The 257,890-nt window shown below is 46.5% G+C and overlaps 1 protein-coding gene across 2 annotated transcripts; it reads left to right on the top strand.

Annotated features, from left to right (window-relative positions):
- Positions 1-14,250: 14,250 nt before the first annotated feature.
- Positions 14,251-237,348, top strand: LOC146858301 (uncharacterized). Of its 2 annotated transcripts, none has more exons than XM_085649132.1 (6): positions 14,251-14,535; positions 89,935-90,080; positions 105,437-105,530; positions 114,809-114,955; positions 213,774-213,869; positions 236,638-237,348. In XM_085649132.1, the coding sequence occupies exons 2-6, from the start codon at positions 89,958-89,960 to the stop codon at positions 236,754-236,756; spliced, it is 579 nt and encodes a 192-aa protein (XP_085505258.1). In that variant the 5' UTR covers positions 14,251-14,535; positions 89,935-89,957; the 3' UTR covers positions 236,757-237,348. The 2 variants fall into 2 exon arrangements, with proteins under 2 accessions (XP_085505258.1, XP_085505257.1); XM_085649131.1 differs by lacking the exon at positions 14,251-14,535 and adding an exon at positions 83,562-83,784.
- The last annotated feature ends 20,542 nt before the right edge of the window (positions 237,349-257,890 follow it).

Raw genomic sequence — 257,890 nt, forward strand, 5'->3', positions numbered from 1 at the left:
TCTGAAGGTGAGATTCTGGCTCCAAAGACTCTTCAAGGGCTTTGCTAATTTATGAACAGAAGGAAGGTTCCATTTGCCATCCTGTGATCTTTTAGTAGTATTCAACACCTTGAAATGCTCTTCTTTTGAGCCCCTGTATGCGAAATTTCTAACAATTAAGGTATTTTTTGTGATTGCTATTACAGTAGCCAAAAGAGTATGAGAATTAGGCGATTTTTTCATTTGGTCTCCCTTACTTGAGAGTTTTACTGGATTATGTTGTTTTGAGATTGGGACCTTCTTTTTCACCGAAGGTTTTAATATATGAGAGGAAAATAAATATAAACTGGGTTGATAGACTGTTAATATTGCAGGCTGATCCAGTTATAGGGGACGGAGTATATACTCAATGGTTGAGGGTGGAGCTTGTTTTTTTGTTCTTTTTTTAGGAAACATTTGACTTCTACTCGTGTCTATGGAGGCTTACATGCCTCATATTCTAATGCTTGGAACAAAGAAGTTTAGACTCGGAGTGATGGAATTACCGTTCAGTAATTTAAGCCTTAAATACTGATTCTCCGTTAACTCTTTGTAATTTCTTAATGGATAGGTTATTAAAGGCTTGGTGCTCACTTCCAGGTAAATGCAAAAAATGTTATCCTTTTATGTCACTCGCTATTCAAAATATTGGTGCAAATAGGAAATAACATAATACATTTTCTGCTGTATATTGGGATAGGGTCTGGGATAGCCAGAAGGTGAATCTAATTTATTATTTTTAGACCTGCTGTAAAAACAAATATCATGTGGTCTCCTTTGATTCCTTATCTTTCCAAGTCAATTTCTTGTAATTTCAAAATTCAGTGGACCCTCAAGAAGAAGTTTAAAACCTCCATTAGCGTTTTGACTTTTCTGACAGAGCTATTTATATAAAAATCTCCACTTTGACACTCAATGCTTATTTATAGTTTACATGCAAAGTTTTACCTAGATAATATGACCTGACAACGTTTTCAGTTAATGGCACCTCCCTTTCTCTTCTCCCTTTATTTTATATTTCTATTATCTTAAAATGTTTTGTCATTTTATAATTTTTGGTAGCGGTCATAATATGATTATTCAATAGAATTTATCTACTACGCTATTTTCGATATTTAGACATTTTTGTGTGTTCTGAATCAAATATTTGTGACATTCTTTATTGTTGGCAATAATTATTTAATAACATATGAAATAATAACAAACTTTAGGGGTAACAAGGAAGCCTTAAGGAGTTCCCTATTTGCTTTAAAGTCAGTGACTTCTTAAGGCACATCTTCTTTAGCCCTGTAGATGGAGCATACCCAGGAATGTTGGTTCCAGACTCCCCCTGCAGCTTTCTTGCCCAGGCCTGCAAATCCAAGCTTCCAGCAGACTGGGGCCTGACCCTGTCTTGCCCGGATGACTATTCCAGTGAGGTCAGGACTTAGGAGCAAAAAGAGAGGGTAGAATGCGCCCACAGTTCGCCTGTGAGATTTAGCTAGTCCTGGCCAACAAGTCGAAGTGGTAAATCGATATATTTCAATCTGTAAGTGCTGGTACTGTCCCATTTAAAGAACAGCAGCTCTGCTGATCACTGTTCGATTGAAAGTGCAGTGGTTCTAATGAAATGCTGCTACTGTATTGTTAAAATTATAGAAGACCTTCTGGGAAGTGATGGTTTTATTAGGTTGCAGCCTACCAGACAGTGCAGCTGTCTTTTTTGCTAAAGACATCTTGAGGACAGTCAGAAAGGACCTAGGAATGCATTCCGCCTGCTGCTTACCATAGGCTTTGTAGTTGGTTACTCATATTTCCTGACACTTTACTCAAAACTAATGCACCCTACGCCACTGCACCTACGCCAGTTACTTTAGACCACTGCATTTTATACCACTATACTCTGCAATAATCTACTGTCACTGCACTCCACGCCACTGCATGCTACATCACTAAACCACTGTACTCTACATCACTGCATGGCACTGCACTCTACAACAATGTATTGACGTTCTACTATGCATGGATGCACTCTATGCCACTGCAATCTACTCTGCACCACTCAACTCTGTGCAACTCTACTGCACTCTATGCCTCTGCACTCTATACCTTTGCACGTCACTCTGCGCCACACTACTCCACTCTACGCCATTACACTCTATGCCACTGCAATCGGCTCTGCACAACTCTACTCTATACCACTGCACTCTACGTTACTCTACGCCAATACACTTGACTCCACTTTACTCAAAACCAATGCACTCTACGCTAATCTACTCTGCACAATTGTACTCAACACCACTTCACTCTAGGCCACTCTGCTCCACTGACACTACTCCACTCTAGGCCACTCCAGTTTACAGTACTCTACTTCACTCTATGCCATTCTACAACACTACTCCACTCTGACGCTTTACGCAACTCCCTCTGTGCCACTCCATGCCACTTTACTCCACTCCATTCTGTGACCCACTACTCCACTCTATGACGCTCTATGCCATTCCACTCTGACAATCCACTCCGCTGTACACCACTGTACTCTACAACACTCTATGCACAACCCTTGACGCTATCACCCTCTGCTCTACACCATTCCACAACACTCTGTGCCACTCAACTCTGACACTCTACTCCACTTTGGCACTGAGCTCCACTCCACACCACTCACCTCTACGTCCTTCCACTCTGACACGCTACTCCCTCCATGACACTCCACTACACGCCACTCAACTCTACTGTATACCACTCCACGTCACTATGCTACTCCATAACACTCCACTCTACTCCACTTTACCACACTTCACGCTACTCTCCTTAAGCCATTCTGAACAGCAGCCAGTCTGGTGTACAACATTGCCAATGTGTTTTAGTAAAGCCAATAGCTCTTGCATAAGCGACACCTATTTGCTTTGCCAATCAATGCTTGTTTGAAGTGTAGCAACCTCACTGACGACTGTGCCTTTAAAAGTGGATCAGTCCTGCCAAGGGGTGCTGCTCCTATCTCATGATATAACCAGTATTATCACTAGATTAATATTTGGTGTTATTACCGCTGAGAAGTGTCTGTACTCGTCCTCTGAAACTACAGTGACCCTGCACAGGCAGTGCAAGGGTTCCGTTTGTTATTGGCAAATCGCCCAGACATTTTTGGCCGGTGTGCGATTACAGTACGAGCACGTGGCTCCCCTTTAACCTTTGGGTTTGATGAATAGGTTAAAGTTGATGTCAAGATTATGTCTTTCTCGAACTCTCTACGCGTGAAACCCGACTCCAGTCAAACCATTCACTCGGGACCTACGCACATACCCTGCCCACTCCTCTCGGGCGCGCGCAGATGCCTCGCGAGGCAGTGTACAGTTGAGAGGGGCTCTGGCTGCACAGTGCGAATTGTGCTGGGTGTGCGACGTAGACTGTAGCAGGCAGCTCAGATTCACGGCTCCAGTCTCAGGAATTCGAGCATAGCGAACCGGTAAGTTTCTTACAAGTGGCTAAAAAAAACTACCTGAAACTTAGTATTCCAGAGGCTGCAAGCAGTGCTTTGTCGTGTTGATGCGCGGTGATGCGTCTGTCGGTAAAAGCACTTGAGACCAAGTTATTGGCGGGCAGGCGCTATTACAACAATAACATAACGGTGTTGGCATCATTCCATCCGGAAACCGCCCTATCGCAGTCCGAGCGTTCCTCCGCCTCTCTCACGTGTTTGAGAATAAAAGTGCGTTCCCCATCCCCAGAGAGCGCCAGTGGACCGACTCAACCCCCCAAAGGGCAGTGCTTCAGATTATGTTATGCTTGGTTATGTCATACATGGACGGTATTTATGTCCCACCCAAGAGTAAACCCGTCTCCGGAGCGAGGCGCGCGCGGGGCCGCTGCCGGCGCTCTGCTCGGGTTAACTCAGATTCACGAGGCCTTCACTGGTGACAAGTTAACCCTTTTCATCCAGTAGATAATTGGTCACCTAGGGGTTATCAGACACAATAATCATGGACATGCCACTAAAGCCTTTCATGAGACCTCATTCGTGTCACTCTCACTGTCAGTGATTGAGTCTCATTCATACTCCTCCAATGTATTTGCGTGTGTGAAATACACAAAATGGCTTCTGAGCACAGGGAAAAGGCAACACAATGCTAAATTGCTCTTCTTAAATGAAGGAAGTTAGAGCTAGGCAATTTGTGTTTTTTTCTGTATAACAGAACAACTACAGCAGAGCATGGTCTCAGGGCACAACTGCACTATGCAAGTGACATCACGGGACCTGGCATAACAGGGTGAGAGGCATCAACTCTTAAGACCACACACGTATTTGTAGCGAGTTTATCATGAGTTCATTGGACCACGTCCCTGTCTCAAGAAATGGACACCCCAAATATGGATGAAGTTTGGTGTCTGATTAACTATAGTGGACAAGCCACTAAGTGCTACAACCAGGTGTACTAAATGTGCCACCAAGAACAGAGAACCGTGCAGGCAATGTATTACAAATGCTAGAAACTGCAAATGTTAATATGAAAACTATAAGTTTTATTATCCTACTAAACCTAAAACCATTATATACACTCCCAATTTCAGCACACTTTGATCGTTATAAAAAAACATTTCAAGTTGCGACTGCAATCGATATTCTGAGGAGCGCAAACAATATTCCCCATAAAATATAGTCATAATTGGATAGTATACACCAATATTAATTCAGACATTATTGGCCGTGTTATATTGCCACAGGATGTTTAACCACAAAAAATGAGTAATTAGTGAGACCTTTTACCTCCTTGAATCCCTAACATGCAGGTAACAAAATCACTTCAAAATCCCATCCATCAGGCATCTTTTGTTGTGATGGGCGATAGGATCTACTTTCCTAAACTGAGTATCATCCACATGGCTGTGTGCAGTGAGCCATCGGTTAACATATGCCAATGGATTCCAGATGCTGAGGAGAGTCCAGAAGATCTGTGAACACTAGTGAAGAAAGATGTGCTATACCAAGACAGTTTCATATGGATGCCATTATCAAGTTCATGGTACTGCAACCCATTCCACTGTCACTTCAAACCCCTGGTAGTGTGTTTAATGCTTTCAACACAGGCTGCAGTTGTTCTGTATTCTTACTGCCACCATTGTCAACCTAGCCTCTGAAAACTGGTATGAGTTTATAATTAAGAGAGAATGTGGATTTGGCTATACACGAACACAAACTACACACACTCAAAATTACTCTTGTGCTTTTGTTTTAGGGGCGTGCTAGGAGAGTGTTGCCAGGGTACTTTAGTAAATGGATAGTCAGCACTTGCCGAGCATACGTAAGTTGCCTGTGCATTCTCTATGGGCATGACTTCTTCCACTTTATGCCCACATCTTTCAATGTCCTAAGAAAAATTAGTAAGAGAATACAGGAAGGACATTTCCACCTCTAAGAATCTAGTAATCAACATCAATAAAGGAAAAACATAAAACATTGGAGGGATTTTTACATTTCTGAAAGATCTAAATATACAGAGTACAATATTGAACAGAGTGGTGAACAGATTATTTCGCTGTTTGATTTAAAAGTCTGGTAGTGCAAGAGATCTATGTGGAGCATGTCAATAAGTTCAAATCTTAGCCACACCGCTTCAAACGTTCACCATTTTAGAAAGTTGATGTAATTAGAAATGCAGAATTGAATTACCATGGCATAAACGGCACGTCTCTCTTTGCATTTTATTGTATTTTTTAACATGATGTGATCATTTTTAATTCATTATTTTATCTACCATTTTAAAGGTTTTACAGTCTATTTTTGTATTGTACATGAATTGTTTTGTAGTCGAATTGTCTAATATGTAGTATGTCTTTTATGATGCAAATCGAATAAAGACTTTCTGACTGACTGACTGACTGAATTGAATTAGGAACATCTAAAGGTATGAGTTGGGTACATTGACTTGAGTGAGACCCTAGTAACTGCAGAAAACTGTACTGAAACTTATCACACTGATGACTGGCCAAGGCTTGGGACATGATGTGAGCGCCGTCCTTGCCATGTTTGGAAACCATCCAGCATGAATGCATGGCTTATGAAGCCAAGGGACAATAAGTACATACACTAACACTCCTGTTTAGGCGGGAGACTCACACTTTTTTAAACTACACATAAATCATTGTTTCCTTTTGTCAGTGTAAAACTTCCTTTACAGAAGATAGAACAAGCTAACTGTGCCGCCAGCCACTCCACCAGGAGTACTATTCCACATGACGCTCTTTTCCAGGTAGATTGGATTGCTTTAGTTGGCTGTGCTCTTCATAGGTGAGACTGCCTTTCTGTGCAAAATCTGCTTGTCTAGCTGTACCCACCACATAATATGTCTGTGGTGGACACCTACACTCTTTTTAGGAGGTTGGGGTTAATTTTTCACCAAGAGACCATGACCCGGGAAAAGACGGAAAATGAAGAAGGAGAAAGAAAGTGGGAACAACAACGAAGAAGGCATAAAGTGGATAAAAAAGAACTTGCAAGAATAAGGTAAAGTCAAAGGAAAATGTACGGTAGTGAAACAAAAGGGTAATGGCAACCCTGGCATTCAGCAGTGGGACCCTAAGGAAATATTTAGGGCTCTGCATTTGTTTTGACAAGTTACACACTGACCCCAAAAGGTTGTCACCTTCATATTTAGCAGATTACATCTCTCAGGTTCTTATTGTTGGCACAACTATATAAACCACTCTCATGTTACCCGTGCACAACCAAAGAACAGCTCACCCATGATCAGTACCACTAGAACTCCTTCACAAGAATACAAAGAATGTACCATACATCTGATAGTAAGAGGCATCAGCTGCACATCAAAATAAGTGTAAGCTGCCCAGTGTCCAAGGAACAGAACAAAGTGATGATAAAGGTAACTCACAAGAAAAGGGCTATACCAACAAACACTTTCAAGTAACTATTAGCCTTCTCAAGGATATGTTGCTAGTTTGCATAGAAAAACTACCCAAATACGGAGATATATGAACAGTGAGAGACACCGCAAACTAAGCCCACTAATCAGAATCTACATTGGACTACACTCGCTAATAAGAACTTTGCACAACCTAGACATGTTACACTGCCGACAGGGTGCACTGGAGGCGGCTTACTTGTTTACAGTAACACTACCCTGTGGACTCGCCTATTCATTGTAACCTCATCCTGAAGGACATAGCCCTTTGTAAGCACACACACCTTTCATCTCATTCATAGCATACCTCTGAATTACATCAGCTTGCCAGATCCAAAAGCATTGTAACAGCAAAGCTACCCTGTGATACTGTGTTAATTATACATTACATTGCAAACTCTGCAGCATTGCTGCAGTAAGTAAGGGTGAGAAGGGCAATAAACAAGACCAGCCATACTCTGGCAGGGTAGCAACTTGGCAAACTTAAACACAGCCATATTCAGTGCTCTCAAATTTCCAGAGCTATAAAAAAACAACGCGTCTTCTTTTTAAGGAAATAACATTTAGTCTTTGGAACTGGTAAATAAAGCACCTAATTTCAATAAGTAATGTAATGTGTGAGTCGTTATGAAACATCCCTGCAACATCAGATACAGAACATCCTTGTATACATTATTACTGGTACATTACGGATCCCGGACATATCGCAAGTCCCACCTCATTACAGAACCAGCATCACTTGTAATTAACATATTGTGCAGACAGTGCTATTTCTTTATGAAAAGAAGATGACTTTATGTAAAAATGTATGTACATTATATATGTAAAACCTTAAGTGAGGTTTACATTTACTCTGTATCATCTGTCAGTCTCTGGGATCCAACAACTCTCCCACCCTCTCCTGATGGCATCTGCTATTGTACAGCCTCAAAGATTCATTTCTATGCAAAACATAGATCTTTACAATAACTGTGGTGCATCCAATATCATTATTTCATGGATGCTTCGGAAGATATTTCGAAGCAGAATTTTATTCTGCCTCTTTCGTTTTGTTCTAATGACTTTTCTTTGGGTTAAAATGTATTACCCCTCATGACTTCCAAACCATATTCTCTTTTGACTTCCCTTGGAAATGTTTCCCCCCCCCCGCCCCCAATCTTTATTAACCTTAAGACATTATACAGATTATGCATTCAGTGGCATAACAGAAGATGACATTGTAACAGCAGTTAGACAGCGCAAGGGGCAAGGCAGACAGCGGGCTTGCGGGTAGAGGGTTTTACTGACTTGAGGTATTTATGGAGTTTACTTGGCATCAGTGACCCCCCTTGACTTGGCCCAGCAGACAGGTGAGCGGATTAGGAGCTATGTGTTCAACAGTGAAGTCGCTGATGGTTGTGCATATCTCCTGCCAAAAGCCCACTACTTTAGGGCATGCCCAGGCCAGATGAGTGAAGGTCGCGTCAGATGGTGCGCCGCGCACACATCTAGTGTTTTCAGGCAGACCCATTTTGTGTAGTGTGAAAGGGGTGCTTGCGGTAGAGCCGGTGCAGAAATTTTAAATTAATGAGTGGCAGCCAGTAGTTGGGGGAGAGACATTTTGTTTGGCTGTAGCAGTACTGCCACTGGGTTGGTGAAGGGCAGTCAATTAAATTAAATCAGACGTTCAGTGTCAATAGGAGAAGCCGCCAGGGTAAGTGCGTATAACCTGGTAACAAGTTTCCGTGGGGATGTAGTGGAGTGTACGTATTCCAGAGCGGCGTTAGGCTGTGGCGCGTCTGGGATTTCGGGGTTGGGGCCTTTGCAGGTCGCTCTAATTTGATAGTAGAGAAGCTTGTCAAGCGGGGTCGTGTTAGCAGGGAAAGGAAGAAAGCTGCTGTTGGGGTAGAGATCGGCGTTCGTATGTATGCCCAGGTTCGCAGTGCGGCGATCCATGCCAGTCATTTGTAGTGGTGAAAACAAGGGTTGTTCGCCAGGTGCATCGCTGACACGTATAGGTCCCCACCCCGGGTGTATTTGCGGATCCCATCCCACGCCCAGCGCACGCACTCCACTGAGTTGATTTCATCCCGAGAGGCCTTGTATGGCAAGAACAAAGCTGTTTGGCCACGGAGAGGCCACATCTGCCTCAACCGCCACATGTGGCTGGAGGGCGTGGGGTGCAGCCAGAAGTGAAGGAAGCTGGCTTGAGCACAGAATGCCGTCGAAAGTCTGTGGCTCCCATGCCGCTGCAGGAGGGGGGGAAGCGTGGGGATGTCGTACGTGATACGTGGATGGTGACCTGCCTAAGTCAGGGAGATCATGTTCGAGCGTAGTCTCTTGGAAAATTGCGAGTTGAGTGGAATCGGGATGCTTAAGAATAAATATAGAAATTTGGGAAGCACCACCATTTTGGCGATCGAGTCTCAGCCGGCCAGTGAAAGCGGGAGCTTATTCTATGCATACAATTTAGTTTCAAGCCACTCTATTGCGCTCCCGAAACTAGCTTTCCATAGTTCTTCTAAATCTCAGCTCAGCCATATGCCAAGATACTTAGTGGGACCAATTGCCCAAATGAACGGATATTCAGTGGGGAACGATGTTGTTGTGTCGGTGAGGGGGAAAAGGACAGATTTACCCCAGTTGATTTGTACCCCAGAGTAGCCGCCCTATCATATCACCTCCCTAGTCATTGGAGCTATATTCTCCGGCATCTCGCGAATATATAGTGTTACATCATCTGCGTACATAGATGTCACCAGGTTGCGGGTTAAGAAGCCGATGCCCCTGTGGGTGTGGTGCTGGCATAAATGCACCGCAAGAGGCTCAATGGCGAAGAGCATCTGGGACAGTGGGCAGCCCTGTCTGGTGCCCCTGGTGGTGATGATAGGTTCAGTGACTTGCCTGTTGACCCTAATGCGTGCGAAAGGCAGTGTATAGAGGAAGTTGATCTTCTGGATGAAGCATTGGCTAAAATTCAGGCGGTTAAGAAGGTAGAAGAGAAAATGCCATTCCAGTGTGCCGAATGCCTTAGTGGCATCCAGGAGCGCTGCCACCGCAGGTAAAGCGGGATTAATCTGGTGCATTACCCAAAAGAGGGTGCGGAGATTGTGTGATGTGGCGCGGCCAGGTATGAACACTGACTGATCAGGCAGTGCAATCAAAGGCTTAAATGCAATCGCAAAATAGAGAATCGCAAATTTTGCAATTCTCTAATTTGCAATGCCCTTTTGGGATCATACATCCCAAAAGGCATTTTCCCGTTCGCAAAAGGACCGATTCTGAGAATCGGCCCATTTACTAACGGGAAAAGGGCTTGATACATATGCCCCTGTGTGCCCGTTCGATGATAAAATGTTCAGACAGGACTGAGCCGAAGAGTTTGCGCAGGAGAGATTCAAGGGAGTCCTCCATTTTCCCTGTTACTGTGGACTCCGGGATGCCGATGATGCTTATATTATTTCTACGGGAGCGCGACTTGAGATCTTCATTCTTAGCTTGAATAATTCCAAGGACCTTATCCATCTTGAGGAGTTGCTGTCGATATTCCGCTCCAGTGTCGTCTGCCTCCGAGACCCTTGCTTCGAGTTGAGTGATTCGGGCCTCATGGGTGTCGACCCGCTGATGGACTTGATCAAGGCAGGAAGTTAAATGGTCAATCTTGGAGTCTATAGATTTTAGGCTGGATTTGACTTCAAGCCGCAAGGTAGGAAGGCTATCGCCATGCGGCTTGGGTGGGTCCGTCTGCGTAGATTGTTTGCCAGCATCTGGAGGCAGCTCGCCGCCCTTACCTGTCCTCTGACCGGTAAAGGTGAGCTTGGGCTGCTTAATCAGCCTTGCCCACCGTAGGTGGGCTGTGGTGGCCGGATTTGCAAGTGGCGCTGGGCCAGGAGGAGGCCGCTGAGAATCAAGGCACAGGGGTGGGTCTGGCGCAGCGCACCCGATGGAACTGCACCGTAACTCTTCTGGGTCCCCCAGGAGTGCGGGGGCCAGTGTCAGCTCATGCCACCCGGTAGATGATAAGCATTTGGTCAGTACAAATGGGCCCAGCGAGGGCAGGGGCACCAGGTAGCGATCCGCGGCCTAGTGCCGACACAGAGATGACGTCAGGGGCACTCAGGTGTTCGCTGGCCCGGTCAAGTGCGCGGAGGCCTACTTAGGGTCGGGCCTGACGGCGCGGCTGAATGGCCAGAAGCTGGAGGTGCTGACGTGCTAGGCCTGGACAAGTCAGTCGCAATAATTGGAGAGGATGCAATGGGAAGCAAAAACCCCTGTTGGATTCAGGCAGTCTGTAGGTGAGCATGTGGGGCGGGGAAGCGTGGGGGGTCCCTGAGCGGTCGGCTATAGGCCTCAGTGTGGCTACGGGCCGGCTTGAAGGCAGATTAGCTGCATTTACCCACGGCGGAGCGACGCCAGTCTGTGTTGCAGAGCACAAGAGGGGAGCCTGTGCGGGCTGGGGGGTCGCGACCGCCGTGGCTCGCGTATGATGTAGGTAGGGACCCCCAGCCAGGGAAAGTTAATACAGTGGCTCTCGGCTTCCCCCGCCACCGCAGCCTTACTTGTAGGATCCTGCCACAGTAGGTGCCGAGTCATCCTCCCAGTCACTGCCGTGATGCATCCATGCCTGGTGGGCGCCTGTCTTCAGGTGCGATGGGCCTGCCCAGCCGGGCATGCGAAATAGGCCGCGCCACCCGAGAGTCGGGGCAGCTGCTTCGCTCAAAGGTTGCTGGGCCCACAGTGCAGGACTCCCCGGGGCCGCTGGTAGGTCACAAGCAAGGCGGTAGCCCGGTCTCCCAAGATCACCGCTGCAGTCCTCTCTAGCAGCAGGGAATTGTGGCTCATGTGTGGAACCGGCGTAGCGGCACAGACCCAGCCGCTGCAACAGTGATGGCGGCCCGCACCGCGTTTCAGGTGTCCCTGGCCCCACAAAGTCAGGCTCAGCAATCCATCTGCGAAGCACTTTCAGCAACAAGTGGTTGCCAGTTATACAGCCACAAGCCGGATGATGACGGATTAAGCAGGCTCGGCTGGCAGAGCTCGCTCAGTGGGCAGCCATCTTGCCACTGGCGAGACCAAGCCCCCCTACTTCCCTTGGAAATGTTAGAGAGAAATCTCAAATTGAATAGAAATCATACATTGACTGTGCATAGTCAGCCAATCTGTGGGTTTGTGTTTGAATGAAGAGTTTATCGCCATTGAGGTCGCATAGTACAACTTTGACTTTTTTCTTTTATATTAGAGTATTATTCACTCCAAGAGCTATACATAAAATGGTTAATTCGAAATCTGAATATTGTTAGACATGCTTAAGATTTATGTTTCTTACTGTCGAATGCTTTTTTTTTTTTACCGTAGAATTAGACAGTTTTGAGCTCAATTCTGGTTGTGATGTAGTAATATATTAAATACTGCGGTTCCTCCAGCTTGTCATAATATAATAGGCGGTTTATGGAAGACCTGGTATTCACTTCCTTGTAAATGCTAAATTATTTATCTTTTATGGCACTCACTATTCAACAGATTAATGTGATTGAAAGCAACAGGATACATTGCCTTTTGCTGCTTGGTGGAATGGGGCCTGTTTGAACCAGAAGTTGAATAGAATTTAGTTACGTACTTTTGACCTTGATGTAAAAAAGAAATAACACATGGTCTCCTTTGACTCCTTATATTTATAAGTCAATATCTGGTACATTTCAAAATTCAGGGAATGCTGAAGAAATATTGAAACCTCCATGAGCCTTTTTTATTGTTAGTTTTTTTTGCCTTTTCTGGCATTAGAATTATTTGTACAGAAATCTCCGCTTTTGCACTTCATGCTCATTTATAGTTCACATACACGGTTTTATCTATATAATATTATGAATTGGAAACTTTTTTAGTTAACGGCACCTCTTTTTCTCCCCTCTTTCTGTTCCCTTTTTTTCCCTTTATGTTGCAATTATCCTAAAATATTTATCATGTTATAATTTTTGGTAGCAGTCAGAATAGTAAGATGATCATTCAATAAAACAATGTATCTACTATGCAATTGATTTCGATATTTGTAACATTGTTTTCTTCACCAAATATTTATGATAACCTGTATTGTTCAGCATACACTTTTAATAGCAATTTCATTAGTAACAAAAATAACTGGAAGCAGGGGAGCGAGGTCTAAGGGCCCCCCTAATTTCCTTAAGAGTCTGTGACTTCTGGAAGCAGAGCTTATTTGGCCCAGTAGGTAGAGCACACCCAGGAACGTTGGTTCCAAACCCCTGCAAGTCTTCTTGACCCGGACTGCTAATCCAAGCTTTCAGCAGTCTGGGGCTCGCTCTGGCTTGCCTGTGCAGCTACTCCAGTGAGGTCAGGACTTAAGATCAAAAAGGGAAAAGGTAAGTTGGATGCCTTCTCTGATACATCCGAACTTTGCCTGTAAGATTGAGCTAGTCCTGGCCAACAGGCAGAAGCGATATATAGCGGGCTTTATGTATCGATACTGTCCCATTTAAGGAATAGCAGCTCTGCTAGTCACTGTCCTGTTGAAGATGCAGTGGTCCTGTTGAGATGCTGGTACTGTCTTGTTGAAATTATATAGGTTCTGCTGGGAACAGATGGTTTTATTGGCAAAGCCTCGCCTGTGCAAAAGCTATTGAATTTGCCAATGTGTGTTAGCTGTGTTGTACACCAGTGTGGCTGCTGATCAGCATGGCTAAATGTTTGTGGCATAGAGGAGAGTGTCATAGAGTGGAGTGTCATAAAGTGTCTTAGAGTAGAATATCATAGAGTGGAGTGGCATAGAGTGTCGTAGAGTGAAGTGGCATAGAGTGTCGTAGAGTGGAATGTCATAGAGTGGATGCTGGTGCGGTCTGCTAAAGTCCTACTGGGCAGCGATGGCCTTATTAAAGATGTAGCAACTTCGCTGGCGTCTCTTCGATTAAAAGTGAAGAGGTCCTACTAATGTGCGCTGCTCTTATTCCATTTAGAGTAACATCTATTATTACTAGATTGATATTGAGTATTATTATTGCGGAGAAGAGCCTGTACTCGTCCCATAAAGCGCCAAGGGGTAATTGCAGTGACTGGGCTGTACCCCCTATGTGAAACTCGGCCTGTGGGGCATGCCTTGAAAGTTTCATAGTGGCGCCGAATATAGTGCGTCGAAATGTATTTTAAAAGACAGCGCACTGCTGTTTGGCACCCTTGGAGCACGTTTGGTGCTGCACGTGGCCTCGTTATCCTGCTGAGGCGGTGCAGGGGTTCCTGCTGCTATTGGCAAGTGCCCAGACATTTCTGGCCTGTAGCGGCGTAGCCAGTTACAGCACGAGCACGTAGCTTCCTTTTAGTCCCATGCAATTTATCGGGTGAATGACTTATGCAGGTTATCACTTTGGTTTGATGACCAGGTTAGAGTTGATGTCAAGTTTATGTCATCTCGTACTCTCTCCGCGTGACTCGCGACGCCAGACAAACCATTCACTCGGGACCAGCCCACACACCCTGCCCACTCCTCGGGCGCGCGCAGCCGCGCGAGGCAGTGTTCTGTTGAGAGGGGCTCTGGCTGCAGAGTGCGCCGAGGCTGGGTGTGGGACGGACTGTAGCAGGCAGCTCAGATTCACGGCTCCAGTCTCAGGAATTCGAGCATAGGGAACCTTTCACGGTAAGTTTCTTAATAGTGGCTAAAAAACCCAGCTGAATCGTTGGATTCAGAGGCATCAAGCAGTGTTTGTCTTGTTGCTGCGCGGTGATGCATCTGCCGGTAAAAGCGCTATGAGACCAAGTTATTGGCGGGTGGGTGCTATTACACGTATAACATAACTGTGTTTGCTCGCCACTCTCACGTGTTTGAGAATAAAAGTGCGTTTCCCAATCTCTCCTGCTCTTTTTATTTCCAGACTTGCAGCTCCCCATCCCCAGAGAGCACCGTTGGACCGACTCTACCCCCCAAAGGGCAGTGCTTCAGATTATGTTATGCTTGGTTCTGTCATACATGGACGGTATTATGTCCCACACACGAGTAAACCCGTCTCCGGAGCGAGGCGCGCGCGGGCCCGCTGCCGGCGCTCTGCTCGGGTTAGCCCAGATTCACGAGGCCTTCACTGGTGACAAGTTAACCCTTTTCATCCAGTAGATCACTTGGCCACCTAGGGGTGTCGTAGACGTTCATCCTGGCATGCCACTGAAAGGTTCCACGAGACTCCGTGTCAGCGACTGATCCTCCTTCATACTCCATGCAGTCCGCATCCTAGCTCATCGAGCCTCAGCGCGTGCGTGGAAAGTTATGCACAAAATGGGTTTTAGGCGCAGGGAAAATGCAACAAAATGCCAATTCACTCTTCTTACATTGGGAAAGGTCGGACTGGGCGTGATATTTGCTTTGGTATTGGTGAAACAGAAAACCACGGCGGCTGAGCGGAGCATGTTCTCATCCAGCACATAAACAACATTCTTGGAAAGAGGCCACTGCAGCTTGGCAGGCGTCGAGTGTGAGCCTGATCTCTGGTTTTTAGCGCAGTTAGTCCTTACTGGACAGCATCTTCGGGTAGTATTGGGGTCACCACTCGAGGCCTGAGGCTTGGGTACTATTTCACTCCAGGTTGTGTTCTCAGCTTGCTTGACTTTTCAAGGGTATTGAGGACGTGTAGTCAGGACTTGTACTCCGGGGATGTACAGTATTTGGAACTCTGATGTGGTGTGACAGAAATAATTACACTCGATACTCTCTATGTACAACCAGGGCTGTATCTTTGAAAAAGGGTTAGGAATTTATTTACAGTTAGGAAAGTCCTGCAGTTAAAAAACTTCACAAAATCAACAGTTCATAAAACACCATAATATCACTTATCTGGTAAGGGCTGCAACATTGATCACCTGGGCACCATGTCTAATGTCATTTAATGAGTGTGTCAGGTGTTCCAGGAAACTCAATTTTTTGCTGCAGCCTGTTTTTCTACAACTGTTCAAAGGGGGCAAAGGTGGGTGCTTCAATGTATGGTTTTGACTATAAATTATCCCGTTTCCTAGTTTGCTGTCCAAGAACACTACATCGGCTTCATAGACCAGTATGAACTTGGGTCATCATTTCTGGGCGGCGAGTACCCTGTGGGTTCTGGATGCCTAATTTATTTGTGACAATCTCATGCAGGCTGCAGTCCACTAGGATTCCCTTCTGGATCTTGGCAGGTAGGGTGCTCAGTTTCTCCACACTGTTCCATAGAGCTTCCTCCTTCAAGGTTACTGTATAGGCGAATTTTGCCAGTTTTTATGTCTGGTCCTTGCAGATAAAGTCCCTTTGAAACATATCTCTGGGCTGGTGCACAGTTTCCTTCTAAGTCCAGATGAAGTACATTTAGTGGCTGGATGGGGCTTTGCGGCACTGGTTGGATCTTGGAGCCAGACAGAACCCATGCATTCTTTAAATGTGTACACTTTGCTTACCTGGGCCCAGTGCATGTTTCCTGGCTTGCTTCCAAGACTCTCTGGAAGGCAGGTTGTGAGGCGGGTATTCATTCCTAAAGTTACGTGAGTTAGATTTACCTAAACCGGATACTCTCAGCCATGGACTCTGGTTGCTAGATGATGGCCAGCACTAAACAAAGAGGGTGGGCGTGCACAGAGTTTGTTTGGTGCAGCCACAGAGATGCTACTGTGCAGGGTCTGGATTGTAAGTGCACTCAGCTCAACAAAGACTACAAGGTCCCCGAGCTCAAATGTCGTGGACTGGTTGGTAAGCAATTTATGTCAGCGACAGCGAGATTAATTAAGATATCCTGAAAGGGAACAGGATTTTTGTGCTGCTTCATCCTGTTATCCGTATTACACCGATCATCTTGTATACACAGTCTTCCTGCAGTATCACAACACTCGTATGAGATCACAGATTTTATTCTCACTGACATGAAACATTAGCGCCACCAGCCTGCTTCCATAACGGCTGAGCCCACTGGTGAATAAGCCACTGAATATAATAAAATGAAAAGGGGCAGAGTGGCACAGCTTTCCCAGCAAGGATTGTTCCTAAATCCTGGATCTCATGGGGGTGACCTTAAGGGCGCTTTCCATGAAGTGTGGATAATGTAGGAGAAAATTCTGATACAGAAGTTCTCTTCGTCTGAAGGAGGCAAAGATTATGATTGCTGCAACCGTTAACCCTATCAGTGAAACCATTACTTATGATGTGAACACCCGAATGAGAGCTGCACTGAAGAAGTGACATTGATGCTCCTATAACCGGGGGGACGTCTGCATAGAATGAGTGTGAACTAAGAATTTAGGGTGATGCTTAAAACACTACTATGTTCCTGTTTGGGGTCGCAGTGTCTGGTGGCCCCACCGTGTTCCCTTGACTTAAGCATCTCACAGACTGCAATAAGCCTTCCACTAAGAAAAGCATCTAAAAGGTATAAGAACATTGGAATGTTGGGAGCTACATTGAAAACAATGGAATGTTCTGGACTTCTAATGGCCGGTAGATGCCTGGAGCTCCAACATTCTAATGTCAAAAGGCCTCATGCAGCCCGAGGGGATAACAATCCCCTCTGGCTCCGTGAAGTCTTTTTTTCCAAATTAGAACATTCTGCCCTCTGGGGGCGGAGTGTTCTAATAGCCTTAGAGCTATCTATAGCAGGCTCTGCTGGCCATTACAAGCCCGCTCCATTGTTAAAGGCCCAAACCAGATGCTCGGGACTTTAACGCTGGAGCGGGCCTTTAAAGGCCGGTAGAGCCCGCTACAGTGGGCTCTAAGGCTATATTAGAACATTTGAATGTTGAGCGCTTCTTTGAAGACAAAGGAGATCTCTGGGCTTCTAATGGTTGGTAGGAGCCCGGAAAGCAGCAGTCCAATGTTTTTTCCTTTCACTGCTGTTGCTGTGAACAAAGGCCTCTCGGAGCTATAGGGGATGTTTTCACAAATAAGAAAATTCTTCCCTCTAGGGGAAGAATGTTCTAATAGCCTTAGAGCACTCTGTATCGGGTCTACTTGCAAATGGAGGCCCGCTCCCCTGCTAAAGGCCCTCACCTTTGGCTCGGGTCTTTAACACTGGAGCGGGCCTTTAGTGGCCGGTAGAGCCTCCTACATCTGGCTCTAAGGCTATAATGTGTTGTGTAACCCCCGTAGGTATTTAACAAGGATTCAGTCCACCAATTGGCACAAGGCCAAAACTCCTGACTACTTCTCTTGAGGTGGCACTTTTGGACAGCCAGAGTCCTTTCTTTGGGTACTCCGAAAGCTCAGTGCACAGTGTGATTTGGGGGCTCAGCAACAGGTCAGATGGAGACCTCGGGTCCTAGAACTAAAACTAGAGTGATCCTGTTATGGTAAGTCTCCTACAGAGAAAGGGCACAAAGAATGCTTATTGGTGACAGGTACAGTGTGAACAAGAATTGGCAAATCCAATAAGTCTGGTGTTGGGTGCCAGCCTATTGACCATTTTTATTTTGTTCTTCATGGTTTTTGCTAAATTATTGATAGGGAAGCTGCCGGGCTCTCGTCAATCTAAAAAAAAAAAACATTGGCGAAAGGCAAAATTATTATTTTTGGGGTCTCAAAAAAGTGCAAATTAGCAGACGTCCCTTGCACTGAAGTGTGCACTGTGTGGCTGTTCTCCTTGTGAATGGGCAGCATGCCATAAGCCAGAGTGAAGGAGTCAAAAGCAGAAGTGGGCTGACCCATTGCGCCATGAAGCCTGCAGGAGTGGGTGGAAGAAAAAAGTGAATGGTGCAAAAACAGACTAATAGAGGAAGCCTGGCTGAAAAACCCAATAACTGTTACATGTAGAATTTTAATAAAATCAAAACATCTTTGCTAATACCAGACGAAAAAAAGCAGATCGGTTTGACATTGGTTGCCAGCATCTTGGATTTGCAAATGCTTTTTTTGAATTTTTCAAAAATATTACAGACAGGCCGAGATGCTTCCAGAGACAAACAGAGAGGCTTGCAAGGTGAGCCATCTCTTTAATCTGGGTCCCTCGTGTCATTCGCCAAATTCAGGAAGGAGTAAGGAGTGTCAAGTTGACAGTTTTAGGTGCATGCAGCGCCTCAAAGAGCAATCATGGCTCCATGGGAGCAAACACCTAATGAACCTGAGGTTGACCACACTTTATACATTTTACTGACTAGAGGATGCGTATGATTCCTAATCTGTGCAAATCCCTAAGAATGAAGCAGTGTGTCTGAGCGCTCCAAAAAGCGCCTGGAAGGCAGATCTAGGTAAGGAACTGTCGGAATCGCAATGAATGCCCAACTGAAGCTTAATCAAAATCACTTTGTGCCCCACATGTGTCTTTATTCCATTTAGATTATAGGATATGTTCTAAGTAATCCCCAGTAACTGCTCAGCTGTGGGACAACTGAAGCGGCCTTCTATCATATGCTATAGGCATTTCCTCAGATGTATGTTTTTTAGACATGGGTGGGAGAATTGACCATTAAAAGGGCTGCAAAACAGCATTGAGATCAAGAATCTGCTAGGTCTCAGGCCAAGACCTGAACACTGTTTTATGTTAAAAATAAAAGTCAAATTAGGACTGAGAGGAACACTTTACTCGCCTACAATACCCATCATCCTCGTGCACTGCGAGACTCCCTACCTTTTTCACAATTCCTACGCATCAGAAGGGACTGCTCCTTCAAGCAGGATTATTTTCAGGAAGCAAAACACTTTGTCTAACAAACTCGTTAATAGAGGCTATCCTTGTTAAAAAATCACTCAAATGAGCCCGGTATGGCCCTCGTGACATACTTTTGACCCCTAAACCGAAGACAGACAGTGGCCGTATGGTTTGTGCGACAACTTTCTCCCCGATTTCCATTCAGGTGAAAAAATGTTTTATAAGACACTGGACAATACTAAATGCAGTCAGCATGACACCGGAATGCCCACTTTTCGCATTCAGAAAAAAAAAAACATCAAAGACCACCTAGTAAGAGCAGCATTACCAACCAAAAAGACCTCCCAGTCACTGACCAAGAAGTGGGGCATACCATCTATGCTAGGCCACTTTAGGTAGGTGTGGAGGTTGCAGTGTGTGCCATTTGACCATTGAGAGTAAATAAAATGGTCTATGGAAATATTGACAGAACCTTGAACCATTTTTCCAACTGTAATACCAACAATGTTGTATGTGCCATGTAATCAGATTTATATTGGTCAAACCACGCAAAAAGTCAGGTTGAGATGCCAAACCCCTAATGCATCACTGGTGGAACACTTTACACGTCAAGGACACACAGAGTATGATCTGAAGAGGCAAGTTATTAATGTGATCCAACCACCACCACGAAGTACAGACATTAACGGGATTCTCAATAAAGAGGAACTGAAGTGGATTTTACGCACTAACAGCCTCCATACTGGACTGAAACGAATGGAGGACTGGACCAACCTGATCTAGTCGGCGCACGCTCAGATATTGCAGTATTTTCACTCCTTAGGTTCTAATTTGCCTCTTGATTCCGAGCCTGGGCCCAAAGGGTACTACGGGCAGGACATTGCTTTCTGACCCGCCTACTGACCTCTATGTTCGCCAATATGTTGGCTGGCAGTAAGTTTTTATATACCGCACCTGATACTCTACCACCGCATCACCTGCTTTTTACTCCATTTTATTCTAGAATTATTCCTACATGGAAGACCTTATAAGGAAACTATCTCACTCAGATTAGCTCTTCACCAAATCTCACTATCAGGACTGGCCCTGCACCCTCGCATTGTACACAGCTGAGAACCGTACACTTCCAATTCACTCTGCATGGCCTCAGTAATTTAACTCTGTGTTCACCTTAGCCGCGACCAGTTTCCCATCACCTTGTGTACATGAGATTCGCTTCATAATTTACTGAAGCACTAGCCTATAAGCCTGCTTTCACTACGTATTGACCACTCCTGAATGTGTAATTCATCCCTTGACTATACCCCTCTTATCACAACTTGCATGTTATATTTGGTTATTACCCACCCGCCCTTTTTAACCTGTTTATCTTTTTCTCTTTTTTCCTTTTTCCAACCCTACCCCCCTTTTATCCCGTTTTCCCACTCTCTGCTTATCTCCCCCCGCCCCCCCCCCTGCTCAATCCCTGCCTCATTTAGGCTATCTCTCAGGCATATAGATCTCTTTGTCCTGATGATGATCCTGATACTTAAGTTGGAATCGAAACATGGTCGACACCCACATCCTTAACTCCAATTAATTGTTCCTGATCTGTGTGGAACACAAGATGTTTCTCGCACTGTGACTGTTGTAAATATGTATAGTTGAAAGTCACTTTGGTGGCAAATGCCAGAGATCTGGTGATTTCCATCTCCCGCCACTTTTACCCACTGCATTGTATTTATATTATGTGCTTTCTGTGTTTGTTGGATGTTTAAATAAATACAATTATTTCCATTCGGATGTATGCCAACACAGCTCTAATTGTAGTTCTGTGCTCATGTCTTTGTTTCCTTGGTAGGGACCACTGTCTCTTGTAATATATTGTTTACCCTCGGTCCCTCTTGACTTAGTGTCCCCTTGTTCCTTGTTTACGCATTATATAATTAGGATCATTAATAATAGCTAAAAAAAACACAGAAAAAAACAAAGTTTATAGTGAAGTTATAGTTAGGTGAAAATGTCAGTTCAGGCTTAACATTTTAAACCCTAAAAATCAATGACATTCACCAGGTCTAGTTTACTGAATTGACTGTAATTCCCCACCGCAATGCCCAGTGCTGTCATCAATAATGTCAATTCAACTACCAACACTGTGCATGGCAGTGGCACGATTTTATAGTTATTTCCTTTAAGTATAACTACTAGTGAACTTCAAAGGTTTTTAGAGTTAAGAATGTAAGTTTAACCTTAAATTTTCACCTTACTCTAACCTCACTTTAACCTTTGGGTTTTTTCTGTGAATTTCTAGAGTTTCTTTTATTATTATACTGTAACATTTATTTATTTATTCAGGTGTGTGTGTGTATATATATATATGTGTGTGTGTATATATATATATATATATATATATATATATATATAAAAATCCCCAACCTTCCTCTGATTAAGGAACCTGCACTCGTGTTGTGGGTATATAGAGAGAGGATTTGCGAGGCGCTATTTGGCATGTACAACAGTGAGTTTAACACTTTGCGATTCCCAATGGGGTCGCAAATTGCGAGGCTCGTGAGTATTATTTCTCCTAATTTGCGAGCCCATTGGGAATTACTGGCCCTCCCAGGAATGGTGGCCTGCTAGGCTCAGCAGACCACCATATCTGGGACTGCTTTTAAATAAAGCAGTTTGTTTTTAAAATGCAGCCCATTTTCCTTAAAGGAAAATGGGACGCATTTAAAATAAATGAAACGTTTCTTTTCATTTTTTTAAGGGCAGGTAGTGGTCCCTGGGACCACTGCCTGCCCTTAATAAATATTTTTGGAGACAGTCACAAAGTGGAAGGGGTTCCCTGGGGACCCCTTTCCAAATTGCGACTGCATGACCACCCTCTTGAAGAGGGTGGTAATTAGCGAGTGTTTTGCAACCGCAATTGCAGTCGCAAAACATTCATACATGGGGTTGCGGTCGCTATTAGGAAGGGAACGCCCCTTCCTAATAGCAATTTGCAATTCCTAAATGGCGAGTCGCAAATAAATTGCGACTCACTATTTAGGAACTGTAGATAGCCCTTTCACATTTTGCATGCGCAAACGGGTCACAAACTCATTTGCGCAAGCAAAGTAGGGTTATATATCTGGACCAAAGTCATTTTTTGCAAAAACATATTAAAATCAGTTTATACATTTGTTTTTTTTTTCAAATCTATAGGTGTACTGTGCAAAAATATAAACATATTGTCATAAATCTCTCCTTTGTACTAAATGAAGCGCCGTGACCTACCTTTCTCCTTCGCTGTTGGCTCTTTCGGCAGGCATTAGGCGGTCACACCTCAACTGCAATAAGAGACTAGATTTGTGCAGCTATGCCATTTCCTTATTGCAGGTGATTAGAAGCCTCACAGCTCTACTGTAATACGTGAATTAGAGAGGTGTGGGGTTTGTGGGCTCTTATGTATTATAATGAAATGAAGGCTATACATTTCAGAATTAAATGCAAAAAACTGAACTGGATGAACTTCTCCATTGACCTGGTAAAATTTAGAGCTCTGCCTTTAGGCGCAGAAAATCTACAACAGGTCTGACCTGTCTTTACCCATGTCAAATACCTGCATTTCAGAGAGTCTGGCTCGAGCATTATTAAGTGGGATGATTGAAGTTTATGCACCCTGGGTAAGTCTTAGGGCGATGAGTATGAGTTATGGATGGATGGATGACACAATCACACATCCTTTTACAACGCATGCCATTAAAACGTGGGCAATACAACGAACGTGTTACAGCGCTTTCCATTACCACGCAAGTTGTTACAACAACTTGTCTTAGGGAAGCGCTGGACTTTGGAAAAGTATATATTACTATTCCAACTCTGTCTGTGCAACAGTAGAGAAGGTGTTGGATTTAAAATCCAACAAAATGTTCCCTAATGCAAGTCGTTGTAACGACTTGTGTGGTAATGGAATGCTTGGTAACAACGCGGTCGTTGTATTGCCCACATTGTAATGGTACTACGTAGCTTTTGCTGGGTAGTAAAGGCTGTTTCCTGTTATGGATTTAAAGAGATCTATTACATTAATGTGTTATTCTAGGGAGTCCCTAGTAGCTCTGTCGTGTTTCAGTGGATCAGCTCCTTTTAACAGACATCCGTAAACCACTCATCCGTTTCTAGACCTGTACCTGAGGGATGCCAAGAGGATGAGGAACCATTGGAAAGTGGCCAGAGTAGCGTGAGTGGAGGTAGGGAATGGGCTGGGAGACAGTTGAGAATTTATCATTCATTGCCCGAGGCGTTTAGGCTTCAAGGGTGACAGGAGGAAGCAGGGTTCGAGGGAAACCCATCTACAGGGCTCTAGATGTCATGACTTTGTCTTAGCCTAAAGAGGTCTTGATTTGACTTGGGGAACGTTCGACTATCCTAGGGAGTGTAGGCGGTTTTTGTGATGAAACAAACCCCTGTCCTGATAAAGGCATGGACCAGAGCGGCATTTGAGACGCCAGAAGGACATTTTGAGAGGTGAGCTTTGGGAGCTCTACCAGCTTCACCTTTTGGAAGCATCTCAATTAAGACAGCAGAAACCCCACCATCGCTGAGAACACAAACTGCATGTGCTTGTCTGCTCGTGGAAGGGTAAGTGCCAAGTTATTTTTAGTCAAATGGAGGAAGCATCCATCATGTCACAAGAAATGTAAAGGTTCTTGTTATAATCACCTGCCTTCAAGGTTAGTTTATGGCGACGCTTGATGAACCCTGTTATAGTCTCTTCTTCTTTCCCTGTCCCCCCTCCCAACTTCCACCCTTTGGAAAATTCCTTCTGTTAAGCCAGAGGCTGCCTTGTAATGTTGACAAGAGCAGCCTGACAGGCAAGGTTCGCTGGTTGCTGTACCCTTGCTCTACGCGCTGTGTGGCAGAGTGGAGGCCGTAATAAAGAGATTCTTCCTTCACTTACCTGTCCCAGTCATCTTTGTAACACTGGCGATGACTGTTCTGTGAAAGGGAGCAGAACGGCTCTTCTTCCCTTCTGTGTGCAGCCACCACGTCAAGACAAATTATTACCTTGTGGTCCACAAGGTTAAGGTACTTTTTTCTTGATTTGATCACCTGCTACCAGCTCTCCATCAGTTCACGTTTATTCCGGAACTGCAGAGCCTTTTGATTTCCTCCAATTCATTACAAGAGCTTCACAGAGGCAGCTTCACTTCAAAAAACATAATAGCGAGTGCCTGCATTTTCAAAAGCACCATCGCCGACGAAGACTTCCTTGTCTTGACTTCCGACTGTGTCTTTCTTCCTGATTCCGCCCCCCTGTCGTATCTCCACGTCTTCAGGGCGTTTTCTCCACGCCTGTTTTCCCTCATCCTGAGGTGATTTGTATCTATTACACGGATGGTAGGTGTTCCCTCATGCTTACTTTCTCCCTCCAGGGGGCGGTTACAAAATCTATTCCTCACGCCTCCAAGTGTAGCTGATACGACTGTTTTGAGGTGGTGCCCTGTACTGTGGCGGTACCCTTGGGGAGGTGCTGCCCGCTTCAACGTCACACCACCCTTGACTTCTCAGCGATCCTGAGGCGTGCCTGTGGTATTTTCTCCGCCTTCCTCCCTCCTACGTTTCTCCTCACAGAGCCCCCCCTACCTTCAAGTTATCTCCAGATTACGCTCGGAACCCTAAAGGATTCATACGCCAGCAGTGACAAGCACACCATCTACCGTGTTCCCACGGCATCCAGTGACACGCATACTTTTCTTCAAATCATTCAGCCTCGTTCTTCCTAATACAATACTCGCTGGAGCTGAAGGACTTTCTTTGCCCCTCATCTTGCTTCATGTTTCTGCTACCCAGCACCAGTGACCCGCACACCATTTTGCGTGTCTCCAAGGTACTTCAGTGACACGCTCACTTTCCTTAGCTTACTGCAGCAAATTCTACCTTACCATCATTTTCGGTGACGAGCACACCATTGTGCATTCATTACAGCATACCAGTGACACGCTCACTTTATGCTTAGCAACCAGAAGTCAATACTTCTGCAGCTGATTAAGTTATAGTCTACTTTTTACCATTAGCGTGTTTTTGGGCTAATTTTTTACACGCTTACTCCCTTCTTTTTATTTCTTATCAATGGTGATACACACACCATTTCCCTGTGTGTCACCCTTTCCACAGTGATACACACACTTCTTGGCAGTGAAACGTACTTTTGTGTGCCATTTCTTTGCTCATCACCGTCTTCAACGGTGTTGCTTACACCCTTCCCTGTGTGCTACCCCATCTACAGTGATACGCACACTTCTCAGACATTTTTGCATTTCACCACCTGGGCATCCTCACCGTCTCTACTACACCTATTTGCATTGGCACGCATATCTCCACCTCTTTCTGTTACTCTAGCGGGACATATCCAGTAGTCCACAACTGGCAAGAGATTCATCTCCCTGGGTTTCTCTCTTAGTGTTTTTCGCATCCCAACATGGCTGCTGCAAGCATGACCCAGCCCCCGCCATTTCTAAATGAGTGTGGGGAACCCAACCTTCCTTGGAAAGAATGGGTCAAGATCTTTGAGTCGTACCTGATTGCCATTGGGGTGGGAGAAATTCAGTGCCTTAAGGAAACAACACATTCTTCTGCACAACCTGGGTACCCACGGGAGGAATGTTTTTGAAACTCTATCAGAACCAGACCTAGAGGAAGATGGAGATCCTTACGAAGCATCTTTAATAAAATTGGAAATACACTTTGGAGACAAAATCAACATAGTCCTGGAACGTCCCAAGTTCTTATGTAGAGTCCAAGGAAAACATGAAAGTATCTTAAGCTGTGTAGCAGTACTGAGAGGGTTAAGTGAGCTATGCCGGTTCAGAGATCTCAATGATTCCCTAATAAGGGACCAAATGGTGAGGTGCACCAATAATGGTAAGATACAAGAAAAATTACTGCAAAGGCAACCTAATCTACAAGAGGCGATCGAGTTGGCCAAATCGATTGAACACACCGCCCACTGTAGGAAAGAAATTAGGCCTAATCCCGTTCAACCTGACCATTCCCATTATGACCAAAGCCAGGTGTCGGAGATTGTCGACCCTCACGCGGAAAATACTGTATGCAAAGTATTAAAACCCTTAACACTGCACGCAACAACAATCCTAACAAACTTAAATGCTACCGTTGTGTTAGTAGTAACCACCTGGCCAACAATCCTAACTGCCAAGCCATATCAGCTGTAAGCAAAAAGTGAAATGAGAAAGGCCACTTAGCTAGGGTGTGTCACAGCAAACAAAACAGTACTGAGGAAACAACTGAGTCTAAAATCCAGTTTGTGCAGAAAATCCTTCTCCAAGTCAGGGACTCTGATACTGTCAACCAAATAAGCTACCCACAATGTGAAATTGGATTAGATAGCAAGAAAATAAACATGTATGCAGATTCATGTTCCCCCTTCACTTTTGTTTACATTTCAGACTTTAAAAACATGAACATTTGCAAAGAAAGTGAGTTTATAGAAGCTGACATTTCCCCTAGCAGCTACACTAGAGAATCTATCCCTCTGAAGGGCATGGTGAAAACCCACATTTCATTCAAAGACCATGTGACCCTGGGGAAAGTTTACATAGTAGAAGAGGGGTCCAATCTTCTTGGTTGGCAACACCAAAAAGAATTAGGCATAATGCTTGACCCTAATGACCCGGAACAGGTACTTACTATTGACTGGTCCATCTCGGCTAATTCAGTTTTCAAAGAGTTTCCTGAGGTTTTCACCTCCGAATTAGGGCTCCTCAAGAATTTTCAAAACAAGATAAAATTAAAACCTAATGCCAAACTGATTGCTCACAAAACTAGGCCCATACCTCGCCTTATGTGGGAACCCCTAAAATTTAACTGGCCAGGTTACAAACTCCTGGTGTAATACAACCTGTAGATTGTAGCGCATGGGTTACCCCAGTTGTCATCGCCAAGAAAGCTCAGAGTAATGACATTAGATTGTGCATCGACCTAGGGGACCATAACGATCACTTCATCATAGAAAGACACCCACTTCCACGCATTCATGAGGTATTAAGCACCATGGGGAAAGCCAAGTGCTTTAGCGTTCTAGATCTGTCTAGTGCCTACCATCAGGTAGAATTACACCCCTACTCCAGAGATAACTACCTTCACTACTCCGCTGGGGTCGTTCATGTTCCTCAGAATGCCATTTGGACTCGCTTCAGTGGCAGCGGTGTTTCAAAAAATTATGCAACACATTCTATAAGGGGTACCCAAAACCATGTGCTTGCAGGACGATGTCTTAATTTACGGAGCAACACCTGATGAACACGACTCATCTCTCAGAAAAGTTCTTGAGAGATTCAAAGAGGCGGGTCTTCCACTAAAAGAAGATAAATGCAAAATCGGGGTGGGAACTGTTGACTACATTGGGCACACCATATCAAGGGACAGATTTAAACCCAAATTAGGCCTTCTTGATGCCGTTGAAAAAGCCAATGCCCCCACCACCAAACAAGCACTTTTATCTTTCCTTGGCCTAGCTGAATACATGGTCAAATACTTCAAGAACTTTGCCGATATTTCTAATGATCTCCGGGAACTCACAAAATACCATACGCCTTACAAATGGCTAGATAAGCACCAGATAGCCTTTGACAACATAAAAAAAATATATTAAGTGCTCCCCACTTATGCAATTTTGACCCTACCAGGAATACCATACTAACCACCAACGCCAGTAACAAAGGTCTTGGCGCTACCCTTTCTCAGGTCATTGGTGGGAGGGAACGCACAGTTGCATTTGCATCCCGCACTCTCAACATCTCAGAAAGGAACTACTCTGAAGTAGAGAGGAAAGCTCTAGCCTGTTTTTGGGTGATAAAACATTTCAAGTTCTACTTATGGGGGATAAAATTCATAGTACGCTCCGATCACAAGCCTCTCATCTACATGTTCAGTTCTAAAGGTACAGCTAACAGTACACCCAGAGTAGCTAGATGGGTGTTAGGCCTGGAAAGCTTAGTTTTTAAACTTGAATATGTCGCAGGCAACCTCAACACAACAGCTGACTTCCTCTCAAGAGCGGGTGGAAATTTTTGAAACATCCGAATTTCCCATTTTACATGTTCACTCTTCTACAATAAATAAAGATGAATGGATCGAGAGCATGACGCTACTCTCACCTGTCTAAAAGAATACACTCTACAAGCATGGCCAGCTTCCCGCAAAAGTGTTAGACAAGAACTAGATCAATTTTGGGAAATCAGACACAAAATCATCTTAAACAATTATTACATCTGGAAAAATAACATAAAATTACCTCCGAAAGGGTTGAAGGACAAGATAATAGACTTGGTTCACGAAGGACACCTAGGGAGAAGCCTTACAAAAGCCAGACTCGGAGAACACTATTGGTTCCCCAACATGGATTCTATGGTCGAGACCAAAGTCAAGAACTGCACTATTTGCGCTAATAGTGACAAAACCAAACACACACAGAAGGCACCTCTTTCCGTTCCGGACAAGCCATGGAAAAAACTGGCACTGGAGATCATTGGCCCGATCAATAAGAGGTGTCACAAAAAGATTTGCATTTGTTCTGACTGATTTTCACTCACACTGGGTAGTCATCAAAATGGTGCACCAAATTACTACTGAATCCTAATCAATTTCCTGCGAGATACTTTTGTCACTGAAGGCATTCCATCCATCCTGGTCACGGACAATGGCGTCCAATTCACCTCATCTGCCATGTCCTACTTCCTAACTAACCTAGCCATAACCCACCTCAAAACTGCTCTGTACTGTCCTCGAGCTAATGGCTTAGTCGAAAGAGTAAACAGAATGGTAAAAGAGAACATACAACTTGCGTGCACTAACCACCTTCCTGTTGACCGCTCTAGTCAAGATATGCCCTGGGCATACCACACCACTCCCAACCTGATCACGGGCATATCCCCCTTCTCATCCCTCCGGAGAAGAAAACCCAGTACTAAGTTCTTTCCTAACTGGATTGAGGGAGGAGAAGTAACAGCACACTCTTATGGCAACGCCAAATCCAGAATAGCTTCCCATCAAGCCAAATACAAAGACTGGTATGATCAAAAGCACGGAACCAAATACCGGGAATGGTCTGGAGGCGACTGGGTAGCTGTGAAAAAAACCACCCTTGCATGGGATCACAAATCTAAGTTCTATGAACCCAAAAGAATAGTGGAAATCAAAAACACCACAGTGAATCTTGAGAACGGGCAGAACTGGAGCATGGACCGTTTAGCAAAAAGCCCGAGCCCAGAGAACACCACTCATGATAGCTCCCAGACCCCGGTTGGTCCTGGAGACGGGACAACTCACCAAAGGAGTCACATCAAAAGACCTATTGTTTCACCCAAATGGCATAAAGACTTTATTATGCAATAGTGTTAACCTGTTTGCTTCCCTTTTTAGGGCTTGCCCCTAGCGATGCAGTGCGCAGCACTGCTCGCACAGGCGAGAGCCCTTTTGTGGAGGGTTTCAAAACGAACCCTGGAATCGCACACGCTCGTGCATGTGCTTGTTTAGGTTTCGCTAGCGTAGGCTGCGCACAGGCGCAGTCTCGCTGGCGAGATTTAATGTTTTTAAGTCTTTTCGATAAAGGGCTTTAAGCCCTGCCCCTCTTTTCCATTGGCCGGCATCACTGTTGATGGTAAACGGTGGCCAGCCATTGGAACAGAGCTGTTCGTGACGTATTTGCTCGGCTTTTTGAGCCGTCCCATTTGGATGGGCTCGTCTGCCTTCCTTGCGTTGCAAATGGTTTCTTATCTTTATGGGGCCAAACACAAGAAACCTTTTGGCAGGCGAGGCCGTCCAAGTGGGACGGCAGAAAAAGCAGAGCAAATACATCATGGCGAGCGCTTGATTTTTTTGTTGTAGCGTTTGAAGTCGCAGCACCTGATATGCTGACCACGTGTATTTTGTTTTTGGTAGCGTTTGAGGTCGCAGCGTCTGGTATGCTGCTAGGAGCAGCTGCTGCTATCAACACGCTTTGGCTTCTTTGCTGCCCACTCCCTCAGCCAGTCTGCTCGCCTCCTCTATTGGCACCCTCCCTCCCTCGCACGAGGGGGCAGGGCTTAGGGCCAATCTTAGCGAGTGAAAAAAAAACGAGGACTTGCAGCATGAACATGGCAGAGCAACCGGTTCCTGCGGCGGCTGCTCAGGTGAATGGGAGTTTGCCCGTGCTCTTCTGCTTGTCGATCTTCGCCCGGCCCTCTGCCGTGCCGCACGGCTCCGGGTATGAAGTGCTGATCCAGAAGTTCCTCAGCTTGTACGGAGACCAGATTGACATGCATCGCAAATTCGTTGTGCAGCTCTTCACCGACGAGTGGGGCCAGTACATCGACATGCCAAAGGACTTCCTGGTAAACGAGAGGTGCAAAGTGCGACTTGTGCCCCTGCAGATCCAGGTGAGCACCCGCCTTGTCTTAACGATGTCTTTGTGGGGCCTGACAGCTCCCTTGAGACCCACCTCAGTGCCCCTGGTGTTCAGGTCTGCCCAGCCCCCAGGATCAGATGGTCTTGTAGTGTCCTGTGCTCACTGTCCCTGAGACCAACGTCATGTGCCCCCTTACTGAGTGACAACCTTGTAGTGTCACGCGCGTCACTACACTCCCGGCTCCCTCGTATCAGTGTTGGTGCCTCTACAAGTGAATGACTGTCCCTCTAACTGTTGTAAATACCCCCCCCCCTCCGGGTCAAGAGGTGTGCCCATGAAATCCACGATTGTGCCTTTTCAGCTCCAAATCGGTGGCCATCATACAGGTATTCATATGCCCGCATGTCCATCCGAGGTGCATCGTATGCTCGGGGTCAGTGCACTGTCTAGTCCAAATCTTGTCTGCCCATCTGCAGTAAGTGCTGTTTACCCTCCAGTCTGTATAATGTCCGTGTCCTGCAAGTTCATCGTTGGACCCTCCAGTCCAGCTGTGTGCATCTGGACCTCTGTACTCGTGTCTTTGAACAATGCAGGTCCCAGGCGGCACTGATGCCCACACGGTGCCAAGGTGATGGAGGCTGTGACAGCACAATGTGGTCTGTTTACTGTTTGTAGTTGAGCGCAACATGGTACATTTGGAAAAGCGCGTGTTCCAATGAATCTTCAGTCTCTGTCTGCCAATTCCGATTGGGATGCTGTTGGATCCTGTTGCTTTCTTCTCATAAACTTAGCAATAATTGTGTCTGTGAGAAGGAAGTGATGGAAACAGTCAGATTAAAGCCACGAAGGCAGTACAGTGTTTTGGGAAGCAGTCCTAATTTGCCTCTTCCTTAGTCAATGGGGGAGGCAGAGCCCTTTTCTATTCCAAACCTCCCACCCACCCAGATGGCCCCCTCCCTCCCCCCCTCACTTCTTTTCAACATCTGCTTGGAGGCAGCTTCTCACCAAATGTTGGTGGGACTGCCTGTGAAGAAGAGCTCCGAGACCCCGGAGCGACCCTTTTTCTCTCCACTCTTGATTTTCGATGTCAGTCCGTGCTGTTGACCAGTGGGTGTGTTTGCGTACTTGGGTGTGGTGATGACATTGCTGCTGGTGTGTTTGTCGCGCTGTGTGCGCATGTGTTTTGCTGCTCGTAATGTGTGTTGACTTGTAGGTGGGTGTGTGACAGTTTATCTAGTACTGGCAATGTGTAGTGGTGATCTTGTATGTGGTGCTTGGCTCATGGCGTGTGTGTTTGTAAAAGTTTGTGCAGCCCTGGTGGTCTGTGTTGGTGATGATGTGCGTAATGCTGGTTTAAGCTTAGTTCAAGTTAATTAGATAAATATATATATGTGTGTGTGTCTGTGTGGTAATCGTGTCTGGTGATTGTGTAGTGTGATTGAGTAATGCGTGTGCGTCTGGTGATTGTGCAGTGTTTTCCGTGGTGTGCTGTATGGGATGGTGCCGGGCTGTGTAGTGCTGCGCTGTTCTGAGTGCGGGTGTGTTGTGTAGCGCCCATATGCAATGTGCAAGAGGAGACCCGGCTACTGCCACGCTGCCTATAGCCTGAAGCAGATCTCCAAAGTAAAAAGGGTACGGGGAGTGCCTGGTGGGAGGAAGGGGGGTGCAAGTGTGGCAAGAGTGACCCACTTCTTCAAGGTGCTGTAAGTTGTCTTTCAAACCATCTGGAGCTCGGCATCCTCGAACGGAAGCGGAAGAGAGAGTGTCCCGTCTCCTAGCATTAAAAGAGGTGCTGCTTTAAAAAAAAGCATTGAAAGTGTAATAGGTCTCGCCTTTGATTAAGTTAAAGCCATTTGCTTTGCTATACAATACCATTAGCAAAGCAAATGGCTTTAACTTAATAAAAGGCAAGACCTATTGCATTTTCAATGCTTGTCTTTGGTGTTACGGGATTGGCTTGTGAAAGCTTGTTTTTTAGAAACACAGCACGCAATAGGCCAAAGGCAGTCGCGTTGCTCCACCCATGGCCTATTGGTGTCCGTTACCCACACGCCGACATCTGTTTTCAATTATCGTGCTCAGACACGGGCACGATAATTGAAAACAGATCTCTCGCTGTGGCACGCGCACGCGCAGCACTCTTTTCTTAATGTTACCGCAGTCTGCGCTTTGATTGTGACATTCTCACATGCACATTTCCACAATCAATTTTTTAAATGTGGAATCAACAGCTTGGTCAAACTACGTATTTTCCGAGCACTTAATATTTGACCAAAGGGAATTAGCCTATCGAGTCATTTAATGATATCACAACTGTTGTTCAAAATGTACAAATATAGCCAATACTTTTATATGCATCGTATCTTATTTAGCAACATAAAATCATTTGTCTCCCTTTTGTCCCCTGCTTCTCTGCTCTCTACTCCCATTTGCCGCACTTCCCTGTATATTATCGACTCTTGTTCCCCACCCTCCGCCTACTCTCGTCGGCCACCTCTTGTCCCACGCTCTTTGCACTTCTCTTTGTTATTTCTCATTGCTCCTCGTCTGGTTTGTCTCTCTTCATTTCTTTCTGGCCATGTTCCTCACCCCTACCCCGTCTCTTCCACACGTACGTGTCTGATCTTATAACGTGTTTTTACTTTCTCGTCACGCTACGTGCCCATTCTCTCTGCTCCACTACCACCATCTACTCTTCTAGGAGCAAGTATTGGGGCATATTATCAAGAAACAGCGTTAAAATTATCGCCGCTTTATCGGCAGAAAACGGCCGCTAAAGCGGCGATAATGGGCTTGATAATATGCCCTTGAGAATTCCCATAGAAGCCCATGTTCTGGTGTCAACATAGGCTTTTATTGGAATTCTCTACGGCATATTATCAAGCCCATTATCGCCGCTTTAGCGGCAGTTTTCTGCCGATAAAGCGGCAATAATTTTAACGCCGTGCTTGATAATATGCCCCTCAGTTCCTTGCCTTTCTCCTCACTCCTTTGCTACCTGTTCCCTCTATGTTTCTTCAACTTCCATGTGCCCAGTTTGCTACTCTCCTTGGTCTCTTGGCACACGGTACTATCTCTACACACTTCTCCCACCTTCCCCAACTCTCTATATCGTTTACAAGCGCTCTTGTTCCGTTTAATCCTCCACTTTACCCCGTGTGGACCGTCTGCCTTTCTCACACCATGTACTGTACTTCAGTTAACTCTCCTCGTCTCTGAGCTCTGTCTGTTTTTAATCCTCTCACACATTACAAAAAAATATATGACTAGTCCAGGAAGGCTCATGTACAACATAACGGGGGTTTACGCAAAGGTCAATTAACCGACCACCTACAATTAGGGCACCAGTAAGTACCGAAAGGGTTAAATACCTCACCCTTCATTTAATTTCGGCAGGCTAAAGGAATCTAACGGAAAAGTGTATGGTATTCACTATACTAGACCGGATTTGGTTGATTTATTCCCCACAAACTCAGAATAGTTCCTGTTTATTGCACCGGATAAATAACGTGCCCTGAGCTAGCGATATTTATCAGGGGCTATAAATGGCACCTATAATCCGAATCATGGCTGTGTTTTGTGTTTATCTAAATGTGTGTGTCTGCCGAGTGCGGTGGGTGGCTGATTATTGTTTATTTGTGTGTTGCATGCATGCTCTGTTCAAAGGTCAGACATATTAGCTTTCACAATTTTTATTTCCTTCTTTGCACACCCGAGGAACTGTTTCGCTACAGAAATACAATAAAACAAAATGCGTATTTAGCCTCAACTTTCCTCCCGCAGGAAACGTATCTCAGCAAGGCTATTTTGGGAGGGAGGGGTGGGGGGGAAGCAGGCCACTGACAAAAACTTTGTGTGTAAAAGGCCGCTTTATTGGAACAGGTGCACGTTACAATTTTAAAACCTTGGCCAACCGCCTTCCAAAACGAAACCTCACTAAATAAAACATACCTAACCCCGCACCCCGCCCCCTCCCCTAAATTCCTTCGAACCCGCCCCCGCCCGTACATTACAACATTACAACAATATCAAACATTACATTCCTGTATAACCCCACCAACAATCTCTAAATACAAACCTTCTGTTAACCAAACTCCCCTGCCTGCCCCTTTACAGCTATCGACCACCCAAACTGTGGAACCGAACTAAACTTACCAACCTATCCTTTCCCTGTCGATAACCCAACTCAACAAATAACTCAACCAACCTCCGGTAAAACTGTCCAAAATTCACATAACCCCCGCACAGCACCTTCTCCAAGTGGGAGGGAAAAGGGGGGGGGGGACAAAAAACACCACTAGCCTAGCTCCCAGCCACCAGGTCACCAAACCTAAAATGGTGGCCGGGAGCAGGTGCCCAAAGCCTTTATACTTGGGCTACATTTGGGCTACAAAAAAGGAGGCCAAGTTAAAAAATGGCCTGCGCGAGGCCAACCACGCCCCCCCACACGCCCCCTCCCAAACCGCCCGGGGGGGGGGACTCCCTGCGGTCGCCTGCCCCCCCCCCCCCAAGCCCCTCTTGGGAGGGAGGGGTGGGGGGGAAGCAGGCCACTGACAAAAACTTTGTGTGTAAAAGGCCGCTTTATTGGAACAGGTGCACATTACAATTTTAAAACCTTGGCCAACCGCCTTCCAAAACTAAACCGCACTAAATAAAACATAGCTAACCCCGCCCCCTCCCCTAAATTCCTTCGAACCCGCCCCCACGTTACAACATTACAACAATATCAAACATTACATTCCTGTATAACCCCACCAACAATCTCTAAATACAAACCTTCCGTTAACCAAACTCCCCTGCCTGCCCCTTTACAGCTATCGACCACCCAAACTGTGGAACCGAACTAAACTTACCAACCTATCCTTTCCCTGTCGATAACCCAACTCAACAAATAACTCAACCAACCTCCGGTAAAACTGTCCAAAATTCACATAACCCCCGCCACCCAGAAAGAAAGGGGTGGTGTAACCACTACCCACCCCTCTTTCTGCCCCCCAACAAAAGAAAAACCTTTATACCCCTTGATCATGATTCTGCACATTCACACATCGGGACAAAACTTCCCTAATTTCGAGCAAATACAGATCCATACCCATCCTTGACAAATGCACACCATCACCCCTGAAAAACTCCACCGCCTCAAAGCGTATTTCTTTGTGAGTCACTCTCCCGAAACCCAAACTGCGAATAAATCTAGAAATCTCTGCATTCACCTTCCTCCTAGCCCTGTCAACCGCCCTAGGGTTCAAAGCCCCTCTCCATACCCTCCGCGGGACCAATTCCGTCCAAAGCACATGGCAACCCGACCAACGCTCCTTCAACAAGGCCAGGTCCTTCTTCATTGCCCGCAATAGAACCACCCCTTTGACACTACATAGATCATTCTCGCCCAAATGTATTAGCAGAAAATCAGGGCATTGTCCCCGTACCATGGCAGAATTCAAACACGGAATAAGTTCCCTCCAAAGCATTCCCCCTTTTCCTTTCCAGATAATCCGAAAAAGACGTTCATTGAACCCCAACATTCCCCCAAAATAACTTTTGCACGCTTGTACATGTGCCCACTTGATGAAAGAATGCCCTACAATCCACACCGTCAATTCCTTCGCGTGGGGCCCAGCCACAGAACCTGAAAAAAGAAAAAAAAAAAGACTCACAAACAATTGGTTGACGCATGCGCCTCTTCTGCATTAACTTTTCACATATTTATGAAAACAGTCCGAAGATCAGCGCCCTAACCGCAGGATGTCACCCTGAGACCAACCCCGGTTATGCGCTTCAGTTGCTGCCCCGATCCTAAAAGAATGAGTCCCAAACTGAGACCCATCCAAACCAATCCGCTGCAACCCTTTGCGCAACACCATGCGTAGCTGATAATCTGTGACACGGGAGCCATTCAAATGTTTAAAAACCAAATCGCTCCCCTCCCCCCCCGACAAGATTTTCCAGTGCTTTGCCAAACGCAGCGGACAAGTACAACTGGGGGTATCTGCCTCAAGCCATACTCCTTTACCAACACCCCTCTGATCCGTTTTTAAACTGGACAGCCAAATGTTCACACCCATGTCCGTAAAGAACACCTCCTGCCAACAAATGCCCCGCTTTACTTTGGTCCCAAGGAGCTCAGAAACCCGAAAAGCCCCAAAAAACATGAAAACCATACGGGTAGCAAACAAAGATGTCTCAAAATCGTCCCTGCAAACTACAGGCAAAACTTCCAACAAGCGTGCTAAAGTCTGCCAAGAAATAGGTGAGCGAGACATAAGGGCCCCTCCCCGCTCCCTAGCCCAGCCCTCAAGCATCCTCCTTCCTATTTCCCCAGCAGAAGGGGAATAACCGCAAAAAAGCTTACCCATGAACGAAATACCTGCCAACTTCCCGGCAATAGTAACTCGAGACAAACCTTTATCAATGAGGTCCAAAATAAACTGCACAACATCCTCTGAACTGCGCCAAGGCTCATCCCTTCTACCAGCTCCCGATGCCAAAAATTCCCTCCATGCCAAAGCATAAGCCGCACGCGTGGAAACGGACAGAGAACCTACCACCAGGTGAAATACCCTACGTTGCCGACATACCAGAGGTGCTCCGGCATCGGGGTCGGTGTCTCGTCTGCCTCCTTGGCCAGCCCACGGAATCTCCCCCACTGCGAACGAGACAAAGCATCCGCAATGTCATTGTCCACACCGGGAACGTGCAAAGCCCTGAATGAGATGTCATAACGCAAACAGCCCAGCACAACCACTCTCAACAATTTCAAAATTTGCTCATCCCTTGCTGACTGCCTGTTGACTATCTGCACCACTGCCATGTTGTCTACACGGAAAAGCACCTTCTTATGCTCCAGCTCCTTTCCCCAAATGGTCAAAGCCACCAGGAGGGGCAAAAGCTCCAAGAAAGTAATACTCCTCCCTCCATTCCTCCAATTCTGCTGCCACTTCTCTGCACACCACCGTCCTTGCCAGTAAATACCAAAGCCATCACTGCCTGCCACATCCGAAAACATCTGCACATCCCACTGAACATCATCCTCCCTAGCCAGTGGTACACCATTGAAAGAGTGCAAGAAAACTGACCACATACGCAGGTCCTCCTTCACCCCCGCTGACAGCGCATGTGATGATGTGGCAAATGCTGACCCGCCAAAGCCCGGCCCAAGCGCCTGCAGAAAGTCCGATCTGCCCTGACGACCCTGCACGCAAAATTCAGATGACCTAACAACACTTGAATGTCTTTCACTGTCACTTTCTGTTTAGACAGCATCGTGTCCAGCAAAGCCAACATTTTGAGTTTTTTATCCTCAGGCAGACAGGCCCGCATTGCCACTGAGTCAAGCTCAATACCCAAAAAGGATATCACAGTATCAGGCCCCATTGTCTTTTCCGGTGCCAGGGGCACCCCCAGCTCCTCCATAAGCTCGTGGAAAGTGTCCAGAGCATGCTGGCACTCCGAGGAACCCGGGGCACCAACAAAAAAGAAATCATCCAAGTAGTGCGTTACCAGATTGTGACCTGTGTGTTGTGTCAAACACCACTGTAAAAAAGTGCTGAAAAGCTCGAACAAAGCACATGACACAGAGCAGCCCATTGGTAACGCCTTGTCCACATACCATTTGCCTTCAAATTGTATCCCCAGCAAAGGCCAATCATCCGGATGAACCGGGAGCAGCCTAAAAGCCGACTTGATATCACACTTTGCCATGCCTGAAGCTGCGCCCGCGGTCACAACAAGTGACATGGCGACGTCAACTGAGGAATATGACACCGATGCGGCGTCTTCATTGATAAAATCATTGACTGATGACCCTTCTGGCCATGACAAATGTTGAATCAGCCGAAACTGCCCTTCCTCTTTTTTGGGCACCACACCAATAGGGGAAATGATCAAATTGTGAACTGGCCACTCATCAAACGGGCCTGCCATCCTCCCCTCACGCACTTCTTTGTTCAATTTCTCGCGCACCACGATTTATGCTCTGATGCGGATTTTAGATTATCCGCCCACCTCCTGAGCCGAGGCCCGTGGTACCCCAAAGAAAACCCCCCCGAAAACCATCCAAAAGTGCCTGTCCTGCCTCCACATCCACATAGCCCTTCAATGCTTGTTCAAGCTGCGTCAATTTAATTGGCGTAGGAGCCCTTGGGCCCAGAACCCTGTGCTCCCCGTCCGCCCCGTCCAACCTGAGATTGCTGCACATTGCCAGACATCCCTGCACCTGCCTGCTGCCCACCGGACGGCTTGATGCCCCAACAGTTAACGAGTGGATGTCTTTTCCCGCACTTAGAGCACTTGTGTCGGTATTTGCAAAATTCCCGTGTGCATAAACCCTTGTTGAAATCCCAACATGCCCCAACTCCAGTTTGTGACGCGGCAGAGCCTCCTACCCCACCCCGGGGGGGCTTTCCCTGAAAGGGCCGATAAACTAAAGGCAAACCACTAGCTGTGAAGATGGTCTTACCCCCTGGCGCCGCCCCCATTGTATGTTGCCACAAATCATTATCCAACTCACCCCATTTTGCCTCTGAGTCCCAAGCCATTCGAGCCCTAATCTCTTCGTCATACTGTGCCCATGCGAAACCACTACCCGTAATTTGTGCCTTCCGTATGACATCCATATACTTAAATATAGCCACGCAGCGCTCAGGGAACTTCTCGCAGTACACACTGGCGTAAATTAAAAATGCTGTGTCCAATTCTCAATTGTCAACGGTACCTTAGGGCGCTTGGCTAATTCATACTCCTCCTCCTCCTTAGAGCCCTCCTTAGATCTCACCTCCCTGTGCAAAAGCTTCAAAATCTCAACATATTCCCCTTTCCATATGCGCTCCTTAGTTGCGAGCATTAGGTGTGCGCTTAAGGGCTTAGTCACCCCCATATAAGGAAGCTTTTTAATCTTCAATTCCTTACTTACCAACGGTTCTTTGCCACCCGCAGCCCCTGTGCTCGTCCCACTCTCAACTTTAGTATCCAAAACAACTCCCCCATCCTCTGTGCCTACTCCTGTGTCCTGTACATACTTACCCCTATATAATCTCCCCTCCGTTCCTCCCCCACTCCCCTCCCCCCTGACCCCACAGACACCATAATAGGTTTGGCCTGTGTTATAACGCTCTCACCTGGCTCTAAAGAGGACGCTCGGACCGACTCTGATCTCCGCGCCGGCCTCTCATATGAATCCCGTGCAGGATGAGCCCTCACCGATGGGCCGCGCTTTCCTTTGCCCTTCACCACCACCGGCTGCTTTAGGGGTACCGCTCCCCTGGAATCCTGCAAAAAACTACAAGAAACGAGTAGAGGGCCCCCCCTCCTCCTAATCCCGCAATTCCCCTTCCTCAGGGGTATCCTCATCATAATCAAGCAAGAGTGGCTCTTCCACCTGCAACACCTCCTCAAATTCCACCGTGCGGGCCTTACCAGACCCCACATGACCTGCATGACCACTTTGTGGGGGAGCCGACTGTACACGCCGGCCCCCCCCCCTCCGATGACTAGCATCACAAACCATTTTATCTGAAAAAGCTGTCCACCTTGACTGTTGTGACGTTGGGGCCAACGAGGTCGCGCCGGACCTTCGTGCGCTGGCCGCGACGGGATCCACCGCAGGTACGGAATGTGCCGCGCCAGGCCTCACCCTCCCTTCTCCTCGGCGCAAATGGGCCGCACCTCGCCCTACCGAGTCTGCTGCGCTGCTACGCTTCTTGACCTGAAAAGAAAAATGTTGGACTGGTGTGCTGGGTCCCTGCAAGCTAACCGAGCCACTTGCCCTATGACCACTCGAAAAAACCTCCCTAGTCTGCCTACTTCCGGAAAAACCTGCATGCACCACACCGCCCGAAAACGGCGAAGCCACACCTTCCTCGTCTCCACTCCAATCTAGCATCGCCTGCACCACCGCAGACGCAGATCCCATGTCCTGCGTAACCCCGCCAACCCGCGAGCTGCCTACCCCAACGCGATCCGGACCTCTAACACCCACCCCTGCCCGCACCCCTGGATCCAAACCCACGCCGCGCCCCTGCACTTGATACAAGCCCGACGCAACTTCCCCGCCAATACCCCGAACCCCTTCAGACCAAGAGGGAAATATATCCAAACCTTCCCAAGCTAAGTCCCCCCCCCAGCCGGCTCCAGATCCCCAAAAACCAAAACCTCATCCCCACTACTACCCCCACCTGCCCCTGCCCTACTCTGACCCTCCTCAAAACCCAGAGAATGCGAACCCCCCCCCACGCAAAGAAACCGAAGCCCTAGAAACCCCATAATCTCTGAAAGAAAGTAAGTCCTGCTGGGAGCCCCACCCCCCCACCTGAGCCCACTCTCCTTCTCCCAAAGAACTCGCTCTTACAGACCCCGGCCCTCCCCTTACAGATAAAGGGGAAGAAAACAATAAAGGACTCTCACATCCTGCAACCCGTACAACCCTCTGCTCACCAGCCTTGTCTGACATGCCTATCGCCCCAAAATCCTGCTCCTCTCTCAATTGCCCTGAAAAACGCTCCTTAAACGTGCCAGCACCGGACAGCTGGCCTCTCAAGCCCCCAGCGCTGCCTACCCTGTCACCTGCGTCACTGAGAACACACGCGCGAGGAGAAAATTCTGCACGCGCCATATAAATGCCCTCCTGACACGCCCGACCAGCTCCCTGTACATTGACGCCTCCCGCCTCCTTCTTCAAAAGCGCCGGAGCCTCCGGCATGGAGGAAGAACGCCTCTTGGAGACCCGCCCTCCCCCGCGCTTGCCTCTCGCCGCGGGGGAGGAATAGGAGCGCATCGCTGCAGCCGGCACACTCGACGCAAGCTCTCCAGCGCGCCAGACCTCCCGGCCCTCCCCACTCACACCTCCCGCCTCACCCACCGGTACCTGAACAATCGGCTGCATAACGTTAGCTGGTGCCGCCTTCTTAAAGCGCTGGCGGCCCCGCTCATTCACCGCCATATGCTTCAGTCGTTTCGGCGAAGTGCAGGCGGCCACCGCTGCCGCTACGCCTGCCGAGGCCTGTCGCATGGGACGCGACGGCCCCGCAACTTCTCCAATAACAAAGTCCATCCGGCCCGCCTCGCTCAGGGGCCCGGAGGGCCTCAAGAACGCGGTAATCGCCTTCCGCCATCGCAAGCCGCTAAATTTAACTAAATGCTCTAAAAGACTACACGACAAAAAACACCACTTGCCTAGCTCCCAGCCACCAAGTCACCAAACCTAAAATGGTGGCCGGGAGCAGGCGCCCAAAGCCTTTATACTTGGGCTACATTTGGGCTACAAAAAAGGAGCCCAAGTTCAAAAAGGGCCGGCGCGAGGCCAGCCACGCCCCCCCCCCACACGCCCCCTCCCAAACCGTCCGGGGGGGGACTCCCTGCGGTCGCCTGCCCCCCACCCCCCCCCCCAAACCCGCCTTTTCTTGACATCTAGAGCATGCACATTGTAAGCTAACCTGACAACGGGAGTGGCTCAATTTAATTTATAGTTGTTCGCCAGCCATTGGTGTGCTCACACGTATGTTATTCTCCTCTCGCGTGTTGCCCTATGGTGCTTTCTGTACTTGTACCCAAAACCCTGCTCTGCAAAAAAAGCAGTCGCTCGTATTTCAGGAGCTATACTGAAGACTTCCAGAAGACCGCATTGGTTCATCAAATCGGAGCTGCACAACAATCAAAACAGAAGAGCTCCAGTTACTGGGCACGAGCCTACGTACCACTTTACGTGTGGCCTGACGAATGACGTTGTGAGGGCGATGATTGGAGCGTCCGGGGAGGATAGAAAGACCGCGAGCTTCTGACTGACAGCCGACTGAGAAAGTCAAGTGTTGAGTGAGTGGGTCAGCTCCTAGCTACTAGGCATCCCGTGCCATCTGACATGGTGGCCAGTGGGGCAGCGCGTGGTGAGGGGATATGCTTGACGCCTCTCATGGGTCTGAGGCCCGGCCAAAGAAACAAGCATTTGCAATACAATAGGTCTGGCAGTTACGCATGTTTAAGCTATTGGCATTGTAAATGACAATGCCTTTTATTTGTTTTTAAAACAAAAACAACAATAAAAGGCATTGTTATTTGCAATGTCAATAGCTCAAAACTCGCGTAACTGCGAGACCTATTGCATTGCAAATGCTTGTTTTATGGGGGGAAGATGTGTTATAATCATCTGCCTTCAAGGTTTGTTTATGGGGACGCTTGATGAACCCTGTTATAGTCTCTTCCTCTTTCCCTGTCCCCCCCCCCCCTCCCAACTTCCACCCCTTGGAACATTCCTTCTGTTGAGCCAGAGGATGCCTTGGAATGTTGACAAGAGCAGCCTGACTGGCAAAGTTCGTTGGTTGCTGTACCCTTGCTCTACGCGCTGTGTGGGAGAGTGGAGGCCTTAATAAAGAGATTTTTCCTTCACTTACCTGTTCCAGTCATCTTTGTAACAGTTCTGTTATGCTGAATATCACTCCTTCGTTTGCACCATCAGGTCAAAGTGCCTAAAAACCCACAGCTCCCCAACACAAGGTGCGTTAGTCCCACCTTTTTAACTTTCATTCTTCCTAGCTCGCCTGGTGAAGGACCCACACTCTGCCCCCTTCTGTCAGATTAGCACAGATGCCAGCTGCACAGTTAGTATGGAGAGGTTACTGTGGGCCAGTTGGACCTAATGTAGCACATGCAAAGTCATGAACCTTTCATCATTACAGGCACTTTTTTTGTAAAACTTCGCAAACGTTGTGAACTGCTATTCTAGCATTGAAGAAAATGCTAGTTTAATATGCAATGGGCAAAAAGTGGCCCCTTCACAGCAACCGGGTCCATCTCACTGCCGCGTTAATGTCTTGTTAGCTTTTTAGGTCGAGCATTCAAGACCTCCTGTATATACTTTAGTTTATACTTATATACTTCAGTATATACTTATATGCTTGTGTACTTTGTGGGCTCTGGAGATCAGCCATAGGACTTGTCTGCTTCCGCTTAGGGACTTTTTTTTCTGTTCAACTGAAAACGACCAGCAGAGGTCAGTAAAATACCGGAATTGCTTTCTGATGAGGGACTTTCTGTTTTCTATTTTTCTGGCTACTGCCTCTGTTTAACTTTCTTGATAGAAAACGACCAGCAGAGGTCAGTGAAATACCAGAATCCCTTTGGCATTCTCTAGATTCCAGTCCATAGAAATTGTCTTCCACAAGCGCCCGTAGACAATATATTTTTCAAATCTTGTATTTTCAGTGATATGACCATGGAAGGCCCTGATGTTATATTAAAAGAGCTTTGAACTATACCATTCCCCGCTGAAAGGCAATATTTCTCTCCATATGTTCCCATACCTAGCGTGTCACGCAGTTTGGTGCTTACTTTCCCTCCATGTTAAAGAACGGTAGATGTTTCAGCACCCAGGCTAATGTGCTACATAGCTAAATACATATAGGGTCCCAAAGGCGAGACCTATTGCATTGCAAATGCTTGTTACCTTTGTTTCGACAGCACACACCTATCCTTACCCCACTCCCAGAAGTCTCAGCGTGGGGCTGCTGACAGCAGAGACAGGCAGGGACTGCTGTCGAGCAGCGGCTTTTCTGTGGTCCCCGTTGGGACTCAGACTTGTGGGAGCCCTGAGTAAGAGCAGGAATCCCAATTCCTTGCAGCCTCATGTCTCAGTCATGTTGGGTAGGACATCCAGCTATGAGAAATGGGAGTCGACAACCTTGGGAGACGTCAGGGAACTTCAAATTCATCCAAGGACAACATTCCCTGCTTTTGTCTGACTTGCTCGCATCGGTGTTAACCCCGCTCCCACCTCGCCTAGAGCCCCATGTTTAGACCTACAAGCAGTGCAGAGAGAACTTATGTAAGTGGTCAAGAGTCGTGGTATTATCATTGTCTGACAGTAGGTGCAAAGAAGAGCGGCTATGATAGTAGTAGGTTTGGAAAGAAGTGCCAAGGAGAGCTTTGTTACTCCTGCTTGCATTTATTTTTCAGTTTGGTTCATAAATGATTCTTTCATATATATAAAGATACCTAATGGTTTCTAGAATCTGATGTGTCGTTTGTCATGCTTGCGTAAGGTTTTACAGTTACTCTGTAACTTGTCTAAGCCTCAGGAATGCTACATGGGGGTGTCATGGATGCAGCTTTACATTATGTCCAGCCATGCGCAGCTCCTGCTCTTACAAGAATAAAGTTCATAGTTCAGTTTACTCAATTCGTAGAAAGTGGGACGGTAGCTCAGTGCTGGGGAGGCGGGTGCTTTTGGCTTAGGCGCTAGGTGTGCTGGGAGGCTGCTGTGATCACAGGTGGGTCTCGCTTTCAGGTGCCAGTAGGAGAGTGACTGGCTATCACAAGGGATTCCTGTGGTCGCCGCCGCAGCACTGGGTGCAGAGATGGGGATGGCTTCAGAATGTCACAAGAAGACACACATGCGACAGCCTAAGAAGGTGCGATGAGGGGTTGCTCACCTCAGCAGCGCACACAGGTTCTTACACCTGTCCAGTTGCCCTTTCTTGAGAGCAACATGGGGTGGCAGCAGGAGGGTGCAGACTCGAGCTGGCCCTCACTCTTTCCATAAGAGGGTGTGGAGGGACTTGGACCCTGGCGTTCAGTTACCACTACTCCGGAGAGACCAGGAGAGTTGCTGAATTTTTCCTCAGTCCTATACCCCTCCAGAGGGGACAGTCACAGGGTCTGCCTCTGGCTATGCCTCCTCAATACCGGTGGGAAGAGCTCTCCCCAAAGTTTAGTGGGGAGTGTCTGCCTCGATTGGTGTGTGACATGAAAAAAAGCAGAATCTTAGGTATTTAGTTAGGGCATAGTGGGCTGGGACACAACTGTACATTATGCAGGGGACATTCCCATTCCAACATCTCATAACTCGTTTATCAGGCTGTCCCAAGGAAGGGCTTTATAGTTTGGCATATTTGTAAACTCATTATCACCAAAAAGATGTTCGTGGGGTTCTGCTGCCCCTCATGGGGAAACAGACGTGGTCTGGATCTCGTGGAGTTAGAACTACAATGTAGTTATGGCCCATGGGTCAGTCTTGGCAGAATGAGAGTGATAAAGTGTAGCTGGACGCGAGCTCCAGATTATGATGGGTGCTTAGCAAGGGTACCAAGGACCCCAATGCAATGTAAGCAAAATGGGCCCTTGTCACCCTCTGGTCTGGGAGGAAGCTGCTGCATTTACAGTCAAAATAACTCCTTAAAGCCTGGGAACCTGGTTCCACTGCACCTGCTGAATTTTGATAGCTACTGTTATGTTGGGGGGGGGGGGGGGGGGGGAATGGAGCTGCCACTCACAAGCTAGCTGGATATTTTGGTCCGGTGCTGGGCGAGGGGATATGTAATGACGAGTGAACGGGTTTGTGCTGCCGGCAATCACCAGGGCCGGTTCTAGCGGGTGGGCCGGGTAGGCCAGGCCCACCCAAACAGGAGCCTTGGTCCTCGCAGTGAGGGCTTGAAGACAGGCGCGCAAAGCACAGGTCGTGTGTGTCAGCCCGGCTACGACAGCTTCTCAGGCGCACAGACACTTTTAGAGATTATCGCAGCCGCACCCGAGTACTTTACAGGTCTATATAAGACCATTTACATGTTAACGAGGCTTTGTTTATTTTTTCACCCCTTCATCTCCACATGACAAAGGCGACAAATCCTTTCTTTGGCAACGGTATCCTTTGCCTACTGTTCTGCTGTCTGGATATTTCTTTTTCTATGCAGCGCAGGAGAAAATAAGTTTGTTTATTTGTATTCACCTTTCCTGGCCCCTGCAGCTGCTTATCACATCAGTCTGTGACACAAAGTTTGACTAATGGAGTAGGTAAGAGAATGTATTACTATTTGTTTTTAAAATCTGCGCAGGCCCAACGGAGCACAACCTTCGTGTGTGCTTCATTTAAACAGTTTTTATCATTATCATGGCTGATGCAGGACATTAAGACAATAAAAGATGTCCCAATAACGCTGGTAATTAATGATCTCGCTGGAGAGCAATCATTTGTCTGTTAGTAGTTTTTAAATGCAGATGAACTGTATTTTATGAGGAAGCTCAGTGGGTTACTGCCTTTGTCACAGAGATCCTTGTGTTACTTGCAGTTCAGAAGTTACAGTCCTAACATAGGCCAGTGACCTATGAACTGTCATCAAAGAGCTGCATACAAACCTGAATGGTATAGTTAGAACTTAGCTTTTTTTGTTTTGTGGTATCTTTAGAACTTCCCCAGTCTTTCATTATTCTAATGTTGCTAAACTGAGTATGTTTGGGCAGATATACATTTTTATCAGTAAAGCTGACCCCCGTGGAATACTCTTTAAATCCTAAGGTTGTGTTTCCACAGACCAAACCCCCTTAAAATATACTACCCACCAGTATGGATGACATGTGATTCCTACACCTTGTAATCCTCATTGGCTTATGTGACAATTCCATTTAGACTGATTTACATACTTGTATGATTCATAGTCTCTGTATAATGTGTGGTTGGTGTAAAGTACTGACACACACTACACTGATATGAGTAGCGCTATACAACAAATGAAATGCATATGAGACAGGGGCTACGTAAAGATGAGGGGCACTGTTGGAGGGTGGCAGTGAGGGAATCTGAGGAGGAGGTAGTGGGAGGGGCTATGGAGCGATGAGGGGCACTGTTGGAGGGTGGCAGTGAGGGAATCTGAGGAAGAGGTCATGGGGGGAGCTAGGGAAAGATGAGGGGCACTGCTGAAGGGTGGTAGTGAGGGAGTCTGAGGAGGAGGTCATGAGGGGGATGGACTACAAAGAGATGAGGGGCACTGGTGGAGGGTGGCAGTGAAGGAATCTGAGGAGAAGGTAGTGGGAGGGGCTATGGAGCGATGAGGGGCACTGTTGGAGGGTGGCAGTGAAGGAATCTGAGGAAGAGGTCATGGGGTGGAGGGGGGAGCTAGGGAGAGATGAGGGGCACTGCTGGAGGGTGGCAGTGAGGGAGACTGAGGAGGAGGTCATGAGGGGAATCGGCTACAGAGAGATGAGGGGCACTATTGGAGGGTGGCAGTGAGGGAATCCGAGGAGGAGGTCATGAGGGGCAAGGGCTATGGGGAGATGAGGGGCACTTGTGTCATGTGGCAGTGAGAGAATCTGAGGAGGAGGTCAATAGGGGGGGCCATGGAGGGATGAGGGGCACTGTTGGAAGGTGGTAGTAAAGGTATTTACAGAGTAAGAGGTTATTGGTGCGGTGCCAAAAAACACTTTCGCATCAGCGCTGAAGCTGGCACTGTCATGGCCTTTCTGTTTTTGTTTATTTAATTAGCAGTCGGGTCATAAGGGCTACTGTGGAACATACTTTAAAGTACGTGCTAATTATTTTTACTGCTATATTCAATGTTTTAAGTTTGAAGGTTATTTTACTAATATTTTTACCTGGAAAAATGAAAGTGGAGCTCGATGGTGCCTGATATGGGGCTGGGGCCCAAGGACAGCTGTGAGATAAGGTGCACTGGAGAGGAGTAGTGGACAATCAAACCTCTAAGGGAGTGCCTTGCAGAATGCGGGGTCAAGTGGAGGTGGTAATGAAGAGGGATTCTCCCTAAAGGCTCACACAGAGGGAGCCCGAGAAGCATCACTTGCCTGACACCCCCACCCCAGAAACCTCCTCTTCCCATCAAAGGAACATTACATTGAAAAAACACTTTTTGAGAGTGATTATGTTTAGAAAGAGATTTGGAAAAGAGTGCGTTTTACTGGGCCTTGTAAGACTAAGAGATAAAGGAGGGCCCTGAAGCAGGCCTGCCTAGACATATATGCGACAAATCGAGCCCGCAGTCCCAAATGCACCCTTGGCCCACCCAAATAAAAATTCCTGGAGCCGGGCCTGAATGAAACTTGCATAATTAAATGTCCTGTGGTCTGACAGTGCAATATCCTGTTCAAACTCTGCCGATTAAGAATCAAACAACATGAAAAGGGGCAAAATTAAAGTGTTCTGGTTTTCATGGGCGTGGGAACCGTGAGGGTAGGGGCAGATTAGTCCCCACAGATTTTTTAAATGGGGGACAATTTTAACAATATTCCTCAAGAATTTGAAGTGTAAATTGATGAGTAAACTGTGGCAGACAGCACATGTCTGTCTGAAGCCATGCTGCACATCCCTTGAGTCACCTTGAACGCTGTAAACAGAGGGGCAAACTCTGTGGAGTGCGTATTCCTTCTGTTTTTAAGCTATTCAATTGCTGTCATTGAAGTGTTGAACCTCTCCGAAAAACCGTAGTGTTTTTTAAGACAGGAGAGCCACAGATGCTGGCTGCCTTTTTACACAGAAGGATTGTGAAAAACTACTTTCCCACCCACATGAGATTTCTCGAGATGCCCTGTTTCAATATTCAACACAACTTTCTCCATTATACTTAGCTAACTCCTGAGTAAGTGACCAAAATATATACCACCGCCACATCCGATTGCCCTCGCTGCCTTGCCCTTGGAGCAGGTATCAAACATATATTTTAGGTTTGCCTGGCTGTTTAAGTGTCTACTGGGGGTAGATTACCACTACACTTACATCCATTACCTGCCGGCAAGAATGATATACCCTAGAGTGCTGCGTATTAGGGCTTTATAAGCGCCCCAAGTAAGGCAAAGTAGGTTATAGATTTCTGGAACCTGGTCCTTGTCCTGGCTTGAAGTTTGATTGCAATGACATGGAAGTTTCCTCCTCGACTAGGGTACCCCACTAGCACCCTATCATACTTTGTTGGGCAGAAGTGGAGGTGGTCTCTCTGAGAACAGAAGAAACCAGAAGTTTAAGTAAATGCACCACTACCGCCTTGTGAGATGAGATATTATGTCCCTTTAAAAACTTAAGGATGACACTAGATTCCCCCCCTCCCACCCAGATAGACTCATGAGAAACCTCAAGTATAAACATTTTCATGTTGTTCTGATCCCTGCCACTTGCTGGATTACTTCATTTGTCCACACTGTTACTTAGAAAGCTACCCATGATAATTGATGTGGGGTCCTATCCATTCTGCACCTTTAGGCTCTCACTGCACTGCCTTTACAATTTGACCAGGCTTGTTGCTATTTGGTTTAGTTCAGTTTTGTTTTGTACTTTTTATATCACGTTAATGTATACTCAATGCTTTCACATCAGTAATGTGGCATAATCACTTAACACTATGATATTGGAATTGATTATAGACTTATTCATGTAATTTATTTAATGATATCTATGAGTGTAGGCTTATTGCCCTGTGACTATATTAGGCTTATGTGATGAATCTCCTTTTAAAAAAAAGAATAAAATTGTTTTAAAAAAAAGAAAGAAGACGGGCTAGCCAGCAAGGTAAGGGAAGGCCGGAAATAGTACAACCACAACCACAAAATTTGCTCATCCCTTGCTGACTGCCTGTTGACTATCTGCACCACTGCCATGTTGTCTGCACGGAAAAGCACCTTCTTATGCTCCAGCTCCTTTCCCCAAATGGTCAAAGCCACCAGGAGGGGCAAAAGCTCCAAGAAAGTAATACTCCTCCCTCCATTCCTCCAATTCTGCGGCCACTTCTCTGCACACCACCGTCCTTGCCAGTAAATACCAAAGCCATCACTGCCTGCCACATCCGAAAACATCTGCACATCCCACTGAACATCATCCTCCCTAGCCAGTGGTACACCATTGAAAGAGTGCAAGAAAACTGACCACATACGCAGGTCCTCCTTCACCCCCGCTGACAAGCGCATGTGATGATGTGGCAAATGCTGACCCGCCAAAGCTCGGCCCAAGCGCCTGCAGAAAGTCCGACCTGCCCTGACGACCCTGCACGCAAAATTCAGATGACCTAACAACACTTGAATGTCTTTCACTGTCATTTTCTGTTTAGACAGCATCGTGTCCAGCAAAGCCAACATTTTGAGTTTTTTATCCTCAGGCAGACAGGCCCGCATTGCCACTGAGTCAAGCTCAATACCCAAAAAGGATATCACAGTATCAGGCCCCATTGTCTTTTCCGGTGCCAGGGGCACCCCCAGCTCCTCCATAAGCTCGTGGAAAGTGTCCAGAGCATGCTGGCACTCCGAGGAACCCGGGGCACCAACAAAAAAGAAATCATCCAAGTAGTGCGTTACCAGATTGTGACCTGTGCGTTGTGTCAAACACCACTGTAAAAAAGTGCTGAAAAGCTCGAACAAAGCACATGACACAGAGCAGCCCATTGGTAACGCCTTGTCCACATACCATTTGCCTTCAAATTGTATCCCCAGCAAAGGCCAATCATCCGGATGAACCGGGAGCAGCCTAAAAGCCGACTTGATATCACACTTTGCCATGCCTGAAGCTGCGCCCGCGGTCACAACAAGTGACATGGCGACGTCAACTGAGGAATATGACACCGATGCGGCGTCTTCATTGATAAAATCATTGACTGATGACCCTTCTGGCCATGACAAATGTTAAATCAGCCGAAACTGCCCTTCCTCTTTTTTGGGCACCACACCAATAGGGGAAATGATCAAATTGTGAACTGGCCACTCATCAAACGGGCCTGCCATCCTCCCCTCACGCACTTCTTTGTTCAATTTCTCGCGCACCACGATTTATGCTCTGATGCGGATTTTAGATTATCCGCCCACCTCCTGAGCCGAGGCCCGTGGTACCCCAAATGAAAACCCCCCCGAAAACCATCCAAAAGTGCCTGTCCTGCCTCCACATCCACATAGCCCTTCAATGCTTGTTCAAGCTGCGCCAATTTAATTGGCGTAGGAGCCCTTGGACCCAGAACCCTGTGCTCCCCGTCCGCCCCGTCCAACCTGAGATTGCTGCACATTGCCAGACATCCCTGCACCTGCCTGCTGCCCCTGCTGCCCACCGGACGGCTTGATGCCCCAATAGTTAACGAGAGGATGTCTTTTCCCGCACTTAGAGCACTCGTGTCGGTATTTGCAAAATTCCCGTGTGCATAAACCCTTGTTGAAATCCCAACATGCCCCAACTCCAGTTTGTGACGCGGCAGAGCCTCCCACCCCACCCCGGGTGGGCTTTCCCTGAAAGGGCCGATAAACTAAAGGCAAACCACTAGCTGTGAAGATGGTCTTACCCCCTGGCGCCGCCCCCATTGTATGTTGCCACAAATCATTATCCAACTCACCCCATTTTGCCTCTGAGTCCCAAGCCATTTGAGCCCTAATCTCTTCGTCATACTGTGCCCATGCGAAACCACTACCCGTAATTTGTGCCTTCCGTATGACATCCATATACTTAAATATAGCCACGCAGCGCTCAGGGAACTTCTCGCAGTACACACGGGCGTAAATTAAAAATGCCGTGTCCAATTCTCAATTGTCAACGGTACCTCAGGGCGCTTGGCTAATTCATACTCCTCCTCCTCCTTAGAGCCCTCCTTAGATCTCACCTCCCTGTGCAAAAGCTTCAAAATCTCAACATATTCCCCTTTCCATATGCGCTCCTTAGTTGCGAGCATTAGGTGTGCGCCTAAGGGCTTAGTCACCCCCATATAAGGAAGCTTTTTAATCTTCAATTCCTTACTTACCAACGGTTCTTTGCCACCAGCAGCCCCTGTGCTCGTCCCACTCTCAACTTTAGTATCCAAAACAACTCCCCCATCCTCTGTGCCTACTCCTGTGTCCTGTACATACTTACCCCTATATAATCTCCCCTCCGTTCCTCCCCCACTCCCCTCCCCCCTGACCCCACAGACACCATAATAGGTTTGGCCTGTGTTATAACGCTCTCACCTGGCTCTAAAGAGGACGCTCGGACCGACTCTGATCTCCGCGCCGGCCTCTCATATGAATCCCGTGCAGAATGAGCCCTCACCGATGGGCCGCGCTTTCCTTTGCCCTTCACCACCACCGGCTGCTTTAGGGGTACCGCTCCCCTGGAATCCTGCAAAAAACTACAAGAAACATGAGAGGGCCCCCCCTCCTCATAATCCCGCAATTCCCCTTCCTCGGGGGTATCCTCATCATAATCAAGCAAGAGTGGCTCTTCCACCTGCAACACCTCCTCAAATTCCACCGTGCGGGCCTTACCAGACCCCACATGACCTGCATGACCACTTTGTGGGGGAGCCGACTGTACACGCCGGTCCTCCCCCCTCCGATGACTAGCATCACAAACCATTTTATCTGAAAAAGCTGTCTACCTTGACTGTTGTGACGTTGGGGCCAACGAGGTCGCGCCGTACCTTCGTGCGCTGGCCGCGACGGGATCCACCGCAGGTACGGAATGTGCCGCGCCAGGCCTCACCCTCCCTTCTCCTCGGCGCAAATGGGCCGCACCTCGCCCTACCGAGTCTGCTGCGCTGCTACGCTTCTTGACCTGAAAAGAAAAATGTTGGACTGGTGTGGTGGGTCCCTGCAAGCTAACCGAGCCACTTGCCCTATGACCACTCGAAAAAACCTCCCTAGTCTGCCTACTTCCGGAAAAACCTGCATGCACCACACCGCCCGAAAACGGCGAAGCCACACCTTCCTCGTCTCCACTCCAATCTAGCATCGCCTGCACCACCGCAGACGCAGATCCCATGTCCTGCGTAACCCCGCCAACCCGCGAGCTGCCTACCCCAACGCGTTCCGGACCTCTAACACCCACCCCTGCCCGCACCCCTGGATCCAAACCCACGCAGCGCCCCTGCACTTGATACAAGCCCGACGCAACTTCCCCGCCAATACCCCGAACCCCTTCAGACCAAGAGGGAAATATATCCAAACCTTCCCAAGCTAAGTCCCCCCCCAGCCGGCTCCAGATCCCCAAAAACCAAAACCTCATCCCCACTACTACCCCCACCTGCCCCTGCCCCTGCCCTACTCTGACCCTCCTCAAAACCCAGAGAACGCGAACCCCCCCCACGCAAAGAAACCGAAGCCCTAGAAACCCCATAATCTCTGAAAGAAAGTAAGTCCTGCTGGGAGCCCCACCCCCCCACCTGAGCCCACTCTCCTTCTCCCAAAGAACTCGCTCCTACAGACCCCGGCCCTCCCCTTACAGATAAAGGGGAAGAAAACAATAAAGGACTCTCACATCCTGCAACCCCTACAACCCTCTGCTCACCAGCCTTGTCTGACATGCCTATCGCCCCAAAATCCTGCTCCTCTCTCAATTGCCCTGAAAAACGCTCCTTAAACGTGCCAGCACCGGACAGCTGGCCTCTCAAGCCCCCAGCGCTGCCTACCCTGTCACCTGCGTCACTGAGAACACACGCGTGAGGAGAAAATTCTGCACGCGCCATATAAATGCCCTCCTGACACGCCCGACCAGCTCCCTGTACATTGACGCCTCCCGCCTCCTTCTTCAAAAGTGCCGGAGCCTCCGGCATGGAGGAAGAACGCCTCTTGGAGACCCGCCCTCCCCCGCGCTTGCCTCTCGCCGTGGGGGAGGAATAGGAGTGCATCGCTGCAGCCGGCACACTCGACGCAAGCTCTCCAGCGCGCCAGACCTCCCGGCCCTCCCCACTCACACCTCCCGCCTCACCCACCGGTACCTGAACAATCGGCTGCATAACGTTAGCTGGTGCCGCCTTCTTAAAGCGCTGGCGGCCCCGCTCATTCACCGCCATATGCTTCAGTCGTTTCGGCGAAGTGCAGGCGGCCACCGCCGCCGCTACGCCTGCCGAGGCCTGTCGCATGGGACGCGACGGCCCCGCAACTTCTCCAATAACAAAGTCCATCCGGCCCGCCTCGCTCAGGGGCCCGGAGGGCCTCAAGAACGCGGTAATCGCCTTCCGCCATCGCAAGCCGCTAAATTTAACTAAATGCTCTAAAAGACTACATGACAAAAAACACCACTAGCCTAGCTCCCAGCCACCAGGTCACCAAACCTAAAATGGTGGCCGGGAGCAGGCGCCCAAAGCCTTTATACTTGGGCTACATTTGGGCTACAAAAAAGGAGCCCAAGTTCAAAAAGGGCCGGCGCGAGGCCAGCCACGCCCCCCCACACGCCCCCTCCCAAAAACGCCCGGGGGGGGGGACTCCCTGCGGTCGCCTGCCCCCCCCCCCAAACCCACCTTTTCTTGACATCTAGAGCATGCACATTGTAAGCTAACCTGACAACGGGAGTGGCTCAATTTAATTTATAGTTGTTCGCCAGCCATTGGTGTGCTCACACGTATGTTATTCTCGTCTCGCGTGTTGCCCTATGGTGCTTTCTGTACTTGTACCCAAAACCCTGCTCTGCAAGAAAAGCAGTCGCTCGTATTTCAGGAGCTATACTGAAGACTTCCAGAAGACCGCATTGGTTCATCAAATCGGAGCTGCACAACAATCAAAACAGAAGAGCTCCAGTTACTGGGCACGAGCCTACGTACCACTTTACGTGTGGCCTGACGAATGACGTTGTGAGGGCGATGATTGGAGCGTCCGGGGAGGATAGAAAGACCGCGAGCTTCTGACTGACAGCCGACTGAGAAAGTCAAGTGTTGAGTGAGTGGGCCAGCTCCTAGCTACTAGGCATCCCGTGCCATCTGACATGGTGGCCAGTGGGGCAGCGCGTGGTGAGGGGATATGCTTGACGCCTCTCATGGGTCTGAGGCCCGGCCAAAGAAACAAGCATTTGCAATACAATAGGTCTGGCAGTTACGCATGTTTAAGCTATTGGCATTGTAAATGACAATGCCTTTTATTTGTTTTTAAAACAAAAACAACAATAAAAGGCATTGTTATTTGCAATGTCAATAGCTCAAAACTCGCGTAACTGCGAGACCTATTGCATTGCAAATGCTTGTTTTATGGGGGGAAGATGTGTTATAATCATCTGCCTTCAAGGTTTGTTTATGGGGACGCTTGATGAACCCTGTTATAGTCTCTTCCTCTTTCCCTGTCCCCCCCCCCTCCCAACTTCCACCCCTTGGAACATTCCTTCTGTTGAGCCAGAGGATGCCTTGGAATGTTGACAAGAGCAGCCTGACTGGCAAAGTTCGTTGGTTGCTGTACCCTTGCTCTACGCGCTGTGTGGGAGAGTGGAGGCCTTAATAAAGAGATTTTTCCTTCACTTACCTGTTCCAGTCATCTTTGTAACAGTTCTGTTATGCTGAATATCACTCCTTCGTTTGCACCATCAGGTCAAAGTGCCTAAAAACCCACAGCTCCCCAACACAAGGTGCGTTAGTCCCACCTTTTTAACTTTCATTCTTCCTAGCTCGCCTGGTGAAGGACCCACACTCTGCCCCCTTCTGTCAGATTAGCACAGATGCCAGCTGCACAGTTAGTATGGAGAGGTTACTGTGGGCCAGTTGGACCTAATGTAGCACATGCAAAGTCATGAACCTTTCATCATTACAGGCACTTTTTTTGTAAAACTTCGCAAACGTTGTGAACTACTATTCTAGCATTGAAGAAAATGCTAGTTTAATATGCAATGGGCAAAAAGTGGCCCCTTCACAGCAACCGGGTCCATCTCACTGCCGCGTTAATGTCTTGTTAGCTTTTTTCAGGTCGAGCATTCAAGACCTCCTGTATATACTTTAGTTTATACTTATATACTTCAGTATATACTTATATGCTTGTGTACTTTGTGGGCTCTGGAGATCAGCCATAGGACTTGTCTGCTTCCGCTTAGGGACTTTTTTTTCTGTTCAACTGAAAACGACCAGCAGAGGTCAGTAAAATACCGGAATTGCTTTCTGATGAGGGACTTTCTGTTTTCTATTTTTCTGGCTACTGCCTCTGTTTAACTTTCTTGATAGAAAACGACCAGCAGAGGTCAGTGAAATACCAGAATCCCTTTGGCATTCTCTAGATTCCAGTCCATAGAAATTGTCTTCCACAAGCGCCCGTAGACAATATTTTTTTCAAATCTTGTATTTTCAGTGATATGACCATGGAAGGCCCTGATGTTATATTAAAAGAGCTTTGAACTATACCATTCCCCGCTGAAAGGCAATATTTCTCTCCATGTGTTCCCATACCTAGCGTGTCACGCAGTTTGGTGCTTACTTTCCCTCCATGTTAAAGAACGGTAGATGTTTCAGCACCCAGGCTAATGTGCTACATAGCTAAATACATATAGGGTCCCAAAGGCGAGACCTATTGCATTGCAAATGCTTGTTACCTTTGTTTCGACAGCACACACCTATCCTTACCCCGCTCCCAGAAGTCTCAGCGTGGGGCTGCTGACAGCAGAGACAGGCAGGGACTGCTGTCGAGCAGCGGCTTTTCTGTGGTCCCCGTTGGGACTCAGACTTGTGGGAGCCCTGAGTAAGAGCAGGAATCCCAATTCCTTGCAGCCTCATGTCTCAGTCATGTTGGGTAGGACATCCAGCTATGAGAAATGGGAGTCGACAACCTTGGGAGACGTCAGGGAACTTCAAATTCATCCAAGGACAACATTCCCTGCTTTTGTCTGACTTGCTCGCATCGGTGTTAAACCCGCTCCCACCTCGCCTAGTGCCCCATGTTTAGACCTACAAGCAGTGCAGAGAGAACTTATGTAAGTGGTCAAGAGTCGTGGTATTATCATTGTCTGACAGTAGGTGCAAAGAAGAGCGGCTATGATAGTAGTAGGTTTGGAAAGAAGTGCCAAGGAGAGCTTTGTTACTCCTGCTTGCATTTATTTTTCAGTTTGGTTCATAAATGATTCTTTCATATATATAAAGATACCTAATGGTTTCTAGAATCTGATGTGTCATTTGTCATGCTTGCGTAAGGTTTTACAGTTACTCTGTAACTTGCCTAAGTCTCAGGAATGCGACATGGGGGTGTCATGGATGCAGCTTTACATTATGTCCAGCCATGCGCAGCTCCTGCTCTTACAAGAATAAAGTTCATAGTTCAGTTTACTCAATTCGTAGAAAGTGGGACGGTAGCTCAGTGCTGGGGAGGCGGGTGCTTTTGGCTTAGGCGCTAGGTGTGCTGGCAGGCTGCTGTGATCACAGGTGGGTCTCGCTTTCAGGTGCCAGTAGGAGAGTCACTGGCTATCACAAGGGGTTCATGTGGTCGCCGCCGCAGCACTGGGTGCAGAGATGGGGATGGCTTCAGAATGTCACAAGAAGACACACATGCGACAGCCTAAGAAGGTGCGATGAGGGGTTGCTCACCGCAGCAGCGCAAACACAGGTTCTTACACCTGTCCAATGGCCCTTTCTTGAGAGCAACATGGGGTGGCAGCAGGAGGGTGCAGACTCGAGCTGGCCCTCACTCTTTCCATAAGAGGGTGTGGAGGGACTTGGCCCCTGGCGTTCAGTTACCACTACTCCGGAGAGACCAGGAGAGCTGCTGAATTTTTCCTCAGTCCTATAACCGTCCAGAGGGGACAGTCACAGGGTCTGCCTCTGGCTATGCCTCAATACCGGTGGGAAGAGCTCTCCCCAAAGTTTAGTGGGGAGTGTCTGCCTCGATTGGTGTGTGACATGAAAAAAAGCAGAATCTTAGGTATTTAGTTAGGGCATAGTGGGCTGGGACACAACTGTACATTATGCAGGGGACATTCCCATTCCAACATCTCGTAACTCGTTTATCAGTCTGTCCCAAGGAAGGAAGGGCTTTATAGTTTGGCATATTTGTAAACTCATTATCACCAAAAAGATGTTCGTGGGGTTCTGCTGCCCCTCATGAGGAAACAGACGTAAGCGGTCTGGATCGCGTGGAGTTAGAACTCCAATGTAGTTATGGCCCATGGGTCAGTCTTGGCAGAATGCGAGTGATAAAGTGTAGCTGGACGCGAGCTCCAGATTATGATGGGTGCTTAGCAAGGGTGCCTAGGACCCCAATGCAATGTAAGCAAAATGGGCCCTTGTCATCCGCTGGTCTGGGAGGAAACTGCTGCATTTACAGTCAAAATAACTCCTTAAAGCCTGGGAACCTGGTTCCACTGCACCTGCTGAATTTTGATAGCTACTGTTATGTTGGGGGGAGGGAATGGAGCTGCCACTCACAACCTAGCTGGATATTTTGGTCCGGTGCTGGGCGAGGGGATATTTAATGACGAGTGAACGGGTTTGTGCTGCCGGCAATGACCAGGGCCGGTTCTAGCGGGTGGGCCGGGTGGGCCAGGCTCACCCAAACATGAGCCTGGCCCACCCAAACAGGAGCCTTGGCCCTCGCAGTGAGGGCTTGAAGGCAGGCGCGCAAAGCACAGGTCGTGTGTGTCAGCCCGGCTACAGGCGCACACACACAGACACTTTTTTTAGAGATTATCGCAGCCGCACCCGAGTACTTTACAGGTCTATATAAGACCATTTATATGTTAACGAGGCTTTGTTTATTTTTTCACCCCTTCATCTCCACATGACAAAGGCGACAAATCCTTTCTTTGGCAACGGTATCCTTTACCTACTGTTCTGCTGTCTGGATATTTCTTTTTCTATGCAGCGCAGGAGAAAATAAGTTTGTTTATTCGTATTCACCTTTCCTGGCCCCTGCAGCTGCTTATCACATCAGTCTGTGGCACAAAGTTTGACTAATGGAGTAGGTAAGAGAATGTGTTACTATTTGTTTTTCTTTTTAAAATCTGCGCAGGCCCAACGGAGCACAACCTTCGTGTGTGCTTCATTTAAACAGTTTTTATCATTATCATGGCTGATGCAGGACAATAAGACAATAAAAGATGCCCCAATAACGCTGGTGATTAATGATCCTGCTGGAGAGCAATCATTTGTCTGTTAGTAGTTTTTAAATGCAGATGAACTGTATTTTATGAGGAAACTCAGTGGGCTACTGCCTTTGTCACAGAGATCCTTGTGTTACTTGCAGTTCAGAAGTTACAGTCCTAACATAGGCCAGTGACCTATGAACTGTCATCAAAGAGCTGCATACAAACCTGAATGGAAAAGTTAGAACTTAGCTTTTTTTGTTTTGTGATATCGTTAGAACTTCCCCAGTCTTTCGTTATTCTAATGTTGCTAAACTGAGTATGTTTGGGCAGATATACATTTTTATCTGTAAAGCTGACCCTGTGGAATACTCTTTAAATCCTAAGGTTGTGTTTCCCCAGACCAAACCCCCTTAAAATATACTACCCACCAGTATGGATGACATGTGATTCCTACACCTTGTAATCCTCATTGGCTTATGTGACATTACCTGTAGACTGATTTACATACTTGTATGATTCATAGTCTCTGTATAATGTGTGGTTGGTGTAAAGTACTGACACACACTACACTGATATGAGTAGCGCTATACAACAAATGAAATGCATATGAGAGAGGGGCTACGTAAAGATGAGGGGCACTGTTGGAGGGTGGCAGTGAGGGAATCTGAGGAGGAGGTAGTGGGAGGGGCTATGGAGCGATGAGGGGCACTGTTGGAGGGTGGCAGTGAGGGAATCTGAGGAAGAGGTCATGGGGTGGAGGAGGGAGCTAGGGAAAGATGAGGGGCACTGTTGGAGGGTGGTAGTGAGGGAGTCTGAGGAGGAGGTCATGAGGGGGATGGGCTACAGAGAGATGAGGGGCACTGGTGGAGGGTGGCAGTGAGGGAAGCTGAGGAGAAGGTAGTGGGAGGGGCTATGGAGCGATGAGGGGCACTGTTGGAGGGTGGCAGTGAGGGAATCTGAGGAAGAGGTCATGGGGTGGAGATGGGAGCTAGGGAGAGATGAGGGGCACTGCTGGAGGGTGGCAGTGAGGGAGTCTGAGGAGGAGGTCATGAGGGGAATCGGCTACAGAGAGATGAGGGGCACTGATGGAGGGTAGCAGTGAGGGAATCCGAGGAGAGGTCATGAGGGGCAGGGGCTATGGGGAGATGAGGGGCACTTGTGTCATGTGGCAGTGAGAGAATCTGAGGAGGAGGTCAATAGGGGGGGCCATGGAGGGATGAGGGGCACAGTTGGAAGGTGGTAGTAAAGGTATTTACAGAGTAAGAGGTTATTGGTGTGGCACCAAAAAACACTTTCACATCAGCGCTGAAGCTGGCCCTGTCATGGCCTTTCTGTTTTTGTTTATTTAATTAGCAGTCGGGTCATAAGGGCTACTATGGAACATACTTTAAAGTGCGTGCTAATTATTTTTACTGCTATATTCAATGTTTTAAGTTTGAAGGTTATTTTTCTAATGTTTTTACCTGGAAAAATGAAAGTGGAGCCCGATGGTGCCTGATATGGGGCCCAAGGACAGCTGTGAGATAAGGTGCACTGGAGGCGAGTAGTGGATAATCAAACCTCTAAGGGAGTGCCTTGCAGAGTGCGGGCTCAAGTGGAGGTGTTAATGAAGAGGGATTCTCCCTGAAGGCTCACACAGAGGGAGCCCGAGAAGCATCCCTTGCCTGACACTCGGAGACCTCCTCTTCCCATCAAAGGAACATTACATTGAAAGAACACTTTTTGAGAGTGATAATGTTTAAAAAGAGATTTGGAAAAGAGTGCGTTTTACTGGGCCTTGTAAGACTAAGAAGAGATAAAGGAGGGCCCTGAAGCAGGCCTGCCTAGACATATATGCGACAAATCGAGCCTGCAGGGGCCCACCCAAATGCACCCTTGGCCCACCCAAATAAAAATTCCTGGAGCCGGGCCTGAATGAAACTTGCATAATGAAATGTCCTGTAGTCTGACAGTGCAATATCCTGTTCAAACTCTGCCGATTAAGAATCAAACAACATGAAAAGGTGCAAAATGAAAGTGTTCTGGTTTTCATGGGCGTGGGAACCGTGAGGGTAGGGGCAGATTAGTCCCCACATATTTTTTAAATGGGGGACAATTTTAACAATATTCCTCCAGAATTTGAAGTGTAAATTGATGAGTAAACTGTGGCAGACAGCACATGTCTGTCTGAAGCCATGCTGCACATCCCTTAAGTCACCTTGAACGCTGTAAACAGAGGGGCAAACTCTGTGGAGTGCGTATTCCTTCTGTTTTTAAGCTATTCAATTGCTGTCATTGAAGTGTTGAACCTCTCCGAAAAACCGTAGTGTTTTTTAAGACAGGAGAGCCACAGATGCTGGCTGCCTTTTTACACAGAAGGATTGTGAAAAACTACTTTCCCACCCACATGAGATTTCTCGAGATGCCCTGTTTCAATATTCAACACAACTTTCTCCATTATACTTAGCTAACTCCTGAGTAAGTGACCAAAATATATACCACCGCCACATCCGATTGCCCTCGCTGCCTTGCCCTTGGAGCAGGTATCAAACATATATTTTAGGTTTGCCTGGCTGTTTAAGTGTCTACTGGGGGTAGATTACCACTACACTTACATCCATTACCTGCCGTCAAGAATGATATACCCTAGAGTGCTGCGTATTAGGGCTTTATAAGCGCCCCAAGTAAGGCAAAGTAGGTTATAGATTTCTGGAACCTGGTCCTTGTCCTGGCTTGAAGTTTGATTGCAATGACATGGAAGTTTCCCCCTCGACTAGGGTACCCCACTAGCACCCTATCATACTTTGTTGGGCTGAAGTGGAGGTGGTCTCTCTGAGAACAGAAGAAACCAGAAGTTTAAGTAAATGCACCACTACCGCCTTGTGAGATGAGATATTATGTCCCTTTAAAAACTTAAGGATGACACTAGATTCCCCCCCCTCCCACCCAGATAGACTCATGAGAAACCTCAAGTATAAACATTTTCATGTTGTTCTGATCCCTGCCACTTGCTGGATTACTTCATTTGTCCACACTGTTACTTAGAAAGCTACTCATGATAATTGATGTGGGGTCCTATCCATTCTGCACCTTTAGGCTCTCACTGCACTGCCTTTACAATTTGACCAGGCTTGTTGCTATTTGGTTTAGTTCAGTTTTTTGTACTTTTTATATCACGTTAATGTATACTCAATGCTTTCACATCAGTAATGTGGCATAATCACTTAACACTATGATATTGGAATTGATTATAGACTTATTCATGTAATTTATTTAATGATGTCTATGAGTGTAGGCTTATTGCCCTGTGACTATATTAGGCTTATGTGATGAATCTCCTTTTAAAAAAAAGAATAAAATTGTTTTAAAAAAAAGAAAGAAGACGGGCGAGCCAGCAAGGTAAGTGAAGGCCGGAAATAGTATTTTATGTTAATGTTACTACTGGGTTGTGGCTGTCCTGAGCATAATTATCAACAACGACAAGGTCTCTGTGCCCCCACAGAATTTGCTTCTTAGGATACAGCTCTTTGAAGAAACAATTAAAGTGCAACATAATTCTAGACAAGCATGTTCTGTCACTGTATTTGGTCATCAGTGTCTGTGAAACATGCTGCGTCTTACTAGACAGGTCATTTCGTACGCACCCGCTGTGCCTTTGCTGGGGATGCCAACTGTGTGAAGATGCAAGTACAGACCTTACTAATTGGGTGGGGGCTGGAATAACTACTCTGGGGGACTTATACGGAGACGGTACACAGCGTCCATTTCTGGCTATCTTGACCGAGGATGGAGTTCCCCCCGGGCCAGTTTTTGAATCATGCCTCCTGGATGGCCCCGTTGTGGCGGTGGTGGGGAGATATTCCACAGGAACCTCCGACGAATCTCCTAGTGCAATATATACACGTTATGGGTACGGGTCAACACTTGGTGAAGTGGTTCGCGGAGTCAGTCAAGGAGCATACTCTAATAGATCTCGCGCAGTTGAGAACTAAGTGGGAGACAGACCAGGAGAGGCCCTACTCGGAAAATGAATGGTCTATGGTCTTGGAAATTCCGAAACAAGTCCCCAGGAACGCTCGTTTTAGGTTAATTCCATTTTATATCATTCACAGGGCTTATCTCACCTCAGATAAAATCAACTGATACTTTCATCGACACGATACATGCTGACCATGTTGCAAGTTAGCAAATGCCGATCTCTTCCACATGCTGTGGTCCTGCCACGCTTTACGTACCTATTGGGAGGGGGTGCTTGAGGCATTAGTCACTTGCACGGACAGGAAGGTGCCACGCTTATGGGAGACATGCGTCACTGGCGTCTTCTCACGGCATAAAAAACACAAAGCGTCCACCCGGTTTCTAGATCTCAGTTTTATTGTGGCAAAGCGATTGATTACCTGTAAGTGGAAAGCGGAGGAGCCTCCGCCTGTGAGAGCATGGCTCCTCTCTTTGCTGAATTGGGCTAAGGCTGAAGCAGTCTCCCTTACACGGGAAGACGCGCTAGGTTTGCGCAAATTTCCCCTCTCCGCTGCATGGAATACTACGCTATGTGCATTACAAGGGTTGATGATGAAGGATGACTTATCGGATATGCCTTTGCCGAACAACTAGAGTGCACTGGAACAGACCCATGGCCCGAGTATTTGTATTGATAAGTATAAAGAGTCCCCTATACCTCATATCAATTGGATACATCTCCTAGTCGTCAGGTTGTGCACGTATTTAATAGTCGCCTTTCTTGCCTCCATGCGGCTCTTGGTCCTCCTCACACCCCCCCTTCCCAAAATTTTTCTTTCCCTTGTTAGATGTTGTTTTTTTTTTTTAAACTGTGTGATTCCATAAACAAATTGGAATATTGGGGCTCCGGGCTTATACCAGCCATTATAAGCCTGGAGCACTCCATTGTTTTCAATGGAGCTTCCAACATTCCAGTGTTCTAATACACCATAACGTAGCTAAACTGCATCAATGTTGGAGGGAGGAGGTTATATGATTGATGGGATATGCCATTTGCCTCCAACAGTTTTGTTACTGCTCGCTGCTTTAGCCTTGCCCTTGAGCTGTTGACTCATGACCTGAAATTGCTGTTTCCCTATTGGCTCTGTATGGCATTTTCTTGTGACAGTATATTGTTTCTATATTCATGCATAAAACAACAAAATCTTCAATAAAAAGATCAAACAAAAAAAGTCGGTGTCTGTGAAACATTTTAAACAAAAAAGCACAACTTTTAAATCTCATGACCGGGCCAGTTAGGACCAAATAGATTTTTTGGGTTTGCTAATCACTTTGGTGCAGTTTGGCGAACCTTCAAAAATCTTTTTGAGGTGATCCATTAAGCAGAGGACAAGGGAAAAGAGGGGCGGGGTCCCACAACGTGTTTCCCCATGTAGTTTTCCATGGGAAACTTGAACAGCAATACCACAAAAATGGCTGAATGGAACTCACCAAATTCAGCAGACAACTTGCTCTTGATACAGAAAGTGTGCTTTTGTGTTTTGGTGTAAATCCATTTAGTAGTTTTTGAGAAAGTGAGGCTCGGTCCCTTTACAAATAAAAGAAGATATAAGTTGTCATGGGTGCCTTAACCCCCTACGCCATGTGAGGGTTTGGGGCCTCAGAAGAACCGCAATGGCAGAGGAGCGTCGCCCCACTGGCTCAGAGCCAGCATCTGAGAAATACAATTATATTTTATAAGTGTTTTATTTTTAGCTGCTGGCTGAGCCAAGTGTGAGAAGGGAGGGGTAGGACCTGGCCATGGGATGGAGTAGTGGAGTGAAGTGGAATGGAGTGCACTTATAAGTGCATGCCAGTTTGGTCGGCCGTCTTAGGCCGGCCAAACAGATATACAATACACAGTTGGGTGTCTCCAACCCAGCTGAGAAAGGACATAGACTCCCTGTGCCTGAGCGGGCTTTAAACCAGCCTACTTAGGTCAATCCCTACACTGCTTTCATGCAGCATGAGAGCAGCGCAGGAATTGGAAGGAGAGTCTCTGATGGTGTCCCAGGGACTGCTGCGAGCAGGAAGCAGAGGACCACAGAGGCTCAAGGATGCCGGCAGCAATGGGTACATTTAAAAACAAGCATTGGAATAGCCAATAGGTCTCGCCTTTGGGACCTTATTACTGGTTAGCCAGAGGTTTTGGCTTTGCCTTTGTTTTTAAGCTATGTTGTGGAGCAGTGTGGCTGCTGTGTAGCATGTTAAAAAATGATAATAAAGAAGACAGGCCACATTATTTTGTAGGCAGGTGCATGCATTACCATGCAAAATGACGCATGGGCATTTTTTTACTTTTGTGATCGAAAAAGGAATGCAGTAGTTCTCGCATTTGCTTGAGTTAGAGCTATTGGCATTTTAAATGATAATGTGTTTTACCCATGTGTTATGGAGTGTATGTATGTGGTGTGTCGTGGAATTATGTGAGCTGGATTGGTATTAGTTAAGGAATTGTGTGGCGTGTAATTGTATGGAGTGGATTTGTGTAGTGGAATTATGTGGCACGGTACATATTTGAAATATGTGGATAGAAATTATGTGGTATTGAGCGTATTGGAATTATGTGTAGTGGGACTGGGTGTGATGGCGTGTAATTATGCGGAATGGTATTTTGTCGTGTGGAGTGGTATGTAGTGAAGTTTAAATATGTGGTGTGCTGTTGAATTTTGTAGCATGATGGTCAATTATGTGGTTTGGATTTGATGTATGTGGTATGTAATTATGTTGTCGAGTTGAATTATGGGGTTTCTTGGTAAATTAAGTGGTGTGGAATGGAAATGTGTAGAGTTGAATTGTGTGGCCTGGAACTGTGTGACATTGAGTGAAAGAGCAATGTGATTGAGAGATACGGGAAGTGAGGGAAGAAAGGGGTTAGGAATTAAGAGAAGGAAGGGAGGAAAGATGAGAGGAAGGGAGGGAGGGACTGAGAGAGTGAGGGAGAGAAAGAGGAAAAAAGCATTGGCAAAGCCAATCGGTCTCGCCTTTGGGACCTTATAAGTGTTTATTCAGAGCTATTGGTTTTGCTAATGTGTTTAAACTATAGTCTGGAGCAGCATGGCTGCTGTGCAGCATGTTGAAAAGTTATAATTAAAGTGTTATAAGCATTTTTTTTGTTACCTTATCTAAAATTAAGATGAGATTATGTCTAATTGAATGACCTTATTAAAATAAAAATGTATATAAAAAAATGTTTAGTGATGGCAACTTTTTTCTCTCTGTTCTAATGTTTGTTATAGTTTTTTTTTTGTTGAGTGGGGGCAGATATAAATAACGGGAGGATAGAGATTGGGACACGGTAGGTGAATTATGATTTGAGTAACGGACGGATATTAGGGGAGAATAGTCAGATGCCAGATTTTGAGGGTACTATGGAGCTAAAGCAAGAGGCAGCCCTTACTAGCGCTACGAGGCCATGAAAGTCACAGAAGTGCGTTACACAAAAAGTGAGTAACATAGTCAGCAGTGCACTTTTACCCCCTTCTTTACTCTATTATAGACCCCGCCCTCCTCTTTGTATCCAACTTAGGGCACCGGCATCACCATTAAACACGAAAAGGGAAAATAAAGAGTGGGGGAAAGAAGGAAGGACAGAACGCTAATATAAATAAGAACCGAGCAAGAAAAGAACAGGCTGAGAAAATAAAAAAAAACGGACGAGTCAGTAATGGCAGGAACACGGGAAGGAGATTAAAAGAGTTCAAGAGGAAGAATATATAAATAAGAAAGGGGGCAGAAGAGAAGAGGAAGGGGGAAGGGAACTATGAGAAAGATAAAGGCGGAAATAAAAAGGTTAAGATGAAAGAAAACAGTGAATACAGAGCAAAGGGAACACAGAGAAACAGAGTGGAAAGAATGCAATGAAAAGAAGGTAGGATCAGCGAGCACCACGTGGTGGAAGGGGTAATGCTCCGGGTAAGTATCGGGGGTGTAATCTGCAGGTCACTAGTATACACTTTTGCACAGCGACGCAGATGGTTAATATAGTGACATGTGTAGCCTGCTGGTCACTGGTTCTAAACCCAGTCACACAACTCAGTGGGTCAGTTCACCTACTGCAGAAATCTGTGTGACTCCTGCAGAACACAGATTAAAATACCAGAAAGCTCAGTGGATTCATGCAGCTGGCGTTAGTGTTGAACATACTGGTCACCAGTTCCGTTGTTTGTGAGCAAACTAGCTCACAGCAGTACACTAGCTGTGTAGGCGCTATAGCAGTAGAGTTTGATGGATCCCATGCACCGCCCCTGCTTGGCAAACTCTATCTTCTGTTGATCCTGCCTACAGTAGCTTTCCTTAAATCTGGCACTGCTTGTCTCTGGTGGTCCACAGTCGGGGCACTTAGAAGCAGGCTTCATCGGATAAGAAGCGCTATAAAAAAAATACGGTTTACAGCCACGGGCTTGGAACCTGGTGCCATCTGGAGAGCACATGGACCACTGGATCGTTGCGGTCTGTGGAGAGAGGTGTCCTATGAGAGGGAGCTTTCTAAGGGGTGGGGGGTCTTGACAAGCACCAGGCAGGCGACCCGCCCCAGAGCTGCGAACACCCTGCTCCCCAGGTGCTGCAGCTGGTTGGCAAAGAGAGCAGCTGGTTGTCTAGGGTGCTCAGAGGGCGAAAGGTGGCTGGGTGCCGCAGCACCCCTTGAAGGTTGCCTGAGAGGTTAAGTAGCCGCAGTCGACCCAGGCCCGAGAACGCTTCCCTGCCCAGGCTGCGAAGGTGGTTGTTCTTCAAGTGCAGGTACAGTAGGTTCCCCAGTGGAGAGAAGAGCACCTCCTGCAGGCCCTGGAGCGCATTGCCGTCCAGCCTCAGTTTCACCAGGCTCCCCAAGCTCCCTAAGCAGCTCTTGCCCAGTGCGCTCAGCTCGTTGCCGGTCAGGTTCAGCATCCGCCGCTTATGCAGGAGCGCCAGAGCTCCAGGGACCAGGCCCGACAGCAGGTTGTTTCCCAGGTAGAGCTCCTCCAGGCGGCCTAGCTTTTGGAAAGCCTTGGGGTGGATGTGGCGGATCTGGTTGTACTGAAGGTCCAGCGTCTGCAGGCGGCTGAAGCGGTGCAGGTCAAAGGCGCTGATGTTGCTGATAAAGTTACCCCCAGGCTGTAGGTGAGGGTGTCCTCGGGGCTGGGCAGGCTGATGGCTTTTGACATGGTTCGAAGCCCCCGGTTGGTGCACAAGATGTGCTGGTGTTGCTGGCAGTCGCACGGCTCAAGACAGATCACATCCGTGGCAGGGAGAAGCAAGCCGAGCCCACAGAGCACACCGTCAGCCGCAGGATCCCGGGAGCCTCCATGCCCATAGCGGGCGCCTCTCTCGCATACCCCTCTGCCTGCGACCACTCCCTGGCTGCCCGCAAGCGGTCAGATGTGCTGGCCCCTGCTCACCATGCTTGCCTTCCAGCGAGGGCAGCAGACGAGCCCCCAAACACAAGTTCATAACATCTGAGGGCCCGGACGGTGATCTGTGCCGGCGACCGGGCACCCCCTTCTCTCGGACATCTTTCCTCCATGAAAGTTCTCAGCAGGCCTGGTTGTTATTTCCGACTGAGCTGGAACAGCTGGTTGCTTGGAACCCCCGTCCCAAGCTCCCTGCCTTCTCCTCATCACCCCCACACATGACTCCCGTGAACTCCAGGGCCGGGAAGCTGCCGCGAACGTGCAGAAGCAGAATCTGAAACCCCTTATTGTTTCTTGTCCAAAACCTCCCAGCTGGCAGGAGGGCTCTGTTGAACTAGCACACTGGAAAGCTCAGAAAATGCGAAGGAAAACAATTAGAAGGAAAGCCAGCGCGCCCGAATGGCAGCGAAAGTAAAAGCGACCTTTGTAATATGACCCAGAACAGATGGCAGCCTGCGCGCCGCTGCTCGCTCCCGACAGCTGTAGGCCGCGGGAGGAAACATTTACTGGGAAAGGTGGGACATGCACCCGCCTTTGGCCAATTGCGTGCTTTCATTACACGCAATGGCCAATACAACGTGTGCAACAAAAAAAAGCCCCGCACAAATTTGCTGGAAAGCTGGAGTGATTCCAAGAGGTCATGTCCTAGAGCAGCGCATGCGCGCTGCGCTAGGCTCGACCAATAAAGAATTAATCCCCCTAGCTGCCCCGTCACTTTCTATTGCCAGCAGCTGACACTGAGCATGAGTTGGTTACTTGAGATAATGGTATAAACTATCCAACGCAACACTATTCACCAGTTATAATTATGTTTTAACTGGCATGTTCACCTAACCAGAACTAGAACGTCCATTTAACATATATATATATATATATATATATATTCACTGAAAAAACCATAGGTTTCACACATGTTATAGTTAGCTGTACATTTTACTGATAAAAAACCAATGAAATTCCCCCGTTATAGTTACTGTAGGCAACTATAACTCACTCGACCACAATCCTCTGCTGATGCTAATACTGTATTTAGACACTTATTTGCCCATGTCTTCTTCCATTAAATTTTAGCTATACATATATTACAAATATTTTTTTTTCATAAAGACACATATGTCATCAGCAGAGGATTACGGTCGCGTGAGTTATAGTTGCCTACAGTAACTATAACGGGGGAATTTCATTGGTTTTTTATCAGTAAAATGTACAGCTAACTATAACATGTGTGAAACCTATGGTTTTTTCAGTGAATTTGCAAGGTTTTTTAAATGCTAATTCCTAACTATAACGTGTGTGAAACCTATGGTTTTTTTCAGTGAATTTGTACGGTTTTTTAAATGCTAACTTACTTTGCACCATTCGTGGCGTGCGCGCCCACTTAACGCAGTTCGTTCCGTGCGCGCACGGTGCGCTTCGCGCACCGTGCGCGCACAGTGAGCACGCGGTGCGCTTCGCGCACCGCGTGCCCACTTTACGCAGTTAGTGCCATGCACGCACGGTGGTCACGCGGTGCGCGCACCCACATTATGCGAGATGGGCCATGTACGCACGATGCGCTTCGCGCACCGTGCGCACATGGGGGACATATTATGCGCATCGTTGTGAAATGTTTTGTTTATTAATTTCAATTATTTCATAAGCCATGCACAAATGGCGCCCTTCGGGCACCATTTGCACATGGGGTGGAGAGAGTGTGGATACTTTTTTTTTTTTTTAAATTTTTTTACCGTACGCGTACGGTAAGCGTAATCGGCGATTTTTCGAAAAATTGTGGGTTGTTTGGGGGCCCGTATATCATTGCTGGGTGATTATTATTTCAATATACTGCCCCTTTACCCATTTTTGGGCTTCATTTATGCTGCCCTACTCAGAGTGCGAGAGAGAAAATGGCGGCCGCCGCTTCCTGGTTTCGGCCGATTCGAATGTTTACTAAGATCTAAGAGCCAATCAGAATCGCGCTCGCGCACGCCACCGTATCCGTACGGTAAGCGCACCGTAAGCGCACCGTAAGCTGGCTCAGATATATATATTGATTTAAAGGCTATTTTCTCAGAATCTACTGAACAGATTTACACCAAACCTACAAAAGGCACTTCCTTGACCTGAGGACTACCTCTCTGCCAAATTTCAAGTAATTCTGTTCAGCCGTTCGGGCTGTAGCTGTGTCTAAAGGTCCTATGGAAAAATGCATGGGAAAAACGCGTTTTGGGACCCCCCTTTTATCTCAGCCCCCGCTTGAAGAAACCCCCCCATACTTTCAGGGTAGGAGCGGAGCGTAGCGCCCCACCTATTTTGAAAAATTTGCGAGGATTCGTCGACCGGCGCAAAAGTTATTCAAAATAGAATGTTGCGGATTTCCTATGGAAACGTGGTCCTAACTAGAACTACCTACTGGCGACCGCCAGTAGGTAATATATATATATCTATATATCTATATATATATATATATATATATATATATATATATATATATATATATATATACACACATCAACACACCCGTTATTCATCAAAAACAGGTTTCAACACGCTTGGGCACACCTCAAACAGCTTTATTGTGACTTAGATATATATATTAATTACCTACTGGTAACAATAGGCAGTAGGTAGGACTAAAGTGTACATAGAAAAAGCATTTTTTGTTTTGCCTATAACCTTGGCGCCGCTTGACAAATTTTAATGACATTTTCAGATTGAAGCTCCACCCACTCTCTGCCCACATTTGTCATTGGCTTGTGTCATTGCCCACTGTAAACTGTGGCTGTTCTTTGCTCCAAAGGCTTAGTAGTGCCTCCTAAGTACCACCTTGTCTCATTTTGTAACCTCCCATGGCAACACCCCGTTACGTGTTTTGTTGCTCCGTAGAGTTTAATTACAGCCTCCAAGCACTATTTTCTCAAATAGCATTGTCCCGCCTGCTGTTACAGGCATAACGCGCTCTCTTACTAACTCTTTTTTTTATTTTTATAGAATGCATTTGTAATGCAATAGGTCTTGCATTAGCGGTGTGTAAGCTATTGGGATTGTAAATGACAATGCCTTTTTTTTTAATTGGTTTCAAAAACAACACTTAAATAAAAGGCATTTTCATTTACAATGCCAATAGCTCAAACTCTCATAAATGCGAGACCTATTGCATTGAAAATGCTTGTTGTGATTTGGTGTAAATCCGTTCAGTAGTTTCAGAGATATTTAAGTTTAAAAAATATAGATATCTGTGGATGCAAGTCTTTACGGAGGACTCGCTGACCCTACTGAAATTTGATTGACTGCCAACACTTCAACCGGGAAGTGTTAGCAGCCATCTTGGGACTCGCCTTGAAGCAGAGTCCCACACAAAAAAATAGAAAAGGGCAGGATAGGCATATCCTGACCCCCCAGATATGGTGGGGGTCCCCACAGAGACCCAGCCGGCATAAAAAAATAGATTTTTTTCTCCAAAATTGGGTAAAGAAAACAGTGCAGGCTCCCACTTTTTTTTGTTACCTTATCTAAAATTAAGATGAGATTATGTCTAATTGAATGACCTTATTAAAATAAAAATGTATATAAAAAAATGTTTAGTGATGGCAACTTTTTTCTCTCTGTTCTAATGTTTGTTATAGTTTTTTTTTGTTGAGTGGGGGCAGATATAAATAACGGGAGGGTAGAGATTGGGACACGGTAGGTGAATTATGATTTGAGTAACGGACGGATATTAGGGGAGAATAGTCAGATGCCAGATTTTGAGGGTACTATGGAGCTATAGCAAAGGAAGCCCCAGGGTGGACCAAATCCAGGGGGCATATGAAAAATAAAGGAGGGGTGCATGGGACCTCCCTCCTAGGGTTTAATCAAACCACAGGGACCACCACCACCCCGGGGCTTCTTTAATTAATAAATGAGGGGGCCTGTTGGACCCCCCCAGCCACAGGGACTGCCCCCTCCCCGGGTCTTTACAAGTAGCTGTGATTTACGCCCTTGCAATGCTCTGCTTATGACCTCACATATTACATCACTCATGAGACCATCCTGAGGGTAAGTAATTTGTAAGAGTTTGATTGTTTAACACATATGCTAAGGTACTACAAATCAAGTAGTGTATAATTAGTTGTGTAATTAGCTGTGTGGGTGAGTGAGATGCTGTGTGAGTGGCTGTATTGGTGAGTGAGTGGGTGTGTCAGTGGATGTATGGGTGGCTGACTGACAGTGTAAGTGGCTCTATCAGTGGGTAAGTGGGTGTGTAGTGACTGTATGGGTGAGTGGATGGGTATCTGAATGGCTGGGTAAGTGGCTGGGTGTGTAAGTGGCTGTATGGGTGAGTAAGTGGCTCTTTGAGTGTGTTTTGTTCAGTGACTTCGTGTTTGAGTGACTGTATTGGACAGTGACTGTCTGTCTGCACTTTCACCTCTAGTAAGTCCCACACAGTGGGATTGCTTAGAGGTCTATCGAGGCCACACCCCCTTTCTCCACGACTCTGCAAACACGCCCCCTGTCACACCACTAGCTGGGGGATAAAGTCCCCTTTCCTCCAGAGGGTCTTTGGGGGGACCTTCAGTTAGTCCTACACAGTGGGATTGCTGAGAGGCTGTTGGAGGCCACCCCCCCCCCCCAGCATGACTCTGCAAACATGGCCATGGTGCACTCGTTTGAGGGTTGAAGTCTACTTTACTCCTGAAGGACCCTTGGGGGGCCAAGAAGCCCTCCTGGTACCCTACTGTAAGTCCTACACAGCGGGATTCCTGAGAGCTGGTCAGATGCCCAGCTTCCTTTCTCCACCACTCTGCAAACGCGACTACTGTTTATAAAACCATAGAAATTCACTGAAAAAAACCAAAGGTTACAAGGATGTTATAGTTGGGAATTAGCATTTAAAAAAGGTGTGTTTGCAGAGTGGTGGAGAAAAGGGACGTGGCCTCCAAGTCCTATCCGCAATCCTACTGTCTGGGACTTACTGGAGGTTACAGGATGGCTTGTTTGGCCCCCAAAGACCCTCAGCATACAAGGGGACTTCATTCTCCTACCACCACTGCGCCAGGAGGCATGTTTGAAGAGTGGTGGTGAAGGGGGCGTGGCCTCTGGCAACTTCCCGGAGTGTATTTTTTTTAATAATTTTTTTTAGGCAGCCCCCCTCCCTGGGCCAATTTCAGCTCCAGGACCCCATCCCTCAGGCCAGACTGTTGCGGAATGGGGAGGGGAGCCGAGTTGCTTCCCCTCCCTGGGGCACCCCACCCTCCAGGGCCTGGCCTTTTCCTTTTTTTTTTTTAAGAAAGGAAGGGGTGGCCTTGTTGACCCCACTTTCCTCTGCCAATTTTAGCCCCGGGGACCCCATCCACCGGGGCCTGCCCTTTATTTTTATTTTTTTACATGGGAAGGGGTCCTTGTGGCCCCCTCCTGAGGCCAATTTCGGTCTGGGGACTCCATCTCCCGGGGACAGGCCTTTTATATATGTTTTCAAAAAAGGGGAGGGAGGCCTTGTGGCCCCCCTCCCTAGGCCCATTTTGGCCCCAAGGACCCCAGGACCAAGTCTTCATAGTTTTTTTTTTTTAATGGAAAGGGAGTCCCCCACAGCCCCCCTCCCGGGCCAATATTGCCCTGAGGCCTCCATCCCCCAGGGCATGCCCACCTCGTTGGGGACCGTTAGGGGAGGCTGAAGGCCCAGCGGTCCCTGCGTGCTCCCTGACTCCTATGGGAGCTGGCATTGCTTTGGGACTGAGGGAACTGCTAACATGCAAAAGCAATTCTGCTCCGCTTGGTGCAGGCAAGAGAATGTTTAATGCTCTCCCTGGGGGGTGGCAGTCCTCAGGGCCATGTAGGACTCTACGAGGGGGCAGCGAGGCCCTTCTCATTTGTTAAGTAAGTCCCGTAGGTGGTGGCCCCCGGGGTGGGAGGTCCGCAACAGACCCCCTTTTTTGTATTGGTGCCCGTGGGAGGTGGTGGTCCCCGGGGCTGCATGTGGGGTTGAAGCCCACCACATATTATTATTTATTTTCGTACCAGGGAGGTGGTTGTCCCCAGGGATGTGGGTGAGGCTGTAGGGCCTGCCCCGCATTGTTTTGCAATTTATTTATTAATTAATGTATGTGCCCCGGGAGGTAGCGGTCCCGGGGGCTGCAGGGGAGGCCATAGGACCTCCATGCATTATTTTATTATGACTTTGCGCTCCGGGGAGGTGGCGGTCCCCGGAACAAGGCTCACCTTCATATAATTATATAACTGCCCCGGAGATTTTGAATAGGCCAAGGAGGCCTTCTTTATTTTTACCTTGCCCCCGGGATTTGGCCCACCCGGGGGCTTTAGAAAAAAAACATGCGGGAGCCCGCGCATCTATTTTAAAATTATTTTGCCACGGATTCGCTGATCCACCAGCGAGTCTGTGGCAATTTTTTTTTTTTTATCGTTTTTAAACCCCAGCAGGGTCCATGTAGGACCTCCCCTACCCTCCCCCCCCCCCACCATATCTGTGCGGTCAGGGTATTCCTACCCTGCACTCTTTTCTTTATTTTTTAAGTTTTTTCTGATTGAAGTGTTGGCAGTCAGTCAAATTTTGGAAGGATCCGCAAGGACTCGTTTTCCCAGATAAATATATTTTTTAAGTTAGATATCTCAAAAACTAGTGAAAGGATTTACACCACATCACAAAAAGCTCGCTTTCTGGACCAACATCTAGCTTTCAACCAAATTTCGTCTAATTCCATTCAGTAGTTCGGTCTGTAGTCGTGTTAAAAACAAATGAAAAATCCCCATAGCCTTAACATGGAGAAAACGCCCTTTTAGACCCCCTCCCTTTTGTTTCTCGGCCCCTGCTAGACGGATCACCCTGAAACTTTCAACACAGCAGCTGAACCAACAAGCATTTGCAATGCGATAGGTCTCACATTTGCAAGAGTTTAAGCTGTTGGCATTGTAAATGACAATGCCTTTTATTTATGTTGTAAAAACCAACACATATATAAAAGGCATTGTCATTTACAATGTCAATAGCTCAAACTCTCGCAAATGCGAAACCTATAGCATTGCCACAGTGAAAGCGCGTATGGCGCGTTGCTACGATATAGAAGCGGTCGCTATTGTCGGGGTCCCGCAAGTTCTGTGGGGGGGCAGCCACAGTGAAAGAGCCCATCTTGCGCTGCTACTACATAGAAACGGCCACCATTACTTGTGTCCCGTGAGTGTTGTGGAGGCAGCCACAGTGAAAGTGTGCATGGCGCCGTGCTAATACATGGATGCGGCCACCATTGCTGGCTTACCACGAGTCTTCTCTATATTAATTAAGTAAATAGTTTCCCAAACTTCTAATGAAAGCTCCCGAGTTGGGAGATATGTAAAAGGGCCAGTCCTAATGGGTGGTAACAACAGAAGACGGGGACAGACCTATCAACAAATAAGAAGCTAACTTTTCCAAAGGACAATGACACAAGCCAATGAAAAATATGGGCAGAGAGTGGGCGGAGCTTCAAGTCCATGCCTCATATACAGACCTAAAAAGGGGACGTTTTGGGAAAATTTTGTGGAGACTATTAAAACTGCGCCAAAGTTATTGGCAAAACAAAAAACACTTTTCCTATGGAATCTTTGGTCCTAACTATAACTACCTACTGACGATTGCCAGTAGGATGGATATCTATCTCTCTCTCTCTATATATATACATATATATAGAGAGAGAGAGAATATGTGTATATTTATATATATCTATCCTACTGACAGTCGCCAGTGAGTAGTTAGTTGGGATCTAGCTTCCATAGAAAAAAGCGTTTATTGATTTGCTTATAACTTTGACGCCGTTTGACGAACCTTCGCAAAAGTTCCCCAAAAAGTGGCACAGTATGTCTAGTTCTGCATGGAAAGTTTCAGAGTGCTCCGTCAAGCAGGGGCCGAGAAAATGGGGACAGGGTCAAAAAAAGTGCATTTCTTATGCAATTCCCCATAGCGATTTTGAACACGACCGCAGCCGAACGACTGGATGAAATGACATCAAATTTGGCAGAGGAGTAGCTCTTGGTCCAGAAAGAGCCCTTTTTAGGTCTCGCCTGACCCAGCGCATGCGCTGGTCTGGCGAGACTTTTTGAGAGGGCTCCAAAAAGTGCTACCAGGCCAGCCTAAAGCTATAGTGCGCGGGCGCACGCGCCGCTTTGATGTTTGATCGCGATCACTTTCGCGGCTGCACGGCCGCTTGGCATAGCCAAAAGGTCTCGCTTTTGGGACCTTATAAGTATTTAGTTATACAACTGTTGCATGGCTATACACTTATAAGGTCCCAAAGGCGAGACCTATTGGCTATGCCAATGCTTGTTGTTATTTGATGTGAATCTGTTCAGTAGTTGCGGGGTTATTAACGGAAAAACTAAATTGTATATCTATAGACGCAGACCCTCTGCAGATCCCACGCGATGGATCCGCAATGTCACGTGTCACCAGCAACGTTGTGATTGGCTGACCACAACCTGACTGGGAGATTGCGGCCGCCATTTTAAATATCGAGGAACGGTCCTGGTGTCTTAAAATGTATCTGCAAAATGATTAATGTAATATATATATTCACAAGAAAACACACTCCTGCATCCAGTGTGAAAACAAGCCCACCATCCGGTTATAGATTCAAATGTTTTATTTAGCAGAGAGTCCATTTAGCATGATGGGCTTCAGCCCCAATCCGGGTCTTAATCCTACGTAAATCAGGAGCGGTCGGATCCTCCTCTTAAAATACACCTTTCCTAAACAGTAAGGAAGGACTCCAGGTGGACTCTTCATTACATGTATGTGTATGTGTGTGTGTGTGTGTATATATATATATATTGACTGAAAAACCATAGGTTTCACACATGTTATAGTTAGCTGGACATTTTACTGATAAAAAACCAATGAAATTCCCCCGTTATAGTTAGTGCAGGCAACTATAACTCACGCGACCGCAATCCTCTGCTGATGCTAATACTGTATTTAGACACTTATTTGCCCATGTCTTCTTCCATTAAATTTTAGCTATACATATATTACAAATATTTTTTTTTCATAAAGACACATATGTCATCAGCAGAGGATTGCGGTCGCGTGAGTTATAGTTGCCTGCACTAACTATAACGGGGGAATTTCATTGGTTTTTTATCAGTAAAATGTCCAGCTAACTATAACATGTGTGAAACCTATGGTTTTTTCAGTGAATTTGCAAGGTTTTTTAAATGCTAATTCCTAACTATAACGTGTGTGAAACCTATGGTTTTTTCAGTGAATTTGTACGGTTTTTTAAATGCTAAGTTACTTTACGCCATTCGTGGCGTGCGCGCCCACTTAACGCAGTTCGTTCCGTGCGCGCACGGTGGGCACGCGGTGCGCTACGCGCACCGCGTGCCCACGTTACGCTGGATGGCCCATGTACGCACGATGCGCTTCGCGCACCGTGTGCACATGGAGGACATATTATGCGCTTCGTTGTGAAAGTTAATCTTTTAAATTTTCCAACATGTTGAATATATGCCAAGCACAAATGGAGCCCTTCGGGCACCATTTGCACACGGGGTGGGGAGAGTGTGGATGATTTTTTTTTTTTTTTTTTTTTTTCCGTACGCGTACGGGGGTTCTTTGGGGACATCTTCATCAAGGCTAGGTGGTTAGGAGCTGTCTAAACAGCCCTTTTACATGTTTTTTGCCTTTGTTTTTCCTCCCCCCCTCAGAGTGCGAGAGAGAAAATGGCGGCCGCCGCTTCCTGGTTTCGACCGATTCGAATGTTTACTAAGATCTAACAGCCAATCAGAATGGCGCTCGCGCACGGCACCGTACGCGTACGGTAAGCTTACCGTAAGCGCACGGTAAGCGCACCGTAAGCTGCCACAGATATATAGATTGATTTAAATGCTATATTCTCAAGATCTACTGAACAGATTTACACCAAACCTACAAAAGGCACTTCCTTGACCTGTAGACTACCTCTTTGCCAAATTTCAAGTAACTCTGTTCAGCCGTTCGGGCTGTAGCTGTGTCTAAAGGTCCTATGGAAAAATGCATGGGAAAAACGCGTTTTGGGACCCCCCTTTTTTCTCAGCCCCCGCTTGACGAATCCCCCCCCGAGACTTTCAGGGTAGGAGCGGAGCGTAGCGCCCCATTAGTTTTGAAAATTTCGCGAGGATTCATCGACCGGCGCCAAAGTTATTCCAAATAGAATGTTGCGGATTTCCTATGGTAAGAGGGTCCTAACTATAACTACCTACTGGCGACCGCCAGTAGGTAATATATATATATATATATATATATATATATATATATATATATATATATATATATATATGTTTCTCAAAATTGTTAATTAATTGCTTTGCTCAGTGCGTTTTCCTTTTTCAGTGCATGCTGGAATAGGTAGTTTAATTCAATGCCAAGTCGCCTATGAAGAAAAGGCAGGAGCCTTGAAACGCGTCAGGCGCTTTGAACTTTGACTGGAATGCAAATGCTGGTTCCTTTGTGAAAATAAACCTCTCGGTTTTCACTTGCTGTCGAGTGCTTCCTTAAAAGCCTTGGGCCTTTGAGAAACATATGTATATGTATATATATATATATATATATATATATATATATATATATATATATATATATTAGAGAGAGAGTATATGGTGTCAGTTTCACTCAAGGTGTGATAAGTGTATTGATTGACCTCGATATACTACCACTAATTGAATACCAATACTGAACACCAAGCATCGACCTTTAGTGTTAAACTGAGAGAAGGATGCAGCCCTACAGTCTCTGAACTGCACAATATGCAGTACTGGACTGACGATTGGTCTATCTGTTGCAAAAATCAGTGGGTGTAATGTTGTAGTACAGCTTTGGCATGCCTGTTTAATCACCCTCACCTGGCTGGTGTCAATGTCTTTTTAATGATAACCATCCTTCCTTAGGCTTCCATAATGTGACCCTCTTTACAAACACGCATCACCCTCCAAAAATGTCTTCATACTACAGCTTTGAATTACATTTTGTAGTGCTGTTAATAACCAGTGTAACTATTGTCCAACTTTATAGTGCTCAGTTTATAGACCCTGCAAGGATGAATGGCACAGCCTGGGACTGTGCCACAAATTGCAAGAAATAAAACATCTATCGTCTTGGATCTGCCGGTTTGTTATCTGTTCTCCAGCTGTGCAGCCTCTGTTTCTGAATAACATGCTGTTCTGTTTGCTACCTCCCACCATTCTTTTGTGGTCTAATTGGTGATCACCTTTCAGGAGTGAAGAGACTTGGAAAGAGCCTCACTGCAAACTCTTCTTTTCAGGTCTCGGCTGACCCAGCGCATGCGCTGGTCTGGCGAAACTTATTGAGGGCTCCAAAAAGTGCTGCCAGGCCAGCCTATAGAGCTACAGTGCATGTGCGCAGGCGCGCGCGCCGCGCTTGACCGCGATTACTTTCACTTTCGCGGCCGCACGGCCGCTTTGATGTTTGATCGCGATCACTTTCGTGGCCGCATGGCCGCTTGGCATAGCCAATAGGTCTTGCTTTTGGGACCTTATAACTATTTAGTTATGCAACTGTTGCATGGCTAAACACTTATAAGGTCCCAAAGGCGAGACCTATTGGCTATGCCAATGCTTGTTTGTATCATGCTTAGTAGGGGAGATGTGGGCTAGTGGCTTGAAGCAAAGAACTTTCATCCTGACTGTGGCACTAGTTAAGTTTCTTTGGTCACTCAACAGTGCCTCTAGGGGCACTTTTGGGTAGGTTTATACTGGACTCACTGATCCGTATCCACGAGCTTATGCTTGAGTGCAACAATACTGTGGCACTGTGTTTAGAGCACGTCTCCAAAATTCACCGACTATCTCCCACATACACCTAGCTACAACCAACACCCGGATCAGCCATTCCCTCCGAAAGGAGTGCCTATGACCCCAATGCAAATGGGAGCACTTTGCACACAGCTTGTCATGTGTATGAAGCGCCACTAAATGTGTACACTGCAAGCCTGGAGGGATTTGAACCCGTGACCTTCAGGTTACAGACAGATATCCGGAGTCAGCTAATATGAGTGTGCTGGCTACATACATATAACATCTATTCACTAGGAATGTGTCCCTCTTCCTTGGCAGATGCCCCGCGCTGCACCTGCCACTCTCGGGCTGGCATGGCCCTTGCCAGCTGGGTATCTGTTGCCCTCCGACACTTGTGACAGGTCGCAGCAGGCAGTTCAGAACCGAGCTCCTAGTTCCAGAACCACAAGCATGGCGAAATCCTCTCAGTAATTGTCTGGCAGGGCAGGGGTTGAGGACTCCCGTTGTGTCTATGTGTGGCCCTGAGAGCGGGGTGTCTGGCAGGAGGCAGCTAGCAACATCACTCAGAGGGGGTGTCTGGCAGGAGGCAGCTAGCAACATCACTCAGAGGGGGTGTCTGGCAGGAGGGCGTTAGCAGACATCACTGAGAGGGGTGTCTGGCAGGAGGCCGTTAGTCGACAGATCACTCGAGGTGGGTGTCTGGAAGGAGGCCGCACGGTTAGCAGACATCACTCAGAGCGGGTGTCTGGCAGGAGGCCGCACGGTTAGCAGACATCACTCAGAGCGGGTGTCTGGCAGGAGGGCGTTAGCAGACATCACTCACAGGGGGTGTCTGGCAGGAGGGCGTTAGCAGACATCACTCACAGGGAGTGTCTGGCAGGAGGGCGTTAGCAGACCACTCACAGGGGGTATCTGGCAGGAGGGCGTTAGCAGACATCACTCACAGGGGGTGTCTGACAGGAGGCTGTTAGCAGACATCCCTGAGAGGGGTGTCTGACAGGAGGCCGTTAGCAGACATCACTGAGAGGGGTGTCTCGCAGGAGGCCGTTAGCCGACAGATCATTCAGGGTGGGTGTCTGGCAGGAGGCCGCACGGTTAGCAGACATCACTCAGAGCGGGTGTCTGGCAGGAGGGCGCTAGCAGACATCACTCACAGGGGGTGTCTGGCAGGAGGGCGTTAGCAGACATCACTCACAGGGAGTGTCTGGCAGGAGGGCGTTAGCAGACATCACTCACAGGGGTGTCTGGCAGGAGGGCGTTAGCAGACATCACTCACAGGGGGTGTCTGACAGGAGGCTGTTAGCAGACATCCCTGAGAGGGGTGTCTGACAGGAGGCCGTTAGCAGACATCACTGAGAGGGGTGTCTCGCAGGAGGCCGTTAGCCGACAGATCACTCAGGGTGGGTGTCTGGCAGTAGGCCGCACTTAGCAGACATCACTCAGAGCGGTTGTCTGGCAGGAGGGCGTTAGCAGACATCACTCACAGGGGGTGTCTGGCAGGAGGGCGTTAGCAGACATCACTCACAGGGAGTGTCTGGCAGGAGGGCATTAGCAGACATCACTCACAGGGGGTATCTGGCAGGAGGGCGTTAGCAGACATCACTCACAGGGGGTGTCTGACAGGAGGCTGTTAGCAGACATCCCTGAGAGGGGTGTCTGACAGGAGGCAGCTAGCAACATCACTCAGAGGGGTGTCTCGCAGGAGGCCGTTAGCCGACAGATCATTCAGGGTGGGTGTCTGGCAGGAGGCCGCACGGTTAGCAGACATCACTCAGAGCGGGTGTCTGGCAGGAGGGCGCTAGCAGACATCACTCACAGGGGGTGTCTGGCAGGAGGGCGTTAGCAGACATCACTCACAGGGAGTGTCTGGCAGGAGGGCGTTAGCAGACATCACTCACAGGGGGTGTCTGGCAGGAGGGCGTTAGCAGACATCACTCACAGGGAGTGTCTGGCAGAAGGCCGTTAGCAGACATCACTCACAGGGGGTGTCTGACAGGAGGCTGTTAGCAGACATCCCTGAGAGGGGTGTCTGACAGGAGGCCGTTAGCAGACATCACTGAGAGGGGTGTCTCGCAGGAGGCCGTTAGCCGACAGATCACTCAGGGTGGGTGTCTGGCAGTAGGCCGCACTTAGCAGACATCACTCAGAGCCGGTGTCTGGCAGGAGGGCGTTAGCAGACATCACTCACAGGGGGTGTCTGGCAGGAGGGCGTTAGCAGACATCACTCACAGGGGGTGTCTGGCAGGAGGCCGTTAGCAGACATCACTCACAGGGGGTGTCTGACAGGAGGCTGTTAGCAGACATCCCTGAGAGGGGTGTCTGACAGGAGGCCGTTAGCAAACATCAGTAAGAGGGGTGTCTCGCAGGAGGCCGTTAGCCGACAGATCACTCAGGGTGGGTGTCTGGCAGGAGGCCGCACGGTTAGCAGACATCACTCGGAGGTGGTGTCTGGCCGGAGGCCGTTAGCGGACACATCCTGTCTTGTGTTGGATTTATAGCACGCCAGCACGGAGATCACTGCACAGCTAAGGTCCGGCTTCCTGCTTCGGATTTAGAACTTGTTTACTCTGGATCCGTCTTTATTTCTGCCGCGCCTGCTCAGTTTACACTTTGGCCCTTAAGGGCTCCTGCCTTTGCGGAGTCCTGGGCAGCCAGACCTTGGACTCCTCCTGGCCCAGAGAGGCACGAGGGTAGATTATGCGATGGCAGATATTTTTATTCCTCGATAAGGGCAACTATCCCAAGAATCAACCAAGAAAGGAACTCCTGTCAGGACCCCTGGCCTGTCCAGATACCAACATGAGTAGTTCCGCTTACTTTTCATATTTTGAGTAGATTGTATGATTGACTGAAGGATGAATGACTAAATATAGTTATTAAACCATGGCATTTTTATAGGACCAGCACATTTTTATACAAGAGAGACAAAACTTTCACTGCTTTAAATGGGCCGGTACTCACCGGTACTGAGTACCGGCACTTCTTTTTGTTTTCCATCCAAAGGAGAGTTCCGGTACTCATTCAAGCAGGGTGGCATTTCAGAGCATGCGTCACATTTTTACACTGACACATGCTCACACGATGGCCATTTCACACCAGTTTCACACCGGTAGTGACGTGGCACAGCCAAGCAACGTCTGACGTCACCCGCCAGGTTGTTGTTCGGCTGGAAGGTTAGGAAGCCCTGTGAAAAGGCCAGTTTAGGCTGGTTTTCCCGTTTCGGTTTCCCAGCGCAGGATGGAAAGCAAAGCCACAGGATCACCGCTTTCCAGCACAGAAGAAGAGCACAATCCAGAAGGGGTTTGCCGTCGCCAGTCAGACCCAGCGAGAAACCCTCTTCATCAACTCCTCCGGTACTCAGGTTAGTACCCTGCACGGCTTTTGTATTGTTCCTGCCTCTGCTGTGAGGCAGGATTTGATGGGCCCCTTGGAGAGATGTGATGCAGGGTACCGGTGTGAAGCGCTGCAGCCGCCCCTGCATTCCACAAGCATACTTAGTGTGATTGTGGGCGGCTGCAGCGCTTCACACCGGTGGCCTGCATCACATCTCTCCAAGAGGCCCATCAAATCCTGTGTCACAGTAGAGGCACGAACAAAACGAAAAGAATCTAATAAATTACTTTCCTGCTGTTTCTGCCTCTCCTGCTGTGTTTCGCTCCAGTCCTCGATGCTGGCTCGGCTCCTCACTCCAAGGGCGGATCTTGAGGTGGGTTTATTTGGGGGTCACCCCCCTCCCCTCCCCCCCAACCCAATTATATTTTGTATTTGGTCCGGTTCTATGGCATTTATTTAGGCCAGTTAGTTAGTACAATTAAAATGTTTGGGCAGCAGCAACTAGTATCTGGGCTCGCAGGCCTTTAAAAATTCACACACATGGAGTTTTCCTTTTTGATGGCCCCTGGAGTGCTATACACTGTTTTGGTCTTCAGTATTTTGCCGTTTTTATGGCTTTGTCCTTTATACAACTCTCCAATTTACACCAGAAGTCGTGTTTAGATTTGTATCTAACAAGCGGATTAGTGAATATCATGGGTACTCACCAACATTTTAGTTTGCCTAGGATCACACAATTTGGTAAAGTGGGGAAGCCAGGCTTAATCCCAGGTTTTCTGGTTTCATATTGTGCAGTTGACCAGAAATCAGAAAATCTGGACTTAATCCTGGCTTTCCCACTTTAATAAATTGTGTGATCCTACGCAGTTGTTTATACTTTCCCTCCTTTTACTTCATTATCACATATGAGAGAACCTCGTAATATTAATTCAGGATATGCGCTTTACAAAATCCTGCCCTGTGTTTGATTGATAAATTATAGTGCTCATGTTTAATAGGAACCCAGGCTGCTCAAGAGGATGAACATAAGTTCAATATTGGCATTGTTGTCAGGGTGGATGGAAGAATTCATGTTATTAAATTCACGTTTGAAAACTATCACTTTAAACGAAAAAATGCTTATCAACGCACTGGTCTAATCTGATGTATACTAAAGACGGTGATACTGGCGGCCCTAAACATGGAATGTTCAGCCTACAGCAAACTCTTTTGTGGGTCAGTCATGTGCAGTAGGCCCTTGCCTCTCCTCACACTGTTAGAGCTGTGCAGGTAGCAGACTCTTTTCACAGTGGTGCTTCTCGTGCCGGGACTCAGGAAAGACACTGATGCAGGCAGAGATAGTCAGGGTCAAACAAGTTAGGTTAAATGTGCTTCATAGCTACACTGATTCTCCTCTACCCAAATGGGCACCTGTGGCTATTAGAGTAGCACTGTTAGAAGCAAGGCAGATCAATGAAAGCAGGCCTGCCCCAGGTTTAGCTGGTACTTGGTAGAAGTTCAAGAAGTAGGGTGGGGGTTAGTGTTGTGGTTACTCAGTGGCCTAATGCATCCACTTAAAAAATATGTGTTTGACCTCTTGGTCTCAGCTTTAAATCATAGGATGTTCACTCAGCCTTTCATCCTTCTGAGGTCGATAAAATGAGTAATATTGACTTGGGTAATATACATCTTTCAGAAAGCACCAAAATACCTCGAGGGATAAATGTACTCTTTACTAATTAGTTTGTGTGTGTGTGTGTGTGTCTACTGCCAATTGCCACTGTTGATATTGGAACCCCTTTCTTTAATTCAGACCTCCTCCACTTGCTTTGCTACTACGTAAGGGTTCATTTACTATAGTGCAAGGAATGGGGTTTCTTGGCTTGGGATTGGCATCTTCAACCATTTCGCCACGCCCCACCCTGATTTCATCTGCATGCCCTTTAAATTAATACCTTTGTCCACCACCTCTCCTTTTTAGTTGGATACTCAAAGGTGATTGTCGCTGAATCTGTGCATAATAAATGTGATTCATGTGCCATTTGTGCACCGCAAATGTCATATGCAACATTTGAAAGAGAAAGTTAAAAGTATCTTTAATACACGCAAGAGTATCAAAAATATATTACAGATTAAAGCAATTTGTCATTATTCGCACCCCAAAAAAATTCTTGTCACTAGCCCCGCCCATTGTCCCGCCTTCTTGCCCCGCCTTCTTGCCACACCCCCAGGTCACAGCTCAATTTGATGAGTACCTGCACTCCCCCCCCCCCGCCCCACCCCCCATTTAAAGCACTGATTTGAAGCTGTTTTCACACACATTCAGTCTTAAAGTTCAGGTGAATGAATGCCACCTTGGGTCAAAGCGGTGCATTTTATGGTAACAAAGGACTAACATTTACTAGCACCTTACTCGAGTGCCTGCATTTCACATATGGTAGCCTGTTTGTTTGTTGAGATGAATGTACTACCCTCAGTGCGTTTGGTGTTCTCACGTGCAGTGGTGGAATTCAGGGGAATGGATTCTTGCCAACTCTAATGTGGTGAGAAGTTGCTCTTTAAAGAAAATTCGACCTTTTGGTTGGAGGTTCTGTATCTGGGTCCTGAAAAAATCCAGTCCAACTTTAGGTGTCAGCCTGACTACTGTAATTCGTTCAAGCGGTTAGAGGATCAGTCTACAGTGTTACAGGCATTTATGCAAACAAGTGTTGTAGCCTGTTGTATCATTCTGCTTGAATGTTATCCTGTTCTGCTCACCGTGGTGGGATTACGCTATTACTGTGTATTTTTGGGCCCCGGTGCCCTTCACTTGACCTACACCTGCAGTTGCTGCATCTTTGTCTTCAGCACTCCAGCTCAGTCTGTGCTTGGGTTGCATGGATGTGCCTTAGTCCTAGACTTCTTTAGCTCAGTAATTGCTGGACGCAGAGGCATTGTAATACTGTTGCGGATGCTCACGCCTGAGATGAGGCAGACTGAACTACAGTGAGAGTGTGGTAAAGGGTACGCGTGCCGAAGCTGAAGCATGCCCTGAGAGCTGTGTGCTGCAGCGCTTCTGCATCCCTCTGCCAGGACTGCTGTGTGATACTCGGCCTGAAGAGCAGACACAGGCCAGCAGACTTCCAATGCCCACCCTACCTGCCTTCAGTAAAAGCAAGGATCTGAGGCTGAAGGGAAGCCAAGCCCACCATCACTTATTGCATCTCCCTGCCCCTTCCACACCCCCTGCTTGTTTGCACAGTGCCTACTCATGCATACTGGATTCGACCTGCTGTATTGTATTTGTAGACTATACCTCCTAGATGTCAGAAGGTGTCTTAATTGGACAAAATAACGGGCCCTCTCAGAAGAGGTTTTTCTGAGGTTCTTGCATGAAAAATGTTTCCATTAAGTGTTCGACAGCCTCGCGAGTTGAATCATTCACCATCTTTTTCTTAATCACGATACACAATGAACCACCTATTAAATGGAACTGCTGGTTAGGTGTCTGATGGCAAAAGAATGTATTTAATTAAGAAAGGAGTAAAAAACACTTGAATGAAGTGATGGTCACCATGAATCACTCATTTAAAAAAAGATAATGTAAAAAAAAATGAATTCACCACTCAATCCTTATCCTGATTTACCTTGATCAACATCTGTCACCATCCATATCCACATCGACCCTCGTCTAAATACATCCATGTGCACTCCATCACACATGCATCCACGCCCATACACTTCCATATAGATGCACGCCAGTCCACCCCCATCCAAACATATCGACATTCATGCAGAGAAACATCCAACCAAACCCATCCACATTCACACCTATCCACGTATATTTCTACACACTCATCTATCTACATTTATATCATTCACATATAAGCCATCAACTGATATCCATTTATACACACTTTCATACATCTGCCTGTATCCTTAAACACAGAATCTAGCCCCATACACTTCCGTCAACATGTCCATCCACATTTATCAAATGCACGTCCATCTACATCCAAACATATCGACATTCACGCAGAGAATTATCCAACCAAATCGTCCACATTCACACCTATCCATGTATACTTCTATCTATCTATCTATCTGTCTATCTATCTATCTGTCTATCTGTCTATCTGTCTATCTGTCTATCTGTCTATCTGTCTATCTGTCTATCTGTCTATCTGTCTATCTGTCTATCTGTCTATCTGTCTATCTGTCTATCTGTCTATCTGTCTATCTGTCTATCTGTCTATCTGTCTATCTGTCTATCTCATATAAGCCATACACTGCTATCCATTTATACACACTTCCACACATCGGCCTGTATCCTTCAACATGTACAGATTCTAGCCCTATAGACTTCCATCAACATGTACACCCTCCTTCATCTGCATCCATCAAATGCACATCCATCTCATCCAGGCGTTCATATCTTCCATCCCTCCACGTCCGTCTATCTTTCTGCACCTCCATCGGCATCCAGCCATCCATATCATCCATCTATCCACACCCATCTGTCCTCCAGCCATCCACATGTACATACCTGGACATCTTCCTCTGCATCTACATCCACCCTTCCACATGCACCTCCATTGATATGTACATCTATACACTTCCATCCACATACACACATCAGCGGCCTCTACATCTACCCATCCACATCCACTCGCTCATCCACATGCGCATCCATCCACATTCTTATTGTTAACATTTATATAGCACACAGTTTGCCATTAGTAGGGATGGACTGAAGCACATTTTGTTAGACTAAAGAATTTCTTTCCCAGCAACTCCATCACAGATGCGAGTTTAATTCTGTTAAGATGCAGTTACATCACCTCACATAAATATGTGTATCCACATCAGGCCTATAGGTACATCACCCCACAACCATATACCTCCACATTAATTTCCCCCCACATCCATATTCACATCCACCCATAGATGAGCACAACCACCAATAGCCATCTTCATCCCCACCGGTCCACACCTGCATCTTCCCACCTCCCTTACCGTGCACAGCAAAGTCATTTCTTTTGGGCATCCATACATGTCCATCCACATTCATGCACACCCACCCATATATACTGCCCCCATAATCCACCAACATCCCTGCATCCTCCACATCCATCAGCACCATCTGTATCTTGTACCCTTTCTCTGAAGCTGTAAGGATGCTGCATAGACCAGAAGAATATCTCGAGGTCGAGCAAGTGGCAATCCCTTGCTAGGCTGCGCCTTAGTCCTGATCTTTAGAGAAAGTGCGTCTCTAACTTCTACTGTTGAAAGAGTCTGAGATGACCCTCTCTCCTCTTCCTTTTGGCTTCGAGGTTACCAGTTATAAGTTCATGAAACGGTATATCTACGGTGAGTGTTGGTGATCTCTTCTGCAGAGAGCCCGGAATTAACAAGACTGACCTGACGAATGACATTGCAGGTGGAGGCTCCCTCCCGACCAACCCCAACAACTTAGTGTAAACTTGGTGTAAATTACATGGCACAGTGGCCAAGGCCATGACACAACTAGACACTGCACTTGGCACGCGAGGGAATCTGTAGTGCCCTCGCTGTGGGCACTGCACATAAAAACTCAGATTCCTAATGGAAATGCCATAAAAACTTTAATATTTGCAAAACAAGTCTGCAGAAGCTTCAGTGTGAAATGTAGGCGTATTAGGAGAGTAGAACGTACTAAAATGTCTGAGTTTTGCTATAAAAACCACGTCTCTACCAAGATAAGGGTTCCAAGTACCGATAACATGGCTCTTGGCTTTGTTAAATCCTTTTTTTAATCGAAGCACATAAATATTCGGTTTAGTTGTTTCTTTTCCTAAACTTAACATTTCTACCAATTAAATTGGGCCTGTTGGTCTTCTCTTAAATGGGTGGATTTGCCCTCAGCTTGCACCATGAGCAAGGGCACTTCCTCGGTCCGTTGCTCAGCCTGATTTCATAGAAGGTTTGTCCTATTGCTTTATGAGGTTTGGCCAACTCTCTCACTTACTTAGTTGAACAAGAACATAATTGGATGAGACGTCCATGTCGGAATTCATACCAGTGACCTGCCGAACTCATTTCTACAGCATGCATTCCACACACTGAGCTACCTTACTGGAACGAGAGTGAGAAAACGCTGTTGTTGGCAACAAGGGTCAGTAGAAGAGGGGGTTTGGCTGTTGATTCTGAGACCTGCTTGTCATCTTTCCTCTCTCTCAAGGCTCCGGATCCCCGGCTGCACCCATGGATCTTTGGAAGAACCCCAATACCAGGGACAGAGGGTGGTACCTGGCACTGATGGCGCCCAACGTAAAAGGCCTCGACTATGCCTGGCTTGACCCATCTCGGCTGTACTGCCACCCGCAGGTAAGTGATGGGCGATGAGGAGATGATGAAGGTAGGAAAATGGTAAAAAAAAAACACAACTTCCTTGTTGCTTGGGAAGCATTTTTTTCCCATGCTTCTCTTAGTAATTCTGTATATTTTAAGAGCACCAGCTTCATCACTATCCACTGCAACCTGCTGCTTTTCCCCAGGCTCGGATTGGGAACCAAAATCAGCCCTGGCGAGAATGTTCAAACCAGTCCCTCTCTATTCCTTCCCTCTCTTTCTCTTGCCTTCCATCCGTCCACCGTATCTCTCCACCCCGTCTATAATCTCTGATATGTCTCCATCCTCTGTTTCCTTCTGCTCTCTTTCCCTAACCTCTATCTCTCGCCTCCTTCTCTCTAATGCCCTGCTGTGCTGGAAAGAGTAACTCGGGGGGTGGGGTGGTTGCCTCCAATGTTTCCACCCACCCAGGAAATGTCTGAGATAAAGGCCAGTCCGGTCTTGGTCATCCAGGGTCTGATGCTTCCATCTCTTAGCACCCGCAGGGGTGTTTGGTATGACAGCTTATCTGGGCTGGAGGATAGAATGGTTCTTATCATTTCACTTGTGTGAAGGGATCACCTTGGTCAGCCCTTGAAAGTTGTTGCATCACAGATAATGTTTTAAAGTTAATGATGATTGGTGGGAAGTGAACGGCGAGGGCAGAATAGTGGATATGGCTGACGACTGGATCCGTTCTGGATGGTGACAACATCTGGCATCTAATTGGGTTGAGGGGGACAAAAGGATCATGCCCCAGCACTGCTAAACCGGTTGCGTGTGCTCTGGCCTTGAGCATGGTCTTAAGCAGGCCTGTCTTTTGGCATGGGCGGGCTGGGCCCAGGCTCTGGGCACCAATCTTCAGAGGAGCGTATGAGGCTGTCTGCCTTAAGGTCATGCATACAGCAGTGTCCCTCTCACTTTGCTCCAGTGGTTCAGATTAAACTGCTCTTAATCATTTTAACATGCCACATGTGTTGTTTTTAACACTCCATCAGATCCTGTCCTCCTCACCCCCTGATACCACACACAGCAACCTTCCTAACCCCCCAAAAACACAACTTGGCACCAGCGTGACAGAGCTGAGCTGTGAACTGGGGAAAGTGCAGAGAGGTTTTTGTGCAGAGGCTTTGCTCTGACATAATCAGCCAAGGAACGACATGGGAATACAAATCCTCTCCCACACACCCCGTCTCATTTTATTCACCAGCAGCTGTGAGGGTGCCAAAGTTCTTTCTGTCCAGGTTGCTATCCGAGCAAGAGCTGGCTCTGGTATGCAGTGTTGAGGTCCAAGAATGTCCCATTAAGTTGCTATTCATTATTTGTAAAGCAGAAAAGCTAGCTTACCCCTTTCTCTTCTAGTCCCCGCCCCCCTCACGCGTATTCCTAGCTGATCCCTCCTCCCTCATACATCCCTTTATTAGGTCTCGGGACCATCCGGTCGGCAGACCGGAAGACCGGAGATTTAATGTCTTTGAGAAGAGGGACTTGCACCCGCCCCTCTTCTCTCCTGTTCTCCATTGGCTGGCCTCTTAAATGCTGGCCAGCCACTGGAGAAGAGGTCCAGTCACTCCGATTATGCCCCGTCCTTTTCGGATCGGGGGGCGTGTTTTTTGCGAGAAGTCTCAGGGAGGAGACAACAGCAAAACATGCCCCCGAATCCGAAAAGGACGCTGCGTTTCTCCGAGGCAGTTCTTCTCAGCCTCGGAGAAAGGCGGTGGTGTCTTCTGGTGCCCTAGCTTGAAAACAGACTCCGTGTCACTGAAAGCCTGTAGTGTTCTGTCCTTTTTTTAAAAAAAAGATTCTACATTATACATATCCCTTTTTGAAACCCAGGAGTTTACTTTAGTGAGCCCTTACTGTCATTGTATTGGTTTTACGTTACATTTGATGGTTTTATCCATTTACTGAACACTGAAATATCACTTTTTTTGTTGAAGATTTATATCGCGCTAGCTCGACCCGAAGGTTTTGGAGCCCTTTACATGAGCACCAGTTATGTCACACAAAAACGAATACATTTTTGGTAGGCACAGGGAGGAGATTAAGTGACTTGCCCAGAATGCTGAGCCGACGCCGAGAATGGAAACCGACCCCCCAGCACCAAAGTCAACAGCGCTGATCGTCACGCCACATCCTCTCCCCATTTCACACCAGTGTTGGGCAGAGGCACTACAGGGAAACGAAACTCTGCTGATGCTTAACGCTGCTGCCTGCCATAGGCTAAGAAGCCTGGATTCCATGAACAGATGCAGCCATTGAGGTGCGAGGAGCGGTGCTTTCCCTAACCACAGTGACTGCACCGGTATGCTGGGATTTCCCCTGGTTGGCTGAGGCAGGCTTTTGGTTGTTTACAGCCTACAGTGTCCTCGAGCAAGTCGAATAAAAATCAAACCCCCTCCCGCCCTCCCCTTGGATGTGCTTGAAGGAAATGTTTTTTTTTTTTTTTCTACAGGGCGAGCGAGTCTGTGCTGGAAAACAACGTGCCACGGTATTTTTTCTGACCGGTTGTTTTGATTCAGTGATTAACCGCATGATTCATAAATAATTACGAGTTGTTGCAAGCACCCTCCCCGCCCTCCCCACTCCCTGTGAAACCCAGGAGTTTACTTTAGTGAGCCCTTAGTGTCATTATATTGGTTTTATTTTTTATCCATTTACTGAACACTGAAATATCACTTTTTTTGTTGAAGATTTATATCGCGCTAGCACGACCCGAAGGTTTGGGAGCCCTTTACATGAGCACCAGTTATGTCACACAAAAACGAATACATTTTTGGTAGGCACAGGGAGGAGATTAAGGGCCTCATGTAGGTAAATAAATTTTACCGTTTCTTAAATACCGAGCCGTACCGAATCGGTAAATTAGAATCGGTAAGTTATATGTAGGTAAAAATTCGGTAACAGTTACCGATTCGGTAACATTCGGTAATCACGAATCGGAATTCACCGATTCGGTAAATACCGAGGTGGCATTTACCGAATCGGTAAATACCGAGGTGGTATTTACCGAATCGGAAAATACCGAGGTGGTATTTACCGAATCGGAAAATACCGAGGATACTACCACCTTCCCTTTACTAAGAAGCTAATATTATTATCATGCTAATAGAAGGTCTCCTAGGCTTGAATAGGGGACCCCATACCTCAAAGATCAGCTTAGTGAAATCACATCACAGGAGCATCAGGAGTCTTCTCGCAGGAAGGCTCGTCTTCGGTCTGAATCATGAACATGATGTCTGTGATATTAAAAGCACCAACTTTCAGGTATTTGCAGCTGCGCGTGTGTTATGGCTAAATAGTGGGTCGATCAACCTAGAGTGGAAAACATGCATTGTGTAATATTCCAGACTGTTCGTCACACCATGTACAGACCAAGGTCGCTGCGCAGAGCTTGGGATGGTAACAACAGATTGCTCTCGTGTGAAGCAAGTCTCGAGTCAGCAGTTTATTTATGAAATAACATGTAAACGCAGTGTCGTGTGCAACGACCAAAAGATGGCTTTCTAACATTTAACGTGGTCATGCTAACTTAACAATGTATGTACGTATTCAGGGAGAACTCACTACACGCCCCCTTGATCGAAGCACCATTCAATAGGCAAGAAAAGAGAGAACGCAGAGTTCAGTTTCGTCAGAGCAGAACAAGGCGTAACCAATGCTGCGCCAAAGTCCGAAACTACAAAAAATAGCAACATAGAATTCTTAAAAAAAATGCAAGTATATAATAAACCTCAAACCGACCATCAGGAAGAGAAAAATGAGAAATAAAAGAAATAAATGTTGCGCCAGGGTGCTGTCCAGTAGCACAGGCGCAATGGACGACAGTCCAGTTAATCCATGAATGTATAGGCAGCATATGTGGCCACTGCTTCCAACAAAAAATCGTTTGCAGGGCCACTGAAAGTCTCAGCCATCCAATTAAGTAAAGAAAAGGAACATACGTGTTCTCCAACCATCGGAGCCTCTAGCACAATCAGAGGGCACCCGGAATGTTCCTCCAAATAGCTCATAGCCAAGAAGTCGTTGGCGGCCGCTGAGATGTCCCAATTACCCAGGATACCATGCGCCGCACCACAGGCCATAATCCGGACACCAGAACAGGCCAACTCGTGAGACACTAAGGGCCTCATCAGTCGATCGAAATCCGGCACCGGAGACACCATGTTGGTCAAGCACAAATCCAGAGGCCATTCAAAGGGACAATCCAGGCAGTGAAATACAGGTTGTACGCAGGTGAAGTAGGAATACCTGAAGGATAATCCATAAGCCAGGCTCAAAGTCGCCAATGGCAAAGTACCATAAAAGTCAAGCATCCTATCACGAAGAAGATGCAGACGGGACAGGTGCTCGTGTGGCACAGAAGGAGCAGCCATTCCGGAGTACAAAAAGGAAAAGCAGCACACCTGCCACTAGCGCCAGAAGCAGCGGGACACCTCCAAAGATGCTCGAGAAAAGTGAATGAAGAAATGCCGGAATCACACAAAAAATAGTTTGGAAAGAGGTCACGAGACCCGAGCCCACAAGTTTAAAAAAATGAGCCAGGCCGGTCGTGGACGAGGCATTGAAAATAGTATGGATCAAAGAGCCGAAATGCAGGGGGAGGTCAGTATTCAGAAGCGCCTGTACCTCAGTGCGCGAATTAGCAACGTGAAGGACAAATGTTTCACGAGAGGAAGTCAAAGGCACCTCTTTTTGGGACAATAGCGCTCTTATTCTGCACAACTTGTTGAACTCTGCTTTCAAGGTTGGAATCGACGGCCAGATGGAAACATCCAGCCGCCCATGCGGGGGTGGAAAAAGAACATTATTGCAGCAGACAACTTTCTGTCTGTAGATGCGTTCCTCCCGTCGCCAAACCCTCAGTCCTGCTGCCTGTAGACGTAGGCGCCTTGCAATGACATACATAGCGGCCATGTTGTCCACGCTGTTGCATTTTGGGATTGCTTATATGCACTGTTGATGGTTACCACCTGCTTTCAATCCGTGTTAATTACCGACTCTTATTTACCGATTTTCTTTGATTTCTTAATTACCGAGTGCTCCTACATGTCATTTTAATTTTTACCACTTCATATTTACCACTTCATATTTACCGATTCGTTAAGTATGTATTCGGTAAATCTGATTCGGTATTTTAGAATTCGGTAAATATGATTCGGTATTTACCGCCTCATATTTACCGAATAGTCGTTTTTGGACTCCTACATCTCACTTGTCTGAATACCGGTCGGTAACGGCATATTTACCGAAAATCGGCCGTTACCGACCGGTATTTGGCTACCTACATGAGGCCCTAAATGATTTGCCCAGAATGCTGAGCCGACGCCGAGAATGGAAACCGACCCCCCAGCACCAAAGTCAACAGCGCTGATCGTCACGCCACATCCTCTCCCCATTTCACACCAGTGTTGGGCAGAGGCACTGCAGGGAAACGAAACTCTGCCTACGATCACACGTTTTCAGGCATGTCCTCTGACCTGGCACGCGTGTTCTCTAAATACAGCTGACTGGCTCTCACGCCTTTATATAGCACCTAAGCCTTTCAGAATAAAAGCGATGTAAATGCAGGTTTATTATTCATGCAATATAATTAGTGCTAATTCTTCCCATTTCGGAGGATTACATACTTTGAAATCCAACGTGCAGATGTGCGGCCCCGCATTTTACAAATGTTGACACCTTAAGCCACCCAGGTTTGGAGGGGGGGGGGGGCGGGCATTCTGAAGCTCGTAGTATCTTTGAGTAAAGGCTAAAAGAATTCGATCTAAGAATTTCATTGGTTTTTGGCTAAAAAACCAAACCTTACGAAACGTTTCACTTATGACGTGGAGTCAACTGGCAGCTGTGGTTGAGGTGACTCATACCACAATTTAAAAGGGTTCTCCCACGGGCTGGGTGGAAGGGTTAGGCATAAACACATTTCCTTTCCGTTCAATGCAGAGCTCTTGTTTACTGACCTCCGCTTCTTTCGAAAGGGGGCTGGCGCTTGCACCCGTCGCATCTTGTAAACCAGGGTTACTCATAGTACGGCCCGCGGGCCGCCAGCGGCCCGGCAAACCTTTCTTGGCGGCCCCCGGACCTTGCAGACATCGTACCGGTGTATGTTTAACAGTCAGCAAACACGTGGAGCTGCTGGGGCGCTAAGAGGTGAAACAAAGCCTTGTTATCATGCAAATGGTCTCTTAAAGACCTGTGAAGTACTTGGGTGGGGCTGTGTGTGTGCCCTGGAAGGGAAGCTCAGCTGCCTCAGCTGCCAGGGGCATAACGCAGCCCCCGCGGTGCGAGGGGCCCCCACGCTCCAGGGGCCCCCTCACTCTAAGCGAGGGAGACGGCTGCGCCTGGAAGCAATCCTCTTCAGCCTCCCCAAGTCCCCATAAATTAAACTGTGCGCGCACACCACGGTGACGGCATCTAAGCCTCAGAGTCTTCCCTCTCATTCTGTCTCGCTCCTCAGTTAGTGAAAACCGAGACTTCAAGAAACGGGTATTACCCTCTCTTTCCTCCTTTCGTTTATTTGCTCCCCTGTGAAATGGATCCAAAAAAGAATAACATTTGTGCTGGAAACGTTGTCTTTCTCTGACACAAGTGCATCCTCCGGGTGGAGAGAAATAAAACATTCCAAATGTGAAAAATAAATAACTAATTAAAGCAAGACAGAGTGGTTGCAAGATGTCCAGATTGATTTATTTACACCTAAACACATTAGTGCCACTTTACAGTGTTTGCCAGTGAAGTGATACTTTTGTTTACTCCTCTCTCTTTGAATAACATAGTTTTCCCTGTGTGGGAATTTGCACCTTGCCTGGAGGTACTGAAATACCTGCTTGATGGGTGAATTGGAAAACAAAATGTGTACAGCGACTGTGTGTTTACGAATGTGGTCTTTTTATACCATACTGCCTATGTTTTGAAAGAATATAAGCAATGGGCACTGAAACGGGTCCCTTTCGGGCCCTGTAGTCATGGCCTTACCTTTTCATGCAAAAGCACTCACTAATTTCAGAATAATGAGTGTAAAAGGAAAAAGGTAACCATGACTGAGAGGGAGGGAGACGGGGAGAGGGAGGGAGACGGAGAAGGAGGGAGAGAGGGGAAGAGGGGGAGAGGGGGAGGGAGGGAGACGGAGAGGGAGGGAGACGGAGAGAGAGAGAGGGGGAGAGAGGGAGGGAGAGAGAGGGAGGGAGGGAGGGAGGGAGGGAGACAGAGAGGGGGAGACAGAGGGGGAGACAGAGGGAGACGGAGAGGGAGGGAAAGAGGGAGAGAGAGAGGGGGAGAGGGAGGGAGACAGGGAGGGAGGGAGACAGAGGGGGGAGGGAGACAGAGGGGGGAGGGAGAGAGAGGGGGAGGGAGACAGAGAGGGGGAGACGGAGAGAGATGGAGAGGGAGAGAGACGGATAGAAGGAGAGAGGGAGGGAGACGGAGGAGGGAGGGAGACAGAGGTGGGAGGGAGAGGGAGGGAGATGGAGGAGGGAGGGAGATGAAGGAGGGAGGGAGAGGGAGGGAGACAGAGGGAAAGGGAGGGAGACGGAGGGAGAGGGAGGGAGACGGAGGACGGAGGGAGACGGAGGAGGGAGGGAGACGGAGGAGGGAGGGAGGGAGATAGAGAGATATGTGTATGCCGGGTCCGGTGGCTCAGTGGATGAAGGCGTCCGCTGCAGGGACCTGTGTTACACCTCATGTTCACAGTTTTTTTTGTTGCTCTAGCCCCGCCCCCCTCCCCCAATGACCCCGCCCCCAAGGTGCAGCCCTCGGCCACAAATCACACTGTAAATTTGGCCCCCAAGAGAAAGTTTGTGAGTACCCCTGTTGTAAACAATGCAGGGAGGAGCCTAGAAGGGGCCGATTTTCTGCAGATGTGGTGGGACAGCGGCAGTGATATCCTCATGTTATCGTAACTCTTCGCTTTTGTAACAGATGTGGCACGATGTATTGAGGGGGCCTGAGACCAGCGAGTCACTTCCTAGCTGGTAAGATAGTACAAAGTGGTAAAATGCCCGGCGCTGGCTTCCTTTGCTATTTGACGACTTGCTAGTTAATGTTCCCCCATGACCCTCCAGCTGGTCCGACATAATTGCCAGGCCTACTTTGGGGTTCCAGTTCGGCCCTGTTGTTGAGTATCCTACCCAGGGCTTTAAGTGGGATAAAAAAACATGGGTGGGGGACGGTGTTGCGCCGGGTCGGTACGAATTGTATTTTGCTGTCTCTTTTGTCATTGCAACCAGGCATATTGATACAGCAAGTAACATGCTACCTACAACAAGTTAGGACTATTGGCTTTGTCAATCGTTGTTAGTTGCATAAGATAAATTAGCAGTAACTGTGGCTTGTATATAATATTGAGAAAGCATCCACTTGAAGCCCTAGTGACACCACGACAATGTTACTGCTCCTGAGTTTCAAAAAGAGACAACAATATAATCATGCAGTGGCTGAACTCGACAGATTAAGAAATATATCCCAAATTATATATAACAGTCGGTAAACGCATGCCTCTACAGTGTTCTATTGTATTTTGAAACCAGAATTGCTCAAGTTCGTATCCTTTCAAAGTTCCCTTTTCAAACAATCATTATCAACGCCAAGTCTGGCCCTGGCACGGTAGTGCGATTTTTGTTTAGTATTAATAAAATTTGACACTTCAGAGAGCAGTTTCAGCAGAGAGGACAAAGAAGGAATGGGCATGGGATCCAAATACTCTTCATGCATATTAGTCTGGGCCACGGGCATTTTGCGATGCTGCAGCGTTTTCCTCATTATTATGGGTTTGCCAAACTTCCCAAATAATGCTCGCATAATAAATCTCGCTTTTGAGAGTGATTAAGCTATTGACAATGTAAATAACAATGCCGTTTCTTTAAATGCAACGGTCTCGGCATTGTTAAAGTTAGAGATATTGGCTCATTGCTCATGACAATGCCGTTTCTTTAAATGTTTTAAAAACAAACACATAAACAAAAATAATGTCATGAGCAATGCCAATAGCTCTAACTTTACCAAGGCCGAGACCATTGCATTGTAAATGCTTGTCTTCCATGCCGCACTGTTCCCTGGAAAAGATATAGGAGGGGTCGAGATCTGAGCAAGCAGTGCCATGACATACCGTTACATAGCAATGTCCAGAGCCCTCCTCCCCTGAATTCTTTCCCCCATTTTTCACTTCCTAACTGCACCCTTACCCCCCCCCCCCCCCCCCCAGCTTTCGATTTGAAGCGATCTGGTCTAGGAGGAATTTTCCCGGCAGCTTTAGGCAAGGGAGTTGTTTTTGTAGTAGGGTGGGCCGGCATTTTTTATTTAAAGCATGCTCCTTCCTTGGCACAACCCTCGGCAGTGTGAGGCTGGTTTGAACAGTTTTGCCAAGTCTGATTTTGGTTTCTAGCCGGCCCTGAGGCTGGTTCAGGATCCAAAGGGTTTGCAGGGACCCACCGCACCCAGTTCCTTTGCTTCCTTTACTATCAATTCAGTAGGGGCGATATTACTTGTTTGGGAATGTGCTTGTTTGCACCATTGTTGTGACACTGCCAACAGCTTGTTATGCGAGTGCGTAGCTGATGACTAAAACTTGTTTACATCCCTCTCTGCTGCATGTGCCCTACATTTCTGTGCACCCAGCACAGTGTCAAATGCCAATCTAGTGCCAGCCAGCGTATCAACTTCAATACCACACTCACATTACTTCTCGCTGGCTCTTTCTTTACTGAGTCCCTAACACTCATGCATTCAGCAGCAAAGGTCAACCCACTGTCCACGTGTCACTCTCCCTACCACACGTCCAGATCACGCACTTTACACCTGCCTCGTGTCTCACACACATCTACCACTGTGCTCGATCTTGCTTGATGCCCTAAATGTATCATAGCTCTCATGACAAAGCCATACACTACGAGTACTGGCTGTGTCAACAGGTCTGGCTTATGAATGAAAGTGCCTTTTGTGTCATTGATGGGTTTAGGTGCTCAATAAAATCCAGTATTTGTAAAGCGCGAACAGCTACCCGAAGGCATCCCGGCGCTGGGGGCCGTCGGGAAGATTAAGCAAGCTATTGCCCAGAGTCACATGGTGCTGGGTTGACCTGCCACCGGTGCCAGGGATCGAACCGTGAGCCCCAGATTCCAGTGTCAGTCGCCCTAGCCACGGTGCCACGCCTCTTCCCTTATAAGTCCTAATACATGTGCTCTGTCACTCATCTTTGCACTCATGCATCCAACCAGTAACTCATTCTTGCATTCACCCTGTAACACAACAGAAATAAAAAACACACAAACTCAACAACATATCCAGGAAAAATTAAAGAATACAAGAAAACATGCTGCTGTCAGAACACCACAGGCATATGGTTGTAATAGAGACACTAAACATATCAGTGGGAGTCCATCTTGCACAAGTATTTAAATAGTCTATATTTGTTTTAAAGTTCCAAGATAAGCACTAATATGTTAGCCATCTTGAAATGGTAAAACAGTGATACACTATGGTCAATAGCATGCCAAACATAATGTTCTCCTGTTTTAGAGAAAGTGACCACGTGGGATGCTGCGCACAGCATGAAATGAGCAGCAAGCAAGCGACCTGTTAGCACTGCCTGCAGAGCTATAGTATCCTCTTAAGAAACCTTAAAATAAAAACAGGAGAAGCAGATAAATAAAAGGGCTACTATAAGAGGAGGAAACAGAAAACGAAAGGACTAGCCAACTAGCCCTGACATTGAAGCGCACTCCTTTTCAGGTGTATGAACACATATGATCAGAAAAAAACGTCATTCACAGGACAAGAGAGCCAATGACTGATGTGGACTAAAGTATTACCCTATGTAGTACGCTGCCGTGGATGAAAACAGAGTGTAAATGACACTTAGACCAATAGCAGAACAGAAGTGACCCAAATACCCTCTTTATATTTATATAGATATATATTTATATACATGGGTGTTTGTACTAGTCTATGATTTTTATTAGAACATACTGGCAGACAGCTAAGATAGGAAATCTAGCAAAAATGATAAGGGGAGAAGACCTGCACTCTAAAGGTTTGTCGGAGGTGATAAAAATACCAATATCCCTGTAAAAGTGATCTATGACCTTTCATGTAACAAAATATTTCATTGTAGGATTTAATAAAGAGTAGTAACAATCTACCCTTAAATGCCTATTGATTTTAACATATGCTTTTAACAATCAATATGTCAGGCCTACTTCCTTTTATTTTCACTTTTCATTATTAACAGTTCTATAACCTTTATCTTTGGCTTGTCACCATAACCAACTCAGACCTACTGTGTTGGTCATAAGCCTTCCACGAGGCAACCATCCGGTATACTGTAATAAAATTGCAAACATTTACAAAATAAAGATGTCAAAACAATATAATTGTGTATAATATAAATGTAATTCATATGCCTGGCCTTCTGCCTTTATTGTATCTTTTCATAATAAACAATCAGGCCAATAGCCTTTATCATTGGCTTATCACCATAACTAACTCAAGCCTACTGCACTGGGAGTAACATTTCCACAAGGCAATCATCCAGTATACAGTCATAAATGTACAAATGTATGCAGAATTACAGTCAGCTGACCAAAATACTATATATCTTGAAACCTACCAAGGATATGCATATCGTTTGTCCTCATGGTTTGTTCAAATGGATCATCGACACCGAAGCCCTTGTTTACTAAGGTAATTCTGAAATTCCATTTAGCAAAATGCCTACCCTCAAGCTTTAGTACATTGTAATAAAAATCCATCCTTAAAAGCCTATTGCCTTTAACACACGCTTATCACAGAAAGTAGTCAAGACTACTGGCTTTGTCATAATGTTTCATAACAAACAGATCAAACCTATGAAATGTGGCTTGAATTTTCCCAATGAACGGATGAAGCCTTTACAATTAACCATTGGCTTTACATGTTACCTAACACCGGCCTATACAAGTGCACATAAACTGGCAACCATCATTCACACAGTTATTAAGTTACAAATCTGTAGAAAAATATTGTTTGCAAAACAATATACAACCCCTCTCAACAGGGCCTATCGAACAATTACTGTGAAAACCCTAGTGTGTATCAGAGTGGGGGACCAGCGCCAAAACCCTTGCCTACTACAGTAATCTGTGGGATTACATGTCAGAAAATACCAGCCTATAGCTTGGAACACACTGTGATGATAACCAATTGTTTAAGGTTTACTAGCTTCACAAAAGTTTTTGCCTTTGCTTCCTAAAAAGGCTAAGGAAATGGTAACCCGGGCGTTTATCTTGTCTAGGTTAGATTACGCCAACGCTCTGTACATCGGACTTCCAGCTTACCAGCTAAAAAAGCTACAGATTGTACAGAATGTGATGGCTAGAATTTTACTGGACAGGCCAGGTAGATCCAGTGCTAGTCAGAACCTCAGAGTTTCATTGGCTCCCGGTTGAGCAGCGAGTACGGTTTAAGTCCTTGGTATTAGCTCATGGTGCTCTTTATAAGAGCAGGCCTCAATACCTTAGTAGGCGTTTCTCGTTTTATGAGCCGTCTCGACAGCTCCGTTCGACGGGTCAATACCTAGCGGTGGTTCCCAGGTTTCGTTTGATTAGGCTAGGTGGCAGCTCTCTTTTGGTTAAAGCAGCCAGGGCCTGGAATACCTTGCCCTTGGAATTACGAAACATGGAGAGCCTTAGGCTATTCAAAAAACCCTGCTTTTTAGGTCTCGCCTGACCCAGCGCATGCGCTGGTCTGACGAGACTTATTGAGAGGGCTCCAAAAAGTGCTACCAGGCCAGCCTAGAGCTACAGTGCATGTGCGCGGGCGCATGCGCCGCGCTTTCCTGCGATTACTTTCACTTTCGCAGCCGCACGGCCGCTTTGATGTTTGATTGTGATCGCGATCACGATCACTTTCACTTTCGCGCTCTGCATAGCCAATAGGTCTCGCTTTTGGGACCTTATAAGTGTTTAGTTATGCAACTGTTGCATGGCTAAACACTTATAAGGTCCCAAAGGCGAGACCTATTGGCTATGCCAATGCTTGTTAAGTAATTGCCTGCTAGGTCCTTGTTATTTCTGGTTTCCCTTCCTCTCTTTCTGCTGGCGTTCGCGCTGGGAGACTTTCTAGTAGCCGTGCGCGCTATAAAAGGATGTTAACATAACAAAACACTTTTCACAGTTAATAAGCTAGGCCAACTCCCTTGGTTGTAACGGTTCATTGTAAGCAGTGCAGATCTAAGGAAACAGACATAATGTTTCCCAGTGCACTAATTGGGCCTATAGCATGCCAGCATAACTAACTCAGGCCTACGGTTTTGATCGTATGCTTTTCCCCAAGGCAACCATCAGACAGTCATAAAATGGAAAGGAATACAACATGACAATTGCCTAAGCAAAGTACGATCTGTAGGCTGTAATATTGAGTTATAACAATGCACACTTTAATGCCTATTGACTTTAATATATGTTTCTCACAATAAATGTCTGGCCTAGTGCCTTTATCATTACATTTCATAATAAACAGATGAGGCCTACAGTCATGGTCATTGGCCTGCCGTCATTTAAAAAAAATTTTTTTTTTAGACAAACTTTATTGGGATTTCCATTTGCAGGTATATCATACTACACATCACAATGAACATTTAATTATTCCGGGAACACAGGATACAGTTCAGACTTGGTGCAGCATCCAGTCAAATTGTGCTGTTGTCCACAATATATCGCTATAATGTCCCAAGACCGCTAGGAAGGTCACCGTTCTATCCCAGTGTTTGGCCTGCCGTCATTACAAACCGAGTCCTGTATCAAATATAAGCCTTACCACTAGCCAAAAAGTTCAATGCAAGCAGTCTTTTTTTAGTGGAAGCACACAATTTTAGCCTAATCAAATCCTGCACTCTGGGATAAATGACTTATAGGTGGATCCTAAACCCCCTATCTCAGTAGTACTCTTAAAGGTCTTTTTTTACTGATCACATAAGGTAATGCGACAGTTGCACTGTCAAGCCAGACCTACATATCCATGTGGATTAGTGCATCCCATACTGCTCTCAAACATAAAACTGCACTCTGAAGTCCATGATTGAACAGGAGGGCTCTGTGACTGCCCTCCTCCTACCCCTGCTGCTGCCAGAGAATAACATACACTGTGAATAATGTTGTTATCTAAGACACTTTAATAATAATAATAATCCACATTTGTAAAGCGCGAACAATCACCCGTAAGGGTCTCTAGGTGCTGGGGGCCGTCGGGAAGATTAAGCAAGCTATTGCCCAGAGTCACATGGTGCTGGGCTAATCTGCCACCGGCGCCGGGGATCGAACTGTGATCCCCAGATTCGGGAGGCAGTCACCCTGGCCGCGGCGCCACACCTCTTCCCACCACATTAGCAGCATTGCTATGTCCTGTGTGTGCCCCTGAAAGTTCAAGCTCTGACAGCAATACTGCTGCTGGCTCAGGCAGCTGGATATATAAACAAAATATTCACAGCTGAGGAGGGGAAGCACTCTTTTCTGTGAAAGCATACAATTTTTGCCCAATCAAAACATGTACTACTGGCTACCAACATGTGGGCGAAGCCAAAGCCCCTCTCTAGACTCCTCCTGAAAGCTCTTTTTAAGGTGAACACATTGTGTCTGATGACAGCTGTATTGTCAAACCAGACATCAAAATCACCACAGAAAGCAACGGAAACAGTCATGAAACAGCATTCCGCACACGCAACCTCCGGTAGGAGTTGTAGGCGAGTGACTAGAACTGCTGCCTTGGGAACATGGGGAACCGAGCTTGAATCCGGCCCTGGCTCAGCATCTGGGAAAATCACTCAACCTCCCATTAATAACAAGGATAAAAAGAAAAACAATCTGTAACGTTTTGTGTTCTGTTGTAAATCTTTGGGCCAGGTTTGCGCTGTAAAAAATTGCAAAAAATAATATTAGTATATTCACATTCTACATCTTGCTTTGCTGTCCACCAAGTCCAATCTCGTTTACACAATTACCTCTGGATATGTAAATAACATGCATTCATGTAACCCACCTCTCCAGCATCCACCACAGTTTGAAACCTAAAACCTGAAAATGTATTCACTTTCAAATTGGAGGGTCAACCTACTGGATTCCAGAGAAGAATTTTGACTTGGTGTGCAGTCCCCATTCTCTCTTTGCTCGCCTGATGGCAATTATTCAAAGCTATAGTGAAAAGGTACAACATTTTCTGTGAATTTTGAAAGTAGGGGAAGAGCTATACTTAAAAACCCTGTGGCCTAATTCATCATGAGGTTTTATAGGGAGTGCTTTCTTCTTTTTGACGCTATCACTAGGTTTGTGCAAGCTTCTGCACACAGATCCAAGGATCCCATCTCACTTGTGTTCTCTCCTTCATAGGCGCTCCAGGATTGCGTGGAGGATCTGGTCCAGCCCTTTCGGAGTGACCGCATTGATCTGGTGGCCGGAATCGATGCTATGGGCTTCATTTTAGGTATTATGTAGTTTAATGATTACTAAATGAACTCCCTGCTGTCATTCAATCTACCTTTTATCTCAGTTTCCAAACCTGTTGCCATTTACAAAACCTGGGGGCCAATTCACAAATGAAGCATGTATGATATCCGTCTTGCGCAGGTTTACAGGCGTAGCTCTGGGAAGGTCATGTGACTTTTCTGCCAAGACTCAAGTGGGTCCTCCATGGCCTCATTATAGTCCAAGTTCCCTTCAGTGTGGTGCTGGTTTCAGTGTTTTTGTCAGGCTAAATGGCGTCTTTGGTGGCTTCGTGGACTAATGTGTCCACTGTAGGGGGCCTGTGTTTTACCTCCTGGTCTCAGGTTCACATCCCGGTGGGTCCACTCAGCTTTTCAACCCTTTGAGGTTGATAAAATGAGTAGCATTGAGCTGGGTAGTAATAAACATATTTTATTCAGTGCCACGATACCCTTCTGGGTGAAGGCGAGCTTTACAGATACATATGTTGTTATATTTTGTTGTGTGCTGTGCTACGGGTTCTGTTAGTGACACATTTACAGTTTATTGGTACTCATTTACTCCAAGCTGATGTCAGGGGCAATTCTAATGTGACTTCGAGGGCTAGCACTTTTATGAAACACACATATTTGAATCCACATCTGTTCTGCCATTCAATCCAAAATGGCACTACAACCAAGAAACCACATTTCTGACCCGTAGGTCCATGGACTCCAAAATGACACTTCTACCAGGAAACTAAAGTCCTGCTCTATAGGTCGGGGAAGGCACAACCTCGGCTACACAGGACTTCCTGGAGGCCATGACAGTGGAAAGTGGCATTTGCACTCCTTGGTGAGTCGGTGATGTTTATTCATAGCAGAATCTAGTAGGTGGGTTGATGCCAAATTTGAATCCGAGGTTAGTAAGCGGTGCATCCTAGTGTTTCTTCTAACTTTTACTGTCAGAAGTATGTATTGGTAGGGGGAAACAATTCCGGCTTTAGAATATTTTTCTAATTTTTCTAACTGCTGAGACCTCAAAATACTGGTCATGCCTGTATAAAACCAGCCAGGTGGTAACCCTAATAATACACCAAAGGTTGTAAAAGATTTTTTTAGCTTGAAGAAGTTAAAATTAAGAGGCAATGTTTACAAACAGTCTCTTCATTTGCGAACCTTTACTTGTAAATTGTGAAATGGCTTCCTGGATGACAAGCCTCTGTCTGATAAAATATTGTGGGGTTAAGATGAGCACTTTAAAATGCATGAGTGTACCAAAGATTGATACGAGTCAGAAAATGCTGTCTAGATAAGAAATTCTTGCTTAAGGCTAATGATTTGAGATCCGTTCTCTAAACCTCTTCTGCTGTACAAACCGGGCTTCTGTATGTGTGAACCTATAAGTAAATTTTGAACCTCTATTTTAGCTTTATTCATTTTTACATTTATGTACCCCCTCTGTACCGCTTCCATCTACCTAGACCCGCTATTTCCCCATAGCTTCTTGCCACGTGTGTCCTCTCCATTTCCCTTTACTTTTTCTCACCTTCAAGCCCTCTGGCTCCTACCTACCTCTTTTGTGTTTCTTTCTCTTCCTCCGGTTTATTTTTTATCCTATTTACCTACGCCTCAGCTCTTCTCTCTGACCTCTCCTACTTGTAGTATCTTCTCTCTCACAATTCCTCTCATTCTTAAGTGCATCTCTGACATCTATCTCTTCACCCACTCATTCCTGTCCGTCCTCCCATAGGCCCTTGGCTTGAATTTCCTCCACTCATTTTCTTTCCCTCCAACCAGTACATCAGCCTGTCCGCTTCTCTCCCTCTGTCATCTTTCTGACCTCTTCTGCCTCTCCAGTGCATCCTCTCTCCTGAATGCCCCTCTGGGAACACACATACACTCCCAAACTCAACACATACAGGCAGCACTCCTGGAAGTTTAGCCCTGCACTCACCTTAGGCTATCCAATCCGAACACAAAGCACTCCGGGCAGCTACACCAAATCCCATCCTAAACCCACAGCATTTCCTGCCATCTCGGACATACCCAATCCGCCTTCGCTTGACACCACACTCTACACACTGAACCATGCAGCATCTCACACTGCCTCTGACCCAAAGACAAGCCGTTCGCCTATGAAAACACGCATGCTGCGAAAACACACAACACCCTGCTTAGAATGGCTGAAACCAAGCATACCTCACCTATGCTGAGCTCCCAGACCACTGCAACATACCAGACCTACCCTCCCTACGAAAACTCGCACATAATGACCTTCATACAAACAGCCCACTCCCTACTCAAAACATCCCTCCGCAAACACACCTACCTCCCTTCTCAAGAGGTTCTCACACTCCCAGTCCAACACCAACTTACACTGAAACTCATTTCACTCTTCTACGAACATCCTTTCATCAGAACCCACTTCACATCCAGGCCAGACTGGAAATAAAATAGCAGCCCTTGCAAACCTGTTCAAATCAGCCCCATTCCCTATCCATTTCTGAATTCCTATCCAGCCGTTCTCTGTCTCCCCTTCTCTCCTGTCATCTACCCCTATGATTTCGCTTTCTATCGCTCTATCACTTTTTCACCAGTTGTCTCTTTCTCTCTTTTTCTGTCTCCCTCCCTCTCTCTCTCTCTCTTCTTTCATCGCTCCGCTACAGTTCCGGCTCTTCCTGCTGAACCTCCACCTCTTCCCACGCTTATTGGGTGCAAGTTTGTAATGTTTTCAGCCGTCAGGTCATTATAAAGAGCCGCCTCAGGGAAAAAACACACCCTAAAGAATGTACTACTAATTTTTATTAGGACAAGGTGGAAGGATGGAAAACCCACTCACCCCCCCTACAGAATCCTCTTTGGGAAATCTCACAAACCACACACCTCAGGTTCCAGTTCTGATCATCCTTGCAGTCCCAAAAGCTCATTGTTTTTGGTCTTTCGGTTTGCTTGCAGTGTTTCAAAGTCCTTTGAAGGAGCAGGTGCGCTAAAAATTAAACTTACATATTTTGGGTAATTTCATGATCATTATAAATTTATCTGGTAATCTCCCATTTGTATGGTTTGTATTCCCATAGAATTCTCTGTATACTTAAGTGGCTGTAGTGCATTGTTTGCAGTATTTATGTAGCGCTTATATACCCCTATGTGGGGTGCTGAAGCTGTTGCCTACATGGGTGGCGCTCTACACCATGTAGGGTATGTCATTGGAAGGATGGTGTCTTTGTTTTGGACCTATGTGGGAAGTGTTTTCATGTCATGTGTGATGACTACCGAAGTGCGGTTATTGTGTTATGGGATGCAGCGCATAGCAATGTGTTGGATGATGAAGTGTGAGAGACTCAGTTTATGGTATTCAGTATGCTAGTAGCTTTGAACATCTCTGCAGGTCCCTTTATGATATTTTAGATGATACAGCGTGCGTAGCTGGTTACTGCACTGGGTTGTCCAAACAGATTTTGTTTATAGTTGTGGTCCTAAGCTGGCATGGTTAGAGGGAGAGAGAAGTGGAGAGATCTGTTGGGATGGACATTTTTACTATCATCCCATATCCTATGTGTCTATTTGAGATGTAAAGAAGTAGTCAGATAGTATAGATATTTGGGACCTGCAGTGGTGACACTATATAAAAGTCCTCCAGATTGTCCAGCAGTGTATGACAGATTTCTTCATTTATTCCATTCCTGTTCATTCGGTGATATGTGTTTTTGGCTGTACAGTGCTGATGGACAACCCTCATAGCAGATATGCCTTATGTGAATTTGAGAGGTAGAAGTTAGAATTTGCTGCTGACCTCTATGTATTATGGTTTTAGAATGACTGTGGGGCATAACTGTTTGGAGGTACCTAACTATATACTGACAAGGCGAAACATAGGTCACCCCTTAACTGCATACCAAAAGCAGTTTGCTGGTTGAGTTGTTTACAAGTTGTGGGTTCGAAGCAGAGGATTGAGCGTAAGGGTCAAACTGTTTTAGGGGCTCTGTTGCTGACGTGGATGGTGCAGTCATCCAAGAAAGAGCCATGTTTTAACTGTCTTCGGAAGTGAATATGCCCCTTGGTGCGTCTAATACTGGCTGGTAGTGAATTCCACAGCTTTGCGGCTTTTACTGAGAAAGCAATACCTCCTGCGGATTTCTTATGGCAAGATGGTATGAGGTTAAGTGGTGTTATGTTTGGTTTCTACTGCTTGAATTTAACTTGTAGGTATAGCGGCCCTTTTCCTTGGGAGGCTCTGTGGCCAATGCAGGGAGCCTTGAACATTGCCTTCTAGTTATTGATAGCCATTGGAGTGATTGCAGGACTGGAGTTATGCGTTCTCCTGGGTGAAGGTGGAGAAGAAGCCTTGCGACAACATTTTGGATGAGTTATATTTTGCTATAATGAATGAGGGTAAGCCAGGGCATAGGCTGTTGGCATAGTCAAGATTCAATCATTAAACGAAGCAGCATTATCTGGGTTGCAAGACTGACTCTGGATCCCGTTGGCCTTGTGCCCAATATACTTTTTTATTTACACGATTGTCATATTGTAATAGTATAAGCTCTTTAAATACCTTACAAAATATATGTAGTCCAGCAATTGAACAAGATCTCCTCAGTCGTATACCTTTGGTTTCTCAGGACCAGGGTTACTACCAAATATTAAAGAACTGGAGGTGCAACCCTTATCTTAAATGAAGAGTTTAAAATGTTGTTGAATGATGGGGAGAGAATTTTTGCAAATTCTCACAGCAGCCATCCTGGTGCCAGTTCAGTTCCCTTTAGTTTATGGGATACCGCTTCCACCTAATCCTCATGGACAGTTCTGAACTTGACCAGAAATAAGATCCCTGGCATGCTTGCCGCATCAGCGTTTCATTGCAAAGTGGTCTAAGGCTGAATCAAAGTTTCCTTGATTTGAATTTTTCAATGCATTTTAGAAGCAGTAGTTTTATAACGGGGATCCCAGTTTTGCAGTTCTTTTCTCTTTGACATCTCCATTTGCGTTTACACGTTTCAGTCCGCATTATCTGTATTTATTCACATTTCTTTCAAGTTTTATAGAAAAAAGCTGAAAATACTTTTTTCTACATTTGTTTAGCTATGCTTGGATGACAGAGTGGCTATAATGCTGGAGTCAGCCTATGCTGTACAACATTATAGTAGACTGCAATATATCAGCCGAGAAGTAAAATAAATGTAACACAATTTAAACATCCCTGGGTAATCTTTTCTCAGTAAACCTAACTGGCAATGTGAACAGTGATTGGTCTGCAATTCATGACTGATAGAATGTGGAATGATCGAAATAAGCCTGTATTTCCAGTTTTTCTGTTGTAAAAAGTAAATACAAATATGGGGACAAAATATTTTCTGCCTATATTTGAATGTAAACAAATAATAAAAACAAAACTCCAGAAGCCTTATTTATAAGAAGCGTTTGAGCTGCACACCAGCGCCCCCTGCAGAGCATGCTGTGCCCTGTGTAGTACAGACCTGGTTGCAAGTTCTAGGTTATCTTTGTCACAAACCTTTGGGTGGTGTTTGAGTAATTCCCAAGGCCAGATCTTGTCTTTTGGGGTAGTCTCTACCGTTCCAGTGCTGCATGTCTCTTTCTCATTTGCGTTGATACTTCAACTGGGTCATTACTCTCGTCAGTGTTCTGTCATTTCTCCCCTCCTGTAGCCACTGGGTTGTTTAGTTAAGAATTCAATTGAATTGAAAAGCTGTTTTTCGGTTTGTCTATGAGTTCGGCAGCATTTACGGAAGCTAAACAAACCTTTCCAATCAAATGGCGTAATTAAAAAAAAATTAGCATGACAAGTGTCATGTATGTGAGGGATGGGTGGGGAATAAAAAGGCAGTCAAAAAGTTGCATTTTAACTCCATCAGGAAAATTTGCTCTGCGCTGCAGCAATAACCGTTGAGCAGAATTAGAGCAAGGATCGCATGAAACAAGACCTGTACTCAAAGGTGTGACTTTGCTTGGTTTGTAAAGCCATTCAGTCGTTTTTGAGAAATGTATGGTACAGTAAGGTGTCAAAGAGCTTTGAAAGCTTACTGGAAAAGAATAGAGTAAATCTCAGCAGTTAATGAGCAATGCATTAGGTTGGTGAATTATAGTTTTTATCATGGGATGCTAATTATGGTTTGAAATTAACCAATACTGGCCGATTTCAGTGGATTTGGGGGCTTTTATTTCTTAACCATAACGTTTCTTTCTTTTTTTTTTTTAACCATCTATTACGTTTTTTGTATCTTTCTGTCAATCAACCCATTGGACGTGGGAAACTTTTCTCCCATCGTCCCTTTCGGATCGGCGATTCCACAGTTGGAATTGTGGATCGAAGTAATCTGATTGGCAAGAATAATGTATCTCTTGCGGTAGCCATTTCAGGAATCGGAGCACGGTCCCCGCATCTTGCAGAAAAAGATAAAAGGCCATGTAAGGGTACAGTAGGGTAGGCACTCTCTGGCTCCCAACCTGCAGTAGGGAGACCTGGCAGGAGGACCCTCAAAGCACCTCCATTGGTGTAAGTTAAATACTTTCAAATAGTCACAGACTATGCAGATGCTTTTTTGGCATTTGTGGATCCCTGAAACTTAAAATGGTGGCCGGGGCCCGCAATACAAGGATTGGTACCACAGACCCCAGCTGCATGAGTCAGAAAAGCTTGTCCTCGGTTAGTGGTACCCAGAAATGAGATTTGCGCTGAATTTGTGGTACCAAATAGGAATCCGCAACCCCCCCCCCCCCCCCCCCCCCCCAAAAAAAACATTTGAAAAGACCCTAGGCAAAGAGCAAAATGTATCATTTAAGCCCTATGTGTAATGGGGTTTGGCAGCATGTAACAAGTCAGCCGTAGGTCAGACCCTCTGGCCAAAGGCTGTTGTGCTAGGCCACCAGAGGAATATTTGGTGCAGGGTCTTGCGAGAATCCAGGTCATACAGCCAACTCCCACAGCACATGATCATGGGCTGTGCGCAGCTGTTGGTGGCACCAGTAGATGGTTGGATGAAGAATCGGCCACAGGTTAGCCTCTGTGGCCAACCCCAGATTTATATAGATGAATGCCATGCGTAGAAGGGGTTATACGCCGGTAGATGGCTGGGTACAGGGCCTGGCCAAAAACTGTGTGCAGAGGGGGTTGGCTGTCCTTGTTGGGCTGGGCACAGAGCATGGCCAGAGGCCATGTGCAACAGGGGTTGTCCACCCTTCACCTGTGTGTAAGGCTTGGTGAGTCCAGCGTACCCTGGTTTCACAGTTCTAAGCCCAGGAATCCTGGAAGGCTTCAAACATAGAAAATAACAATACATGTGTGTGTTTTTAGTTGCATTATATAAACCCTTCCGTTTAAACAATTGAATTCAGATAGGATGTGCTGCACCTGCCGTTCTGCGAGAGTCTGAATCTAAAAAACATTTGTGGTCTTTAAATTCTGTATCTCTTGGCAGATTGTTTGAATCCTTAAACAGCAACCAAACGAAGGAAGGCATCTGATTGGTTACACACTCCACATTATCAAAAACAAGTCCATATCATTGAGAAAAAGGAGCCCATGCTTTTGACTTCTACTCTGTGCAGAGCAGATTATTAACATATCCTTCTCCTTTTCCTCAAGAAGGTAAATGTCCAAAAAAGATAGTACCCAGATTGAAAATGAAGCAACTGCTGAAGAAGCAGGAGAAGAGGTTGTTGAAATTCTTTCAACTCTTGGAAAACCCAGGCAGAGTGTCAATGGTCGTGCGCAGCAGAAGTTCTCTGCCAGAAGCCGGATGGGTCCCTACAACCAACCCCTACAGCGCTCAGCTGAATGCCTTGCATGACGGAGGTTGATCGCACAATGTGGGTTGGGTGCAGGGCCTGGCCTCATGTGGCTGTCCCTCGCTGTGTACGGCTGAAGTCTCTATGCATAGAGGGTAGCGTTCTGTCTGGCTGGCTGAAGGCCCATGTTCGCTATGCCGAGCCAAAGACTGCGCGCAGCAGGGGCTGGGTGCAGAGACTGGCCGCAGACAAGTCCCTGCTAGCAGTACCCACTGTGGATGGCCAAAGGCCTTGTGCAGCTGGAGTTGGCTGCTCACGGTTGGTTGGATGCAGGGATGCACACGGTAAATGATTTTAAAAAGAATGCTTAACTCATTGGGGAAAACCAAAGGTTAAAGTGAAGTTATGGTTAGCTTTGATTAATACCAATTACAAATGCCTAAAAAAAAGCTTAGACATTCACTGAAAAAACACTGATAATGTGAAGTTGTGGTTGTGAAACAAAATCGAGAATATGAGGGACATTTTGAAGTTATGGTTAGAGCTTCAATCCAAAACTCACACAATAGACATGCAAACCATAACTTGCACATGAAATGTAATCTTTTTGACCTTGTAATATATATTTCACTAAGCAACAACACTTAAAACGGCACTTTAATATAAAATACAATCTCACAACTACGTTTATAGTATTATTAATTAGTTTCTATTTCACAGTGGTATTGGTAATATATATAATTGTATCTGTAAGCTCATATACAACATTTGTAATTGCATCTTTACATCAAGATCATTTTATCCAGCATGCGAGTTATAGTTTACATGTCAGTTGTGCAAGTAAGTTATGGATTGCAGTCCTAACCATAATGTGCAGATTTAGGGATTTTTCCAGCGGTAAGTTGCAACCATAACTCCTCTTTAACTGTGGTATAATTAGCGTCATCGTGTTTATATTTGCCCATGTACATAATCTATATATTTCCATGTACATCATCTAATCATTTATAGATTTGTCATTTATAAATCCCCTTGTGTATTGTCAGTGTATTTCCAAAGTATAATCTTTAGCCCTTACTACACTTGTGCTGCTAATATGGGCGCAGATTGCGCGTCCGCCAATTGCCAATCGTGTGAGATGCTGTACTTAGTGGGTATCCAGTTCTGAATTGCAGACCCTGGAAACAGAAACAATATGAAAACTACACATGTTCTCCCATTCCAAGGTGTACGAACAGACATTTGTACTTACTTAGTCTCGGAATTTTCACCAGATTTTACCTCAGTCTGAACATGACTTCTAATCCCATTCTGGCCACAAATTGGAGTTTGCTAATGAAACAAGATTTACGGCCAACTTTAATCAAGATCTATATATCAACTTGTTTATTGCCAACGTGTTTGGGTGTTTTCTGTCTCCTTATTACCATGTCTATTGTACATACTTTTGTGTGCAACATCTATATATTTTATATCCACAACGTCGCCTGGGGATGGTTGGCTGGTAATCACTCTGTGTCATCAGTCATGGGCCCATTTTCCCCCTGTGCAGGTGCTGCCATTGCCAATCACCTTGGGAAAGGTTTCCTGGCTATTAGGAAAGCAGGACATCTGTGTGTCCTGACCCGCGCGCAGAGCTATGTCGACTATTCCTGTCGGGAGAAGGTGATGGAGGTTCGCGTGGATGCAATCAGACCCGGTGAGTAGTAATTAATTTGTTTTGGATGCATTTTTGCATGCAGGAGCATTTGGACCGCAGTTGAATCCAGCGATTACTGCATTCTATTGTGCACCGTTATATTATACTCACTTACAACCGTAGAAGAATTCCTGCCTTGAGAAAGACCTGGCTTCTTTGGCCCTTGGGAGAAACACCTGTCGGCTGGCTTTTCCTGCACATGATCTCAAATAAAAGAAAAGAAAACCTATGATGAGTTCTTATTTTCTCAGCACATGTGACGCAGAAAACTAAATGTGGGGATGCCACTACCCCGGAAATCTACATTCAAAAGAGCATAAAACCAATCACATGACGCACTGCATGCAAGAGTTGTAGGGCTCCTTGTTGGGCCATGAAGCGAAGTTTCTACCTTTCCTTGAATACAATATTAACTATAAATATTTACTCAAGATAAGGATAGCTGGGCCCATATTCTAAATTTGCTGACTGCTGCAAACCTGTACTGAATCTCCCTCATTAACATTGTTCTACCTCTAAGATTACTCCTGTCTCTGTTCAAAACCTGTTTGTATGTGACTACTCTTAAATTCATTGCATTGCACAACATTTAAAAAATAATAATGGTTTCTACCAAGAAATCCCATCAAATGTTCATTGCCACAGAAGCAAAAGTACGGGAAGTATGAGAATGGTGTGTCTTGGGCAAAATATTCAGATTGAATCAACTCCGAGTACTGCAGACATTTCAGCCAAACAAAAAAGGAAAATAAAATCCCATAATTAATGTTTTTTTTTTTCCAGATAGCCATTTCTAATTCTTGAAACTGTTATCAATTTCATTTTAAGTTCAGTAAATTTATTAAGCCCTTCACTAAAGTAGAAGAAGTCTAAGCTGAAAGATGATCTGTAATATTCAAAGAAATGGTAGCGTTCAGAATTATTAAAAATCATTTCAGTATCTGGAAACAGGGGAGATAGATGCTTACAAAAATGTTGGTGTTCCTCATAAGGCTTAAAATTACTTTACAATATTATAAAAATCAAGTGAGACTGATAGAATTAAGTTTTTAGCACAAATCCCAACAGAGCGGTGTAAAACCAGCCATCTTTTTTGCAGTGTACCTCACACTGCCATTGCTTTGCTGTGGATAGCTGGTATTTTGAATTTGTGAGTGGCTGAAGCCAGCTAACCAGTCCCTGTGAACTTCTCATAACTGACACTCTGGGAAGACATCATTGTATGTGACGGTCCACTGGCCTGTTGCGCAACATACAGCTATGAGATGCAGGGGTGAATATAGTTCTCCTACCTGCTTCTAACTTATAATCTCTGGGCGCTGCTGTGAAACTCAATAGAATATGTAGCGGCTTTCCCAATTCTGAAGTTAGTTCAAAGTGACCCACTGGAGTCAAGGTCTGTCATGTTGGTTTAAATAGCATTTTAATAATTAACCAATGCCAGAATGTTCCGAAAGCAGTGAAATATAAACAATGAAACAATGAGATTTTTATCTTCAGTGTAACAAATTTCAGGGGAAATAGTCAACTACATTAAAAAAGAGAGGCTTTTATTTAGCTTTTCTACTTTTGGCACACAGTATTTCCTACACTAGTTTAAAGTCCTTATTTGCATAATGCATCTTAACTTAAAAACTGAGTGGGGAAAATACAGTGAAGCAGTTTTTACAAAGAGAACTTTCCATGTTTTCAGTGCTTTAACAAATTTGTTTTGGGCTGTAACAGAACAGTGTTTCTGGGTTGCACAAAAGTACAACTCTTTCTAGCTAGCCAGCCAGCCAAAGAACAACCTGCTAGCGGGGGCGTCGAAAGCAGTCTGCCAGCAACTGTTACTATGCAATCTGCAGCCGTCAATTTGTTTTTTTATTATGTTTCATTTGTTTTTTTTCTCGTATTTAACAATCCACTTAACTTGGCACTCTAGGTCTAGTCCACCTTTACAGATAAGTTGCTGCTTCTTGTCAGACAAGATCTATTGTGACGAACAGATGAATGTTTGTCAGCTAACGACATCCTCACTATCTGTGGGATCCACAGGGCAGTCGGCCTACAGCACCCCACATCTGTTAGTTAAGGTCAGCTGCCACTGGTGCCCTGGGGCTTGCTCTACTGTGGCTCTGCAAAACTGAAGTAACCGCACTATGGAGGGTTAACCTATATTATAAATCCCATTTATTCTGCGAGAGAGTTGTGTGGCCCATAGTATATCTCTTCAGAGTATAAATTATACAGTATTAGGGTATCTTTCATAGATTCACATGACTGAATCATTCCCCGTCATCGGGATGGGAGTCCCCGGTACATAACAAAAGTAATGTCTTACAAGACATATAAAGAGATAGGCCAGAGGCCTCACATTAGTAACATATCCAGGTCCTTTTGTATTGAGGACCAAACTCTAGAGAACAACCAATCAGCTATCACCACCCCCTGGAACCTTCCTGGAAGGAGTTCTAGTCCCTCAGATTTTCTACCACACGTCGTGCTAAGGGAGTCTCCACTGAGCTCTGCTCAGTTTTTCCTTGCTTCTGGAATTCAAGTGGATTTTTCTTCACAATTGTTTCTTCTGATTGAAGTCTACTCTGTCTTCATGTCAGACACTCCTAAGAAAGGCATTTTTAGGCCCTGTGCTTCCTGCAGTAAGAAGAGACTGCATGTTGACGACCAGCATAAAGACTGCCTCTACTGTCTCTATCCGGATCATTCCTCCAAAGACTGTAAGGTATGTCGTACGTTTTCGTCTATTTTATGTTATGTTAAAATATTTTTATAACGCGCAGTAGTTACTCCGAAGAGTGTCCCAGCGCGAGCCCAAGAGGAGGAAGAGCCAAGGTAGGAGCAAAAACAGGTGAATTTATGGAAACAAATAAGTTTTAAGGAGACGCTTAAAACAGCCAGGGTCCTGGGTATTGCGCAAGAAAAATGGGAGAGAGTTCCAAGCAGCGGCAGCTTTGACAGCAAGAGAGCTGCCCCCAATCCTAGACCGGGAAAAGCGTGGAACCCTCGCAAGTAAAAGAGCTGATGACCGGAGGGTTCTGGCCGGCACATAAAAGGCGAACCGCCTCTGCAGATAGATAGGCCCCAAGTTATGAAGGGCGGAAGAGTCTAAGACTCTTAAAGACCGTGAGGGACGGCTCTTAATTTGGCTGCAGAGGCTTAAGGACAAAGAATACCCCTTGTCCTCTGAGGAAAGTGAGGGTTCAACAAAGTCTTCAAGAACCTCACAGAAAAGGTCCAGAGATGCTTCTCCAGGTCCTTCGTCGCTGCCCCCTCAAAAGAAGACGCAGAAAAAGTCTTCGGAGGCACCACTTAAGGCTTTGCCACACAAGAATCCTTCGCTGAAGATGGTACACACTTTTAACAAGCATTGGCATAGCCAATAGGTCTCGCTTTTGGGACCTTATAAGTATTTATGTATGCAGCACAATATCCTAGGTGCAACAACATCAACTGTTTCATGGCTAAACACTTATATGGTCCCAAAGGCGAGACCTATTGGCTATGCCAATGCTTGTTCTCTTTGCTTCCTTTGAGGGTTTACTCTCTTCTTTGAGTATGCTCTAGTATGAATAAACAGCATCTTTGGACACGTTTAGTTGCTTAAATCTAGGGAAATTCATTCTTTGTGGGGGAGGCATGCCTCAGAAAGCCCACGTGACAGAGTAAATCTATCAGTGCTGACTATAATAACACACTTAATGATGAATGTTGGGTTCCTTGCACTATAAGTGAATATGGCATACATTAGAAATGCGTGCGCAGGGACCGTAGTCCAATGGCCATTGTCTTCCTGCCAAAGCATGTATTTTGATGATACATTGCTTTGTTATTTTTAAGTGCAATTTCGGGCGTCATGTGTCTATCACTGCTGCAGACACAGAGTGTAGTTCACTGATTACGCTTATTCATAGCCCGCCCGAGGGTGGGCTTCTCACCCACAGCCTCTGCTGTGGGTCTCCTCAATAATTCCTGTGTGGAGGTGTAACTGAGATGTGTGAGGTCTGAGTGAGTCCACAAGTGCCATGGTTCCCTTTTGCAGCTTGCGTAGATGTCGGATTGAGAAACCCAAGAGCAGGATGATGTGTTATTCAAAGATAGGAGTCTTGAAGGAAATGAGATAATGAGAAGAACGAGACGCCAGCGTGCTTCAAAAACTCCCTCTTTCTGATAGATGAGCTGCATGTGTTTTCACTTTATTTACACCATGTTGGTGTTTTCCCATTTGAAGTGTATATTATCATCATGCGTTTAAGGTAGAGTTTTAGTTCAAGCATTATAGTTATGCCTAATTATGAAGTTCTCATGACATTAAAATATTCGCACATTACTGAATGGATGTTATATCTAAGTGAATGCACAGTGCTTTTAATAAAGTTAAAAGTAATTTGAAATGTTTATGGTAAACTTTTATATCCATGTGAGTGTATATTTATTTTGATGTACTTACCGCAAGGACTCTGGAATTATGCCGCAAGGTCGAATAAACTGTGTGGCAAGAAAATACAAATTATGTGGCAAACTGAAATTTCCGCTGCTGCACTAACCTTTCCAGAGCAGTAGAAGAGATGGATTGCTGTTTAAGTAAAGGACCTCTAAAGCTACCCCTTTACTTGAAAAGTTTTAAAATAATGTGTGCTAGAGTGTGAGTAGGCTGACGTTTCAACTTCCCGCATTCTTAACAAGCATTGGCCACAAAAGTCATCACGATCGCTGTGAAATCGATCGCGATGACACGCTAAAAGACGCAAGGGATGCGCACGCAAGGCTAAAAAGCTGGGGGGAAATAATGCTACCGTCGGCCACACCTTGCGCGCGCCCGCGCACATGCACTGCAAGCTGTAGCTGGCGGTAGCATTTTTTGGAGCCTTCACTTACTAAAGGCTCTCCAAGCAGTGCATGCGCGCTGACACAGCGAGACCTAAAAAGCCTGCTTCAGCCTCGACGACGATGAAATCTCCTTCTACAGCTGTGGGAGTAACCTCGTCGACGACGACAGTTTCTACAATCTTGGCGTCGTCCGCATCGCACTCGATGACGACGTCATCGTCGACGGCTGTTGTTCCACTGTCGTCGACTATCAAAATTAAAAAATCATCAAAATCATCGTCGACGCCACGCTCGTTGACGAGCGCATCAACGACTAGTACATGGACGAGGGGTGTTCCATCGTCGACGATGGTGACTTTGTTGACGCTACCTTTGTCGACACTACCTTCGTCGACGCCATCATCGGTTGTGCCCATTGGGGTTTCCTCGTCGTCGATGACTACACCGACGACGGCCTTGTCGACGACATCAAAATCAACGGAGGAAAGTGCTTATGTTCACCTTAAAGTTACTAAAAGAAAGCTGACGCCTTCCCTTACATCACCAAGTAGGGTCCAGCCGTTACCTTCGTCTCACCTTTTGGACGAGGAGGAGGATTCAGATGAGGGCAGCATGTTCAGGGCTGCAACAAGTCCCTCTGAACTTCATGTAAAGTACCAGGAGGACTCGGACTATGACGAACAAGACGCAGATGATCAGGCATATTATCCGGACGACAGCCATCTTCGCCAACAACCCATGGTTTGTCTCCCTGTGTCTTTGGTTTCTGACCTCCAATTTTTGATTTCTGACTACAGACAGAGGTTCCCTACTTCTGCTCAGTCTTCTACTCCAGTTCTCTCTCCGACTCCACGGTTACAGGTTCCACCTCCGCCTTCACCGGCTATACCTGTCACGTTACCACCTCCCCCTTCCACGGATGATGAGAGGGATGACCAACAAGAGGAGGGAGAGGTTCATGATTCCCAATCAACTTGTGATGAGTGGGACGACTACGTCATCCCTTTTCCGGTGTCTCCAGTGCCTCCTCAAGCAGATTCGCCTCTTGAAGATATTGGGGGTTTTCACAATGTTTTGGAAAGGGCTGCACAGCGTTTCCAAATCCCTATGCCTTCTTACCAGCAGGACTGTTTATTGTATGATTTCAAGGAACCTTTTAAAAAATCTGTGAGATCTGGGCCGATCATAGACTACATATGGGATCAAGGCATTAAAATCATGCACAATCCTTCTATGGTCCCCCCCAAGTGTTTCCTCGTTTGGATAAAAAGTACAGAGCCGCTCCAGCCTGTCTTACCGGACATCCCAAGCCTGATTCCGTCATCACTCAGGCAGCTCAGCGGACATCTAAAAACCCTTCTGCTCCGCTTTCAGCCCCTCCAGATAGGGAGGGCAGACGCCTGGACAACATTGAGAAGCTCTTTGCTTCCATGTCTGCATTAACAGTGCGTGCGTCTAATTCCTTAGCGTTGTTGGGGCGCTACAACAGGCAGATGTGGGCGGACATTGCCCCATACTTGGAGGCCCTGCCGGACGACTCCAAAGTGAAGGCAAAGAAAATTTTGTTGGAGGATGAATGTTTGGCTTCCGAAATCATCGCTTGTGCGATGGATATCGCCTCTACTGGTTTCCGCCAATTGGCTGGGGCTGCAGTCCTCCGCCGCCAAGGTTGGCTTAAGGCGACGACATTCCGACCGCAAATCCAGACAAAGATTTTGGATATGCCTTATGATGGCCAATTGCTCTTTGGCACTCATATTGATGAAGCCCTTCAGGGCATAAAAAAGGATACGGACACAGCCAGGGCTTTTGGAACCCTTCAATTGAGAACCCCCTTTTCGAGGCTCACGGGGTAGAGGTCAGCCTACCAGCAGTATCGATCTTCCTATTCTTCCTCCAACCAGCAATATCGACCACAGTTCCAACAGCGCCAACAGCAGCAATCTCAATACAATAAGTCCTTCTTTCGCGGGAAGGGCGGACGTCAGAAGGAGTCTGCCTGGCATCAATGACTTTTCTCTACCACCGGTCTCCATTTCCTCTCCACCCTCCAGAGTAGGAGGCAGCATTTCCCATTTTCTACACAATTGGAAACCGATCACGACGGACCGTTGGGTTCTTCAGCTGGTACAGTTTGGGCATTCACTGGAGTTCATTCAAATTCCTCCGCAGACCCCTCCTCGACATATGGTTCATAAGAATCTGCCCCTTTTACTTCTGGAAATCTCACTAATGCTCCAGAAAGATGCTATAGAGCGGGTTCCCCTTCGCCAGCGGGGGAAAGGTTTTTACTCCCATTTTTTCTTGGTGCGCAAAAAGGAGAAGAAAAGGAGGCCGATTCTAGATTTGAGAAGTCTCAACAAATTCTTAAAGAAACCATCATTTCGCATGGTTACTATTCAGGAAGTGCTCCAACTTCTCAATGCAAACTACTTCATGGTATCTTTGGATCTTCAAGATGCCTATTTCCATATTCCTATCCACAGGAATCACAAGAAATTTCTGAGGTTTGCTGTGGCAGGCAAACATTACCAATTCCGAGTCCTGCCCTTCGGACTCAAGTCAGCCCCTCACATCTTCACAAAGTGCCTTTCTCCAGTGGCTGCATATCTCAGACAGCAACGTCACCAAGTGTTTTCCTATCTCGATGACTGGCTCGTCAAGGCACCTTCTCTGGACGGCGCAAGCAGATCCTCCAACGCCTGTCTGCAGCTTTTCAGTCGCTTGGGACTCACTCTCAATCCAGACAAATCCATCCTGCAACCGTCTCAATGGATAACTTTTCTGGGTGCTATTCTCAATACAAACCAGAGGAAAGCTTTCCCGTCTCAAGAGCGACAGTGCAAACTTCTCTTAGCGAACCGCATAAAATCCAGGAAATTTCTCACAGTGCGCCTGTTCAAATCTCTTCTCCGGATGATGTCATCCTGTATTCTGCTGGTTCCCTACTGTCGCCTCCACATGCGCCCTCTCCAAGAGTCACTACCGATCAGTGGATTCAAGCCGAAGGATCCTTCGACGATGTCGTTCAGGTGACCCCCCAGATAGTCACTGCGATGCAGTGGTGGACTCGTCCACGGAATCTTGCTCAAGGCCTGCCTTTCTTGCTTCAAGCATCTCCGCATATAATCACGACGGATGCATCCCTGCAAGGTTGGGGAGCATTCCTCCAGGAACTTCGGATCAGCGGGAAGTGGTTTCCCTCAGAACGGAAACTTCATATAAACCTCCTCGAGCTATGGGCTGTCTATCTTGCCCTCCTGGCGTTTTTTCACAGGATCAAAGGTTCTCTAGTGCTTGTCCAGATGGACAATACTACAACAATGCACTACCTGAACAAGCAGGGGGGTACTCGTTCATTGCCACACTCTCGCGAATCTCAAAAAATCTGGAACTGGTTACTTCAACACAACATTTCCCTCAGAGCGGAGTATGTCCCAGGAACAGACAATGTGCTGGCCGATTCACTAAGCAGGCAGCAAACATGTCACAAATGGGAATTGAACCAGCTGGTTCTCAACGGCATATTCTCTCAATGGGGCACACCTCTCTTGGACCTCTTTGCCACCCAGCACAACGCCAAATGCCAAAACTGCGCAAGCTGGCATCCCCAACGTGGGTCTCTAGGGAATGCATTTTCGATAGCATGGTTCAACGTCTTTGCTTGCGCTTTTCCACTGATTCCCCTGATTCCCAGGGTCCTCAGGAAGTTGAAGGCAGAACCCTGCATGCTAATCCTCATCACACCAGCGTGGCCTCGCCAACATTGGTTCACGGAGCTCCATCTTCTCTCCCTGGAACCACCAATTCCGTTGAAACCTTTTCCCTCTCTCCTCACAATGGACCGGGAACAAGTCCGACATCCGGATCCAGCATCTCTCAAATTATCAGCTTGGCTCCTGAGTTCCGAGAGTTCCATGGCCTAGACATTCCTCCGGACTGCAGGGCGGTTCTGGCTCGGGTGACAGTTCACACAAAACATATTCCTTGAAATGGAAGAGATTCTGCATCTGGTGTAAGTCTGCGAATATACATCCTTTCACTTCTTCTCCAGAACTAATATTGCCTTATCTTCTACATCTGGCAACTTCAGGTCTGGCTCACGCCTCTATTAAGGTTCACCTGACAGCGATATCCTCTTTCAGGAGATCTTCTACGGGTCCTTCTCTTTGGTCGCATAGACTGATTAAACAATTTCTCAAGGGTCTGTTTAGGACTTTCCCTCCTGTGAAGTCTCCACCTCCCACTTGGCAACGCCATATCGTTCTTGCTCAACTTATGAAACACCCTTTTGAGCCAATGCATAGAGCCACTCTCAAGTTTCTCTCTTGGAAAACGGCACTGCTCCTAGCCCTTACGTCTGCAAGGCGAATAAGCAAACTTCATGCATTCTCAATTCAAAAACCCTTTTCTTCAATTCAAACATGATCGGGTTATACTTCGGTCTAATCCCAAGTTTGTTCCTAAGGTGCTGGCAAGGATGGAGGAGAACTCACATTGAGTGGGGTGTTATACCGGCCTGAGAGAGGAAATCACAGGTCCGGTGTGGCGTCAAGGCGCGTCTTCTATGTTAAATCGAATAGCCCGAAAGGCAGGAGGGGGAGGGGGGAAAGGGAAGGATGTCAGCGGAATAAAGTATCGGTGACCCGACCCTTCCACCGACTTCCTCCCGCTCCAAGGCGGAGGACACCACGTGAGTCCACGTCTCTCCGGCGCGCATTCAGCTATCATGCGCTACTTTATCCCACTGACATCCTTCCCTGTCCCCCTTTCCCTCCCTCCTCCCTTTCAGGCTATTCGATTCAACATAGCAAACGCCTGGAGGAATGTAAGGCAGCTTGTTTTACCTTATAATCTCTTGAATTACCAAATGAAAGGACACCACACAGGTGTATATGTATTTATTTCTAACACTCTCTACTAATCTCTTTATGAGATTAGAAGTCTAGAACAAGAACATGCAAAAATCAACAGTTCACAACAAGTTAAGCACTTACATGGCTGGGGCCCTAGGGGCGTACCAGACCATATACTAAATCAGCATTTGCAATGCAATAGGTCTCGCATTTACGCGATCTTGAGCTATTGACATTGCAAATTAAAATGCCTTTTATTTTTGTTTTCGTTTTTAAAACATAAATGGCTTAATCTCGCGTAAATTAGAGACCTATTGCATTGCAAATGCTTGTTTGTTATGTAAAACCACACATTGCACTAGTAGTCCCTGACACTGAAAGGAACTCCTTACTGTGCGGATGCGTGCATTGTGCAAGAACAGAATGTCATCACTCACAGTTAGGCGGCCAATGGCCAGAGCGGTCTAAGCCTGTGCGCCAGGCTGTAAGCTTTAATGGGCAGATGTAAAATATGAATGCCATTACATCACTACAGCAGATGAATGGATGGAGAGAGCTTATGGAACTCCATTGTAAGTATGTATAGCGTATATATTTTTGTTAAAAAAAATGTCTTGATTAGCGCCAAACTGACAAAACAGTACATAATAGCCACAACAATTATTACATGCTGAACCAGACGTCAGTCTGAGATGGTAACCCAGAAGCAAGTTGACTGCGCTAGAAGGCTGTAGTACAGGCAGAATATGCTTTCCCTCTACCCCTCATCACCTTTGCCCCTCCGCCGTGAAAGCAGCATTATAAATCTTCCCTGTGCCTGTACTTTTAAATAGTTGCACTATTTGTCTGGTGAAATCACTGATATTTTCTGGCCTTCTTTTGTTTAATTTTTGTATGCAAATGCAACTTACACCATTAATTTGAATCCAGCCACTTATTTAAAATGTTGCGCACAAGTTACACCAAAAAGAATAAAGGACTATATAATCAGCGACACTGAGCACAATAAAAGAAAACATAGGTGTGATGGAGGTTGGTGAGTAAGAGGTTAAAATAAAACAAAAACGCCTCCACCAAATTCCGAGAAAAAATATAGAATTGACTTTCATGTCTATGTCAAAACAGTTATTTACCTTCACATCGATTTTGCCATTTTACTTTCTGAAGGTGCATTATTGGTCTGGAGCCGTGATTCAATTTAGCTGCAACCAGTCATTTGTCTGAACCTGTGGCAGTCCAGCGGGAGAATACCACATAATGACAAGGCCACACGTAATTAAGAACTAGAAATGTAAAACAGAGCAGTCAAGGAAGCTACACCAGATTCTTCATCAGCTTTTCCAATAAGACTGAATCAGTACCCTGAAACACACTCCTTGAGTGGTAGCACACCTGCTGCACTGTACTATTTCAGAAATTAAATGCCACCTGCAATGTATGTAACTCAGTTTTTCCCAAGGTAACCTTACATATTTTGTCTTCCTCCTTACAGTATCGCCTAAGAATATCCCTCCCAGACTATAGTATTCGCCTGTGGCCTGCCATTACACTGCATTTTATACCACTGCAACCTAAGATCCTACATAACGCACAATACAGTCACCGAATAGCTTATATTTCCAAATCAGTGTTCCCCCATCAAAGATCTGAGCTCCAACGGTGTCCAGATTTTTGACCTAGAGCATTCTTAGAACACAATCACATGTATGTATGTGCTTGGAAGACCAAAGAATGTGAAATTTTTTGGTTTGTGAAAGTTCTTAGGGATTGTTAGTAAAGCCCTTGGCACGGTCATGGTACGGCACTCATCAGCACTATCAGAAGTACCATTACCCGCTTTATGAACCACAGCCTCTGGAAACCAAACACCTCCGTGCAGCCCAAGAATCCATAGCCGAATGCCTTGGGCACCATGCACTCGATTGCCCAGTTACTCCATAGGATCATGCCCTGCTGCCCCATAGCAGTTGTTTTCTATAACTCTGTGCTCTGCTATCCAAGTGTATATTTTGCCCTTCATGTTCAAAAGTATCACCTACTGCACCTCTTGGGCCCAGGAGTGCTAGGCTATCACACCTTTTCCTGGACGTTCCAGTGTAATGCATCCCTTGAATTGAGCTGCAAATAAAGCCACTGCACTGTATACACATATTAGCATAAACAATTTAAGGATATCTGGGCTCACGTTCTGACAGTTCATTTTTCAGCTCCTCGGGGGAGATATCCTAAAAAAAAAAAAAGAGTGGAAAAATATTAAGGTATTGGGAAAAAATGCAACAGAGTGATGAATGCCAGCGACAAAATAGAAAATCTAGGCAAATGGTAGAAAAATACACAAGAGTGAAAGAATGTTAAGGAAATGCACAAATATGAGGAGGGAGGAATAAAAGGAGTGCGATAGTAGGATAAAATGAGTGAGCTATAGAGGTGTAGTGATTTATTTTTGCTAAAAAAAATCCAAGGTTCACCCAGACAGGAATCATTCAACAGGACTCCTCCAAGATTTAAACAATGGCAGGTGAAACACAGCTTTGTTTCAGGAAAGGAAAAGAACACAGGTTGAAAACGAAATGATTAAGTTTGCTTTCTAACGCACCTTTGCGAATTTTAGAGAAAGTTATCCTGTCCAGCAGGGCGGGGCTGTGACGTGGGGCTCCTCAAGGAAAAGAGCAGAGGTGGCTAAGCTGGAAGCTGCGGCGAAAGGACAGGACAATGGCTTAGGAAAATGGCGCTTCCGGAGGAAGTCATAGCAGCTACGGTGGCTGAGAAGGAGGTGAGATAGGAAAGGGTGGTGGCCATGGTCGTAGGATGATCGCTACGGGAAGGTAGTGAAAGGGAGAAAGTGGCAGTAACTAGGCCGAAAACATAGGCGATCAGGGAAGGTGGCGGTAGCAGGGTTGAGAAGAGCACAACAAAAGGAGAAGAAAGGTAAATTTAGACAAGAAGGTGGCAGTGGCTCGGAGGAAGGTGGCAGCTAAGGTAGAAGAAAGCAGTAGGGAAATAATGATGCCACGTGTAGGATGTAGAGGCGTTTTCAGAAGAAAAACTGCAGTATTAATAACAGTGAAGACTGAACAGATTTGATGAAATGAAGAATGGAATAACATTAAAAGAGAGAAAGATAAAAAGCGATGTACCTTATGAAAGAAGAAAATAAGAAAGGAAGAGTTGGAAGAAGTTTGAGCGAAGGAAGGAAAGGCAGAAAGTAAGAACAAGCGGCCGCAAGAGTGAAAGTGATCGCGATCACGATCAAACATCAAAGCAGCAGTGAAAGTAATTGCGGTAAAGCGCGGCGCGCGCACGTGCACTGTAGCTCTAGGCTGGCCTGTTAGCACTTTTTGGAGCCCTCTCAATAAGTCTCGCCAGACCAGCGCATGCGCTGGGTCAGGCGAGACCTAAAAAGAGGTATAAGAAGATCGACTTGCGAGGGGACAAGGCCTAAGGCCTGTAGAAGTGCTGGGGCCTCACTAATCCACCCAAGGCAGGTAAGTAAAGGATCCACGGGAGGCTCATGCAGTGTGAGAACACAGCCGCGGATCCCAATAGACTTCAATATAGCAAGTCACGGTTGGAATTTTAAAGTTTTAGGATACTTAGGGAGAGTCTACAAGCAAGTCACTTACAGGGTAAGTAGTTCTAGAGCCAACACACACAGGAGCACCGTAGTGCTGGAGTTACCTCACCCAGGGTGCATAGGTGTCTTTTGGTGTCGGGTCGCGGCATCGTTTTCATCGGGAGCCAAAGAAGACTTGCTGCTTGTGAAGACAGGAGAAGTGTCCGGTGGAATCCAAGTATGGATTCAGAAGGAAGAAGACCTGAAAGTAGAAGGGACAGTGTTCAAAGTCACTTGGCAGTGACCAGGGGCAAGGAAGATGGATGCCCACAGTCATCGGGTGATTTCAGGTGATCACGGGTGTCTTGACTCTTCAGTCAAGAGGTCCAGGAGGCGTCGACGACAACCAGGAGCTGGATTCGGCGTGTCCTACGAAGTCTGCAGCTTACTGCGGTGTCAGCAACCAGATTGGAGCCAACAAGCCTTGGCAACAGCAAGTCTCGTGGAAAGTGTGAAAAGTCAGTGGTGCAGACCAGCAAGGTCTGAGGGACTCACCCAGCGAGGGTAAGTCAGGGCAGGCCTGCAGCAACCAGGGGAGCCCTTTGGTTCTGTAGAAAAGTCTTCCGGGGACCCACAAGCCAGTCGGCAAGGGATCGCGAAGACACCTCGGGAGGATTCACTCACCAGGAGCCCACGGTCACTCGGAACGAGGTAGGCCTCTGATCTTCGGAAGAAATCCTGCTGGAGGCTTGGACCACACTTGGTCCAATGCACAAGTTCGTAGAACGTCGTGAAGGGGTTGCACTCGACAATAGTGCACTGTACCCGGGTATTGCTGTTCCTCGTCACTCGTGGGGTCCACCTGCCTCAGCGTCGCTGGGGACTCGCGATGGCCATAGAGAAGTCAGGAAATCCACTTTCGGGGCTGCAGGGACTTCGGACTCCGCCGGAGCGGCAAAGTTTGCGACCGTTGATGCAAAGTTTTGGTGCCTGCCAAGCAGAGGGGTGTCACTCCTTGACTCCAAGGGAGATTCTTCAGTCTTCCAAAGGTAGTGGAACATCGAAGGTCCAGGATTCTTCTTCAGAGCGTCGTCCAGGGATATCTAGTTTGCAATGGCAAGGGTTCCCTAACTTATACTAGAAGAAAGGGAGGGACTAGCTCTAGGACCCCTCCTATGGGAGGGTCAGGGGAGTGGGTTGGCTACACCCACTTCCCTTTGTCCAGTTTCGCACCAGAGCAGGGGCAGGTAGCCCCTGAACCGGTTTGAGCTGGCATATGCACAGAGGAGCCTACTGCTCCCCGATTGCAGGACTTCAAAGCACTCTAGAAGTGCACCCACCCAGCTCCAATACACTAAATCCTGTCTGGAAGGTGGTTACACCTCCCTGTGACAGGATGCCTATTGTTGGGCCTCCTCCACTGCGAGTTTTGGTCAGCAGCAGGAGGACAGCCCAGTGTCTGTGCTGGTGGCATCCATTTTGTGATGCCAGAGCTCTTTCAGGAATCTACCATGTTTCCACAGTGGGTACATGTCTACCCCTCTAGAAGGGTGGGATCATACTCCCACACCAGTCATTGGTGTGGGGGTATGATTCCAAAGCGTTTGACACCAAACACAACATGTTTTGATGCAGTCATCCCAAAATTAGCATTTACAGCGAGGTTATAATGCATTTAAGAGTATATGGTTTAACCGCATCCACAAACAGCCACAGAGAATAGACTCTGAGAGCTGCAGAGGGGCCCTGCTCAGGCAGAGGCACCACCTCACATGGAAACCAAGCACCCTGCCTTCAGGATTGATAGGGCCTGCCTTAGGGGTGACTGATTTATGTGTGTGTGTATGGTGAGATATAGGGAACCTATATCTCTGTGAGGAGTGCTAACACTACCTCACCCAGGCTGCAGTAGCAGGCCTGTGGTGTCCGATTTAGTCTGCTTCCCAGGGGTGGCATAATGCATGCTTCAGCCCCTGGTAGGTCTGTAAAGTACCTATGCCCTTGGTACCTAGGGTACCATATACTAGGGGCTCATAAGGTACAACAGTATCCAATCACTAGTGCATCTAATATGCACTCCACGTTGTTTAGAGAGAACAGAGAGGCTGGGGCTCGATTAGCAGGGACCCAGCCAGACTATAGCCAGAAACCAGTGTTATCATGAGAAAAAAAGTGGGGGCAACATAAGTGCAGATCCTATTCTCCTACAAGCACCCAAAAATTTGGCAACCCGGTCCTGAAGATGATCCTGACTAAATAGGATCGAAACGCCGTCGACTGATCTTACAGCGCAACTCATGGCGCATACTCAACTTTGGTTCTTAAAAAGTTATATATCTTGTCTAATTACGGAAAAGAAATAAATCTACTGATCCATTGATCCTTGTACATATTTTTTCATCACCTTGTCACCTTGCGTCTTTCGCAGTTTTTTTCACTTGTCACTTGTGCCGTCACTCATTGCATCACGAGAACAACGTGCACAAAGACCTTTTGGGTTGCCTTCGCAATTTATGCTCACAGTGCTATAACTGTTATATATAAACTGAGATTTTAAATATATGATGCCATGAGCACTTTTGAAAGAAAACCGGGAGTCTCCCCTTTTTGCTTCTGCCTTGTAATGTCGTGTACATACATATGTATCTGCCTTCCTCATTGAATCCAGTTGAGACATTCTTGTAAATTATGCTATATATCTGTTAGGCATCATAAGGTTAGAGGGTAAGACGCTCTCTGTAGTCTAACATTCTTTGAGGGACTACATCTGCATGCAGGGTCATGGGGTACCAAGCAGGTTTGTTTGCGAACGTAGTCCTTTGAAGAATGTGTGACTACAGGGAGCGTCTTAACCCCTAACCTTATGATGCCTAACAGATATGTAAGTCACCACACACCATAACAAGGAAAAAGTCCTATTAACGGTCTGTATGGTTGCGTGCATGCTTTACAGAACTATGTACAAATGCAAGTAACATTGGTCGGAATTAGCAACCACACCACATAGGGAATACTACACTATACTGGTCCTGAAGAAAGCCAATTGACCCACTGGGCAGTAAATGACTAAACCATGTCGACCTTAGATGTCTAGGGCCATTAAACCCCTGTGACATCCCACTGGTTTTAACCTTGTCAATGGACCTCCCAAAATATAGGAACCAAAAATCCGGCAGGCAATTTTAATTCACTTTTAATCCCTAGGCTGTAGTTTAATTGCTCTGCTTACGAAGGTGTTGAGCCCGCCCGCTCACACTAGGTGAGTAGGGTGTGGGTCCGATGATGAAGCAGGACACAGGTGGTACCTGTGGGTTAGGACCCAGCAAGAATATCCCAGAGATGTGATCACACCAATTTACCAGGGTGTAATGCTTATTGTCTGAAGAGATATACTATGGACCACGCAACTGTCTTGTGGAATAAACAGGATTTCTAAGATAGTGCTGTTACTTCAAATAGCTTGGGAGGCTGAGGGTTCTACCTAAACATAGCTTCTCACTCCTTCATAGTGTTGCTCTGCAAACTGGGCCATGTTTACGTTTTCTGCACTTGACTCTTAGGATAGCGAAAGCAAACAGTCCGAGGCTTCCGATGTAGGGGACAAAAGCTAAGAACTCGACAGTCAACCAATGAACAGCCCAGTGCTTACCTTTGAGTTAAAAGAAAGTACTTTAATCATTACAGCAAAACGAGATACTACACAGATCAATTAGGGTGCTTCAGTGAGGCAATACGCCACTTTTGTACCCACCCCCACCCCCACTATTGATGTATCCTAGTGTCTGTTCGCCCTGGTGTGTAACACGGGACTAGACATGGATTAGGTGTGGTTCACTCAATGGTACCCTGATGTTTAGATTTGTTCAACAGTTTAGTTCACTTTCACCAATCCATGTTCATCTGGCAAATGTCGATAGTTCATACAGCAGAATTATTCTGCTTCCTGAGTTCCTCTCACAATTTAGGATCCACAGTTGCCTATGTTACTGTTGATGGAGCTGTGGTAGTGCAAGACCGGTATGGTCAGCAGTCATGCTTCTGTGGTGGTGGATCTTGTACTGCAGGGGCTGCAGCAATGACCTCACTTGGAACTTGATTGCTGGGCGGGATCAGCAGGGCAACTTGCATGGTAGCGCACATCTTGGACAGAAGCTGCGTTCCTTTTCGGAAGCAGACAGGACACCTATATGGGCAGTTGTGGCCTCTGGGCTGGATTTCAGCAGTGTGTGTCTTCAGCACCTGCGGCACACCCCTATGAGGGCACACTTATTGTTTTGGACCATGCATTACTAGGGATAATGTTTAAGCTTCTGCCCTTAAACTAATTTAGCTTGGTGCCAAGGCCAAAGAAAAAGTCAGGATACCAATTTCACAAGCAGATAGGGAAGTGGTACACACCAGTTTACCATGCAGGGTACATTCCCATCCCAACACTGCGCCTCATCAATGAAAAATGCTTGGGAGACTCTCCTTCCTCCATACGCAGCACTAGCTCATGGAACCCAGAGTGCGGGAAATTACCCTATCCCTGGCACCATTCTCAGTCGTCTTCATGTTCAGTTTACAGTGACCAAATGAGAGTCTAGATCATCTACCAGAAGCCAGTTATGTCTACCAGAAGCCTGTAACATCATGAACACATGCTATTGCTGGCCCACGGCTCTCAAGCAATTGTCTTAACCACTGCTGCAGCATACCATTTCCATCTTTGGTACATCTTCCTTCTTCACCTACAACTTGGATGTGCTGTCCATTCAGCTAGGTTGTGCATGTGCATCATCCTTTATCACAGGCGTGATCACCCATCATTTGTCAAGAGATTTGTGTGTGCAGCTTCACCTGAAGGCACATACTTAAATACTGCCACAGCATCCCCACTCCATGCTATCCAGCCTTTAGCTGCCAGAAAAGACCTATAGGTCATTTGCACCTGACAAATCTACAACAGCTGCCTCCGCATGTCCATTCTCTACCTAGCCTTCTCCTCACTCTGCTTGTGTATCTTATCCAGCTACAAACATGTGTCACTTAACTACAGTAAAACATGCAAACTAATTGAGGTGCACAACTTCCCGTTATCAAAAGGGTCCTCTGATCACCTTTTTCATTCTTTCTTACTCTCCTTGTTTCCCTCCAGATTTCCTTAGTCTTTTCCCTTTCCATATTTCTGCATTTCTTACACTTCCCATGATTGTCCACAGGGCACTGCTCCTTCTGCCCTTCCTCAATCCATTACCTGACTCGCTCCCTCCACCTATGTTCCTCTACTCACCTGGTCCTCTTGTTCATAATGTTCCCCATTACACTCCTACACCCCGCAGGTGCCTAGTCGTAGGCAAATAAAACGGGGCCTCTGGCTGCGGTTTGTGTAGTAAAATACAGTAATAATCAGGGTATAAATGGGCTCCTCAGGTGCCTGCACCTGCTGCACCATTGATAGCTACGCACCTGCACGTCACTCTTACCCAACGGTCTATTCCCCTTCCGCTTGCCCTTCCTCTACCACCCAGCTGGACTCTTATGTCTAACCTGTTTCCTCTCCCCCTCGTCAGCCGCGGCCCGTGCAGGTAAGAGCGGTGGGGCGGTTGGGACAGGTGAGGGGGGATTTCGACGGACGATGAAGAGGGAAAATTAATTTATTTAATTTTCCCTCGTCATCGTCTGTCGAAATCCCCCCCTCACCCGGCTCCATCGCACTTACCTGCACGGGGCACGGCTGCCCCTCATTACTCCTGCTTTTTGCCTCCGCGCTTGTCCCTGGCACCTGTCCTGCACTTTGCACATCTGCACCGTTTCCAGTCCCTTCTCTTGGCCCCTCCTGCAGTCTTTGCTCTCCCTGTCTCTGTTTGGCTTTTCTGACCCCTAATGTCCTTTGGTGCTATGACAAGGCAAACCCCTTCTCCCATTTGAAAGCCCCGGGTTGCTTGTTATTTACTTTCACCTTAAAGATTGTATGTAATAAAATCGACTTTTAAAGTAATTGTTGTGTCCTTCATTATTACTTGTGGCAATTCTACAAATGTTCAATTTTAAAGTCGTTTTTTAGGGCTCGCGCCCTTCGTTGCACAGCACAGCAGTGCTCGCGCAGGTGAGAGCCCTTTTGTGCAGGGTTCCAAAACGGACCCTGGAATCGCACACGCTCGTGCATGTGCGATTCCTTTTGAGCCACGGTATCGGCGTTTGCGGTCGTATTTTTTAGAAAGTCAGCACCAATAGGCCAAAGGCGGTCGCGCTGCTCCGCCCATGGCCTATTAGTGTCTGTTACCCACACGCCGACATCTGTTTTCAATTATCGTGCCCAGACACAGGCATGATAATTGAGACTAGATCGCTCGCTGTGGTGCGCCACGTTGTGCGCACCACTCGTTTCTTATTGTTTGCATTTACACGCACGGGGGGGAACAGGGCACTGTCAGATCCACACACCCATGTGCAGGCTGGGTTAAGAAACAACAGTAAAAAACGCGAAGCCATACCGAAGATACAGAAACCAACCAACAGTAAATAGTACCCCACTGAAGAGTTTGGGTTTTCGTGTTATTTTACGAGCGGTCTCGGGCATCCCTTGTACTCTTCCCTTCCAGCTACAGATATTTCTCAATGGGAGCGTGGGGATGGAAAAGTTTGCCTGAGTGTGTTATGGTATTAAGCACGGGAAGCAGGGCACCCACGGGGTGTTGGAGCCGGCGTAAGGAATGACGCCAAGGAACACATCAGCGCGAGAGCGGTGCACGGCGCCCTCAGGGAGCCCCAGGGGGAGCAGACAGGATGGGTAATTAGAGGATACATACGCTGTAAATATTTGGCCTCCAGTGGCACATATGCAGGAATTCTGACAATTACAATCTGGCTGCAGGGTCGATCGCAAGCACTGCAAAAGTGCGAATGCATTTGGGAGCAGCTCTTCGGCGAGCTTTGCAACGTCATTTGGCGAGGGAATGCTCTAAATTATGAACAAGAAGAATGGAATTCTGGGATTGACACTGCAGCTCCATCTGACTAAATATCCACTTGCATGAGAAAAACGTGCTGTGCAGACACTACCAAAGGCGCTGCCTGACATCAAACAGTATAAGGTTGCCTGTGGGGCGTAGTTGACCTCCCCCCCCCCCAAGCGGTCTCTTGTCACTACTGACAAATAGGGTGTTTACTGCTATGAAGGCCAGTGGCACCTATTTTATCAACCTCAGGAAGATGATAGGCTGAGTGGACCCACCGGGACTCGAACTTGGGACCATTGGGTTCTATACAGATGAATAAATCCACTTGACCAAGAGTCCTGCTTTTATTTCGGCACTTCATAGATTAGGCATAAAAACGATCAATGATGAAAAATAATCTGCATTATAGCCCCAGGCCTCTGTTACAAAAGACTACATTGGTACCCTGAACAAAATGGCGTTATCAAGAAATGGCATAAGGTTCTCCAGTTTAGTGAATTTATAAAGCAAAAAGCCACACAAATAAAAAATAGTCCTCCCCCATGGCACACATACTCAAGTTAGGAAGGCTTACAAAACTAGAGTGGTACTGAATTCTCACAGCACTCTGCTCTTATACCATTCTTGCTATACCTCGGTTTAAAAAGAGAATCTGCACTGAAAAGTCAAACGGCAAATAAAAGGTGAAAGAGTGACTGCCACATAAAAGCCTTTTTAGGTCTCGCGCCTAGTGTTGCACTGAACAGCAGTGTTCGCGCAGCGAGAGTCCTTTTGTCCGGGGTTCAGAAATGGACCCTGGAATCGTACACGCTCGTGTGTGTGTTTTTTGTTTTGTCTTCTATTATTGGGCTTTTAGTGGCTGTATTTTTTAGACAGAGCACGCAATAGGCCAAAGGCGGGCGCATCGCTCCGCCCACGGCCTATTGGTGTCTGTTACGCGCACTAAAGCCTATCTGGTTTAAATTATCGTGCCCAGACACTGGCACGATAATTGAAAGCATATGGCTGGCACCATTGGCGGCTGTCTCTGCTTCCAAAAGCGATTGCTTTCTGTTTCATAATCGCTTTACTTGTGGCTTTGCTTTCAGTTTTGCGATCACTTTACTTGTGGCTTTGCGGCTGCAATACAGTTTGTTGTTTAATTGGGAGGAATGCGTGGCTAATCTTTACGCGGTTACAAGGTAAAATAAATGTAGGCGTTACAAGGCAAAGTAAATAAAAATGCGCTGCAAATATTTACTTCGTTACAAGGTAAAATAAATGAAGGCGGTTACAAGGTAAAAAAAAATGAAAAATGCGCTGCAAATATTTACGCGGTTACAAGGTAAACAATGCATGCCTAATAATTGCACTATACTTCTTTTTTTCTAATGTCGCGTCAGGCTTACTGATACAATTGACTGTATCTGTTTAGCTACAAAACAAGGACTCGTTGGGGCTAAGTCACACTTTCTGACTGGACTGAAAACGTGTGATTTTGGATAGAGTTCTTTCTCTTTCCGTTACCCGATTCCCTTAATCTAAAATGGCGCTTGCTTACAAATAGAGTTTTGCAGCGTGAATCTTTCTGGATTCACTATGCTGTGAATTATTCCGCGATCTGGTGGTTCGGTCCGGATTCGTAGTCTTTCTTTTGTTTTTGTTTTATTTTTTTGGTAGCCCAGGTGGGCGTCGACGTCCCACCATTTGGTGTACCTCTCGTGACGTCGGCGTGCTTCCTGCGGAAGTCCCACCTTTGGGGCGCCATCTTCAGATTCTTTTTTCCGCTGTTGGGTCTGGATCGTCAACGAGAAGCTCCAGAGTTTGAACGAAGAAAGAAGAAGAGCACGAGTTTCATCGAAGGAAAATAAAGCAAAGACTACAGAGAGGAAGGCCATAGAGCCGGGACGACTAAGAAGGAAGAGAACCTCGAAATCTTCGACGTCCAACGGAGAATGCGCACTCAGGAACTCTGAGCGCAGGAATGGACAAAACACCTTTTAAATTCTGCCGTAACTGCCACCACAAATACGCGCAGAAGGACCAACATCCGGTCTGCAACCTTTGCCTGCCTATCGACCACGAGAGCAAGGACTGCAACGCCTGCTCCGCCTTCACGCCGAAGACCCTCCGGGTGAGAGAGAGGCAGAGGAGAGCCAACTTAACATGGAAGGCAAGGGTAAGGCCCAGTCTCTGTACGACCTGGGCCTCTCCACCGACGATGAAGACAACATCGCCGAGGGACCTGATGACTTCACGGTCTCAGAGACCGATAAGAAAACGTCTGACAAGGTAGAAGAGACGTCGAGCGCAAAACCCCCGAAAGGGCCCCGAAAACCAGACAGTGACTCGAAAAAACCAGAGTCAAAGTCCTCGAAAGGAACACCGGCGCCTAAAAGTTCGATGACCGCGAGTGGATCCAAGGACGATAGGCCCAGCGGATCTTTCGAGAAGGACTCCCAGGTGCCGAAGACCGCCGAAAAACAAGGTTTGTCGAAACAGGCCCACGAGGTGGGGCGTTCGACTTCGAAAGTCAAGGCCGCGTCGACGCAAGCTCCGTCAAATAGACCAGCGCTCGACGCCGAACATGCCTCCGAAATGGAGAAGAAAAAGAGAAGGCTCGAGGTGGAGATGGAGAGCATCCTTCAGAGGAAGAAGGAGTTCGATGAAAAGATGAAGAGATTCACAATCCCAGCGAAACCGGCGACGGTTCTCGTCGAAGTCGAGGAGCAGGAAGAGTTCAACACCGAAGGGCAGTCGAAAGCTCCCGAAGAAGGGGAAGAAGATCTCTATTATGAAGGAGAAGAAGAGGAGGAGGAGCAGTCGATCTACGGCTCTGCACCGTCGACGACGCAAGAGCTGGAATGGCAGGACCTCGACGCCGAAAACCCAGAAGAGCCCGTAGAGACATTTCCTTCGAGGCCTTCGCTGCCAGATGATATTGGGGCGTACAACATGGTCGTCAAAAGCGCGGCAGCAGCTTTTGGCGTGAAACTAGAGGAGGAGAAGCCGAAAGCAGATTTTCTACTCTAAACACTGCTACCCATCCAAACTAGGAGCCAGCTCCTCCCCATGCTCCAAAGTGTGATGAACCAAGGGAAAGAGGCGTTCAAGGACCCAGCAACATGCCGATCCATCACGCCCAGAACAGAAATGAAATACAAACACTCCTCACAGGACCCTCCATATATCAAGGGATCCGTCACTGCTGACTCCATTATTGCATCCATGGCCAGAAAAAGGGCCAATGTCCCGGCGACCTCGGGGCTACCTCCTGACAAGGAGAGCAGAAGGATGGACTTCACTGGAAGGAAAATAGAGAGGAACGCTGCAATGCTCTGGCGCATGGCGAACTCAAATGCGCTACTGAACAGGCACCAGTACCAACATTGGGACGAGATGGGGGACCTAATCAAACATCTTCCCGAACAATACCAACAAACGGCTTCCCATCTAGTGGAAGAGGGGAAGAATATAGCTAACTCATGCCTTAAGACGGCATTGGACGGGGCAGAGACATCAAGCAGACTGATGGCGATAGGAATCACTGAAAGGAGGCAGGCCTGGCTCACAATTTCAGGATTCAAACAAGAGGTCCAAAATAATATACTGAATACCCCTTTCAACTGAGAGACACTGTTTGGGGCACCGATGGATGAGAAGCTCACCCAACTCAAAAAAGAGAATGAGACGGCAAGGTCCATGGGGGCCCTGCAATTCAGGGGGATACGAAGAGGTACCCCGACTCGGAGACCTTACGGAAGGGGAGGTAACCAGCCGGGAACGTCACACCAAAGTTTCCAGCAAGGCGAGAGCCACGGCCAACAGGGGCAGCAGAAACAAAACTGGCAGTACCAGCCTAGAGGCCAGTCCTTTCGCGGTAGGGGGAACGGACGAGGACAAAGAAGAAGAGGGGGAGACCAACCCACCTCAAACTGCCTTCGCACGGAGAAGATGGCTCACCCACAATATACCTCCGAGGGTGGAGCACAAAAAGAACAAAATGGGGGGGGGGTACACAAATCAAACGCCTACGAGCATGCAACACCAGTAGGCGGAAGAATGAGGCTTTTCTTTCGGGAATGGCAAAAAATAACTACAGACAAATGGATACTCAACATCATTCAGTACGGATACTGCATAGAGTTGGAAAGGAGCCCTCCAAACAGAAAACCAAAAAGAAGGGAACACTCAAGACAGGAGCTAGCACAACTCGCAGAGGAGGCACTACAGCTGCTCCAAAAGGAGGCCGTAGAACCAGTACCTTTCAAGGAGAGGAACAAAGGAGTGTACTCAAACTACTTCCTGGTACCAAAGGTGGACGAGACACTAAGACCTATCCTGGATCTACGGTTCCTAAACAAGTACGTAAGGACGCAAAAATTCAAAATGACATCCCTACAAGAACTACTCCCACAGATGGGAGACTGGGACTTCATGTCCACAGTGGATCTCAAAGACGCCTAACTGCACATCCCAATGAACAGGCAGCAAAAAAACTGTTAAGGTTCACAATCAACAAAGATCACTACCAATTCACAACCCTGGCATTCAGGCTGAAGTCCGCACCAAGGGTTTTCACAAAATGCCTTGCAGCAGTAGCAGCGTACCTGCGGAGGGAAGGGATTCATGTGTATCCTTACCTCGACGACTAGCTAATAAAAGCAAGTTCACGCGAAAAATGCGAGGAACACGCACAGCGGGTCACAAGGACACTAACGAACCTGGGGTTCTCAATACACTGGGGGAAATCATCAATGAAACCAGAGCAGGTGAAGATATTCCTGGGGGCACAGATCAACACCATAGACAGAACGGTGATGCCCAGCGACAAGAGAACAATAGCCCTGCTGAAGAAGACGCGCCTCTACCAGAAGGGGCAAGCTCTGACAGTGAGAACAGCGAGCAAGATCATGGGGATGATGGCGTCATGCATCCACCTAGTCCCCAATGTACGGCTTCACATGAGACCATTCCAGGAATGGCTGCAACAGCAATGGTCACAGGCAAGCAGATGTTGGGAGGATCTAGTGGTTGTTACGCACGCAGTGCAAGAGGAGATAGCATGGTGGAACAGGGAGAACATAACTATAGGAAAGCCCTTGACACCACCAAGCCCAACTGTGACCATCACCACAGACGGATCCCAGATAGAATGGGGAGCACACATGAACAAGCTCAGAGTGAGGGGTCTGTGGACTCCAGCAGATGCGGTCAGACACATCAACTACCTGGAATTGAAGACCGTACTGCTAGCCCTGAAGGCCTTCCAGAGGCAGCTATATAACCAAAAAGTGTTGATACAGACGGACAATACTACAACAATGTTCTACATCAGCAAGCAGGGAGGAACACAATCGTTCCCCCTTTCCACTCTGGCATAAGAGATTTGGAGATGGGCCATCCCACTCAAAATAGACCTGCTGGCCATACACCTACCAGGGAAGGACAATGTGGAAGCCGATTGGCTCAGCAGGCAGACCTCGGCATCCCACGAGTGGGAGCTCAATGGACAGGAAACGCAAAGGCTATTCAAAAGGTGGGGTACACCGACAATAGGCCTGTTTGCACACCAGATTGCAAAATGCCGAACTTCGCATCCAGACAACCAGAAAAACAATCCCAGGGAATGCCCTATGGATAAGTTGGTCAAGGACATTTGCATACGCTTTTCCACCAATACCACTGATACACAGGGTACTCAACAAGTGCAAGACCAGCAACATGACAATGATTCTGGTGGCACCACAGTGGGCAAGACAGACATGGTACTCACAAATAGTGGAAATGGCACAGGGCCCTCCACACAAATTCGCAAAAAGAAAGGACTTGCTCTCCATGCAGAACGGAGAGGTTCTACACCCAGAGCCAGAGAGCCTCGGACTGGCAGCTTGGCTCCTGAAGACATAGAGTTCGCACACCTTAAACTCCCTCAAAGTACTATGCAAGTGCTGCGGGAGGCAAGGAGACCAACAACACGAAAATGTTATGGGGAAAAGTGGAAAAGGTTCACAATGTGGTGCAGCAAAAATAAACTGCAAAATAAATTGACAAGGGAATCAACGGTGCTTACATACCTCACACACCTTCTAAAGGCTAAACTATGCTCATCCTCGCTGAGGGTCCACCTAGCGGCAATGGTAGCTTACACACGCGGTGAGACAGGAGGGAGTTTCTTTACGTCACAAGTAGTAAAGAGATTCCTGGAAGGGGCAAAAAGAATAGCGCCACCAAAGAGGATGCCGCCTCCGTCATGGAACCTCAACATAGTCATTATGGAACTTATGAAGGCGCCCTTTGAGCCCATTCACAAGGCCTCCCTTCAAATGCTAACAATGAAGACAGCCTTTCTGGTGGCAATAACCTCACTGCGCAGAGTAAGCGAGCTGCAAGCGCTAACGCTGCAAGAGCCCTACATCCAGATACACAAGGACAGAGTCGTAATGAGAACGGACCCACACTTGATGCCAAAGGTGGTGTCAGCATTCCATATAAATCAGACAAATTAAATACCAAGTTTCTTTCAGAACCCAGCAACAAGCGCAGAAAGGGCACTGCACACTCTAGATGCTAGAAGGGCGGTGATGCACTACATCGAGAGAACCAAAGAACACAGGAAAACCAAGCAGTTTTTTGTGTCCTTCGCAACGAGCTTCCTGGGTAGACCAGTGACAAAAGGCTCCATCGCACGATGGATTGCACTAACAATACAATTCTGCCACAAACAGGCGGGGCAAGAACTATCGGAGGGGCCACGGGCCCACTCCACAAGGAAGAAGGGAGCAACAATTGCCTTTCTGGCAAATACACCCATTCAAGACATATGCCTGGCGGCAACATGGGCTTCGGTGCACACGTTCACCAAGCACTACTGTGTGGATATACAGATGAACAAGGAAGCACAAGTAGGACAGAAGGTGCTCCAACATATATTCAACGACCAACGCTCATCTTCCACCCAGCCGCCACAGAGATAAGAAACCGCTACAAAATCTATGCACAGCATAGTGAATCCAGAAAGGTTCACGCTGCAAAATGAATAGTTTCTTACCTGTCGGTGTAGTTTTGCAGCTTGAAGATCTTTCTGGATTCACTAGCGAACCCACCCACCTCTGCCAGGAAGATGAGGCAGGAGAAAAAGGTGGAAGGACAAAGACTAAAATAACAAGATAATACTGAAAGGATATATAAAAGGGAAATTACTAAAACGCCTATGGTAAAAAAAAAAAGAGAGGAAGGGAAAAAAGAACCCGAAGATGGCGCCCCAAAGGTGGGACTTCCGCAGGAAGCACGCCGACGTCACGAGAGGTACACCAAATGGTGGGACGTCGACGCCCACCTGGGCTACGAAATAAAAACAAAAGAAAGACTACGAATCCGGACCCAACCACCAGATCGCGGAATAATGCACAGCATAGTGAATCCAGAAAGATCTTCAAGCTGCAAAACTACACCGACAGGTAAGAAACTATTCGTTATAGACATATAGAGAGAAATACACAGAGCTAGACCTAGGTACAGGAAAACAGACGTACACACATATAGAAAAGGAGATTAACAAGCAAAAAGATATACAGAAACAGAGGCACATACACAAAGCTAGAAACTGAGACAGATAGACAAAGAGGAACAGAGGCAGAGATAAAGACAGAAACTTATAAACACTAAAAGGTACATATAGAGTTTGATACATACACGCAAATACAGTGTACACATAGGTAGATACATATAGCGGAGCATGACGGGCACAGTGGAGCATATACAAAGATAGACACACAGACTGAGAGAGCGATAGAAACGCACAAACTAAGAGAAAGATGAATACACTATGAGAGAAGAAACAAACAGTAAAACAAATACATCTTGTGGCTTTGCTTTCAGTTTTGCGATAACTTTACTTGTGGCTTTGCGGCTGCAATACAGTTTGTTGCTTAATTGGGAGGAATGCGTGGCTAATATTTACGCAGTTCCAAGGTAAAATAGCGGTTACAAGGCAAAGTAAATGAAAATGCGCGGCAAATATTTACTTCGTTACAAGGTAAAATAAATGAAGGCGGTTACAAGGTAAAAAAAATGAAAATGCGCGGCAAATGTTTACGCAGTTACAAGGTAAACAATGCGTGCCTAATAATTGCACTATACTTATTTTTTTCTAATGTCGAGTCAGGCTTACTGATATAATTGACTGCATCTGTTAAGCTACAAAACAAGGACTCGTTGGGGCTAAGTCATACTTTCTGACTGGACTGAAAACGTGTGATTTTGGATAGAGTTCTTTCTCTTTCCGTTTCCCGATTCCCTTAAATTGTGTGTGTGTGTGTGGTTGTGTGTGTGTGTGGTTGTTGGTGTGTGCATGGTTGTGTGTGTTTGTGTGTGGTTGTGTGATTACACATCACATAATTACATTGTATTCAATACAACATAAATACACTCCACATACCACTCAGTACTACATAATTGCACGTCACATAATTACTCTCTACTTAATGCAAGATAAATACACTCCACACAATACCACTCTGTGCCACATAATAACACAACACATAATTACACTGTACTCAATGCAACATAAATACACATCTTTCACTCAAGTTCGTGCTATATAAAAAAAAAATTAAACAATTGCATTAGGTCTCACATTACTGAATCTTTGAGCTGCTATTGGTGTTGCATTATTATTAGGTCTCACATGCTTTCATTCTTCCTAACTATACCCTAATAACCCCTTAATCCTCCTTAACGCTTCCCATCCTTAAATCTTTAAAGAACCAAACTACTCTTTAATGCTACCCTTCAATGAATTCTAAAAATAAAAACACTTTACTGCCCCTTAACAATGCCCTTTTGTGCACCCTGAAGCCCACTCCACCCCTGAACACTACCAATCCCTGAACCCTACTAGCCCTTAACGATGCTCTTCCCTGAATTCTAAACTCTTTACTAGCCCTTACTGCTAACCTTACCTGAACCCTAAAAACTCTTACTGTCCCTGAATGCTACTCTTCCATGTACTCTAAAAACCCTTAAAACCCCTTAACGGTTTCCATCCCTGAACCCTAAAAGCCATTAGCTACCCCTTAACACTACCAACCCTTGCAACCTACCACCACATTACTACTCATTGAAGCTACACTTGCCTGAATACTCCAACCCCCAGCTAGTTACCCCACCCCCTCCCCGCTTTACTGTAAATGCTCCTCTCTACCTTAGCTGGACGATGACCCACTTGCCCCTGCTCCTAGTACACTTACCTTGCCCTATAAGATACAATATTTTTTTTTTTAGCCACAACCATTTTCATGCTATTTTTTCAGTAGACAACATTTTTGACCCTACTTTTCTCAGCCCACCCCTCCCACCGCCATTTAATTTTTTTATTGCAAACCCCTTAAAGTTGGTTATGGCATACATTGTTTTTTGCTATGTTCTGTGCCCACCTTTCCAGCTTGAAGGTATTTCCTATTTGGCCTGGGAGTGCCAGATTGAAACATATGTTTTTCCACTGCGCAGAACCCGAGGAGCAGTTAAATCCGCAGTCGCCATCCTTTGGCGTAGATATCCGATGGGACATAAACTAACTGAAATACAGCCATTGCAGCTTAAGTGAGAGCACCCATGTTCTGCCATACACCATCACATTACATTTGCGTTCACCATAATGACAACTGGCGAGCCCATGGGTTCTAAAACCACACAGAAGCGCGTGTGCTTTACAAATACCAGCAATATAAAATGTACAATTTTCACACTCTCCATAAATAACGTGCGACAGCCATTAGACCTGGGAGACACACTTTGCATCACTTTGCAGCTGCCACTAAACCTAGCTTTTTAATATTATGTACCCTACTTTAATGCTGCAATACACTTACATTTATCAGCCCAGCATATCTACCCTGCTGAAACTGCAACCAGAATCACTAGCCAGCAAGTGAGGGCGGATCCATGGCCATGGGAGCGTCCAATCTCTTCCAGCATGCTTCAGCCTGTGGTGTTGACAGAGAGGTAGACACTGGGTAAGACCATGGGCTTGAATTCCACGATAGACCCTCATACAGCTCATGTGGCAACAGACCACATGAGTACCATACAAGCGTAGGGTCAGTAAATATTGATACCGTTTCAAGGGCGAGTTGCCACTTTCTGCACAAGCTCACAATTGTTGAGTTGTTGTTGTAGGGCTCTTAAATAGCTTGCCAGGGTGTCTAAGCTGAGCTAAACAAAGGGTCATGGAACTAAGAGTCTAAGTTTATAGGAGGAGGTGAACATGCTTTTCAAAGCAGGCAGCAGAAGACTTTGATGAGCCCTGTGTGTATGTGTGTTTGGGTTCACAAGAGGTCGTATCGCAGTGGGCACCAATGATTGGGAAATTACACACATGGATAGACTACGGACTAAAGACCATGCAAGGTCTTAGCCCTTTTATTATATAGCTTCTGGCCTGTCTGGCCAGAGGATGTACAAGGTGCGGTTTCCGGGGTAGCTCATTACATCCCTCCCCAACTTGGCGTTGTGCTTAGTGGTCCAGCAGTGGGGCAGGTTGGATCTGCTCTGGGATCAGATTGCGGGCACGGCTCTTCCCAGGCGCCGTCCTCGTCCTCTGTTTGGTGGACCTGTTGGCTGGGGACGTCTACCTTCCAGAACCATGATACGTTCCTTGTGACGGTCTCATGACCCCTTATGGTGCCAGTCACGTGGGTGATTGTCCATGTACCTGGTTCAAAAGGAGTCAGAAACTTCCATCCGGGCTTTCTGTCCTTTATTATTAGCACAAGGTCTCCTGGCAGGAATTGACAGAATTTGGCATGTCTCTTCAGGCTTACGTACTCATTGGTGCACCTGGCCTGAGTACCGGCTGGTTCATAGGGGATTGGCACCCATTGGTGGGAGACGGATATGGTGTCCTATGTATGTCTATTCAACATCAAGGACCAGGGGGACTGCTGTGTGGTGCAGTGAGGTGTCCCCTGGTATTCTCGCAGGAATTGGTGCAGACTGAGTTCAGGGTTGGAGCCTTCTGCAACAGCTGTCTTAAGGACTTTGTTCAGCATGCGCATAAAGTGCTCCACCTAGCCGTTGGCGTATGGCCACTGTCGAGTGATGCAGCAGTGCTTTATGCTTAAGGTTGTGAGCAGGTCCTTCAATTCTGCTCCCTGGAGCGGCGACCCGTTTTTCATTTTTATTTCCTGTGGGAAGCCAAACAGGGTGAAGGTCTTTCCCACCACCGGAGCAACATTTGTGGAAGCCATTGTGTCCACCACTTCGACGATGGGGTATTTAGAGTAACTGTCGATTATCACTGCTGTGATGTATCCATCTGGGAAGCTCCCAAAATCAAGGCTTATCTGGGACCATGGAGTTGTGCACGGCTCCTCCGTGACTGTTGGCGCCAGGTCTTCTTAGAGGCTTGTGAGCTGGCATGATGGGCACTGCATCACAATACTATCTACCGCTGCCTTCAGGTATGGGAACTACACTTTCTCTCTCATCCTGGACTTCATCCGCACGGTCCCTAGGTGGCCTCAGTGAACTAGAGTTGTCACTCTGGATTGGAGACTATCGGGGATTATGATACATGCTCTCCGTAATATTAAGCCTTCAGCTATTGCGCTCAATTCGTCGCGCACTTTCCATATCTTCCTGAGGCGTTCTTTATTAGGGCCATGCCACTTGTTGGGATCTCGCAGGAAGTTTTGCCACAAGCCTTGTGAAAGAGAGTCCATGACCTTCATCATGACAGTCAGCTTTGGTTGCTTTGCTGATTTCACAGATTTTAAGAGCTTGGGGCACACTCCTTGTGACACCATGCTCACATACTTCTCTGTGGTGTCTGTGCTTCCATTGCTGTCATCCACCGTGAATGTTGGGTGACGGGAGAGGAAGTCGGTAGGGTTCTTGGATTCTTGTCGGTAGACTACCTCGTCTGATAATGTTGCAGCTGGATTGTCCAGCATTTAATCCGCAGTGGAGGATGTGGCGCTGTGCCGTGGAATAAGGGGACAACTCCATCTACTGACCCATCTTTGGGGCTGTAAGAGAAAAGGTCAGGGAGAGGCTCACTCTGTCTCCTGATCCTTATCAGTCACCATCAGCATGGTGATGTCAGCCCTGTCACAGAAAAGCTTAAGCGGTTCATTCACATGGATCATCCTTTTGAGGGCCTGCTAGGGCCCAGGTCAACCAAATAGGTGACCTCACTTATCTTTGTTAGGATGGGGTACGGGCCTCTCCATATGTCCTGGAGAGCCCTTGGAGCCACAGGCTCCAAAACCCACACCTTTTGCTCTGGTCGGAGATCCACCAGTGTAGCTTTGTAGTCATACCAGTGCTTCTGGAGCTCCTGGCTGGCCTCAAAATTTGTGGAAGCTTTTTCCATGTACTATGCCATTCTGGACCTTGGGCATAGTACATAGTCCACAATATCATGGTTGGGTTCTTGGAGAGGCTTCTCCCAACCCTCTTTTACAAGATAGAGTGGTCCCCTAACAGGATGGCCAAACAAAACTTCAAAGGGGGGAAAACCTACTCTACCCTTTTGAGGCACCTCTCTGCAGGCAAAAAAACAAGCATGGTAAGAGAACATCCCATCTCCATTTGAGCTTTTTTTTAGGGAGCCCCATACTCAATGATAATTCAATGTCCTGTTAAACCTTTCAACAAGACCATTGGTTTGTGGGTGATATGGTGTAGTAAACTTGTACTGCACTCTACACTATTTCCAAATATGTTTTAGGTGAGCAGACATGAAGTTTGACCCTCTGTCTGAAACCACCTCCTTAGGAAACCCTACCCTGGTGAAGACACCAATCAGGGCCTTGGCTACCGCAGGAGCTGTAGATGTCCTAAGGGGAATTGTCTCAGGATACCTGGTGGCATGATCCAATGCCACCAGTGTGAATGTTTTTCCTGATGCTGTGGGGGGTTCAAGTGGACCCACTATGTCCACAGCTACCGTTTCAAAGGGAACCCCAAACACTGATAGTGGAATTAGGGGGGCCTTTGGGTGTCCACCTGTTTTACCTCTGGCTTGACAGGTGAGATAGGAGCTGGCAAACTCCTTTACCTTCTGAGACATCTGGGGCCAGTAAAAGTGGCTAACTAGCCTTTCCCAAGTTTTGGTTTGGCCCAGATGTCCGGCTAGGGCGATGTCAAGACCTAAAGTGAGGAAGAACTCCCTGTACTTCTGAGGCACTACCACTCTCCTAGTGGCTCCAGGGTTGGGGTCTCTGGCCTCAGTGTACATTAGCCCCTCCTCCGAATAGGCTTTGTGGGGACCACTGATATCTCCCTTTTCCTGTGCATCAGCTTGCTGCCTCAGGCTTTCAAGAGTTGGACAGGTTTGCTGCCCAGGGCACAGCTCTTCCCTAGTGGCCCCCCCTGGGCCTTAAAGCTCACCCTGGTAAGGGTCAAGTTCCATGGGCTCAGTTCCCTCTGGGGCTTCCAAGTCCTCTCACTGAGAAGAGGGGTCCTGAGTTTTTGGCTGTTCAGAATCTGGTTTCCCAGGCTTCTTACCTTTCCTCAATGTAAAGTCCGAGCACTCAACAGTATAATTACAGCAATGTCCAAAAAACAAATAGATAGTAGCTAGTCCACTTTAATCCATGTATGTTTACAGTTACAACAATTCTTCACATCTACGTTAAATTTTGATATAATCCTTGATAGTTTCCAACATCATTGGTGTTAAATGTTCATCACAAAGAGATCCGCCAACACAAGTTTCATCATTAGGTAGATAAAACCACGACTTCATCAGTGCTGAAAACCAACAAAGAAATCAATCAAATCTCAGTACAAAAAATGAACTTAACTACGAAAGATAAAGACCTTCACCCACTGAGGAGACCATCTCCCAAATTTCAGTATAGAATGTAGGAATAAGAATACAAGTGAGTGTACACCAAGTGCACTAAATGATAGTGCCAAACACGAAATCACCAGAATACGATTGGTAAGGAAAGTAGAAAACGAGAGCCGCAAATCAAAACAAACACATCCCAAATGCGTAACCTCGCACCCCAGTAATGTTATCAAAAATACCTTAGCTGCATGAAATATCTCAAGTACTGGACAAGAACGAAACCGCTAAACAGTGTCACGAAAAAAACAGTAAGAATACGTAACGCAAATCCCGAGTGGCAAAAAGAATAAATAAACGTTAAGCTAAGATCATTGAAACTAAAAGGCATCCAAAAGAAAAAAGCAAACGAGCAAAAAAAAAAAAAGTTATAAAGAATAAAGTGTATTTAGTTGACCAGCAAGTCTGTCACTATACTCCGTATAAAGAACTTAATATCCATAATCAAAATCCCATGTATATCCACTCGTAAACCCATAACATGCTAGGGCCGAAATATAAAGTCCAGTAATTTTCTCGAATCTATTCAAAGTCCTGCCAATCATCGAAACATAATAGACAGTAAGTTGAAGTACCAATATTATGTCAGAATAGACCCAAGAACCAACATTAGAAAGATGACTATTTACTACGCCTATGCCACTTCCCCAAAACAAAATAATTAACATGCTAATCTTGATTAAATTATTACACCACATTCTCGTAATCCATTCAGGGACGGTTAAATCCCACATACCTGAATCCAAAAATTCCTGTATATCGTACGGTATTCTTACCTTTCCTCTTGGATGGTTGAGCCATTCTTTCAGGGTACATCACCACTTTTTCACCCTGCTTTTGGCTCTATGCTCTAGACTCGACTTACACAATCTCGGGATGTCCAGCATTGCTGCATGGGTTTTCAATTCTACATCAGCCCATGCTGAGGTCTCCCGGTCATTTCCAAGCAGGTAGGCAGCTGTAAGCTTTGGAGATACCACTACCTGTTTCAGGCCAGTAAACGCGCTCCCCCCCCCATCTATTGTCGCCATGGCATGGTTAGTAGTAACACTGTCAGCAATCGGGTATTGCTCTGGGGAAACCGGAAACCAGTGTGTCTCTCACCATAGTGACACTGGCACCTGTATCCCTCGGGGTTTCTATTCTAGTGCCATTGATCCAGCGGTATTATAAATACTTCTTTAAATTGGGTGGCCACACAGCTAAAGTGGCATACTCAACTTCACCCTCAGTGACAAGAACTGCTTCAGTGTGAACCCTGATTTGCTCTGGGCATATTGCTAATCCCTGTAGTAGCTGTAGGAGGACTAGGGGGCTTCTTGCTAGGACAAGTAGCATCTCCAGTTAAGTGTCACAACTTCTTACAGTTGAAACACCAGGCCTTCTGGGGATCAAAATTCTTCCCTTTGTACCTACCATTGGACTGGGAAGAGTTTTGGGACCCACTCCCCTAAGCAGGTTTTTGTGGCACTTTAGAAGACTGTCTCTTTGTCTTTTGGGTTTTCACCCCCTCTCCCCATCGGAGGTTTTGTTGCCCCTTTCTTTTAGTCGTCCCCCAGTGGCTATTTTTTTACCCTAGTCTTGACCCACTGGTCTGCCTTTTTCCCAATTATGGGGGAGAAATTATACCTAGGTCTACCAAATGTTGATGTATCTTTTCATTAGTGCAATTACTCAAAATACGTTACTTCATAAACAAATTGTAAAGTCCATTGAAATCATGCACATTATTGCCAGTTAACCATCCAGCTAGTGTCTTAACTGAGTAGTCAACGAAGTCAATCCAGGACTGATTTTGGGTTGTGTGAGCCCCCCTGAATCTAATTCTATATTCCTCAGTTGAGAGTCCCAAGCCCTCAATCAGAGAATTCTTCATGAGTTCATAAGACCCAGCATCTGCCTCAGTAGGGGTCAGGAGTCTGTCCCTGTAGTTACAAGTGAACAGTTCCCAAAGGAATCCCTCCCCACCCCCCCCAGTGTGACTTCTTCACTTTTCTCATCTCACAAGCTTTCTCAAGAGCGGTGAACCGTTTGTTGATGTCATCTCCCGCCTCATATTTGGAGACAATCCCTTTGGGGATTTTGGGATCATAATATTGTTCTCTGTCCCTATTTGTTATATTGCTGCCACCATTGATGGGAGCTAAGCCCATCTGTGCTCTTTCTTTTTCCAGAGCCAGGAGTCTGGTCTCTTTGTCAACCTTACTAGAAGGTTGGTATCCCCATTGAGGCTGTCCTCCATGATCTCTGAAGCATCTGACCCACCTGTGTGGGATCTAGGTACTGCGCGTTTATTCTTGGATTGATGGGCACTGGGGCCCTTCCCTCCCTTTGAAGTGTAGTGGGGATTTGTAGTTATCCTTGTCCCATCCATCTTCTTCTTCCTCTGTGAGATCTTCAGCATTCTCAGCGGGATGGTCCTTAGAATACCCTGCCAACAGCTCCTGGAGCTTTTGTTTGGAGGGTTGGGACACAATGGTAATATTTTTAAGTTTACATGGAGACCTTAACTTCCTAAATTCTAAGTGGAGATAAGGGGTGTGGTTGAGCTCCTCAAACAGGTTCTCTGTCATTGTTATCTTCACTAACATCTGGGTTCCTGTAAAGAGACATTGTAAAAGAAAACTTCTAACCCCTCTTACCCCTAACTAAAGGGAGCTTTTATTTTTCTAAAAGGGACTTAACCAAGGCCCTAACAAGACTTTTAGTAAATTGTCAAAATTTGTCAATTCAAAAATCAGAATTCTAAACACAATTCAAGAGTTGTGTCATGTGATCAGCTGTTAACAAAGTCAGTCCAACAAATGCAAAGTTGTACATCCCACCTCTGATCCACCAATGTAGGAAGCTGGCTCTGTATATCCTATACCAAAGTCCAGGGGAACTCCAAACGTAGGCAGAGGTAAACGTAGATAGCACCTTACTCTCTATTTGTGAGCAGTAAGGCTTTATCAGAAGGTAGTGTTAAGCATTTGTTGTACTCAGGCAAGAAATGATGTCACCCATTCAAAGACTGAACTCAGACCAATTTGTTTGTATAAAAAATATTATGTTCGAGGCATATGAGCTGCAGATTGTACACTTAGCATAGATCGCCATCTGGTGTTGGGCCCGGATGTTTGCAGTTTGTTTTTCTTCTTGGACAGTCTTTGGAAGTCACGAGTTTGGTGACTCCTCCTTCGGTCCGTACTGCGCATGGGCTTCGGCTCCATCCTCAGATTGTTTTTTTCCGCCATCGGGCTCGGATGTGATACTTCGTGCTCCGGCTTCGAACTTCTACGGTTCCAGCCTCGACGGAAAATCCTCGTTTCTTCGAGTTTCTTCATCATCATCTTCATCTCTCGAAGCGGCACTTTTCTCCATCCCGTACATCGGCACCGGCCTTCGGGCCCTCCTCGACTCCGGTCCCGGCCGATGGAAAGGACTCCGTTCAAAAAGTGCCCAAAATGTGGGTCTAAATTTCCCCACACCGACCTCCATCAGGTGTGTAATCTTTGCCTCTCTCCAGAACACGAGGCCAGAGCCTGCCCCGCCTGTAAGTCTTTTTGATCGAAGAAAACCATCCGGGATCGAAAAGCTCGACGCACCATGGCGCACTCATCGTCTGCAGCTCCACCGGACATCTTCGGAGACGGCGCCGAAGCTTTGGGGCAAACACACACCGAGCAGGAAGAAGACGTCGTCAGCGCTTCCGAGGCCGACGACTCCGACGTGGAGGACATCACACCGGCGCAGCGGGCCGTGAGTACTGTGCCCCCTCCCACCCCCGCGCCCAAAACCAAAGAGACTCAGGTTACTCCCTCGCCTGCCGGCCTGGGCAAAACCAAGACCAAAGCTTCGATCACCCCACCTTCGGGCCCGGTGTCGAAGCCTCCAAAGTCTCACGGCAGCTCGGGATCGAGCCAGCCGACGCCCGGTGCCGAAAAACAGCATCCGGCACCGAAGAAAGCAATATCCAGCTCGACTCCGAAGCCACCGGTGCCGAAGCCTGGACTCTCGGTGCCGACCAAACACAAATCTGTCGGCACCGACGCTCCGGCGCCGAAAACTCCTTCGACGCCGAAAAAACCGGAGGCCCCAAAAAAGCATGGCGCACACAAACCATCGAAGTCCTCGGTTCCGAAATCACCGGTGCCGACGGACGATTCGGCGCCATTGGCTCTGTTTACACCAGACCCTTTACAAAAGACTCTGTCCAAAGATCCAAAGACTGGGCTATTGACTTTAATTATCAAGAAAAGACGCCTTGATACTCCGGCTCCTCCTCCACCACCCAAATGGAAGGACTCTGCTACTTCTCCCCTCAGAGTGCCCTCCCCACTACCACCTCCCCTACCTCCTCCACCTCCTCCACCCCCTCCCCCTCCCAGGTCTCCGCCACCTTTACCTCACTACTCTCCGGCCCCGTCCCCAGATCCGGATGACGGGGACCCGAACAATTATCCGGCGGACGCCCCAATGGATCCCACTCCACCAGGGACCCCAGACCCGTGGGAGGATTACAATAACCCTGATGTACCCGATATTCCTCAGGACGACCTATACCCATCCAGGCCGTCTCCTCCAGAGGACTCCTTAGGGTTCCATCATTTAGTGCAGAGAGCAGCACACTACCATGGGGTGGACATGCACACTGAACCAGTGGAAGACGACTTCTTACTGGATACATTCGACATACAGGACAAATCCACCTCTATCTTACCCATGCTTAAGGGTGTCACCAAGCATGCCGCAGAGGTGTTCAAAGACCCTGTCAGGGCCAGGGTACTAAACCCTAGAATAGAGAAAAAGTATAAGGCGGCACCCACAGACCCTGCATACATTAAGGGCCCTGCTCCCTTAGATTCCCTAGTTGTCTCTACAGCTAGAAAGCGGGCTAACTCCCAGTCCTCAGGAGAAGCCCCACCGCCAGACAAGGAATCCAAACTCCTAGACGCGTCTGGCAAGCGCACCGCCTCTCAAGCTGCAAACATATGGCGCATTGCAAACACACAAGCGCTACTTGCGCGCTATAACAGAGCACACTACGACGAACTTGAGGCTCTTATGCAGCACCTCCCCGAGAAACACAAGCGTAGGGCTCATGAGCTAATACAGGAGGGTAAACTCATTACAAACACCTCCATTAAATGTGCCCTCGATGCAGCCGACACTGCTTCTAGAGCCATAAATACCAGTGTCCTGCTTCGTCGCCATGCCTGGCTCAGGATCTCAGGGTTTAAACCTGAAGTCCAGGCGTCCATACTCAATCACCCCTTTGACCAACAAACTCTCTTTGGGCCCAAGGTAGACGAAGCGTTGGAAAAGATGAAAAAGGACACAGACACAGCAAAGTCTATGGGGGCACTCCAAAGACAAGCCTCTAAACGTTCCTTTCGACGCTCCTCCTTTCGTGGCACAGGCAGAGGCTTCTCCACCGATAGCACCTCTACCTCCTACAAATCCCCTCCTCAAAATACCTTTTCAAAGGGCAACCAAAGAGGTGGTTACAGAGGCAACAACAATAAGGGCAGGGGCAAAACTAACAACACCCGTTCTGCCACCCCGCCCACACAATGACTTCCCTCCGCTCCCCCCAGACCATTCCACTCCGGTCGGGGGCAGACTACAAAACGTTATCCACGCATGGGAGTCCATAACATCGGACAAATGGGTGACCCAAATCATTCGGTCAGGGTACTGTCTCGAGCTAACATCTACCCCGCCCAATATCCCACCAAGGCACCGTCCAATGTCTCAAGAACATTCCACACTGCTCAAACAGGAGGTACTCTCCCTCCTCCAAAAACACGCTATAGAGCAGGTCCCCATCAATCAGCAAAATCTAGGGGTTTACTCCCTATATTTCCTAATACCAAAGAAAGACGGTACCCTCAGGCCCATTCTGGACCTCCGGCCTCTAAATGCCTACATACATTCAGACCATTTCCATATGGTCACCCTACAACAAGTCCTCCCGCTCCTCTGTCAGGGAGACTTTCTCACAACCTTGGATCTGAAAGACGCATACTTTCACATTCCAATACACCCCTCTCACAGGAAATACCTCAGGTTCGTGGTGGACGGGCAACATTACCAATTCACAGTTCTCCCCTTCGGGGTCACCACCGCACCACGGGTGTTTACCAAATGCCTAGCGGTAGTAGCAGCACACCTCAGACGTCAACACATTCACGTCTTCCCTTACTTAGACGACTGGCTGATAAAAGCCGCGTCTTACCACCAATGCGTGCAGCATACAAACAGCACCATCCAACTGCTCCACAAGCTAGGCTTCACGGTGAACTACCAAAAGTCCCACCTCATACCATCTCACACAAAGCAATATCTCGGGGCCACTATAGACACCTCCAAAGGTATTGCCTATCCAAACACAGCCAGAATCACAAGCATTCAAGCCTTACGCAAAACATTCCTTCCCCAACACTCTCTTCCAGCAAGAGTGTTCATGAAGCTCATAGGAATGATGGCGTCTTGCATCTTTATAGTGCCCCATGCAAGACTACACATGCGTCCACTTCAAGAGTGCCTAGCACAACAGTGGAACCAGGCCCAGGGTCAGCTGACGGATCTGGTGTTGGTGGACGGCCGCACACATCACTCTCTGCAGTGGTGGAACACCACAAACCTTTCCAAAGGGCGGCCGTTCCTGAACCCGGTTCCTCAGGTGATTCTAACAGCGGACGCATTGCTCTCCGGCTGGGGAGCGCACCTCCTACACCTCACAATGCAAGGTCTATGGACGCCACAGCAAAAATTGCTCCACATCAACCATCTGGAGCTCTTGGCGATCTTTCTAGCCCTAAAATCTTTCCAAAACCAGATTTCGGGCAAAGCAGTCCTCATTCGCACAGACAACATGACTGCAATGTATTATATCCAAAAACAGGGGGGGGGACACTCTCCCCAGCTCTCCCGCTTAGCCCAGAGCATATGGAGATGGGCAATTCCCCAAAACATCTTTCTCCTGGCACAACACGTTCCAGGCGTACAAAACACCATGGCAGATCTGCTCAGCAGACAAACGCAACAACTACACGAATGGGAACTGCATCCGCAAGTTCTTCAGCCATTCTTCCAACAGTGGGGGCATCCTCAGATAGACCTCTTCGCCACCCACGAAAACAAAAAATGCCCATGCTTCGCCGCCAGATACCCACACCCATTGTCCAAGGGCAATGCGATATGGATGAACTGGTCAGGCAGATTTGCATACGCCTTTCCACCTCTCCCACTAATTCCATTAGTGGTCAGGAAGCTACAACAGCACTCCCTCACACTCATTCTGGTAGCTCCGACGTGGGCCAGGCAGCCGTGGTACACCACGCTACTACAACTATCAGTGGTACCACATCAAAAACTGCACCTATCCCCATGCCTCCTAACCCAGAACCATGGAGAAATCAGGCACCCGGACCCAGCTCAGCTCAACCTGGCGATCTGGCTCCTGAAATCCTAGAATTCGGATACCTTAACCTTCCCCCTGATTGCATGAACATCATCATGGAAGCCAGACGTCCTACCACTAGAGCATGTTATGCCGCAAAGTGGAAAAGATTTGTTATTTACTGCCGTAACAATACAATCAACCCTTTAGATGCATCCATACAGCACATCATATGCTATCTGCTCCATCTTCACAGGTGTAACCTGGCATATTCATCCATACGCCTACACCTAGCAGCGATCGCTGCTTATCTACAAAACAGACAGCATTTATCTCTCTTCAGAGTGCCCGCTATTAAAGCCTTCATGGAAGGCCTTAAACGAGTAATTCCTCCCAGGGCACCACCTTCCCCTGTATGGAATCTAAATTTAGTTCTTACACGACTAATGGGTCCGCCCTTCGAACCAATGCATAAATGCGAGCTACAGTTTCTCACCTGGAAAACAGCTTTTCTCGTAGCTATCACTTCCCTTAGAAGGGTTGGTGAAATACAAGCGTTCACTATACAGGAACCCTTCATACAAATACATCACAGCAAGGTCATACTTCGCACAAATCCGAAGTTCCTGCCCAAGGTCATTTCCCCCTTCCATCTCAATCAATCGGTGGAATTACCTGTCTTCTTCTCGCAACCTCAATCTGTTGCAGAAAGAGCCTTACACACACTCGATGTAAAAAGGGCCTTGCTATACTACATACAAAGAACGCAACCCTTCAGGAAGACTAAACAATTGTTCGTCTCCTTCTCTCCACCACATAAAGGCAACCCCATTTCTAAATCAGGGATAGCTAGGTGGATTGTAAAATGCATACAGATTTGCTACCAAAAGGCTAAAAGAACATTATCTGTTCCGCCTAAAGCCCATTCTACAAGAAAGTTAGGGGCTTCTATGGCCTTTCTAGGGAATATACCCTTAGATGACATCTGCAAAGCAGCCACATGGTCTACACCGCACACCTTCACAAAACATTACTGTGTAGATGTGCATTCCAAGCAGCAAGCTAGAGTGGGCCAGGCTGTACTAAAGACACTATTTCAAACCACTGCAACGGATACCGGTGGTCGCCGCTAGGGTTGGGTACTGCTATATAATCTATGCTAAGTGTACAATCTGCAGCTCATATGCCTCGAACGGAATATGCTACTTACCAGTATGCATCTGTTCTTGGCATGTAGAGCTGCAGAGTTGTACACGCCCACCCGCCTCCCCGGCTACCTGTATCCGTTCCAGTACATCTTATTTAGATACTACACACATGGGTTTCTCACTGTGATTACCAAGCTCCATCATTTCCCTGTTGGCGAAAAACAATCTGAGGATGGAGCCGAAGCCCATGCGCAGTACGGACCGAAGGAGGAGTCACCAAACTCGTGACTTCCAAAGACTGTCCAAGAAGAAAAACAAACTGCAAACATCCGGGCCCAACACCAGATGGCGATCTATGCTAAGTGTACAACTCTGCAGCTCTACATGCCAAGAACAGATGCATACTGGTAAGTAGCATATTCCTTTTTATTTTATTTTTAATTTTTTTAGAGTTTTATATAGCGCGAACTTGACCCGAATCCAATCGGGTATCAGAGCGCTTTACATAGCACCAGTTACGTTACATGAGGACACACATTCATTTTTTGCTAGGCACGGGGAGATTAAGTGATCTGCCCAGAATCACAGGATGTTCAGCGTCGTTATCGAGACTCGAACCCAGTTCCCCAGGGCCCAGGTTGAGCGCCCTAGCCGTTAGGCCAACTCCTCTCCCCTTTTTGTTATATTTATTTTCTAGAACCAAGAAAGCCTGGCACAGGTAAGTGTAAATGGCACTTTTCAACGCAGGTTGAACGCTACAAGCAAGCTGATAAAAAGGACTTCGTTACAGGTTTGTAGATACTTTGAATACAGTTCGAATTACAGTTAGATTACTTTTGATTACTTTACAGATTACTTTTCTACTCAGTATGATATGCCTAGATATCACACTGGGACATTTCCTAGAGAAAAGGTAAGTACAGCAGTTTTTGTATATTTGCAGTTTTTCAAGTTTTCATACAAAACCAACTCCACACTTAGCAGTCAATGCAGTCCTATGGGAGGAAATGAGGTTATTGGTTTCAAGGTAAGTACTTAGGTTTGGGAGTTGGTTTTCTGGGGTTAGAACCAGGGTTTCCCCAGTGTCAAGGATGCACTCTCAAAACTCTCTCAGCGGCACTGGGGCGGCCAGGTGCAGTGTGCTGAAGCCCAATGTTATCCAATGGCGGATAGGGAGCCTCCGGTTGGTTGCTGCTCACGAGTAGGCCACAAGGTTGTGGGAGCAAAGCTCCTGGTGTTAGGCTCAGGGCAAAGGGGGATCCGAGTTAGCCCCAAAAGTGCACCCGCTGTGTGTAAGAAAGTGGCTCTGTATATACTGAACCAAAGTAAGGTTCCGTGTGCACAGAGTCCACAGTCCCCAGAGGTTTGGCAGAGGCTAAAGTTAGATATAACGTTACTCTCTAAAGTGGTAGCTTGGTCGAGCAGTAAGGCAGTGTCAGAGGACAGTGTAAAGCATTTGTTATACACACTCTGCAAATGGCCTAGAGTTCAGTTCTTGAGTGTGTGAGACCAATTGTTTTGTATATAAAAAATATATAATTTTATTTTAGAACCACAAGTAGGTATTAAAATACTTTCTCATAATAAAATGCTCTAGTTGAGTACTTTCAATAAGCAAAAGACTTTTAGATGCAATAGTTACAGTTGTTGCAATAGGCAACACAATTCAAACACAATTATAACATTGAGCTCAGTGGGAATTTTTAAGTAAAGGCAATTTCAAATACTTTGCATAGGTTTTTCTTACTCAGGGCTGGATCCTGGCTTCAGCCCTGGTGCATCTCCTGTAAACAGTTGAAAGAAATCGTTTTTGTTACACATGTGATTTTTAAGGAAGATTTGTATGTTTCAGAAATCGACACTTAAAAGAATTTCTGGCAAAAACCAGGCAATGTTATCCTATGGAGGAAAGTTTGGTTATCGGTTAATCACAGTTATAATTACTTTTCAGGGTCAGTGCTGGGCACCAAGATCCAGCACTGGGATCTGTCCTGGTAACAGGTGAGTATTTTCGTTTTCGTTGTTCGGCTGATTTTTAGTGAATATTTTAAAGTTTCAAAACTCAACAGAAGAATTTCCAAGTGAAAACCAGTCAATGTTACCCTATGGAGAAAATGTAGGTTATCGGCTTTCAGGTAAGTACTCGACTGGCAGAGTTAAGGTTCTGGGCATAGACTCAGGGTCTCCCAGGGTCAGGTAGGTACAGTTGTTACACCCTCAGTGGCACAGGGGCAGCCGGGTGCAGAGAGAGTTAGGCCCAATGTTAGCCTATGGCGGGCAGGGGGCCACGTGGCTGTGGGAGCTGGGCTCCTGGTCACTCACACAGGGCAAGTGGGGAAGTAAGATAGGAAAGAGATTGCACTTCCAGGGGCATTCGGACGGCTGGGTGCAGGGTGCTTGTGAGCCGTCGGGCGCTCAATGTATTTCAATAGAGAAGCTGCAAGATGAACAACGGCTGCAAGCTCGAGGAAGGTGATTCTTTAGGTGCGACCACCACTTCGAGAGGTAAGTTGGGAAGCTGTAGGTTAGGTAGGCACCCAGGAGTTGGGCACAGGGAGCCGCAGGGCACCGGGTGCAGGGGTGTCTTTTGGCGTCAGGAAATCTTACCCTCTGCTGGTCGCGGTTGGAGGGGTCCCTGGTTCTGAGACTGCAGGCGTCGTCGGGAGCGTCGAGGAGGGTCCTTGGGTGCTGGATTCTTGGTCACAGTCATCGGGGAGGATGTTCTTGTGGTCTTTGTTCACTCAGGCACGGGCCGGGCTTGGCGGGTGCAGAGTGTGCTGGATTTGCAGTTCCTGGCTGGCACCAGGGGTTGTTGCTTGTTTTGAGCAGAACCACTGCTCGTGGGAGTCCCAGTCTTTTAGATGAGCAAGGCAGTCCGGTCCTCTGGGGTTTTCGAGGTTGCTGACCACTGGAGATGCCGGGTTTTAGCAGGAGCAGGGTCGACAGGCCTGTAGGGTTGTGGCCAAGTCACTTGGTGGCGTCCTTGTTAGCAGCTGCACCTCTTCTTCTTGTTCTTCTTGCTTGTTTCGAAATCGGGATCTGAGGAAGCAAGGTTCAGGGTGCCCCTAAATACTAAATTTAGGGGCGTTACAGCTAGGTAGAGGTCAGGGACCAATGGGTACCTTCCCTGGGGTAGGTACACCCCCTATCCTGCCACTCTCCAGTGGGAGGGGGGCAGGAGCCTAATCCTGATTGGGCAGGGCTCCCCATCCTCAAGATGGTGAGAGCCCAGAGTTGTGCTTCACCTCGCCTCCCCCACCTGAGGGGTGGGGTTGGCAGAGGCTGGCACACCCCCTTTCCTCACTTGGGCTTTCCCACCAGTCTTCCCGCCAGAGTGGGGGTTAGATCTGGTGGGGACCAGTTGCTAAGTACAGCAATTGGCCTGGGGAAGCTCACAAAGGCGGCATGCCTTTGAAGCTTCCCCTGCCGATCCTGGGGGAGGAGACCTAGCACTTTGCCCAGGATGTGCATTGTTGCAGGCCCAGGAGAGTGGATGGCTCTCTACCCAGGGGTCCAGCAACATGTCTGCTGGGTGGCAGCCTAGGCAGCCTGTCGGGCAGGACGTGGATTGTGGGTTAGGTTCAGGGGGCAACTCTAAGTTGCCCTCTGTCATGCATTTTACATTAAATCCCACACTGGCATCAGTGTGGGTTTAATGTGCTGATACCAAACTTCTCAGTCTTCAGTGTAGCCATCATGGTGCTGTGGAGTTTGTGATGATGACCTCCCAGCACCATATACTCTTAATGGCAGCACTACACTTAAAGTGCCCAGGAATGGACCTGGGTACTGTACGGGTGAGGGGTGACTGAGGTATGCCAGGGCAGTGTGTTTGTGGGCATGGCACACAGAGATGTGTGCCATGTCGACTATCTGTTTTGTTCTGCACCAAGACACTCTGCCTGCAAAGGCAGTGTGTGTCAGGGTACAGGGCCTCTAAGGGTGGCACAATAAGTGCTGCAGCCCTTAGGGCCTTCTCTGGTCACAGTGCCCTGGGTACCTAGGGTACCATTTACCAGGGGCTGACATGTGGCCAGAGATGCCAATTGGGTTTAGGCTTCAATGCAGTTTTAGGGAAGGAACACAGGCCCTGGGTACCTGATTGGCAGGAGCACAGGGCACACTCCGTCAAAGTACATCAGCAATTCAACAAAAAGTGGGGGCATACCATGCAAGAAAGATGGCACTTTCTCACACTGTGGCGCAGGGGTGGCTGGATGCAGGGTGCTGTTTTGGAATCGGGTGCCCTGTTTTCAATTGGGATTCTCCGGTTGCAACAAAGACTGCAGGCTCTGGGACGAAGATCTTCTGGAGGTGACCACCGGTTGGAGAGATAAGTTGGGATGCCTGGGGATGCTGGGACACTGTCGGTTGGGCCACCCAAGGCCGTGGGACGTTGAGTGTAGGGGTGCCATTAGGTGTCGGGAGTTCTTACCAGCTCTGGTCACGGTTGGGGGGGATCCTCCAAAAACGGGTTACAGGCGTCGATTGAAGATTCGAGGCAGGTTAGAGATCACCAGATTTCTGGTCAGCATCGCCGGGGAGACTTTCCTGGTGGTGTTGGGCCCCTCGAAGTCGGGCCGTGGGCGTCTGGTGCAGAGTGGTGCAGACTTGCAGGTTTGGCCGGAGCCAGAGTCTCTCGGTGAGCAAATCCGGTGCTCACAGGAGACAAAGTCTTGGGTTTGGAAGGCAGGGCAGGTCCTTTGGGTTCTTGAGGGCTGCTGGCTGCAGGACACACTGACATTTCGCTGGAGCAGGTACGAGGCGGGGACAGGCTGGCGGGGCTAGGGCCTAGTCAGTGGGCATCCTCTTCTTAGTTTCAGCACGGCTTCTTCGGTCCTTCTTCTGGTCGGTTCTTGTCTGAGGAGGCAAGGTTCAGGGTTGCCCCTAAATACTAGATTTAGGGGTGTTACAGGTAAGTAAAGGTCAGGACCAATGGGTCTCTTCCTTGGGGTGGGTATACCCCCTATTATGCCACCCTCCAGTGGGAAGGGAGCATATGCCGCTCTTTGGTTGGCTGGGTCCCCCCATCTGCAAGATGGCGGGGCTGAGAGATGTGCTCCACCTCACCTCCCCCAAGGGGTGGGGTTGGCAAAGGTGGGCACACCTCCCATCCTCATTTGGTTTTCCCGCCATTCCTCCTGCCCAAAGTGAGGGTCAGAACAGTTGGTGGCCAGTTGCTGGAAGCAGCAAATGGCTGGGGTAGCTCACAAACTGGGCAAGCCTTTGAAGCTTCCCTTTGTGGACCCTACCCGTCCTGTGGGAGGAGGCTTGGCACCTCATTCCAGGATGTGCATTGTTCCAGACCCCCGAGAGCAGGAGGCTCTCGACCCAGGGGTCCAATAACATGTGTGGTGGTGGCAGCTGGTGAGCAGCCACTCAGCCAGGACACTAGAGTTGGGTCGTTTTTCAGGGTGCATCTCTAAGATGCCCTCTGAGTGCATTTTTCATTAAATCGCACACTGGCATCAGTGTTGGTGTAATGTGCTGACAAGTTTGATACCAAACTTCCCAGTTATCAGTAGAGCCATTATGGCTCTGTGGAGTTTATAATGACAAACTCCCAGCACCATATACTCTTAATGGCATTACTGCAATTACAATGTCTACAAATTTGTTTATACACTATAGGGTTACAGGGCTCATGCTCCTGTACCCTCACCACTAGTATAGTGCACCCAGCTAGAGTGTTGACTGACCTATGCCAGGGCTGTAGGTTGTAGGCATGGCACACGGGGATGTGTGCCATGTTGACTCTTCACTTTGTTCTGCACCAAAACACGCAGCCTGCAATGGCAGTGTGTGTGTGTTTTTGTAAAGGTACAGCATCTGTAAGGGTTGCACAATAAGTGCTGCAGCCTTTAGAGGCCTTTCCTGGCCACAGTGCCCTTGGTACTTATGGTACCATTTACATGGGACTGACCTGTGACCAAAGAGTGCCAATTGGGTTTTGTCTCAATGCAGTTTAGGGAAAGAACATAGGCCCTGTGTACCTGCTTGGCAGGAACTCAGGGCACACTTAGTCAAAGTACATCAGCAGTTTGGCAAAAAGTGGGGTCAACCAAGCAAAAAGAGGGCAGTTTCTTACTACAGGTATCTCATTAAAGGGGTCCGTGGCCGAGGGAGCAGTAGCACTGTAGCAGCAGGGCTGACAGTAGACAATCAGATCCCCCTGAGGGCTGGAGCGAATGAGACACTCGGCTGAGCATGAGGAGGCCAGGAGAAGTGAGGAGCTGCCCTGGATCACTGGGTCGGCAGCAGGCTGGGCTGCATGCAGGGCCTATGATGGCTGCGGGGGTGGATCTAGCCATGCAGCTGGTGACTCATCCAGGTGGAGCTGGCACAGCATCTGTGAGATGCAGAGTGTCCCGCGTAGCGAGAACTGCGTTGATATCACTGACGGATGGCCCAGCGGCCGGAAAGCACACGCTGGAAGTCAGGAGCAGGTGAAGCTTACGGTGTGCGGGCCAATCATAGTAGTTGTAGCCGACTCAGCAGGGTGTAGCCGGTGGGGTGAAGAGGCCCACGCTCATCGCCAGTGGGATGGGTCCTGTGTGTGTGGCTGCACAAGAGGTTGTATCGCATTTGGCACCAATGATTGGAACAACACACACATGGATAGGCTACGGGCTAAAGACCATGTGCGTTCTTAGCCCCTTTATTGTTTAGCCTCTGGCCATGTCAGATGTACAAGGTGCAGTTTCTGGGGCAACCTAGCACCACGGGGCAGTGCTAAAGTCATTACACAGACAACGCCATGTTAAAATACCTCTTATGGTAGACTTACGGGTCAGAGAGCTCCACGTGAAAGACATTGGCATTTGATCACAGCTTGACCATTCAGTAATAGTTCTATTTTTTAAACTGCACAAACAGGTTGTCTGTAGAAAAATATATTGAATCGCTGTTTCCAACAATTCCCACTGATTTCGACCAGTGGGAACATCCATCACTGACCATGCCACAGGTCAGAGTGGCTTTAAAGCAACGTTAAATAGGATTCTGACCAGGACCCAAACCGCTCTGGGTACCGCACTCATCCTGCTTACGGTGACCAAAAGTTTGCTGGTGCCTTCATTCTTCCTGTTTTATTTGTAAATGCACCCTGTGGCTCCCTGGGCACAGCCTGTTGTCTGTGAGCGTGTTTGAGAAACAAATACATTGCTGCACAATAATATGAATGCAGACTTTCAGCAGACTATATCACTGTTGATTAAACAATATTAACATCTGCCTTAGGTGGTCGCCCTTACATGAAAGCAGTGGCCTATGTGACGCTGATGTTGAAAGCTGGTGATGTCAGATATCTGTAGCACCCTGTTGCCCCTAATGGTTTGTGTTAAAATAAAGATGCTCACTGCTATTAATGTTGAATCTTCAGGTTTATTTAGAGACAGCCTTCAGGCATGCTTCCTGGTGGCCAGCTGCTTTCAAGTGATTTCCAGGAGTCACGGAGATCGATACACCACATTCTCTAAGCTGATATTCTAAGTCAGCTTAAAGCTATAACACATCTCTCTTTCTTGTAACCAGAATAATTACATGAATCAAGATTGTCAAATGAATACTACTTGTTGTTTTTTTTATTGCAGCATCAAACGTAAATAGATTCAGCAGACACATCACTGATACAGATTGTAAGAGCATCACATCCCCCCCCCCCCACCCCTCTGCATCCCAAATATACGTCATATAGCAGCACATCCGCGGTCAGAATCTCATGAACTCGTTGAGCATATGTACAAATATTGCCCTTGTGTGCATTCCAACCCGCCCAGATTTTCTCCCATTTCCTGTGCAGCCTCTACTATGACATACGCAAAAATAACAATTGATGGACAGAATGCAGAACAATGTCATACATTCACCCCAGTACAGAGATCTGGGCCTAAATCCATCATTTTTTTGCTCACCATGCCATTCCAGTTTGAACCCTGCCATATGCAAATCAGTCTTGACCCTGTGCCCCATGGGAACAGTCCAGCCCGAACTGCCAAGCCAGGTCCTCCCTGGACTGGAAACAAGCATCCTAGGACCGGTTTCGGGCTTTCAGCCCTCATCAGCCAGGATAGTCTGATTTCAGTGGCATGGAGAGCAAGGGACTCACGTCTGAGCATACCCTTCCCACTCGGGGTGACAAATGCAAAAATAACAATTGATGGACAGAATGCAGAACAATGTCATACATTCACCCCAGTACAGAGATCTGGGCCTAAATCCATCATTTTTTTGCTCACCATGCCATTCCAGTTTGAACCCTGCCATATGCAAATCAGTCTTGACCCTGTGCCCCATGGGAACAGTCCAGCCCGAACTGCCAAGCCAGGTCCTCCCTGGACTGGAAACAAGCATCCTAGGACCGGTTTCGGGCTTTCAGCCCTCATCAGCCAGGATAGTCTGATTTCAGTGGCATGGAGAGCAAGGGACTCACGTCTGAGCATACCCTTCCCACTCGGGGTGACAAATGCAAAAATAACAATTGATGGACAGAATGCAGAACAATGTCATACATTCACCCCAGTACAGAGATCTGGGCCTAAATCCATCATTTTTTTGCTCACCATGCCATTCCAGTTTGAACCCTGCCATATGCAAATCAGTCTTGACCCTGTGCCCCATGGGAACAGTCCAGCCCGAACTGCCAAGCCAGGTCCTCCCTGGACTGGAAACAAGCATCCTAGGACCGGTTTCGGGCTTTCAGCCCTCATCAGCCAGGATAGTCTGATTTCAGTGGCATGGAGAGCAAGGGACTCACGTCTGAGCATACCCTTCCCACTCGGGGTGACAAATGCAAAAATAACAATTGATGGACAGAATGCAGAACAATGTCATACATTCACCCCAGTACAGAGATCTGGGCCTAAATCCATCATTTTTTTGCTCACCATGCCATTCCAGTTTGAACCCTGCCATATGCAAATCAGTCTTGACCCTGTGCCCCATGGGAACAGTCCAGCCCGAACTGCCAAGCCAGGTCCTCCCTGGACTGGAAACAAGCATCCTAGGACCGGTTTCGGGCTTTCAGCCCTCATCAGCCAGGATAGTCTGATTTCAGTGGCATGGAGAGCAAGGGACTCACGTCTGAGCATACCCTTCCCACTCGGGGTGACAAATGCAAAAATAACAATTGATGGACAGAATGCAGAACAATGTCATACATTCACCCCAGTACAGAGATCTGGGCCTAAATCCATCATTTTTTTGCTCACCATGCCATTCCAGTTTGAACCCTGCCATATGCAAATCAGTCTTGACCCTGTGCCCCATGGGAACAGTCCAGCCCGAACTGCCAAGCCAGGTCCTCCCTGGACTGGAAACAAGCATCCTAGGACCGGTTTCGGGCTTTCAGCCCTCATCAGCCAGGATAGTCTGATTTCAGTGGCATGGAGAGCAAGGGACTCACGTCTGAGCATACCCTTCCCACTCGGGGTGACAAATGCAAAAATAACAATTGATGGACAGAATGCAGAACAATGTCATACATTCACCCCAGTACAGAGATCTGGGCCTAAATCCATCATTTTTTTGCTCACCATGCCATTCCAGTTTGAACCCTGCCATATGCAAATCAGTCTTGACCCTGTGCCCCATGGGAACAGTCCAGCCCGAACTGCCAAGCCAGGTCCTCCCTGGACTGGAAACAAGCATCCTAGGACCGGTTTCGGGCTTTCAGCCCTCATCAGCCAGGATAGTCTGATTTCAGTGGCATGGAGAGCAAGGGACTCACGTCTGAGCATACCCTTCCCACTCGGGGTGACAAATGCAAAAATAACAATTGATGGACAGAATGCAGAACAATGTCATACATTCACCCCAGTACAGAGATCTGGGCCTAAATCCATCATTTTTTTGCTCACCATGCCATTCCAGTTTGAACCCTGCCATATGCAAATCAGTCTTGACCCTGTGCCCCATGGGAACAGTCCAGCCCGAACTGCCAAGCCAGGTCCTCCCTGGACTGGAAACAAGCATCCTAGGACCGGTTTCGGGCTTTCAGCCCTCATCAGCCAGGATAGTCTGATTTCAGTGGCATGGAGAGCAAGGGACTCACGTCTGAGCATACCCTTCCCACTCGGGGTGACAAATGCAAAAATAACAATTGATGGACAGAATGCAGAACAATGTCATACATTCACCCCAGTACAGAGATTTGTCTGAACTGGGGTGGCAGAGTGGGCTAAAGAATGGTGATGGATCAAACCCAGATCTGTTGACTGGGTGTGAGTGTTTGATTGGTTCTGATGCTCCGTCCATCACCACCCCCTTTTGTATCTACTATGACATACAACCCGTTCCACCAACATACACCAGTCTATATCACGTTTCCATGCATCAATGTCTGGCTGTTGGGCGGACCCCTAGGCTTTAGCAATGTTCCACTTTTCACCACTAGGCCCACTGTCATCCATGATCTAGTGGCCCTGGTGGCAGCAGTCTCTCCCCAAACAATCAGAATACATTGTTTAGCTGACCGGGCAATTCCCGCACCCCCAGCCGACCTCGGACAGTAAATCACCTCAAACCAGTAGTTGTGTATAAGTGGGTAGTCCCAAAGGATGGGAAAGAAGGTGCCCGTATGCCTACAGCCCCATAGACACTGGTCATCTCCCGTCCACCCCATGCAAATCACGGTAGTTCTAGCATAGTAGGAACCGTGTAGGATTCAGATTTGGATCAAGTGCAATCCAGACCGGCTAGTCATCTCCTTGGAGGATGCCATGGACTCCTCCCACTCGCCATCTTCAAAAATCCCAACATCACCCTCCCACTTCCTGTTAAGCTGTTGCATGACATCTGGTGCATTATTATTCAGTTTTTTGTAGGTAAATGAAATAGCCTTCTTGGGCATATATTCGTCTAGAAGTCTATTTTCTAGGGGTGAGGACCCTGGAAGATCTATTCCCTCCATCAGGTTCGCTTGTAAAGAGTGCCAGACTTGTAAATCTTGGTGGCCCTCTGCAGGTTGCAATTGATATTCCTGATGCAACTCAGGCCAAGGAAGGACCCCACCTCCCCCCACCCCATTGTTTCCCAAGGTATCCTACTCTGAAGATTCCTATTTTGTCCCATTTATCAAATCCCAGCTGATCTTGCAGGGCCTGTAGGATTGTAGCCGCCCACTGTGGTGTCATTTGAATGGTAGGGTTTTTCCACCCAAAATATGCTGTTGCATTCTTCCAGAGCTGTATTACCAGCCGCATAGGGTCCGGCCACTCTGTTTGCACCCTATCATAATACAAGGCCTTGGGCTAGCCTCGTCGCCCCATCACCACCCTATCCATGCAGAGCGACAGTTCCGACAGTTGGAGAAATACCCGTCCATTGACTACAGTGAGCTTGGACACCCAATAATATTTTGGGATGTCTGGCAGCGAAATCCCCCCATCGAATCACCCCCTAGTGAGTTTGGACAGGGCTATCTCTCTGCGGTCGCCCCATCCACAGCAATGTATGCATTTAATCCTTGATTGATTTAAAATATGAACTAGGCAGAGCATACGGAGTATATTATAAGACATAAAGGAATCGGAGCAGTGATATCATTTTTTAAATGGCCACTTTGGAACGGAGAGTGGAAGCAATTTACAATGTTGCACATCCTGCCGCTCTCTATCAAGCACCGGCAAGAGGTTTCATTGTTGAAAGAGAGTTGGGTTTGGAGTAATGTAGATCCCTAAGTATTGGTATCTTGTCAAATTTTGCTACACAGTCTGGCTACAACAGAGGCACAGGGCCCTTTAGGGGTTACAGTATGGATGTGTGCCTTTTTGATAGTATAGTAACAAGAAAGGGGGGAACCCAATATACCCTTGGAGGCTTGGGCAGTTAAATTGATAATCAGTAAAAGGTGCCTGCAAGGGATTTTTTTAAAAACTTCTTACTCAAATGTAGTATATAAGTAATTACTTTTGTGTTCAATCCCAATTGGTAGTGAACCCTTGAACAATCAGTACATAAATGAGGTTATTCAAAATATAAACATTAAATTAAAGAAAATTTATAAGCACTGGAATATATTTTTTTCAAAAGTACACAGGTTTTAATGTAAGTAACATTAAATTCAGATATAACAAAACACCATGATAGAGGATATACAAAACAACCAGCAAATCATGAATGTAAACATCTATTCCACACAAAAGTAATAAAGGAGGTAACGAATCTGGAAATACAGAAAACAGTTCCTAAAATACAACAAATGTTGGGGAAATAGATATGTGAGTCGACGTTTCGGTCTGTTGTGGCAAATTTGTCTGTCAGACCATCTTCAGGACGATAAAGTCGATTGTTTTAGAAGTCCCTTCACAGCGGTCCAATATTCAGTTGGGACCAAGCGAATCAAAATATAAGAAACACCCATAGGGCTTCTATGGATATATCAACTCTAACAGAAGACTGATTGTTTCTGTCCGATTTAAATGTTAAGAGGGCGTCAGTCAATACGCATTATTTGACGATGCGAGCGAAACTGTAGTCTCCAACCGAGTTGTCAGCGCTGGGATGCCTTCGGGTAGCCATGCGCTATACAAATGCTAATACAATACAATACAATACAGTTGTATCATTTTGAGACACCTCGCTGTAGAATTGAGTGAATATTAGATGTATCACAGTCTCAAGCGCGTATCAGTGCAGGAACCGAGCAACCTCGTGCGTGTTGGGACAATGCGGTTTTTATTTACTCTGAACAGCTGGGACCCGGAAGCGTAGATAGTATAGCCAGAATATTGACCAAAGATTCAGAAGATCTGTTTTAACTGGGCCAGGGTCAGCATGGGGTTTGTCACATAAGGAGGATTTCATCGACATAGAGGGATATTTTATTTTCCCACTGTTCCTCCGACTGCATGCTTTGCACTAACTGGCCCTGTCTAATCCAGGCCGCCAACGACTCAAGAGCCAGAGCAAAAATCAAAGGGGAAAGGGGGCATCCTTGCCAGGTGCCTCTTGATAATTGAAATACCTTACAGCAGCTACTATTTACTTTTACCTGTGCTAACTGTCCCACATAGAGGATCTAAACACACTAGAGAAACTTACGGCCAAAACCATGCCTTGCCAGTACCACAAACATATAGTGCCATTCTAACGTATCCAATGCCATCTTTGCATCAAGGGTTAGCACCAGTGATATGTTCAAGTTAGCGATCTACCCCATACAGACGGTAGAGGTTAAGGTTGGTGCCACGTTGGGACATAAATTGCGACTGATCCGGATGTACTGAAGTGGTAATGATAATTAGTTGTTGCACTAACAGTTTATCAAGTATTTTAACCTCCACATTGAGGAGAAATATCGCCCTATATGAGGCACAGTCCTCAGGTGGTTTCCCTGCCTTTTCTATAACCACAATGGTGGCCAATCATTGATCACCCTGCTTTCTGGGTACATGGCTAGCAAGTGCAGGGCTAGAGTGGTACCCATCATTTTATACAATTCAATTGGTATCCCACATATTGCAAGAATTAGGTTTAAACATTTTTTCAGAACTAAAATATACTTTAAAAGATGAAAGTATACAAAGAAAAAAGAACGCCAGCGTTCAAAGTGCCTTCAAGATGGAAACTCTAATGACACAAAATCACTCGGTTACGCAAGTGTGCGAATGTGTATAGGGCACATGATGAACCTTCTACCCTTACATTCTTCCTTACGGAATGTTGCCTGAGCAATTGGGCATCTCCTGAAGTCAAACCTCTTCTTGTCTGACCCTGCCTAGCATTTCTTCAACAGACATTAACATGAACCCATTACATCCACTCTGACCTGCTGCAGTCAAAGGCCTTTGCTTGAAAGTTCCTTACAACATGAAAACATGACTTGCTGTCAGATGCCTGAACTTGCAAGATCTGGGCAGCCTGAGGGATAGCTCTCCAGTCATATACCTGAGTAGGTAAGATCTGTGTAGCAGTATAGTTAGCTTTTCTTTTTAGAAGCGTGATCTGTAAGGACTTCATAAGCTATAAGACTGAAATGCTATGAGAGGTGTATACCTTGTGCAATCTTTTTTACCAGAATGATAACTTTGTTGTCAGATGTCTGACCCTGAGGGAGCTCTGTAGCATGAGGGATAACTCTGCTCTCAAATGCATGAATCTAGGTTATCCGTGTAACCGGAGGGATTGATCTGAGGTAATCTGCGTAAGCCAAATGCTAGTGTGTGGTCACATGTCTCAGGTTGTTCTACATCTATATACCATCTTGCGTACACTCAACTGACATCCTACAGCAATACAACCTCATAATACATCTGTATAACCAAAATCGGCCAACACAATCCACATCTTATGCTCAGACAGCCACCATCATATGCACACACAATCAACACACTCACCTTGACGCACCAACAAACATACCATCATGGCGTAAGGTGGTGGAAACAGTGGCATATGTTGGTGTGTTCATCTGAGGATGGTTGTGTTGATGTATGAAGTGGGTTGAATGGATGTTTGTAGGTGTGTTGGCCTATGATGGTTGTGTGGACAAAGGATGATGGTTGTGTTTGTGTGTGATGTTAGTTGTGTGGATGCATGATGGTACAAGAGCTGGCATATAATAGTGTATATGTGGACGTATTAGAAGAGGGGATGCTTTGGCATAAATGGGGTTATGTTGGCTTGTGTTAGTAAGAGTGTTGGGGGATGATGGGTTGTGTGGACACATAATGTTTGTTGTGTTGGTATGCGATGCTGTGTGTATTGACGTATGATGTTGCATGAGTGGATATATGAAGATGGTTAAAATTGTATATAGTTGTTGGGGCCTATGACACTGGTCGTATGGCTATATGATGGTTAATGTATTGATGCTGGTTGTGTTAACGTATGATGGTGGATATGTTGGGCTTTGAGTGTATGTCTATTGGGGTACAATGATTTTTGGGTGGATAGATGATGTGCAGTGCTTAATTTGAGCTGAGGGTTCCCGACGCTCAACACCGGCACTTAATTGTCAATACTGACACTTATGACAGTGCGCCACATAATGCTGCTGTTTATTTAGTTTAGAGATGAGCACAACAACAGTTGTTTATTCATTTAACACACATAAAAATGACTAATCCCTGCTGCCTAAGCCATTAATATAGCTGTCGGGCCTGGAATAGTCTGAATTGTCACACTTGTATGAGTTCGATGGTAAGTAGTTGTGTAGGCAGTCTGTTGTACTGCAGTTGGCAGTGCTGGCAGGGGCTATGGGTGGGGCAAGCTCCAGAGGTCTCCTAATAAAGGCCCCTGGAGCTTACTGTTTTACAGATTAAGCACTGATGTGGGTATGCTTGGTATATGAAGATTTGTGTGTACATAATATGTTGTTTGTATATATTGGCCTGTGATGTTGCCTGTGTGGATGTATGAAGGTGGGTGATTTGGCATATGATGGTGGATGTTTTGGTCTATCGTGTTGAATGTGTGGGCATATAATGTTGACTGTGTAGATGTCTGATGCTGGTTAGGTTGAAATTTGATGGTGGATGTATTGGTGTATGTATGATGACGGTTGTGCTGGTGTTATGTGTGGGTTATCTGTAAGGGTGGCAGTGTGCTAGCAAATGATTGTACAGAACTTATGGTGGTGAGTTGATGGATGTATGATGTTGCTTGCATCCATGTGTGATTGTGGGTGGTAAGTGTATGACAGCTGCATGAATATATAATGGCGAGTGTATTGGTGTATGACAGTGGTTGGGTTGGTGCATGGTGCTGTTTGTGTGGCCCTTTGATGATGGGTGTGCCCCTATCACTATGGTTCCTCTTTGTGCCTTCCTGCCCTACTGCTTAAAACTCTCTAAGTGCCCCTGTGTGAGGCCTCCACTCCCTTGTGTCCTTTTTGTCACCCTGTCCCTACAGCCCCTCTGTGCCACTCTGCCCCTTTGCAGTCCCACAGTGTCTCCCACACTGCCTGCATCCTCTCTCTGTCTCTGCCTCACCCCACCAGCCCCTATGTGAGCCTCCACCTCCTTACATCCCATCTAGATACCATCTACCCTTTCTGGATGTGCCTCTCACTAGTGCTGCAATCATTGCGTGCTGACCTGTTGTGTCCCCGCAACTCCTCTGTGTGCCCCCGCCTTCCCTCGTCTTGCTTTCTGATCAGTTTTTGGAGGTGGATGAGGGGTAGCCATCGATCTTCTAAGTGGATGGGCATTGGGTTTGGTTGCTTTCTCAGATCACTCGAATTTGTGTAGTGATTTACTGGTTTCTGCTATTTTTGATGCATGTTTTCCATTGTATACGACTTGTAGCTGGCTTGCCTTGCCCCTACAGCTCCTCTGTGTCTTCCACCCCACTGTGTGACCTCAGCCAAGCATGCATGCTCTTTTTGTGTTTCCCTGTCCTATTCGTACACTTCATCTATGTGCCCTCCTCCTCCCCTCCCACCCCCCATTCAGTCCCTCTGTTTGCCTCCACTCCTCTTGGAGACCCTCTTTATGATGGCCTGCCTTGCCCCTTCAACCTTTCTGTATGCCTCCCTATTCTATCCCTGCCGCCACACTATGTGTCCCTGCAGCCTCTCTCGGTGCCTGCTCCTCGACTCCCATGCATACCATGTATTTACCCCAGCCCCTACAGGCTCTTTGAGTGCCTCCTGCAGTCCCTGTCTGCTGCCCTGCCATCTCAGAGCATCTCTGCAGACCTTCTATCTCTCTGTGACCTCAACCACATGCAGCTCTATGTGATCCCCTATAACCTGTGTGCCGTCCTACATTGCCCTTACCCATCTTCTTTGTGCTTCTCCCCTTCTATCTGCAGCCCCTCTGTGACCTTCAACCCCAGCAGCCCCTCTCTATATGCCAGCCTGCCTCTGTAGCCCATCAGCTTACCTCAAACGCTGCTTGCCACATTGGCAAAGCCAATATGTCAGTCTTGCAACTGAAAATCCTAGCCAGACCTATGTTGGCTGTGTGGATATGATGGTGGATGGACCCCCTGCCTTTGTGTGCCCACCCTTTCCTGCCACTGTAGTATCTCTGTATACCTCTCCACTCTCACATCCAACTCCCTGCAGCACCCCTGTGTGCCCCCTCCTCAATAGAACTCATCCCCCTTCAGCCCTGCTCTGTGCCTCTTCCCCCATGCAGCTGCTCTATTTGCCCCTCTGCCTCCTGTAGCCCCTCTGCGTGACCCTCCTGCACTTTTTTGGTGTTCTGCCCTGCCTCTTACCGGTAGCTCCTCTGTGCTGCTCTCTTCTACTTATGCCAATTCCCTTCTCCTATATTCCATCTATGTTGCCCCCTCCATCCTCTCTTTGGGTTTTTGCTCCCACTACAGAGCCTGTGTGCCACCCTGCACGTCCCATACAAGCACTCAGTGTCCCCCTCCACCCCTTTCTATTGCCTGCCTTTCACCTATAGCATCTGTGTGCCCGCCTCCTCTGCATCCTCTTTATGTGGCCCCACCCATGGCAGCTCATCAGTGTCAGTGGAACCCTAGCGGAGCCAGAGTGTTGCTTTGCCCTCATGCAACCACTCTGTGACCTCTGCCGTCTATGCACCCCTTGTATGTGTCACCCTGCTGCTGCAGCCCATCTGCGTGCCCCCGCCTGCAAAACTGGAAGCCAGTGGGTATAGCTTGTAACTTAAAATGCAAACCACGCCTATTGGTTTTTGCCAGCGCTAATATTTTAATGTTTCCTGATATTAACGAACTTCAGTAGATAGGTCAACTCACAAGCCACTCTACATCAAATATAACTCGCCACTCTACCATGCACAATGTTTTCATAAATGAGTTTATTAGACATTTTATGAGTCTTGTTAGGAATGCTATCATTTAACATTGTTTGAGTGAGGTAATATGGAAGCCTTTAAGCTGTGCATAGGGAAGGCGCACGTTACAAATAATGTAGTGTGGCTAGCGAGTTTACAACACTGTACGGATGGGCATGAGTTAAAGTAATTTGGTGGTGTGTAAATTATAAATTTAAGGTATAACTATAACTTTAGAATTTCTAATGTTTGAATAGCTTAAGTTTGGTTTGTATTGAAAAAATGCATAAAGTATTCCTAACTATAACTAAGCTTTAACTTTTGGTCTTTTTTTCATTGAACTTGTGTTATTTTTTTTTTAAGTGTTTGGTAGCGTATCACAAAGAAAATATGATTGGTTTTCTTTTTGTAAAGGGGATTATAGCGGCGTAGAGTTGCATACAGTAAAGTGCCGTAGAATGCTGGGATGTAGAGTGGAGTGGCGTAGAATGGAGTGGCATGCAGTGGAGTGGAGAGTCTTAGAGTGGAAAAGCGAAGAGTGGTGTAGAGTGTCGTACTGTGAAAGAGTGAAGTGAGGTAGAGTGGAGTAGCATGAGGTACCGTAGAGTAGAATAGCTTTGAATCAAGTAGAGTTCAGTGGCATGGAGTGGAAAAGTGTAGAGCGGAGTAGGCTGGAATAGCATAGAGTAGAGTGACGTCCAGTAGTATAGAGTGAATTAGCATAGAGTGGAGTGATTTAGAGAGTAGCATTAAGTGGAACAGCGTACAGTGAAGTGGTATACAATGGCATGGTGTTGAGTGGTTGTGAGAAAGTGGCTCTGTATATACTGTTCCTGAATAGGTACAGGGTGTTCAGAGTCCACAGTCCCCCAGGGTTTGACAGAGGTTAAAGTTAGATATAACCTTACTCTCTAAAGTGGAAGCTTGGTCGAGCAGTAAGGCAGTATCAGAGGACAGTGTAAAGCATTTGTTGTACACACTCAGTCAGCAAATGGTCTCACACACTCAATAAATGAACTCTAGGCCAATGGTTTATATAAAAAAAAAATGCTTGTTTTATTTTAGAACCAACACTTGGATTTAAAATATACTTTCTCAGAATGAGATGTTTCATATAAATATTTGCAATATGCAATTGACTTTTGTAAACAGTTACAAGTGGTTGCAATAGGCAACTCTATTTTAAACACAACAATGCATTGAGCTCAATCGAAAATTCAAGTTATTTGCAACAGATTACTTTTTAGATTACTTTTGGAATTCCAGGACTGGATCCTAGATTCAGTCCTGGGTCAGTACTCAGAATCAAGTGATGAAAGTCGACTTATATACTGTAATGATTTTTAAACAATATTTAGCTATTTTAAAAGTTGATACTTAGAAAAAATTTCAAAGGAAACAGTCAATGATTCCCTGTGGAAGAAAATTCAAGTTGCAGGTACAGTATGTTCTCATTACTTTTGTAATCCAGTACTGGGTGCCTAGACTCAGTACTGGGACCTTTATCCAAAACAAGTAAGTAATTACGTTTTCAGATATTATGCGATTTTTGAAGAATATTTAAAGATTGCAGAAATCGACAGAAGAAATTTCTCAGAAAAACAGTCAATGGTTTCCTATGGAAGAAAATTGGGTTAAGGGTAAGTACAGTTGTAACTATTTTTCAAAGTCAGTGCTGGGCACCAAGATCCAGCACTGGGAGGTCACCTAAGAGCAGGTGAGTAATTTCGTTTTCGTTACTCGGCTGATTTTTGGTGAATATTTTAAGATTTGAAAAGTCCACACATAGAAGAAATTTCAGGAAAAAGCCAGTCAATGTTACCCTATGAGGAAAATAGAGTTAGCGGTTTAAGGGTAAGTACTCGACTGGCAGAGTTGAGGTTCTGGGCATAGACTCAGGGGTCCCCCAGGGTCAGGTAGGTACAGTTGGTTCACCCTCAGCGACTCTAGGGCGGCCGGGTGCAGAGAGAGTTAGGCCCAATGTTATCCTATGAGGGATAGGGGGGCCTTGGTTGGTGGCTGCTGACTGGCAAGCCACACGGCTGTGGGAGCTGGGCTCCTGGTCACTTACTCAGGGCAAGTGGGGAAGTAGGTAGGTGTAGAGTTTTCACTGCCAGGGCCACTCGGGCGGCTGGGTGCAGAGTGCTTTTGAGCCTTCGGGCGTTCAATTGATTTCAATGGGAAATCTCCGGTTTAGAAAAAGGCTGCAAGCTCGGGGACGAGGACTCTTCAGGTGCCACCACCACTTTGATAGGTAAGTTGGGTAGTTGGAGGTTAGGTAGGTAACCCAGGATTGGGCACAGGGGGCCGCAGGGCGCCGCGTGCAGGGGTGCCTTTTGGTGTCGGGAAATCTTACCCTTAGTTGATCGCGGTAGGGGGGGCACCTTGTTCTGAGGCTGCAGGCTTCTTCAGGAGTGTCGACGGAGGTCCTTGGGTGCCGGATTCAGGGTCACAGTCGCCGCGGGGTCGTCCTCGGGGTCTTTGTCCACTCCGGCACTGGCCAGGCTTGGCTGGTGCAGAGTGTGCTGGGTTCGCGGTTCCGTGCTGCTGCCACGGATTAGAGGTAGGTTTTGAGTAGAGCCTCTACTCATGGGAGTCCCAGGGGCTTAGAGCCAAAAGGTAGCCAGGTCCTCTGAGGTTTGTGAGGTTGCTGGCCACAAGAGCTGCCGGGTTGGAGCAGGAGCAGGTTCGAGGGTCGACAGGCCGGTAGGGCTGGGGCCAAAGCAGTTGGTGTCTTCCTCTTTTTAGCAGCTGCAGGGCAGGTCTTCTTTCTTCTTGCTCTTCTTTGTAGTTTTGAATCTGGAATCTGGGGAAGGAAGGTTCAGGGTGCCCCTAAATACTAGATTTAGGGGCGTTACAGGTAGGTGGAGGGCAGGGACCAATGGGTCCCTGTCCTGGGGTGGGTACACCCCCTATCCTGCCTCCCTCCTGTGGGAGGGGGGCAGTAGCCTAGTCCTGATAGGGTAGGGCTCCCCATCTTCAAGATGGTGAGAGCCCGGAGATGTGCTTCACCTCACCTGAGGGGTGGGGTTGGCAGGCTGGCACATCCCCTGTCCTTATTTGGGGTTTCCGGCCAAAGCTTCCCGCCAGAGTGGGGGGTTGCAGTGGCCTGGGGAAGCTCACAGAGGTGGCATGCCTTTGAAGCTTCCCCCTGCCCATCCTGTGGGAGGAGATTTAGCACCTCGCCAAGGATGTGCATTGTTGCAGGCCCAGGAGAGCAGGGGCTCTCCTACCCAGGGGTCCAGCAACATGTCTGCTGGGTGGCAGCCTAGGCAGCCTCAGAGCAGACGTGGATTGTAGGTTAGGTTTAAGGGGGCACCTCTAAGATGCCCTCTGGGATGCTGGGTACATTAAATCCCACACTGGCATCAGTGTGGGTTTAATGTGCTGAGAAGTTTGATACCAAACTTCTCAGTCTTTATTGTTGCCATAATGGTGCTGTGGAGCTCGTGTTTGACGAGCTCTTAGCACCATGTACTCTTAAATTGCAGCACTGCACTTACAGTGCTCAGGAATGGACCTGGGCACTGTAGGGGCACAGGGCTCCTGCTCCTGTGCCCACACCATTGGCATAAGGCACCCAGCTAGAGGGGTGACTGATGTATGCCATGGCAGTGTAGGTGATGGGCATGGCACACAGAGATGTGTGTCATGTCGACTTTGTTTTTGTCTTGCACCCAAACACTCAGCCTGCAAAGGCAGTGTGTGTGGGTAAGGGTACAGGGCCTCTAAGGGTGGCACAAGGAGTGCTGCAGCCCTTAGAGGCCTTCCCTGGTCACAAGGCCCTGGGTACCTAGGGTACCATTTACCAGGGGCTGACATGTGGCCAGGGTTTGCCAATTTGGGTTTGGTTTGTTTTTAGGGAAGGAATATAGGCCCTAGGCACCTGATTGGCAGGAGTCCAGGGCACACTCAGTCAAAGTACATTCAGCAATTCAGCAAAAAGTGGGGGCATACCATGCAAGAAAAATGGCACTTTCTCACAGTGGCGTAGAGTGGAAAAGTAGATTGGAGTGGCATAGAGTGGAAGAGTGTGGAGTGGAGTGGATTGGCATATAGTGGACTAGTGTAGAGTGGTGTACCGTAGAGTGGCTGGTGTAGAGTGCAGTGACATAGAGCTGCATAGAGTGGAATAGCGTTGAGTGAAGTAACGTTGATGGGGTGTTGTACAGTAGAGAGGAGTGTGGTGTCATAGAATACCGTTTCATACAGTATTTTACTGTGGAGGAGCAGAGAGTGGAATAGCGTTGAGCGGGGTAGCTTGGAGTGGCATAGAGTGGAGTGGTGTAGAGTGGAGTCGCCTAGAGTGAAATAGCATAGACTGGAATTGAGTGGAGTGGCATAGAGTTGAATAGTGAAGGGAGTGGCATCTAATAGAGTGGCTTGTGGTACAGTGTCGTACAGTGGAGTGGCGTAGAGTGAACTGTGATGTCGTACAGTGGAGTGGCTTTTCGAGTGGGGTACAGTGGAAATGCATGGAGTGGCGTAGAGTGTAGTGGCATACAGTGGTGTGGTGTGGAGTTGTGTTGAGTGCAGTGGCATAAAGGGCAATAGCATAGAGTGGAGTTGAGTAGAGTCAAATAGAGTGAAGTGGCGTACAGTGAAATAGCTTAACGTGGAATGCCGTAGAATGGAGTGGCATAAACTGGAGGCTCAGTTAACATAGTTTCATTGCAGTTCAGTCAGGGCTTTAAGTGGGCCGGGTCCTGCTGGTGCTCAGCACTGATAGTTCTAAAAAACAGGTGCTGAGATGGGCCTCTATCGGGCTCTCCATTTTGCCCTCACCCTCAGGGTGAAAAAAAATCTTAACTCTGCAGCAGTGACACCCTTCACTGCCTTTTAGGTAACTTCAAAGAGACTTGTTATAGTTCGTTCACAGTCTCATCATTTCAGCACTGAAGCATTTTCAATATCATATGCAGCAAAGCCGTAGTTGTTGCTTATTTATCTTATGCAACTTACAACCACTGGCAAAGGCAATAGCACTGACTTGTTGTAGGTGTAATGTTACTAGTTATATATTTGTATGCAATGACAGAAGCAGCAAAATACCAGACTGGCGGTGCACTATGCTAAGCACAGATTTTTAGCTTGTGTATTTTTAAGTCACGCCCTTAATTACATTGGCCACGCCCCACTGAGAGACCCCCAAGTTTTTTTATTCCACGTAAAGCCCCGAGTGAAGTGGTATTCCAGTGCTGTCTCGGTCATTGCTGTTTCTGCCTGTGACTGCTTTAGGTGTCCCCTTCCAGTGCAGCCCTTGTGAGAAAGTGCCATCTTTCTTCCATGGTATGCCCCCACGTTTTGCTGAATTGCTGAATGTACTTTGACTGAGTGTGGCCTGGGCCCCTGCCAATCAGGTGCCCAGGGCCTATGTTCCTTCCCTAAACACTATGCTGAAACCTAAAACCCAATTTGGCAAACCCTGCCCACATGTCAGCCCCTGGTAAATGGTACCCTAGGTACCCAGGGCCTTGTGACCAGGAAAGGCCCCTAAGGGCTGCAGCACTTATTGTGCCACCCTTAGAGGCCCTGTACCCTGACACAAACACACTGCCCTTGCAGGCTGAATGTCTGGGTAAAGAACAAAACAGAGAGTCGACATGACACACATCCCTATGTGCCATGCCCACAACATACACTACCCTGGCATACATCAGCCACCCCTCTAGCTGGGTGCCCTATGCCAGTTGTGTGGGTACAGGAGCATGAGCCCTGTGCCCCTACAGTACCCAGGTCCATTCCTGGGTACTGTAAGTGCAGTGCTGCCATTTAAGAGTATATGGTGCTGGGAGATGGTCAACACGAACTCCACAGCACCATGATGGCTCCTCTGAAGGCTGAGAAGTTTGGTATCAAGCTTTTCAGCACATTAAACCCACACTGATGCCAGTGCAGGATTTAATGTACAATGAACGACAGAGGGCATCTTAGAGATGCCCCCTGAATCTAACCTACAATCCACATCTTGTCTGAGGGCCTGTCTAGGCTGCCACACAGCAGACATGTCGCTGGACCCCTGGGTAGAGAGCAATCCGCCCTCCTGGGGCTGCAACAATGCACATCCTGGGTGAGGTGCTAGGTCTCCTCCCCTAGGATGGGCAGGGGAAGCTTCAAAGGCATGCCGCCTTAGTGAGCTTCTCCAGGCCACTTGCTGTACTCAGCAACTGGCCCCTACCGGTTCTGACCCCCACTCTGGTGGGAAGACTGTCTGGAAACCCCAAGGAAGGAAAGGGGGTGTGCCAGCCTCTGCCAACTGAGGAAATATGAATTTTATGATCAGTTATGTCCCCTATCTTAGACCCCAACGACTCCATGTACATGCTACAAGTACATGTATGTTCCCTCCAGTTCCAGCTATGAAGACGCAAATACATGTGCGTCCAACGCCAACATGTCCTCTTTCAGATCCGCCATGAATGGGTCAAATAGTCCATTCCTAAGTATGATTGGCCACCGACTTTATATGGTTCACTTTTCACGTTTTCCAGTTCAGGCGAGTAGGCCCTGAATTCTGTCATCAAGCCTTTTCCTGCTTCTGCCTCTGAAATGCTCCAGCCTGGACCTGTATCCGTGTCCATGAACTTTGTCTTACTCCCTGCGCGGCTAGCGGTGCCTGACGCGGCCTGTAGCCTGCCAAAAACTGTATTCAGCCTTCAAGTTATCTGCTCCGCTCCTCATCCAATGCATTCCTGTCTAGTAGTTTAGGTAAACATCCTTCCAGCTACCGAGCAAAAGGCTCGGCCTCGCTATCTCTATGCAAGTAATTCATAGCTCCTGTTACCATGGAAGATTCCTGCCCCCTCGCATCTCATGTAGACACATAGACGCTTGTACATGCACTAACAGTCAGTATAGAATAGATTCCGTCCGAAAGACCTTTCCTTTTGGATAAAACAGTTCCTTAAACAAAGATATTAGATACGATTTGGGATTAGGTTGACCTGACCCCCCAGACTTCTGTCTCCATATGTAGAGCTAAATGTCAATTCCCCTTCACCCTCTAGTTGCACGTCAATCACACGTCAATCACACGTCATGCGGCTGCGCGCGCATCTCTGCCAAATATTTCTGCTGACACTGCAGGATTCTCTTATGGATCCACCCACTTGTGACATCATTTTAAATGACGTTTCTAGTATACGCCTGTATTTACGCCTATTTTCATTACGTATGTGTATTCTTATCTGTATTATCAGCTGTTACGCCTCCTGCATCTGTCTTAATGCAATGCTTTTCATATATATATTGTTACTTGTCAATAATGTATTGCCTATCCCTTCCTGAACCTTCGTGGTGATGGAATAAGATTGCCTGGTTCGAACTATAATTCCTTTGTAAGGAATAAAGTCCTTTTCAGAACCTCTAATACCACGGATTCTGCCTCTTATTTTGACTGAGTTATTCTTACTAGACTTTACCGCATAAAAAATAGTACAGGTAATTTAAATATTTACCACATAAATTGGCGCCCGAATAGGGACACTTTCTCATCTCACGCGCCGGAGGTGCGTTGCAGGCCCGGTCTCCTGCCACAGCCGGACGGACAACAACGCGTACCCGCAGGATTTCCTGTATCTCCCTCCGGCCAAGCGGGGGTGACTGAGGCTGCGATCAACACCCAGACGAGGCGGTGAGAAGTGCGAAGTATCCCGACCAGAGCCTAGCTGAGAGAGCAAGATCCGAGGTATACAGAGGCCCACCAGGTTCCGAAGTCCCGAGTCCAGTCGAGTCCAGTCCGGTCCAGTTCAGTTCAGTTCCGAGGCCTTCCGTTCCGTGCTACCCGGTGAGTACCGTTGCTGGGGAGGCAGTTAGACGTGCACATTAATTTGTGCCGGTCCTGACGGGTTTGGGTACACAGATCCGGTCTGCACTGTTTTAGCAGTGTATCTGTACTGTTTAGCAGTATATCCAGTATGTTCATGTATATAATTCAATATTATCTAGTATTAGTATTATGTCAGTAACTAGTTTTCTTCTAATTATCATTGTTCGTTAAAAGTTAAATGTTAAATGTTAAATGTTTTACTGTGTTCAAAAATTGTGGTATGAATGAGTGTTCATTATTGTGTTTATTGTATTAATTGTGTTCAAGTTCGGTTCAAGTAAGAATCAAGTAGGAAGGTTTAAAGATGCCGTTCTTTTCAAAATTAAGACAGATCAAAACTAGAAAAGGAGTACTCGAAGAAGCTGTTCCCATTCCACCTAGGGACACTCCAGGGTATTTTATGTATCATAAACATGGCCTAGATGCCGTATTATATCTTGACTTATGGGTGGACTACACCAAGGATCTAGCAGAAAGTCAGAGGTGGCCCGCAGCTGGGACATGGGATGCAGATTGCATCATGAGAGTAGAAGAAGAATTATGGAAAAAGAAAGCCAGACAGTCACAGAAAGATGCCATTGAGTTATGGCGTAAAGAATCGTATAGGCGCACAGAGAAAGCGCTCAGACAGGAAGAGAAAAGTAGGGAGAACTCAAATAAAGCCCGAGAAGACGTATTAGTTAAGGAAGGTATCCGAGTAAAAACAGAACAAGTAGACAGACAACGAAACACTCTTATGAATGGTATGTATCCTCTTTTGGCCGAAGGTTTACCTAAGGCCACCCCGGAAATACCGAAAGATTTGCCACCCCCATTACTCCCGATTAAAGCACATCCCAAGACCGCAAAAGATATTTTCCTTTCCTCCTATTTAGACGATGTAGCTCCGGAATATGTTAATGTTCCACCACACACGCCACCTGTCGATGGTGCTCAACGCCGAGAACATCCGCCCCCAACTCCGCAATCACAAACTCCTCCGCACAATCCCACGGGTCCATCTGTTTCCACCGCTTTTCCTGCATCCACAGTCTCTACCTTACATCCCACGAATCCTTTCGTGCCTAGCACCTCAGAAGGTGCGACAGCAATTTTTTCCACACCACCATCACGAAGCAAATCGTCTCTCAGAGATTTAGCAAACCAACGTACACCCCAAATAGCAACGACCGACATGTTTAAGGAACATCTTGTAGATTGTAGATATGATCCAGTGCCCGGTAAAAATGACAGAATGCTGCTATCATCACTACGTATACGACGAGCTTCAATATATTTAACGACGCTACCAGGAATGATTAAACATTTAGACAATATATATCGCTTTGTCCAAACAGGGCAAGGCCCTGAAAGTATTGACGAAGCCATGGAATACCAGAAAGCGGATATACAGAGACAACTGTTACGTTTCTTCATAAACTACTTGATCAGAGACAGAGATAGGTCCGAGGTAGACCAGGATGAAATACAAGTACTTACCCGATGGGGTCAGAATATATCAGAGGGAAAACATGATAAACAGACGTGTATAGTAGCTATGTGCCGAAAGATCCGCAAAGAAGTAGAACGAATACATAAAGCCAGATTGGAGGCAGACAAAACTGAATCAGAGGGAGAGGAGGAGGAAGAATCAGAAATGCCCACAGGACAATTAGAAACAATAGCCTATGTAGGTAGGGGAAGACCTTGTAACAATACCAGATACTTTAATGACCCGATACGTCCGATACGTCCAGAATGTAACAGACATTTTCAAGCCCCTATGCTAAATACGAAGTCTCCTGAACACTTATTCCAGGCTGCTGATAAATTACTCCGAGACCGAAGGGGGTATCATATGCTCGATTCTATGGATGAACAAGAATTAGCCAGGTCAGCAGTACAATGGGCTGACAGTTCTGAAAAATACAGTGATGATGCGTTGGCACACACGTTTTTGAATCTTACCCCAGACGAACAGCGTTTAGCTGGTATATACATGATACAACACCTCGTTATATTATATAGAAGCCAACACTCCGATCCTGGTCCCCTGCCTGATATATTGATAGAATTACTCACGAACAAATGGAGAGGTTCAGGTACTGATTTAATTAAAGAAATTCTGGAATATCGACACCAGTACATTGTCTTCATATGCCCAGAACATGTTTCAGTTCCCCCTAAGTTGGAAAGAAAAACGTACCACATAGACAGACAGAATCCCTTACGCGAAGTACACCCAATCAGAGGTGAGGACAATATTTTTAAACGCGTGTTTGTGTACGCGCCCATAACTAAAATTGAATTATTAGAGATGAAGAAAGTAGTACCTAGCCATGACAAAGACCCAGCAGGTTTCCACCGTGAGATAAAAGACATGTTACTCATGGGAGAGTATACTTATCCTGACATTATGAAAATATTGAAAGTTTTATTGCCTGCCGGTATTTACGAGAAACTCAAAGAAAAGGAATGGGAGGTGGGAGACCAAAAGATAGATTGGACAGCATTAGAAAACGAAGAAAAGGCCCGAGCTGCAGGTTCAGGGCTTGGGGAAAGGACTACAGCATTACCAGGATTATTAGTGCAGGTACTACCACGTTTATTAACTACGAAAAAGGAAGACTGGGGTGCAATCTCAGCCTGTAAACAAAAACAAGATGAAGACACTAGTGATTTCTATTCCCGATTTGAAAAATGTTTTGGTATTAATAGTGGCATAAAAGCAAGTAGTGAGTCGTATCCACATCTGTTTGTGACAAAATTAGTTGAGAATTCCCTGCCCCAAGTTAAGAGTAGAGTATTAAAATTCGAGAGTACTTGGCAAGGTAACACACCGTCACAGATGTTACATATGTTACAATATCATCACAATAGAATTAGAGAAGAACAAGAACATGAACAAAGACGTATGAAAGACACGAAAATGAAAATGCTTGTTGCTCAGTCAGTTCCAGCTGACGGTCATAAAAAGGGTACAACACAGTCCAATGATTCAGTAGGTCCTGTTAGAGGGACATGCAACTATTGTAAACAGCCAGGTCATTATATACACGATTGCGCAGTTCTAAAACATAATATCTCTACGGGTATAACGAAAGAGAGACCACGTCCGCCTAGACAGGATCAGATCCAACAACAAGTCCCTCAGCAGGCGCAACCTATGCCAGTTCCACAACAGACCGCACCACAACCACAACAACAGCCACAGCCTATTGCTGCAACACAAAACACGACACAACAGATGTACCAGTATGCACAAAATGACTACCCAGAGTATCAGCGCTACACATGAAATAGCCTAGAGAGGGAAGTTGGGTTACCCCTTATTGAGGTTCCAGTAGATCAAGAGGGTCCTTATGTACAGAGTCAAGTATTGGGGAAAGACCGAAAGTTTCTACTCGATACAGGGGCAAGCAGAACCACTATCAGTCACGATGAAGTTCCAGGGGCACCCCTCTCAGGCTCACAAAATATTTCCCTTGGTTTCTCAGGAAAGCCTACTATTAACGAAGTATCACAACCACTTGCATTCACAGTCGGTCCGTTAACACGGACTACAGATCTATTACTTACGAAATCATGTCCAGAAAACTTGTTAGGTATAAAAACATTGAAGGCTCTAGGAGCTGTAATATGTTGTTCTCCGGAAGGAGTACGACTATTTTTGCGTGACTTTAAAGGTCACTACGTGTCTAGAGACATGGATCACCGGTTACAGAATCTACCTACACATTTATGGGCACAAGGCCCCACTGATGTAGGTTGTATGCACATTACACCATATCGAGTCACACTCAAAACAGGAGTAGTACTACCACGAATGCGACAATATAAATTACCACCAGATGCTGTAGTGGCTTTGCTGCAAATCATTGACGAGCTCATTGCACAAGGAGTGGTCGTGGAAACCGACTCCAATGTATGTAATTCCCCGATAATTCCGATTCTTAAACGAACAGATCCAAAAGCACCACCAGTATATCGATTAGTTATTGATCTGCGAGAATTAAATAAATGCATTGTACCACAATACCCCGTGGTCCCAGATATCTCTTCATTGCTAACAGCCATAGATTCAGAAGCAACGTTCTTTACTGTAATTGATCTCAAGAACGCTTTCTTTAGCGTCCCAATCGATCCGGAAAGCCAATATTTGTTCGGATTCAGTTTAAATGGACGAAGTTTTAAATTCGCACGCGCACCTCAAGGATTCACAGAAAGCCCCAGCATCTATAGCCAGGCATTGAAAAGAGAACTTGACAGTATCCACATGCCAGCTAACACTGCCCTGCTTCAATACGTCGATGATCTGCTGATCACCGCCCGAAGCGAACTTGAATGTGAAAAAGCATCACTGACGGTTTTACATTTCTTAGCCGACAAGGGGCACAAAGTGTCCCCTTCAAAGCTGCAATTCTGTGTCCAGCAAGTTGTGTACCTTGGGCACTTGCTGTCCAAGGGGGGAAGACAGCTTACACCCGACCGTATCCAGTTAATTGTTAACATACCGCCACCCAAGACACAAAAGGAGGTACGGGCATTCATAGGCCTCACTTAGTACTGTAGGCAGTGGATCCCTCAATATGCATTTCTAGCGAAACCACTCATTCAGTTGACAACACAGGAGGCAGCGACATCGACTGTCCTCCCTTGGACTCAGGAACATACACAAGCTTTTGAAAGCTTAAAGAAAGCTTTATGCCAAGCACCTGTTTTAGCAACGCCATGTTACAGCAAACGTTTTACACTTTTTGTTACAGAACGTGAAGGTACTGCTTTGTCAGTACTCACGCAGGAACAAGCAGGATCACACAAGCCATGTGCTTATTTTTCTAGTACATTAGATCCCGTAGCTCAGGCTCTTCCTGCGTGCCTGAAATCAGTCGCAGCAACAGCTTTAGCAATCAGACAAAGCGATGCCATAGTGTTAGGACATCAATTGACAGTACAAGTACCACACGCAGTAGAGGTTCTCTTGAACCGGACCCAAACACAACACTTGACTATAGCAAGACTGACGGGTTATGAATTGACATTGTTCCAGCCACACATAGAAATCAGACGTTGTAGTACATTAAATCCTGCCACACTTTTGCCATTAAGTGGAACAGACCCATTGGCACATGATTGTATTGAAGTTATTACTATTACGACGAAACCCAGACAAGACTTGACAGATATTCCATTATCAGATCCAGACCTGACATTGTATGTAGATGGTTCATGCATGAGAACAAATACAGGAGAGTTAGTGGCCGCTTATGCAGTCACAACAGATACTGAAATTATTGAAACAAATTGTATCAATACCTTGTCAGCTCAAGCAGCAGAGCTCATCGCTCTGACACAAGCCTGTATTCAAGCCAAAAATAAGAAAGTCAACATATACACAGATTCACGTTATGCATTCGGAGTCGTCCATGACTTCGGCGTACTTTGGCGAGAGAGAGGTTATTTAACTTCTCACGGTGCCCACATTCAGCACGGTCCCCTTATTCAAGCTCTGTTAGATGCAATACATCTGCCGACTGCAATATCGATTATGAAGTGTAAAGCCCATACAAAAGTGACTGACATTATTTCTCAGGGTAACGACCTAGCTGACAGAACAGCTAAACAGACTGCTCAGAATCAGACTCATCCAACTGACACGACAAAGACAATAGTTCCGACACCAACACACTGCATGACAGTTAAGGATCCCGCCCTTGATGTAATTGATATACAGACACATGCTACACCAGAAGAAATAAAGAGATGGACTGAATTAGGAGGGATCCAAACGGATCAAGGATGGATGACGAAGGGAAAATCTATATGGTTTCTCCCCGACTCAATGGTTCAGGTCATCATTAACACAATACATAGTCCAGCGCACCTAGGAGAGAAAGCTATGCTAGACAGCATTCAACACATTTGGTTCAATAAACACTTGCGAGCAGCAGCTAAACAGAAAGTACGTACCTGCATGATTTGTTGTCAGTTCAATCCAGGAAAAGGCGTACATGTAGAACAGGGTGGATTTCAACCCCCCGATCACCCTTTTGAAGTCCTCCAGATGGATTATATCCAGATGGAACGATGTCGAGGATTCAAATATGTCCTCGTAGTTGTATGCGCTCTTTCCCGGTGGACAGAGGCGTATCCCGTCTCGGATTACACTGCCCCGACTACTGCCAAACAGTTAGTTCGAGAATTCTTCCCACGGTATGGTCTGCCCCGTATCGTGTACTCAGATAATGGCCAGCCGTTCTCATCCGAGCTAATGAAACATGTTTCACTTCTGTTAGGCTACCAATGGAAATTCCACTGTGTCCGACATCCCGAGGCAGCAGGTCTCGTGGAGAGACATAATCAAACTCTGAAAATTAGACTGTCCAAAGTATGTAAAGAAAAAGGTGTCGACTGGATAGTAGCTTTACCGGTTGCGCTCTTGTGGAAATATGGATTTTTCTGATCAGTTATGTCCCCTATCTTGGACCCCAACGGTTTCATGTATAAATCACAAGTACATGTATGTTCCCTCCAGTTCCAGTTATGAAGACGCAAATACATGTGCGTCCACCGTTAACATGTCCTCTCTCAGATCCGCCATGAATGGGCCGGATATTCCATTCCTAAGTATGAAAGGCCACCGGCTTTATATGGTGCACTTATGCCATTGTACAAGTCCAGACAAGTAGGCCCTGATTCTGCCATCAAGCTTTTCTTTTCTTCTACCTCTGAAAGCTCCAGTCTGAGCCTGCATCTGTGACCATGAACTTTGTCTTATTCCCTGCGCGGCTCACGATGCCTGACATCAGCCTGTCGCCTGCCAAGAACTGTATTTCACCTTCGAAATTATCTGCTCCGCTCCCTGCCCAATGCATTCCTGTCTAGTAGTCTAAGTAAACATTCTTCCAGCTACCGAGCAAAGGCCCGGCTTCTCTGTCTTTATGCAAGTAATTCATAGCCCTATTATTATGGAAGACTTCTGCCCTCGCATCTAGTGTAGACACTTAGACGCTTGTACACGCACTAACAGTCAGTATAGTCAGTATAGAATAAGATTCTACTCTAAGAGACCTCTCTTTTGGATAACATAGTTCTTTAAACATAGGATGTTAGATATGATTTGGGATTAGGTTGACTTGACCCTCCAGACATCTGTCGCCACATGTAGAGTTAAATGTCAAATCCCCTTCACCCCCTAGTTGCACGTCAATCATACGTCATGCTGCTGCGCGCGCATTTCTGCCAAGTATTTCTGCTGACATTGCGAAATTCTTTCATGGAACCACCCTATTATGACATCATACCTGATGACGTTCTTTAGTTACACCCAGTTATGCCCACTTTTGCTACGCATGTATGTTTTATCTGTACTATCAATTGTTACGCCTCCTGCATTTGCTTCACTGTAATGCCTATTGTATAAAAGTAATTACTTATCAATAAAGTATGTACTTCACTTCCTGAACCTCCGTGGTGATGGAACCTGGAGTCAACGATTCGAATCGTCCATTGGAATAAAGCCCATTCCGAACCTCTAATATCACGGATTTTGCCTCTTATTTTACTGAGCTATATTTATTATTTTTCTGTATCAAATTAAGTCCCGGTAATTAAATTATTTACCACATGAATGGCGCCCGAATAGGGACACTTTCTCATCTCACGCGCCGGTGGTGCGTTGCAGGCCCGGTCTCCTGCCACAGCTGGACGGACAACAACGCGTACCAGCAGGATTTCCTGTATCTCCCTCCGGTCAAGCGGGGGCGACTGAGACTGCGAGCAACACCCAGACGAGGCGGTGAGAAGTGCGAAGTATCCCGACCAGAGCCTAGCTGAGAGAGCAAGATCCGAGGTATACAGAGGCCCACCAAGTTCCGAAGTTTTCGAGTCGAGTCCAGTCCAGTTCAGTTCAGTTCCGTTCCGAGGCCTTCCGTTCCGAGCTACCCGGTGAGTACCATTACTGGGGAGGCGTTCTGACGTGCACATAGGTTGTGCCGGTCAAGACGGATTTGGGTACACAAATCCGGTCTGCACTGTTTTAGCAGTGTATATGTACTGTTTAGCAGTATATCGAGTATGTCTAGTATATGAAGTATGAATTATCTAGTTAGTATCGAGTATTATGCTTAGTGAACGGCCATCATTGTTGTTCATTAAATGTTAAATGTTTTAAATACGTTCTGCATATTGTGGTATGAATGACTGTTCATTTATTGTGCTTTGTATTAAGTGTGTTTAAGAATAAGTATCAGATCAGTTGTCGGTATGCCGCTCTTTTCGAAATTAAGACAGATCACAACTAGAAAAGGGGTACTCGAAGAAGCTGTTCCTATTCCTCCTAGGGACACTCCAGAGCACTTTATGTATCACAAACATGGCTTAGACGCCATATTATTTCTTGATTTATGGGTGGACTACACCAAGGAATTACCAGAAAGTCACAGGTGGCCCGCAGCTGGGACCTGGGATACAGAGTGCATCGTGAAGGTAGAGGAAGAGTTATGGAAAAGGAAAGCTAGACAGTCACAGAAAGACGCCGTTGAATTATGGCGTAAAGAATCGTATAGACGTACAGAAAAAGCACGTAGACAGGAAGAGAAAAGTAAGGAAAATTCAAATAAAGTTCGAGAGAATCTATTAATTGAAGAAGGTACACGAGTAAAATCAGAACAAGTAGACAGACAAAGAAATGCCCTTATGAATGGTATGTATCCCCTTCTGGCCGAAGGATTACCTAAGGCTACTCCGGAGATACCAAAAGACTTGCCACCCCCATTGTTTCCGATAAAAACACATCCAAAGGGGCATCCCAGAACCGCAGAAGATGTTTTTCTTTCCTCATATTTAGATGACGCAGCTCCCGAGTATGCTAACCCCGCACCACATAGACCGTCTGCTGGGGGGGTTCAACGTCAAGACCATGTGTCTGTACCTTTGCAACAACAAATTCCGACACAAGTTCCGGCAAGCACATCTGTTTCTACATCTGTTCCCACGGCCGTTTCTACAGCTGTGTCCACACCCATAGTTGCTGTATCACGATCAACGAATCCTTTCGCGCCCAGTACCCCAGATGGGGCTACCGGAGGTGCTATCAACGATTTTTCTACGCCACCCAGAATAAATAAACTTACTTTTCAAGAATCAGCGCATCCACGTACGCCCAAACTCATAAATTCCCGCACGCTTAAGGAACTTCTTGTAGATTGTAGATATGACCCTGTGCCCGGCAAAGAGGACGAAATGGTCCTGGCATCATTACGTATCAGACGAGCTGCGATGTTTTTAGGGAAACTACCAGGAATGACTATGCATCTAGATAATATATATCATTTTGTCCAAACAGGGCGAGATTCTGAATGTATTAACAGAGCTATGGAATACCAGAAAGTGGAAATACAGGGGGAACTGTTACGTTTCCTCATAAATTGTGTGATCAGAAATCAAGACCGACCGGGGGTAAACCCGGGAGTAATGCAAATTCTTACGAGATGGAGCCAGAATATATCAGACGGGAAACATGATAAGCAAACATGTATAGTAGCTATGTGCCGAAAGATCAGAAAAGAAATAGAATGAATACATGAAGAGAGATTGGCAGTAGACGAGTTTGAACAAAACGAAGAGGGAGAATTAGAATTTCCCGCAAGACAGTCAGAAACTATAGCCTATGTAGGTAGAAGAAGATCTTGTAATAATACTAGATGTTTTACTGATCCGACACGTCCGATATGTCCAGATAATAACAGAACTTATCCAACACCTATAATAAATATGAGGTCTCCCGAACATTCGTTCCAAGCCGCTGACAAATTACTCCGAGAACGAAGGGGTTATCATTTACTCGATTCTGTGGATGAACAAGAATTAGCCAGGTCAGCCGTTCACTGGATTGACAGTCCCAGAAAATATGGTGATGAAACAGTAGCACACACGTTTTTGAACCTCAGCCCAGATGAACAGCGTTTAGCTGGGATTTATATGATTCAACAACTTCTTATCTTATATAAAAACAAACATTCCGATCCTGGTCCGTTACCTGATATATTAACTGAATTACTCACGAATAGATGGAGAGGTTCAGGTACTAAGTTAATTAGAGAAATACTAGAATCCAGAAAGCAGTACATTCTTTTTGTATGCCCAGAACATGTCTCACTGCCCATCAAGGAAAGAACGCCGTATTACATAGATAGACAGAATCCCTTGCGAGAAGTGCACCCAATAAAAGGCGAAGACAATGAGTTTAAACGCGTATTTGTATATACGCCCATATCTAAAATAGAATTGTTAGAAATGAAGAAAGTAGTACCCAGTCATGACAAAGACCCAGCGGGTTTTCACCGAGAAATTAAAGACATGTTACTCATGGGAGAATATACCTATCCTGACATTATGACAATATTAAAGGTATTAATGCCTGCTGGCATTTATGAAAAACTTAAGGAAAAAGAGTGGGAAGTGGGAGACCAAAAGATAGACTGGACAGCATTAGAAGCAGAAGAAAAGGCCCGAACTGCAGGAGCAGGGCTCGGGGATAAAGTTAAAGCACTACCAGGTTTACTAGTACAGGTACTGCCACGTTTATTAACCACGAAAAAGGAAGACTGGGGTGCAATATCAGCCTGTAAACAAAAGCAAGATGAAGACACTAGTGATTTTTATGCCCGATTCGAAAAATGTTTTGGTATAAATAGTGGTATAAAAGCAAGTAGCGAGTCATACCCACATCTGTTTGTGACAAAATTAGTTGAAAATTCCTTGCCTCAAGTGAAGAATAGAGTATTAAAATTCGAGAGTACCTGGCAAGGTAATACCCCATCACAAATGTTACAAATGTTACAGTACCATTACAATAGGATTAGAGAGGAACAAGAACATGAACAGAAACGCATGAAAGACACAAAAATGAAAATGCTAGTCTCCCAGACAGTTCCAGCTGAAGGTCATAAAAAGGGTACGACACAGTCCGGTGATTCAGCAGGACCTGTAAAAGGGACATGCAACTATTGTAAACAACCAGGTCATTACATACACGATTGCCCAGTCTTGAAGCGTAATATCGCCACAGGTAAAACACAAGAAAGACCACGGCCACCTAGACAGGATCAGAATGAACAAGGAGCTCCGCAGCATGCACAGGCCATGCCAGCTCCACAACAGTCTATACAGTTTGTGCCAGCTGCACCAGCGTTGCCTATTGCTGCCACACAAACCACGACACGACAGCTGTACCAGATCGCACAGTATGACTATCCTGATTATCAACGATACGCATGAACCAGCCTAGAGAGGGAAGTTGACTTACCCCTTATCGAGGTCCCTGTAGACCAAGAAGGACCTTATGTACATAGTGAACTATTAGGCCAAGATAGAAAAATTTTACTTGATACAGGGGCAAGTCGAACAACTATAAAACGTAGTGAAGTTCCAGGGGCACCCCTCTCAGGCTCACAGAATATTTCCCTTGGTTTTTCAGGAAAACCTATTGTTAATGAGGTATCACAGCCTCTTCCACTTACGATAGGACCCTTAACCCGAACTACAGATTTATTGCTTACTAAATCATGTCCAGAAAACCTGTTAGGTATAAAAACACTGAAAGCTCTAGGAGCTATAATATGTTGTTCTCCGGAAGGAGTAAGATTGTTTTTACGTGATTTCAAAGGTCATTATGTGTCTCGAGACATGGATCCCCGACTACAGACTTTACCTACACATTTATGGGCACAAGGCCCTACTGATGTGGGTTGCATGAATATTACACCATATCGAGTTACACTAAAGGCAGGAGTGGTACTACCACGAATGCGACAATACAAGTTACCACCAGAAGCTGTAGTGGCTTTACTACAAATTATTGACGAGCTCATTGTCCAAGGAGTGGTTGTGGAAACAGACTCCAATGTATGTAATTCCCCGATAATTCCGATTCTTAAACGAACAGATCCAAAGGCCCCGCCAGTATATCGATTGGTTATTGATCTGCGCGAATTGAACAAATGCATTGTGCCACAATACCCCGTAGTCCCAGACATTTCTTCATTGCTGACAGCCATTGATTCCGAAGCAACATTCTTTACTGTAATTGATCTCAAGAATGCCTTTCTCAGCGTCCCAATAGATCCGGAAAGCCAATACTTGTTCGGATTTAGTTTAAATGGACGTAGCTTTAAATTCACACGCGCACCTCAAGGATTCACAGAAAGCCCCAGCATCTATAGCCAAGCACTGAAACGAGAACTTGACAGTATCCACATGCCAGTCAACACTGCCCTGCTTCAATATGTCGATGATCTGCTGATCACCGCTAGAAACGAACCTGAATGTGAGAAAGCATCACTGACGGTATTACAATTTTTGGCCGAAAAGGGGCACAAGGTGTCCCCTTCCAAGCTGCAATTCTGTGTCCAGCGAGTTGTTTATCTTGGACACTCGCTGTCCAAGGAGGGAAGGCAGCTTACACCCGACCGCATTCAGCTAATAGCTAATATGCTAATACCCAAGACACAAAAGGAGGTGCGGGCGTTTATAGGCCTCACTTCATATTGTAGGCAGTGGATCCCTCAATATGCATTTTTAGCAAAACCACTCATTCAGTTGACAACACAGGAGGCGGCCACATCGACTGTCCTCCCGTGGACTCAGGAACACACACTAGCTTTTGAAAGCTTAAAGAAAGCTCTATGTCAAGCACCTGTTTTAGCAACACCATGTTACAGAAAACATTTTACACTCTTTGTTACAGAACGAGAAGGTACTGCCTTGTCAGTACTCACACAGGAACAAGCAGGATCACACAAACCATGTGCTTATTTTTCTAGTACATTAGATCCCGTAGCTCAGGCTTTGCCTGCATGCCTAAAATCAGTGGCAGCAACAGCTTTAGCAATCAGACAAAGCGATGCCATAGTATTAGGACATCCATTGACAGTACAAGTACCACATGCAGTAGAGGTTCTTTTGAACCGCACACAAACACAATACTTGACTATAGCACGACTCACCGGTTACGAATTAACATTGTTTCAGCCACATATAGAAATCAGACGTTGTAGTACATTGAATCCTGCCACACTGTTACCTGTAAATGGAACAGACCCACTTGCACATGATTGTATTGAAGTTACCACTATCACGACGAAACCCAGACAAGATTTGACAGACGTCCCATTGTCAGACCCAGACCTGACGTTGTATGTAGATGGTTCATGTATGAGAACAGGTACCGGAGAGTTAGTAGCCGCTTATGCAGTCACAACAGACACTGAAATCATTGAAACAAATTGTATAAATATCTTGTCCGCTCAAGCAGCAGAGCTCATGGCTCTGACACAAGCCTGTATTCAAGCCACAAATAAAAAAGTCAACATATACACTGATTCACGTTATGCATTCGGAGTTGTACATGACTTCGGCGTGCTGTGGCGAGAGAGAGGTTATTTAACTTCTCACGGTGCCCACATTCAGCACGGACCCCTCATTCATGCCTTATTAGATGCAATACATCTACCCACTGCAATATCAATTATGAAATGTAAAGCTCATACGAAAGTTACTGATATCATTTCTCAAGGCAATGATCTAGCTGACAGAACAGCTAAACAGACTGCTCAAACTCAAACATCCGACATGACAAAGACAATAGTCCAGACACCAACACATTGTATGACGATTAAGGATCCCGCTCTTGATGTAATTGACATACAGACACATGCTACACCAGACGAAATAAAGAAATGGACGGAATTAGGAGGGATCCAAACGGACCAGGGATGGATGACGAAGGAGAAATCTGTATGGTTTCTTCCTGACTCTATGGTCCAAGCTATCATAAATACAATACACAGTCCAGCACATCTAGGAGAGAAAGCTATGCTAGACAGCATTCAACATATTTGGTTCAACAAACATTTACGAGCAGCAGCTAAGCAAAAAGTCCGTACCTGTATGATATGTTGTCAGTTTAACCCAGGTAAAAGCATCCCCGTAGAGCAGGGTGGATTTCAGCCTCCTGATCACCCTTTTGAAGTCCTCCAGATGGATTATATCCAGATGGAACGATGTCGAGGATTCAAATATGTTCTCGTAGTTGTCTGCGCTCTTTCCCGCTGGACCGAAGCTTACCCAGTATCAGATTACACTGCCCCGACCACTGCCAAGCAGCTAGTTCGAGAATTCTTCCCACGGTACGGTTTACCACGTGTTGTCTATTCAGATAACGGCCAGCCGTTCTCATCCGAACTGATGAAACATGTTTCACTTCTGCTAGGATATCAGTGGAAGTTTCATTGTGTCCGACACCCCGAGGCAGCAGGTCTCGTGGAACGACATAATCAAACTTTGAAAATCAGATTGTCCAAAATATGTAGAGAGAAAGGTGTTGACTGGGTAGTAGCTTTACCAGTTGCACTCTTTTACATGAGAATGGTAGCACACTCTCGAACAGGGCTATTCCCTTATGAGGTGATCTTTGGAAGACCACCGAATATGTGGGGGACGCCTATACCCCGTAAAATAACTGATGTTGACTGTAATATGCTGACAGATTACTTGGCTTCCTTGATGTCTGCACTACAATCTTGTCGTTCACAGGTAGCTGCAGCCTTTCCTGACAACACTGAGGTGAAACCCCATGACGTAGTTCCGGGGGATCTCGTTTTAGTGAGGAACTTTGATCGGAAGACTCAGCTGGATCCTAGGTGGAAGTCGCCGCAATTGGTCCTGCTCACCACAAGGACAGCCGTGAAGATCGAGGGCAGAAAAGGCTGGGTACATTCAAGTCATATCAAGAAATTTCATGGACTACCATCGGATGTAAATGCCACACCTCGTGTGTCTTCACCCATTGACTCAAAGCTTCCTTTGGTTGAACTTAGTAGCCCGGAACAATATAAATTAAAACTCAGGTCTAATAAGTCAGACAATTTGATTGTTTAAGTCCTCTCCAAGGTGAAGCGGTTGAATTTGTCTCTGACATGTATCCCTTAGACCTGAATAGAGGAAAAACTCGAAAAATGTTGAAACGACATGCGTACTGTAAATCACTGCGTAGTCATTGTATAGTGACGTTATTAATTTTGTTTTTCTTGAGTCTTATAATAATCACTGCAAGTATATTGTTGCACATATATTATCCTATTTCTAAACATGTCTATAATGTTACTGCTGAACACTCCTTTAGTGACCTACCCCCGCATGAATTGTCCTATAGATTTGCGCTGCGCAATAACACTTTCATTAGTATGTTACATCATTCCCATCAGACTAGTAATGCTACCAATTGTTGGATATGTGGTCGACTCCCTCCCTATCAGAATTATAAGGGAGTTCTGCCCCTCTTTCCATATCCGTTTACACACAATGGCTCCTGTGGAGCATGGTTTAGTTTAATCAATTCCTTAGATTCAAACACCGCAGTTTATCAAGACAATTGGGTATGGGGAAATCTGAACTTAGTTTTACTCAAAGTCTGCTACCCCGACAAGGAGGGTCGTCCCAAGAGAACAGGAACTGATCTAGAAAATGAAGTATATGGATTAGGTAATTTTACACTTAATCTCATGATCCTGAAGGTCGAATCCGAAGTTGCACCAATTTTGCCTGCCATGTCAGTGTTCCCAGCTAAGGGTGAATTGTGTGTAAGAAAGAATGGTTCCATACATATGGGCCATAGTAGATGCACTACTGTAATAGAATTCAGTGATCAAGGCAAGTCTTCGTTTAGAGCTTCCCGCCATTCCTACTTCATATGTGGTCAGACTGCATATATGCGTCTGCCTCTAGATTGGGATGGTACCTGTTACATTGCATTTCTTTTGCCACCTGTTTTCCTAGCTCCTCCTGATTATCACAGAAATATTCATTTAGTACACAATAGAGAACGGAGAGATCTCCCAATTGTCGATTACACTGAGACGGCATGGGAGAAGTATGTAGATTTTAATAAAGGTCTCTTTCCCTATATAGGTACAGTTACCAATAGTAAGCTAATACGTAGATTAACTAGGACTCTTGAAGCCGTAGTGAATGAAACTATTTCCGCCCTAGGCAACTTGACAGAGGAGCAGTCTGCGATGAGGATTGTTGTTCTTCAAAATCGTCTTGTCCTTGACGTCATCCTGGCCGATAGGGGCGGAGCTTGTAGGGTCATCGGATCAAGTTGTTGCATTTTCATACCAGAAAATTCGCCATCTGTATATAAAGCCATAACTCGCCTTCATAAGATTGTAAGCCAGATACATCAGAATCCAGGCACCTGGACTTGGTCCGGTTGGTTTTGGAGTGTATTATCTACCTTTGGATGGAAGGTCCTATCCTTCCTAGGTATTGGCTTTCTCATACTATTCAGTTGTTGTCTATGTCTACAATGTGGACCAGCGATCTGTGGTCTGTGTGCCACATCGTGTATTCCACCACCAAGATTTCGCTCGTTTCAGAAGAAAAAAGAAGAACAAATGATGTTATATGAACAGATCAATGGATTGATGAAGATTGATATCTCTTGACGGGCAAGTAGGGGACAAGGAGGGAATGTGGAAATATGGATTTTTCTGATCAGTTATGTCCCCTATCTTGGACCCCAACGGTTTCATGTATATATCACAAGTACATGTATGTTCCCTCCAGTTCCAGTTATGAAGACGCAAATACATGTGCGTCCACCGTTAACATGTCCTCTCTCAGATCCGCCATGAATGGGCCGGATATTCCATTCCTAAGTATGAAAGGCCACCGGCTTTATATGGTGCACTTATGCCATTGTACAAGTCCAGACAAGTAGGCCCTGATTCTGCCATCAAGCTTTTCTTTTCTTCTACCTCTGAAAGCTCCAGTCTGAGCCTGCATCTGTGACCATGAACTTTGTCTTATTCCCTGCGCGGCTCACGATGCCTGACATCAGCCTGTCGCCTGCCAAGAACTGTATTTCACCTTCGAAATTATCTGCTCCGCTCCCTGCCCAATGCATTCCTGTCTAGTAGTCTAAGTAAACATTCTTCCAGCTACCGAGCAAAGGCCCGGCTTCTCTGTCTTTATGCAAGTAATTCATAGCCCTATTATTATGGAAGACTTCTGCCCTCGCATCTAGTGTAGACACTTAGACGCTTGTACACGCACTAACAGTCAGTATAGTCAGTATAGAATAAGATTCTACTCTAAGAGACCTCTCTTTTGGATAACGTAGTTCTTTAAACATAGGATGTTAGATATGATTTGGGATTAGGTTGACTTGACCCTCCAGACATCTGTCGCCACATGTAGAGTTAAATGTCAAATCCCCTTCACCCCCTAGTTGCACGTCAATCATACGTCATGCTGCTGCGCGCGCATTTCTGCCAAGTATTTCTGCTGACATTGCGAAATTCTTTCATGGAACCACCCTATTATGACATCATACCTGATGACGTTCTTTAGTTACACCCAGTTATGCCCACTTTTGCTACGCATGTATGTTTTATCTGTACTATCAATTGTTACGCCTCCTGCATTTGCTTCACTGTAATGCCTATTGTATAAAAGTAATTACTTATCAATAAAGTATGTACTTCACTTCCTGAACCTCCGTGGTGATGGAACCTGGAGTCAACGATTCGAATCGTCCATTGGAATAAAGCCCATTCCGAACCTCTAATATCACGGATTTTGCCTCTTATTTTACTGAGCTATATTTATTATTTTTCTGTATCAAATTAAGTCCCGGTAATTAAATTATTTACCACAACACTCTCGAACAGGGCTATCCCCGTATGAGGTGATCTTCGGTAGACCACCAAATATGTGGGGGACGCCTATACCTCGTAAAATAACTGATGTTGATTGTAATATGCTGACAGATTACCTGGCTTCCTTGATGTCTGCACTACAATCTTGTCGTTCACAAGTAGCTGCAGCTTTTCCCGATAACACTGAGGTGAAGCCCCATGACGTGGTTCCGGGAGATATTGTACTTGTAAGGAACTTCGACAGAAGGAACCCGCTGGAGCCTCGCTGGCAGTCGCCTAAACTCGTCTTATTGACCACAAGGACAGCTGTGAAGATTGAGGGACGTAAAGGGTGGTTGCACTCGAGCCATATCAAAAAATTTCATGGACTATCATCCGACTTGAATTATCAGCCCTGCATTCCCTCACAGACTGACTCAAAACTCCCCCTGGTTGACAAGACAGAAAAGGAAAACTATAAACTGAAACTAAGGTCTAGCAAGTCAGACAATTTGATTGTTTAAGTCCTCTCCAAGGTGAATCGGTTGAATTTGTCTCTGACATGTATCCTCTAGACCGAAATAGAGAGAGAAATAGACAGAAACAGCTCAAGAAACATGCGTACTGTAAATCACTTCGTAGTCACTGCATAGTGACATTGTTAATTATGTTTTTTCTAAGTCTTCTGATTATCATTGCCAGTATATTATTACACATGTATTACCCTATTTCCAAGCGTGCTTCCAATGCTACTGCCGAACATTCTTTTAGCGAATTACCCCCGCATGAGTTGTCCTATAGATTTGCGCTGCGCAACAACACATTCATTAGTATGTTACATCATTCTCATCAGACCAGCAATGCTACAAATTGTTGGATATGTGGCCGACTCCCTCCCTATCAGAAATATAGGGGAGTTCTGCCCCTCTTTCCGTATCCATTCACACACAATGGCTCCTGTGGAGCATGGTTTAGTTTGATTAATTCCCTAGATTCAAATTCAGTAGTTTATCAAGACAACTGGGTTTGGGGAAACCTGAACCTAGTTTTACTTAAAGTCTGCTACCCTAACAAGGAGGGACTTCCCAAAAGAACAGGAACTGATCTAGAAAATGAAGTATATGGACTAGGTAACTTTACACTTAGTCTCATGATCCTGAATGTTGAATCCGAAGCTACACCAATCTTGCCCGCTATGTCAGTATTTCCAGTTAGAGGCGAATTATGTGTAAGAAAGAACGGTTCAATACACATGGGCCATAGTAAATGTACCACTGTAATAGAATTCAATGATAAAGGCAAGTCTACATTTAGAGCTTCTCGTCACTCCTACTTCATCTGTGGTCACACCGCATACATACGCCTACCCCTAGATTGGGATGGTACCTGTTACATTGCATTCCTTCTGCCACCTGTTTTCCTAGCCCCGCCTGATTACCATAGGAATACCCATTTAGTACACAATAGACAGCAGAGAGATCTCCCGATTGTCGACTACACCGAAACAGCAAGGGAGCAATACACAGATTTCAATAAAGGCTTCTTTCCCTACATAGGTACAGTCACTAATAGTAAGTTGATACGTAGATTAACTAGAACCCTTGAAGCAGTAGTGAATGAAACTACTTCCGCCTTAGGCAACTTAACAGAGGAGCAGTCTGCGATGCGGATTGTTGTTCTTCAAAATCGTCTTGTCCTTGACGTCATCCTGGCCGATAGGGGCGGAGCTTGTAGGGTCATCGGATCAAGTTGCTGTGTTTTCATACCAGAAAACGCGCCGTCAGTATATAAAGCCATAACCCGACTTCATAAGATCGTAAGCCAGATACACCAGAATCCAGGCACCTGGACTTGGTCCGGTTGGTTCTGGAGCGTGTTGTCAGCCTGGGGATGGAGGATCCTATCCTTCCTAGGTATTGGCTTTCTCATACTATTCAGTTGCTGCTTGTGTCTACAATGTGGGCCAGCGATTTGTGGTCTGTGTGCCACATCGTGTATCCCGCCTTCAAATTTTCATTCGAGATCCCGGAAGAAGAAAGAAGAACAAATGATGCTATATGAACAGATTGATGGATTGATGAAAATGGATATTTCATAAGGGTCCGTAGGGGACAAGGAGGGAATGAGGAAATATGAATTTTATGATCAGTTATGTCCCCTATCTTAGACCCCAACGACTCCATGTACATGCTACAAGTACATGTATGTTCCCTCCAGTTCCAGCTATGAAGACGCAAATACATGTGCGTCCAACGCCAACATGTCCTCTTTCAGATCCGCCATGAATGGGTCAAATAGTCCATTCCTAAGTATGATTGGCCACCGACTTTATATGGTTCACTTTTCACGTTTTCCAGTTCAGGCGAGTAGGCCCTGAATTCTGTCATCAAGCCTTTTCCTGCTTCTGCCTCTGAAATGCTCCAGCCTGGACCTGTATTCGTGTCCATGAACTTTGTCTTACTCCCTGCGCGGCTAGCGGTGCCTGACGCGGCCTGTAGCCTGCCAAAAACTGTATTCAGCCTTCAAGTTATCTGCTCCGCTCCTCATCCAATGCATTCCTGTCTAGTAGTTTAGGTAAACATCCTTCCAGCTACCGAGCAAAAGGCTCGGCCTCGCTATCTCTATGCAAGTAATTCATAGCTCCTGTTACCATGGAAGATTCCTGCCCCCTCGCATCTCATGTAGACACATAGACGCTTGTACATGCACTAACAGTCAGTATAGAATAGATTCCGTCCGAAAGACCTTTCCTTTTGGATAAAACAGTTCCTTAAACAAAGATATTAGATACGATTTGGGATTAGGTTGACCTGACCCCCCAGACTTCTGTCTCCATATGTCAATTCCCCTTCACCCTCTAGTTGCACGTCAATCACACGTCAATCACACGTCATGCGGCTGCGCGCGCATCTCTGCCAAATATTTCTGCTGACACTGCAGGATTCTCTTATGGATCCACCCACTTGTGACATCATTTTAAATGACGTTTCTAGTATACGCCTGTATTTACGCCTATTTTCATTACGTATGTGTATTCTTATCTGTATTATCAGCTGTTACGCCTCCTGCATCTGTCTTAATGCAATGCTTTTCATATATATATTGTTACTTGTCAATAATGTATTGCCTATCCCTTCCTGAACCTTCGTGGTGTTGGAATAAGATTGCCTGGTTCGAACTATAATTCCTTTGTAAGGAATAAAGTCCTTTTCAGAACCTCTAATACCACGGATTCTGCCTCTTATTTTGACTGAGTTATTCTTACTAGACTTTACCGCATAAAAAATAGTACAGGTAATTTAAATATTTACCACACAACCCCACCCCTCAGGTGGGAGAGGCAAGATGAAGCACATCTCCGGGCACTCGCCATCTTGAAGATGGGAAGCCCTGCCCAATCAGGACTAGGACACTGCCCACCTCCCACAGGAGAGTGGCAGGATAGGGGGTGCCCTTTACCTACCTGTAACGCCCCTAAATGTAGTATTTAGGAGCACCCTGAACCTTCCTTCCTCAGATCCAGATTTGAAACAAGAAAGAAGAATAAGGAACAAGAAGACCTGCCGTGCAGCTGCTAACAAGAGGAAGACACCAACAGATTTTGCCCCAGCCCTACCGGCCTGTCGACCCTCGAACCTGCTCCTGCTAAATCCCGGCATCTCCCGTGGACAGCAACCTCACAAACCCCGGAGGACCTGGCTACCTTGTGACTCTGAGCATCTGGGACTCCCACGAGCAGTGACACTGCTCAAAGCAAGTAACTGACCCCTGGCATCAGCCAGGAACCGCGAACCCTGCACACTCTGCACCCGCCAAGCCTGGCCTGTGCTGGAGTGGACAAAGACCCCGAGGACGTCCCCCCGGCGACTGTGACCCCAAGGACCCACCTCGACGCTCCTGATGCCTGCAGCCTCAGAACCAGGGCCCCCCCCCCAACCGCGATCAACAGAGGGCAAGATTTCCCGACACCAAAAGGCACCCCTGCACCATGCAGCCGCCTTTGCCCAACTCCTGGGTACCTACCTATCCTCTAACTACCCAACTTACCTCTCGAAATGGTGGTCACACCTGAAGAATCTTCGTCCCTGAGTTTGCAACCTTTGTTCATTCTTGAGCTTCTCCTTTGCAATCCATTGAGCGCCCGAAGGCTCAAAAGCACCCTGCACCCAGCCGCCAGCGTGCCCTTGGCTGTGCAACCTCTACTCCTACCTACTTCCCCATTTGCCCTGAGCAAGTGACCAGGAGCCCAGCTCCCACAGCCACGTGGCCTGCTAGTCCGCAGCCACCAACCAAGTGCCCCCTGCCTTCCATAGGATAACATTGGGCCTAACTCACTCTGCACCTGTCTGCCCTTGTGCTGCTGAGGGTGTAACAACTGTACTTACCTGACCCTGGGAGACCCCTGAGTCTATGCCCAGAACCTTAACTCTGCCAGTCGAGTACTTACCCAAAAGCCGATAACTCACTTTTCTTCTATCGGGTAACATTGACTGGTTTCACTTGAAATTTCTTCTAAGTGTGAAGTTTCTAATCTTTAAAATATTCACCTAAATTCAACAGAGTAACGAAAACGGAAATACTCACCTGCTATTAGGAGAGATCCCAGTGCTGGATCTTGGTGCCCAGCACTGACCCTGAAAAGTACTTACAACCGTACTTACCATTAATTCAGTTTTCTTCTGTAGGAAACCATTGACTGGTTTTCTGTGAAATTTCTTCTGTCGATTTTTCAAACTTATAAATATTTGTTAAAAAACGCCTGTATAACTTAAACGCAGTTTCTCAACTGCTTACAGGTGGTACACTAGTGCTGGATCCGGGATCCAACACTGACCTAGAAAAAGTAACCATAACCCCACTTACCTGCTAAGTGAATTTCCTCCCATAGGATAACATTGGTAATTTGATTAGAAAAAGTTTCTAAGTGTCAACTTTTAAAATAGCAAAATATTGCTTAAAAATCACAACAGTAACTAAAACGTATTTACTCATTTGTTTCCAAGAACTGTCCCAGGACTGAATCTAGGATCCAGTCCTGGAGTTAGAAAAGTAATCAATTGCATATAACTTAAAATTCACATTGAGCTCAATGTATTATTGTGTTTGAAATTGTGTTGCCTATTGCAGCAAACTGTAACTATTGCATTCAAAAGTCAATTGCTTAGTACAAAGTATTCAACTAAAGCATCTCAGTCTGAGAAAGTATATTTTGATACCTTTTGTTGGTTCTAAAATAAAACAACCATATATTTGTATATACAAACCATTGGCCTAGAGTTCAGTTCTTGTGTGTGAGACCATTTGCTGACTGAGTGTGTACTACAAATGCTTTACACTGTCCTCTGATACTGCCTTACTGCTCGTCCAAGCTACCACTTTAGAGAGTCAGGTTATATCTAACTTTAGCCTCTGCCAAACCTCTGGGGGCTGTGGACTCAGTACACACTGTACCTATTTGGGAACAATATATACAGAGCCACTTTCCTACAGCCCCTTTTCCAGGGAAGCGTCATTGGCGTGCAGCGGTATCCAATGATGCCTTATTCTAGTGCAGCATTGATCCGATCTGACTCTCCCCAGCACTACCTTGTCGTCGTTGTGCTTCCCTTCCAGTCTTTATCCAGTGTGGCCTCAGTTCGGTGCAGCCTGCCTTGCTCAGTGCAGCTGTGCATTACAACAGTTGTGTCTTTCTACAGTCAGCGCTATAGTCTTCTAGCGCCGGCTCATTCTAGTTCATTTTTAATCAATGCTGCTTCATCTAGGTAGTCTCAATGCGCCCTCGTTTCAGTGCAGCCTCAATCCGAGGAACCCTTATTGCAAGGTGGCCTCATTACGGTGCATCCTCGCTCAGGTCTGCCTCTCTAGTGCTGCCTCATTTCACTACTACCTCGTTATATTAATTCCTCATTATGGGCCCTCACTTTGTGCATTCCTGTGCTTCCTTCCCATCCCTTCTTCCTCCTCGTTACAGTGCTGACTCATTCTACTACTATCCCCTTCCAGTGCAACATTTGCACTGCTTTTCGCTCAGTTCAGTTTAGTTCCGTGTATCCTCATTCCAGCTAAACTTAATCCTGCCGTAGCCTCGATCAGTGCAGTTTAATGCCAGTCGAAACTCATACCAATAATGCCTCATTCCAGTGCTGTCTCATTCCATTCTTTTCCTGTCTATGCCACTTCAATCCAGTGCAGTCTCGCCGTCAAGCAGTTGTACACCAGGTTTAGGGCTATCTTGTTCTAATGCAGGTTTGCTCCAGGGCGATCTGATTCTATTGTTACCTCGCTCCGCGCGTTTCATTCTTATTTTTATTTCCCTCTTGATCTAGGGGACCCTCATTCTGTTGTAGCCTCGCCCAGCGTTGTTTCATTCAGGTGCAGCCTCGTCCCAGCACTGCAGTGGAGGCTGCAGTGCAGCCTCATTCTTGCGTTTAAGCTTGCAGTGTAGCCATATTCCATTGCTAATCTGCTACAGGGTTTACTCGCTCAGGACAGTTGTTGCCGAGGAGTGGCTACTCGTGTTAGTCCTGAGTGTAAAGGCTTATGGTTCAGGGAGTAACTTAACACTATCTTCTGCTCCCTATTTCCTTTGTGTTTTGTGGCTCTGAAGTATAATAAATACTTGCTACTGAAAAATGCAACCATTTTTACTGTTATACTGTTGTGAATGCCCACCGAATGTCTTTTGCAAGCGTGAACCCTTGCCCTGAATCAGCCAACTGCAAGTTTACAGGCCATTTTTAGTACGAGCCTAGTGGCAGCGCGCATCCACTGCTCGCTCTGCGAGGCATGCTGTATTAGAGTATACATTGGAAGCCCCGCCCATTCTCCGCCCATATTTGTCATAGGCCTGTGTCATTGTCCTTTGAAAATGCTGGGTTCTGATTCGTACATAGGCTTGTTAGTCCAGCCTTGGTACCACCTTATCTGCATTTGTTACCACCCATAACAACTGGACCTTTTACTTGGCTCGTTACACGGACTTGTTATTTAGTATGTGAGCACTATTTTCTTCAATGGCCTTTCCTTATTCCAGCGTGGTCCGCTTTCACTTTAGCTGCCGCACTGCTTTATTTAATTAATTAATCTGCGCATCAGTTCAGTGTAGCTCCGACAAACAAGCATTTGCAATGCAACAGGTCTCGCATTTACGCGAGTTTCAGCTTTTGGTTTTTGAAACAAAAATAAAAAGCATTGTTATTTACAAATGCCATTAGCTTAAATTCGCGCAAATGCGAGACCTATTGCATTGCAAATGCTTGTCTTGTAAATTGGTAGAGGAAGTTTATGCTGCCAAAAGGCATCACTGTTTTATGTGTAGAGTACAAAAGTGTGAATCTTCTGCCTAAATCAGGAGGGTTTCCATATATACTCGAAATATGCACCAATGTACTCATGATAGACATGTTAAACACATATGTGAGGGCTTAAGATCTGATGTCACTTCCTGGGATGTCACGCGCCGTGATGCACTTGCATTCTGATTAACTAGGTTAGTCCCCCCACTTCTTTTTTTAGGTCTCGCCTGATCCAGCGCATGTGCTGGTCTGGCTGAGACAATTAGTATACGGGTTTTGAAAGTGCTGCCACACGGCCTAGGGCTTGCGTTCACGCGAGTGTGCACATGCGCAGCCAGCAGCTTTCTGCGCCCGAGGCGCCATCTGGAGCTTTCACTTTTTCCGCCCGCGTCGCGCGGCCAATGCTTGTTCTCCAAGCTTTGGCTGGGCGCGCACACAACTCCCGCTTCTCCCCCTCCCCCACCACATATGGCGTCTCGCGCACGTGGCCAATGCTTGTTTCCCTTTCACCAAATATTTATAACACTCTAAAGACAACCCACCCCACGACCTATCACTGTAGCTATGGAAACGGAAGTACCAATCAGACACTAGTTGGCAGTTGAGTATGATAGTGACCTTTCGTTTCAATCCAATGGCAAGCGGGCCCCAAGCCCCCAACTCCCACTCGACTTCCAGTGGCGGCGTTTGGCCTGCAAGAGCGTCTGAGCCAAAATTAGCAAACTCAGCAGCTGCAGCTTTCACAATAGTGAGAGAAAAGAGCAGCCCGAGGCAAAGAAGGAAAACGGGCACTTTGTAGAAGCAAGGCACACTGTCAAACAAGTCCACTCTCGGGTCTCGTGTGGATAAGGTAACGGGTGACAAGCCTTGGACTGAGAACACCGACGACGTTGTAACCCATTGCTATATCTGAGCTCTCAAGTTTCAAGCGCATGCACCTCTTTCTTTTCCCGGTTTTTACCTTTGAATTCTGGAACTCATAGTCCTACCTTTAGAATGAGTTTAATAGAACTAGAAATCCATGCATGCAACTTAAAACAAGCATTTACAATGCAATGGTCTCGGCATTGTTAAAGTTAGAGCTATTGGCATTGCTCATGACATTCTTTTTGTTTATGTTTTTGTTTTTAAAACATTTAAAGAAACGGCATTGTTATTTACAATGTCAATAGCTTAATCACTCTCAAATGCGAGACCTATTGCATTTGCACCCACACACAGAGCCACCCACACAGAGCCACTCATATAGAGCAACCCACACACAAATAGAGCCACCCACAGAGCCACCTACACACACACAGTTACCCACAAACAGACAGACCCACCACGCATAGAGCCACATACAAAAAAAGCCACACACACAGAGCCACCCACACACACAGACCCTCCCCCACACACACAGAGCCACCCACACACAGAGCCACCCACACACAGCCACCCATACACAGAGCCACCCATACACACACACATAGCCACCCCCACCCCCACACACACAGAGCCCCCCCCACACACACAGAGCCCCCCCACACACACACATAGAGCCACACAGTAACCTCAAAATTTAACACATATTTACTTTTTGATGGATCAACTGACAAACCCCTCAACAGGCTCTATGAAGATTAAGATTTCATGAGTAATAATTTTTTTTACAACAGGAAGTGAAGTATAATTTGAAGGGAGCCAGATCCTAAATCTGAGAGCAAAATATATCCTGTTTTTTATTAGAATAACTGGCCAGACGCTGCTCTTAACATGGTTTGGTAAATAGAGCTAACCATATTTGAATTTAAAATTAGAAATGCTAATTGCTCCGGTTTTATTACTGCAGTTGCAGAGTGAAGTTCAAAGCACCTACGCAATATGTTTTCGTATTGCTACAGGAGCCCTGGTAGACATTGTGACACCAGCAATGCGTATAAATCGAAAAAGATTGCTTTACATAAAGAAACGACACCAACATAGCTTCCTATGAAGGACACGGGTATAGATAGATGTACCTGGCCTATAAACACACGAGTGTCGGTGGGAGCACACGCGTGTGCACGCGATCACACACACGCACACACACAGATGAAGCTCGATGTGCAAATGGATGGCGGCAACAGGAGATGGAGACAGGAAAGTCATCACTCATTCAATCTTTGGCTCCTCACCGAATAAATGATTTTTGCTACACGATGAAATATTAATTCTCCGTGTCCATCCAATACTTGCCCTGTTGGAAGGGGCAGTTCAAGGTAACACCTGGGGGTGCTCTGTGTGCCAATTACATCCTTGGCATCTCTACTTACATTTATTTAGAACTAGCACATGGCATGTTCAGGGTTGCTAGATGGTGCTATGTATTTCAACATCTGCATATCCAGTCGTTAACTTTCATTTTCGAAAATTTGGTAGCACGTGTATTGATTAAATTAGTTTAACACTCAGAATAGATTGCTTAATAAAATAAAATAAAAACTGTGCCTAAAAAATGGAGATTTTAAGCTGGGAAGAAATCTGTCAATGCTAACTACACTGCACCCGAATGAATTGATGTTATCAGGGGTTTTTTCCCCACAAGAAAAGACGTTTTAAAATGATGACAGTTTCACTTATTTTCATTCCCTGTTTTGTAAGAAATTGAATTGGTTTCCTTTTGGCATTTTCAAAAATATAGTTGAAGGAGCGACACTGCGCAAGCGCAGCCTTCGAGCCGAGACCTAAACATCGGCAAACCGATTGCATCGAAAAACAGGGGGCGTGTTGACCAAAAGAAACATTACAGGGAGATTGTTAAGATATGCAGTTAGCTCTGTTTTATAATAGAGAAACGATACGATCGGAGATTCCGTTTGAAGTACGAGGTTTGCTTTGGATAAATAAAAGATGCGGGTGCCAGAGCTGTCTTTTTAGAGCAGGAGGCGACCACCCTCCGGGAGAGGCGCGGTCCAGCATGGCGGGGCGGAGGGGAGATTTGGGGCAAGTTTAATAGTAACCCAAAGACACTGTACTGGGTTAAAAGGGGGCGCAGCGCAGATCACTGACACTCGAGGAGGGGTCAAAAAGGGTGCTTTGTATAAACAGGTGCACATCACAAAACCTTCCCAGTAGACTGCCTTACACAACGAAAACATCATATTGTCACCCATTATTTCTAGCCGTCACCCCTAAAACCCGCTCCACACATAACGTACCCAGAAAGCATCTAAGTCAGCGCCTACTGCACTCTCGCGATTGCAACACTTTGAACTTCCCCTCCTTCCGTTTCACAGTGAATCTATTAACGTCTACTAACCTTAACTTCCAATGACGTAACTTTTAACTTCCTGCCTCGTTCCGATGTGAGCTTGTGCACACCGTCCCTTTCATCACTTTGAAGTGGTAAAGGATGGGGTGACGGGGTCGGAATCAAGATGTGGGTTTGTGGAAAAAACACTGGATGGCCACAGCAGAGTGTTTGCGCCCCGGAACCACAACGCTTTGTTTTCCAAAATTGGGAGTTTTTCGACACTTTAACTCCCCCCTTCCTCCGCATTAATTCCTCTTTTGAAGTTTCCTTCTTGGTGAATTATTTTTTTTTTCTTTCAATCGCTGGGTGTAAGCACGGGGAGGGCCCCGGGGGCGGGAAGGTGATGCCTGCTGAAACTGAAAGAGGAAGTTGTCTCTTGGCAGATACGAGCCCGCCCTCCGGGCGCCTGATGTCATGGGGAATTCTGCGCCGGGCAGCAACCAGCACCACCCCGGAGCGCATCTTTATAAAAGGGACGGCCGCGGCCTGGACACCAAGAAGCCACGACTGGAACAGACATCAAGAGAAACTTAACCGTGGCAAGACAAACGTGCAACTTAACGCGCAACAAGAACAAGAACAATTGGCAGCTAGAAGATAACTTAAAGGGTAATGAACCAATAAAGACTCCCCAGAGTGCTTTGAGGCGACACGTCTGAGTAAAAGCACTCGCCCCGCATGACACTGCCAACACTACCACAACAGTCTGCCTCTCTCTGCCCGAAAACCTGATCTAAGGGAAGCGGTAGGACAGGCTTCCTAGAGCTTTCAATGACACCTACCTCAAAATGTAGGGTGACGACAAAACAACTCTCGAAGCGAGGAGTGAACAGCCAAGCTCATCTGAAGAGACGAAAACACGGGGGGGCTGGTGTGGGGAATGCCCATTCCCTCTAAATGTCATCTTTAAATCGAGGGCTTCAACTCTGATTTAAGGCATTGACGGAAGAAGGGTAGATGTTCAAGTTCGGAGGGGGAGAAAACGCCATTTACACCACTGCCTTTCTCCGAGGCGAAGCAGAAATGCCTCGGAGAAAGGCAGCGGCGCTTTCGGATTCGGGGGCGTGTTCTCCTCCTGCCATTGGCTGGAGGAGATAATTAGAAAAGTTGCTAAAAACACGCCCCCGAATCCGAAAAGGACGGGGCCTGTTCGGAGTGACGGACCTCTTCTCCAATGGCTGGCCAGCATTCAAGAGGCCAGCCAATGGAGAAGAGGGGAGAAGAGGGGTGGGTTCAAGCCCCTCTTCTCCAAGTCATTGTGTCTCGCGAGCGAGACTGCGCAAGCGCAGCCTTCGCTAGCCGAGACCTAAAAAAACTGAACTGGGTGAGATAGTCATGAAAGGGAAATTTGATAGCTTTGCATTCCAATATTTGGATCCACATGCACCTCGATCGGGACTTGCAGCATCTTCTGAAATTTTAGTCCTGGCGTTTACAGAGTTCGGGTCAGATATTCACAGACCTCACCTGCCACTGACCTTTTTACAAGCACTTTAAATAGACAGCTCGCACAAAGCCCCTCATTCTTCACCTGCAGCCAGGGCTTTAAGTGGGATGGAAAAACTGGGGGGTCTCTCAAAGGCACGTGGGTGTGGCTTAAAAACATATAAGCTAAAAATCTGTGCTTAGCATAGTGTGCCGCCCGACTTATATTTTGCTGTTTCTGTCATTGCATCTAGATATATGATACAACAACTAACATCATACCTACAAGTCAGGACTATCGGCTTTGTCAATGGTTGTTAGTTGCATAAGATAAATAAGCAGCAACTATGGCTTGTATATAATATTGAAACAAGCATTGGCATAGCCTATAGGTCTCGCCTTTGGGACCTTTTAAGTGTTTAGCCATGCAACAGTTGTTGTTGCACCAAGAATATTGTGCTGGATAACTAAATACTTAGAAGTTACCAAAAGCGAGACCTATTGGCTATGCCAATGCTTGTTTAGGACTTGTGCCCTGGTGGTGTTTGTTGGTTTTTAACGTGTGATTAGTATAAAATTTGTTCGCTTACTTTATATGGTATTTGTGTAGATTAGTGTAAGATAAATTGTGCTAGATTTTGGGAAATGTTTGTAGAGTTTTATGTGTCCCTGGTGTCAGAGGACTCGCATGTTTTTTGCATTGGGTCGGTGGTTGCTCATTGTTCAGCTGTGGTATTGCTCTTCTCTATAGCTAGCTATGCATCATCACAGTCCAGGCAGCCATCTTTGATGCTCAATTGGTGCGCACGAGTTGTTGTGCAAGATTCAGCGGAGAGGTTCTTTGGTGCGTGACCGTCCTGTGCGTTTAACTCCGTTTTGCCAAGTGTTGCTAAATTGACTTGTGCATATTAGAGTGAAAGGGTTCTTCTTAACGTGCCATTTAATTGGGTTAATGTTGAGGGGGGAGTCTGGAAATAAGGGAGAAGAAACTGTCGTCCTGCAAAGAGCAAGTGTTCCGAACATGGTTCCGCATGACTTTTATGGCTGTCCTTTTCCAGGTCTCCGCGTGCTCCTGGTTGATCAGTGGATAGAGACGGGAGGAACCATGAAGGCGGCCATCAAACTAGTGGAGGAGCAGGGCGGAGTAGTGGCAGGTGAGTAGCAAGGCATTTAATAGTCTTGCCACAGATTTGTAATTGTATTGTTGGCGACAGCAGAACAATTGAATGAGAAACTGGGGTGAACATTTTGGTATATGGTCTATTTTGTCAGGAAAATAGTTTTGGCATAGAGGATTTCTTCTTATAAAGCAAATCACAAAGATTTGTAAGTTGTGCAGTGTACAGTCCTCGGCCACAGCCTCCTCAAGAAGAGCCGACTTTTGTCGTCTGATTGAGGACAAATGTAACTAACATGCGCCATCTACCGGATACATTCCATGTTGACATCCTTTGGAGCCAGCTTGGTTGCTCCACTTTCCCCGACGTAGCTGCAATTAACTGTTTCCACAGCGCGCGGGTCTAAGTTTTGAATTGTTGCTTACTTACTAGAGGAATTAATCTCTCTGATGCCACTCTTAATCGTCGCAGTCCTGTTACAGTGGTTGTAGTGAGCCCGCCTCCCCATAAATGGCACAGAATTGACAGCTTTAACTTCTTTCCAGGTGAAGCCGTTCAGTGGCGTAACGAAACTTGAGGGGGCCCCCCTGCAGAGCACAATGAGGGGGCCCCCCCAGCGGCCCGGCCCACCACTTTGCCCCACCGACAAAAATAAGCAGTCACCTAAAGCCGTATTTTCAGCACTTATCTGTGCATACTTTGAACAGTAAATAGAAATAGGATGCGCTTTAATTGTGTTCTAGGGCTGCCCGAATGATCCACGACTGATAATTAAAGGGAAACAAGACAGAAAAGTCACATTACAAATAAATACATACATTTTTATTTATAACCCTATTTAGTGTCAAGACGAGGTCTTTCAGGGTCTTTAAACAACACATGGCTGGCATTTTTCTTTTGGCAACCATATTCCTTTTCATGAAATGCATTCTCACACTACAGCAGTAAATGTAAATGTCAACGGTAAGGAATAGGCAGAGTGGGTGCCCTCTTTTTTTGGTCACAGCATGCCTAGGCTTTCAGGTGTCAACCTGCCGCAGGCCCATGGTTTGCGCTGCTTGCCTTCTCTAGTCATGCCTTACTAGCCTACACTCTCCTACTCCCACCTACCTGCACTCGTTGAAGCTACCTTGGTTGTACGGATACTGTATCTTTCATGTTCATCCACGGCATTACCCTGCATATGTCTCAGAAATCAACATGTCTATCTCTCTTTATCTCTCTCCCCCCCCCCTCTCTCTCTCCCACCTCCCTCTCTCTCTCAGTCTCTACCCCCCTCTCTCTCTCTGCTCCTCCTTTCATGGTATCACCTTGCCTGTGTTACCCCATCTTACTCTGGATTGCTTGCTGGCCTGAATGTCTGCATGTAGAGGCCCCCCGTTCTCACCACATTAAATGCCGTCCTTACCAATGGATTGTGGAGTCTTACAGTCTCCCAAAGGGACTTCCTGTACTTTACTGCCTCAGGTTATAAAGGTACATATTGTCTCAGCGACTCCTGTTGTCATCCAGCGTGCCCTTAAGTGTTCATAGATTGGCGACTCACTGAGACAGAAAGTAAGCCTGGCACCAAAATAAAAGTGGCCCTCATTAGCAAATCAGACAGCTAAAAGAGCAGCCCATTTACAAGTAGGGATATCATTTCTATCTTATCAAGACATGCTATATATGTGATTTCAAGGTATGGTAGACTGCATGAATTTATGCTTGCTGCAGTGCAAAGTTAGTGGTAATATAATGGATAGCAACTGTGAAACCCATCATACCAGAGTCAACAGGCCGACAAACAGCCTACAAATCAGCCCACTCTCTGAGGTGTCACATCTACTCTTTTGGGGACAGTACTAGCAGTGGGAGAGGCAAGGAAAAAGAAAGCTCTTAGCTGAAGGCTGCCACTTGTTTAGCAAGGAATGTGTGACTGTGTTTATTTAAGGATACTTCAGGCAATTTTGTTGTATTATCCAAAAATCACCTGTAAAACCCAGAGCACCAGACCATACAGGCTGAAATAAGTCACCTGACACACTGACCTGCAAAGCTACCCCACAGGACTGTACTGCACAGGTGGCAGGCCGGCAATGAAAACGGAGGCTGCCACCCATATGCTCTATATATGTTTTATAACTTAGGTATGAGAGATGTCGACTCTGCATCTAAGCTTGCTCTGGCAAGGTTTATATAGCAGAGAAATAAGCAAGAAAACACAATGCACAAGACCCTATATGCCCACAAACAGCCAAAACAAATCATCCTACACTGTGACCTGTCACACATAGCCTTTGGGGACGGACATTATCGGCAGTGGGTGAGGCAAGAAAATAAGATAGCTGCCTTCTACCACTTCATACACGTTATAGGTGTTTTCACTTTTCAGTAATCACGCCATGCATTTGAGCTTGCTTCAGGCTTTGCTGTAAGATCGGGGAAATCATCATTAAAACTCAGAACAAAAGACCCATTCGGCCTACATACTGCCAAAATGAACCTGCCCACACACTGACCTCCACAGCTACCCTTCAGGACTATAATGCACGGGCGGTGGGTGCGGCAATGAAAAGGGAAGCTGCAGTCCACTGGCTCAATATAAGGGGCCAATCAACACACTGCATAGATGCAGCTATGTTTTTCACCACACAAGGCGCTGATGAGCCAGGTGGTATGCTTGAAGGAGAAACCAGACACGGCTTGTTTAAATCCAAGGGTCAGGCTCAGCGATCTCGGCCAGTAACTATAAAGTCAGTGCATTGGCCGGTCAGATGTAAGTAAAGGCCAAAGTATCTTTGAGACAGTGTGTGTCCTGTAGTGTGCGTGGGGTCGTCAATGATCTGGGTCAACCCGAGATTGCTCATGCTGTCGAGGAGGTGGGCGGTGTTGTTGTCTTTGGGGTTATTGTTGTAGAAGTTGAGGTCGCCAAGGAAGATGTAATCCTTGGAGTCCAGGGCTAGGGGTGCAAGGAAGTCTGTGATGCTGTTGCAGAAGTTAGATTGGGGGTCCAGAGGTCGGTATGCCAGGGTGCGTCTGATGGTTTTCCTGCTGTCCGCGTGGAGCTTGAAGTTGAGATGTTCCATGGGGGTGGTGGCATTATCGGTGGTGGTGGTGGTGGTAATTAACACTGAAACATTGGAGGAACCCTGGTGGACAACTGCCCTTCTCCATTAAAAAGATTGTTCTCCTCCCTTCCTTCCCACTCAGGAGCATAACACAGGGTGGATAACCCCTGTGGTGCAGGAAACTCCAACCCTTCAAGGGTCCGCATCCCTTCAGGGAAGTCCCATTCAACCTAAACCCATGATTATCTAGGAGCTATAGGAGATTTAGGGGCCCCTCTCTCATTCTAGGGGGGCCTATAGTTTTGCGTTAAACTACTGTTACTGCTAGAATACCTATGGATTTGACTTTTTATTTCCTCAGCAGCAGCATTATAAAGCGGACCTCTGGGCAAAGCCGCCTCTCTCCTACAAAGAGCACAGCTTGCAACACGATGAGCCACAAACAACCTCTCTAACTTTTCCACATTAAACAGACAAGCAGCTTAAAAAAAAAACATGGATTAATGTGTCAGCCTAACATAATCCAGCGGCAAAACCGAAATGTCCTGCCTTTCTAATTTTGAGCACTTCGGGTATCACGCTTTCTGTTTAAAGACATGATTGATTTTGCACGGAAATGGCATGAGGTTTTATTAGCGCTGACTGAAAAGAAAAAACTAAGAAATCAATGTATACAACGTAATTCCACAGGTATGCATTAGCAGGTTTGATCGTTTTTTTTTTTTTTTTTTTAAACCTTTATTACAGAATGCAATAGATATACAAGTATGGGCCTACAACCTTCAGGCCGGCCGCTAGCAAGCAGTGGGTCCATAAAACACAGTTATAAAACACAAGCGGCAAGTGGTAAAGGTCCCAGAAGTCGAAGGAAGCGTTCGCGGCCACACCGTCCAGACCCCCCAAATGGCGGTTCCATTTTTTAATGAAAAACTACAAACAAACCCACAAGGCAGCAGAAGTCTAAGCAGCATTATGTGCTCCCCTCGGGAGGACCCCACCGATCCACAGAAATAGGGGGGGGGACGGGCCGGGACAGAAACAAAGTGGGCATGACGACACAGAATCAAGGTAACAAGCAGACTAGGGAGACTGGGCCGCTGCCAAGTCAGGCGTCAGTGGCGGGGTACAAATCCCGCCACGATAGGAGTTCCAGGGGCCCCACACCTTCACCCATTTCCCAGGCTTACCTCTCGCCACATACACTACCTTCTCCCGAAACATACACCAATCCATGTTGTCCTTCCATACCGAAACCGTTGGTGACCTCTGGGAGCCCCACAATTGTGCTATGTCACGCTTGGCCACCATATATCCCAGTGTCACCCACCACGTTTGCGGCACCGTGTAATCAGTCGGTTCCCACACATTCAACAGACATCTCCTAGCCTCGGGAAACAGCGTCACATGCGTGACCGCTTGCAACACCGCATGCACACCACGCCAGAACCGCGCCACCTCCGGGCATTCCCACAAAGTATGGAAGAAGGTCCCTAACAAACCACACCCACGCTTACACATCCCATCCACGGCATATCCCATACGCATCAGACCCGGCCCCGTAACGTATACCCTGTGGAGTATTTTGAGCTGGACGAAACGAAGGCGGGCCGGTATGGCCACCTCTTTCGGGGAGGCCACCGCAGATACCCAGTCCTCGTCATCCAGCTCCAATCCATCGGCAACCCATGCCTCACGAAGGCCAGTCAGCAGTCCCGAGCGATCGTTGATGAGCTTTTTATAAATCAACGAGATAGTGCCATCCGGTACATGCCCGTCTAGCACTCTATCTTCCAGAGGGGAGCACTCCGGGATGGACGCCACATCCGGGAATACAGAACACAGCGCGTGACAAACCTGTATATACCGGAAGTACTCCCTGTCCTGCAACTGGAATTCCGTCTGCGAGCACATCAAACGTTTTAAATCCCCCCCTCGTCCAGAGATCGCCCACCCTGCTGATGCCAATCGTGTCCCACTTATCAAAGCCTATCGTGGTCCACAAGCAGCCCAATCGCTCAGATGCATACAATGGCGTCGCCCGGGTCAACCGATCCTTCCACCCCATCGCCAAGTTTGCCGCGTGCCACACCCGTACCGCGACCCGTGTAGGACCCGTCAAACGTGCGTCGAGCGATCTAGAGTAGAGCGCACGATTGTAGTCGCCACCCGGCAACAACAATTTGTCCATTTCAAAAGCCGGGTTAAGGGCGGGCCCATAAAGCCCGTGGTTTATCGCAGCCAGCTGGGAGGCCCAGTAATACCGTTTGATGTCTGGGAGGGCGACCCCCCCCCGTCATACCACGGGAGCGTCAGCTTCGCGAGGGCGATACGCGGCCTCCCATCCCAAAACAGTTGGCGCTGCAGACCCTCCACCTCCCGAAAGTAGCGAGCCGGGACGACGTCCATCGTATTTTGTAAAGCGTATAAAAAACGTGGCAACGACATCATCTTAAACAGCGCCGCACGGCCGAGCGGCGAGAGCGGCAAGCGCCTCCAACGCGCCACATCCTCCTTCAGGCGCTGGAGGGGGGGGGAGTAGGTTCTGTTTATATCGGGCCGCAGAGTCCAGGGTAATAAAGATACCCAGATACTTAAATCCCTGCGGAGCAACCTGGATAGGACAACCCCGCGGAAGGAGAGGAGCCTCCCCTGAGAGGACATATACACAGGATTTAGCCCAGTTGATGACTAGGCTGGAGTTGCGGCCAAATGAACACAATACATCCACTAACACAATCAACGATTCACGCGGGGAAGCAAGGTACAAAAGAATATCGTCCGCGTAAAGGGAGACGCGATCCTCACACTCAGGAGTCCATCGGAGACCACGAATCGAAGGGTGCCACTGCAGCCACTCCGCCAGGGGCTCCAAGGCGAGCGCAAAGAGGAGCGGCGACAGCGGGCAGCCCTGCCGCGTGCCCCTGCCCAATTCAAAAGGAGCCGATACTCTACCATTCACCACCACCAGCGCCAGCGGTCCGGAATACAACAATTTCACCCAGCCAATGAATCCCGGGCCAAACCCAAACTTCGCCAGCGTCGCCCAGATATACGGCCACTCGAGCGTGTCGAACGCCATAGTGGCGTCCAAAGACGCCAAAATGGCTGGCTCACGTATGAACGGGACCCTCGCGAGCACCCCATGCAGACGCCGCAGGTTAAGCGCGGTGTTGCGATGAGGGATAAAGCCGGACTGGTCCTGATGGATCAGATCGCACACCACGCTGACCAGCCGATTAGCCAGCACCTTGGCCAGAATTTTCGGCTCCGCATTCAACAACGAAATGGGCCTGTAAGACGTGACCCGATCCCGCGGCCTCCCCTCCTTGTGAATAACCACAATAGTGGCAAGACGCTGGTCCAGCGGGAGGGTACCCGCCGAACGGGCCGCGAGGAACATATCACGGAGATGCGGAGCCAGTGTATCCAGCCGCAATTTGTACAATTCGATGGGAAGGCCATTAGGACCCATGGCCTTACCAGAGGCGACCGAACGTATGGCGAGGGCAATCTCCTCAGATGTCGGAGCCGCGTCCATCAACAATTTATCCTCCTCCGAAAGGGAAGGCAGCGCAATATCTTTAAGCAGGGCGTGGGAATCCTCTTCCGAGCGGGAAGATACCGGGGAATACACCCCGCGAAAATACTCAGCGAAGCAATCAACAATTTCCTCCGGCTCAGTGACACACACACCATCCAGTCTCTCAACCGACGGGACAACTCGACTCGCTCTCTCCTTTTTATCCAGCCACGCAATCAGTTTACCAGCCTTATCACCCACATCATACAGTCGCCCCTGTTGCTCTCTACTCAGGCCCCTGGCCGCCTCTGTGACTAGGGCCTTGTAGTCCGCCTGTTTGAGTCTGAGAGCATGCAGTTTGTCGTCTGTGACACCACAATCCAGATCACCCTCCAACTCAGTTATCTCAGATTCGATACGGGTCACCTCCTCCCGCCTCCTGGAATGGGAAATGAGGGATAGGGGGTTTGATCGTTTTTAAACATATTCCTGGAACAGGATAAAAAGCTTCTTTTTTTTTTTTTTAGACCAAAAGGACACATAGCTGCCCTCACTAAAATTATGAACACCCGAAGTGTACTTAGACATTTATCTGTCGCAGGTGCTATCCTATTAGTGTAGTTTTCAGAAGAGCTATCTACCAATCAGAGCTCTCCATTTCGTTTTATGGTAGCATGTTCTGTGGAGATTATCATACCTTTGAGTGGAGCAAGTAATTGAAAGATTGTGTAGTAGATTATCTACTAGGGGCAAAGAGGCCCTTCCCCAGATAGTTACAGTGAATTGGCTTGACGTGCTGTATTATCTCAAGAGGCAAGAGTAAGGGTGGAAGGAGGTGGGAGAGCTTGGGGGATGATATGATAAGTAGGATTGGGTGAGGGAGATAATTTAGCTTCAGAGCTGAGCTACAACTACACAGGGAGGTAATTACAAATTGAATGAAATGTGATTTTTTAATTTTTTTATTAAGGGTGTAATAGCTGCTAAAATGTGTGCGTAGTCTTGTGGAATTAGAAAATATCGGGCAACAGGGTTCAAGGAACGCATGGTGATGAAAATAAAGTCTACACTGCAGGAGTCTACTTTTATGGCCAATTTCATCTAGTGTCCAAATAGCAAACATGAAAGAAGCTGGAACAGTCCCAGGCCTCATCCCCCGTTTTGTTTTAATATGGTTCTGGGCGCAAATGTGAGTTTCGACCCACGCTGGTATTACTAGAAGTGCGGTAATGCCACACACTTTGGGATTTCCACACACACATTTCACTAGATGAAACCTGACAGAATGGGTCCCTAAATGATATCTGAAATGTCAGAATCTCGGTCCATATCCTCTATTTCCTCATTCGTCAGTCGACGACTTGTAATATCATGTTACATTTACGTTACAGAATTACTGAACGCCTGCAGTGTTGGAAATTTTTGCAGAATTACAGTAGCCCTGTTCCTGCATCACACGTGATAATGTCTTTAGTGGCCAGTGAAAGAATGGGTTGATACTGTCCACACTACAGTCAGGAAACCAAGAAACATCTTGATGTCGCACATTTTTTGCACCATCTGCTCTGTTTACACTGATAGAAGCAAGAGTGAAAGAATACATGCTAACGCCTACTACACATTGCAGAACAAACCAAACTTTTTTTTTTTTAAAGATCTTTTTTACAGGCCGGAATTTTTTTAAGAGATATTTGATTGCACAGACAATGGAGTAAATATATTTCTAAAGGGCGTAAAGGTGATATAACATCAAACCTGTGACGAGTTTTTTCAAGAAATGTACCGTTTCGTGGCAGCACAGCAGCAACGGTTGTACATAACAGTAGCAGGACACGGACATTGCAGCCAGCGGTAGATGTCGAAAGCGACACATCAGCCACAGTCTTACCTGCAGGCCCGGCTCCAGGATTTTTTTTTGGGTGGGCCAAGGATGCATTTGGGTGGGCCCACTGCGGGACCAATTTGTCGCTTCTTGTGGTAGCCTACATGCCATAGATTACATCATATCTACTTGCAAACAGTCACCATGATACAATGGATCGATTCTGTGTGTATACAGAGCATGTGGAGAGTAATTTGAAAGTAAGAGCAATGTCTGGAACTAAGTGCAAACCCTCAAATTCCAACAGGCCAGGCTTCAAAACAAGTACTTCCAGGCCTGATTATCCACTTTTCTACCATCACTCTCCTGTGCACCTTATCTCACAGCTGACCTTGGGCCCCAGCCCCCTATCAGCCACCATCCAGCTCCACTTGCCTTATTCCCATATAAAACCTTAATAAAATCACCTTCAAACTTGAAAAACATTGACTATAGTAGTAAATATAATTTGCACTCACTTTAACATGTTCCAAAGTTGCACTAATGACCTGACTGCTAATTAAATAAAACCAGAAAGGCCATTACAGGGCAAGCTTTATTGCTAGTGCGAAAGCCTTCTATGGCGCCCCACCAATGACCTCTTTCTCTGCAGATACCATTACTACCACCCTCCAACAGTGCCATTCATCTTTCCGAAGCCTCTCTCATATGCAATTCATTTGTTGTATAGCGCTACTCATATCAGTGTAGGGTGTCACAGTACTTTACACCACGCACACATTATACAGAGACAATAAATCATATGTAAATCAGTCTATAGGGAATGCCACATAAGCCAATGAGGATTACAAGGTGTAGGAATCACATGTCATACATACTGGTGGGCAGTATATTTAAAGAGGGTTTGGGCTGGGGAGGCACAAACTCAGGATTTAAAGCATACTCTAGTGGTTGGGGGTTGGCTTTACTAATAAAAATGTATATCGGCCCAAACTCTTTTTACACAAGAATCTCTGTGACAAAGGCAGTATCCCACTGAGCTATCCACATAAAATACAGCCTATCTGCATTCCAAAACTACCAACAGGCAAAGGATTGCTCTCCAGCAGGATCATTAATCACCAGTTATCTGGACATTTTTATTGTTGTCTTGCATCCATGGCCAAGATGATGATAAAAACTATTTAAATGAAGCATACACGAAGCATGTGCAGATTTAAAAAATAAAAGCAAATAGTAAGACATTCTCTTACCTACTCCATTGGTTAAACTTTGAGTCACAGCCTGATCTGATATGCAGCTGCAAGGGTCAGGAAACGTGAATAGGAATAAACAAACTTATTTTCTCTAGCGCTGAACAGAAAAGGAAATATCCACACAGCAGGACGGTAGACAAAAGTGCCAAATAAAGAACTTGTCCCCTTCGCTATGCCCCTTACATGCAGGACACAGCCCACCTTTCTAAAAGGAGTTGGGCGATTGGGGATGGGTGTGAGAAAGAGCCCAGGCCAAATCACTCAACCCCCAGAAAAGGAAAGAAAACAATGTTAGGAGTAACGGTTTAAATTAAATATGTCATTTTGTATTGGCCTTTGCGATGTCACCGCGAAGGCCGAGGCTCACGTTTGGGTGGGGTGGGCCTGGCCCACCCGGTCCCCTCTCTAGAACCGGGCCTGCTTACCTGTGAAGCGTAGCAATTACAGGGGCCCCCAGGTCCGCTTTTGCTTTATTTCCACTTGTAGTCTTCAAAGATTTGTTATTATCCTGAGCGACGCGCGCGCAAAAAGTGAAAGTCCCTCGGTGGCCGGGCGTGCGCCTGCGCACCACCATACCAACCAATTAGAGGCCGCGCCGCCGCGGTACCAAACACTGTACCATTTAAATAATGTAGAGGCCGTGCGGCTGACTGTGGCGTGCGCCGCGCGCACCATTTAATTTATGAATGAACTTCAATAATGAATTAAATGGTGCGCGCACAGACTTGAGGCTTGCTTCGATGGCCCCGCTGAGACTGAGTTTGGGGGCCCCTGGAGCGCGGGGGCCCCCCCACACTGCGGGGGCTGCAGGGACCTGTGTTACGCCCCTGAAGCCGTTATCCGAAGGCCCTCCCAGCTGCAGACCATAAATGGCCGCCCTCCTGCACTAAACCCCATTTAGAGGGCCTGCTCAGGGCCACGCAGGGCGAGAGGGTGGTTCGTAAAGACTGTAACGAGGAAACTTGCCATGGACCCAAAAGTAAGCAAGGGAACTTTCCCTACTACCCATTGTTTGGTAGCAAACTATTGCCACAGATTGGGTCCAGCGGGCCTCTCGTATCCCTGGCGCCATTGCACTCGCCGGATTATTAATAGCTAAACCCCTGGCAAATAGTCACGCAATATACCAACGTAGCCCTCCACACATCGCCCCTTCTCTCGTTCCGATCGCTACTGGTTGAAGAAGACGCAAGCAACTGAGCGGAGCAGGCCTTGCATTCCCAGATATCCACCACACCAAGAGCAAGGTTCAGGGCTTCACCAGCCTAGTTTACTCCATTCAGAATGTCAACTCGAATCAGAAAACTATGCATGACCAAAAGGCTGACATTTCTCATGTTCCCCTCCCCATGCTGCAGCTTGTAATGTTTTACATGCAGGACCGGCGGGATAGCACTGGTGGCGCCCTGTGCAACAATGTTTTTTGGCATTCCCCAATGACCACCTCTGCCACGAATTCCCTCATTACCACCATTTAACACTGCCCCTCAGATCTCCATAATCACTCTCTCTCAGATGCATTTAGTTTTATAGCTCCACTCATACCAGTGTAAGGTGTCAGAACACTTTACATCACACACACATTGCACAGAGACAATCAAACGTGTGTAAATCCGTGTATAGGAAATATTACACAAGACAGAAGAAGGACTACAAGGTGTTGGAGTCACATGTCATCCATACTGGTAGGCAGTATAGTTTGAGTCCTTGGTCTGGAAAAGCACATATTCAGAATTTGAAACGTAACACCATTGTTAGGGTTTTTCTTTAATAATAAGAATAGATTTCTACCCAAATGAATCCTTTTAGCAAGATTAGGATAATGAAAGACTGTGCAAAAAAACATGCAGCTCTAATATATCCCTTATAGTTTGCGTGCAGCCTCTTTGATGGTGGTTAATAGCTCACTGTTCTATAGTAGTATTTTAACTTATAAACTACATAACTAAAGGGTCTCTTTGACAAAAGCAGTAACCCACTGACCTATTTACATTATATGCACTTTGTGATCTGCATGGTACACGTTTTTTGCAGCATGTATATCAACCCACTGTGCTACCTTACGGTCTCTTTCCAAGAAGAACTTTAATCATCAGAGTTATCTTGACAATCATTTTTATTGATGCCTGAACATTCTTGGAGGCAAGGAACGCGGCAGTAGGTGCTTTTAAAACAATAAAATACTTGCAAACATAGCAGCCCCATCCCAAGTCAGCACCCGGTGGGGTGGCACTGGTCGCACCACCATAGAGCCGGTTTACATGTGTTGGAGTAGTCCAAGTTGCGGCCCTACAAATCTCCTCATGAGAAGCCACTGAACATGGGCCCAGACAATCCGCATACCCCCTGGTTGAACACCTTTGAACACCATTAGGGAAGGTTTACCCCAGATGCACTGCACGCTCCTGGAATTGCTAAGTTAAGGACAGGGTGAAAGGTTTCACCCCCCTGAGGGCTACAGCCAAGTTGGTGAAAAGGCTCTGTAAGCGCCTGTAGGCTCGACAGCCCGGGAGAAATGATAGTCCTTTGCAATGAATTTTGCTCCAATTATTTGCACCATTTGTGGTTCTAAATCCGATTCAGGGCTCAGCAGTAGAGAACGATAGTTCTGCAAAAGTTCACCACCAATGAATGGCATAGCCCCTTCTCTGTGGGTAATACTCGGGGCAGGTTTGTATGGTCATACCTGAGCGACCCTCTTGCCATGAGGAATTCCCATCATGAGCATCAACATTAACACTAACAGTTATGTATAAGCGTGCTGATAAAAGATCACCCTCCTGAAAGGCAACGAGGGGACATATATTGTAAAAGGGCATATCCTGAAATAGATTGTGGTGACAGACGGGGGGGGCCTTGTCCGTCAAAAGAGGCTTGATAACCCAGACCCCTGCTCCTTTTCTGGCAAAGGAAGGAGGCCTTTCTGTACAAGTAGGCACGGGGTCCCTTCCCAGGTTGTCCTCATCCTTTTAGGTCTGAAATGATTAGACAAAGGCATAGAGCCAGGGGTCAGCTATTGGGGCAAATTTTAGTCCTATCTTTTTTTCCATTAACTATCTTTGGAGACTTTTTCCCCAGACGGGAACAAAGTTGTGGAAATGCCCTCCCAAGAGGATCTTCTGCTCCCTCCTTAGATGGAAGCGAGTCTGTTTGCCCCCAGGTTAGACTGCACCTCCTCCAGCACTGCCTCTGGGCATATCTGAGTTGAAAGCAGCTGCTTCCATGTACTTTAGAAAAGTGAGATGGATTTTCACTTGACAGCTAAAATATGATTGTACAAGACAACATTTTACATATCGTTTTGAAGGCTTGCTTCCACTCCTGCTAATCCTCATAACCAGTGCCCCCTCGGTGGTCACTGGAAGGTCTTTTTCTGACGTCCCGGGGAAGGCAGTGGTTACTGGACAGTGTTCTAGGTAGCTAGTGCCATTTGCTACCGGTTTCCCATAACCACTATTACAATTGCTATTCAGTTCGATAACCAAAGTTCTCCCTTTGGACGCTTGCCTCACCTTGGCCTGAGAAGCTGGGCAGTTGAGGCTTAATCCAGGAGGTGTTAGTGGAGGTTTTTGCCTTACACAGCACGACAGAGTCAACTAAATGACAAAATGATGCACAATAAACCGAATTCCCGGTCAGTGCTGTAAACTGTAATGAACTCAGGAGTTTATTTACAATTTTTTATTTTTAATTGTCCTCATTCACCTTTCTTTTCTTAACCACCAGCCTCAAAACCGCCTGCCTCAGATTGCTCTAGACACCGTCTTGAAGGAGCTTATAAACCTACAGTCCTGAGACAGAAAGGAAGTCAAAACCCCTTTTGAGTTGGTCAATAATTTGAGGTTCGGTGTAATCATAGGACATTGATATTTTGCGGTACTGAAAGGGTCCTCTCCAACTAGGCAACAAATGGCCACCAATATTTTTGGCATTAGAGACCTCGGGAAGGTGTCCATGCCCCAAACCTGTTTCACTGAACCCAACCAGTGGGCCAAGGGGGGAGCATCCTTTAAAACCTACTTCTGCATACCTACCTCCTTGCCAGCAGTATCAAGTAGAACAACATGGCGCTTCTCTTACTTAGTTTCATCGGGGGAGTCTACTTTACCAAAAATAATTAATCCAAAGCTTGCCTTGATTTCTGCTTGGAAAATCTTGCAGACTACCTTGCATACCTCCTCCCAGAACAGTTGAATCTGTGGGCATTCCATAAACAGGTGGGACATCATCGGCTTCGGCTTTTTCCAGGCCATACTTCTTACAGCTGACCAGGCTTGACTTTCCCATTTCGACAGCTTGTCCAGAGAACAATAAGCTCTGTGTAGAGAAAAATGGTTGTTCCTCCTCAGATATGGAGTTTTGACTGCAGAAGTAGCTGTGGCAAGCCTCTTCCCCACAGCTTCTCTGGAAGGACGAAGTCTTCGTCTAATCCATGATCAGCCAGTACCAGCAGGAGACCTCACTCTTACTTTCTCGTCCTAACCAAAGCTGATCTTCCACCTTAGTCGAGCTCCCTATATCATACCTTTGATCGCTGGCTCCTTATTCTGCCAGATCTTAAAGGCTGAGATATGCCTCCGGGAACCCTCAGAATTTTTGTCTTAATATTAGCTTTCCATTCTGTGTCAGCTGCCCCCACCTCTCTACTTCTGCTTCCTTAATTGGGATTGCTAATTTATCCATCAGACATTCTGGCGTTCCTGGGGACTCCCAAATTGGTGCATACTTGTTATTATTACCCTTGTTATTATTGTTATTGTTACCCCTTATTAGCTCTCCGAATCTGTGCCCAAACATAGGACATAGCTTGAAGCACTTCCAACCTTACCTTTTTGGAAAATTATATGTCCCTCAATTTATACAAAAATTAGATTTGCCCCCCCCGTAACGTCTTTCAACATCACTTCATATAGGCTCCCACTTGCTACGGATTCTTTTAGCAGGTAGTTACAGTTTGTCAGTAGGAAGGCCCAAGCATATACCTCTTTGTCCGGAGGCACGATCCCTCCCTTCTCGCGTCTCCTTTTCAGTTTCTTCCATGAGATGCGCGGGCGCCCTTGGATGCCCATATGAAATAACTTGTACTGCTGTGAAGCTTTTCTAACCATTCTTTCTTAAAAACGAAGGATTGTATTGAACAGGAAGGTGCGTTTCAGCAGGATAGTCATTTTTATTAGATTTACCCTTCCAAAGATAATTCGATGTAGATGCGAACAACTGACATTTTGTACCTCGTTCATAATGTTCTTGAAATTAAGCTCTGCTATTTTGTCCACTTCTTGTATTATTTTGATACCCAGGTATCTCACCCCTTCTTTTATTCCAGACGGAGGCTCCCCCATATTCCAACTCATTATCTCTGTCTTGGAGGTGTTAACAGCACAGCCGGATACCTCCCTTAAGTCCAGCACCAATTGCTCTACTACTGGTAATGAATTGGAAGTAAATATCATCAAGTCATCAGCAGACCGGGAGATCTGTTTTCCCACCTCTAACACTTAAATGGGACAATACCCATTTCCTCTCTGAGTTTCCCCGCCAGTGGTTCAATGTATAGGTTGAAAAGCAGGGGGAAGAGGACAACCCTGTCTCCCCCCCTCAAGATCTTAAACCCCGCTGTCATACCAGCATTGATTGGAATTTTGGCTGAGGGATTGGTAATTCTTTGGTTCACACTTCTAAATTTCTCCTCTATGCTGCTAATTTTTAGAATGGCATTCAGATAATACCAATTTACTCTTATCAAACGCCTTTGTTGCGTCTAAGGTTACAACCGCTAGGGGCATCCTGTAGGTAGTAGTGAGATGGATATCACCGATTAGCTCATGAGTGATCTCGTGAAGGTATCTACCCTTTATAAAGCTCTTCTGATCCTTGTTAATCAGATTCTCACTACCAAACATAATCTTTTGACCATAATATTACTGAACAGCTTGTAATTGTTGTTTAAAAGTGAGATAGGTCTATATGACTCACTTTATTTGTTTTTTTTACCTGGTTTCAAGATTAAGGTGACAGCTGCCTCTCCCCGTGAAGGTGGAAGTGATGCCCTGCCCCCTAATATTTCACCAAATAGTTGGGTCAAAAAAGGAATAATCACCTCCCCTTAGGCAAGATAGAACTCCTTAGGGAAGCTGTCCGGTCCAGTGGCTTTCCTGCCCTTGCTTAATTTGACTGCCTTCCTCACCTCTTCTACTACTATATCTTGATCTAACTGAGCTCTCTGATCATACGACAATTTGTTAAGCGAATCCCCTGCTAACCAGTCCTCCACCTCTTTTTCGGATACTATTATGCTATCCGCGTACAGTTCAGAGAAAACCTTCAGAAAAGCTATTTCTGTGTAGAGAGTATTTGAGGAGACTTGGCCAGTTACCTCCTCATTTATTTCGCGTACCGAATTTCTAGCCTGATCTGACCTAACTTTCCATGCCAACATTTTCCCATACTTGAAATGAGCCAACTTATTTGCCTCTCATCTAGCCTTAATGTGGTCCTCCACTACTAACAACATTTTTTCCCTCTTATTTAGTATTTCCTTCTCCACTGCCCCTATCCCCCCCACTCCCCCACTGACAATTGTTGTGCCAGAAGAGAAATTTCCAAGTGGCCCAATGCTTCCTCTGCTGACTCAACCTCTCTTTTATACTGTGTGAGCTTCCAGGCAGAAACCCTTATCAGTCTTCCCCTCTTAAAAGCCTTAAAGGCATCCCAGACAAACAAGTAACTTACCTTAGGTAACGTGTTATCTGGTAGAGACAATATCTAGCTGCAGATTCCTTACCTTTGAATTTCCCAGGCATCAGGGTTTTCTTTCTGGATCCAGCCTGACGCCTGGGAAATTCGAGGTTCAGGAATCTGCGGCTAGAAGTCTCTATCAGATTATTGTTGTCGGAGATGGACCTACATTCAAACTCAGGAATTCATTAGCCTCCATTTTTATTTGGTCAACAACCTCTGGGTCCAACAACAGTGCACTGTCCAGGGTCCATAGTTTAGGTTTCTGTTCTATAGGAAGTGCCAGATCTAGCAGGACTTTTGCATGGTTGGAAAAATCTACCGTAACTTGCTTAGCTGTACTGATATGCCCGCAAATTACCCTATTGACCAGAAAAATATCTATTCTTGAAAAATGGACATACTTTTTATTATGTTAAGTATATCCTCTTTGTGTCCCTGATCTCAACCTCCATATATCGCAAAGATCCATCTGCTTCATCATATTTTTCAGATACGTCTGCATTTTTGGATATGCTCTGGCTTTACTGTTGTCGGACATGTCCAGGTCATAGTCCATAATTGTATTAAAATCTCCGTCCATGATAATTGGATAATGATTTCTGGGACGTAGCTTTAAAGGGATCAATGTCTTCCACTCTGGGACCATAATAGCCCACCAATGTAAGTCTTTTTCCTTGGGTTTCGATATTGGCAATAGCCCACCTGCCTTGCCTATCCACTTCACTTCCAATTATAGTTGCCTCAAATTTCAGTTTTATCAATATTGCTATCCCCCTCACCTTACAGGTTTGATCTGGGCATATAATATGTCAGACCCATTTTTGTTTGTGATAGAGGTCTAAACATTCCCCTTTGGTAAGATAGGTCTCCTGCAATATTATGATATTAGCTGCTGAATCCTTAAATATTGTAGCAACTTATTCCATCACCTTACCATTCTGAGCCCATTGACATTCCATGAAAGAATTTGAACGCTTACTTCCATCTACTCTGTCCTGGGTTTTGCCTGTCTCTTGTGATACCACCTGTCGAAATCTCTCTTGCAAAATAACTCACAAAGGCTTCTGGCGACATTTTATACTTTTTTAAAAAACTTTTACCCCCAGTTTGCTCCCCACACAGTGCACCCTTCTGCCTTATCCTTACTTTCCACCCTTCCTGGAGAACCCAACCCTGCATCTTCATGGTTATACTAGCCTTTGGGTGCTCGTGGTGAAAAGCCACAATCCGAACATATCTACAAAATTGAGAAAAGAAACGGGGAAAACTGCGCAATACCTTTAACTCCAAGTCCATCGAGACTCTCTATTCCTTGTTTTCCCCCTTCTCTGCAGCGAGTAGTATATCCGCTGCATTGTGGTCCCTTAGGTTATGCATTTTGTTTTTATGCATAACTTTCAACGTGGCGGGAAATTTCAGTTGTGCAGTAGCTCTCTGGGCCTCAAACTCCTCCATTTGCTTCACTAGTTTCCGTTGTTTTTTTCTAAAGAGTGACGCAAGAGTAGTCGGACCTGGTCGCAACGGGGAAATCCCTGCCTTTCAAAGATTCCTGTTTTAGAGCAATCGCCAAGATCTGCTTTTTTATGGCACAAGTCAGAAAGTTTACCAATATCCTCCTAGGTTCAGATTTGCCTGGGTGCCTACTGAGTATGTCCTTATGTATCTTTTGTATGCTCCTGTCCAACTCAGCTTCTGGAATAGATGATAATCTGGCTGCTTTAATGAAAGAAACAAATAACCCCCTTATATCCTCAACCTCCATCCCCTCTGGGACATTTAGGACTCTTATATTGTTCCTTCTAGCACTGTTTTCTAGAGATTCAAGCTAATCCTGAATCTACCTCTCTCTCTGAGACTCAATTCCTTAATCTCTCCTCTGTCTTTAGTGGAGATTACTTTTAACTCTGAAACCGTACTCTTCTTGGCTAAAGTTTTTTCAGACAGCGAGTCCAACTTTTCTGCCAGGTTTTCACACACCCTTCGAATTTCTTTCTGGATGGTAAGCGAGGTGGCAAAACCGTTCCTCCCTTCCATAGCCAGGGCGTGCAGAATTTTCTACGCTTTGTATCCTACTGGGGATAGCTGTCTTCCATCAGTGGGAGAGTCTGAGGGACAGTGTTTTGGGTAACTAGCGTCATTTACTACCAGTTTTACCAGAGTTTCTATTACCTTTGATCTTCAGTCTGACAACCTAAGTACTCCCCTTGGACGCTTGCCTCACCTTGGCTCAAGAAGCTGAACAGTCCAGGCTTAATCTAGGAGGTGTTAGTGGAGATTGTTGCCTTACACAGCATGACACAAGCAACTAAATGGCACACAATAAACAGAATTCCTGATCAGTGCTGTAAACTATAACTCAGGACTTTATTTACACATTGGTAAATATGTAATTTAAAACAATGATGCACCAAAAAAACAGAATGTGCAAGCACCTTTGTGGGCAAGATACTACACCAAATGTAAATATAGAGATTAAGCGCGGGACACTATAAAATATATAACATAAAGTAAATAACATGTGGCCCTTTGGTCAGTGTTAACTAACGTGTGAACCTTTGAATCTAGTTGCTGTACTAAAGTCTGGACTTTAAATCTAGTTCAAGGGACTTTACTACAGTGTTTATTTGCCCAATGAAGTCGGTGTCAGAGGTGCCAGCCAAGTTGACACAATGTATTATCCTTACCAATTTTCATTATATATATATATATATATATATATATATATATATATATATATTATTCTTCGGCTATAGTTATATAGTTACAAACCTAGATTGTCATTAGTTTGGTATTCAGCAGCAATGTTTTAGTACAAAAACCCAGATACCTCCATCCTGAAGCCTGCTTTCAAAACAAAGCCACAACCAGATATTTTAGAACTTCAGTGTCCAACTAATGGGGTTGCCAGGAAGACATAGTTCAGGGCAAGACCACTTCAGGATCTTAACTCATCTTGCAGCCTTTAGGGCTCAGTACCCACTATGTAGTCTCCTGAGAGAACTAAATCTTAGGGGCCTTTATTGGGCCTCTCCCTGGACTCCAGAGCTTCACTAGTTTCTACTGGGACTTGGAACATGGGATTATGGCTCCAGTACAACTTTTAAATCCTTTTTCTCCTGAACGAATTGTGCTACATATATCGTTTACATGGTTCCAGAATCAGGGTGACTGCACACAGGCAACAGAACTCAACATTGGTAAAGGGTGCTGAATGGGAGCAGATACAGGCAACATTAGATGCTGGGGTTATCCTGGACATTGAACGCGCACCTCAGACCTATTGTGGAAAGCTTGTGTAGATGTTGGTCCTTCATGTCAGGTGATGCTTCCCTTTGATACTTACAAACCAGCCTGCAGGGATTTCACAGGTTCTTCTATTGGTTGAGGTGGTGGCATCCAAGAAGATCCAGTCAGAGGAGCTATGCAAAGGGTTTCTTGATAGCGATGGTTTAGCTCCTGTTCTTGCTGGGCAATTCGGCTCTTCTTCTGCTATGATCACTATAGCAAGAGTCCAGGGTTTTTCAGCAGGCTACATAGTCGGCTTCTTGCAAGTGTCCAATCTTTTGCAAACGTCTCAGCACAAGTGTGCAGCGTATCCTCTTAGTCTGTACAAGTGCACCTTACTGGCTTTAGGAGGTCAATATTGATCCTCATTTGGTACAGATGGAAAGTCACTGCCAGCATTAAGTGATGTTATATTCATACGTTTTAATTCTTCTTCCAGTGGTGACAAGGTGCATTGTTGGTCTTTTTCTGACCCTTGTGGGATTTTCCAAGCAAGTAGTATAGGTGAGAGTGCTATGAACCTGTTAATGCTTTATGTAGAATTCACACTGACAGTAACAAGTGAAGAGGCGTCTTTGATAGAGCAGGGGAAATCTTGTATGGTGGGTTGGTAAGAGACTTAGTATCATGCCCTGAAGGTACAACTCCATTTTTAGAAGTGGTCCCCAAACAAAGGGATAGGTAGGCTAACAGCATCATGAACACAAACGGCCTGAAGGGAACCAACCATCTTAGGCACCCGCCATCTAGCATGCGTTATCCTGTGTTCGAAACCCTTGAGTCATGTATTCAACCTACACTGCACATACCACATAGAGGAGGTAAAGGCCACAACCCCACAAATGAAGAACTGGTCAGGCATTTCCAGTGGAGGCCACTCCTATACTTGCTGGGCAGTTCTTCTTTACCTAAAACCACCCACAAGAGTGGAATGGGGAATACATGTAAAAACAAAATACTAAAGGAAGCACTTCTTTTTACAGAGATAGGATGTGTGACTAGCAAAACCGAAAAAGGAAGAGATACTCTGGGCAAGCTATCCTTTGTAAAGGCACCTTGATTGAGTAGCTAGGCGGTACGTTTCAGAGGGTGAAAAGTAAAAGGTGGCAACAAAGTACTTGCTTTAAAGAATGAAAACTTGTTTCAAGCAGTAATGACTATAAAGAAGAGAACATGTTCTATCAACAGTTCAGCAGGTGCCATAGCACCAGAGCCGAAGAGTCTGAAGGACCACTGCACTGTTAGGGGTGGGGCATTTAATTTGCTTTCCATTTGGGCTTGTGATATCCTTGCTGGACCACTAATGCCGGAGCCCTTTAATTCTAAGTTCAATAGCAATATGCCCACCTCGCTGATCAGGACAGGGATAATAAATGATAGCTTGTTTTTTTTCATAGCGCTTAATAGTTCCTTAATAGTTCCTTCTCTCTGTCCTGTAAATAACAGGTGTTACTATTACAAAATGTTATTTAATTTATTGCTGTCCGGAGGATAAAAGGTCGTCACTGCTAGGGTTCGAACTCATGACTAGCAGGTCATACTAGATGTCACCAGCGAATTCTTGACTTGCTAAGCTATATTTAGGACCACTGGAATTTTGTGGCAGGTGAAGACCAAATTATGTGGCAGGGTTGACTTCATTATGCGGCAAGGAAAGGCAAACTATGCAGCTTATTTAATGAAAGTATTACTTCATCATTTTTTAATTTTCACCCATGGTAACACTGGGCAAAGATTCCACATCATTAGTGCCAGTTTAACAACCAAATACAGCAATAAGCAACTGAAAGATGACCAATCAACCGTGCACTGCGGAGGGACACGATGCCATGTTTAATAACTTTTGATATGTAAGAGCTAGAAACCATTTTTTTTGTTAAAATCTGCAGATTATACAGCATATGATGGATTGTGTGGAAATGTGAATTCATAGTTTTGCGGAAAAATCTTTGGCTGCAGAATCGCATAATTCCAATGGCATTAGTTTACAACAGAGTAGTGGGGTCTCTGTATCTGCCTGGAGAAATTCTCCTTGACACATCTATTGGTATTTCTTCTCCTTTAGTCCCTTAAGGGTGAGTTACAATTCAAATCATTCTTGTTTTGACACTCGTGCATTCATTGTATTTTTCTTTAAATCTAAGCTTTTGTTTTCTTATTTGACCAACCACACCCCTAAAATGACAACTGGAACCCTGATGCTCTTGCTGAAAAGAGAAATTGTCTCATTACAGCACAGAGAGATGGTGCTGCAAATCTAAAATGCAGAGCTCACCTTTGTCCATATACATCACATAAAGGGTGGCCAGTGCCAGGGCACAGTCATGCCATGGCCTTGGTTTCCAAAGTTGTTCTACGTAGTGTTCCTCCAGACCCTTTACCTAAAAACAGAGGGTAGCAGGTTATCCTCATCTTGCAAAGTCTCCCTGGTCTTCCAGACAATCTCATTCCATTGTTACTTTCGGACTGGTACTGGCAAAGAGTATGGCATGAGTTGGTTGGACTTGTATCCGATTTGCCACCTAGCCGTCTCACTTGTACAGATTAGCTGTCCAGTTCTCCTACCTTCTGTATTAAATCATGTAAATATCAGTATGACCAGAATTGGGATTACCATACCCAGTTGCTCGTCCCATTCTCTCAAGCAAATCGTATTTCACAAATTTACTTCCCTTTCTTAAGGGTATTTCTGGGCCAGATGCTACAGTTTGTGTACCGTGTCTTTCTCTCTCAGACTGTGCTGAGCGCCTACACTGTAAAACTCATTCTTGATATTGTAGTACCTGTCACTTGACTGTCAAAAATGATCTCAGTTTTTTTTAATGTTAGGAGATTGATTTATGTCACTCATTTTACTTATATCTGTTAAGGCCGCACTTCTCTCCCTTGCCCTCATACGAAAAGGCCTTCTAACAGCCCTGGAGCTAAAACAAGCAAACATAAGTCAAAAAGCAAAGCATAGTTCAGAATGAATAGTGCTGTTGGCTTAACAGTTTGGGCAGCTGTAGGCATCAACCATCCAAGGGGCCATTTAGCAGCCGCGTAAAGAGCATAAGTGGCACTGCAGAGTGTGCATGGTGAGTGTTCTTGGGTGTGCTCCGCTTTCACAGAGTTCTCATTCTTTACGCAGGAGTCGCCACGGTCTGCATCGAGGACAGTGAAGGTGGCACCTGGGTGAGGAATAACTACAAATGCTCCGACTGCGTCCCTGAGCACCTGAGGGACCAATTCAACAACCACATCATCTAAGCTGCGGAAGCACCATCTATTGGAAGAGCCCATTGGACCCTGCGAACCTGGCATGACTGGCGACTCTGATGCTTTAGTCTGTACCGTTGTCCTGTACATGCAATCCTGCCCTCCAGTGTCAGTCTTCAACTGGACCTCATGATTTTATGGACCTCGAGATCTCCCAGATCGCTAGCAAGTGAACTCTCACATAGCTGTCCACTTCTGTCACACTTGTACTAATCCTTCCTGGCATGTGGACCCCTAACGCACAGGTTTTTACATCTCACACGATTGGGCACCATCGTATTCTCCTCCATGAGCATAGGCGTCGCACACCTCTGTTCCCCAACTCAATAAGGAACCTATTAGCGTTACAGTGGTCTCAACACATTCCAGGGACTTCTATGCAAACACAAAGTTTTAGTTACTTTTGTGGCCAAGCAAGTTGCCTTCGCAGAAGGAAAAGAGGAGAAGGGGGTAAATGACAGGGACCGAGAGCAAGAAGGGGTTAGATGGTGGAGCAAGAAGGAAGAATGGCAAAACTGCACTAGACGACTGCTCTTGCTTTTCATACTTGCTTTCAATTAATAAAATAATTCATGTTTCATAATGCTGTGTGTCTTTGTATACTTTAAAACGATTTATTGTGCAATTTAAGAGATACATCCATTGTCCCTGGAAATGTGCAGCAGACCAAAGGCATTTCGGTGGAATGGGTAGAAACCTAATGAGACCCATTTTTAAACTCTCGGTTACAGACCCCATTAGTTGTCTACTGAAAGACCTGGTGCTTCCATTTTCAAAATATACTTTGATTGGGCTTTTGGTCAGCCCTTGCTCCTTAATGGATGGGTTTTTTGTCACAGTTGTCTGCTCTTGATCTTTGGGTTTTTTCTGTGTTCTTGTGTTTTTCTGTCATGGAGTATTGAGGCATGCTTCAGGAACTTTTTTTTTTGTGCTTGAGCACTTTGTTGAAGTGCATGTGTTTGGAACAGGATTGTTCCGTGCATGGTGTATAGTAATGCCCCCTGCCCTGCATGCCCAAGTGTGCACATCTGGTATTGCGTTTTTTTGGAATTCAAACACGGTCTGATGATAATCCATCATGTGAACGAAAGTCTATGCCTGCCTTTGATAAGTGTCTAAGCCTGGACACATGTTGGACTTGAAGGGGTGCACCACGCAAACAGCACATATAAGCGGAGAAATACCGTCCCTGTCACAGGTTTATGAATGTAGCAAGGTGGTGGCGAAATATCCTGTCTTTGCATTGCTAGTGTGACAAGACATTTTACTTGTGTCACAAGAGTGTAGGCATACCGGCCCACTGGAATAAAGTTAAGCAGCTACAGATCAGTACTAAGATCCCAGATGCACGGGTGGATGTTGTGTGGGGGTTGTGTGTGTTACACACATAAGTGAGTGTCTGAGTAAATGGAAGTGACACAGGCTTGTGGATGCCATTTTGGAAACCCTTGCCTGTTATGTGCACAAGATGGAGATTCCATTCCAAGACTGCAGAATTGTATTGCTGACATTCTCGTGACCAAAGAGGGAAACCTAGACACTGAAGTGGGGAAAGAGGAGACGGGCTTCTTAGAAATTTGATTAGGTCCTTTAGACTTGGAGGGCTACTCATTTGTCATCCTTCAACTGCAATTTGGTGGATGGTAGGAGTGAAGGTTGGAAATGCAGTCCCTGTTGTCAGTGTGAAGAGTCCTTTAAAAAGTGGTCAGTATTTTTGTCTTTTCCTGATCACTGTCAAGTCAAGTGTGGCTTTTGATGGTCCTTCAGCCTGGATATGTCACTGCGGTGAGGAGTATCACACCAGGCAAAAACTGAGTCTGAAAGACAGCCTGAGGATGACACATGAAAAGAAAACCAACTCAAACCAATTCTGAAAGTGCAGACCTTGGATACACACCTACCGTCTGCAATCCCTGTATAAAAGTGCCACCTTTGAAGCATACCTTTCGGTGCTAACACCTGTTGCGGGGATTCTGCTCATGCATAGAACTATGCACAGGAAACCAGGACCTCAGTGAATTGTGGTGTACCAAAAAACTCACCGCAGTACCCAGAACCCCTATCCGAATAGCATCAGTGTCTCATTCGTTCTCCATATCATTTCGAAGCTACCAATGATTAGACAACCCAGAACAAGCGACTTAGAGTACGCTCAGGAATGGTGGGAATCAGAAACACCTTTTCGTTATTATTCTCATATCAGTCCACAACAAGAGTAATCAGAGACATGGAAAAGTTTAAAATGTTTATTTTTAACTACGTGCTCCAAGGTGCAGTACTTTGGCTAATATAAGCAGGCAATGATTAAAAATAAAACCATCAGCATTGTTACAATACCATAGAAAATGAAGGGAGAAATCATATTAAAAATGATAGTGGAAAACAAGTCCTATAATACTTTGTGAACCTCCCTTGGCTAGTAAACTAGTTTTATAAACTAAAAGAAGGTCTCTAGGTTTGAATGGGGAACCCCATACCTCAAAGATCAGCTTAGGTGAATCACATCACAGGATCAGCTCTGCTCTCTGTCTGGAAAGGTTTTCTCCAAGTGTCTGAATCATGCATGCAAATGCAATATTTAAGGCACCCGAGTTTCAGATATTTGCAGCTGTGTGCGTGTTGTGTCTAGAGCGTGGGCCGATCAACCTGAATTCAACAGCATACATTGTTATTTGACCTTTAGGGCTTCTGCACAGTGTTCAGACCAAGGTCGCGGTGCACGTCTAGGGATGTGAACAACAGACCGTTCTCATGTGAAGAAAAAGCAAGCAAGCAGTTTTACTTGTAATAACAGCGACCTGTAGTGTCGTGTGCAAAAGCAGCAAAGTGGCAAGATGACGTTTAGCTTCTAAAACGCTTATGCTACCATAGCAATTTGTGCACATAAAATCCTGTCTCCACTACACACCCAATGGCTTCCTGCAGGAGGGAGGTGACCCCACTCTGGCCTGCAACCCCTTCTCCCAGAGAGTTGTTAGCACATCTCTCCAGGAAAGCAGAAAGCGGTCTTGTGGAGGAGGCTCCACGTGTGCCCCGGAAGGCACAATAGTTTTAAAGGCAACAAAGTGGCAGCTTTACTAAAGCTACACACCGCAACAAGTTACATTTAATTTTAACTTGAGATACAAGTCAGGCTTAACATAACGAGTAGTTTGGTACCTTGGAGTGCCCAGTTTGGTCGCACCGTTCAGGAGTTTGCACAGATGAGGAGTCCGGGTGTATCCCTTTACTCGCCATTTAGGTGACCAAACCTTTCCACAGTAAAAACTTACTTTTTGGTGCATTTGTGTAAAGTACATGTCCTGCCTGTATCATCTGTAACACTCGGTCTTTTAGGGCTTACTAGGCCTGCCAGAGGGGTGACTTACACACATGTCCAAGGAGAGTGGTGGGTTTGCCATTGCTTTCAATGGCAAAGTCGAGCTAGCAGTCCAGAACAGCTCCATAAATCTGCAGTGGTGGACTGGGCGACTTCTTTTATTAGGGGGACCTCCAAGATGTCACAATCAGTGCTGCAAGGCCTGTGGTACCATTCAAACTACTTGTCCTGGGTACCAGGTTACCACTTACTAGGGACTTACAGGCAAGCTAGCCATTTCCAATTGGGGACAGCCAATTCGACATACACTTTAGGGCCAGGGCACTGAGGTCTGGTTACCAGGCCTCAGTGCACTCTGCGTCGAAAAACCAGCAGTCCTAGTCGAAAAACTTGGATGACCATACAAAAAGAGGCATTTCCCTACAATGTAGGAATGATAAACCTAGGGATGAGTGAGACCCACTCCATAGTGACGTTAGAGTAAGGGAGATGGAACGCGGCAGAGAAGGGATTATCCGCTCCTGAAAGTAAAAGCCTCGCACTCATCCCTTGGGTGTCATATACATTGTGTGCTAGTGTGTAGTAATGAGTTTTACTGTGTATTGAAGTAATAGTAATTTTCTTTTTAGGGTTTAAATCTTTTATTAATTTTTAAATGCGTGGGTTAATAAGAAACCGCCACCTACATCCACTGGCTGGTGGGAGTAATGGAAAATACGTAACATCCTGGATGAGGTGAGGGGAAAGAGAAAGAGAAAGTAAAGAAATAGAATAGATGAGAGTCCGAGGTGTATGCAGTGGTGGCTCGTAGAGGTAACACTGTGGGGCGGTGAGGTGGGCAGGGGAGGGTCTGGGTGGGGAGGTCGTGGAGTCCCTCCCCGGCCTCACCGCCACACAGCGTTACCACTGCGAGCCGCCACTGTATGCATCAGACCACAGGGGGAACGGGCTGCCCTGTGTGGGTGTGATCCTCTCCGAGGGTAATTTCTTTTCAAAAGATAAGCAGAGGGCTCGACCATCATGGTATTGCACTGTTGGTTAGCTGTTGAATGCTGAGTCTGTTGTACCCCTGCACTAACCTCCCATCACGCCCACTGAGTCAAGTGCTGAAGAGGTTTTACTTGGCCTGGTGTGCACACCCATAACAGGTCCTTTGACATCAGAGGCAAATGACCCATGCCCCTATCGCTGTGGGCTAGTAGCCCTGGTAGCCCCTACTTATTACGTGGCACTCCAAATGGAATCTGACGGCATGTCTTTCCTTTCTCTGTCCCTTTTTCATGTTTATAAGGGTTCCCCACTCACCTGCATGCTTTCTTTTCCCAACGTTCCTGCCGCAGTCCTTGCTCTCCTGATTTTTTGTTTTGTTACAGCGGCTATGTGCTCGGGCCGTTCGCATCAATTTTTGCGCTTTGCGTAAGCTGTTCGTCGAACTTTTTCAACATTTTAATTTACTATTCTAACATGGCCAACATCCATATGAGAACAGTAAATTATAAATGGTTGCATACGTCATGATGCATTTCTTCAAAAGCAACATTTTATTTTGTTAATCTCTTTATTTGGTTTTGTATACAGTGTGAAAACAGATCTTAGCGGCATTGTGCAGTTATCTCCTCAACCCTTCCACTTTTGTTCCTCTCCCACATATTTATTTGATATGCATTCGGTTTCCCATGTTCCTCGTCTGGTCCTATAGCCCTTGATACTGCCTGCAAGATTCCAATATTGGTTCTCATTTCTTGGGGTAGCCTTTGCCATTGTACACCACTTTTTCAGCCAGCATGCTCCAGTCCATGCATCTTCCAGTCAGCTAGCACTGGCCCCTCCCCTGTCCATTTCCGGGTGATACGCTTCCCCACTACCAAGCCCAATTCCACCCAGTCAGGAGTACTTTGGTGCATCTCCCTCACCACTTCTATTCAGCACAACCCGCTGGAAACTTCTTCGTTCGAGGCATATGAGCTGCAGATTACACACTGTGCATAGATCGCCATCTGGTGTTGGGCCCGGATGTTTGCAGTTGTTTTTCCTCCTGGAATGTCTTTGGAAGTCACGAGGTTGGTGACTCCTCCTTTGGAACGTATTGCGCATGGGCTTCGGCTCCATCCTCAGATTGTTTTTTTCCGCCATTGGGCTCGGATGTGATCTTCGCGCTCCGGTTCCAAACAGTTTCCAGTTCTTCTATCGACGCGCAATTCTCACCCCAATTCGCGGTATTGTTTTCGATCGCGATCTCCACACTCGGCGCGGCTCTCATCGATCAAGACCTTCGATTCCAGTCGTCGTCGACGACGGCCTTTGGGCCTACCCAAGCTCTGGTCCTGGCTAATGGAAAGGACTCCCTTCAAGAAGTGCCCTCGATGTGGGTCCAAATTCCCCCACACGACCTTCACGAAGTATGTAACCTCTGCCTCTCCCCTGAACACGAGGCTCGAGACTGTCCGGCGTGTAAGTCCTTCCGGGCCAAGAAAACCATTCAGCGCCTCTGAAGCCGACGATTCAGATGTGGAGGACATCTCTCCGACACAGAGGGCCGCGAGTACCAAAATCCCCCCCCCCACCACACCATCGACGGCACCGAAAAAGGCTTCGGTCACGCCTTCGCCTCCAGGCCTAGGCACGACCAAAAACACTGCTTCCCACACCGCACCTTCGGGCCCGATAAAGAAGCCTATTAAGCCTTCCGGCAGCTCGGGCTTGAGCCAGCCCACTGTCGGTGCCGAGAAACACTCCTCGGCACCGAGCTCCATAACGAAACACTCGGCGCCGAAAACCAGCTCCAGCTCCTCTGTTCCGACACCATCCCCTGAACCGAGTAAAAAACATAAGGCCACCGATATCTCGAACCGAAAACCATCTCGGACCCGAGTAAACAGACAGCCCTTTCCAGGCCGCATAGTTCCACACAGCGGACTACTGCAGACTCTAAAACAAGAAAACCAACGGCCCGATGCCTTCGGCGCCGACGGACAAGCCACCCTCGGAAGAACTCTTTACACCTGATCCATTGCGAAAGACATTGATCAAGGACCCCAAAACTGGACATTTGATGCTCAGCATCAAAAAGAGACAGCTGGAAAAGCCTGCCCCAGCTCCACCTCTAAAGAGGAAGGGCTCTGCTACCTCCCGTTTCAGAATGCCTTCACCACCTCCTCCACCCCCTCCACCTTCCCCTCCTCCACCTCCTCCTTCTCCCCCCCACCTCATCATTCCCCCACACCCTCTCCGGATGATGATAATGATGATGTCTATGATGACATAGGGGACCAACCCCATGACCTACCTACAGGGGACCCCACTCCCAGAGGCTCCCCAGACCCATGGGACGACTATAACATCCCTGACATTCCTAACGTCCCGCAAGATAATCTCTACCCTTCGAGACCATCCCCACCAGAAGACTCATTGGGGTTCAACCACTTACTCCAAAGGGCTGCACACTGTCACGGTGTGGATCTCCATACCGACCCCGTGGAGGAGGACTTCCTTCTCGATACTTTCGACACCACGCATAGGGCCACCTCCATACTGCCCATGCTCAAAGGAGTTATCAAACACGCGCCGGAGGTCTTTAAAGACCCAGTCAGAGCCAGGGTCATAAACCTGCGCATAGACAAAAAATATAAAGCCGCCCCTACAGATCCCGCCAACATCAGAGGGCCAGCACCACTAGATTCCCTAGTAGTGTCTACAGCACAAAAAAGGGCACACTCCCAAGCATCAGGCGAAGCACCACCACCTGACAAAGAGTCAAAACTCTTGGACGCATCGGGCAAGCGCACTGCATCACTAGCTGCCAACATATGGCGCATTGCTAATACACAAGTGCTACTGGCAAGATACGACAGGGCCCATTATGACGAACTAGAAGCCATAATGCACCACCTCCCTGACAAATACAAGAATAGGGCAAATGAGTTAATTCAGGAGGGCAAAACCATTACCAATACCTCCATCCGCTGTGCCCTAGATGCAGCCGACACCGCCTCCAGAGCCATTAATACCAGCACCCTCCTCCGTCGCCATGCCTGGCTAAGGATCTCAGGTTGTAAACCAGAAGTGCAAGCTTCCATCCTTAACCACCCCTTTGACCAGGAACATCTGTTCTGCCCAAAAGAGGATGAGGCCCTAGAAAAAATGAAAAAAGACACCGATACGGCGAAGTCTATGGGAGCCTTGCAATCGCACCCTCCCAGACGCTCCTTTCGCCGCTCTTCCTTTCGAAGCACATCCAGAGGCTACTCCTCTGATACTGCTTCCACTTCATATAAGGCCCCTACCCAATCCACCTTTACAAGGGGTTACCAAAGAGGCGGCTACAGAGGCAACAATAATAAAAGCAGAGGCAAGACAAACACCGCCCGCTCTGCCTCCGCACCTACACAATGACTCCCCTCCACTCCCCCCAGACCATTCAACTCTGGTTGGGGGCAGACTCCAAGATTTCCTTCCTGTCTGGACTACCATCACCTCAGACAAATAGGTAACACAAATAATTTGGTCAGGCTACTGCCTAGAACTAACATCTACCCCCCCCCCCCCCAAACATTCCACCCAGACAACGCCCAATGTCACAGGAACATTTAACACTACTAAAGCAGGAGGTAATCTCCCTCCTACAAAATTGGCGATAGAACTGATCCCCACCAACCAACAAAATATGGGGGTCTACTCCCTATATTTTCTCATACCAAAAAGGGGCGACACTCTACGGCCCATCCTGGACCTCAGGCCCCTAAACCGATACATACACTCAGACCATTTTCACATGGTAACACTCCAGCAGGTACTTCCACTTCTCTCCCACAGCGATTACCTGACCACTTTAGACCTCAAAGACGCCTACTTCCACATTCCTGTTCACAACGCTCACAGGAAGTTCCTCAGATTTGTAGTGGACGGCCAACACTATCAATTCAAAGTACTCCCATTTGGAGTCACCACGAGTCTTCACCAAGTGCTTCGCAGTAGTGGCAGCACACCTGCGAAGACAACACATCCATGTCTTCCCATACCTAGACGACTGGCTAATAAAAGCCAGTTCATACAACCAGTGTGTACAACACACGCACGCCACTATCCAGCTACTCCACGAACTGGGCTTCACAGTAAACCACGCAAAGTCCCATCTCCAACCGTCCCACGTAAAACAATACCTCGGTGCCACCGTAGACACCTCAAAAGCGCTAGCATATCCCAGTCCTGCCAGGATAGCGAGCATTCAGGCTCTACGCGCCAAATTTCAGCCGGAACACACTCTTCCAGCTCGAGTGTTCATGCAACTAATAGGAATGATGGCCTCTTGCATATTCATAGTACCTCACGCAAGACTCCAGATGCGTCCTCTCCAAGAGTGCTTAGCACGCCAATGGAACCAGGCCCAGGGTCAATTGACAGATCTGTTGTTGGTAGACGGTCGTACCCATCGCTCTCTGCAGTGGTGGACCACCAAAAACCTTTCTACAGGGCGACCGTTCCTAGACCCGGTTCCTCAGGTAGTACTGACAACGGACGCATCGTTCTCCGGCTGGGGAACTCACCTACTACATCACACCATGCAGGGCAGGTGGACACCTCAACAAAAGTTACTCCACATCAACCATCTGGAGTTACTAGCCATATTTTTAGCCCTAAAATCTCTTCAAACACAGATTTCAGGCAAGGCAGTCCAGGACCGCACAGACAACATGACCGCCATGTACTATATACAAAAACAAGGCGGCACACACTCTCCACAGCTCTCCCACCTAGCACAGAGCATATGGCGATGGGCCATACCCCAGAAAATCTTTCTCCTAGCCCAACATGTCCCAGGAGTCCAGAACACTATGGCAGATCTGCTCAGCAGACAAACACAACAAATCCACAAGTGGGAACTCCATCCGCAAGTTCTTCACCCGTATTTTCAAATGTGGGGGCATCCACCGATAGACCACTTCGCCACCCACGAAAACGCCAAATGCCCAATGTGAGAAAGTGCCATCTTTCTTGCATGGTATGCCCCCACTTTTTGCTGAATTGCTGAATGTACTTTGACTGAGTGTACCCTGGACTCCTGCCAATCAGGTACCCAGGGCCTATGTTCCTTCCCTAAAAAACACAAAACCCAAATTGACAAACCCTGGCCACATGTCAGCCCCTGGTAAATGGTACCCTAGGTACCCAGGGCCTTGTCACCAGGGAAGGCCTCTAAGGGCTGCAGCACTCATTGTGCCACCCTTAGAGGCCCTGTACCCATACACACACACGCTGCCCTTGCAGGCTGGGTGTAAGACCAAACAAAGAGTCGACATGGCACACATCCCTGTGTTCCATGCCCATCACCTACACTACCATGGCATACATCAGCTACCCCTCTAGCTGGGTGCCCTATGCCAATGGTGTGGGCACAGGAGCAGGAGCCCTGTGCCCCCTACAGTGAACAGGGTCCATTCCTTGGCACTGTAAGTGCAATGCTGCCATTTAAGAGTACATGGTGCTGAGAGCTAACACGAACTCCACAGCACCATAATGGCAACACTGAAGACTGAGAAGTTTGGTATCAAACTTCTCAGCACATTAAACCCACACTGATGCCAGTGTGGGATTGAATGTACCAAGCACCCCAGAGGGCATCTTGGAGATGCCCCCTAAAACCTAACCTACAATCCACGTCTGTTCTGAGGCTGCCTCACAGCAGACATGTTGCTGAACCCTGGGTAGGAGAGCCCCTGCTCTCCTGGGCCTGCAACAATGCACATCCTGGGCGAGGTGCTAAATCTCCGCCCTCAGGATGGGCAGGGGGGAAGCTTCAAAGGCATGCCGCCTCTGTGAGCTTCCCCAGGCCACTGCAACACCCCACTCTGGCGGGAAGCTTGGCCGGAAACCCCATACAAGGACAGGGGATGTGCCAGCCTGCCAACCCCACCCCTCAAATGGGGGAGGCGAGGTGAAGCACATCTCCGGGCTCTCGCCATCTTGAAGATTGGAAGCCCTGCCCTATCAGGACTAGGCTACTGCCCCCCTCCCACAGGAGAGAGGCAGGATAGGGGGTGTACCCACCCCAGGACAGGGACCCATTAGTCCCTGCCCTTCACCTACCTGTAACGCCCCTAAATCTAGTATTTAGGGGCACCCTGAACCTTCCTTCCCCAGATTCCGAAATCCGAAGAAGAGCTAGAAGAAAGAAGACCTGCCTTACAGCTGCTAAGAAGAGTAAGACACCAACTGCTTTGGCCCCAGCCGTACCGGCCTGTCGACCCTCGAACCTGCTCCTGCTCCAACCCGGCATCTCTTGTGGCCAGCAACCTCACAAACCCCGGAGGACCTGGCTACCTTTTGAATCTAAGCCCACTGGGACTCCCATGAGTAGAGGCTCTACTCAAAATCTACTTCTAATTCCTGGCAGAAGCCCGGAACCGCAAACCCAGCACACTCTGCACCAGCCAAGCCTGGCCTGTGCCGGAGTGAACAAAGACCACGAGGACGACCCCACGGCGACTGTGACCCCGAGTCCGGCACCAAAGGACCTTCCTCGACACTCCTGAAGAAGCCTGCAGCCTCAGAACCAGGTGCCCCCCAACCGCGATCAACAGAGGGTAAGATTTCCCAACACCAAAAGGCACCCCTGCACCTGGCGCCCCGCGGGCCCCGTGCCCAATCCCGGGGTACCTACCTATCCTCCAACTACCCAACTTACCTCTCGAAGTGGTGGTGGCACCTGAAGAATCTTCGTCCCCGAGCTTGCAGTCTTTTTCTAAACCAGAGATTTCCCATTGAAATCAATTGATCGCCCGAAGGCTCAAAAGCACCCTGCACCCAGCCGCCCGAGTGGCCCTGGCAGTGCAACCTCTACACCTATCTACTTCTCCACTTGCCCTGAGTAAGTGACCAGGAGCCCAGCTCCCACAGCCTCGTGGCCTGCTAGTCAGCAGCCACCAACCAGGGCCCCCCTACCTCTCATAGGATAACATTGGGCCTAACTCTCTCTGCACCCGGCCGCCCTTGTGCCGCTGAGGGTGAACCAACTGTACCTACCTGACCCTGGGAGACCCCTGAGTCTATGCCCAGAACCTTAACTCTGCCAGTCGAGTACTTACCTTTAAACCGATCACTCAGTTTTCTTCATAGTTACCCTATGAAGAAAATTGACTGGACTTTTCCTGAAATTTCTTCTAAGTGTGGACTTTTCAAATCTTAAAATATTCACCAAAAATCAGCCGAGTAACGAAAACGAAAATACTCACCTGCTATTAGGTCAGCTCCTAGTGCTGGATCTTGGTGCCCAGCACTGACTCTGAAAAATACTTACAACTGTACTTACCAGTAACCCAATTTTCTCCAATAGGAAATCATTGTCAATTTCTGCAATCTTTAAATATTCTTTAAAAATCGTATAATTTCTGAAAACGTAATTACTTACCTGTTTTGGATAAAGGTCCCAGTACTGAGTCTAGGCACCCAGTACTGGATTACAAAAGTAAGGAGAACATACTATACCTGCAACTTGAATTTTATGCCATAGGGAATTATTGACTGTTTTCTATGAAATATTTTCTAAGTGTCAACTTTTAAAATAGCAAAATATTGTCTAAAAATCATCAGAGTAATTAAGTCGACTTTCATCACTTGATTCCAAGTACTGACCCAGGACTGAATCTAGGATCCAGTCCTGGAATTCCAAAAGTAATCCTAAAAGTAATCTGTGGCAAATAACTTGAAACTTCCATTGAACTCAATGCATTATTGTGTTTAAAATTGTGTTGCCTGTTGCATCCACTTGTTAACTTTCTACAAAAGTCAATTGCATATTGCAAAAGTATTTATATAAAGCATCTCATTCTGAGAAAGTATATTTTAATACCTATTGTTGGTTCTAAAATAAAACAAGCATATATTTTTTTATATCTAAACCTGGCCTAGAGTTCAGTTATTGAGTGTGTGAGACCATTTGCTGGCTGAGTGTGTGCAACAAATGCTTTACACTGTCCTCTGATACTGCCTTACTGCTCGACCAAGCTACCACTTTAGAGAGTAAGGTTATATCTAACTTTAGCCTCTGCCAAACCTCTGGGGACTGTGGACTCTGTACACCCTGTACCTATTTGGGAACAGTATATACAGAGCCACTTTCTCACACCCAAGCTTCGCCGCCAGATACCCACACCCATTGTCCAAAGGCAATGCGTTATGGATCAACTGGTCAGGCAGATTTGCATACGCTTTTCCGCCTCTCCCACTCATTCCATTAGTGGTGCGCAAACTACAACACTCCCTCACACTAATTCTAGTGGCTCCAACTTGGGCCAGACAACTGTGGTACACCACACTGTTGGAACTCTCTGTAGTACCTCACCAAAAGTTACACCTCTCTCCACACCTCTTAACCCAGAACCATGGAGAGATCAGGCACCCGGACCCAGCTGAGCTCAAACTTGCGATCTGGCTCCTGAAATCCTAGAATTCGGTTACCTAAATCTTCCCCCTGACTGCATGAACGTCATTAGAGAAGCTAGGCGACCCACCACTAGAGCGTGCTACGCAGCCAAGTGGAAACGGTTTGTGGTCTATTGTCACAACAATACCATCAATCCCCTAGATGTGTCCATTCAACACATCATAGGCTATTTACTACACCTACAAAGATGCAATCTAGCCTATACGTCTATTGGACTGCACCTTGCAGCCATAGCAGCTTATCTACAAAACAGGCAACATCTATCACTCTTCAGAGTACCTGCCATTAAAGCCTTCATGGAAGGCCTCAAAAGAATAATTCCCCCCAGAGTCCCACCCTCACCTGTGTGGAACCTAAATGTCGTTCTCACCAGACTAATGGGGCCTCCCTTTGAACCTCTACACAAATGTGAACTTCAATTCCTAACATGGAAACCCGCTTTTCTTGTAGCCATCACTTCCCTCAGAAGGGTCAGTGAGATACAAGCACTTACCATTCAAGAACCTTTTCTCCAAATGCACCATAACAAGGTTGTTCTCCGTACTAACCCAAAATTCCTCCCTAAAGTCATTTCTCCTTTTCACCTAAACCAATCTGTAGAACTACCAGTATTCTTTTGCAACCACAGACCGTTGCAGAAAGAGCTCTCCACACATTAGATGTCAAACGAGCCTTACTCTACTACATCGAGAGAACACAACATTTTTCGTAAGACCAAACAACTATTTGTCTCTTTCTCACCACCACACAAGGGCAACCCCATCTCCAAGTCGGGGATAGCTAGGTGGATTATCAAATGCATTCAAATTTGCTACCACAAAGCAAAACAAACGCTATCTGTTCCCCCTAAAGCCCACTCTACACGTAAAATAGGGGCTTCCATGGCTTTTTTAGGGAACATCCCGTTAGATGATATCTGCAGAGCAGTTACATGGTCAACACTGCACACTTTCCCTAAACACTATTGTGTAGATGTGCAAACTAAGCAACAGGCTAGTGTGGGCCAGGCTGTACTCAAAACATTATTTCAAACCACTGCAACAGATACGGGTGGTCGCCACTAAGGAAGGGTACTGCTATATAATCTATGCACAATGTGTAATCTGCAGCTCATATGCCTCGAACGGCAAATACTACTTACCAGTATGCATGTGTTCTTGGCATGTAGCGCTGCAGATCTACACACGCCCACCGGCCTCCCCGGCTACCTTTATCTGTTCCAGTTTATCTTATTTAGATACAACACACATGGGCATCTTCACTTTTATTACTACGCTCCATCATTTCCCTGCTGGCGAAAAACAATCTGAGGATGGAGCCGAAGCCCATGCACAATACGATCCAAAGGAGGAGTCACCAACCTCGTGACTTCCAAAGACTTTCCAAGAGGATAAAACAACTGCAAACATCCGGGCCCAACACCAGATGGCGATCTATGCACAGTGTGCAGATCTGCAGCTCTACATGCCAAGAACAGATGCATACTGGTAAGTAGCATTTGCCTTATTGGCGTTCCTGTCACTTTTGCCATGCATTCCGCTATCTCCCCCCAGCATTCCTGTCCAGTAGGCCCAGGCTATGTGAATGAGAGCCCACATGATTCCAGCCCCCGACTCACATCTGGGAGGTACTTATTCCATTTTGTGCAGCAGTTCCAGAGTCACCCTTGTGAAATATTCAAAGCTGTATGAGCGGAAGTCCGAACTAATAGCGATTTCTCAAGGGCCCACTTGCCTCTTACCATTTCTCCTCTTCTAGCTCCTCTGTGCACGCGGTTCCTTTAATCTTTTATAAACATTTTAATTTACTATTCTAACATGGCCGACCACCATATCAAAATTGTAAATTAAAAAATTTTGGATACCGTCATGATGCATTTTTCTGATAGCAACATTTTTCAGGTTTGCAGACCATGCAAGGGTTTGCATGCAGTTACCTACAAAGCCAAAAGCTGGGTTCTTTAAAGCTGAGCTCTATAGTTTTCTTTTTATATTAGGGCTTGTAGCTTTTAGTATTTCATCTTACAGCAATACGGTGCTGACTTTGAAAATTGGGAACCGGTTTCTAGACCCGGCATCTGAAGACCATCCGGATTCTGGGCGCGTCATTTATTCTCCCCATGGCCTAAAAAGACGAATCTGGCCTTGTGTAATGATAATGGGGCTCATTATTGCGCTTTAAAGCCCTTACGCCGAGTTTGTGCTACATAAAAACTGCAAAACATATATACACTTCAGCTTCATACGTCGTTTTATTCATTTGGTTAATTCGCTTAGCCGTAACACATAGCTTCTTAATTTTACATGCCATAGAACACTGGTTTTAACAGCAAGTATATTTTGTGAAGTGTTTTTGTAATAATTGATCCAGCTGAAGCTGAAACAATACATATTTTGTCTTAAATTAACGTATTATGTATAAAGTCCTCACCTGTTCTGTACTTGCCTTAGCCTCAGAATCGCCTAATTCCAAAGGCTTTACCTACCTTCCCATGATCTTTAGAGGATTCTTGGGAAACCCTCATGGGTGTTATGCGCTTACCTACTTAAACGGGTAATTTCATTAGGTGTCTTGTTCAGTACTGTATATTGCCATGTAGCCACTTGGTAGTACTAGTCGGTCATGTGTAATCAGGGCAGTTCAGATCACTGGTCAGTTAATTATGGCTAAAAATTGAATGGGTATTGCAGATCTGGTCTGAAGAGCAGACGCCATCGGCAGAGGGGTGGAATCCAGTCACCCAGTAAAGATTGATACCCTCTGGGCTTCTAGTTTTAGATACACAAACGTTTCAATGTTAGACGTCTCCTGTCCTAGTGCTGCTCCCTTGATTCTCTGTGGCAAAGTAGTATAATGACCCCCTCTGTAGGTTCTTTATAGAACCCCACATTTTTCAGTAGGAGACAAGGGGCTTCGGTGGTGGTCTAATAAAGCATAGGAGCGGGTATTGTAAAGCCACACCCAACACATCCAGAAACCAGAGGCGTAACACAGCCCCTGCGAGTATAGGCCACCCACTCTCATCCCGCCAGGGGGCCCCAATCAAGCCAAGGCCAATCAATATCCCCATTATGAGAGAACCCGGTCCACTCATCACATTCTGTAGAGTGGGGAGGTGGAATCATTTAGTGTTTCGCCACTGCCAGAAACCCACGAATGCCCGTTTTCTGGAGGCTGCTGAGTTGGGTGTAACAAGGGAAACTATCCGGGTGGACGTCATTCTGTTGGTAACCAAGTGCAATGCGCTGCATCCGTATGCTTTACCGGGCCTGCTGAAAGCATTTACGTTCACATTTGGCATTCTGACTGGATACCTACAAAGGTGATAAACTAAAATAACAAAAATGTTGCCATAATTCACCATTAAAGCCTGTTTCTCATGCTAATCTGTGGCTGAGAAGTGTAGAAAAAGTGGACAGAGGCTCTAAAGACATTTGATAAAGTCAGTCCAGCACTAGTAGGGGGAAAAAATGAACGACCCAAAAGATGTGCGGAGGAGTGGGACACCTTCCTCCTCATTCGTTTGAAAAACCCTGTATGAAAAAACATATCTACTAAAGCCTAAACCCTATGCCACAAATATTGACAGTAGAAATACACACACAAATTGTGCGTTTCACAATTATTCATGGTCAATATCACACAGAACCATCTATGTAGCCCAACCCTTTCCATGCTGACTTCTGAGCTGGCGCAGATCTTTTTTTTTTTGGTTGAATCGAGACAGCTAAGTGAACTGAGGTTTGTATGAATTTAGCTCATCCTGTGGGATTAGCCCAGACTCCTGCTATCAGGATAAACTTGAATCATTTAGGCTGGATACACTCCACATCCCCAAAGAACCATCCATAACCTGGCTACATTTAGAGAACATCATGAATAACAGAAGTGTCAATGTGTCATTCAGGTGACAGGTATAGAAGTCCTAAAGGCACAAGGAGGCCACGCTACTATTCTGAATCCAAATGTCCATTTGTCAATGGAAAAAGAGTGCCATAATGTGGCAATCTGTTTTACTTTAAGCTATGCTGCGTAGCAGCCATGCTGCTTATAACATGGCTAAACACTGGTGTGAGAAAGTGGCTCTGTATATACTGTTCCCAAATAGGTACAGTGTGTACAGGGTCCACGGTCTCCAGAGGTTAAAGTTAGATATAACCTTACTCTGTAAAGTGGTAGCTTGGTCGAGCAGAGGACAGTGTAAAGCATTTGTTGTACACACTCAGTCGGCAGATGGTCTCACACACTCAAGAACTGAACTCTAGGCCAATGGTGTATAAAAAAAAATATATGGTTGTTTTATTTTAGAACCAACAATAGGTATCAAAATATACTTACTCAGAATGAGATGCTTTTGTTAAATACTTTGAAATAGGCAATTGACTTTTGCAGATAATATTACAGTTTTTTGCAATAGGAAACACAATTTCAAACACAATAATACATTGTGCTCAATGAAAATTTTAAGTTATGTGCAATTGATTACTTTCAGGATTACTATTCAAACTCCAGGACTGGATCCTAGATTCAGTCCTGGGACAGTTCTTGGAAACAAGTGAGTAAATTAGTTTTAGTTACTGTTGTGATTTTTAAACGATTATTTTGCTATTTTAAAAGTTGACACTTAGAAACTTTTTCTAATCAAATTACCAATGTTATCCTATGGAAGGAAATTCACTTAGCAGGTAAGTGGGGTTATGGTTACTTTTTCTAGGTCAGTGTTGGATCCTAGATCCAGCACTAGTGTACCACCTGTAAGCAGCTGAGAAACTGCGTTTAAGTTACACAGGCGATTTTTAAGGAATATTTATAAGTTTGCAAAATCGACAGAAGAAATTTCATAGAAAAACAGTCAATGGTTTCCTATGGGAGAAAATTCAAGTTACCGGTAAAGTATGTGCTCGTTACTTTTGTAATCCAGTGCTGGGCTCCTAGGCTCAGTACTGGGGCATCTATCTACAATAGGTAAGTCATTACGTTTTCACAGTTGGTACAATTTTTAAAGAATACTTGTAGTTTGCAAAAATCGACACTTAGAAGAAATTTCACAGAAAAACAGTCGATGGTTTCCTATGGGAGAGAATTGAGCTAGTGGTAAGTACAGTCGTAAGTACTTTTCAGGGTCAGTGCTGGGCACCAAGATTCAGCACTGGGATCTCTCCTAATAGCAGGTGAGTATTTCCATTTGCGTTACTCCGTTGATTTTAGGTGAATATTTAAAAGTTTAGAAACTCCACACTTAGAAGAAATTTCAAGAGAAACCAGTCAATGTTATCCTATGGAAGAAAAGTGAGTTATCGGCTTTTGGGTAAGTACTCGACTGGCAGAGTTAAGGTTCTGGGCATAGACTCAGGGGTCTCCCAGGGTCAGGTAAGTACAGTTGTTACACCCTCAGCGGCACTGGGGCGACCGGGTGCAGAGTGAGTTAGGCCCGATGTTATCCTATGGGAGGCAGAGGGCCCTCGGTTGGTGGCTGCTGACTAGTAGGCCACACGGCTGTGGAAGCTGGGCTCCTGGCCACTTGCTCAGGGCAAATGGGGAAGTAGGTTGGAGTAGAAGTTACACTGCCAGGGTCACTCGGGAGGCTGGGTGCAGGGTGCTTTTGAGCCTTCAGGCGCTCAATGGATTGCTATGGATAAGTTCAAGAACGAACAAAGGCTGCAAGTTCGGGGATGAAGATTCTTCAGGTGCCAACACCACTTCGAGAGGTAAGTTGGGTAGTTGGAGGATAGGTAGGTACCCAGGAGTCGGGTTCAGGGGGCCGCAGGGCACCGGGGTGCCTTTTGGTGTCGGGAAATCGTACCCTCTGTTGATCGCGGTTTGGGGGGTCCCTGGTTCTGAGGCTGAAGGTGTCATCAGGAGCGTTGAGGTGGGTCCTTGGGTGCCGTATTCGGGGTCTTTGTCCACTCCGGCACAGGCCAGGCTTGGCGGGTGCAGACTGTGAAGGGTTCGCGGTTCCGGGCTGATGCCAGGGGTTAGGTACTTGCTTTGAGCAGAGCCACTGCTCGTGGGAGTCCCAGGTGCTCAGAGTCGCAAGGTAGCCAGGTCCTCCGGGGTTGCCGGGATTTAGCAGGAGCAGATTCGAGGGTCGACAGGCTGGTAGGGCTGGGGCCAAAGCAATTGGCGTCTTCCTCTTCTTAGCAGCTGCACGGCAGGTCTTCTTTCTTCTTGATCTTCTTTGCTGTTCTAGGATCTGGAATCTCAGGAAGAAAGATTCAGGGTGCCCCTAAATACTGAAATTTAGAGGCGTTATAGGTAGGTAAAGGTCAGGTACCACTGGGTCCCTGTTCTGGGGTGGGTATACCCCATATCCTGCCACTCTCCTGTGGGAGGGGGGCAGTGGCCTAGTCCTGATTGGGTAGGGCTCCACATCTTCAAGATGGCGAGGGCCCGGAGATGTGCTTCACCTCGCCTCCCCCACCTGAGGGGTGGAGTTGGCAGGGCTGGCACATCCCCTGTCTTTACTTGGAGTTTCCGGCCAGTCTTCCCGCCAGAGTGTGAGTCAGAACCGGTGGGGGCCAGTTGCTGAGTACAGCAAGTGGCCTGGAGAAGCTCACAAAGGCGGCATGCCTTTGAAGCTTCCCCCTGCCCATCCTGGGGAAGGAGACCTAGCTCCTCGCCCAGGATGTGCATTGTTGCAGGCCCAGGAGAGAGGGGGGCTCTCCATCCAGGGGTCCAGCAACGTGTCTGCTGTGTGGCAGCCTAGGCAGCCCCTCAGACAAGACGTGGATTGTAGGTTAGGTTTCAGGGGGCATCTCTAAGATGCCCTCTGTAGTGCTTTGTACATTAAATCCCACACTGGCATCCGTGCTTGTTTAATGTGCTGAGATGTTTGATACCAAACTTCTCCGTCTTCAGTGTTGCCATTATGGTGCTGTGGCGTTCGTGTTTAACGAGCTCCCAGGACCATATACTCTTAAATGGCAGCACTGCACTTACAGTGCCCAGGAATGGACCTGGGTACTGTAGGGGTACAGGGCTCATGCTCCTGTGCCCACACCACTGGCTTAGGGCACCCAGCAAGAGGGGTGGATGATGTATGCCAGGGCAGTGTAGGTTGTGGGCATGGCACACAGGGATGTGTGCCATGTCGACTCTTTGTTTTGTCTTGTACCAAGACACTCAGCCTGCAAGGGCAGTGTGTTTGTGTTAGGGTACAGGGCCTCTAAGAGTTGCACAATAAGTGCTGCAGCCCTTAGAGGCCTTCCCTGGTCACAAGGCCCTGGGTACCATTTACCAGGGGCTGACATGTGGCCAGGGCTTGCCAATTTGAGTTTTAGGTTTTAGGGAAGGAACATAGGCCCTGGGCACCTGATTGCCAGGAGTCCAGGGCACACTCGAGTCAAAGTACATTCAGCAATTCATCAAAAAGTGGGGGCATACCATGCAAGAAAGATGGCACTTTCTCACAACTGACAAAACCAATAGCCCTCATCTCATAGGTAAGACGTATAGGCTTTGCCTTTTTTTCCTGTTATGGCACGTGTGGGAGGGCAACATGGGAAACAACGCAGCACACATGCAGAGAGGAAAAAAATGAGGAGAAATGAAAATATTTTCTCTGGCTACGCCAGGCCTCAGGAAGGTGCAGGATTTTGGTGCAAATTAATTTCAACAAGTCTTTGTAGATAGAGATTTGCGCCAGCATTCATGGATGGATGCACAGGGATGCTATACACCACGATGCAGTACTTTGGATTACAATCCAATGCAAATCGTAATTTGCTTTGGATTGTAAAAACTAAGCCAACATTTAACGTTACTTTTTAAAACGCATACCGGAAGCAAAGTATTTATAAATCTGGGCCCTTATATACAATGACCTGTTACGCAGTGCAAGACTTAGTTTCCTTTTCATGCACACATGAACGTATCCAGAGTATTATTTATTGGTGACTCTGAAAGCCTCTTGAGCCTTTTTGATTGTATGTTCACATGCACAATGCCTTGGCTATATTTTCAAAACCTCTGTGCCATGACTGTGTCACATTCTCTCTGCCTTGACTAGAATTGTATATGTTCAGAGTTTTGACATTAGCAGTTCGGGTTGTGTTTTGTTGAGCTTTTTAGATGTGCAAACGTTATGCAGGGATTCTTCATCATGTTGTTCAATTCCCTACACAACATTCACTTGGGAACAGATCATGACAGAGGAGATAGAGGCCACAGAACAGTCTCAGTTACGTGATGCAGACAATCCTCCAAACTTCAAAACAGTTATGGGGTATGTGGTGTGCACTAATTTCCCTCACACAGTCATGAGCCTAACCAGAGGGAGAAGCGTAATCACGATTTCCAAACTGCAGTTTTTTTTAAATCAAATTCCAATTTGGAAATCACAATACTTAATGAATGCAAGTTTTAAAT

This window comes from Triturus cristatus, chromosome 3_2, assembly GCF_964204655.1.
Source record: "Triturus cristatus chromosome 3_2, aTriCri1.1, whole genome shotgun sequence".
Classification (NCBI taxonomy): Eukaryota; Metazoa; Chordata; class Amphibia; order Caudata; family Salamandridae; genus Triturus; species Triturus cristatus.

Excerpts from the sequence above, each read along its gene's own strand:
- LOC146858301 (XM_085649131.1), top strand. The coding sequence starts at position 83,661 with ATGGAAAGCAAAGCCACAGGATCACCGCTTTCCAGCACAGAAGAAGAG. Across the intron at positions 83,785-89,934 it reads TCAACTCCTCCGGTACTCAG|GCTCCGGATCCCCGGCTGCA; the intron begins GTTAGTACCCTG and ends CTCTCTCTCAAG. Across the intron at positions 213,870-236,637 it reads GCAGGGCGGAGTAGTGGCAG|GAGTCGCCACGGTCTGCATC; the intron begins GTGAGTAGCAAG and ends TTCTTTACGCAG.